The sequence below is a fragment of the Oryctolagus cuniculus genome, chromosome 6, assembly GCF_051225735.1.
Source record: "Oryctolagus cuniculus isolate XC-2025 breed Fujian yellow rabbit chromosome 6, ASM5122573v1, whole genome shotgun sequence".
NCBI lineage: Eukaryota > Metazoa > Chordata > Mammalia > Lagomorpha > Leporidae > Oryctolagus > Oryctolagus cuniculus.
In genome coordinates, this window is record NC_142872.1 from 119655538 (window position 1) to 119943895 (window position 288358).

The following is a 288358-nucleotide window of genomic DNA, read 5'->3' on the forward strand; positions in this document are numbered from 1 at the left end:
CAGGGCTGGGTCAGGCTGAAGGCTAGGAGTCCAGAATTCAATGAGTCTCCCACATGGGTGGGAAGGACTACTGAGTCATCACCTGCTGTCTCCCAGAGTGCACATTAGCAGGAAGTTGGACTCAGAAGTAGAGCCAGGACGCAATTCCAGGCAGTCTGGAATGGGATGCAGGTGTCCCAAGTGGTGGCTTAACCACTGCACCAATTGGTCACTTCTTTTTTATAATTTTTTTGAGAGACAGAGAGACAGAAAAATAGAGGCATACAAAGAAAAAGCACTCCCATCCCCTAGTGTTCTCCCCAAAAACTTGCAATAACCAGTACCAGGCCAAGCTAAAGTCAGGAATCAGAAATTCAATACAGGGGCCGGCACTGTGGCACAGCAGGTTAACACCCTGGCCTGAAGCGCCAGAATCCCATATGGACGTTGGTTCTAGTCCTGGCTACTCCTCTTCTGACCCAGCTCTCTACTATGGTCTGGGAAAGCAGTAGAAGATGGCCCAAGTCCTTGGGCCCCTGCACCCATGAGGGAGACCTGGAAGAAGCTCCTGGCTCCTGGCTTCGGATTGGCACAGCTCCGGCTGTTGCTGCCATCTGTGGAGTGAACCATCGTATGGAAGACCTCTCTCTCTGCCTCTCCTCTCTCTATGTAACTCTGACTTTCAAATAAATAAATAAATCTTAAAAAAAAAAAAAAAAGAAATTCAATACAGGGTTCCCATGTGACTAGAGAGGACCCAACTACTTGAGTCATCACTGTGCCTCCCATAATGTGCATAAAGCTGGGATTTGAATCAAGGTACTCCAATACAGGATGTAAGCATCCCAGTGGGTGACTTAACTGCTAAGCCAAACACTCATCCCCAAGTTTTTTTCTTAAATCCTCTCAATAACCCTATAAGGTAAGCTCTATTCTTACCACGTCCATTTTATAGATGGAGACACTGAAGATCAAAAAGGTTAAATAGCTTGCTTATCTAGTAAAAGGGAAAACTTGAAACCTGAACCAAAATAATCTAACACCACATCCTTCTCAGCTGGCCAGACTTCTGTATGAACCAGCTTTCATTACCACATTGAGATAGCTTAGGCAACTCACTATAAAAGCTCACAGTTTTGGAGGTTCAAGTCCAAGATCAGGCAGTCCCATTTGTTTGGTCTCTAATAAGGGCAGTGGATGTAATAATGGCAGAGCATGTAAGAAAGATCACATCATGATCCAAGAGGCAGAGAGAATGGGTAAGCCCAAACTGGGGTTTTTATTAAAAAAAATAAATAAATAAAAACTCACAGGAATTCAGGAGGTCACACAAAAGCTACCTTCCTGGAGCATGTCCCAATGACCTAAGGACTTCCCACTGGGTCTCACCTCCTAGTAAGATTCTACCACCCCTTACCTTGACAACCAAGCATCTAACACAAAGGCCTTTGTGCAACACCTAAAATCTTAGCAGCTTCTATCTATATTTTTCTGTAATGAAGGGATCTATGGGTTTTTAAAAGTTTGAAAACCACTGAACTCAATCTAATTAAGTCACTTTCCATCTTAACATTCTAAAATCTATTTCCGGCAAGAATTACTCTTTTTTTAAAAGTTAATAAAAATTGTGACCTGGATTCCTCCCCTTCCCTCTTCTCTTCACATCCCAAAAGACATCTTGGCTCAGGTCGACTACGGGACTCACCCCCAACTATAGGAAATGGAAAAAGCTAATTGCTTCTGAAAGAAAGAATACTCAAAAAAATCAATTGTAACTTTTATGTCCATTACACTCGCCAAAAACATCTAGGAAAGAAATTGAATCAAAGGGCCTCAAAATCTAATTTAACTTTTAATTGCTTCACTTATTGCAAAAGCTTAGAGAATGAGCTGGAAAGGTGCACAACACATGCAGAATTCCAAAGACCAAATCTGCAACTAGTATAATTGTGGGGTGGCATGAAATTTTACTCCACATTCCAAGGCTACTACTCCCGTCCATGAATTGCTTTTATTTTGCAGCCTGTGAGCACATGTTTTCCAACACAGAGACAACAATAAGTCAGGCCAAGGATAATCTCTAGGTCATTAATTAAACCCCATGTACAGGCATGCACACGATGTCATCATACATAGCATACGGAGTCATAAACACTACATGGAACCAGGAACTATAAATTATGAGCATATAATTCCCTTGAGCTTCATAAACCATAAAAATGAAGCTCAAGTGGTTTGTGTAGTCATTTGAATCCCAGAAGGAAATACAGCACTGCGATTCAAAAGTTGCTTATTGTTTATTTTTATATAATGGATGGATCCTACTTCTCAATTCACGCATGCCCTCCTCCCAATGGGGCCGTCCATCCACATGCTGACTCCCCCTGTCAGCCATCCTCTCCCAGCCTGACTTCCCCCAAAGCTCTCCCCTCTTACCAGAAAAGGTCCCTCGGTGGCAAGAGCAGAAACAGCAGCCTAATGGGAGTTTCGGGCTGCTCCTCATCTCATTAGCAAATTTTAATAATTCATGAGAGCAATGTAACTCTTGTGAATAATCAATGGTTCTCTTTGCATGAAATGCACATATTTAACATTCCATTCCATGTTTTTTGACATACCTACAGATTCTGAAAAGCAATAGTAATGGAGCACTAATTTCCTTATTAGAGTATTTTTTAAATGGTTTCCTCCCATCCCCTGTCTGCAAACTCCTTAAGTCTCCATTCAAAACTATTCTATTCTGTCCTTGAATCCTATCCATGTATAGGACCTAACAATGAAAAATCATGTAGTTAGTGATCACTGACTATGTGCTGGGAAATTTGCAGTAATCAGAAGGAAATTTTCTTCTCCCAAGAATGTGTAATCTAGTAAAAAAATTAAATTAATTTAATAAGATAAAACAAGAGATATCCTGGCATGAAGAGGGCATAGGAATTGGAGTCAGGAAAACCCAGAACTGCATTTGAACTCTGTTGCTGCTTAATTGTGAGATATTAGGTGCACCACTTAAATTCTCTGAGCAATAAGTTTCTCATCTTCATATATGAAAAAGACAACATCTGCCTTTCTGAGTTGCCATGATAGTTAATAACATGTCCCTCTTATTAGCTACTAGTTGTATGTCCTTGAGAAAATTGTTTAACTGTTCAGTGACTCCCTATTCATTTATAAAATGGTTAATAATAGGCATCATTCTCAGGAAGTTATACATAGAATTAGACATGTTACTACATGTAAAGCATTCAGAATAGTGTCTGGTATGTAGCCAGTGCTCAGTAAATGTGAGTGCCTATGGTTGTTGCTACACATGGGGTACACATATCACTTGGTAGATGTCCAATATGAGTAGTATTATAAGGCAATACCAGCAATAAATGATTTCATAACAAATTGTGTAACATAGGCTAATCTTTTTAAAAGTTTAGAAATACCCTAAAGAAGTAAAGGCAGGGACTCAAAGAGCCCTTACACACTCATGTTCAAAGCAGCATTATTCACAATAGCTAACAGGCAGAAGTTACCCAGTGTCCATCTGCAGATGAATGGATAAACAAAGAGTAATGCACAAACACAACGGAATATTATTCAACTCTAAGAAGAAGGGAAATCATGACAAATGCTACATTGATGAACCTTGAAGACACAGTGGTAAATGAAAGAAGCCATGACAAAAGAGCAACTATTGTAGAAGTATACCTATATTAGGGATTTAGGGTAGTCAAATTCATAGAGACAGAAAGTAGAAGTATGGTCCACATGGAATGGACAAAGGAAAGCCAGGGGATTACTGCTTACTGGGTACAGAGTTTCAGTTAAGGGAGATGAAAAAGTTCTTGAGATGGTTGGTGGGGCCGGCTGCACAGCATTGTGAATGTACGTAATGCCATCAAACTGTATGCCTAAAAATGATTACAATTCTATTTTGTGTTATATATACTTCACCATTAAAAAAAGGTATAGAATCAGACAGCATGATAAATAGGACCAAAGAAGTCTAGGAAGTCTCCTCAGGGCAGTTGGCATGAAAACAGTACCTCAAAAGATAGGACCATCTGGGGAATGGCATATTCCAAGTGAGAAAACATATGAGTGAGGGCCCAGAGTCAAGAAGGAACAAGATGTGGGCCTTGTCAGAGGTTAGGCCCTATGCTGGAAAGATGGGAGCCACAGCCTGCCATTCCTGGTTACAGCTACCACCTCTCTCCTGAATCCAACATGTCTAACTTGTAACCACTCTTACCCAGGCCATTCTGAATTAACTTATGAGTCCATGCCAACTCTCAAATCAGAACCAGGTCATCTTTCTTCACCCACTGCCTTCTTCTTGGAAAGTCTTCTTTTCATGTGAATTCTATTCCTTCAAGACTAGGTCCTAAAATCACCTCCATTGCAAAGCCTTTCCTGACTCCAGAACCTCTTTCTAAATCATATTAACTATATATACATATATGCACATATTTTTTCTTAATAGGAATTGATGCTCATTAAAATGTGAGGCTGGTATCTTATGATATGAATGGGGTTAAGGAACACTAAGTCCAAAAAAAGTACAGTCCAAAAACACTTCCAGTGGAGCAGTGGAAGATGGCCCAAGTCCTTGGGCCCCTCCACCCTGATGGGAAAAAGAAGCTCCTGGCTCCTGGCTTCAGATCAGCGCAGCTCTGGCAATTGCGGCCAACTGGGGAGTGAACCAGAGGATGGAAGACCTCTCTCTCTCTCTCTCGTTCTCGCTCTCGCTCTCACTCTCTTTCTTTCTGTCTCTCTCTCTGCCTCTCCTCTCTCTGTGTAACTCTTTCAAATAAATAAATAAATCCTTTAAAAAAAAAAACAAGTACATGGAATTGTCTTATTCTCTATTCTAAGAGAATAAGATTGAAGAAACAAAGTAGGAGTACAGGGCTGCAGTCCAGGCAGGAAATTATGGGGGCACGGACTAAGTAATCATAAGAATGGAGAGAAATGTTTAGAAAGAAAATCTCCTATACTTAGTAGATGTGGAAAGTTAAGAGCATAAATAACTTTTAATGGGCTAAAATTTTTGCTGTAGGCAGTTGAAATTATGTGATCTCATTGATTGAGACCTAGAGATTGGTAAAACAGAGATGTTTAATGGACAGAGTCCTGGTTCAAGTGAAGCAAAGCCTTTGTTTCTTGGAAGAAGGAAGTATAAAACAAGGGGAGAGTCTGAAGTCCTGCCTGAAAGAAGTCGTGTATCATTTTCCAGGCTGCTACCTCCCCTGTCTATTATATGCAGCTTTCCTTTGTTTCCTCACCTTTGAAGGGTCCTGTCTTCAACAAACAAAAAGGCTATTTTTCAAAGTGACTCCATTACTAAGACAGGACTTTCCTAAAAAGTAAGTTTAATTATATACAACATTCAGTTAGAGATAAGCATGAAATTTCCACTTAATGAACTTACCAAACTTCTTCAAATGCAAGAATAATCTGGTGTAAAATATCAGAGGAGAAGCCAGTGCTGTAACGTTGAAGGTGAAGCCTCTGCCTGCAGTGCCGGCATCCCATATAGGTGCCAGTTCAAGCCCCAGATGCTCCTCTTTGAACCCAGCTCCCTGCTAATGCACCTGGGAAAGCATCAGAAGATAGCCCAAGCACTTGGGGCCCTGAACCCATGTAAGACACCCAGAAGAAGCTCCTGGCTCCTGGCTTCAGATCCACCTAGCTCCAACTGTTGTAGACATTTGAGGAGTGAAACAGCAGATGGAAGATCTTTCTCTCTCCCTTTCTTTCTTTTTCTGTGTTTCTGTCTTTCAAATAAACAAACCTTTTAAAAAATCAGAGAGATGTCTTTCAAGGTCCCTCTGTCACTTTAAACAAGGGGAGACATGGCCTTTACCCAATGTCTCCCCATTGTAGTGTTCCTCTGGGCCAAGGCCAAGTTTGGCCTTGCCTGCTAAAATGGACTGACCAGAAAAATGTCAAAACTTAGAGGACTCACATGTGCTATCAGAAATGATCTAGAGTACCTCCTAGCTTCCCCGTTAAGGGATATTTATTATTTTTTAAAGATTATTTATCTGAAAGGAAGACTTAGAGAGAGGCAGAGGCAGAGAGAGAGAGAAGTCTTCTATACACTGGTTTACTCCCCATACAGCCAGAGCTGTGCCGATCTGAAGTCAGGAGCCAGACGCTTCCTCTGGATCTTACCACGTGGGTGCAGGGGCCCAAGCACTTGGGCCATCTTGTATTGCTTTCCCAGACAATAGCAGAGAGCTGGATTGGAAGTGGAGCAGCCAGAACTTGAACCGGCGCCCATATGAGATGCCGGCACTGCAAGCAGCAAGTTTACCCACTAGGCCACAGCGCTGGCCCTGAGACATTTATTATTATACATGCTACAACTTTGCATAAGAAATTCTGTTTTTCATTAATGGAACATTCATACTGAAAATGCACATTGGTAGTGAGCCCAATTCCATTAGCATATCAAGATAGGGCAGAAGGAGGCTCTTATCAAATGCCTCCAGGAGATAACTGCCTGGTTGTTATCATCCTCTTCCAAAACACAAAAGAGAAAACTGAGTCGGGGAAGCAGTCTTTCACACTTGAAAGTAGGCTGATTCACACAGACTGTTCAATGTTATTGAGCAATCTCAGAACACAGAAAGGCTACACATGGTCAAAAAGCTATGGAAAAATAAGTAGAATTGTTTAACAATTAAATCAGTGCTATGTCAATGTTGGACTTCCCTGGGGAAAAATTATTTCTCAGACAATCAACAAATAATTTTAGATGGGTGGACTACCCGCCGACAGATAATAGAGACTTTCACAAAACTCAAGTCATAAAACTCCAGGAAATGAAATTAAAAAAAAAGCAAGGTAAATCACCATCAGTTTATTTATGTTATTCATACCATTCTAATTTTAAAACTCGATCTAAAGATGATAATCCCAGCAGGATTACAAAGGCTCCATCTCACTGCTCCCCACTGTTTCCAAAGGCACGTGTGCTCACACCCGCACTCCCCCCTATACACACAGCAGCTCAGCTAGTCTCCTAAGCAGACAACAAAGGGTTCTTCTTCCTATCCACACCCTGGATTAATATCATTACTAGTCATTAGCCTCAGAATTTTAAAAAGCTTAGGAGAGCACCCACCCAATAGTTCTCTCCTAGAATATACAAGAATTTTTCAAAAAGGTCATGGTAACCACATATTATGAAAAAAACTGCATGAATTTAAAATATTTTTCACCAAAATAAACTTATCTCAATTATATTTTCCCTGAAATTTTTTAAGTATCCTTGTATAAACAAGAGCTGTAGGATTAATTCTGGAAAAGACTGGTTTCTAAATTCCAGTCCTAGACTTGTGACCATAAGAAATCACTTGTGACTATAAGAAATAACCCAGAGAAAAGTGAGAAAAATAGGAACAATGTGATGAATTTCAAAACAGGTAAACTTACTGAATTTAAATACTTTTATTTTTTATGAAAATATATGCTCCCTTATTTTACATATTTGATTGTCATTTTCTTTATAAAATGAATGTAGCATACAAAGATTTTTAATGTCCTTAACAATGTTTCAAACATTGCTTTTGAAATATTACTATTTAGCAAAATTAAATGTTTAGGCACTGGTTGCTGGATCAAGATCTCTTTTTTCTTTGTTTTTGTTTTAATTTTGTGGGCCACAGGTGAAGGGAGTTGTTGAGTCAATAACACTCAGATCTAGGCATGCTGTTGCCATCAGCACACAACGTGTTCCCTCTCCTGTATTTTACGTTCCCTTCATCTCTGATCTGTGCTCTGTCCCACTCCCCTGCTTAACCATCCACCTCCCAATGATGAGTAGAAAAACATCAACAACAGTCTATCCTTCATATTTCATACACATGGAGATTTGTTAGCTCTAAAACCTTGGGTAAGTTACTTGTGATCTTGACAACACAATGTATTGAACTTCACTTTCCTTACCATGAAAAAAGGATTATAATTATCTCCTAATCACAGAGTTGTGAGGACCAGACAAAGCTTATAAATTAGCCCAGAGCTGGCAAATAGTAAGAATGGTAAATGCCAGCCATCATCATCATCACCAATACATTGTCATTATCATAATACTACAGTTGGAACCTGGACTGTGTTCTTGAGAAAAACCCTCCAAGAAAATTCTCCTCCACGGCTTCCTGCTCTTTGCTACCCTCTCTTGAGGATGGTAAATTCTTCAAACATAGAGCTTGGTTTCAGTCTCCAAGACAACTGCCAAATCCTTTGGAAAACATCTACAGACATTACATAGTGATTTACTTAAAATTCCCCAAAAATATCACCAGGAAAGCTAATGAGTTTAGAAAGTGAACTTGTCACTCCCGTTCTCAATGGACACATCTCTGTTAAGTGTGGTGCATGTAAAACACACCATATGTGACTCTAGCCTACATAAAAAAAAAAAAAAAAATTATGTGCTCTGCTCTCAGACTTTAGAAACTACCTGACTAGTTAAGAATATAAGCCATATACTTACTCAGTAGTATAAAAAAATATGTAATAAATATGTACCATATTGTGGGCTTGGTTATTCAAGGAGGATGTTCCAAAGTATATGGAACTCAGGGCCTGGTGCTGTGGCGCAGCAGGTTAACATCCTGGCCTGAAGCAGCAACATCCCATATGGGCGCCAGTTGGAGACCCGGCTGCTCCACTTTCGATCCAGCTCTCTGCTGTGGCCTGGGAAAGCAGTAGAAAATGGCCCAAGTCCTTGGACCCCTGCACCCACGTGGGAGACCCGGAGCAAGCTCCTGGCTCCTGGCTTCAGATCAATGCAGCTCTGGCCTTTGTGGCCATTTGGGGTGTGAACCATCGGATGGAAGACTTCTCTCTCTCTCTCTGCCTCTCCTCTCTCTGTGTAACTCTGACTTTCAAATAAATAAAATAAATCTTTAAAAAAAAAAAAGTACATGGAAGTCAAGTTAACATTGAAAGACACAGGGAAAGGTGCTGGCAGGAGCTGCACAACAATCATCTCGTTTAGCCTCATTATCTCAGTTAATGCTCACAGCAACACTGAGGGTGGTAAGATTACCCACATTTTATACATGAAGAAACCAAGGAGCAGAGATGCAAAGTCACCTGCCAACAGAGACACTACTGAGACTGGAATTGTGATTTAAGGATAGCGTTTTCACCCCAGCCTACACTTGGATTGTCCTTTGGATACCTTGAGTAGTAATAATAACCTCTGGATACCTCGAGTGTGCAATAATAAAAATTATAGTTTCTATATGAGCTCCATGTCTTTCCTAAAATTTGCTTTTATCTTTTGAAAAGTTAGGCTGACATTGACTGTGGTGACAAAAGGTATCAAAAGAATAAACAGAGTGAACATTATAGGAAACCATGGAAGCCAAGGTGGGTAAAATACCTCATCTGAGCCACCTGCTGCTCTTTCCAGTGTCTTCCTCTTCCCTTACATCAAATTTAACTTCAATAAACATGACAGTGAAAGAAGCCATAGGCCACTGCCTGTTTCACTCAGAAGGCAGGATGTTTCTCTCCTATCTGTATGACGTATTCCACATGTTCCCTTTGGGTATGAACTGAAAGTTGTGCACACAAATTATTGACCTTTTAATCCAATTTCACATCATTCAAAACAACCTTAAACTAAGATGCTCAGAGTACAATAAATAGAAGCACATAAAGGACCAGAAAGGTGATGATCCCTGACTTCTCTGCCTCTGCATCAACAGATCTCCCAACATTAACCAGCCATACGGGTCAAACGCTACCTCACCAACCACAAGCAAAGCTGTAACATCAGGAGCAGCCATGTGTCTCTGGTAGCAGGCTGCTACCAGGTTGAAGAATCAGTGAGTAGAAGAACAGAATAAAACAGAACAAGAATACAATAGAAAGAAAAGGAGAGGGGAGGGGAGGGGAGGGGAGGGGAAGGGATGGGAGAGGAGGGGAGAGGAGGGGAGGAGAGGGGAGGGGAGGGGAGGGGAGGGGAGGGGAGGGGAGGGGAGGGGAGAGAAGAGGAGAGGAGAGAATAGGTCTTTCATCCTTCCATGAGATATAAATCTCTTTAAGTAGAAACAAAATTTATTAAAACATTTCTTTGTAATCTTACCATATCTTCCCTTTACTTTCTTATCATTCATGTTATAAACAACATGGATACTTTTAGCCTAAAATGACATGTGACTTGCGAGTAGGTAAAATGTGACACAATTCTCCCTAAGAAAAGATAAATGATTGTGAAAAATAGATAGGCGTGGATACAGAGGAAACGTAATTTTCTTCCTTTAAAAGAGAGTGAGAAAGGGGGTAGAGAAACAAAGAAGCATTGCCGGAGTCCTCAGTGACCCACACATATCAAATTATACAGGATGGGGTAATATGATTGCCCATTCTCAAATCAGCCAGCAGATGTGCTGCTGCATTCTGCATGAGCAGCAAGTGACAGAAAAGCCCTGCTGGAAGTCCTACTAAAAGAGAATTACAATAATCAAGCCTGTGCTCCATCAGGGCATGTGTTACTGCAGCAAAATTAAATACACACGCACACCCTGCCTAAGGCCTAAAAGCACAAAACCGTTGTCTTAACCTTATAAATGCTGTTCATTGAAGAACAGGTAGAGTTAAAAAAAAAAAAAAAAAAAAAAAAAAAACCTGAGATCCAGCACAGCAACATGATTTACTTTCATTTCTTTTTGTGCCATTAAATCATTGGCTCAATCCATCTTTGCTCTTTCTTTCTCCTGATGGCCTTTTCCCTTGTTTATGCTGTTCCCTCAATCTTGACTTTCAATCATAGATGTCAATCATGAGGCTGAAAGTCAAGAATTTAGAAATTATTTCCTCCACAGAACACTTTAAATAAAACATGTAGCAAACAGTTTCTATAAACCTCAATAAGTACACTGCCACCATCCCAAGTGTCTTGTCACTTCTGAATATGACGAAGTAGAGAATCAGCTTTAGAAAAAGTACACATCCAACCACTAGGTGTTGTGGGTAGACTCAGTCAAATCATGACAAGCATCTGAAATTTTCGATCAAACTCTTTTCTACACCCAATGGATTTGTAATATTCAAAGTATGTTCCAAGAGCAAAGGGATCCACACAGGTAGAGGTAAGGACAAGCAGAGGGTAACTCCCCCCCACTCAGCCCCTCCAATCCTGTGGGCACACTCTCCCCTCCACAGCTGCTCCCTTCCCACCCTTCCTCTGTCACCAGCTGACAGGAGCCAATGTCCTTCACCCCAGACCAGTGGAGCAGCTTCTCTTGCCCACCTTCATCTGTTCTTCACACAGCAGCTCCAGCTTTCTTTTAGAAACATAAATTAGTTTGTATCTCTCACCTGCCTAAGGTCCTTGAACAGCTTCCCACTTCCCTTCACAAAAAATCCAACCTCCTTGCCTCACCTTGAAAGACCCTGCATAATCTGATATGCACCTGTGCCTCCTCTCAGTTTGTGGCACCATCTCTCTGACAAAAACTCCAGCTGGGTGAGAAAGTCAATTTCTTCCTGTGCTTGAAAATACCAGCTTCCTTCATACTTCCATGAGTTCGCACCCTAAGGCCTTTGCACATGCTGCTCTCTCCTCTTGGAAAGTTCTTCTCTTTCCTTGCATAGTTGCCTCCTTCTTATCTTCTGTTTTAGCCTCAGTAGCCCTCTTCTAAGAAGTTACCTCTGGCCAGCACCATGGCTCAATAGGCTAATCCTCTGCCTGCGGCACTGGCACACAGGGTTCTAGTCCCGGTCGGGGCACCAGGTTCTAGTCCTGGTTGCCCCTCTTCCAGTCCAGCTCTCTGCTGTGGCCAGGGAGTGCAGTGGAGGATGGCCCAGGTGCTTGGGCCCTGCACCCCATGGGAGACCAGGAGAAGCACCTGGCTCCTGGCTTCAGATCAGCACGGTGCACCTGGCTGCAGCGCGCTGGCCACAGCGGCCAATGGAGGGTAAACCAACGGCAAGAGGAAGACCTTTCTCCCTGTCTCTCTCTCTCTCACTGTCCACTCTGCCTGTCAAAAAAAAAAAAAAAAAAAAAAAAAAAAAAAAGTTACCTCTGACAACCGTAAGTAGTTTCCTTCTCCACATTGTTCTCATTTCCTGGCCAGCTCCGCGGCTCACTAGGCTAATCCTCCGCCTAGCGGCGCCGGCACACCGGGTTCTAGTCCCTGTCGGGGCACCGGATTCTGTCCCGGTTGCCCCTCTTCCAGGCCAGCTCTCTGCTGTGGCCCGGGAAGGCAGTGGAGGATGGCCCAAGTGCTTGGGCCCTGTACCCCATGGGAGACCAGGAAAAGCACCTGGCTCCTGGCTCCTGCCATCGGATCAGCGCGGTGCGCCGGCCGCGGCGGCCATTAGAGGGTGAACCAATGGCAAAGGAAGACCTTTCTCTCTGTCTCTCTCTCTCACTGTCCACTCTGCCTGTCAAAAAAAAAATCATACAATTGAGTCTTATTCACAAGAATAAGCATAAGAAAATTAAGCATTATATGACATGGAGTGTCAATGGTTTCTCCCTACATAAAAATTATCGATATACTTACCTTTTTTTCAATTTCAAAAAGAGTATTAACTCAAATTTGCATTCATAGTATTTAGCTTAGCATTAAGATGCTCACACCCCACATCAGAGGTTGGCATCACCACTCCAGCTCCTGATTTCAGCTTCTTGCTAATGCACACTTTAGGAGGCAAATGGTAATGGCTCAAGTAGTTGGGTCCCTGCCACCAACTTGGGTATTCATATTTGGCAGAAACTTGCCCACCAAAAACTTTTAACTCAGTACCACAAAGGAGAAAAAATGATTTCTTGTAAAAATTCTAAAACCAAGTAATACAACAACATTCACAAATGTTACTCATTTTAAAACTGAAGTCTACTCCCAAAGTTTATAGACATTCTGTCACCTCTCTGTGCTAACCAAATTATAAAGCAATATTCACATCACTTGGAAAAAAATCCATGTTTTCCCACTTCTGTTTCAAAAATTTGGTCGGATGTTGAGAAAATGGGAGCTCAATCATGTTTCAAAAAGAATATTGACTGCAGGTCTTTTAAACACTGAAATCAAAATCAAGCCAAATGGATTTCTAGAAAAATTAGTTTGTGGCATATACAATTTAAGCCCCCAGATTTCTCCAAGAGGACCTCATGTTTGCATTGAAAAATATCTGGTGACTAATCCTGGCTCTGTTACAGCTATTTCTTAATCCTTTCTCTTTATTTCTTTGCCAAACTATCCACACGTCCCTTCAGTTTTAATTTTACTTATACTTTAAATTTCTTGTTCCTCTGTTTCATTGCTTATTCAGGAATAAAAAACAAATTAGGGTCATGCAAAATTTTTTCCATGCATAATTTTTTTCTAAGATTATTTGTTTAATCAAGAAGCTGAGAGACAAGGAGTGACAGAGTGTGAGAGCTCCCATCCAGAGGCCACTCCCCAAATGCCTGCACTCCAGGACTGGAGTTGGAGTCAAAATCCAAAAATTTAATCCAGGTAGGTGGCAGGGACCCCACCACCAGAATCATCATCTGCTGCCTACATACTGGTAGCAAGCTGGAATCCAGAGCTGCAGCCAAGAATTGAACCCAAGCATTCTGATAATGGGACTCTGGTGTTCTGACCATGAGGCAAGCCACAAGGCCAAACACCCACTCTCCCTCATGCACAGTTTTTTTAGTTCATGTAATCAAAAATAAACATCAAAAAATTTCCAATCACAACCAGTCACCTGAAAAATTGGGGTCTGATTGCATTGTCTTTGGCAGCCCCCCATCACCCTTTCCAGTGTACCCTTCACAGTTTAGGATGTCTGTCTTCCTTCCCTGGGAATACCTACTCTGCCACTACAACCTTGGTCATGGCCTATTACTTCAAGGTCTGTCCTCTCCAGGCAGTGCCTGGCTGTGGCTTATTTACTCTCTGCATCCTTACAATCACTTTAAGGCTCACTCTTTCAGAAATTTCCTTTCCAGGAGGCATTACGCCTAACTGGAAAAGACATGCATTTTGGAACTCAATGCCCCTGGGTGTAAATCCTAGCTATACAGCCCATAGTTGTGTAACTTTGGGCAATGTACTTAAGCTCTCTGAGACCAAATTTCCCAGGATGTAAAAGGGGCATAATCTCTTCTATTTAAATATAATACATGTGAAGTGCCTTGCAGAGAGTTTGGCATACAGCAACTACTTGACACATGAAGAAATGCTTGCCATAATAATAATCAGTAGTTTTTTCTAACTTTCAGGCTGGAAAATGTCTGATCAACAAATACATATAACCATACAAACAGTTAAAATCAGCTTAACACATCTATCTGGAAGCATTTTTATAGATCCATAAAGATTCCTTAAGAAATATCATATAGGAGGCCAGCACTGTGGGTATAGCCACCACCTGCAGTGCTGGTATCCCATATGGGAGCCGGTTCCAGTCCCGGCTGCTCCACTTCCTATCCAGCTCTCTGCTATGGTCTGGGAAAGCAGCACAAGATGGCCCAAGTCTTTGAGCTCCTGTGCCCATGCGGGAGATCCAGAAAAAGAGCCTGGCTTCTGGCTTCAGATCGGCGCAGCTCTGGCCATTGTGGCCAATTGAGGAGTGAACCAGCAGATGGAAGACCTCTCTCTCTGCCTCTCCTTCTCTCTCTGTGTAACTCTTTCAAATAAATAAATAAATCTTTATTTAAAAAAGAAATATCATATAGACTCTCTTCTACCATTTTTTCATCCTAGTATTGAGCTTGATCCATTCACATAAGTATCATGAAAAAGTGTTTTGTACCCATAAAAATCCTAGAAAAACTTTGGTTTTAAATTAAAGTGAGAAAATGAAAAGAATTAGAGGGAAAAAAAGCATAGAAAAAGAAGTCACTTATGAACCAAGAAATTTAGTCATTTCTTCGACAAAATTCACTTTATGTCAGCAAACCTTTACATAAAACACCTACTACCTGCCCAAAACAGGAAATAGAGAGATGATTAAAACCTACTTCCTGCCTTCAATGAATCTATACACCAGTAGGGAAGACATAACCAAATTAATTCAAAATAGTAAGATTCAGGTAGACAATGGGTCTTATGGAAAGATGGAAAAGACCTAGCCTGGAATCAAAGAAAGCCTTTCTGGAAAAGAGGACATCTGAACTGTCCCGAGAAAAGTGAGTCATAACTATGTATACAAAGAAAAGTTGAAGGACAACCACTATTGAAAAGATGAAAATAAACTGCATAAAGAAAAGCATGAAAAATTAGGATGTGTACAGAGAAGCATCCAGTAGTGAACTATTATTAAACATCTAATGTGTCTGGAAAGTTTGGCATAAAATGGAACTGAGCAGGACATGGAGATCCTTGCCTACTATGCTAAGAAATGTGGCCTTTGTTTTCCTGTGATGGAGGCACACTGAAATGAAATGACATAAACAAATTTAGTTTCAAGGGGTCAGACTGGTTGCAGTATGAGGATGGGTTTGGCATTGCAGCTAGGGGCACAAGAATGAAAGTGAAAATTAAAAAAATGTATGCAAATAAAAATCCAAGAGACAATATGGTCTTAAGATGGACAATGATATGAGGACAAATTAAAGAAATATTTGGAAGGTAAAATCAATGGGCTATTCATAGAACCATGAGAAAAGAATAGAGGAATAAGCAGTATCAAAAAAAGAGTCTCTCTGGGGCTGCCTCTGCCTGCAGTGCTGGTATCCCACATGGGCACCAGGTTCTAGTCCTGGTTGCTCCTCTTCCAGTCTAGCTCTCTGCTGTGGCCCAGGAAGGCAATGAAGGATGGCCCAAGTGCTTGGGCTCCCACACCTTCGTGGGAGACCAGGAAGAAGCACCTGGCTCCTGGCTTCGGATCAGGGCAATGCCGGTCATAGCGGCCATTTGGGGGAGGAGGGTGAACCAACAGAGGGAAGACCTTTCTCTCTGTCTCTCTCACTGTCTATAACTCTACCTGTCAAAAAAAAAAATGTCTCTGATTAATGGTTTCCAAATACTGGAAGTAATTACAAGTGCGTAATAACTGTGGCTCCTGATTTGCCATCTAGAAATCAATGTCGGCCAGCACTGCGGTTCAATAGGCTAATCCTCCGCCTGCGGCGCCAGCACACCAGGTTCTAGTCCCAGTCGGGGCAACAGATTCTGTCCTGGTTGCTCCTCTTCCAGTCCAGCTCTCTGCAGCTCTCTGCAGCGGCTATTGAGGGGTGAACCAACAGGAAAAAAAGGAAGATCTTTCTCTCTGTCTCTCTCTCACACTGTCCACTCTGCCTGTCAAAAAAAAAAAAAAAAAGATATCAATGTCTTTACTTGCTGCACTAGGCGCATCTGCTTAGTAAAATGCTTTAAATTACTACTGTCAACTTTCAGAAAATACATTGAGTTTTGGAGCTAGATACATAGCTAGATCCCCAGTGGTCCCCTCATCAAATTCTTGGTGACATTAGGTCTTATTTATTTGGCCTCTATTTTTAAATTAATCAATACATGTGTAAGAAGATATCCACACAAATTACTTAACTATTTTCACAAAAAAAGCAAATGTTCTCGATCCAATAATCATTTTTGTCATTGCTGTAAAAATTGAATGAACTCATCTATTCCACCCAGGTCTCCAACATGGGTGGCAGGGGTCCAGGCACTTGGGCCATCTCCAACTGCTTTCCCACGCACATTAGCAGGAAGCCAAAATAGAAGTGGAACAGCTGGGACTCATATGGGGCTCAAATGAGATTCTGGCTTCTCGGGGGGGTGGGGGGGGACAACTTAACCTGCTGTACCATATCACCAGCACCTGGACTCATCTCAATCAAGAGGGTTGAATTAACTGTCTATTGACAAAAGTATCACCTGCAATTGCATAAGACACCAGCGTTAAATTGGAGTTTTATGTATCAAAAAAAGTTTAATCTAAAATGCCCTACCAAATAGTTTTATGTAGCTTTACACATTAATGAATGATGGTAAAATTTATAATAAAAGAGCCATCAAAAAGTTAAGCATTGGCTGTCATCAATCACCATACTATTGAATGGGAGATGTTCACAAGTATTTACTATTTTAAAATACTGATGTTTTCAATGCTGATGAATAGGGGAGGGATGGAAAATGAGTATAAGGTTTCTGTGGGAGCTGGTGGAAATATTCAAATATTAGATTTGGGCCTGGGCACTGTGGTATAGCAGGTTAAGTCACAGCTTGAGGCATCCATATGCCACTTGATGGAGTCTCACCCCTGCTTCCAATCCGGTTTCCTGTTATGTGTGTGGAAGGCAGCAGATGGTGACTCAAGTATTTCAGTTCCTGCCATCCATGTGGGATACCCAGATGGAGTTCCTAACTGTTCACCTTAGCCTGATCCAGCCCTGACTGTTGCAGGCATTTGGGGAAATGACCCTTTCTCTGTGTTACTCTGCCTTTCAAATAAGTTATGTAATTTAATTACATTTGGTTGAGCTTAATTAATAGTATACATATATACACATATATATAATAAATTTCATTGATTTGGATATTTAAACCAGGTACATAAATTACATTCTCAATAAAGCTGTTGAGAAAATTAAATCCTTGAAGCAATGTTTCAAATCACATAAAGCTATCTCTCTCTCCTGCTCGCTTGCTCGCTCACTCTCTCTCTCAAGAATGGAGGAGCCTCCAAATGAAAAGCCCCACGATCTTACGTGTGAAGGGCACTTAAAGGAGTGCCCATCAGATTCCTGAGGGAGGAAACAAACACCATCAACAACAGCATGTAGGATGGTTTGAAAAAGACGATCCAGGGGCCAGTGCTATGGTGTAGCAGGTAAAGCCGTCGGCAGCAGTGCTAGCATCCCATATGGGTGCCAGTTCAAGACCCGGCTGCTCCACTTCTGATCCGGATCTCTGCTACAGCCTGGGAAAGCAGTAGAAGATGGCCCAAGTCCTTGGGCCCCTGCTCCCACAAAGGAGAACCCGGAAGAAGCTCCTGACTCCTGGCTTCAGATCGGCGCAGCTCCGGCCATTGCAGCCAACTGGGGAGTGAACCAGTGGATGGAAGACCTCTCTCTCTCTGCCTCTCCTTCTCTTTCTCTTTCTTTGTAACTCTGACTTTCAAAGTAAATAAATAAATCCTCAATACAATCAAAGCAATTTATGAAAAACCCACGGCCAACATCCTATTGAATGGGGAAAAGTTGGAAGCATTTCCACGAGATCTGGTACCAGACAGGGATGCCCACTCTCACCACTGCTATTCAATATAGTTCTGGAAGTTTTAGCCAGAGCTATTAGGCAAGAAAAAGAAATTAAAGGGATACAAATTGGAAAGGAAGAACTCAAACTATCCCTCTTTGCAGATGATATGATTCTTTATTTAGGGGACCCAAAGAACTCTACTAAGAGACTATTGGAACTCATAGAAGAGTTTGGCAAAGTAGCAGGATATAAAATCAATGCACAAAAATCAACAACCTTTGTATACACAGGTAATGCCACAGCTGAGGAAGAACTTCTAAGATCAATCCCATTCACAATAGCTACAAAAACAATCAAATACCTTGGAATAAACTTAACCAAGGACGTTAAAGATCTCTACGATGAAAATTACAAAACCTTAAAGAAAGAAATAGAAGAGGATACCAAAAAATGGAAAGATCTTCCATGCTCATGGATTGGAAGAATCAATATCATCAAAATGTCCATTCTCCCAAAAGCAATTTATACATTCAATGCAATACCAATCAAGTTACTGAAGACCTTCTTCTCAGATCTGGAAAAAATGATGCTGAAATTCATAGGGAGAAACAGGAGACCTCGAATAGCTAAAGCAATCTTGTACAACAGAAACAAAGCCGGAGGCATCACAATACCAGATTTCAGGACATACTACAGGGCAGTTGTAATCAAAACAGCATGGTACTGGTACAGAAACAGATGGATAGACCAATGGAACAGAATAGAAACACCAGAAATCAATCCAAACATCTACAGCCAACTTATATTTGATCAAGGATCCAAAACCAATCCCTGGAGTAAGGACAGTCTATTCAATAAATGGTGCTGGGAAAATTGGATTTCCACGTGCAGAAGCATGAAGCAAGACCCCTACCTTTCACCTTACACAAAAATCCGCTCAACATGGATTAAAGACTTAAGTCTACGACCCAAAACCATTAAATTATTAGAGAACATTGGAGAAACCCTTCAAGATATTGGCACAGGCAAAGACTTCTTGGAAAAGACCCCAGAAGCACAGGCAGTCAAAGCCAAAATTAACATTTGGGATTGCATCAAATTGAGAAGTTTCTGTACTGCAAAAGAAACAGTCAGGAAAGTGAAGAGGCAACCGACAGAATGGGAAAAAATATTTGCAAACTATGCAACAGATAAAGGGTTGATAACCAGAATCTACAAAGAAATCAAGAAACTCCACAACATCAAAACAAACAACCCACTTAAGAGATGGGCCAAGGACCTCAAAAGACATTTTTCAAAAGAGGAAATCCAAATGGCCAACAGACACGTGAAAAAATGTTCAGGATCACTAGCAATCAGGGAAATGCAAATCAAAACCACAATGAGGTTTCACCTCACCCTAGTTAGAATGGCTCACATTCAGAAATCTACCAACAACAGATGCTGGCGAGGATGTGGGGAAAAAGGGACACTAACCCACTGTTGGTGGGAATGCAAACTGGTTAAGCCACTATGGAAGTCAGTCTGGAGATTCCTCAGAAACCTGAATATAACCCTACCATACAACCCGGCCATCCCACTCCTTGGAATTTACCCAAAGGAAGTTAAATTGGGAAACAAAAAAGCTGTCTGCACCTTAATGTTTATTGCAGCTCAATTCACAATAGCTAAGACTTGGAACCAACCCAAATGCCCATCAACAGTAGACTGGATAAAGAAATTATGGGACATGTACTCTATAGAATAATATACAGCAGTCAAAAACAACGAAACCCGGTCATTTGCAACAAGATGGAGGAATCTGGAAAACATTATGCTGAGTGAATTAAGCCAGTCCCAAAGGGACAAATATCATATGTTCTCCCTGATCGGCGACAACTAACTGAGCACCAAAGGGGAAACCTGTTGAAGTGAAATGGACACTATGAGAAACAGTGACTTGATCAGCTCTTGTCCTGACTGTTGATGTACAATGTAATACTTTATCCACTTTAGTATTTTTCTTTTGTTATAGTACTATTGGGTGAACTCTGTAATCAACACACAATTATTCTTAGGTGTTTAAATTAGAGTTAGAAACATACCAGGGGATTCCAATTCAATCCCATCAAGGTGGCATGTACCAATGCCATCTCACTAGTCCAAGTGATCAATTTCTGTTCACAATTGATCATAATGATAGGACTAAGAGTCAAAGGGATCACATAAACAAGACTAGTGTCCGCAAATACTAGCTGATAGAATAAAAAAGGGAGAGAACGATCCAACATGGGAAGTGAGATACACAGCAGACTCATAGAATGGGGGATGTCCTAAACAGCACTCTGGCCTCAGAATCAGCTCTTAAGGTATGCGGATCTGGCTTAAAAGCCCATGAGAGTATTTCAGGTATGGAAAGCCAAGACACTCTGGAAAAAAAAAAAATGACCTAAATGAAAGATCTCTGCGAGTGAGATCCAAAGAACAGGTCATCAAAGAAGGAGGTACCTTTCTCTGAAGGGAGGAGAGAACTTCCACTCTGCTATGTGGGTGCAAACTGTTGAAACCTTTACTTAATATATGCTAAACTGATCTTCTGTATATAAAGAGAATTGAAAATGAATCTTGATGTGAATGGAAGGGGAGAGGGAGTGGGAAAGGGGAGGGTTGCGGGTGGGAGGGAAGTTATGGGGGGGGGCATTGTAATCCATAAGCTGTACTTTGGAAATTTATATTCATTAAATAAAAGTTAAAAAAAATCCATATTCACCTCAGCCTCCAAGAGTTTAAAGTATTCTTGGAGAGATAGCAGTGGGTCATAAAGGCCACTCTGACAACACAAGAAAAACCAGAGAAAACACAAGGGAAAAAAAAAAAAAAAAAACAGTGAGAAACTTTCAACAGGAAAAGGACCACATGGGTGCTCTTTGGGAAGCAATGCAGCATCTGAGATTGCACCATGACAGGATGGAAATACTGAATTTGAATAAGCAAAAAGAAAACTGGGGCATAAAGGTTGGATGATTATGCAAACAGGTGACAGCCAAGGAGCAAGTGCTGTGCTAGAAGCAGCCCTGTCATTGTGGGGACAGTAGTCAGGTTTTCAAACCCAGGTTTTTAACAATCTACCAGCAAAATCTGTCTCTGCTCTTGCCATCAACAGGGCCTAAACTCAAAGTTCCAAACAAGATGAGGGTAAAAGAGAAAAAGCAATGTTGCAGACAGAATAATTTGAATTTGATATGTGAAATCCATTGCAAGATGGGGAGAGACTGACAGCACGTATTTTAATGACCCAAAAGCAGAAACCCTTCAGAGGAAGAATGCAATGACCATAAAATGTAGAGAAAAAAAGGATAGGGAAGATTCAAGTGGCCACTCATTTTTTAACTTGACAAAAAAAAAAAAAAAAAAAAGAAACAGGAACAAGGAGATTAAAAATACCATAGTTTGGCAAAGAGAAAAATTGGTTTATGTTCAATATCAATCAGATATTGAACTTCTGATCAAAACCATTCTATAAAAAAAAATGACTAATCATGAGAAGCATCAAGGAGAGGAAGGAAAAGTAAAGATTACCTGCATCAGTATCCTGCCCTTTCTTTTTCTCTTCTGCAGGTATAAGAAACTGAGTCTGGGTTCTAGAAAATTTTCTAAGTCCTCAAAACTTCAACTTTTAAAGAGACCTAGTTTCTTCAAGTAAGTCTAGTTATGAAACAGTTCAAGTATAAATTAACAAGAATTCCAATGTCTTGAACAAATAATTCAACGGCTATGTGTTATTGCTAGTTAAAGCAATTTTTAAAGGCATGCACTGTATTAGTTCTACAAGATTTGTTTCATGTGTTTTTCTTCTAGAAAATTAATAATTTTGGCAATGTGTGTTATGTTCTTTCTAACACGTGTTGTAGAAGGATATTGTTGCAACTGCTGTTTTGTGTATTCTGGCTCATGAAGATGATTTCTCACTTACTAAGTTTGAAATCTACATCATGGGTTTGGCTGTGGCTGTAGCCAGACAGCAATATCGCAGAGTTAGAACAAAGTTAAGAAATCTGTATTGTCAGTTTGGATTTTTAACATTATTCAGGAGAAAAAAAAACACCTGCATAATCTCAGAGTGGCAGGAATGAACTAATATTTTGCCTCAGACAATCCATTTTTCCAAGTTCTGAAAGATCTTCAGGCATGTGCTACTGAAACGGCTCATTCCCAAACTAAGCAATAAATCTAGAATTGACAGGTAACACAAATCCATCATCAAGTCCAAGAGGCATTGCATTCAATGCCAAGGCATTCAGGTAATTGAAGAATAAGAAGGGAACAATGGAATGACAGAGCCTCACTCTTGAGAGAGACGTCAGAGGTCATTTCTAACTATAACCTGTTCAAAATCACTGAATTTCAGAACACTTGTATATGGGCAACATTTAAGTACTTCTGACATTAATCACAGAACTCATCAATTTTTAAAGATTTATTTATTTATTTGACAGGTAGAGTTATAGACAGTGAAAGAGAGAGACAGAGAGAAAGGTCTTCCCTCCGTTGGTTCACCTCCCAGATGGCCGCCACAGCTGGCACTGTGCTGATCCAAAGCCAGGAGCCAGGTGCTTCTTCCTGGTCTCCCACGCAGGTGCAGGGGCCCAAGTACTTGGGCCATCCTCCACTGCCCTCCCGGGCCACAGCAGAGAGCTAGACTGGAAGAGGAGCAACCGGGACTAGAACCCGGTGCCCATATGGGATACCGGCGCCGCAGGCAGAGGATTAACAAAATGAACCATGGCGCTGGGCCCAGAACTCATCAAATTTTAACTTATCTCCGAAAATATATTTAGATTACCCTCTCAAACAATAGTACCAATTGCTGACGATTTTACTAAAAAGATATTTTCAATAAAAGCCAGTATGATTTGAGGTTTTGTTAAAAAAAAGCAAATGAATAGGTGGAGAGGCACCAAGATAGTGGAAGAGGGAGGGAGCTTATTGCTCTCGTCTAGGAAAAAATATTTCTTAAAATGTGGAGAAAGTGCAGGCTCAGGGAAAAGTTAGGGAGAAAACTGCAGAGGAAACTCCATGCAAATTAGAGGGACACAGTGGATCCACATGGAGGGTGTGGATGCCCACAACACAGGACCCTAGCAGCCAAGAGTCTCAGTACCAGCTTTGAAGACTGAGGTGAGACCAGACTGCAGCAGCCCAAGCTGCTGGTGATAAAGCTGCAGGAAGAGCCTGGCATGAGTCTAGCTTGGAGCCCTGTGGGGGACAGTATACCTGCCAACCTAGAAGGAAAAAAAGGGAGCATACTTCTCTCTCCCCAGCCACCTGGCACCAATGCTCTGTAACTAGCCAAGAGTGGCCAGATGCCATTTTGGACATACATAAAAGCTGTGCCAGCTTATGTCTGTGCACCCAGCAACCAGCCAAGAGGAGATGCCTGAGTCTAGCTAGGGGAACTGACAGGGGGCTGGGTGCTCGTGACTATAGGAGTCTTGTGTGCTGGGACTGTGAAAACACTGTGGATACACGTGAGGGCACAGGGTGCGGCTGGGTCTTTGGGCAGTCACATTCTCAGGGCTCCCTGATTCCCTGCTGAGGGCCATTGCTGCGGGATCTGTGCTCACATTGAGGACTGCACAGATCCTTAGTGTGGTTCTTGTAGCAGTGTGGATGAATATTGAGCCCACTGGGGCTAGAACCCAGGCATTGATTTCCTTGGACAAGAGGAGGTGATCGTGAGACTATGCCAACAGAGCTGGACAAACCTCTCCTCAGATTAAAAAAACAATTTACCCAAATTGGGAGTCACCTTTGACACTCCCCTCACCCTGGAGCACTGATAGAGCTCTCTGGCCATACCCAGAACACGCCTCAGGGTATTCACTGAAAGAACAGACACTCCACTAATCCACAGAGGCATAGTCCAAAGATAAAAGGCATCACAGGAAAAAAATAAATAAATAAACCAAGAAGTATCTCCACGAATGCCTAAAAATACATGCAGCAATTCAAGAAACAAGAATAAGGAAGACAACATGTACCCCAAAAGGAACACAACAACACTTCAAAACTAGAATGTAAAAATGAAGAGATTGAAGAAATGCCAGAAACGGAATTCAAAAAATTAATCATGGGATTACTAAGAAGTAATCAGAAGCAAATCCATGAACTAAAGAAATCTATACATGACATGAAAGAAAATTTTTCTCATGAAATTCAGATTTTAAAGAGAAATCAAAATGAAATATTGGAAATGAAGAATTCAATAGATTAAATTAAAAATGCAGTGGAAATCCTTAACAACAGAATCAATGAGGCAGAAGAAAGAATATCTGAGTTAAAAGACAAATCTCGGGAAATTTCAGACCAAAAACAAGAAGAAATTAGAAAAATAAAAAACAGTGTTGGAGGTCTATGGGATACTATCAAGCAACCCAATATATGGGTCTTAGGAATTCCTGAAGCCATGGAAAGAGAGAATGGATTAGAAGTCATTTTCCTGATTTGGAAAAAGAAATGGACGTCCAAGTATAGCAAGCACATAGAACTCCTATTAGACATGACCAGAACAGATCTTCACCATGACACATGGCAGTCAAACTCTCCACAGTAAAAACATAAAGATTCTAAAATATGCATGACAGAAATGCCATGTTACTTTCAGAGACTCTCCAATTAGATTCACAGCTGACTTCTCATCAGAAACCCTACAGGCAAGGAGGGAATGGCAAAATATATTCCAAGTCTTAAGAGAAAAAAAAAAACTGTCAACCCAGAATACTGTACCCTGCAAAGCTCTCATTTAAGGAATGAAGGAGAAATAAAGACCTTCCATAATAAACAGAAATAGAAAGAATTTGTCCCTACACATCCAGCCTTACAAAAGATTCTTAAGGATATGCTATACACAGAAACATGGTCATCACTATAAAAGAAAATGAAGGCAGAAAATCTCCCAGTAAAGATACAAAGGAAATCCAAAATAAACAATAGAAATATTTATGAAAAAATGGCAGGGCCAAGTTGTTACTTATCAGTCACCTTGAATATAAATGGAATGGCCTCAATTCTCCAGTTAAAAGATATAGACTGGCTGAATGGAATAAAAACAAAACCCAACTATTTGCTACCTACAAGAAATACATCTCACCAACAAAATACATGATGGGGCTGGCACTGCGGTGCATAGGGTTAAAGCCAGGGCCTGCAGTGCCAGCATCCCATATGGGTACCAATTCGAGTCTCGGCTGCTCCACTTCTGATCCAGCTCTCTGCTGTGGCCTGGGAAAGCAGTAGAAGATGGCCCAAGTCCTTGGACCCCTGCGTCCACATAGGAGACCCGGAGGAAACTCCTGGCTCCTGGCTTCAGATCAGTTCAGCTCAGCTCTGGCCATTGTGGTCATTTGGAGAGTGAACCAGTGGATGGAAGACCTCTCTCTCTCTCTCCCTCTCTCTCTCTCCCTCTCTCTCTGTCTACCTCTCTGTAACTGTCTTTCAAGTAAATAAAATAAATCTTTAAAAAAAAAAAGATACATGCAGACTGAAAGTGAAGGGAGGGAAAAACATATTCCATGCTAACAGAAACCAAAAAAGAGCTGACGTATCATCCTAATATCAGACAAAATAGACTAACACAAAAAATTGTTAAAAGAGACAAAGAAAGGCACTGTGTAATGATTAAGTGATCAATTCAACAGGAAGATGTGACTATAATAAATGTAGATGCACCTAATTACATGGCACCTGGCTATGTAAAAGAAATGTTAAAGGGAGACATAGATTGCAATACAATAGTAATGGGGGACTTCAATTCCCCACTTTCAGCAATGGACAGATCAACCAGACAGAAAATTAGGAAGGAAACAACAGTTAATCAACACTATAGACCAAATGTACCTAACAAATATCTACAGAACTTTTCATCCTACAGTTGCAGAATACACATTCTTCTCACCAGCACATGTAACTTTTTCTAGGATAGACCACAGACCAGGCCATAAAGCCAGTCTCAACAAATTTAAAGGAACTGAAATTGTATCATGCATCTTCTCTGAGCACAATGGAATGAAGCTGGAGATCAACAACTCATGAGTCTCTAGAGCACATGCAAACACATGGAGACTGAACAGCATGCTCCTGAATGAACAGTGGACCACAGAAGAAATCAAAAGAGAAATCAACAAACTTTTCAGGAGAGTTTTTTTTTCATACTATTTGTTGAGCTCTTAGTATAATCTTCTGTATAGAAACTTAATTGAAAATAGATCTTAGTAAAAAATAATATTGGGAATAGGAGAGGGAAGAGGAAGAAGGGTGGGAGGTGGGCAGGTAGGTACAGTGGGAAGAAACACTATCACTATGTTATTAAAGTTGTATTTATGAAAAAAGTAGTATTTATGAAATAAATAAATTTTCCAGCTTGTATTTATAAAATGTATGAATTTTGTACACCTTAAATAAAAGGTTCCTGGGGGAAAAAAGAAATGTAAAATAATGCTTCTCTTCCACTAAAATCTTTTGTTTTGGAAAAATGATTATTTTATAAAAATATGTTATTAATATTAATATGTAAAAAAAGAAAAGAGAGGTCATTGCCCTGAGGAAGCGACCTGGAAGTCAGAGGTGTGACGTACAACAGCAAACTAAGAACCTGCATTAGCAGATGTTTCCAACACTAGTCCATTTAACAGAGGATAAAAAGAAAAAAGAGATTTAAAGACATTACAAAGGAAGTTAAAACTCTCATTACTTTGATTTATGCATTTAGAGTTTTAGCTTTAAATAGCAAAACGTAACACCAAAAGAATTTACCTTAAAGTCTACACTCAGTGAAATAAATGGAATCATATATTGGGAACATTAGTCACTGGAATTACAAAATTTATGTATCTATTAATGATAATTTTTCTTCAATTTCTACATAATTTCATTGTCTGTGAAATTCTTCAGACCTCTCCTGAAAACATTCTTGTAATTTTTACAAAAGATAGGAAGATATTTCTGTTGGCAGTATATGTTGTTCATCTATCATGAAGATAGGTGTATAATGTTCTCTAGCTTATTGGCACAGCATTAGGGAGAAAATGCAAATAGTTTCCAGAAAGCTGATTTTCAACTGCACCCTATTAGACTAAAGTCTTCTGATATAAAAAGGAAATACACAAAACCATAAAGATCAAATAAGTGATACAATTTGAAAAGTTTCTTTAAAAACTAAATAGAACTGCAAAGGTTTATCTGGAAGATATTGTCAATTAAACAGGCTTTTTTTTTTTTAATTCTTTTTCCAAAAGGCAGTATCTCAATCCCTCATGGAGGATGGCATGATTTCAGGAAGATCTCTAAGACAGGGAGCTAGTTTTCCCTCACCACTGGCATCACAATCGGAAAATAACTCTTCTACAGAAATACCTAAAATGAGGAAGCACTGTTTGCATAGTTTACATAAATTTGTGGAATTACTGCCTTGAAGATATGATTACAAACAAGTAAAAAAAAATCAAATATATCTAAGGTGGTTCAACATGGAATTTCTTGTGAGAAACCTGGGAACACGGATGCATAGACTACCAGCAATATCTTTTTAACAGTAAACCAGCAACATCTACTGTCTGGAAACGAAATAGCAGTGGAAGCCATTTCACACATTGTGTGAGTCGGGTTCTGGATAAAGCGGGGATGAGGCTGTCACAGGTTTGATTGAGACTCAAAACTAGAATAAGCTTTGCCTGGTGAGAGGTTGACTACTCTGCAGAGGCCAGGGAAAAGGGAGAGAAGACACACAGAAATGGAGCGGGGAGTTACTGTGCATAAAGCACTGACCCTGGAAAGACACCAGGTAAGAAGGGAGTAAGGCAGGATACGGAGCAAAGTGTCACCACTAACATTTATTTTCTCCCCGTACATGCAGCTCTTTCCAGAGGGAATCACTCCCCTGTTGCAGTTCACTTTGTTTCTTTCTGTTCTTTCTTTCACACCACCTACAAATCTTTTCCGGCCTGAAGTCTATTATGATCTAGTGTTTTAAAAATTCCTTCATAAATCAAGGAACATTTTGCTTTAGGATAATTCAATAAATAGTTAACAGTGAGACTGGTCCTCACAGTCTCTGTCATCTGCATCCATCAGATGAAGAAATTGAAGCTTGGAAAATTGGGGTGACTTGACAGCACCCAGCTAGTGAGTTTCCACATGGACTGGACCTATAAGAACAAATTTTCTTGCAAGGTGGCCATACCTATAAAGAGTTCTTCAAACAGGGGTTTAATAAAATCATACATTTTTATGTACATAATTCTCATTTTCTTTGAGCTATTTTGAAGAAAATCAGATCTTAATTGAAGAAATAACTAAAAGAGAAAATGGACAATTATCTCTAAGCTGATGTACCCAATGCAGTATGTTTCTGAAAATAATTTATTGACTTGATCTAATTTTATGATTTTTAACACAATAAAACCAAATGGAACACCTAGATTTTTATCTTTTTTTTTTCTTTTTTTTTTTTTTTTTTTGGACAGGCAGAGTTAGACAGTGAGAGAGAGAGACAGAGAGAAAGATCCGAAGCCAGGAGCCAGGTGCTTCTTCCTGGTTTCCCATGCGGGTGCAGGACCAAGCACCTGAGCCATCCTCCACTGCACTCCTGGGCCACAGCAGAGAGCTGGACTGGAAGAGGAGCAACTGGGACAGAATCTGGCACCCCAACCAGGACTAGAACCCCATGGTGCCGGTGCCACAGGCAGAGGATTAGCCTAGTGAGCCGCGGTGCTGGCCTAGATTTTTATGTTAATTCCTTCTATCTTTGTGCAACTTTCTACCATAACATTGTCATTCACTACAGAATGAAACTTCATAGAAGATCTATAGATAATGTAATTTTTAAAAACAAGTAGCTGAGTATGAACTGGATACATAACTTTATTATATTATCAAGTTTCTAAATACTAATTTTGACTCATCAAAGTTCTAAAGATTTGTTTTCTCCTACACTTCTAATTTAGAATGAAATATGAAATGCTTTTACAAATCAGCCACCACATAAACCAGCAAATTGCACCCCATCAGATTATTTTCATTGTAATCCCTCTATTAAAAAGAAGAATAAAACGGGGTCTGTGCTGTGGCATAGCGGGTAAAGCCGCCCCCTGCAGTGCTGGCATCCCATATAGATGCCCGTTCAAGTCCTGGTTGTTCCCCTTCCCATCCAGCTCTCTGCTATGGCCTAGGAAAACAGTAGAAGATGGCCCAAGTCCTTGGGCCCCTGCACCCTTATGGGAGACCCAGAAGAAGCTCCTGGCTCTTGGCTTCAGATGAGTGCAGTTTCAGCCGTTGAGGCCATCTGGAAAGTGAACCAGTGGAAGGAAGACTCTCTCTCTTTGCCTCTCCTTCTCTCTGTGTGTAACTGTGACTTTCAAATAAATAAATAAATCTAAAAGGAAGGAAGGAAGGAAGGAAGGAAGGAAGGAAGGAAGGAAGGAAGGAAGGAAGGAAGGAAGGAAGGAAGGAAGGAAGGAAAATAAAAGAAAAGAAGAAGAAAAGAACAAAGCAAAAAATATTTTCCCAACCCATCCTAGGTTTAGAAGCTAACAATGTGGAATTTTACCCCAGCCCCGTGCACCTAGGAGCTGCCAAAAGTAAAACAAACACCCCACAATTTTGTGTTCCACAAACTGGCTTATTACAAAGAACCAACCTTTCTTTACATTGTTAGAATTATATCTATGAACTACATTGATTGTGCTCTCTCTATATCAATATGACAGTAACATGAACAAAACAAAGCTATCAAGGGGAAAAAGGAAGAGAGAAAGGCAGAGATCTCCCATCTACTGGTTCCTTCCCCTAATGCCCAAAACAGCTGGAGCTGGGTCAGACCAAAGCCAGGAGCCTGACACCCAACTCAGATCTCCCACCAGGGTGGCAGGGACTCAATCACCTTAGCCATCACCTGCTCTCTCCCAGGGTGCCTGTTAGCAGGAAGCTGGAATCAGGAACAAAACTGGGACTTGATCCCAGGCTCTCAGATATGGGACTAGGGCATCTAAAGCAGCATCTCAACAGCTATGCCAAACACCTGCCCCCGAAACAACCCCCTCTATGGGATCTACTTAAGAATTACAGATGCCCCTTGTTTACCTATGGAAGGCCAGAAATAGATCCTCCAAGGGACCATTCTTTGGCTCATAAATGATTAGCTGAATTTCTCATCCCCAGTGATCATGAAAGCAAAATGATTGTTAGCCTAACTTTGGTTAAGTTTCCCTCCTTTCTCGAGCCCCTGAACTAGAGTCCAAGCTCAGCCTGAGCCAGCAGCAGACCCTACGTATGGAGGAGTCCTCCTGGTAAATAGGCTGCCATCAGTGCAAAGTGCTCTCTACTCTGCCATCCTGTATACACTCCTCCTTCCAGCTTCCCCAAGCCAGTTCTTTCTAGCCTCGTTCACTCCGCTTACAAAGCAAACGTTCTTCTTGCCTAACTCTTGAGATTCCCAAAGATCTTATGGTCAAAGAGGTCTCCCTATTGTCAGTAAGTCCCCTCCCCCTGATGCAATAGTCCTTCCTCCCCACACACATAATAATAATTTTGAATAAAGTTTCCCCCTACTGAAGTCTGGATTTGGTTTTTATTTGATGAAACCAAGAATTTTAATAGAAACTGGGGGAAACTGACAAATAAGAATTATAAGAGAAAGTTCTTGTTCTAGATAAGTAAAACAAGAAAACGTTCATTGGAGTATTCATAGTGCTCATATTTTTTTTCTTTAAAATAAAATTGCAAAACTTTTCAAGGGCAAAGCTTTCTGGAAAATACTTGCATTCTAAAGAATGAAAAATGAAATTAGTTTGATTTTTTACAAGTTGTACTAAAAGTCCGAGTACTTTCCAAGTCTTGTCCTGGGATCTCAAGTTCCCCAAATTCTCCCAGATCCAAGTTCACTTGCAGTGAGTGAAAGAACTATTTCTTAAGTATTCACTCACTAAATCTACCTGCAACTCATATTTTGCAGTGGGGTGAGAAATCTAAATATCTTCATTCAAAATTCCTGCCAACATGCTCAGTACTCCATTGTTTACCAGAAAAGGAATATAATTTTTCAATGACAAAAACCACATTGTGAGGCCCAGGGCTACTGCAAATCTTCAGGACATTTCCATGGCCAAAACTGACCAATACCATATGCCACATTATGTAAACAAATATGTACCAATGGGCTCGATTGTATGAATCACAGGAGGAAACAAAAATGATGAGCTGAACAGATGTCTTCCAAGCATAATCATTTCTCTGGAAATCCAGGAGACAAAGACCCTTTGGTGTGTGGCAATAGGTTGACAGTCTTTATACACCCACTCTTTGTTTAAAAAAAAAAAAGATTGTAAACACCAATAAAACAATTAGTTGGCTTTTCATAAACTTAGGAAATCCAGGTAAATGTGAATTAATTTAGCTAGTGGCTTTCCACACATGCTGAGAAAAAAAAAATCATTCTTTTCCCTTGACATTAGTTCTAGGCTTAGATCCAACACCTATATATTCTGAATCATTTCTACTATGTTTATTTAATGCTGCTATCTATTTATACCTTTATATATGAAATATTTATTGGTCTCCTACTGGGTGCTAATCACTAGGGATGCAATTGTGAACAAAACAGACAAAAATTTCTGTCCTCATGGAACTTATGATATAGGCAGAAAATAAGGGGATTTTAAGCACTGGAAAGGAAATCTTTGAGTCAAGGTGTCAAGAAAGTGAGAGACCTAGCCATGAAGATATCTGGGTAACAAACATATCTGGCAGAGGGCACAGCAAGTGCAAAGGCCTAGAGGTGTAAGTCTAAGCACCACAGAGCATCTAAGAGCAATAAGCTCAAAGAGCTTAAAATCTAGTAAGGAGGCTTAGAATACTGATGTGCTAAGTTGAATACCAAGTAGATGATTTTAGAACTGTACGAGAGATACAAATATGATTCCACAGTTCAGAAAAGGAAGCAATAAAATGCTTGGGAAGCCTCAGCAGGCAAGGTAAGGTGGGCAGGGCAGGGGTTAAGAATTCTCCATAGAGGAGCTCAAATCTGAGAGCCATCTGTACAGAGCATGTGGACCAATGAAGTAGCACCCCAGGGACCAACTAGGGTTAGGGCCAAAAAAGGGAAAACATAAATATTATGTAGCAATATAAAAATTTATGAATATGTATATCATAAAGATATAGAAATGTGAGTGATATATATTTTATTATATTTACACTATAACAAAATATTTAGACACAAATATATAGTATTTCCTTATGCATACAATTTTCTCAGCATTTCAAATGTATATACGGTATACATTTATATATTATACCATACATATATATGGTATACATATATTTTTCTTCTATTTGTTAATTGGAAAAAAAAAAGAAATGTAAAGCTCTTTGTCAAAAAGCCCTACAAATGGGAGAGGCTGCAATGGCATCCAGCTGTTAATTTAGAACCTAGAAAAACCCAGATGATTATTTTCTCTCACACTGGCAAAAGACAACCATTGAGCAGTGTCGTGAAATGCACACTTCCCTCCAAGCTCCCAACCTGCCAGCTGTAGGCACAGCCACCCTTTCTTGCTTCCAGAATCCACGCCTTGCTTCTCCCACCAACCAACACCTCTCAGCCTCCTTATCTTCATGGATTTCCTTTCTGTCAGTCACTCAGCCAGCGCCAGGCATGCGCTTGGGTCTGAAGGACTCCATGATGAATAGACCTGGGTCTTTGTCCTCAATGTGGGGCCAAGACAAGTAAAGAGGCGGTCACAGTCAATGGAAGGAGAGGTACAGAAAGGACACCCACAGGGCTGTTGCAGCAGACAGAAGGCTAAGAAAGGGCCGCAAGAGGAAGGGGTGACAAGCCAAGGTCTGGAGGATGAGCACTGAGCACTGGCAGAAGTGCCAAATGCCTTTCCCTTTTCCAAAGAAATTTGCCAAGAAAATGTTAATAATGACAGATAGTGAAATTCCTTCAAGAATATTTGCTTTTTACTATTTTTTTTTACAGAGATGTGCTCATTTATTTGAAATGCAGAGTTTCAGAGAGAGGGAGAGAGGCAGAGAGAGAGAAAGATTTTCTGTCTACTGGGGCAGATGGAAACCAGGAGCCAGGAGTTTCATCAGGGTCTCCTATGTGGTTACAGGGGTCCAAGTATTTGGGCTATCTTCCACTGCTTTCCCAGGCCAGTAGCAGGGAACTAGATCAGAAGTGGTGCAACCAGAACTCTGATGTGCACTTATATGGGATGCTAGCATCCCAGATGGCAGCTTTACCCACTGTTAACACAGCACTGGTCCCCATTATTTTTTTTTTCCAATCTGGCTACTTTGAGTTCTGTTCTCACTGGGTACAAGGCAAATGTTCACCAGCTGTTGGTAGAGCTTCCGCGCAGCTTGGAAGGTAAAAAACAGCATTCTCCCTACTTCTTTTTTGGTAATTTTGTGCATTACCTATTTTTAAAAAGCTGTGGGTACTCTTCATAAAAAGACAGCAAGGAGTGGTTTCAGATCGTCCCTTTCAGAAGCAAGTGGTCTGTTCACCAAGGAAATCCCCAGCTGGGTTCATCTTATTAAACTTTACCAAAAATGGCCTATTTCCAAGGCCCTCCAATCAGAGATGCTTTGGAACAAGGTCTTCACTTCTCATCATGAGGCCCTCAAATAGTAGCAGGAAGGTTGGCTTGGTGAGGACCATGCAGGAATAACCTATCTAGTTAAGAAAAGCCTCTTGAACAGCCCTTGTCTTGACTGTCAAGGAACAGGTTGCTTTGTTTTGTTTTGTTTTTTCTTAATGAAGAATGGGACTGGGAATGGCAGAGGGACGAGGGAGAGGAGGAGGAGGAGGGGGAAGAGTGATGGGAAGGCGGGTATCATGGGAAGAATCACAATATTCCTAAAGTTGTACTTATGGAATTTGTACTCATTAAATGAATGATTTCTTTGGGAAAAAAAATAAAATGTAATTTTCATTAAAAAAAAAAAAAGATGGAGAAGAAGAGCTTCAGTAGGAGCTGGGACTTCTCCCATCACCCAGCAGCCCAGTGTAAAACTTGCCTAAGCTTCCGCCCTTGCCCTCCATCAGTACTGGCTGCCCCGCCACAGTCACCCCTACTTTTCTCCAAGGGTAATGATTACATTCTTCATTTTGGACTATGGTTTGCATGTTGCCTAATAAAGAATTATTAATTTTCTCACCTTTAAAACTCATGCCCATCTGAATGTTAGGGATCCTGTGATCCAAATCCAATTATTTACATCTAATTTAGGGAAATTAGAGCTAAGCCTCAATTTCCATATTAGGTTATCTAAGATTTAATGTATTCATACTTATTAAGATCACTTAAAGATTAAATGCCCATTCTGCTATTTTATAATGCTCTAAATACCCCAAGCTGTTACTAGGAACACACAGCAAATTTTGTACATATCTTTTTACTTAGAATATCTAAATTAATATTTAAGTTAGTGGTCATTTTTCCATACTACTTTCTGTCTTTTCTAATATTGAAAAAATATTTCATATACATGATTTTTCAATGTCATTGCTAATTAAGAATATATTAGCATAAATATATACCCATGCTATTCCACCCTCTAGCTGTGAAAGCATAAGTTAATCATTTTAAAATATATACATATTCTGGGATCTTAAAATATTATAAAATCAAAGTGAAAAAGTATCAGTGACATTTAGATTCAAGATGATATAAAATACACTGAAAATTTGTTATTTTAAAGCAATGTTTTCAGTGTTAATTTTAGTACAAAAATACCCTGGGAAAAAATGAGGATCAGAGACATTCATTGTCTTATTTTGGGGCATATTAACTACAATTAAACAGAAAAACTCTCTCTGAATTTTTTGTTTCCCATTTGCACTTTACATAGTCCAAAAGCAGTCGTTTGCTGCCCCCTGGCTGTTAAGAGAGTCTTTATCTTTCAGTAAAACTTGAAAAGAATTACAGTACTATTATACATTCAAGAAGTGAAGTGAAGAATCTAGGGAATTTATCATTGCCCATAAATATCAGAATACTAATTAATACTGATTGAGAATCTGAATTTTTAGATCAGACTCTCTGGGTTCTAGTCCCAGTTCTGCTATCCAATAGCTGTGTGATCTTAGAGGTAGAGAGTTTGACACATACTAAGTACTTAATATAAGGTTTTCCTGTTGAATGAATTTGTTGCCATAATTTCCTTTATATTTATAGAACCCTAGACAATGTTTCCAGGAATTTTAAAGGACAGCACATTCATTCACAACCTTTTATCATGGATTTCCCTCCAATGATGTTGTTCAAGGCACATGGTATACAAAATGATTACGGCACAATTTGCAAGCAAGTAGCAAGCCAAGTACAAAAACAAAGCATTTCAATTTTTAAAAGTAACAGATTTAAGAATAAAAGGTTTGGATTGAAAACAAGAGAGTATATGGGGCCGGCGCTGTGGCATAGCGAGTAAAGCCACAGCCTGCAGTGCCAGCATCCCATATAGGGACTGGTTCCAGTCCTGGCTGCTCCATTTCCAATCCAGCTCTCTGCTATGGCCTGGGAAAGCAGCAGAAGATGGCCCAAGTCCTTGGGCCCCTGCACGCTTATGGGAGACCCAGAAGAAGCTCCTGGCTCCTGGCTTAGGATCAGCACAGCTCCGGCCATTGCAGCCAATTAGGGAGTGAACCATCGGATGAAAGACCTCTCTCTCTCTCCCTGTCCCTCTTCCTCTCCCTCTCTCTCTCCCTCTCTCTCTCTTTCTCTGCCTCTCTTCTCTCTGTGTAACTCTGACTTTCAAATAAATAATAAATGAATCTTAAAAAAAAAAAAAAAAGAAATGATAGAGGAAGAAAAGTACCCAGTCTTGAGTCAGAAGAGAACCTAGCTAAGTGGAAGATTTACACTAACCCAGAACACCCCATTGTAATGCTTGGGTATTATTACTAATTTGCTTTACCTTACTATTCTTTAATATTTAAGGTATAATTAAGTATACTTAAGTATAATTCATTTCACATCATGGATACAATTCTCAAAAATTTCTTGAAATTCAAACTTAAACAATATCTCCTGGTACTAAGAAGGAGAAACTAAAAATGAGTGACTAACCAGCATCAGCGTCGCCATCTTAGTATTTAGAGCAGGGCAAAGTAACAAACTCCAAACAAACCATCCCTACACTGCCACCTTGCCTCCAGGCAAGGCAATTTTAGAGTGAGTTGCAGAAGCTGGAGTGGACCTTCACACTGGTTACTTTGCACACAAATAAAGAATTGGTTGACTGAATTTTTCCAACATTACAATAACTATTCCTGGCACAGTATAATTCTCACATGGAAATGGAATACAGCATATCAAATATCATGTATAAATATATTCTTGGTGACTTTCATGTCATCTTCCTTGAAGACAAAGAATTTCAACAAATATACCATTGAGAATATTTTCAGGTTTACAATTGTGAAATGTTGTATATGTGTTGCAGGTGGTAGTTTTCAATTACTTTATTTTTTTTTATATTCTTTTTTAACTAGTAAAATTTATATAACACAGACATTAGCATGCAGGGCTCAGCACATTTTTTTTCTAAAGAGCTCAATAGAAAATATTTTCTACTTTTCAGTTCATACTGCAGCAACTATTTTACCATTGTAGCACAGACAATGTAGAAACTGATCCATAAAACATTTACTAAAGTTGGATTGTTTATCAACTCCTGATCTAAATCAATGCATTTTGTTTTCCTTTATTTATATTTACAATATATGTTAGAATTAACTTTTTATATCAGGATATTGGAGAGGTCTCTTTTTTGAGAATTAAGCTAGATTTATTGAACACACTGCAGGGAAGCAGCAGGCAAGCAGGTCAGGTATGGGATGACAACTGCTGCTGACAGGTCTCATTTTTAAATACACAGTTGCTAAGATGTTTCATAATGTGTTTTACTAATCCTATACTAACGGGCATTCTGATGTTTCTTAGATGTTTGCCATTATAAATAATTGCTATAGTAAGTTACATTTTATGTGTTTCTTTGTATCCCTACCAGAACACATATGTTTGATAAATTCCTAGAAGTGGAAACATACTATTTAAATTTATTTTGCCAAATTGCCTTCAATTTTGTACCTCATCAGCAATGTATGAGACAAAATGTCCTAGCTCCACATGATAATATATTAGTAGAGAACTAAATTTGGGATTCAACTTTATTATTTTACAGTTCTGCAGATGGATGCTCAGTTGTCCCAAGATCATTTATTAATTACATTATCTTTACTCATTAATTTCAAATGTTAAAATCCTTCTGCTTTTAACAGCAGCCAAGAAAAACGTTCCCTATCAACATATCAAATACACAACTTACAATCCGAATGTCATTTTCGTCAAAGCTACCTCTTTTCCTCTCCTTCTTAAATCTAAGAGCAAGCAATTTTATTCTGCTGCTGTGTTGTATCACTCTATAAAAGTAATTTGAAGATCAATTTAGATAAACAGATTATTCATGGTCTAGTTTTGAAAGAATCACAACTAGATGTTGATACTGTAAGCATGAGGTGCAGTTATATGTGTATGCTTTATTAAAGGCTATTATATTGTCTCATCCATTTCTAAAATATGGCAATTCTATGTAAAAACTATACAAAGATATGGACCTAGAACCCTGCTGTTAAGTAAAATTTGGTTCTCATGGGGAGAAGAAACCATTCTCTGAGGCATTTGCCCTCTGGCAAATAGCACTGAATAATGCAAGGCATAAAAATGGCATAGGAATTATCTTATTATCTATTATGTTGGATGTTGTGGGCATTTAAGGAATGAACCAGATGATGAAAGTACTCTCCCCCTGTCTCTCTTTCACTGTCTATCTCTGTCTCCCTAACTCTCTTAGTCTCCTTGTCTCTCAAATAAATTAACAAACAAACAAATAATTTTAAATGGTAAGCAACCTAAATATCCAACAATAGGTCAATGGTTAAAAATATAATGAAGTGGGGGCCAGCGCCGTGGCTCACTTGGTTAATCCTCCGCCTGCGATGCCGGCATCCCATATGGGTGCAGGGTTCTAGTCCCGGTTACTCCTCTTCCAGTCAAGCTCTCTGCTGTGGCCTGGGAAGGCAGTGGAGGATGGCCCAGGTGCTTGGGCGCATGCACCCGTGTGGGAGACTAAGAAGAAGCACCTGGCTTCTAGCTTCGGATCAGCGCAGCGCGCTGGCAGCAGCAGCCATTTGGGGGGGGTGAACCAACGGAAGGAAGACCTTTCTCTCTCTCTCTCTCTCTCTCTCTCTCTCACTAACTCTGACTAATTAAAAAAAAAAGGTAAACTCACCTTTCTTAAAAAAAAATGAAATGTTCATACCATGAAATACTAACTAGTCATTAAATAGAATGAAATAGATATAAGTATTCTGCTACAGAAAACACATTGACAATACTTTATAAATGTACAAGACAATCCGCATAGCACAATACTGCTAAAAATTTAAACCTGTTTCACTATTTGTTTTAATATTCAAGTAAAGAAATTCTTCAATCAGTTGACACACAGATGGATCCTTTCCCATTGATAAATTTGTAGGTATGCAATTGTGGACATTTTTTCATCTAAAACTCTAACCAATAGAAAAGAAATATTTACCAAAAGAATCTTTATACTAATTGAGAAAAATAACTACATAACAGAGTGGCCAATGGAATAGCCAGGTTGTCCAATTGGAGAAAAGGGACTCTCAGGGCAGACCAGAGAACCAGACTTGGTAAGCCACCTAGTAGTGGTCAGTGGAAGGATTGACAGTGAAGTCATTGGAGACTGATTCCAGAAATTCATGGTACATTTCAGACAGGAAATCAATTTTGGGGAACCCAAGCAGAAAAGATCCTTCTAATGTTGTAGTAAGGGGCTGTGATGGTGAAAGACTTCATTGCCTACTGATCTTTAACCTACCTATCTCTACATAGACTTCTGTCTATTGTATACAATCTCATTTTATGTCCATACATTGTGAAAAGAACCTAAATAAAATTCCTGTTCTGTTTCCTTTTTATTTTTTTATTATTTATTTATTTATTTGACAGACAGAGTGGACAGTGAGAGAGAGAGAGAGACAGAGAGAAAGGTCTTCCTTTGCCATTGGTTCACCCTCCAATGGCCGCCGCGGCCAGCGCGCTGTGGCTGGCGCATCGCGCTGATCCGAAGCCAGGAGCCAGGTGCTTCTCCTGGTCTCCCATGGAGGTGCAGGGCCCAAGCACTTGGGCCATCCTCCACTGCCCTCCCAGGCCACAGCAGAGAGCTGACCTGGAAGAGGGGCAACCAGGACAGAATCTGGCGCCCCGACCGGGACTAGAACCCGGTGTGCTGGTGCCGCAAAGCGGAGGATTAGCCCATTGAGCCGTGGCGCCGGCCCAATTTCCTTTTAAAAAAAAAAAAAAAAGTTCATGAAGGCTGTAGGCTAGTGGGGTTTGTGCCCACATCAAGAAAAACTCATAGCAATGTGAATTCAGGTTCTAGCAATGTCTGATAAACAAACAGGAGGTGTACTCATTCCCTAGATGTTTTCCATCATCAAATGATGATAATAATTGAAACTCCATTCCAGAGTGGCTGAGTCTGAGTCTACATAAGGAAAAGCCTTGGATATGTTGCCTGAAAGGAAGGGTATAAGGAAGCCAACAACATGCTAGCTGAGAATGGATCTGATAATTTCCCACAGCTTTAGGTTAACCACTTTCTATATCCCATTCACAGCACTTAAAATAACTCAGAATAACTGCATATTGATTTGTTTGCAGTCCCATTAATAGACAAGCTATGTAAGAACAATTAACATACTTGCTCATTATCATCATGTATCTCGAGTGCCCAGCACAGAGAATATGGCATTAGACTATCATAAATACTTCTTGAATGAAGGTATGAATGAATGAATCTGGGAATAAGAATACAATTGGTAAATGCCAAGATATTTAAAACCCAAATGACTAGACACCAGTGCAAAAAGGTCCTATTCACTCAAATCCTTGGTTAACCAGTTGCTCAGAATTTCAGCACTAATCATGCCAAGTCAGATGACCATTTGAAGGTGAATGGAGAAGGTCCATCTCTAAAGATAGTTAAAATAGCAACACAAATATTTTACTGGGAACCCACTTCACTGACTTTGCATTTTAGGAGAACTGATATATTTAAATGGGAATATATTGGAAGTCTAGCTTTGAGAGGGAATCCCCAGAAAACTACAATAGGAGCATGTGAGTAAGCAATATACTCTGGACCAATCAGTACAACTCTAGAGACAAGGGAATATGTTGAATATGGGCCAATACTTCTATAGTAAAAGAAAGAATACCTACAGAGTTACCCAAACATGAGAAAGAGAAACCAGATCTCAGACAAAACTGAGAAATAAGTCATTAACTCAAAATCAGGAAAAAGTCTTCCTCATGGAATTCTTCAGTTACAGAATGGAGGAAGAATCTAGAAATTCTCTCATCTCCTTGAACATGGCAATGAAGAACAGAAACTGAGTCAAGAGGCATATTGGTTTAAAAGCTTGATCAGTTATAAGTATGTAAGACAGCCCCAATGACCCAGTTGTCTGTAGCTGGCATAAAGCTAGAGGCTTAATCCAGAGACAATAATAACATAGGAATGACTTTATTCTGGCCAGTAATGTTCCCAAGAGTTTGTCTTACCTAGAATATAGGAGAGAAGCCAAAGTTATAGGAGCCACTATGAAACCATCTATAGGAGCCCATGAAGCTTTGGGAAAGAATCCCAGGCAAATTCAAAATCTCTATACAACAGAGTAGTCCATGAACAGGAATCCCATCCTAAGTACCTGCAGATTGGTAGGCATGGCAGAAAATATTTTTGTACATACCAAATTCATTCTCCCTTTCTTGTTTATTAACAGAACCCCAATTTTAATCATATAAGCAATCTTCTTTGTTAAACCACATTTCTTAACTTCCCTTGAAGCCAGGAATGGTAATGTGGCTAACTTTTAGCCAATGATATACATGCTGAAGTTGTATGAAATATTTAAAATATTCTGTGAAAAGGGTACAGACTGTTAAGGAAATTTCTTTTTGCCCTTCAGGCTTTCCAAAAATTGTTGGAAACAAAAAGTCTGTGTGTAATAGCTTAACTGGTATCTTGTTGCAAAGAAAGAAATCTGCATTCCACATGGATTTGCAGTCTTCATAAGAGCTGTAGACTGCTTACCTCAATATATATTATATGTGAGAGGAAAATAAGTCCTTTCTCATCAGAGTCATTCTCATTCCTGTACCCTGCTTAATGTAATTCCCAAAGCAGGAATGCAAAAATGTCATCTATTCAAAAAAAGTCAAACTGCTTTCTTGGGAGAGATTTGACAACACAGAGCTAGTTAGATGTTCCAATTTGACCAAAAGCTCAATGACTGTTCCAAATGTTCTTGGAAAATTCAGCACTCCTCAGGCAAAATGTGCAAAGGTGAAAAGGAAGATAGAGCCAAGAACAACTTTGTGATTTAGGATCCTGTTTCCACATTTAGACACATACTTTGGAGAAGTTTCCTTCAGACTTTTCAAAGAGAAGAAAAGAAATGTTCCAGACTCCAAATTACCAGGGAAGATAAATGTTATTAAATCAATGGTACTATGGGAAATGATTACCTAGAAATACCACATAACACTGTTTCCTCATGACCTAGAACAAATAAATTTTAGGTAGATTAACAAGTGAATAACACTGGGACCAGCGCTATGGTGCAGCAAGTTGAGCCGCTGACATCCCGTTTGAGTCTCAGCTACTCCACTTCTGATCTAGCACACTGCTGGTAGCCTATAAAAGCACCAGAGGATGGCCCAAGTATTTGGGGCCCCTGTACACATGTGGGAGACCAGGATGAAGCTCCTGGTTCCTAGCTTCTACCTGGCCCAGCCCTGGCCATTGAAGCCATTTTAAGAGTGAATCAAGGGATGGAAGAGTCTCTTTCTCTCTTTCTCTCTCCCTCCCTCCCTCCCTCTCTCTCTCTCTCTCTCTTTCTCTGACTTTCAAATAAACATTTTTAATCAAGTATCATAAAATAAAAACATATAAAAGAAATAAAGGAGGGGCTGATGCTGTGGCATAGCGGGTAAAGCTGCTGTCTGCAGTGTTGGCATCCCATATAGGTACCAGTTCAAATCCAGGCTGCTCCACTTCCCATGCAGCTTTGTTAGGCTATTTTTCTAAAAATATCATAAATGGTAAAATAATAAATATATGGCAAATTTTAGAGAAAACTAAAGTTTGAGGTATACTCTCTTTTTCAATGATGAAAATATCTCCTTTTCTATGATATCATAACATTATTCAGATAAAAAAATAAATATTACTGAAAATTATTTCAATGTTTTAGGTACTTCCAAAATATAGGTTGTGTGGTCCTTGTGGCAGAGTGGACAAATAATAATACACTCACTGGGGCTAGTACCCAGATACTGGTTTCCTTTGAGGAGAGGAGCTCAGCTGAATCTACACCAACAGACAAGAAGAAACCTCCCCTCTGATAAAAAAAAAAGGGGGGGGGGAGGGGATTTACTACACCAAACCTAGGTGTGTCACCTCAGACACACCCTTCACCCAGGAGCACTGAGCAGGGTTCCCAGGCCACTCCTACCACGTGCCTCTAGGTATTCCCTGAAAGCAGACACTCTTCTAATCTAATCATAGTCCACAGATAAAACCTGTGATGGTGAAAAATCAAAGAAGAAACCAACAAGTATTCCCACAAATGTTAAATAACAAACACACCAATCTAAAAAACAAGAATAAGGAAGACAAAATTATACCCCCAAAAGAACACAATACCTCAATGCTAGAATATGAAGATGATGAGATTGAAGAAATGCCAGAAATGGAATTCAAAAAATTGATCATAGGATTACTTAGAAGTAGTCACAAGCAAATGCATAAACTAATGAAATCCATACTTGACATGAAAGAAAATTTCTCCCATGAAATTGATATCTTAAAGAGAAACCAAAATGAAATCTTGGAAATGAAGAATTCAATCGAATAAATAAAAAAGTTAAAAGGCAAAAAAAGGAAATTATATAGTCAGACCAAACACAAGAAGAAGTTAGAAAACTAAAAAACACTGTTAGGAATCTACAGTATACTATCAAACAACCCAACACATGGGTTCTAGGAGTTCCTGAAGGCATGGAGAGAGAAAAATGATTAGATTGGCTTTTTAGTGAAATAACAACAGAAAATTTCCCTAATTTGGATAAAGAAATGGGCATCTAAGTACAGTAAGCACATAGAACTCCTAATAGACATGACCAGAAAAGATCTTCACCATGACACTTGTAATCAAACTCTACACAGTAAAACATAAAGAAAAGATTCTAAATGTGCACAAAAGAAACACCAGATTACTTTCAGAGGATCTCCAATTAGACTCACAGTGGACTTATCAGAAACCCTATAGGCTAGGAGAGAAGGGCAAGATATAGTCTAAGCCTTAAAAATAAAAAACAGTCAATCCAGAATATTATACCCTGAAAAGCTCTCATTTATGAACAAAGGTGAAATAAAGACCTTCCATGAAAAACAGAAACTGAAAGATTTGTCACTACCTGTCCAGCCCTGCAAAAGATACTGAAGGATCTGTTGCACACAGAAACACAGAAACATGCTCATCATTTAAGAAGAAGGTAAAGGAAGGAAAGCTCCCAGTAAAATTATAAAGGAAATCCAAATTAAAAAATGGGAATATTTATGGGAAAATGGCAGAACAAAGTTGTTATTTATCAATAGTCACCTTGAATGTAAATGGCATTAACTCTCCAGTTAAAAGACACAGAGTGGCTGAATGGAATAATGACAAAACCTATTTGCTGTCTACTAGAAACACATGTCACCAATAAAGAAGGATGCAGACTGAAAGTAAAAGGATGGAAAAAGATATTCCATGCCAACAGAAACCAAAAAAGAGCTGATGTAGCCACCTAATATCAGATAAAATAGACTTTAACACAAAAACTGTTGAAAGAGACAAAGAAGGACACTATATAATGATTAAGGGATCAATTCAACAGGAAGATGTAGCTATTATAAATGCATATGCACCTAATTACAGGGCACCTGGCTATGTAAAATAAATGTTAAGGGATCTAAAGAGAGACATAGAAGCAAATACAATAGTAATGGGGGATTTCAGCAATGGACAGATCAACCAGACAGAAAACCAATAAGGGAATAGCAGAGTTAATCAATACTATAAACCAAATGGACCTAACAGATATCTACAAAACTTTTCATGCTACAGTTGCAGAATACACATTCTTCTCACCAGTGCATGGAACCTTCTCTAGGATTGACCACATGCTAGGCCATAAAGCAAGTCTCAGCAAATTAAAAAAAAAATCGAAATCATACCATGCATCTTCTCGGACCACAATGCATTGAAGCTGGAAATCAGCAACTCAGGAATCTCTAAAACACATGCAAACACTTGGAGACTGAACAACATGCTCCTGAATTAACAGTAGGTCATAGAACAAATCAAAAAATTTCTCAAAACAAATGAAGATGACAATATAACATATCAAAACTTATGGGATACAGCAAAAGCAGTGTTAAAAGGAAAGTTTATAGCAATTGGTGCCTACATCAAGAAATTGGAAAGCCACCAAATAAATTAACTATAAGTGCATCTCAAGGATCTAGAAAAACAACAGCAAACCAAACCCAAAACTAGCAGGAGAAAATAAATAATTAAAATTAGAGAAGAAATCAACAAAATTTTTGAAACCAAAAAAAAATACAAAAGATCAGCAAAATGAAGAGCTGGTTTTTTGAAAAAATAAACAAAATTGACACACCATTGGCCCAACTAACCAAAAATAGGAGCTAGAAGACCCAAGTCAATAAAATTGGAGATGAAAAAGGAAATGTTAACAACAGACACCACAGAAATAAAAAGAATCATCAGAAATTACTACAAAGATCTGTATGACAACAAATTGGGAACCCTGAAAGAGATTCCCAGACACATACAACCTATCTAAATTGAGCCACAAAGACATAGAAAACCTAAACAGACAAATAACCAAGACAGAAATAGATTCAGTAATAAAGACTCTCACAACTAAGAAAAGCCCAGGACAAGATGGCTTCACTGCTGAATTCTACCAGATATTAAAAAAAAAAAAAAAACTAACTCCACTTCTTCTCAAGTTATTCAAAACAATTGAAAGGGAGAGAATCCTCCAAAATTCTTTCAATGAAGCCAGCAACACCTTAATTCCAAAGACATTCTTCTCATATCTACAAAAAATAATGGTTGAAATTCATATGGAAATAGAGGAGTCCTCAAACAGCTAAAGAAGGCATCACAATACCAGATTTCAAGACATACTCCAAGGCAGTTATACTCAAAACAGCCTAGAACTTATATAAAACAGATGGCTAGACCAATGGAACAGAACAGAAACACCAGAAATCAATCCAAGCATCTGCAACCAAATTATATTTGACCAAGGAACTAAAACCAATTCCTGGGGCAAGGACAATCTTTTCAACAAATGGTGCTGTGAAAACTGGATTTCCACATGCAGGAATAGGAAGCAGGACCCCTACCTTACACCTTACACAAAAATCCATTCAAAATAGATTAAAGATCTAAATCTACGACCTCATAGCATCAAATTACTAGAGAACATTGGGGAAACCCTGCAAGACCCTGGCACAGGCAAAGAGTTCTTGAAAAAGACCACAGAGGCATAGGCAATCAAAGCCAAAATCAACAAATGGGATTAAATCAATTTGAGAAGCTTCCGTACTGCAAAAGAAACACTCAGGAAAGTAAAGAGGCAACTGACAGAATGGGAGAAATTATTTTGCAAACTATGTAACTTATAAAGGATTAATAATCATAATATATAAGGAGATCAAGAAACTCCACAAGAACAAAACAAACAACCCAGTGAAGAAATGGACAAAGGACTCAAACAGAGATTTTTCAAAAGAAGAAATCCAAATGGCCAACAGACATGAAAAAATGCTCAGGATGACTAGCCATCAGGGAAATGCAAATCAAAACCACAATGAGGGGGCCAGCTCTGTGGCATAGCAGTGCTGGCATCCCATTTGGGTGCCAGTTCAAGTCCTGGCTGCTCCACTTCTGTTCTAGCTCTCAGCTATGGCCTGGGAAAGCAGTAGACGATGGCCCAAGTCCTTGGGCCCCTGTACCTGTGTGGGAGACCCAGAAGAAGCTCCTGGCTCCTTGCTTTGGAAATGCATGGCTCCAGCCATTGCAGCCATCTGGAGAGTGAACCAACAGAATATATCCCTTTTTCTTTCTGCCTCTCTGCAACTCTGCCTTTCAAATAAAATAAATAACTCTTAAAAAATCCACAATGAGGTTTCACCTCACCCCAGTTAGAATGGCTTTCATACAGAAATCAACAAACAGCAAGTACTGGTGAGGATATGAGGAAAGATGTACCCTAATCCACTGTTGGTGGGAATGCAAACTGGTAAAACCATTATGGAAATAAGTTTGAAGATACCTCAGAAATCTGAATATAGACCTACCATCTGACCCAGCTATCCCACTCCTCAGAATGTACCCAAGGGAAATGAAATCAGCATGTGAAAGAGTTATCTGCACCCCCATGTTTATTACAGCTCAATACACAATAGCTAAGACAGAATCAATCCAAATGCCCATCAACTGATGACTGGATAAAGAAATTATGGGATATGTACTCTGTGGAATATTACACAGTGGTAAAAAAAATGAAATCCAGTCATTTGCAACAAAATGGGTGAATCAGGAAAACATCATACTTAGTGAAATAAGCTAGTCCCAAAGGGACAAATACTATATGTTCTCCTAGATCTGTGATAACTAATAGAGCACCTATAAGGAAATCTGTAGAAGTGAAATTGACACTTCAGGAATTGATGACTTTTTTTTTTAACTTTTATTTAATGAATATAAATTTCCAAAGTACGATTTATGGATTACAATGGCTTCCCCCCCATACCGTCCCTCCCACCCACTACCCTCCCCTTTCCCACTCCCTCTCCCCTTCCATTCACATCAAGATTCATTTGAAATTATCTTATTATACAGAAGATCAGCTTAGTATACATTAAGTAAGGATTTCAACAGTTTGCTCCCACACAGAAACATAAAGTGAAAAATAATAGATGATTTTTTTTAAATGATGATGAAATCAGATCAGACCTATTGTCATGTTTAATCCCAGTGAGAGTCAAGTTGGGAGTTGATAATTTCTTTTTTTTTTTTTACAGAGGATCAGTTTAGTATACATTAAGTAAAGATTTCAACAGTTTGCACCCCCATAGAAACACAAAGTGAAATATATTGTTTGGGTACTCGTTATAGCATTAAATCTCAATACACAGCACATTAAGGACAGAGATCCTACATGAGGAGTAAGTGCACAGTGACTCCTGTTGTTGACTTTACCAATTGACACTCCTGTCTATGGCATCAGTAATCTCCCTATGCTCCAGTCATGAGTTTCCACGGCTATGGAAGCCCTCTGAGTTCTCCGATTCTTATCTTGTTTAGACAAGGTTATAGTCAAAGTGGAGGTTCTCTCCTCCCTTCAGAGAAAGGTACCTCCTTCTTTGAAGACCTGTTCTTTCCACTGGGATCTCACTCACAGAGATCTTTTGCCAGAGTGTCTTGGCTTTCCATGCCTGAAATACTCTCATGGGCTTTTCAGCCAGATCCGAATGCCTTTAGGGCTGATTCTGAGGCCAGAGTGCTATTTAGGACATCTGCCATTCTATGAGTCTGCTGAGTATCTCACTTCCCATGTTGGATCACTCTCCCCTTTATTTATTCCATCGGTTAGTGTTAGCAGGTACTAGACTTGTTTATGTGCTCCCTTTGACTCTTAGTCCTATCATTATGATCAATTGTGAACTGAAATTGATCACTTGGAATAGTGAGATGGCATTGGTACATGCCACCTTGATGGGATTGAATTGGAATCCCCTGGTATGTTTTTAACTCTACCATTTGGGGCAAGTCAGCTTGAGCATGTCCCAAATTATACATCTCTTCCCTCTCTTATTCCCACTCTTATGTTTAACAGGGATCCCATTTCAGTTAATTTTTAACACTTAAGAATAACTGTGTATTAATTACAGAATTAAACCAGTCATATTACGTAGAACAGACAAAAAAACTACTAAGAGGGATAATGTATTAAGTTGTTCATTAACAGTCAGGGCTATGCTGATCAAGTCACCGTTTCCCATAGTGTCCATTTCACTTCAGGAGGTTTCCTTTTTGGTGTTCAGTCAGTTGTCACCAATCAGGGAGAACATATGGTAATTGTCCCTTTGGGATTGGCTTATTTCACTCAGCATGATGTGTTCCAGATTCCTCCATTTTGTTGCAAATGACTGGATTTCGTTGTTTCTTACTGCGGTATAGTATTCTAAAGAGTACATGTCCCATAATTTCTTTATCCAGTCTACCGTTGATGGGCATTTAGGTTGGTTCCAGGTCTTAGCTATTGTGAATTGAGCTGCAATAAACATTAATGTGCAGACAGCTTTTGTGTTTGCCAATTTAATTTCCTCTGGGTAAATTCCAAGGAGTGGGATGGCTGGGTCGAACGGTAGGGTTATCTTCAGGTTTCTGAGGAATCTCCAGACTGTCTTCCATAGTGGCTTGACCAGTTTGCATTCCCACCAACAGTGGGTTAGTGTCCCTTTTTCCCCACATCCTCGCCAGCATCTGTTGTTGGTAGATTTCTGAATGTGAGCCATTCTAACCGGGGTGAGGTGAAACCTCATTGCGGTTTTGATTTGCATTTCCCTGATTGCTAATGACCTTGAACATTTTTTCATGTGTCCGTTGGCCATTTGGATTTCCTCTTTTGAAAAATGTCTATTGAGGTCCTTGGCCCATCTCTTAAGTGGGTTGTTGGTTTTGTTTTTGTGGAGTTTCTTGATCTCTTTGTAGATTCTGGTTATTAACCCTTTATCTGTTGCATAGTTTGCAAATATTTTTTCCCATTCTGTCGGTTGTCTCTTCACTCTCCTGTTTCTTTTGCAGTACAGAAACTTCTCAATTTGATGCAATCCCAATAGCCCTTGTCTTGAATGTCAAGGAACAGTTTTTTTTGTTTTTTTCTTAATGGAGAATGGCACTGGGAATGGGAGAGGGAGGAGGAGCTGGGGTGGGAGTAGAGGTAGGAGAGCAGGTATGATGGGAAGAATCACTATATTCGTAAAGTTGTACTTATGAAATTTGTACTCGTTAAATAAATGATTTCTGGGGCCAGCCCCGTAGCTCACTTGGTTAATCCTCTGCCTGCGGCGCCAGCATCCCATATGGGCGGCCAGGTTCTAGTCCCGGTTGCTCCTCTTCCAGTCCAGCTCTCTGCTGTGGCCTAGGAGGGCAGTGGAAAATGGCCCAAGTGCTTGGGTCCTTGCACCCCCATGTGAGACCAGGAAGAGGCACCTGGCTCCTGGCTTCAGATTGGCGCAGTGCTGGCCATGGTGGCCATTTAGGGAGTGAACCAATGGAAGGAAGACCTTTCTCTCTGTCTCTCTCTCTCTCACTGTCTGTAACTCTACCTGTCAAATAAATAAATAAAAATCTTTAAAAAAAATAAAAATAAAAATAAATGGTTTCTTTTTGGGAAAAAAAAAAGAAAGCACATGATAGTTAACAAACAGTGAATATCATTAGCCATCAGCATTAACTGCCTTCAAGCCAGTCATCCTCAATCTACTATTTGTGTAAATAATTTAATATTCATACAAAAATAAACGTTTGGCATAAAAATTAAAAGAAAAAATTGAATTAAGAGATAACGTGAAGAAGAAAGATAAAGATAGCATTTGGTGGATATGGTGAATTTTTTATTTGCATAGCATTTTTTTATTTTATTTTATTTTTATTTTTTGACAGGCAGAGTGGATAGTGAGAGAGAGAGACAGAGAGAAAGGTCTTCCTTTTGCCTTTGGTTCACCCTCCAGTGGCCGCCACGGCTGGCATGCTGCGGCCGGCACACCGTGCTGATCCGAAGGCAGGAGCCAGGTGCTTCTCCTGGTCTCCCATGGGGTGCAGGGCCCAAGCACTTGGGCCATCCTCCACTGCCTTCCCAGGCCACAGCAGAGAGCTGGCCTGGAAGAGGGGCAACCGGGACAGAATCCGGCACCCCGACCGGGACTAGAACCTGGTGTGCCGGTGCCGCTAGGTGGAGGATTAGCCTATTGAGCCGTGGTGCCGGCCTGCATAGCATTTTAATTGTTTATGTATATTATGATCAGCCAATTTGTATTCTAAGATTTTAGCATTAACAGGCAAACCTCTTACCATGTTGTTGGAAACTATTTCTTTCTAAGTTTCATTTTGATTAATTCACAATATTTTATGAAGAGAATATATCATGATTGCAGTTAAAAAAGGTTGATACATGATTGCATTTTTCATTTCTTGATATTTGTCACATAAAGAGTATATTTATTAGATTCTGTTAACTACCATAACATGAATTTGTAAAAACTGGTAATTGGAAGAAATATTACTCCTTCCCTTTAGGCTAATAATGAATGTTAAACTACGTAAAAGTGTCTCTATTGGGTTCAGTGTTTTGGTGCAACAGGTTAAGTCACCCTTTGCAACACCTGCCTCCTATGTGAGGACCAGTTTCAGTTCCTGTTCATCCATTTCCAGTCCAGCTCCCTATTAATGCATCTGCAACAGCAGCAGAAGATGGCAGGAGTGCTTGGACCGCTGCCACCCACATGGGAGACCTAAATAGAACTCTTAGCTCCTGTCTTTGGCCTGGCCTAGCCCCAGCTATTGTGGCCATACGAGGAGTTACTGTATGGTTGGGAGATCTCAATATCTCTCTCTCTCTCTCTCTCTCTCTCTCTCTCTCTCTCAAATAAATAAATCTTTTTAAAAATGTGTTTCTAGGGGCCAGCGCCGTGGCTCAGTAGGCTAATCCTTGCCTACAGAGCTGGCATCCCATATGGGCGCCGGTCCTAGTCCCGGCTGCTCCTCTTCCAATACAGCTCTCTGGTGTGGCCTAGGAAAGCAGTAGAAGATGGTGCAAGCACTTGGGCCCCTTAACCACATAGGAGCCAGTAAGAAGCACCTGGTTCCTGGCTTCAGATCTGCGCAGCTCCAGCCATTGCAGCCATTTGGGGAGTGAACCAACGGAAGGAAGACCTTTGTCTCTGTCTCTCTCTCCCTCTCACTGTCTGTACCTCTACCTCTCAAATAAATAAATAAAATCTTTAAAAAATAAAAATAGTAGTTTAAGCCCCAGGCTGCAGTGCCAGCATCCGGGTTCAAGTACCAGTTGCTTCACTTCCAATCCAGCTCCCTGCTAATGCACCTGGGAAAGCAGCAGAGGATGGTCCAAGTTCCTGGGCCCTTGCACCAATGTGGGAGACCTGGAAGAAACTCCTGGCTCCTGGCTTTGGCCTGTTCCAGCCCCAGAGGTTATGGCCATTTGGGAAGTCAACCTGCAGATGCAAGACATCTCTCTCTCTCTCTCCCCCTAACTCTGCCTCTCAAAATAAATAAATATTTTAAATAAATGTGTCTCTAGTATAAGTAAAATGCAACAAACAGATTATTTTAGAATTTTAGACTTTAGGTAAAAAGTATAAGATCACAATAATGTATGATTTAACTTAGTTTTTTTTTCGCTGTGATAATCTATTTTTTTTAATTTGTAATTAGTTTTTAACAGATTCAGTGTGATTTGTAGATACAACTCTAAGAACATAATATTCTCTCCCACCCTCCCTCTCTTTCCCTCCCACCATCCTTCCTCCTTCCATTCTCTTTTAGTTTTTGAGATAACATATTTTAAATGTACATTACAATAAAAAAGGCTTAATACTTCACCAAATAAGAAGTTTAACAAGTAAAATCAAAAAGAGTCTAGTTTTTGGGACCGGTGCTGTAGCGTAGCAAGTAAAGCCACTGGCTGCAGAGCTGGCATCCCATATGGGCACCGGTTCCACTCCCGGCTGCTCCACTTCCAATCAAGCTCTCTGCTATGGCCTGGGAAAGCAGTAGAAGATGACCTAAATTCTTGGGCCCCTGCACCTGCATGGGAAACCAGGAAGAAGCTCCTGGCTCCTGGCTTTGGAATGACACAGCTATAGCCATTGCAGCCATTTGGGGAGTGAACCAGCGGATGGAAGACCTCTCTTTCTCTCTCTGTCTCTGCCTCTTCCTCTCCTTCTCTCTCTGTATAACTCTGACTTTCAAATAAATAAATAAATAAATATTTTTTAAAAGAGCCTAGTTTAATGGGAATATAGACAATGGCTATAAACAATAACTAAATGAAAAAATGGCCAATTCAACCATATACAGTAAATTATAAAGTAATCACAGGTCATTAAAACTATAGTAGTAAAACATTCTTAACTATTGGTTTCTCAAAAGTATAAAATAAAGTTTTAAAAAACTATATTTGTTGGGGCTGGTGCTGTGGCTCACTTGGTTAATCCTCTGCCTGCAGCACCAGCATCCCATATGGGTGGCCAGGTTCTAGTCCCGGTTGCTCCTCTTCCAGTCCAGTTCTCTGCTGTGGCCCAGGAAGGCAGTGGAGGATGGCCCAAGTGCTTGGGCCCTGCACCCGCATGAGAGACCAGGAGGAAGCACCTGGCTTCTGGCTTCGGATCGGCGCAGTGCGCCAGCCGTAGCAACCATTTGGGGTGTGAACCAATGGAAGGAAGACCTTTCTCTCTGTCTCTCGCTCTCTCTCACTGTCTATAACTCTACCTGTCCAAAAAAAAAAAAAAAAAAAAAAAACAAAACCTATATTTGCAGCAGTAATCCACACAGACATTTCTTTCTTTCTTTTTTTATTTGTTTTCTAAATTTTAGCTCCCACATATAATGGAGAACATGTAGTATTTGTTTTTCTGGGTCTGGATTATTTCACTGAACATGATGTCCTCCAGTTGAACCCATTTTCTGCACATGGTAGAAGTTCATTCTTTTTTATAGCTGGATAATATTGCACTGTGTATATATACCACATTTTTTATCCATTTATCTGATGACAGTCACCTTGGTGATTCCAGATTTTGGCTATTGTGAGCAGTGCTACTATAAACATGATGGTGCATGTATCTCTTGTATTCATTATATTCAGTAGTGGGAGTACTAGATCACAGGGCAAGTCTATTTCTAGTTTTTTTTTTTTTTTTTTAAGAAATCCCACACTATTTTCCACAGTGGCTACACTGATTTACATTCCCACCAACAGTATATAAATGTTCCCCTTTGTCCACACCTTACCAGTATTTATTATTCCTTGTGTTTTGGATTTTAGTCATTCTGACAGGGGTGAGGTGATCTCTCATTGTGGTTTTGACTTGTATTTCCCTAATGGTTAGTGATGTTGAGCATTTTTTTATATATTTGTTGCATTTGTATTTCTTCTTTTGAGAACTGTCTATTGAAGACCCTTGCCCATTTCTCACCTAGACTGGTTATTTCTTTTTTTAAGTTGGTAATATACTTGGGATTTTAATCCTTTGTCAGATAGGTGGTTTTCAACTATTTGTTCCCATTCTGTTAGATGTCTCTTCGTTCTATTGATTGTTTCCTTTGCTATGCAAAAGCTTTTAAGTCTGATATAGTCCCATTTGTTTAGTTTTGCTTTTGTTGCCTGTGGTATAGGGATCTTGTCCAAGAAGTCATCCCCCACACCAATGTCACGGAGTAGTTCCCCTATGTTTTCTTCCAGCAGCTTAACAGTCTCAGGTCTTTTTTAAAAAAAAATTTTTTTTTATTTTTTTGACAGACAGAGTGGACAGTGAGAGAGAGAGACAGAGAGAAAGATCTTCCTTTGCCGTTGGTTCACCCTCCAATGGCCGCCGCAGCCGGCGTGCTGATCCGAAGCCAGGAGCCAGGTACTTATCCTGGTCTCCCATGGGGTGCAGGGCCCAAGCACTTGGGCCATCCTCCACTGCACTCCCTGGCCACAGCAGAGAGTTGGCCTGGAAGAGAGGCAACCGGGACAGAATCTGGTGCCCCGACCGGGAATAGAACATGGTGTGCTGGCGCCTCAAGGCAGAGGATTAGCCTATTGAGCTGCGGCGGCGCCGGCCCAGTCTCAGGTCTTAAAATTAAGTCTTTGATCCATCCTGATTTGATTTTTGTATGTGGTTGGAGGTATGGGTCTAATTTCATTTGCCAGCACCATTTGTTGAAGAGACTCTCCTTACTCCACTATATGGTCTGAGCACTTTCATCAAAAATCAGTTGGCTGTATGTTTATGGATCAATTTCTGGGCCCTCTATTCTGTTCCACTGAACTATGTATCAATTTTTATGCCAGTACTATGTTGTTTTAATTATAATAGCTTTGTAGTATGCTTTGAAGTCAGGTATTGTGATGCTTCCAGCTTGATTTTTCTTATGCAGTATCTATTTGGCTATCCTGGATCTTTTGCAATTCCATATGAATTACATGATTGTTTTTTCTAGTTCTCTAAAGAATGTCATTGGTATTTTCATGGGGATTGCATTGAATCTGTAGATTGCTTTAGTTTAGTTTAGTCTTATGATATTGATTTTTCTGATCCATGAGCAAGTGAATATCTTTCATTCTTTTGTGTTCTTAATGATTTCTTATATCAATGCTTGATAATTTTCACTGTAGAGATCTTTCATTGGTTAAATTTATTCTTAAATATTTGATTTTCTGTGGCTACTGTGAAAGAGATTTCTTTCTTGATTTCTCTTTCTGTGAGTTCATCATTAGTATGCAAAAAAAAAAAAAGCTACTATTTTTCCTATGTTTATTTTGTAACTTGCAACTTTAGTGAATTGGTTTATCGCTCTAACAGCTTTTTTGTGAAGTGTTTGTTTTTCTATGTACAAGGTCATGTAATCTGCAAACATGGATAATTTGACTTCCTATTTTCCAATTTTGGTGCCATTTCTTTCTCCTCCCTAACTGCTTTCACTAAAACCTTGAGTACTATATTGAATAAGAGTGGCAAAAGTGGACATCCTTGTCTTATTCCAGATCTAAGGGGAAATGTTTTCAGCTTTTCCCCACTTAGTATGACATTTGCTGCTGGTTTGTCATTTATAGCCCTTATAATTTGGAGTAATGTTCCTTCTCTACCTAATTTGTGGCTAGCTTTAATCATGAAGGGATGTTTAATCTTATCAAATGCTTTCTCAGCATCTATTGAGATAAACATGTGATTTTTGTTCTTTATTCTAGTGATGTGATTTATGATGTTTATTGATTTGTGAATGTTGAACCATTCTTGCATTTCTGGGATAAATTCCACTTGATCATGATGTATGATCATTTTTATGTGGTTATTGGTTTTGACTTGCTAGTATTCTGTTGAGGATCTTAGCATCTACGTTCATTTAAGGATATAGGTCTATAGTTTTCTTTTCATGTCATATCTTTGGCTTCAGTATTATCATAATGCTGGCCTCATAAAAAGAGTTTGGAAAAGTTTCATAGTATTCAGTATTTTGGAATAGTTTGAAGAGTATTGGAATTACTTCCTCTTTGAATGTTTTGTAGAATTCAATTGTAAAGCCATCAAGTCTTGGACTTTTCCTTCATGGAATACTGTTGATTACTATTTCAATCCCATTGCTTGTTATTGGTCTGTTTAGGTTGTCTTTATCTTCTTGATTTAATTTTTGTGGCTTATATGAATCCAGGAATTTATCCATTTCTTCAAGGTTTTCCAGCTAATTAGCATATAGTTCATCCTAGAAGTTTCTTATGATCCTTTGCATTTCAGTGGTGTGGATTTTAATGTCTCCTTTTTCATCTCCAATTATATTTATTTGAGCTTTTTCTCTTTCTTTGTTAGTCCAGCTAGAGGTTTATTTATGTTGTTTAGCCTCTCAAAAAACTAATTTTTTATTTTGTTGACCTTTTGAAACTTTTTTTAGTTTCAATTTCATTTACTTCTTCTCTGATCTTTATTGTTTCTCTCCTCCTGTTGATTTTTGGCTTGGTTTGTGATTTTCTAAGTCTTCAAGATGATTTTTAATTTTTTTTTTTTGACAGGCAGAGTTAGACAGGAGAGAGAGACAGAGAGAAAGGTTTTCCTTCCATTGGTTCACCCCCCAAATGGCCGCCACGGCCAGCGCACTGTGCCGATCCAAAGCCAGGAGCCAGGTGCTTCCTCCTAGTCTCCCATGCGGGTGAAGGGCCCAAGCACTTGGGCCATCCTCCACTGCCTTCCCGGGCCACAGCAGAGAGCTGGACTGGAAGAGGAGCAACCAGGACAGAATCCAGTGCCCCAAACAGGACTAGAACCCAGGGTGCTGGTGCTGCAGGAGGAGGATTAGCCTAATGAGCCATGGTGCCAGCCAATCATTAGATTTTTAACTTTAGACATTTCTATTTTTTTTAATGTAAGCACTTAATGCTATAAACTTCCCTCTTAATACTGCTTTTGATCTGCCTGGCTAGCTCAGTCAGTAGAGCATGAGACTCTTAATACTACTTTTGCTGTATCCCACAGGTTTTGATATGTTCTGTTTCATTTTCATTTATTTCAAGAATATTTCTGTCTTCCTTTTTAATTTCTTCAATGACCCACTGATCATTCAGTAGCATGTTGCTTAATTTCCAAGTATTTATGTGCGTTCTATTTTTCTTAGTGCTGATTTCTAGTTTTATTCCTTTTGGTCTGAGAAGATATATGAGACTTCAAATTTGATGAGACTTGATTTGTGGCTTAATATAGGTATATCCTAGAAAATGTTCCATCTGCTGTTGAGAAGAACTTGTATTCTGTAACTGTTGGGTGAAATGTCCTGTAAATGTCTGTAGGTCCATTTGCTCAATAGCATGTTTCAACACAATTTTATCTTTATTAATTTTCTGTCTAGATGATCTATCCATTGATGATAGTGGGGTTTTGAAGTCACCCACTATTATTGTATTGGAGTCTATCCCCCTTTTTAGTTCTAATAGTATTTTCTGTATATATCTGGGTTGCTTTGTGTTGGGTACATATATATTTATGATTGTTATGCCTTCTTACTGAATAGACCTTTTATCAAATATACTGTTCTTTACTTCTTTTTATGGTTTTTAATTTAAAGTCTGTTTTACCTGATATCAGGATAGCTACACACCTGCTTGTTTTTGGTTTCCATTTGCCTGGTATATTTTTCCCAACCCTTCACTTTCAGTATGTGTATATCTTTGTGAAGTGAGTTTCTTGTAGGCAGCATATAGTAGGGGTAGTTGTTTTTTCCCTGCAACAACCTAAGTCTTTTGGTTGGTGAATTTAATCTATTTACATTCAAGGTTGGTATTGGTAGATATGAACTAAGACTTGTCATTTTGTTGATTGGATAATGATTCTACCTGCTCTGTTAGTGAATTTGGTGGTGACATGTGTTTCATGGTTGCTTATAATACAGGAACACCCTTCAGAATTTCTTGTAAGGCTGGCCTGGTGATAATGAACTCTCTCAGTTTGTGCTTATCTGGAAAACACTTTATTTCTCCTTCACTTTTAAAGGATAGCTTTACTGGATATAATATTCTTGGTTGGAAGCTTTTTTTCTTTTAAGACCTTGAATATATCATCCCATTCTCTTCTGGTCTGTAGAGTTCCCACTGAAGAGTCTGAAAAGTCTAATCTAATTGGTTTCCTTTATATGTAACTTGACACTTTTACTGTCTTTAGCATTCTTTCCTTGTCTTTAACAATTTGACAACAGAATGTTTTGAAGAAGACATTTTTTTGGTCAAGTCTGCTTAGGGTCCCTTGAGCTTTTTATATCTGGATGTCCATGTCTCTTTCAAGACCTGGTAAATTTTCAACTATTACTTCATTTGGCATATTTTCAATGCCTTTTCCCTTTTATTCTTCTTCAGGAATACCTATAATACAAATATTTGGCCAGTTAATAGCATCCCATATTTCAAATAGACTTTTTTCATTCTTTTTTTTTTTTTTGAAGATTTATTTATTTATTTGAAAGGCAGAGTTACAAAGAGAGAGAAGGAGAGGCAGAGAGAGAGAGAAGTCTTGCATCCGCTGGTTCACTCCCCAATTGGCTGAAATGGCCCGAGCTGTGCTGATCTGAAGCCAGGAGCCAGGAGTTTCTTCCAGGTCTCCCACGCGGTTTCAGGGTCCCAAGCACTTGGGCCATCTTCTACTGCTTTCCCAGGCCATAGCAGAGAGCTGGATCCAAAGAGGAGCAGCCGGGATTCAAACCGGCGCCTATATGTGATGCAGGCACTGCAGGCGGTGGCTTTACCTGCTACACCACAGCACTGGCCCCTTTCTTCATTCTTTCTCAATTCCTTTCTCTTTATTTTTGTCTGATTGGGTTATTTCATAATTCTTGTCCTCGAGGTCAGAAATTCTTCCTTCCACTTGGTGTATTCTGCTGTTAAAGCTCTTAAACATATTTTTTATTTCACTGATTGAAAATTTCATCTCCAAAATTTCTAATTGGTTCTTCTTAATGAATTCTATCTCCTTGGTAATATTTTCACTCATGTTACTCATTGATTTCCTCATTTCTTTAATCTATCTGTATTCTCTTGCATGTTGTTGAGTTTCCTTACAATCATTATTTTGAATTCTATGTCTGCCATTTCATAGATTTTCCTTCAAGATCTAATTCAGGAGGATTATTGTGTTCTTCTGGAAGAGTCATGCTACCTTGATTCTTCATGTCTCCTGTGTCCCTATATTGATATCTACCCAACTGGTGTGCTCATCCCTTCTTCTTCGTGGAGTGGGTTTAATTGGAAAAGAGTTTATGGTTTAGCAGGAATGCTAAACCATTGGCTTTGGTTCTAAGTGATCCCAGGAGTGAAGTCTCTGCATGATTTCTTTTGTATTAATCAATGTCAGGTGCATCATCAGTAAATGACACAGTAGCCTGCTGCAGTTTGCTGCAGTTCGTAGGAATAGCAGTATGGCTCTGAGATGGTTAAGGGTTTCCTTGGATGCGTATCTTTGGCACACAGACTTCAGTGTCAATCTCCCTCGCAAATGTGACAGCAAGGGCTTTGTTCCTGGAGCTGAGACAAAGGTGGTTGCCCCCTTATCCTACTGGCAAAGCTGAGTGATGCAGGGCTTGTGGCACCAATTGCTGTGGTTCTAGGATGGTGTCTTTCAGATGGATACTTCTCAGGTCCTGCTAGGGGAGTCCAACTGGTGCTGTGACTTATAATACCAATAGCCCTAGTCCTAGGACTAGAGAATTTGAAGTGAACCCTGTTCCAGTCCTACAGGGTGACTAGAAAGTATATAGGAAAGTATGAGTCTAGAGAGGTGGAATGCAGGTAGGTGCTTCCCTATGCCCACTGGGTACATTCTAGTGGCACCTAGAAATACAAATTGTTATAGTCCTGGTGTTGCAGAAGGTAATGATGTCATTACCCAGATCTCCCAGTGTCAGTGCCAATTTTTTTATTGGCTGCTTCTGCTGTTAGCTCTTAGCAGCTTAGGTGAATCTCCCTGGTTTACAGAGTGTGAGTATAGCTCTGGGGCTAATGCCCAAAAACTCCCACTGTTGCAGGATGCAAGGGATTGGTCCTTTGCCCTACATGTTGCCCTAACTATGATTCTAGAAGGAGCAGAATAGAGGCGTGTTGCATGGATTTGCTTTCGCTCCCTGATCCAAGCCTGGTGGTTGCTCAGACTCCAGTCAGCTCTCCAGGCTGAAGTAAAAGTCCAGTGAGTGACTGTGGAACTCGCTCACAGCTAAAACTGTGAGTGGCAGGGTACACGGTGATGTCTTCCTATCTTGAAATTGTAAGATGGTGGCTCACAGCTGGCATCTGGCCATGCTGTACGGCTGGCTGCAACAGTGTCTCTGTCTTCCCTCCTCTTCTTTCCATGAAGTCTGTGTTGTTTTTCTTACTTCTTCACCAAAGGAGCATAGTCCTTCATTTGTTCTTTTCATATCCTAGAGCATCTTAAGTTAGTGTGCCTATACCATGGGAGACCAGGATAAGTACCTGGCTCCTGCCATCGGATCAGCGTGGTGCGCCGGCTGCAGCACGCCAGCCGCGGCAGCCATTGGAGGGTGAACCAACGGCAAAGGAAGACCTTTCTCTCTGTCTCTCTCTCTCACTGTCCACTCTGCCTGTCAAATAAATAAATAATAAATACATATATTGGTTCATGGACCATTGTAGCTAACAGTCAAAATGGATGCCTTCCACTCTTTACTCAGCAGGCTAGATATTTCTCAAAAGTCTCAAAGAACTGCTTCAATAAGGAATTTGGAGTTTTCAGTTTAAGATGATGCCTTACTGTCCTTGGAGAACTGATTGATTCCAAGTTTTGAGTAGAGAAGGTATAATGTGAGCATGGTACATCTTGTGCTAGAAACATTTAAGAAAAATGGGAATGTGTCAACATGAGAACCAGGTGGAAAGAACACCCCTTGGCCAACTCTCAGGTAAGACAAAAACAACACAACTTCTAACCAAAAACATCTATGAAAACTCAGAAAAGGAAAAAGAATGCATATCAAAATTGAAAATCAATGAAGAAACACCTATGTGAAGAATAATTAAGCTAAAATGTGAAATACAATTGGTTGCTAACACAGCTTTTCTAATTAAGAAAGATAATCTTCCAGGACAGAAAGAAGATATAAAAAAAGCCCAAAATATAATAGCTGGAATACTTTTAAATTTGTCAGAAGATTGAAAATTTAATTTTATCCTCTTTTGAAATTAATATGATGAACAAATGAAATTAATGGACCATAAATAGAATAAAACTTTATCTCCATATACATAGATAATAATATCTAACATGAAACAATAATCATTGCTTAACATTCACTGAATATGGGGGCCGGCACTGTGGCGCAGTGGGTTAAAGCCCTGGCCTGAAGTGCCAGCATCCCATATGGGCACTGGTTCTAGTCCCAGCTGCTCCTCTTCCAATCCAGCTCTCTGGTGTGGCCTGGGAAAGCAGTACAAGATGGCCCAAGTCCTTGGGTTCCTGCACCCACGTGGGAAACCCAGAGGAAGCTCCTGGCTTCGAATTCCGCAGCTCCGACCATTGCAGCCATCTGGGGAGTGAACCAGCAGATGGAAGACCTCTCTCTTTCTCTGTCTCTATGTCTCTTTATAATGCTTTCAAATAAATAAAATAAATTTATTTAAAAAATTCACTGAGTACTCTTTGTTCTAGGTACTAAGAAGATATCTTTTCTTTTTTGAACAGATTTTATTTATTTTAAAAGACTTACAGAGAGAGAGGGAGAGACACACAGGGAGAGAGAGAGATCTTCCATCCACTACTTCACTCCAAAGATAGCCACAATAGCCAGCACTGGACCAGGCCAAGGCCAGTAGCCGGGAACTTTAGCCAGGTCTACCATGTGGGTGGCAAGGGACCAAAGACTTGGGACATCTTCTGCCACTTTTTTCAGGCCATTAGCAGAGAGCTGGATAGAAAGTGATGCAACCAGGACATAACTGGCATCCATATGGGATGCTGGCACTGCAGGTGGAGGTTTTACCAGCTCTACCACAATGTCAGCCCAAAAATATCTTATGTACATTATTTCATTTAATCTTCACAACAACACATGAGATGAACACCATAATTGCCTCTTTTCCATGAGAAAACTTGGGAATCAATAAAATTTTAAAATCAATAACTATACTAGTAGTAGTAGTTGTAGCAATTCTTGCTGCTATAGCAACTACTTTACGGGATTATCAAGAAAACCCTAGGGGTTGTTACTATGGCATAGAAGGTTAAGCCTCCACCTGCAATGCTGGTATCCCATATCAGCACTGGTTCGAGTCCCAGCTGCTCCACTTCCAATCCAGCTTGCTGCTGATGGCCTGGGAAAGCAGTAGAACATGCCCAAGTGCTTGGACCCCTGCACCTGCCTGGGAGACCCAGAAGAGGCCCTTGGCTCCTGGTTCCTGGCTCCAGCCATTGCAGCCATTTGGGGAATGAACCAGCAGATGGAAGATCTCTCTCTATGTCTCTCCATCTCTCTGTCTGTGACTCTGCCTCTCAAATAAATAAATAAATCTTAAAAAAAAAGGAAAACCTTGGAAAATAAAATACATAATAGTTTATGATACAATATAAACTTTGAAAAGTCTAAGACAAGTCTAGATTATTATCCTATACTTCCAAGGAATGACTCTGAGGGAAAATTTTAAGTTAATTAAATCCTGGGAATTTCCTAAATGTTGAGGCAAATGAGCCAAGAAAGCAAACAGGCAGCTCAGAGAAACATCAAGGAAAATCCATGAAAGTAAAATTTGCTGCTCCCCATCTAGGATCTGTACAGAGGCTAGAATGTGATTGCACATTAGAATCATCTGGGGAGCTTTTAAAATTATTAATTGGCTACATTCAGGTAAATTAAAATATAATTATCATTGATAGGACACAGGCATTGGTATATTCTTTTTTTATTTATTTATTTGACAGGTAGAGTTACAGACAGTGAGAGAGAAAGAGACAGAGAGAAAGGTCTTCCTTCCGTTAGTTCACTCCCCAAATGGCCACCACAGCTGGCACTGTGCCAATCCGAAGCCTGGAGCCAGGTGCTTCTTCCTGGTTTCCCATGAGGGTGCAGGGGCCCAAGCACCTGAGCCATCCTCCACTGCCCTCCCGGGCCACAGCAGAGAGCTGGAGTGGAAAATGAGCAACTGGGACTAGAACCCGGTGCCCATATGGGATGCTGGCGCCACAGGCGAAGGATTAACCAAGTGAGCCACGGTGCTGACCCCAGCATTGGTATATTCTTAAAGCCCCTTGGTAATCCTCATGTGTATCCACATTTGAACACCACTGTGAGAGAAATCCCTCAGGGTAATCATTTCCCATGGCCACATCCTGAACTGGAATCAACAGATATCTCCCAATATAGGTCTAGGATATTTTCCTTTTGCATGGAGTAAGCCCTGAAACACAATATACAAAGATATGTAGAGAGAGTAGGATCCAGAGCTTTCAATAATGGAAGTATGGAATATATAGAAAACATCTAGAAAGATGGTATACTTCAGTACTTCCATACCAATTGTCATCTTAAATGCAAATGGTCTAAACAAACCAATTAAAGGCAGAAATTATCAAGTTGGAAAAAGCATTATATAATTATGTGTCCTCTATAAAAATTTCATTTTAAATATAAAAATGTGGATGAATTAAAATCAGAAAGAAGGAAAAAGGTACACTACACTAATCTAACTAAAAGAAAGCTAGAGGACCATATTAATACCAGATAAAACCGTCTTTATGATAAAAAGAACCATACCATGGATAAAGAATATTACAAAATGATAAAAGTGTCATTTCTCCAAGAAGATGTAATATTCTTAAATAGATACTATCCTAAAATTAAAATGCATGAGACAAACGCATGACTTAGTATTTATAGAACACTCCACCCAACAGTAGCACTGTACACTCTTCAAGAGCACAAGGAGGCTGACGCCGTGGCTCACTTGGCTAGTCCTCTGCCTTTAGCAACAGTACTCCAGGTTCTAGTCCCGGTCGGGGCACTGTATTCTGTCACGGTTGCTCCTCTTCCAGTCCAGTTCTCTGCTGTGGCCCGGGAAGGCAGTGGAGGATGGCCCAAGGGCTTGGTCCCTGCACCCGCATGGGAGACCAGGAGGAAGCACCTGGCTCCTGGCTTCCTGGTGCAGCACGCCAGCTGTAGTGGCCATTTGGGGGGTGAACCAATGGAAGGAAGACCTTTCTCTCTGTCTCTCTTTCACACTGTCTAACTCTGCCTGCCCAAAAAAAAAAAAAAAAAAAAAAAAAAAAAAGCACAAGGAATTGTCACTAAAATAGACAATACTTTATGCCATAAAAAACCTCACAAAGGCTGGCGCCGTGGCTCAATAGGCTAATCTTCTATCTGTGGCGCTGGCACACCAGGTTCTAGTTCCAGTTGGGGTGCCGGATTCTGTCCCGGTCGCTCCTTTTCCAGTCCAGCTCTACGCTGTGGCCTGGGAGTGCAGTGGAGGATGGCGCAAGTCCTTGGGCCCTGCACCCGAATGAGAGACCAGGAGAAGCACCTGGCTACTGGCTTCGGATCAGTGCGGTACAGCGTGCCAGCCACAGCGGCCACTGGGGGTTGAACCAACGGAAAAGGAAGACCTTTCTCTCTGTCTCTCTTTCTCACTGTCCACTCTGCCTGTCCAAAAAAAGAAAAAAAACTCACAACAAGTTTTAAAGAATTAAAATCATAAAATATATGTTCCCTATTCATAAAAGAATTAAACTAAAAGTTGATTAAAAATGTATTTGTAAATCCCTCCAAATTTTGGAAATTTAACCTTATACTTCTAAATAAGCTGTAAGTCAAAGAGGTACACACAGGGAGATTGGAATTTTTTTTAATTCAATAAAAATGAAAACACAATACATCAAAATTTATGGACTGAGTGCTGCAAACAATGTGAACAAAAAAGTACATGGCATCTGTGTAGCATTATATGTATATTTTAGAAAAAGACATGTGAATGCCATTATCTACACTTCCACCCTAAGAAACAAGAAAAAATAAAGACAAAATAACCCTATAGCAAGCAGAAAATAGAAAACAGGAATGAAGACAATGAGGATGAAAGGGAAGGTGGAAGATAGGGAAGGTACCGAAAGTTAATTCTTTGAAAACATCAATGAAATAGATAAAACTCTAGTCAGATTAATGAAGAAAAAAGGACACAAACTACCAATCACATAACTGAAAGAGGAACATCACTACAGGCCCCACAGATATCAAAATACTGATAAGGAGACATTACACACAACTTTGAGCTTATCAGTTCAACAACTTGAAAAAACACACTGGTGAGGAGCTTTAAGTTGATGTAAATGCAGAATCAAGTTTAAAGCACTGTGTGGGTTTATATCAGTCAGCTTTTCACTGCTACAATTGAAATACCTGAGAGAAGCTAATGTTATAAAGAAAAATGCAGCTTTATTTTGGCTCATAGTTCTGGAGGTTCACAGACAGATTGGGTGGCACCACTGAATGGACATCTGGTGTGGGTGTTCTTGCTGGAAGAGTCCCTAGGTGGCACAGAGCTTCACATGTCAAGGGGAAACATGCATATCTAACTGTATTTCTTTTTATAAAGCCAAATTACAGGGGCCTGCAATATGGCCCCATGGGTAAGCCACCACCTGCAACACTGGCATTTCATATGAGTGCCTGTTCAAGTCCTGGCTACACAACTACTGATCCAGCTTCCTGCTAATGTGCCTGGAAAAGCACTCAAAGGTAGTTCAAGTGTTTAGGCCCCTGCCACCTATGTGGGAGACCTGGATGGAGTTCCAGGCTTCTGGGTTCAGCCAGGGTTGCAGCCATTTGGGAAGTGAACCAACAAGTGAAAGCTCTCTCTTCCTCTCTCTCTCCCTCTCTCCCTCCATATCTCTCCCTCCCCCTCTCTCTCTTTTTCCTCTTTTTCTCTCTCCCTCTCTCCTTCCACCCCATCTCCCTCTCCCTCTCCCTCTCCCTCTCCCTCTCCCTCTCCCTCTCCCTCTCCCTCTCCCTCTCCCTCTCCCTCTCCCTCTCCCTTGTGTGTATGTGTGTGTGTCTCCCTCTCTAACTCTGCCTTTCAAATAAGGAAATAAATCTTTTTTAAAAAGTTACAATAAAATAAAGCCAACATTATTTGTTTTTTTTTTATCTTTTTTTTTTTTTTTTGACAGGCAGAGTGGACAGTGAGAGAGAGAGACAGAGAGAGAAAGGTCTTCCTTTGCCGTTGGTTCACCCTCCAATGGCCGCCGCTGCAGCCGGCGCACCGCGCTGATCCTGGCAGGAGCCAGGAGCCAGGTGCTTTTCCTGGTCTCCCATGGGGTGCAGGGCCCAAGCACCTGGGCCATCCTCCACTGCACTCCCTGGCCATAGCAGAGAGCTGGCCTGGAAGAGGGGCAACCGGGACAGAATCCGGCGCCCCAACCGGGACTAGAACCCGGTGTGCCGGCGCCGCAAGGTGGAGGATTAGCCTATTGAGCCACGGCGCCGGCTGTTTTTTTTAAAGATTTATTTATTTATTTATTTGAAAGTCAGAGTTACAGAGAGAGAGAGAGAGAGAGAGAGGAGAGGAGAGGGGAGAGGAGAAAGGAGAGAGGAGAGAGAGAGAGAGAAAGGGTCTTCTATCCAATGGTTCATTCCCCAGCTGGCCACAATGGCCGGAGCTATGCCGATCCAAAGCCAGGAGCCAGGAGCCTTCTCTAGGTCTCCCACGTGGGCACAGGGGCCCAAGGACTTGGGCCATCTTCTTTTTTTTTTTTTTTTTTTTTTTTTTTTTTTTTTTTTTGACAGGCAGAGTGGACTGTGAGAGACAGAGACAGAGAAAAAGGTCTTCCTTTACTGTTGGTTCACCCTCCAATGGCCACTGCAGCCAGCGCGCTGCAGCCGGTGCACCGCACTGATCCGAAACCAGGAGCCAGGTGTTTCTCCTGGTCTCCCATGCAGGTGCAGGGCCCAAGGACTTGGGCCATCCTCCACTGCACTCCTGGGCCACAGCAGAGAGCTGGCCTGGAAGAGGGGCAACCGGGACTAGAACCTTGTGTGCCGGCACCGCAGGCGGGGGATTAGCCTATCGAGCCATGGTGCTGGCCTTTGGGCCATCTTCTACTGCTTTCCCAGACCATAGCAGAGAGCTGGACATGAAATGGAGCAGCTGGGTCTCAAACCGGCACCCATATGGGATGCCGGCACTTCAGGCCAGGGCGTTAACCCTCAGTGCCGGCCCCACCAACATTATTTGATTAATGGGGGCTCCAACCTAACAATCCAATCACAATCCAAAAGTTCCATCTTCAGATATCAGAATTGGATTAACTTTCCACTCTATTAGCACCATTAAATAAGATCTAGAGAAAGAAACTTACCTTTTTTTTTTTTTTTTTTTTTTTTTGACAGGCAGAGTTAGTGAGAGAGACCGAGAGAAAGGTCTTCCTTTTCCATTGGTTCACCCCCCAAATGGCCGCTACAGCCAGCGCCGATCTGAAGCCAGGAGCCAGGTGCTTCCTCCTAGTCTCCCATGCAGGTGCAGGGCCCAAGCACTTGGGCCATCCTCCACTGCCTTCCCGGGCCACAGCAGAGAGCTGGACTGGAAGAGGAGCAACCGGGACAGAATCCGACGCCCCAACTGAGGCTAGAACCCGGGGTGCCGGCGCCGCAGGCAGAGGATTAGCCAAATGAGCCACGGCGCCGCCTGACAAAGAAACTTAACACATGGGTCTTCAGAAGACAGTCAACATTCAAATTAATTCAAACTATACAAGGGTTATAGATTCAGATATATGGTAAGTAACATTGATAACATAATAGTATTATTAATAAAAACAAAATGTGAGGGAGAGGTGAGAAATATAAAGGACACAAATTTCCTCATGTTCACTGCAAAGAAAGAATAGAATCTGAAATTGAACTACTTGCTTAGAAAACACAAATACCACAATTCTTCATGAGTTTTGTAATTCTTTTTCAATCTATAAAGATTTTTTAGGAACTAACATGTAGAACAGGAAACTTGGTTTCTAAATTTTAAAATATCCTTATTTTCTTTTTCTCTATTATTAATGTCAATATAATTACAACTCATATTTTAATTTTTAAAAAGTTTTTGAAATATCATATTTTCTGGGACCAGCGATGTGGCTTAGGTTAAGCCTCTATCTGTGGCACTAGCATCCTATATGGGTACCAGTTCGAGTTGCAGCTGCTCCACTTCCAGTCTAGCTCCCTGCTAATGGCCCGGGAGAGCAATGAAAAACAGCCCAAGTGCTTGGGCCCCTGCACCCATGTAGGAGAACCTGAGGACGCCCCTGGCTCCTGCCTTTGGATCAGCCCAGCTTCAGCCAATGCAGCCATTTGGGGAGTGAGCCAGCAGACAGAAGACCTCTCTCTGTGTTTCTGCCTCTGCCTATAACAACTCTTCCTCTCAAATAAATAAATCTGTAAAATGAAATAAAATATGCTATTTTCCCCTAATTTCAAAACTTACAACAAAAATACAGTAATCAACACAGTATAGTACCAGCATCAGAATAAACATAGATAAATAAAAGAAAAATTGAAATCCAGAAATCAAATGATCAATTAATTTTCAACAAAAGTGCCAAGACAGTTCAATGGGGAAGAACACTTCAATGAATGTTCTAGAGTACTCATCTGAAGAAGGAGGAGGAGGAGGAGAAGTTTGACTCCCTTTCTCACACTATACATAAAAATTAACTCAAGGTAGACTATAGACATACATTTAGGCACTGAATATAAAATTACAGAGAAACAATGTTTCATGATCTTAGGTTAGGCACACTCTCCTTTGACAGAATCAAAACTACAACTCACTGGGCCTCTGCACCCACATGGGAGACCCGGAAGAAGCTCCTGGCTTCGGATGGGTGCAGCTCTGGCTGTTGTGGTCAATTGGGGAGTGGACCAACGGATGGAAGACCTCTCTCTCTCTCTCTCTGCCTCTCCTTCTCTCTCTCTAACTCTGACTTTCAAATAAATAAAAATAAATCTTAAAAAAAAAAAAACATTTTGTGTTCAAAAAATATCATCAGGAAAGTAAAAAGTTGGTCTGTGCGCAGCCGCCTGGCCAGGGACTCTGCCCCAAGGAGGCAGCCCCAAGGAGTCCCTGCCTCCGCCTCCGCCTCCGCCTCTGCCTCTGCCCAGGGGCTGAGGGTGAGGCTGGGTGAGGGGGGGTGGGGGTGGGGGGGGTGGGTGGCGGGCAGACAGAAGAGGAGGAGGAGAAGGAGGAGGAGGAGGAGAGAGGAGGGCAGTAGAGGAGGCGAGGAGCGCCAGGTACTGCACGCAGGAGCTGCGGGCTCTCGGGAAGACGCGGATGATAAACAAGCTTTACATAGGGAACCTGAGCCCCAGTGTCACTGTCAACGACCTCCGGGAGCTCTTTGGGGACAGGAAGCTACCCCTGGCAGGACAGGTCCTGCTCAAGTCTGGCTACGCCTTCGTGGACTACCCCGACCAGAACTGGGCCATCCGCACCATCGAGACCCTCTCGGGTAAAGTGGAGTTGCATGGGAAAATCTTGGAAGTGGATTACTCAGTGTCTAAAAAAGCTAAGGAGCAGGAAAATTCAGATTCGAGACATCCCTCCTCACCTGCAGTGGGAGGTGTTGGATGGACTTATAGCTCAGTATGGGACAGTGGAGAATGTGGAGCAAGTCAACACATAGAAACTGCTGAAACTGCTGTTGTCAACGTCACATATGCAACAAGAGAAGAAGCAAAGACAGCCATTGAGAAGCTAAGCGGCATCAGCTTGAGAACTACTCCTTCAAGATTTCCTACATCTCGGATGAAGAGGTGAGCTCCCCTTCGCCCCTTTAGCGAGCCCAGCGTGGGAACCACTCTTCCCCGGAGCAAGGCCACACCCCTGGGGGCTCTTCTCAGACCAGACAGATTGATTTCCCACTGCGGATCCTGGTCCCCACCCAGTTTGTTGGTGCCACCATCAGAGAGGAGGGCTTGACCATAAAGAACATCACTAAGCAGACCCGGTCCCAAGAGGACATCCGTAGAAAGGAGGACTCCAGGGCTGCAGAGAACCCGTTACTATCCATGCTACCCCAGAGGGGACCTCTGCATCATGCCACGTGATTCTTGAAATCCTGCAGAAAATCTGATGAGACCAAACTAGCCGAAGAGATTCCTCTGAAAATCTTGGCCCACAATGGCTTAGTTGGAAGACTGATTGGAAAAGAAGGCAGAAATTTAAAGAAAATTGAGCATGAGACAGGGACCAAGATGACGGTCTCATCACTCCAGGATTTGAGCATAATGATCCTGAAAAAACCATCACTGTGAAGGGCACCGTTGAGGCCTGTGCCAACACCGAGGCTGAGATCATGAAGAAGCTGCCAGAGGCCTTTGAAAATGATATGCTGGCTGGCCGGCGCCGCAGCTCACTAGGCTAATCCTCCGCCTTGCGGCGCCAGCACACCAGGTTCTAGTCTCGGTTGGGGCGCCAGATTCTTTTCCGGTTGCCCCTCTTCCAGGCCAGCCCTCTGCTGTGGCCAGGGTGTGCAGTGGAGGATGGCCCAGGTGCTTGGGCCCTGCACCCCATGGGAGACCAGGAGAAGCACCTGGCTCCTGCTTTCGGATCATTGCAGTGCGCCAGCCGCGGCGGCCATTGGAGGGTGAACCAACGGCAAAGGAAGACCTTTCTCTCTGTCTCTCTCTCTCACTGTCCACTCTGCCTGTCAAAAAAAAAAATGATATGCTGGCTGTTAATACCCACACGGGATACTTCTCCAGCCTGTACCCCCATCACCAGTTCAGCCTGTTCCCGCACCACCACTCCTACCCGGAGCAGGAGATTGTGAATCTCTTCATCCCGATCCAGGCTGTGGGTGCCATCATGGGGAAGAAGGACGCACATATCAAGCAGCTGGCCAGATTCACCGGGGCCTCCATCAAGATTGCCCCAGCAGAAGGCCTGGATGTCCGCGAAAGGAGGCTCATCATCACTGTACTACCCGAAGCCCAGTTCAAGGCCCAGGAGCGGATCTTCGGGAAGCTGAAAGATGAAAATTTCTTTAACCCTAAAGAAGAGGTGAAGCTGGAAGCCCACATCCAGGTGCCCTCTTCTACAGCTGCTGGGTGATTGGCAAAGGTGGCAAAACCATAAATGAACTGCGGAACTTAACCAGCGCAGAAGTCATCGAGCCTTGTGACCAAACACCAGATGAAAATGAGGAAGTGGTCGTCAGGATTATCGGGCATTTCTTTGCTAGCCAGACCGTACAGCACAAGATCAGGGAAACTGTACAACAGGTAAAGCAGCAGGAGCAGAAATATCCTCAGGGAGTCGCCTCACAGCGCAGCAAGCGAGGCTCCCACAGGCACCAGCAAAACAACGGATGAATGTAGCCCTTCCAACACCTGACAGAATGAGACCAAACCCGGATTCTGTCCCGGCTGCTCCTCTTCCAGTCCAGCTCTCTGCTGAGGCCCAGGAAGGCAGTGGAGGATGGCCCAAGTGCATGGGCCCTGCACCCGCATGGGAGACCAGGAGGAGGCACCTGGCTCCTGGCTTCGGATTGGCGCAGTGCGCCGGCCACAGCAGCCATTTAGGGGGTGAACCAACAGAAAAGGAAGACCTTTTTCTCTCTCTCTCTCTCTCTCACTAACTCTGCCTGTCAAAAAAAAAAAAAAGTCTTAATAGAGAGAAGTCTTGGGCAGTTCCTGTCTGTAACCCTCACTTCCAGAGCTGACCAAGGAGGCTTATGAAATAAATTCACCACTAGAGGGCGACCCTACATCCCCTCAACTAATCTAAAACCAAACAGAAAAACTAAAACTTTTAAAGAAGAAATGTTTAACTTCTACGTGTAAATGTTAAAACAATTTGATTAACCTCCTTATCATTGAACAGCTGCATTGAAGTTATATTGTTGGGCCTGAACCCACTGTAAGCAAATAAATACAATATAACATGATCAGTTAACATCTTTCTAAAACAGGACCTAAGCGGTGAGGAGAAAGCTCAGATTAGCAAAATAATACTATTTAAATAAAAATTACCTAATTTAAATCATATCATTACTTCTAAAGTCCTAAAGAAATAACACTGGAAAAGAATTTTTTTTTTTTATCCAGTTATGTGTACAGTGTCTCCTTCTCCCTTACTCAGAGCACTTGAGTTCAGGAATGGTAGGAATCAGGCAGCTGGTACCTGACAAGTTCTTAGTAACTAATGTAGAATAACTGAGTGAACAAAGCTAAGGTAACTCTCTGCCTCCACTGGACCCCTCCTGAGTCATACTAAATAAACTGGAATTCATTCAATTTTACACAAAATAACACTCTGCTGTTTTCATGATACATAAATATCATTCAGTATTTTAAGAAGTCAGGACAGGAGCTGGCACTGTGACACAGGGAGCTAAGCTGTCGCCTGCAGTGCTGGTATCCTTATTGGAGTACCAGTTCTAGTACTAGCTATTCTGCCTCTGATCCAGCTCCTCACTAATGAACCGAGACAGCAGCAGGGGATGGCCCAAGCACTTGGGCCCCTGCACCACATGGGAGACCCAGATGGAGCTCTGGTCTCCTGGCTTCAGCCTGGACCAACCCTGGCTGTTGCAGCCATTTGAGGAGTAAACCGGCAGATGGAAAATCTCTCCCTCTCTCTCCCTTTCTCCTTCAAAGAAATAAATGTTTTTTTAAAAAAATATGAGAAAAGACAATATAAACATAGAACACAAGCAAGCAAACCTATATTACTTATAACCTGGAACAATAATTTCCACAGATTTTCAAAATGCCATAGCCAATAATTGACTAACATTACTGCTCCTTCTTTCTTCTAAATATAGAATGACATTCCAATCTTGCATTTGTTAAGAAATTTGAAAAATTATCTTTTTTATGTTTGAAAGGCATAGTCACAGAGAGAGGGAGAGAAGTGGGGTGTGGAGGAAAATATCATTTCCCAAATGGCCACAATGGGCAGGGCTGGGCCAGGCTGAAGCCAGGAACCTGAAACACCATCCAGGTCTCCCATGTTGGTAGCAGGGGCCCAAGCTATCCTCTGCTGCTTTCCCAGGCACATTAGGAGGGAGATGGATCAGAAACAGAGCAGCCAGGACTTGAACCAGCACTCATATGGGATGTTCATCAGCCCCCAAAATTATCATTCTTGAGAGAGAGAGTTGCATCTTGGCACAGTAGAAAAAACACTGGAGAGGGAAGGCAAAGGATTTAATTCCAGCTCCCCTATCATCTCATCATGTGACCTTGGCCAAGGCACATGGCCTGCCAAGTTCCCAGCTCCTCTTCAATGAGACATGTGTCCTAAGAGAAAGTATAGCTTATAGGAAAGAAGTGCCTGAGTAGCAAAAAGAAAAGAACGGCACTGATGCATGTTTTGAAGTGTCTGTTGGCAAGAGAGTTAAGATCAAAAAGTTCCTATCTCAGGAAAAGGATTCCTAGACCACATTCATTCCACATACTGAGTGGAAGCTAAAAGAATGCAATTCAAGGTACATTTGTTCAACAGTGAATGTGCTCTACATGAGGCCTTTGCAAAAACTTTTAAGAGTTACATGATGGGCAAGATAGTCCTGCTCTATCACAGTAACACCTTCACACTGATGTCAGATAATGGTTAACTTAGGTGTCAACTTGACTAGGTCACAGGCGCCCAGACAATTGGTCAGATGTGTGTGTCTGGGGGGGGGGGGTGTCTCTAGACATGAAATAAACATTTGAATCTGGAGACTCAGAACAGCAGACTGCCCCCTGAATGTGGTGGTCCTCATTCAGTCAACTGAAGCCCTGAACAGAACAAAAGGGCTGAGAGAGAGGGAGCTGCTCCTTGCAGACTGTCTGACTTGGGACACTGGTCTTTCCCTGCCTTCCTACGAGCAGCATCACAGCTGCTTCTCATGAGAGTGATGGCACTCAGGCCTGCTGGCTTACAGACTGGCATTTATAACATGGCGCTCTCAGTTCTCCAGCCCTTGAACTTGGTCTCAAATGACACATTAGCTCTCCTGAGTCTCTTCCAGCTGCTGGACTGCAGATCTTGGGACTTCTCAAGCCAATTTCTTCTAAGAGAATTGTACATTATATACAAGCATATATCGTATTGGCTCTGTGTCTCTGGAGAACACTAATTAAAAAAAAAAAAAAAACAAAAACTCCAAACTACTTAGCATGGCCAAATGTCCTGTGTGACCCTTCCAACCATATCTCACACAACAATGCTACCTCCTCCCGCCAGCCTCATTGGCTTTCTTCCACTTCCTCACACGTATCACATTCCCGCTGTCATGAGGTTTTCGTCACTCGTTTATTCACTGATAAATTCAGCTAATTACTGAGTTCCTACTATAGGTCAAGCACTGTGATTGTACTAGAAAAACAACATGAATAAGATATCAATGTGCCTAATTTCATGGAGAATATATTTTATCACAGAAGACAAATAACATATAAATAAATAGGCTAATTTCAGAAAGTGATGAGGCTTTCAAAGGAAACAAAAGAGAGTGATATTATAATACTCTGGTGATCAGAGAAAGCCCCACTCTGTAGGTACCTTTTAAGCTCAGTCCTGTATGATAAGCAGGGGCCAGACACTGAAGGCCTAGGGAAGGAAAATTCCAGGCAAAGAGAATAAAGACAAAGTGACTCTGAGATGAGCTTCACCTATGCTAGGAACAGACAGTAAGATGAGGTGGCTAGAGTACAGTGGGGAAGCAGAAGGCAAGTGGTAGACAGGAACGTGATGTAGTCTTTCCAACCAGAGTAAGGATTTAACATACTCAGAATACTAGGAGGCCTTATGGGGCTGGCATGATCTGACGTACACATTTGACCTTTTTTTTTTTTTTTTTTTTTTTTTTTTTTGACAGGCAGAGTTAGTGAGACAGAGACAGAGAGAAAGGTCTTCCTTTTCCATTGGTTCACCCCCCAAATGGTGGCTACGGCCGGCGCACTGCGCTGATCTGAAGCCAGAAGCCAGGTGTTTCCTTCTGGTTTCCCATGTGGGTGCAGGGCCCAAGCATTTGGGCCATCTTCCACTGCCTTCCCGGGCCACAGCAGAGAGCTGGACTGGAAGAGGAGCAACCGGGACAGAATCCGGCGCCCTGACCAGGACTAGAACCCAGGGTGCCGGCGCCGCAGGCAGAGGATTAGCCTAGTGAGCCGCGACACCGGCTACGCATTTGACTTTACATTGCGGAATGGAATAGTGGACACAGGGAGACCAGTATGGGAGGGCTTGTAGGAGGGTGAATAACGATTATGAATTGCATTGTGGGGCTGTAGAAGAAGCGATGATGGAATGGTTCCGGGGGTGTTCTGAAGGTGGAAGAGATGGAAATTGCCAGCACCATGACTGTGGAAAAGAAGATTCCAGGTTTTTGACTCAAATAATCCGTTGGAAAGAAGGACCACTTTATGAGACATGGAATTCTGGGTACATATAGGAATGGGGTGGAAGAGGAAGGAGGCAATTTGCTTACAATGTCCTTTATGGGCTGTTTTTCACTCTCTTCATCTGGTTAAGTCTTTCCTATTCTTTAGATCTTAGCTCAAACATCATTTTCTCAATGAAGCCCTTCCCCAAGTAGTTCAAACCAAAGCTCTATTTTAAGTATATGCTTGGTGCCACATAGTTTCCCTTAATATGTGTATTAGGTTCCGAAAACAGCCATAAATCTTCCCCCTCCCTCCACCACCAACCATGTCTAACCATAACAATCTGAGTACCCACTCACTTTGACCCTGTGCAAGGCCAGGAGACTTGCACCAACCAACACTTTATCAGTGAACAAGATCCAGGCAGAGACTTAGAAGGCTTACACAGTGGGATTTGTCCTGTCTTGCCTTTTCAGAACTCTGAAACCACCTGAAAAAGCCTGGCTGATCTGCTGGGGAGTGAGAAACACACTGGCCCTGCACACCCCAGACATGACAGCAAGGCCATCCTGGACCAGCCAGCCAGCAGCAGATCCACCAGCTGACCTGAGAGGTAAAAGACAGGCCAGCTGAGCAGAACCAAAGCAGAAGAACCCAGGCAGCCCTCACAGAACCCTGAGTTGGCCATCGGGTCCGCTAAGCCACTCAGTTTTGTGATTATTTGTTACACAGCAATCGCTGACACAGTAGTACATACCTCAGTTGCAATTTTACAAGCATTTGTTTTTTTCGATTAGGGTCTATTCCTTCCCCCAAGCCTGTCGTGGGCTCTCAGAGCAAAGGGGACCACTCCGCGCTTAGAGCCCAGCATATTCCCGGGACACACCGGGTATTCACTAGATAACTTGCTGAATGAACACAAGGGCAGAGCCACACCACGACAGGAGCTGATGAGAGGAATTCCCCAAGAGAGGTAAGAAAGGACTAGGGCACTCGCATCTGTCCAAAATCAGCTCTCAGGGAGGTGCCAAGGCCAAACTCGCATTTCCTCTGCCTCAAAGACCTCGTAGACTGGTGTACAGGAAACAGAACAAACTCCACAAGCGTACTACAGGCAAAGGGCCCTAGCAGCTTGGACCCGCCTTGTGTGCGAGAGCGGGGAGGTTTCCTGAGGCGGATAAAGCTCCAACCTAGCAAACCCAAAGGCCAAAAGGACATGGGTGGGGGCTGGGAGAGGGAGTTTCGATGTTTATCTCAGTGGATTGTTCTAGCTGAAGTCAAACTGGCTCCTTCAGTTCGGGGACCCCTGCCTCGTAACTGTGTCATCCTCAATGTCTAATAAAATCACTTCCACAATGGGATGAACTCAATAAATAGCTGCTGAATAATTTTTTTAAATTAATTAGGCGGCGGTAAGCACTGCTCCTCCAAAGGCCCAACGTTTCCGATTCCACTCAGAAAAGCAGTTCTAAGACTAAGTGTCGCCCAGGCAGACAACCCTCCTGGTTGCTGACTGACTGGCTTTTCCTCCTTACTCACAGCCGCCTGCAAGCGCCGGGGTCTGAGCGCTGGGCAAGCGCAGCTCTCACGTTGGGAGAAAGGCCCAGCAGCCGCCGCCGGACCCGTGGCGCCTCCCCTTCGCTTCACCAGCAGGAAGGCGCCGCGGCCCCTCGGCGCCCCTGGCCACTTGGCCCTTCTCGCGCCCTGGCCGCCGCGCTCCGGCGCTGACCGCGGCGGCGCACGCCGCGTTTCCATAGAAACGCCCGGGCCGGCGTGGCGTCGGCGGCGCGCGGGGTGCGTTCCCGGGCTCGCGGCGCCGGTGGCTCGCGCCCCAGCGCGCGCCCGGGCGCCTCCAAGACCCCGTCGTTGGGCCCCAGCCCGGGGTCCCCGGCCGTGCGCGAGGCAAGATGTTGAGGCGCAGCCTGGAAAACCGGTAACAGCCCTGGCCTGGCTGCCCAGGGCCGGCTACACGCGAGGGTTCGGGTGGGGGAAAGTGCAGCCTCTCCCCTTGGCGCCTCCGCGCAAGATTCCGACCCTAGGCCGGAGACTGCACGGGCCCCGTGCGCCCGGAGGCCTAACTCCCTGGGCTGCTCCGAGCGCCGGTGGCCGGAGAGAGCCCGGGCCCGGCCGGCTGCTCTCCTCCCCGCACTGCAGCTGGCGGGACGGAAGCCTGGGAGGCTACCGGGCGCCCGGGCCGCGCAGCGCGCAGCACCGGAGCAGCCGCCGGGCCTGGGCTGTGAGGCCCGCAGGCCGTGGCCTTAGCGTGTGCCCATCCCGCGCAGACAGTGAAGGATCGGTGGGGGTTTTGCGCCTCCAGAGCCGTAGAACGTCCGGGGAATGTTTGCATAGCAAATTAACATGGAGTCATCTCATCTCTAACGAGCATGTTTTGCTTTTTGTGTCACCTTTTTCTCTAGGGACGCTCAAACCAGACAACTGCAAGATGCTGTCACAAATGTGGAGAAGCATTTTGGAGAGCTGTGCCAAATCTTTGCTGCTTATGTGAGGAAAACTGCCAGATTGCGAGACAAAGCAGACCTCCTGGTGAATGAAATCAATATCTATGCCTCTACAGAGACCCCCCATTTAAAGCAAGGCCTGAAAAACTTTGCTGATGAGTTTGCCAAACTTCAGGATTATCGACAAGCTGAGGTATGGAGTGAGGTCACAGCGTCATTGTTATGAATGAGCCGGATGGAGGAACCCTGGAGACTTTTTCCCTTGTAATCTACCTAACTGCCTAACCACAGTGGCTAACACGTAGACGTACACTTTCATGTTTGTGTCTATTTAAGGGAAGCGTTCTGGGATTTATTTTACCGATTTCAAACTAGACTTTAGGGTTGGCTTGAAGTCCTGAATTTCCCCCACTTTATTTGCCAGCTTCTGGCCAGAGGGTGGCCAAGTACAGAGGGTGATAACTAGTGCCCGTGGGGAAGAAAAGAAGCGTGGCTTGTGTCTGGTGTGCACGTAAGTACATTTTAAAGTATGACTGGAGGTGGAGCGTGTTGGGATTGGTCACCTGATGAATAAATTAATAATAAATGGGCAAGAGATGGTTGTTGCTTCCACACCCTGCAAAGTGAAATGGTTCATTGATACCCCCCCCCACCAAAATCCTTAATGACTAACAGCATGGAAGTAAACCATGTAGTGAGATGGGAGGTCACTGTTTTCGCTTTAGTCGGCAGAGGAGATGTTCTTGTGATTTTCTTGTAACAAACCCATTTTTCCCTTTAATATTTCATAAGCACTTCTGCTTATAATTGTGTTTCAAGGCAGAGGTTAACTTGTCAGAAGTTGCCCAGTGAAAACTGCATTGTTTTTTTGTACTTTTTTCCATTAGTACTTTTGATTCTTTTTTAAAGCCTAAAATAAATTTTAATTTTCAAAAAATAAAAATAATAAATTCTGAACCTCTCATTACTATCCATGCAAAAACTTGAGTAGTAATCACAGTTACAGGTACTTTGTAGAAAAATCTTGAGCTTTTCCCATATGACATTTCCTCTGTAATAAACAGACAGCTCTTTTGTACATGATAAATGCAGATAGTTTATATACACATAATTCTAAAAATCTTATTTCAGCCAATAATTTCCGTGTCCCTTCCTAGAAAAGCCTTTACGCTCTTTGTCACATAGCAAAGTGAATTGATTTACATTTGTTCTCCTTTTATTTTCCTTGCTTACCAAACGGTGGAGGTGCTAATGAACAGTGACAAAAGGTAGGCAACAAAAAGGAGAACAGAAAAAGTCGTGCAGAATCTTTACACTGAATAAGCAGTGTATTGATTATTAGAAATGGTACAGGCTAAGCTGTCCTCAGTAGTCATGGTTTTGATTTTAGGATTTCTAATACTTAAATGCTTGATGAGAACTTGATTTTTTTTTCCTTTTAAATGAAACATTCATGACCATTTTGTTTACAGAAACTAAATCAATATGACATGAAATATACTCGTGGTTATTCAAATATGTATCATCAAAAAAGCCTTTTTCCTGCTGTGAAAATTATGGATGTTCACTTTACCAATTTAATACAGTTCATTTATATTACCTATTCTGAAGGAGAATTTTTTGTTTTAGGATTTAGTTATTTAATTGAAATACAGCTAGGGAAGAAGGGACAGAGAAATCTTCCGTCCACTGGTGCACTCCCCAAATGGCTGCAAAGGCCAGGGCTGGACCAGCAAGCCAGAAACCTGAAATTCCATCCAGGTCTCCCTCTTGGGTGCAGAGGACCAAGCACTTGGGTCATCTTCCGCTGCTTTCTCAGATCTATTAGCAGAGAGCTGGTTCAGAAGTAGAGCAGCTGGGACCAGAACCTGTGCCCATGTTGGATGCTGGCACTGCAGGCAGCTTAACTTGCTGTGCCACAATACTGGCCATGAGAGAAAATTTTAATGTCTCTCCGGGAGTTATTTTTTCTGTGTTGTATTTCCACATGTAATTGCCATTTTAAAAATATTTGTTTCTTCAGTACCTTCCTCAGGTGGTATGAGAAAAAGAAGTAATTACTCAAATTGCTTCTTGTAATTAACAATGAGAATGTGGGGATCAGGCATACAGTGCGAGAGCTCAGCAACACTGAGATCATTTTTCTTGTTCCCCAGGTTTTGATAATTCACGAATGGCTGTTCGGGGGAAAAAATGGCAGCTGATACCATGATTCCTAAGCGTTTGTGCTTTTGAATATTGTGTTGGTTTAAATGTTTCCAGTATGCATTATCTTTCAGCTTCCATATTTGGTTCTGGAAAGTTGGACTATTACAGTTCCGAGATAATATATGTAAAGTATCCAACAGTGTGTTAAACTGAAAATGATAGCTGTATTTAAATTTGAGATATCTCAAGATTTGCCCAAAAACCTACTTTGAGGTTAAAAAGTAATATTAGGATAATAGTGTACAAAGGAGGAGACATTTTCTTGTCATACTGCATACTGTACAAGTGTTTTTCTGCATTTATTGTTATTCAGTAGTTTAACAGCTTCAGATGTGTTTGAGTTTAGATTCTGACTCTTACCAATTTCTGATGATAACCTTCTTTTTTTAAAAAAAAAGATTTATTTATATATTTGAAAGGCAGGCCAGTGCCGTGGCGTACTTCGTTAATCCCCCGCCTGCAGCACTGACATCCCATATGGGCGCCGGTTCTAGTCCCAGTTGCTCCTCTTCCAGTCCAGCTCTCTGCTGTGGCCTGAGAAGGCAGTGGAGGATGGCCCAAGTGGTTGGGCCCTGCATCCACAAGGGAGACCAGGAGGAAGCACCTGGCTCCTGGCTTCAGATCGGCGCAGCGCCTGCCACCATAGCGGCTAGTTGGGGGGTGAACCAATGGAAGGAAGACCTTTCTCTTTGTCTCTCTCACTGTCTAACTCTATCTTTCAAATAAGTAAAATAAAAATAAAAAAGACAAAAAAAATAAAAGGCAGAGGTAGAGAGATAGAGGTCTTCCATCCAATGGCTCACACCCCAGATGGCCACAACAGCCAGAGCTGTACCGATCTGATGCCAGGAGCCAGGAGCTTCCTCCTGGTCTCCCGTGTGGATGCAGGGGCCCAAGCACTTGGGCCATCCTCCACTGCTTTCCAGGCTGTAGCAGAGAGCGAGATTGGAAGTGGAGCAGCTGGGACTTGAACTGGTGCCCATATGGGCTGCCAGCACTGCAGGCAGCGGCCTTACCTGCTACACCACAGCGCCAGCCCCAATGATAACCTTTTAATTATAAAGATAGGTTAAAGAGTGACATTTAAACTTAAAATTGTAAAAATATTCATCTGTACAATAATTATGTTCAGGTTAAACAACATAGTTCTTATTTCAGAATTTAAATTTTGATTTGTCTGTTTCTTTTCAGTTATATTTTATAATAATTTTCAATAGGTTGAAAGACTTGAAGCCAAAGTAGTTGAACCTTTGAAAGCTTATGGAACCATTGTAAGAATGAAACGGGTAAGTAAATCCATATTTTTCTTTTTTATTAGATATTTTGGCAAAAGGTTTCATATCTCCAGTAGTCCATTTAATAAAAAGTACAAAGCACTAAGTGGTCATTCTTTTGACATACTCTGAAAGATCATTTCTTAGATCTTTGAGAATAATGAAATATTTTTACTGAGCTTACTAATTACCCTATAGCAGCCTAAGACATTATTATGGAATTATCTTAATGTTTAATATATAGTCATGAATATATGGACAAATTATTTTATTAAATGAGTATGCTTATATTTTTGTTTTAAGGTAAGGGATGATACTTGGACTTTTTAAATGAGTATGACAAAGTTCTCTTTTAAAAGCAATTTTATTGAGGTATAATTTACATGCAATAAAATTCTCATATAGGTGTTCATTGAGTCTTGACAGATGTGTAAACCATGCAACTACAAGCATAATCAAAATCACATATTTATATATATGGTTTTGCATTGAAATAGAGAATATTGAAGAAAAACCTTTTCTCACAAACTCATAGGCACACTAATTAGTCAGTACTCATAATCCCTGTGGTAATAGTACCTAGATCAAACACAAAGCATTTGTTCTTCCATTCTTAAAAGAGACTGTGTATTTAATCTGAAATCAGAAGCTTTCAGTAACAAAAAAAAATGCCTATTTGCAGGATGACCTCAAAGCAACATTAACAGCAAGGAACCGAGAAGCTAAGCAGTTAACTCAGTTAGAAAGAACACGTCAGCGAAACCCATCTGATCGACATGTTATTGTATCCTTTGAATTTTGGTCTTTAAAAAAATGTCTGTAAGGTATGCAGTACAAAACTAAATATACACGGAAATTTTGCATTTCTTTTAAACGTGTGGAGAATTTGAATACAGAAGTTGAAAAGAGGAAGCACGCATTTGGCACAGCAGTGCATCCCATATCTGACCACCTGGATTCCCACTCTGGCTCTGTGTCCCATTCCAGCTCCACTTCCTATTCCAGCTTCCTGCTAATATACACCCTGGGAAGCAGCAGGTGATGGCTCAAGTAGTTGGAGTCCTGCCATCCACGTTGAGAGACTCAGGCTGAGTTCCAGGCTCCTTGTTTTGGCTTGGCCTAGCCCTGGCTGTTGCAGGCATTTGGAAAATGAAGCATGATTCTCTTCCTTGAAATAAAAATGAAGACAAAAAGGTTTTTAAAAAGTTGAAGCACATAAATTTAGGAACTATTACTGTAAATATTAGCTAATTTTCAAGAGATCCCACCATCTATTTCAGTTTCCTTATATTCATATTATTGCCCACAATAGACCTTCAAAGAATGAAAACTTACTCAGAAATGCAGTTGTTTTCATAAAGAATAAAATAAAATTCTGTGGTTGTTTTCTATTACATGGTGAGGAATATTTAGTAAAGATCTATCATTTTATAGCAGTACTCTTTCCCACTTTTTGGAAAGAAAATTTCCTTTATGATTCCCTTCATTTTTCCCTTAAAAAAAAAAAAAAAACTGAAACCACAAATATGACTTCCAGCCAAAGATCGTAAGGAGAATTAAGAGTTTGAGATCCACAGCTAGACACAAAGGGAGCTGTACCAGGATCTTCTGTTAAACATGGCAGTTCCTTAAACTAGAATGTGCCTTGTTCGTGACTAAACAAAAGCATACAGAATAACTTCCTCACTAATTGCCAGCAACTGGCATATGTAGAACTGTGTACAAAGCACTAACTTATCCCTGTTGTACCTTTTTCCCATTTCTTCTTATATGTCTCCTTCCTACATCTTTAAGGTTGTTACTGCCCACCTTAGCCAGAAACCACAGGATTGGCTGTTTGGGGGCCTTTGAGGTTTCAGAACACATCCATTCTTGAGGGGAGTCCCTTGAGCAGTGATCTAGGGCTGCACCAACTGCCTGGTCCTTCCTTTGGATCAAAAGCACACAGCCCAACATTATACTAAACAAAGGTGGGCAGCCATAGGCCTGGGAAAACCCACTGGAGAGGACAGGAATATTTGGACAATTGTTGAGGCTTATAGCCTGCAAACTAGATTATGAAGTATGTTCTGTGCAAGTTAGGCACTCCAGAGAATGCTAGAAACATGGCTGACAGCGAGGCCACGGAGTGTCATCAGTGCTTAAGAATTAAGCCAAATATCAAAAGTCTGGTTTGTTCTGGAGGGAGGAGGCCCACACAGAGGCAGGCAAAATCTAACATCTGGAATCCTGCACAGATGGCAGATCACTGTCCCAAATACTGGGCTCAACACTCAACACAGAAACAAATCTATTGGTAAGAAAAAGTAAGTTTCTGGCTTAGATGCTCTGCTGTGAATGTTGCAGTGGGAGAAGCAGTCTCAGAGCACAGTTGAAGCGGGTCTGTGGTGTAATCACATCAGGGTAGCGAAATGCAACAACTGAAGAGACTGCTGCGGATGAACAGATTTGCTCACTGAGTAAGATTCACCACCTCTGCATTTTAACAACCTGAGACTGGAAAATAAGGGACAGTGTACACATAAGTATATATAAATATAAATATACATACTTGTACCATAAAATATTTACCAGGACAGACCTAATTCAGCTGCCTCTTTATTCAGAAGTATGTTAAAATTTAATACACAATAGAAGTAATCCCACTGATAGAAAAGAGTAAGGTAAAGATCCCAGGACTGCTTGCTCGCCCTAGGAGGACCAAGAAGCTTATTTTTTTTTTTTATAAATTTGGGATTTGAAACTCACAGTTACAGAGACAGAGAGCTTACATCCACTGGTTCACTCCCCAAATGGCCACAATGGGCAAAGCCAAAGCCAGGAGCCAGCTTTATCGCAGTTTCCCAGCTGGGTACAGGAGCCCAGGCACTTGAGCCATCTTCCCTTGCTTTCCCAGGCACATTAGCAAGAAACTGGATTGGAAGTGGAGCAGCCAAGACTTGAACAGGGATGCTAGGCTTGTGGGCAGCAGCCTAACCTGCTATGGCATGGTGCCGCCCCCCTGTTGCAGAATTTTGAAGAATTTATAGTGAAAGGAAGAAATATGAGTATTAGAAGTTTATATTCCCTTTGTGAAAACTCTGATTTTGGATTTTGCTCTGCTCAAGCCAAAGAATTTGAGATTTTCAAAAATGAATAGTAATTGTTGGAGGGTGACAGGGGTTAAGATACAGAGGTACCTCTTTCCTAGTTTAGCCAACTCTACTTAGACTCCAAATTTTTTAAATGAAAATATCAATAAATTGGGAGGGTAAAGAAGTAGGCCCAGGAACTGCCATCAGTCACATGTAAGAAACAGTATTAGGAATTAGCCTGATTGAATATTCTCATTAGCAGAAGGTTACCACACATCAGATAACTTAGAAATTTTTTCATCCTGATAAATCCTCAAAGAGACAATTTTACTTTTGAATTTCGTGTGATGAGCTTACAGTTTAAAGACTCACAAGCCCAGCAAGAGAGAGAGGTATGTTTTTGATTTCTGGCAATGTCTAAATTGAAAGCATACATGGCTTTTTTTAAATATTTATTTGAGAGGCAGTTACAGAGAGAGGGGTCTTCCATCTGCTGGTTCACTCCCTAAATGGCTGTAGTGTCACCAGGAGATTCTTTGGGGTCTCCCACACAGGTCCAGGGGCCCAAGCACTTGAGCCATCTTCTACTGGTTTCCCAGGCCATTAGCAGGGAGCTGGATTGGAAGTGGAGTAGTCAGAACTCAAATCTGTGCCCATTCGCTGGTGGAAGCTTACCCTACCTCACCAGTCCCTTACATCTTAAACTTTTTAAAAAAAACTTTACATCTAAATGTATACACAGAGAGGTATAAACAAGTGCATAGCTTAAGAACTTAATACCTTAAAATTGTATAGTTGAATTAATTGATTATAAAGGTATATGATTCATATAATTAATGTGTGACCTAATTGCAAGAATATATAATTTTGAGTATGATTTTAATTTATTGAAAATTTTACATTGTCTTTGAAGTGGATTTTTTTCCTTTATGAAAAATTTCAGTCACAGGTGGGTAATAAAATGGTGTATCAAGAAATGCATCCTTACAGTAAACCTTTTTACTTCTTTCAATTTATACATTTTCTTGAAAAAGAAAGCAAGGGCTAAATGTCATATTACAAGTCACAGACCTTTGATGACAAATGCAAATAATTTTTTCCATGATCATTAAATGATGATATATAAGAGTTGAGTAAATATACTACTAGCATGGAAAATAAAACTTTATTAGGAAGAATTTAATCAGAAAATTGGTCAGTGTGGTGTTTATTTTTTTTGTTTTGTTTTGTTTTTGTTTTTGTTTTTTTGACAGGCAGAGTGGATAGTGAGAGAGAGAGACAGAAAGAAAGGTCTTCCTTTTGCCGTTGGTTCACCCTCCAATGGCCGCCACGGCCGGCGCGCTGTGGCCGGCGCACCACGCTGATCCGAAGGCAGGAACCAGGTACTTCTCCTGGTCTCCCATGGGGTGCAGGGCCCAAGCACTTGGGCCATCCTCCACTGCCTTCCCGGGCCACAGAAGAGAGCTGGCCTGGAAGAGGGGCAACCGGGAAAGAATCTGGCGCCCCGACTGGGACTAGAACCCCGTGTGCTGGCGCCGCTAGGTGGAGGATTAGCCTATTGAGCCACGGCACCAGACTGTCAGTGTATTTTTAAAATCTCAGTGTTACTGCTTGAGAAAACATCTTAAATGTTTTTGGGCAACTACTGTCCTAAAGCAAGAAATGCTTTTAAAAATGATTAGGTTGGTGATACGCTATACTTAGTGCTGTTGCCTCCAGCTATCTGTGCCTACTGAGCTTTTGAAATGCAACTAGCAGAACTTAGGAACCAGTTTTAAAATTTTTATTTTATTTTAATTAAATGGCCTTATGTGGCTAGTGGATACACTGGATTGTAGAACACAGATGTAGACAGTATAAGTAATAAGTACATGTCAGAGTTTATGAATCCAGCATTAGTCTTGCTACCTAATCTATTAGTGACTAGTATATGTTTTGTAATAAGCATTAAACCAATAGAAACAGTATAATAGTTAGCTTATGAGAAGTATCTCCAAGTAGAAATCCTGTGCTGAAATAAGTTATTTTTAGTTTATATTCTACTCTGCTTGAGTAGGATATTAGAAATATTTAATGCATTTGGAAAACTAGCAAAAGTAAGGGGATAAAGACAATGAAATTATATACTTGTTAGCCCAAAATACTTCAATGTTGTAATGATAAAAAAATAAAAGTTGTGGAAATTGTCATGGCTGTAAGTCTTTCTAGTATACTTTACAAAAATTATTTCATTTAATCCTGTATCCAGTAGCCCTATGAGACATACATTCCTATATTTTACAGAGACAATGTTTGAGATAATTAAGAATACTTAATAGGTGATAAGTCTTTTCTTTTGGAATGAGAAGGGATCAAAGAGGAGGAAAGAGAAGAAAAAAGTATGACAAATGACACAGGTAGTGAATATGAAAAATTGTTTTACAATAAAGCACCATGGTTAGGAAAAAATTAGTTTTGTAGAAAGGATGGACTTTTGTTTTATTGTGTTTTGAGATCATGAATTATGCCACTTATTAAAGTTCTTTATTCTGCATGTTCTTGTAATGTAGATCACATTATTCATGTGGTAAAATATACTATTCAATAATTTTTTTAAGATTTTTTTTATTTGAAAGGCAAAGTTACAGAAGGGCAGAGGCAGAGAGAGAAATCTTCCATCTGCTGGTACACTCCCCAGATTGCTGCAACAGCCAGCGCTGGGCCAGGCTAAAGGCAGGAGCCAGGAGCTTCATCCAGGCCTCCCACATGGGTTCAGGGGCCCAAGCACTTGGGCCATCTTCCATTGCTTTTAGCAAGCCATTAGCAGGCACCTGGATTGGAAGTGGAGCAACTGGAATTTGAACCAACACCCATATGGGATGCCAGTGCTGTGGGCAGCTGCTTAACCTGCTGTGCCACAGGACCAGCCCCACTATTCAGCAATTTACACTGTTAGGCCAGAGCCAGTGCTGCAGTTGTTCCATTTATCAGTAGATTCAATGAACTCTGATTTGATTTTTATGTCTTTGGCTGGGAAATACTTTTGTAGGCAGAAACCGAATTACAGAGAGCGACAATGGACGCTACCCGAACAACTCGTCATCTGGAGGAAACTATTGACAACTTTGAAAAGCAGAAAATAAGGGATATAAAGGTAATAAAGTAACTGTTAAAGTTCAAAACATGTTTTCTAACCTTACATTTTATTTAAACTTATGAAAAGTTTAAATTATGCTGAATTTTTTTGCTTATGAATAGTCCTTGTAAAAAAAGATATTATAAATCAGAACATCAGAATTTAATGGAAACAATGGTGTATTTAAAAGGCTACATTCCAAACCAGAGGGCAGATAGCCAATAAATACTTACCTTGCACAGTATTATCATAAATACTGTGGGTTTTTTGGGAAAAAAAAAAAGATTTATTCATTTGAAAGGCAGAGTTAGAGAGAAGCAGAGTCAGAGGATCTTCCATCCACTCGTTCACTCCACAAATGGGTACAACAGGTGGAGCTAGGTCAATCCGAAGTCAGGAGCCAGGAGCTTTTTTTGGGTCTCTCACGTTGGTGCAGGGCCTAAGGACTTGGGCAAAGGATTTGGGCCATCTTTCTTTATAACTCTTTCAAATGAATAAAATAAACCTTTTTCTAAAAAAATTCAGAAAAGATATAATTTACCCAAAATGCCATATCCATAAATATGAGCCATAAATCAGTTATTTTTAATATGTGCCTTCTATTAAATTTACTACCCATAACATTCACTGCATAAAATTTTCTAATGGTTACATATTACCAAAAATATAGGATAACAGTAGCCAACCACATAAATTTGTATCCATTATGATAGACTGTCTTAATCAACAAAATAACACACATTGCATTCTTTTAACACATCAGTAGTTTGAAATCAAGGAATCCAACAGGTCTCCAGTGGCTTTCTTCAGGCATCTTGTAAAAGATGTGAAGGATTGTGTATGACCTTCTTAGATACTTTAAAACTCATCGAAAGAGGTCTTTTTGGCTCACTGCATAGAATTCCTGTAAAAAGTTTTAATACTTCTTTTTTTGTTGTTTTCTTACCACTGTTGATAAGGAAACCTTCCTGCTTTCATAAGCTATATCCTTATCAATAAAATAAGTATATCTCCCTTTCTGAAATACATGAAACAATATTCATATGCTATTTTTATTTTCTTCAACTTCTTATCTTAGTTTCAAAGAGTTTCAGAACTTTAAGTTCTCAATTCAATCACAGGCTGTTTTCTCTGCTGTGAACAGCAGAAGGGCATCTACAGAGACTATTCTGAGACAAACACCTTTACCAAGCTGGGAGGGTAAGAACAGGGTGTAATAATATTTTATAATTGCTAAAATTGTGAGACAAAGGAAGGCAGTTTACTAAAATAAATGGTTAGCCTTAACCTGAAAAGTGAGAATGGCCTTCATTCTGTTGATACCTAAGGACTTCCTAGTGATGGGAATCTGTGCTTATTCTACCAATGTTCTTATGCCTGCAAAATTTTCTTTTACACATGGAAATTCATCAGTATTCTGACATTTAGACTCCCCTTTGTGTTCCTCCTGTCTGCTGGTGCCTCTACTTATGTTTTTAATTCCTGAGCATAACCAGATACAAAACTAGGACAAAGTTGTGAGTGCAGAATTCCAGCTACAGTTTCCGTTACCTGGGATTTCCTGAAGCAGTAGGAGATGGAGGGGCTGTACAGGCTGCATAGAGAAAAGAAGAGCTTCCAAAATTTTCTCCTTGCCTACTGTATTGTATCTCCAAAAGAGGAAAATCTTCTCATGGTTGCAGGGGGAGAAAAAACCTTAACTTTTAAAAATTGATGTTTAATTCCAAGTCTACAACTCAGTGGATTTAGGGTATTCAGATATGTGCAACCATCACCAATTTGAGAACATTTTCATCACCTCTACCTTGTACACTTTAGTTTTTAACTCCCTGCCTCTTTTCAGACCTAAGCAGCTACCACTAATTTTGTCTTTGATGGGGCTATTCTAGATATTTCATACAAATGGAATCATAAAACATGTGGTCTCTTATGACTGGCTTCTTTTACTTAGCATGGTTTGAAAGCTTATCTGCATTGCAGTATATATCACCACTTCAGTTTTTTTCTTTTTAATTCATTTGAGAGGCAGAAAGATCCTGTTGACCAGCTCACTCCCTAAATGGCCTGTAGTGATCAGGTCTGGGCAGGGATGACACTGAAAAGCCAGAACTCAATCCAGATTTCTTCCACAAGGGTGGCAGGAACCTACCCACTACAGCTATTAATCATTCTCCCCCAGTCTACACTGGCAGAAGCTTGAGTCAGGAGCTGGAGGCAGATATCAAACCCAAGCACCCAGTGTGGAATGTGTGTGTTCCAAACCAGTGTCCTAACCACTTGGCCAAAAGCCCATATACTTTATTCCTTTTTATGGCCAAATAATATTCCATTGTAGGGGTATTATCACAATCTTTGGTCCATCAGTTAATGGACATTTAGGTTGTTCCCACCTTTTGTGAATAATGCTGATACAAACATTCATGTTTGGACATATACTTTCATTTTTCTTAGGTACATTCCTAGGTATGGAATTGTCGGATATGGTTAACTGTTTAGTCAGTTAAGGAATTGCCAGACTATTTTCCCTACACTCTTGTTCGGTCCCACCAGCAGTATGTGAGGGTTCTGACTTCTCATGCTCAGTAATTGCTTTTCATCAGACTGCTTGATTGTCGCCATCATAGTGGGTGTCAAGTAGTGTCTCACTGTAGTTTAGATTTGCATTCCCTGCTGATGCTTATTGACCACTTGTATAAATCTTCCTTGAAGAAAGGGCTATTCAGGTCTTATGTCCACATTTTAATTAACTGGTTGTATTACTGAGTTGTGAGTTTTTAGTATATTCTAGGTATGTCCATTTTCAAATAAAAGATTTGTGGTTTTTTTTCTTCCCTTTCTGTGAATTGTCTTTTCACCTACTTGTTGGTATCCACTGATGCTCAAGTTTTAAATTTTGATGCAGTACAATTTATCCACCTTTTGTTAACTTATACTTAAATTTTATGGCTAAGGATCCATTTCCATATCCAAGGTCCTGAAGACTTTTCTCAATTTCTTCTAACAGTTTTACAGTTCCAGCTCTGACGTTGTTTTGTTTTTGTTTTTTAAGATTATTTGTTTCAAAGGCAGAGTTAAAGAGGAGACAGGATCTTCCATCTGCTGGTTCACTCCTCAAATGGCCCCAACGCCTGGAGCTGGGTCAGGCAGGAGCCAGGAGCTTTATCCCAGTCTCCCACATGGGTAGCAGGGTCCCAAGTACTGGTTAATTATAAAATTGGACTGTGTAAGTTCCCCTAGGTTTGTTTGTTTGTTTGAAGATTTATTTATTTACTTGAAAGAGTTGCACTAGTTAACTCCTCAAATGGATACAGTAGCCAGGGTTGGGCCGGCCAAAGTCAGAGTCTGGCACTCCATCTGAGTCTCCCACATGGGTGGCAGGAGCCCAAATACTTGTGCCACCCTCCACTGTTTTTGCATCCATATTAGTAGGAAACTGGATCAAAGGAAAACAGCTGGGACTTGAACCTGCCCTCATGAGGGTCAATGTTGTGGTACAGCAGATTAAGCTGCCACTGGTGATAATCTCCTATCGAAAGTGCCAGTTCAATTCTTAGCTGCTCTGTTCCTGACCCAGTTCCCTGTTAATGTGCCTGGATGAGCAGCAGATGATGGCCCAAGTATTTGGGCCCCAACATGGGAGACCTGGATGGAGTTCCAGGCTCCTCATTTCAACCCGACTCAGCCCTGTTTTGGCCATATGGGAAGTGAGCCAGAAGATGGACGGTCTCTGTCACTCTTTCAAATAAATGAACTTAAAAAAAAAAAAAAGATTGATTTGCCTATTCTTAATCAATTGCAATTCTATATAAATTCTGGAATCAGCTTATCAGTTTCTACAAAGAAGTCAACTGGAATTCCAATGGGCTCACATTGAATCTGTGTGTAAGTTTGTGCAGAAATGACATCTTTGACTCATTTTTCCAGCCCATGAACACAAGATGTTTTTCCCTACATTTAAATCTTCCTATAAATGGAACTGATTTTGGAGTGTTCATTGATATGTACAGAAATAGAGTTTTGTACAATGGCTTTATAGCCTGAACTTGACAAACTTGATTATTATTTCAGTGTTTTCAGTGGATTCCTTAAGATATAATACATACAAAAATCATATCATCAGCAACAACCTACACTTTTAGTTCAAACTCCCATGGTTCTAGCAGATTCCCAGATATATAAGCATAAAGCCTGTTAAGATTATGAATCTCTATTCTGCATATCTTTCCTTTTTACTGTCAAATTGCTTTTTTCCCAAGGTAAACCTAATTTGGGATTTTTTACAATAAAGAGGGATGCAGAAATCTTCTGATACCAGTAGTCTCAAATTTCAGTCAAAAAGAGCTACAGTACTCTCCCTTATTTTCTGATTAATCAAATATTGTCATGTTGACTTTAGCACATCTCAAACAACATTCCTGATTGAGCCAAATCTTTGGAAAAATCCATTATTGATACCACCCTTTGGAGAAGCAGATATAAACTATTTTTATTCTTACCTGTTATCAAACTACTGCTTCAGATATGCATAGAGCTTATGGCTCTTCCTTTATCCACTCTAGGAGTAGAATTGATTGGCAGTAATGAGCACAGCTTAAAAAAGCATTTCTTTGTGGGCTGAATGCACAAGTCTATTTACATTAATCAGAAAAAGTAACAATTTTTAGACTAAAGACTTTTCATAGGAACTTTCCAAAGAATTTGTCTTTGGGTTGGTGAAGAACTTAGTGACCAATGACAGACAAAAATCACAATCCTATTTGTTAACCCTTGGGAAAATCATCACTGATATGAATGTCAAAGTAATTTCAGACCTACCCAAAAAAAGATCTTGACCAGGAATCACTCTTGGAACAAACAGGGACAGGAACTTGGTATATATGGTGAAGAGGGTGACATGAGAAAGAAATATAACTTTAATTTTATAGCTTTATTTTTTATTATAAATATAACATCATATTTTTTCATAAAATTACAGGGAAAAATATATCCTAACACTCAAAAATAATCAGTTGGTATTTTAGCTTATATCATTTCCAGACTTTTCCCATGCATGTATATATAGAGAAAAGGGAATAAAAACAGTAACAATTATCTCTTAAGCACTGTGTCCAGGTAGCATTCTAAGAAATTTATGTGGATACTCATTTACTCCTCACAACATAGTCACATATATAATAGTTATATATAAATGAGATATTTTAACATCTTTTTAAATTTGACTATATTGTGGACATATTCATGCTAAGAAACAAAAATCCATATTCTCTTTTTTGGTATCCTCATAGTATTTTGCAATATGGATGTGTTTATTTAATCAGTCCTCATTAGTAGACATTTAGGTGATTTTTGCACTTGTAAATGTCTTTGCATCATTAAACATCCTTAAATACCAGCCCATGTACTGGCCCAGAAGTGGAGTTCTTGGTCCAAAGAGAATACTCATTTTGAATGGCTGTTTTTAAAGCTTATGTCCAACACAAATTGAACCAGTTACATTCCCTCTTAAACCCTGCATGAGCATAGGAGTCACAATGATTAGTAGTAATATTTTTATAACAGCCAATCTAATTTTAAAAATCATTGCATCATAATCTCATTACTACTATTGAGGCAGAATATTTTTCATATAATCTAATGACTTTAGTAAATTACACTTTCTATTGGGTAATAGTGCTTTTCTTATTTGTAAAAATTCTTTATATTGAAAGAACCCTTTATATTAAATAGTTTCTCATTTCTACTGCCTTTGATGGTTTTGATACTTAGTGTTTTTGTTGCCAAATTTATTAGACAGTCTTCTATTTGGTTTCTGCCATGGCATCATGTCTAGGAAATCATTTTCATCCGTAAGATTATATAAATATTTGCTTTTACTTTCTCCTAGTATAATTTTTTTACAAGATTTAATTATTTGAAAGGCAGAATGAAGAAAGACAAGAGATCTGTTGGTTCACTCCACAAAAGACCACAACAGCTGGCCCCAGGCCAGGCCAGAAGTTAGAATTCCATCAAGGTCTCCCACATAGGGGGGCCAACCTGCAAGCAGTTAGGCCATCTTCCACTACTTTCCTAAACACATTAACAGGGAGCTGGATCAGTAGCAGAGCAGCCAGGACTCTTAACTTCACAGGCCCTGGCTTAACCTCCTACACCACAATGCCTACCCCTCTGGTACAATTTTTAAAACTTTTTTTTTTTTTTTTTTGACAGGCAGAGTGGACAGTGAGAGAGAGAGACAGAGAGAAAGGTCTTCCTTTGCCGTTGGTTCACCCTCCAATGGCCGCCGCGGCCGGCGCGCTGCAGCCGGCGCACCACGCTGATCCGATGGCAGGAGCCAGGTACTTCTCCTGGTCTCCCATGGGGTGCAGGGCCCAAGCACCTGGGCCATCCTCCACTGCACTCCCTGGCCACAGCAGAGGGCTGGCCTGGAAGAGGGGCAACCGGGACAGAATCCGGCGCCCCGACTGGGACTAGAACCCGGTGTGCCAGCGCCGCAAGGCGGAGGATTAGCCTAGTGAGCCGCGGCGCCGGCCTAAAACATTTCTTCTAGTATTTTTGAATTATCTCAAACATTTAAATGTTTTTTTTTTCTAGCAATTATTTTTCATTTGGCATGAAGTAAATATGTAACCATATTATTTCCAAATGGATAAAGTTATGAAATCCTTTACTGAATAGCCTCTACTCTAAAAAGCTGTCATTTCCCCCTATTTACCAAAATATTGACATTTTACAGTTCTTTTATTAAATATCTTGCTTGTTAATCAAAGTTTAAATGGACATTTAAACTAAAAGGACATTTTCTCATTTAGCTGTTTTATTTCTTGAGTATTAAAAAATAGATGTTTTGGTTTGTAATTGATGCCTCCTGCTGCTCTTTTCCATGGAGTTTCCACACTCCTAGAGAGCTCCTGACATCTTTTTGGTTAGCAACTATCTTAGGCTGACAACTAAGGAAAGTAGTCATAGTCTGGGCCAGAAACTGTTCTAGCTCTAATATATTTCCAAAATTGTATCCCTCTTTTTCTGTTTATATATATTTTTTCTTTTGGAAAAGCAAACATAGAAAAAGTCTCCCATTTAGGCCGGCGCCGTGGCTCACTAGGTTAATCCTCCACCTTGCGGCGCCGGCACACCGGGTTCTAGTCCCGGTCCGGGCGCCGGATTCTGTCCCGGTTGCCCCTCTTCCAGGCCAGCTCTCTGCTATGGCCAGGGAGTGCAGTGGAGGATGGCCCAGGTGCTTGGGCCCTGCACCCCATGGGAGACCAGGAAAAGCACCTGGCTCCTGGCTCCTGCCATCGGATCAGCGCGGTGCGCCGGCTGCAGCGGCGGCCATTGGAGGGTGAACCAACGGCAAGGGAAGACCTTTCTCTCTCTGTCTCTCTCTCTCACTGTCCACTCTGCCTGTCAAAAAAAAATAAATAAATAAATAAATAAAAAAAAATAAACTTTAAAAAAAAAAAAAAAAAAAAGAAAAGAAAAAGTCTCCCATTTACTAGTTCCCTCCCAATACCTGCAACATCCAATGCTGGGCCAGGCTGAGGCCTGGAGCTCAATCCAGGTCATTCATGTGGGTGGCAGGAACCCAACTATGTGAGCTATCACTTGCTGATAATCACCAGTGTGCATTAGCAGGAAGATGGAACTGGAAGCAGAGTCCTGGGCACTCTGTTAAGGGATGCATGCATCCTAAACAGCACTTTGACCACTACACCAAATGCCCACCTCCAAAATTGTTACCTTGGTAAACAGTCAGTTGCCAGTCCAGTATACCAGAGCCCTCTGTGACATTATATAAAGTGACAGGAAGGCTCACTATCAGTTACAAATCTCTTATCTCAGAGCTCAATATCTTAATCAGATTGACATTTGCTTGGTGACAAAGGGTATTTTCAGTTATGGATCTCTTTCCCCTCAAGCAGCAATCAGAAGACTCAAATATTTGTTTAAGAAACAAGATGGAGAAAAGAATCACAGGACACTAATGGATAGCTGTATGGTTATGTTCCAAAGCACATGACCACTCCTTGCTTGATGAATATCTCAGGAGTGCAGAGATGAAGGGAAACATGTATTTGACTATTGCCTTCTAGCCTAATCCACCTTTTCCATTGTAGCTTTAAAGACAATACTTACTTTCTACCTTGTTCTTACTCATTCCAGTTCATTCCATATTAATGCTTGGACATTTTATTTTCCAAGAGGCAATAATTCAAAAGATAAGAGTATATTTACTAAAAGCTCGTCTGGTTTCTATCCTGTCTGACTACCAATCATCTCACCCTGTTGCATTATCTTTTGGCTCATAATCTTCCTTAAGTTTTCATCGTGTTCATAGAGGTTACCTTCAGTTTCTGAAAGAAATGATGACTTTAACAACAGCACAGTACAAAGAGCAAGAGCTATAATCTATAGCTCTTAGTGAGCAAGAGCCATAACTATAACCTTAGAATCAGATCCACATCTCAACATTCTGGCTGTGATGAACACTGGGCAAAGCATGCATTTGCAAACTGCAAAACTCTATGCAGATGCCATAATCAGTGGTATCATCATCATTACCACCAAGTAGTTCCTTTGTTTAGAGAATAAAGATAACATATAATCAGAAATATGATGGAACCTAATTCCAATCTAAAAAAAAGTTCTATTGCTTTAATACCTGGAGTAGCTCAGCTACCAACTTCAGGACTGCACTGCTCTAAAACTAAAACTTACAGCCATGTGGTATGGTCTTCCCTGTGGGTGGTGGGGCCCAAGCACTTGGGCCATCTTTCTCTTCTTTCCAAGGAACATTAACAGGGTGCTTGATCAGAAGTGGAGCAGCTGGGCTCAAACCAGCAATCTTACTGGATGCTTGTGTCATAGGCAGCAGCTTAACCTGGTGTGCCATAATACCAACCCTTGATCTTTTATTATTACAAATGTCAATTACAGGGTATGTAGAGAATTAAGAGTAAATAGTGACATAGGATATACATTGCATAATTTGAAGGTTTCGCTGCAAAAGGTCTTTGCAACTATTTTAATTTTTGTGCTTTATTTGCCTTCTAGAAAAAAATTTTTCTGCATTTCATAAAAGTGAAATTTACTGAATTCATAAAACAACTTATAAAATTGTTTAAATCTGAATTTTTTAAGACTATATTTTCAGAGTTTATCACAATCGAAATGTTATTTCACGGCAAAGCATTAGAGGTCTACACTGCTGCCTACCAAAATATACAGAAGATTGATGAGGATGAAGATTTAGAGGTAGGACTATGTCTGTCTAAGCTCCCTCTGTTCTTCTGTTAATATGAGATTAGTTTGTAGTTAGTTTAGTTTGTATGGGTAACAAAAATCGTAAATTAGAGTACTACAACGTTCCTATATTATGGTTTACAGTCCCAAATAGCTATGTTTTTTATTTACTTACATTTTAACTTTTAAAATAAACCATAGTAAAAGATCCAAGAGTTAATTTAATATAGCTAGTAAAATACTGTCTATATAAGACCATTACATGAAATAAAATTCTACCATTTTGACTGGTGATAGAAGCCCCACAAAAGTGCGCTAACAGTTAACTAGTATTTGACTTTAGCAACATTTGAATGTTGATGACATGCACAGCGCTCAAATGCTTTATATGTTTTTCTCTTTATGTACTTTCTATACATGTATTTTCTCAATTCATCACACTATCCTAAGAGGTATGTGCATACCATTACAGGTTAAGCATCCCTAGTGTGAAATTTAAAATGTTCCAAAACAAAACTTTCTGTCAAAATTCTCTTTTCATATTTTAGAACATTTTGGATTTCAAATTGAATTAGGTATCTAAAGTCTGTACATATTCCAAAATCTGAAAAAAATAATCCAAACTCTAAAACATTTCTGGCCCCAAGCATTTCAAAAAAGGTCTATCAAACTATATTCTCATTTTACAACTAGAGAAACAGGCTATTAAGAGTGATCCTCTGCACCTTCTTGTCCCATTACTTCACTGGTCCAGGGAACTTAATCATTATAAAACCAGAATGTAGCTTAAAATCAAGGTACGTTTGAATGTGTATATTGCATATGTTTCCAATGACAAACTCTGATTTGCATTTTATGACAGTTATATACACAAGATTACATTTGTATTTTCTCTTGGTCAACAGATGACTTGCTAAGTGTCCTTTCCTTCCAGATACTAAAGCTGGCTTCTAAATTTTCATTCCTTTATCTTTTAAAAAATGGATTATCAGGCATTTAGCTGCCATTTGTAAAGTAGTAAAATAATAAATATTTATAATACTAAATGCTTTGGGCCAGCTACCAATCTAAAAATTTTAACCAAGATAATTGTTTTCATCCTGCAATAAAGTTTGATTAAAAAGTACTTACTGTCTTCATCCTGTGGATGAGAAAACTGATGCACAGTAAGCTTAAGAGATTTCCCAGAGGTCTCATAGCTTGTAAAGAGCAGAGTTGACAGTCAAATTCAAAGGTGAGAATACAGTGCTATGGAGATTATTTTTTCATTTTATGTATGAAAATCCAACCAGGTTAGCATTTTCATTTCCTTAAATACTTCTTAAAATCTTTAGCATTTAATAACTGTACTTATTTATGGGGTACATTGTGATGTTTTAATAAAGGTATACAGTGCATACTGATCAAGTCAGGGTAATTCATGTTTCCTTCCGTGCTCTGTTTATACATGAGACTGCCAGAAGTATGGCTTTTAATGGGTCACATGAACCATTTCCTACAAGAAATAACACTGTATTTCATGACAGGTTCAAAAGTGATCCCTCTCTGGGGCCCTTTTCAAGTATTTTCTTCCTTACTCTAATACCCTTGATAGGCCATTTGTTAATTGATAATAAAGTTCTTTCAAGCCATGTGGTCCCCAAGATTTTCTTTCTCATTCCAGAGCTTAGACATCGTTTCTAACACAGCACCTCCTTTGTAACTTGTCTTATCATTACTTATAATCCACTGGCCAGGTAGTTTGTGGGAGATCTATGAAAAACTGAAGATCTCAGGGCTGGGTGGTAAATGTGTTTTTTAACATCAACTTCTCCCATTCTAGTAGAAAAATACTGAGCTTCTTCACAATTCAGATTATTTTTCTCTAAAATGAAGATTATAGTATTTACCTCATAATATGGCTGGTTCAATATTTATTGAGCACCTGTTACATGCTAGACACCAGTCTGAGTGCTGAGGATTTACTGTTGTGAGAAATGAGCCAAACTTTCAAAGCAGAAATTTAATGTACCAGTGAGTTGACATTTTAAAAAGTACTACGTAACTAAGTTTGATATGACTACTTCCATAAAGAAAAAAGTATGCTTGGTGTGTGTGTGTGTGAGTAAAACCAAGAGAAATTTTGTGTGTTACAAATAGGAGAATCAAAAAATGATGTCTTAATTAGAATGGGGGGAGATTCATTGTATGTGTCACAAATAGTTGACAGAATCAAAAAAAATGATTTCTTAATTAAAATCTTGAGGAATAGGAAGATATCTAGCAAAAGCTTTCAGACAGAGGACACAGACACACAAAGGCTGTGAGACAGGACCGTCATGAATAAAGATCGGTATATTTAAAACAGCACAGTACAGGGCACATTTAGTGAAACGTAGGCATAAACAGTTACACCATATAGCAATTAGAGAGAGGAGAGCAGAGCAGTCAGTGGAGGAGGTACCAAGAGGAGGAAGGACCCTGTAAATACAAAGTTTCTTGGAAACAAGTGAACAAAACACGCAGAAAGGGGCAGGGAAATAACTTGCTATCCTTGCAAGTAATCCATCCTTTATGAGAGCTGCTGAGATTTCAGCAGCAAGTAGCTTTTTGCAATCTAACACTCTTAGTTTTATCACAAACCATTTTGTATGCTTCTTCACATTATGTACTATCAGGTCCATTTTTCACTTCAAAAGATCACCTCTGTGCAATCCTTTCAGAATGTATTTAGATTTTGAGATTCACTGCTATAAGAAGTAGAAAGTGCATTACTACCGATAAATTAATATTCCTGTAAATCTGTTTTGCACTAGGTTTAGTATTTAACCTGGTCGAGATTTTCATCCCAGTGGTTATATATTATCTTCCATTTTCCACTATTTCATCTTTGTTAGAAAAGCTAAAAGTTCTATCAAAAATGAATCTCCAAGTACCATTTAATGAATCATCTAGTTTTTATATCATTTTAGGATGTCACTGTTCCATCTTTAGCCTCAAAATATAATTTGGTCTTCAGTAGTCTGTTAACCTACTCAGTATCTGAACTGCCCCACAACTCCTATCTCACTTCCTGAGTTTTATCCCTTGATTCATGTCCTGCAGTTTTCCAAGGTTTCAGTGAATGTAGAGACATTCTCTTGTTTGAATAGCCTTGTTTTCTTACCACATGAGGGTTAACATCCTTTATTTGGCAAAAATGAATTAACATATTTGCCAAGTTGCTGCTATCTTAAGCTAGGAGTTGCAAAGATAAACCAGAACTCCTTGTACTATAGGAATTTAAGATAAGTTGTAGAGAGAGATACGTAATCTGTTACAGAACAATGAGATAAAAGCAATACTTGAGGGTATGAACAGTTGGAACTGAGCAAAAGGTAACATTTTGATTTGGCTCTTAAGGAACCAGCACTACAAAGGCATAGTATAACATACTTTGCATATAGGTATGTTGGCTAGAAGAGTAGTGGATAGTTTTGAGCGAGCTTAAGCCCTGGGTGTCATCTAAAGCATTTGGACTTGACAGGGCCACAAAACGTTTTTGAATAGAGAAATAACATATTTTGGTCTTTAGTAAGACAAGCTAAAAAAAAGATGTGTGGAGTCTATGACCTAAAATAAATACCTCAGTTAAATGTAGGGAGAATGCCTAAGTTTATAAATTGGTCTACCTTAGTATCTTTGTAAAAGTAATCTAGAGCTGCACCATCCAATAAAGTAGCTAAAAGTGTATGGCTACTAAGGTTAAATAACAAAGTTCTATTGGACAGAGCTGGTGTAGCTGGGAATGAATACAGCTGTCAAGAGAGTTTATGGAGTATAGAGGATTGGTTCAAAGCTAGCCATTAAACACTGCAAGTAAGATCTTTCAGAGGAATATCTAAGTAGCTTAAGAGAAAACCTTCAAAAATATTTAAATTATAATCAGTAGAAAAGGAGATGTGAAAAAATAGGCCAGCTGGCAAAATGAAAGAGTTAAGTGATGACATAGAAAAAGGTTTCAGGACCAGGTCAGGGAGGATGAAGACAAAGATGACTTTGGCAATTTTTGCAAGAGCAATTTTAGTGCAAAATGAGAGTTCAAATTGTAGTTTGTTGAAAAAAGAATCAAGAAGAATATCTGAGAAGTTAAGGAGTAAAGGTATTAGATATTGAGCATGTTTTCCAAAAGAAAGGAACTATGGGAAAGTCTGTTTGCTTGTTTGAAATTTTGAATAAAGGAAAAATTTACATTTTTAAAGACCAGAATGATACTCGCCTTTTTAAAAAAGAAAAGGATGGGATGAAAAGTGTGAATAAGAGAGGAACTGAAGCAATTCACACCTGATAACCTTACTGTAAGCCTATATATATAAAAGAAATGGAGGAAGAGAAAACAGACTTGAAGTTAAGATTTGGAAATACAGCTTATAGATAACTTGCAAATTCCGAATCCTAGTGGAATCCATTAAATTAGCAGCTCCAGTTTATTCTGGGATTTATCCACAGCAGTACTTCAGTGAAATTAAAAGTGATACAAGAGTTTAGGCAGAATACAAAGGTATGAGTTGCAGCCTCTCCACTAGCTTGTCAGAACTACAGTTCCTTTGGCAAGCGCACTCAAGTGATTCTTTCATACAAGTTACTGTTTACATCCCTCATCATCTTACACATTCAAACTGGATTTGGCTTTCCTCTTTCTAACTTAAGTCTAGAATTTATTTTTGTTTTTCTTTGAAATTTACAATAATTAGAATTTTGTCCATTTTGGGGAGGAGTTGCTTAAAAATAAGTAGAAGGCACTTAATTTGGCCATCTAGTTTTTCATTGCTTAGCATGTATTTTACACTGTTGTCTTATCATTGCAATAGGTTTTCCGAAATTCTCTGTATCCACCAGATTACACATCCCGTTTAGATATCGTAAGAGCAAATTCAAAGTCGCCTCTTCAGAGATCACTGTCAGCTAAATGTGTATCTGGAACAGGGCAGGTAAGTTAGAAACCATCTTAAAGGAATTATTCAGTACTAAAAATGTTTTTCCCTCAGTCATCAGATCTCACATAACTTACCTTCTATAAAATAATGGAAGATTGTACAAGGTCCAACAGTTAAGAAATTTCCCATCTTTTATAATTACATTTAACTCTCAAAACCAGAACTCTTGGGAGCAAAGAAGACGAAAGAATGGTCTAGTATAATATTAAGACAATAAATTTTGAGGTCAAATGGCTTAAGTTTAAATTTCACTATAAGATTTAAAGGATCTGAGTATCATACCTATAAGGGACCTTTTGTTAAACATAATCATAGTTCCAGAAGCAGCTATCTTTAGACAGAGAGACAGTTTTCTCCAGTATTCTGTCAATAAAGCCTAAGTGACCTAGTATCCAGAGCAGTGTTTTTTCTGTAAGGGACCAGAGAGAATATCTTAGGTTTTATGGGCCAACTAAGAGCTCCCAACTAAGAGCAGTTATAAATAACGCACAAATCACTATGGCTGTGTTCTAATAAAACTGTTACTTACAAAAATAGGAAGCAGTCTAAGCCATAACTTGCCAAACTTTGATCAACAGAGCTAAGACATTTTATGTAAGAATTAAACAAAATACTTTGAAAATACAATTTTACTCCATGCTTTTTTTTCATTTGGTTCTCTTGTAAGCATTCATTTCTTCTTTGTATTTCTCTCTTCTCCTAACCAAACTGTATTTTTATTATTCCAGCAATAAAGGCTTTGCACATAAATTCAAACAATGTCATATATGTAAAGTTCTATCTAAGATATGTATTCTAAAGTGCTATACATATTTTAGCTAATTTAGGTATCTGGACAACCACTGGTATCTCCAGACATTGCCCAGTATCCTCCTCAGGGATGTTTTATGCAACATATGTCCCAGGTCCAACAGTCAGGACTGCAACTTAAATCACTTTTATACTACTATTTCTACCCCACTACCTCACTGAAATGATGTGTTTTTGTCATTCATTTGATGATTTTTATTCAAATACTGTTTCTATGATTCAAGGATATTTCATATAATGAAGCTATGCTTTTCTCTGAAAATCTATTTTTACTGAAGTACAGGGAACTGTCAACTGGAATCAGATAATTTCATATTTATACTCAAAAAATAAAAATGAATACTGGCTTTCTCAGCCTTAAAATATAGTAATTTATAGGGAATATTCATTAATAAAAATGATTAAGGGGCAAGTGCTGTGGCACTGTGGCTTCAGTCACCACTGCCACTTGTATCCTATATCGAAGTACCTGAGATCAAGTCTCACGTCTACTTCTGTTCTAGCTTCCTGGTAATGCCCATGGGAGAGAACAAGTGATGATCCAATTATGTGGGTTCCTGCCACCCACTTATGTAGGAGACCAGAATGGAATTCCTGGTTCCTGGCTTCAGCCTGGTTCAGCTCGCAGTACTGTAGTCATCTGGGGAGTGAACCAGCAAACAGAAGATTTTTTTCTTTCTCTCTATCCCTCACCCGGCCTTGTTGCCCTGCCTTTCAAATAAATAAAACTTTTTAAGCAATGACATATGGACATTTTTCTGAAATGCGTGTTTTGTGTAACCTTTCCTATAAGGGCATATAAAGATACCAAACGTAAAAATATTTTTAATTTTTTTATTTTTAAAATTGTGTTAACCACTTTTAACAGGTATCCACCTCTCGACTAAGAAAGGACCAACATACAGAAGATGATGATGCAGATGATGAAGATTTAGATGTTACAGAAGATGAAAACTGATTTTCTTAACTTCACATTTCCACTTTCATCTTTAATGACTTGAAATCCAAGATTACTGAATTGTAAAATGCTATACTCACTTGAAACATTAAACCTCAAAATGAAATTCTACTAGAAATGGAAAAAAAATTAAATGAAATTTATGCTGACCAAAAATGGATGTTTTAAATATTATACACCAGTCATTTCCACATCCTGGTGGTACAGGTTCTTTGGTATAAATTCCATTTTTAAAGAAAAGATTATGTATTTGAAAGCATTTCATATTAATGCAATATACCTAGTTCAAGTTGCAATAGTTAAGAGGATGACAAAACAACTAAAGACTTAACTAAATTGTTAGGACTCTGTGCTTTCATCACCAGAAAAGGTCTGATGACACAAATCTATTCCATGAAGGGTTAAGTAAAATTCTAAGTTTCAGTATTTGATATACTTTTCAACAAGAATAAAGCTTACAGGACACTAAGATACTAGGGTTTTATAAATTTACATAAAGCATAAAGTTTCCCTTTATAAAAGAACCACAATCAGACTGACTTTAAAACAAAACTTACAAAAACAGTACACATGGTACAGCTTTAGGGAAACAAGTAATTTGTTGGAATGTGGCGTCATGATAAATCATTAAAAATTCTTCAAAAATTTTACCAGGCTACCACCTAATAATGAAAGGATATACAGTCATTCACCCTTAAAAAATTATATAAAATTTAATCAGAGCCCTTTAGTGTATCTATTTTTTTCTTATGGTGAAGAATTTTACTTTCATGGATCTCAGGCATATAAAAATTAGGAAATTTATAAAATCATTTGGATAATACAAAAAAGCAATTACTCATTAACAGAAAAGTAAAGACTTTCTAGAAAGCATTTTTAACTTGTCATTCATAATTCTGTTCTTAAAGAACTGCTTCCTGGGAAGAGTTCTAAGTGATAAAAATTGTCAACTTCTTTGAAAATATTCAAAACATTTAAAACCCTACTTAAATATTCTCAAGAAATTGATGTGATCATTGGACTTATTATTCTCGTAGTGTTTTAATATGATGTGTAGTTCAAGGAGAACAAAAACAGGGTCACAGTATTTCTCTTGCTGCTTACTAAATATAAATAGCAACTTCTCCAGTTGTGTTACTTGCAAAGTAAAATGGTACTTAACACATAAATAATTCTAGAATAAAACAAATGATCTACCTCAAAGAAACATTCTAAGAACAACAGGAAAAGTAGCCACAGAAATATTTTCATCAATGTAAATTGTTTCATTATTTAGACCAATTTTAATTTGGTAAACTTTCTTAAAGAGCCAAATGGTAAATATGTTTTGGGGGCCAAGAGCCAAAATCAAGGCAATTATGTGGGTGTTTATAAACCACTTAAGATGTAACCACATTTTAAAAATGTGAAAACCATTCTTAGCTTCCCTGCTGTTAAAAAAAAAACAAAAACAGGCAACCAAACCAACAGGTTACTTAGCCTGCAGGGCTCCTTCTCTTACCTATAAAATAGGAATTAATGCAGTTCATTAAATAACAGGTAACACTTAATGCAAAGATAGAAGTACCAGGATTGTTGCTTAATAGATGATAGGCAAATCAAGAGCCACTATATCAGTGTAAATTCACAGAAGTGCACCCTTAATGATTTTTACCTATCTTTTGGTTATGGGATTAAGTTTACTTTCTAGATACGACCTATTATTTTTCAGGAACCTTCTAGACAGAAATGTTTGGCATTCAGAATGAGTGACATTGGCATCACACTAGAGAACCACTATGCCTTCAGTGTTACTGATTACCTGCTAATGGAAGACAGAAAGGGAAAACTGGCTATATGTGGTAATTACTGAAGCCAGGTGATGGGTATGTGAGGATTCAGTACACTATGTGTTAAAAATTGATGGTGTACTGATAACCTGGCTTTCTCTGTGAGACACAGAGGATTGCCCTAATTTGCTGCATTTACCAATTTTAACATGGTACTTACCAAATTCCATGGTACATACTCCCATCATGATTAAGTCAACCTATCACCAAAGGCAGAGATGGAAACATCCATAAAAATGGCTTCCAACCAGAAACCAGCTTTCTGTAATTAAATCCTGATACAGTAAGGAATAAATCAGTTAGCTGGCCTCTTCTACCACTACCATCCCACCAAGTATGAGAAGCAATTCTACTTAGTGATCATTCACCTTCAGCTTCATGTTAGCTTTACTGCTATGTATTGGAAGAGTGTTAGTCTAGTGTACATTCCTCAAAAAGGCTGATCAAATTAACCATCTATTGTAATCTTTGAGCAACTAAAAATATCCTCTCTTCCTATGTTATTCATAGTTTGCTTATTCCAATTAGTTTATTAATTTTCTATTTATAAGTTTACTAAAGATCCACACTGAAGTACTTTTATTGAAATGAATTTACTAGTTTCTTTACTATTACTAAAATATTTACTATTAAAAACATATAGAAATGTTGGTGCTGTGGCATAGCACTTAAAGCCACCACCTGCAGTGCCAGCATCCCATATGGCACGGGTTCAAGTCCCGGATGCGCCACTTCCGACCCAGCTCTCCACTATGGCCTGGGAAAGCAGTAGAAGATGGCCCAAATCCTTGGGTCCCTGCAATAGCATGGGAAGATCCAGAGGAAGCTCCTGGCTTTGGATCTGCACAGCTCCAGCCATTGCAGCAAACTGGGGAGTGAACCATCAGATGGAAGACCTCTCTCTCTCCGCCTCTCCTCTCTCATGTAACTCTGACTTTCAAATAAATAAATACATCTTTAAAAAATATATAGAAATTTAGGGGCTGGTTTTGTGGCATACTAGGTAAAGCCACCATCTGTGAAACCAGCATCCAACATGGGAGCTAGTTCAAGACCCAACTACTCCACTTCTGATCTAGCTCCATGCTAATGCTCCTGGGAAAGCAATAGAAAGATGGCCCAACTGCTTCAGCCTCTGCACCCACTTGGGAGATTCTGAAGAAACATACCTGGCCCAGCCCCAGCCATTACAGCCATTTAGGGAGGGAACCAGTGGATGGACGATCTCTCTCTGTCTCTTCCTCTCTTTCTGTAACCCTTTGAAATAAATAAATAAATATTTTTAATGGAAATTTAAGCGGGCTTCTCTTGGATTTCTTTAAATCACTGAAAATTAACCCAAAATACTCACAGGTAGTAACTGCCTAAGCACTGACAAGGAATTCTGCTTCTGTAATATCCTATTATTACATGACTAAATTACCACATATAAATTCAATTTTATTTTTACTGAATGTAGAAATTCTCTGAATCAAAGAATTGAGGAAATACAACTTTATGTTTTATATAAACCAGCATAAAAGGCCAACCAAACTTGAATCACATTGTATAAAATGAACAATTCTGAATTTGAAGCCAATACATAGTCACATCTCAAGAAAAACCCTGGATATTAAAAAAAAAAAAAGAAAAAAAACAAAACAACACACACACCTCCTAAAGCTGTTGGTCTTTTATTAACAATGTTTGAATACCCTAGGGTTTGTTTTTTTTTTTTATGGTATTTTTAAAGCAGCAATGGAAGTAAGAAAACCACTCACCCTTTATAATGCTTTTGGCATGGTCTTACTAAAATTAAAACAATTTAGTAAAGTGAGGTAACAAATGTATTAAGAGCATGAACTGGAACCTATGGTTATTCTGGGTTGAAACGGTTCCATGACTTACTGTGACTTCAGACAAACCTGTACTTAAGGAATATTAAGATTATACACATAAAGTGCTTATAGTGCCTAACATATAGTAAACATCCAATATATATTAGCCACTCATATTATGAGTATAAAAAATCAAATCCAGTATTTGCAAAACGTCTACATTAAATGTTGATTATCAAAGAAGTCAAAATCCAATCTCTCAAGTCTTAAACCTTGTTACTGAGTCTTTGAATGGACAGAAGGTTTTGAAGCCAAAAAAAAAGAACCTAATAAAACATACAAGTTTTACGTATCATCAATAAATTCTTCCTAGAAAAACAAACTATATCCATTTGTCAGAGACTTGCCAGGATGAGAAGCCTGGAAGTCTCCTTGCACCTTTTAAAATTACATTCTTATCTTTCAAGTATTTTGTCTTTATCAGTTTAGTTGTCAAGATGTTGAAGAAATCATGGAATTACACATTATTATTATAGAGTGGTCCCTCCCATCATAAACATAGTTGAAAAACTTCGTAATATCAAGCTGCAATTATTTTTTCTTTTTATACAAATACAAATTAACTAGTTGCTCTATTCAGTTGCAATATTTTTATTTTTATAAAACTGCAAAGTAATGAACATGGAAACTTTAAGAATCTCCTAAGCATTTTACATAAGTATATTTCAAGTTCACAGTCTGTCCATTTTGAACTATTTGTAATTAACAGGAGGCTTAAAACAGCAATATCTCAGACAAAGTGGGGGTTAATTCTGTAGGCAGGTAGCAATGAAAATGCCAAACCTGAACAATCAGTTACTGACCAGCTCCTTATACAGACGGAGTAAAAGACGTAAACTACAGAATGAAAGTGAATATAAAATTTGTCTTCCGCAAATACAACTCTATACAAGTCTTGAGATTTATCCATATCATCAACAAAAATGAACAAACTCAAGGAATTAGTTATCTCTCTCAAAGAAAAAGGCATATATAGTTTTAAATTAGAAAAAATGAACAGCAATTTCCAAGCCAAAAAAAAAAAAAAGCCAATTCAAATTCTATTTACATTTTTTCTATTTCGCAGGTCAAAATTAAAATGTTTCTTTTCATTAATTAAAAAACACTTTTTTAAAAAAATGCATCAATACTGTGGAAGGTAACTGAATTTAGACATGCAGCCTCTAGAGCAAAATTAACTTAACTTTGCGGGGACCAACTGGCCTATCATTCAGATCTTTGATAGCAGCCATAGCTTCATTATAATTTATCATAGCAACAACAGCTTCCCCTGTAGGTAATCCTTGCTCATTATATTGAATTGAAACTGAATCAGGTATGATTCTATAACCATGGAAAAAGTCCAAAATTTCATTAACATTAGCTTTAAATGGAAGATTCATTATCTTAATAGGAGTTACTCTACTTGAACCACAATTTAATTTTGGATCAGGCATAAACCTTCCCTCAGGAAACCCTCCCACATTGCGCTTTCCAAAATCAAACTTGCCACCTTCAGGGCGACCGAAATTCACGAAAGGACGATGACTTCTGAAGTCATCAGGCAGGCTCCTAAAATCCTCACCGGGAGGCCTAAAGCCGTCAGAAAGTCCGGGGTCCTCCTCAGGAACTTCCCTGAGGTCTTCCTCAGGGAGCTGTCTGAAGTCCTCATCAGACGGGCATCTAAAATCTTCTTCCTGAGGGCTCCGGAAGTCCTCATCAGGAGGGTGCCCAAAGTCGTCATCAGGAGGGCCCCTGAAGTCTTCATCCGGCAGATGCCTGAAATCTTCCTCCCGGGGCCGTCTGAAATGCTCCTGAGGCGGCCGCCTGAAATGCTCCTGGGGTGGCCGCCTCAAATGCTCCGGCGGTGGCCTCCGGAAGTGCTCCGGGGGCGGCCGCCGGAAGTGCTCAGGAGGTGGCCGCCTCAAGTACTCTGGGGCCGGCCTCCTGAAGTGCTCCGGGGGCGGCCGCCTGAAGTGTTCCTGAGGTGGCCGCCTGAAATGTTCTGGAGGCGACCGCCGGAAGTCCTCATCTGGGGAACGCCTGAAATCCTCCTCTGGGGGCCGCCGGAAACCCTCTTCAGGGGGCTGCCTGAATTCCTCCTGGGGTGGTCGCCTCCATTCCCCCTGGGGCGGTCGCCTGAAGTCCTCCTCCCTAGAGTGGCTGAAGTCATCCTCCGGAGGGCGCCTGAAGTCCTCCTCCCAAGGGTGCACGAAGTCCTCCTCGGGTGGCCGCCTGAAATCCCCCTCTGGAAGCCGCCTGAAATCCTCCTCCGGTGGCCAACTCCAGTCCTCCTCAAGAGGCCGTCTCCAGCCTTCCTCCCGGGGATGCCGAAAATCCTCCTCAGGAAACCGCCGGAAGTGCTCCTCTCGAGGGTGCCGGAAGTCCTCCGGAGAGCGTCTGAAGTCCTCTGCAGGAAATCTGAAATCCTCCGGAGAGCGCCTGAAGGTTTCCGGAAGGCGCCGGAAATCCCCCTGGGGATGCCTGAAGTTGTCCACTTGCCTCAACTCCTGATGTCTGAAGTTTTCAGAAGAGCCAAGTGAGTACACTTGTCCATCTCTTGAGTTAAATAAATGGGAATGGTCGTCTCTATCACGGGACTGTGAATGGTCTTGTGTTTTCTCACCAGACATCAAGTTTACCCCAAACTCTTGCATTTGTGCCTCAGATATAAGTCTTAATAATACCTCTGTTCCTAAGAATCTTCGTCGGTTTAAGCGTTCAGCTTTCGTGGCCTGTTCTTCTGATTTAAATTTCACCAACGCTTCTCCCAGACCAACTCCTTTGTCATCATAAAGCAAGTAAATATCATCCTCAGCAAGAGAAAAGTCTGCAAAGAACTTTTGTACTTCAACTTTTGTAACATCAAATGGAAAGTTTCTTATATAAATGCAGAGTTTCTGGCCAGAATAGCCTTCTTGAGAGTATTTTTGGGAAACATGTCCAGACCTCTCTTTCTCTATTAACCCTGGTCTCTTCTTTTCGTAACATTCAATGAACTTCAGCATTTGTTTTCTAGAAATTGGATCAACATGAACTGGGCGATATTGTAAAACAGTCTTATGCAAACCTAGAGCAGTATTATAGTCTTTTAGAGTCTTGAACATCACAAAGGCATATCTTGTTCTTCTTTCATCCTTATATAAAAATCTAATCTGTTCATTAGTCAGATCAGTATCTCTAAAGAAATTTCTTAAATCTTTTTTGTTAATACTAAGGGACAGGTTTTTTAAGTGAACATAAAATCCAAGAGGAGAACGAGAACGTGTTCTTCTGGGAGATTTTGAATGAGACCGTTTTCGAAAATGTCTATCAATTCCTCTTGCTGGAGAATGTTCTTCAGACCTCATAGGAACATCATCCTCCTTAATTGTATTACCTCCTAACTCAATCCACTGTTCTTCTGAGCCTTGCATTACTTCGATAAATCTTGAACCCATAAAACTTCTATGACATTTAAGACCTCCTGAAGCATCAACGCAGGAAGCAAATTTAACTATGGCATCACCATTATTGCGGCCATCATGATGTTTTAAGAAAATTACTCCATCAACACACAAACCAGAGAAAAAGACTCGTACATCATCTTCATTTACTAAGTAAGGTAAGCCTCGCAGAAACAAGTAAGGATTCTCAGCCTTCAGTGGCCTTGTCTTTCTTGGCCTTAAATCATTATGTCCTGTACCATTAGCATGAAACCCAGCATCTTGATTAATTGAAGAGCCATATCCAGAATTATTTGCATCTTCCTTAATCGCCTCAATAAAATTAGACATGCTGCCAACCCCTGATGCCCCAGATCCTGGTCGCCCTCTTCCTACACGATCAGTTCTTTTCATTTGTATAGTCTTCTGCATTTCTGCTCTGCTACTAAGAAAGAGCTCTACAGATGAATCCTTGATATACCCTCCTGAACGACTTATGGCACGTCTTGCATCTTCATCTGTTGCAAAAATAATAAAAGCCTCCCCTACATCCCCTCCAATTATATGCACTCCTCCATCAGGAATAGTCAATCCCGTGAAGAAGTGACGAATATCCACAGGCCCCGCAATAAAAGGAAGCCCCAGTAAACGGATGACTACAGCCATGCTGAGCTCAAACCACAGCAATAATGACCTGCAGACAAAAAGGTACACATAATAGCAAGTCTTACTTTTGAAGTACCTTAACCCAAACTAAGCTTAATAATTACCTGGTTCCTACCTCCTTCAGCATTTATAAATGAAAACAAGATAGAAGTTCACAAAAACAGTGATTGTCTCTAAGTCTTAAGCAAGGAATAAACTTTCTCTCATCTAAACATACAAATGAACCAACTACCTTGAAGAAACATTTCATTTCACCTATCCTCTACAATATAAACATCAAAAATATCAAAACTGCCTTTGTAAATCTGCCAAATGCTGCCTCACAACAAGACCAAACTACTCCTGAATTCATTAGAAATGTATCTTCTAAAACTCAGAGAGGTTTGTAGGTTATTTTACCAACCACAATGAATTTTAGATATTTAGAAGAACCATATATGGTATCTAACTTCTGATCATGATAATAAATTGTCTTCCATTAAATGTATCACTGGTCAGATATAAAGAACAGAAATCACAAGTACCAAGATGTACTATTCTACTTTACACGGTTTTTGTCTGTGAAAAGCCTTAAACTTTGTATGTCTTACCTTTTTAAAAAATTTTTTTTTCTTGGAGACCTGTTAATTCTGTAAAAGCAACTTAACTGTGGAAAGAAAATGAAATATAATTAATCCTTGAACCCTGTAATTGAGCTTAAACAACGCCTGATTAGGAAATTCATTTCAGAATTACCTATCAAAAATGAAGCAATATAAAGAATTGCAATTACAGCATTACAAAATGTTCTTTGTTCAAAGAGGAAAATTTTCATCATTCTGTAAAAAAGGAGGTACAAAATCTAAGTAAACATGTGCAAACCATTAAAAAAAATCTTGATGAAAATTAAACAAGTGCTCCTTGATTGGAAGTGGTATGAGAAGAGTGAAGGAAATGTTATACTGTGTGAATGCCATGGTGGTTACATAGATATGTAAAATTTATCAACACTCACTGAGTTCTATCCGTAAAGTCTATGCATTGTACTGTATAGAAGAGTTTTATACCCACTTGAAAAGAAGTTCTACAAGCTCAATATCAATTTAAGAATACCTAAAATTCAAAAACACCTTCTCTCACTGAATCTAGATCACACTTACATGCAACTCTCTTTTCTCTTCTCTTTCAAAACATTAAGACCTAATCATATTAATTAAGCAGTGAGTCAAAATGATACAATAAATAAAACACCAAATCTTGAAACTCAAGAAACAATTGTTTTGAAGCAGTAACTCCAAACCTATGGCTACCACTTGAATATACTCAACTCTCACTTCCACACACACAACCAAATTTCATGACTTCAACATAACTGAGACAAATACTACCCCATCCCTAAATTTAAAAAATCTCAACACCATTTCTCTCTTATAGTCCTAACACAGTAACTATTAAAATTCATCTCACATAGAAAATGTTGAGATCCAAAATTTTTCTATGACAATAGACTTACTCAATTTTGAACAACTATCCATACTCTTGAGAAAACCCAATATAAAAATTCATTAATTTTAGATACCGGGTTTACCAGTATTAACTAAATTTGGTGTTTTTTCAATTCATTAGTTATTTGAGACAGCTTCTATAGGCTGGTTCACTTTCCAAATATCCACAATAGCCAGCGTTGTGGGGGGGGCTGAAGCTGGGAACTGGGAATTCAAAGTCTTCCATGTGTGTGGCAGGAACTGAAATACTTGAGCCATCAGTTGCAGCTTCCCAGGGCTCACGTAAGAAAGAGGCCAGAGCCAGGTATAGAACCCAAATACTCCAACTTGGGACATAGGTGTTTAAACTGATAATACCTGCCCCTTACTACCTTTTTAAGGAAACTTACACTTACTACTTTCAGGGATAACCAAACTAACAGTACCTAACAAAGTATTTTTAAATTATTTATTTAACTTGAAAAACTGAGATCTCTCATCTGCTGGTTCACTCCTCAAAAGCCTCCAACAGTCAGGGCCAGGCTACAGTGAAGCCCAGAGCCCATAACTCAATCCATGCCTCCCTTGTCGGTGACAGGAACTCCACTACTTAAGCCATCACCTCCTGCCACCCAGAATGCACATCAGCAGGAAGCTGGCAATGGAAACAGAGTTGGGTCTTGAACCCTAGGCACTCTGATATGAAACTGGGCTTCCCAAATATCTATGCCAAATGTTTGCCCATTTTCTTTGAAGTCTTGCTAATTAATCAAGTTTTAAGACCTGCCAACTGAGTAACTACAATTTACATATTTTAATATGCAAATAAATGTTGCTTTAGTCCAGTGCTCAAATTACAGTACCACTGTTCCAAAATAGGGTCTGAGACATATTCACTGAGGTGTGCAAGACTATTTTCCTTTAAAAATAGTCTACAGATTAAACTATCTATAAGCTAAATAACAGAGATAACAAGATGGCATGTTCCACATCTGAAAAATATTGAGGTTTACTATTAATTTATCTGCACAGTATCATAAAAGAAACAGTGTAAGCCCTCTCTCTTCAACTAGTCAATATACACACCAACAATTCAACAAAAAGTACAAATGACTTCTAAAACATGTATCTATGTTAAGGTTCCAGACTGCCCCCCCATAAGCATAGACTGGCTTAGCTGCTTTTTCAACATTTTAAAAAAGCAAATTAACTCTCTTAATTTTTTTTAATTGCAAAGGTATTTATTTACTATGAGAACTAAAATTCACCTACAAATGAATTAGAGGATTGACAAAGATCAGATTTTGAGCAATAATTTAATCATGTCAATTTCAGAAAACTAGTAATTTATCCTTCTTAACTTAAAAACTACCTTCTTAACTATTTTAACTCTCAGTAACTAAGCAGTTTCATAAAAATAAAACTTATGGACTCAAGCAGACTAGTTTGTTCCTAATGGTTAAGTTAAATATATCTAATGCTTAAATGTCTTTGCCCATGAGATAGTAAGGTAATGTACTACCCCTCCATAACACACCTAGGAGACTATCTAGAGACCAACTCTCAAAATAAATACTTCTCCTGCAGTTTCAAAATATCATTTCCTTAAGAAAATTCACCAGAAACTATATTCCTAACAGCAAATTACACAAAAAACAAAACACACAAATTAACCTAAGGCACTCTGCACTTAACATTTTTCTAATGTGAAAGCAAAAGTATTTTTATCTCCGCACTGATTGAAAGACACAGTGATCTGTTAGGACATCTGTGAAAAATAGATCCTTTGAAGTTAGGTAAGTCACTGAAATTCAAAATACATTTTAAGTAATTCAGCTCGTTTTATCCAGCAATTCACCCCATTTAATACTTATTATAACGCAAAATATGAAGTAAGACTGAGCAGAAAACAGGGAAACTGGATTTAAGTAGTGTAGTCTCAGATCCATTGGATTTTAAATAGTGAATAAAGTCGTTTTCCAAACATGGAGAGGGAGAGAAATTCTTTTACTTTTTGCCTGTGATTATTTCTTAAAACCCAAGGTTGTGATGAAGCATATTCAAATTCTAAATATGAATTTCTCCTGCAGAAAATAATGTCCCCCAGTCCACAATTATTCTTTATGATGATCTGCCTTTTATAATGTAGATGGTTAATATAAAAGCCAAAGGCATGACCACACAGAGCCAGAGTCCTCAATAGGAACTGTAAGTGAAGACGAATCCATCATACGGCACAGGGTTTCCCATAACATCCATCATTCTCAAATGGTAATCATCCGAAGGCATCGCTTCTATAGCCCAAAGCCTTTGTCCATACTCCCAGAGGTCAGAGCTTCCTTCTTTCACGCCAGGCCAAAGTTGCTACGTGGGATCCGATGCTGTCGCCAGACCTTCAGCCAAAATCAGCCTTCAAATTAACCTGCACCGCCCAACCCCCGTGCATCTCCGTTACGCCGTCCCAAGGGCAAACGTTCCACCCCAACTCGCCACAGGGTGAACAGATCCCAAATCTGAGATACTTCACCCATCTCAAGCTTAACGAGCTGGGCCTTCAGAGCTTTTCTGCCACTACCGACTACGATGACATAGCAAAGAAAAAAATACCTATGAAATCCTTCGAGATCTTCTCTCAAGATCGCTGGGAAGCGCACACACACCACCACATGGAGGCTGACGGGAGAGGGAGAGTTGGTGTTTAGCAAGAAAAGAGGGTGCCCTAACGGCAGAAGCTACGCTACAACCTGGCGCGGCCGCCGGCCCCGCCTTTCCCTGTTCTTCCGTCTCGGTCGCCAACCCCTCCCCGGCCCCATGCCCCAAGGGTAACTGCTTCGCACTTGGCAATAAACACACACCACTGCTGCCGAGTCGGACACACAAGGCCGGGGGCCGGGGTCTCCTCGTCGCGGCAGCCTCCACAGAACAAGTACAACCCTCAGTGAGCCAAGAAGATGGCGCCCACTCTCCCCTCCGGTCCGGACAAACGGACGTACAGTTTGTCTGCCCATGCGCTCTCCAGGCGTAACCCACCACCCCAGCGCCTTGGCCACGCCTGCGCACGAGCCCTGACGCGCACCCGCTTCCCGTTGTTAGGGCTGGGAAGGCGGAGCCTTGTGTTGCCAAGCTTCTGCGCACGCCCAGATTCTAGCCAATCCCGGAGCCTCGGCCAGGAAAGGGCAAAATTCGTTGGCGGAGTCGGGGAGGGCGAGGTTGGTCAAGTGTTTGTTGTGATGAGACTGTAGCGGCTAACTGCTAAGTACAGCGAGCAAACTTTCAAGATTTCTAGGAGCTATAGAAAGAGACACAAAAACAGAAAAGTTGGCTATTTCTTGTCTTGTCAATTCTGCGATTACCGTGTGGGGTAAGCATTCTGAGACTTGAAAGCTCTAAAAAGCCACAGGAATGTTGATTTTACCGCCTTACAAGTTCGCCAAATATTGCAGTGCCTGAGGGCTTAATAACTGCATGTTGCTTAATCGATTTCACCGACATTAATAACCTTGCGACGTGTTTTTATGAATGTGTTGTTGGGGCCGGTAGGCTAAGCCTCCGCCTGCGCGTCTGCATCCCAATCCCGGCTGCTCCGCTTCCGACCCAGCTCTCCAGATGGACCAACTGCTTGGGCCCCTGCATCCGCGTTGAGACCCAGAAGGGGCTCCTGGCTCCTGGCTTCAGATCAGCTTAGATTTGGGAAGTGAACCTGTGGATGGAAGAACTTTCTCTCTGTCCCTCCCTTTGTGACTCTACCTCTCAAATAAATAAATAAAATCTTAATACATACATATATTTTAAAAATTGTTGCCATCTTCTATTTTTTTTGTTTTTGCAGCAATAGATGAGCCAGTCTGGAAAATTGAAAAACAAGGGCTGGCATTTTGTTGCAGAGGGTTTAACCTCTGCCTGGGATGGCCAGAATCCCATATAGGACCTGGTTGAGTCCTGGCTGCTCCAATTCTGATCCAGCTCCCTGTTAATGCGCCTGAGAAAGCAGCAGAAGATGCCACTAGGGAGACCCAGATGTCCTTACAGGCTCCAGGTTTCAGCCTGGCCCAATCCCCACCCATTGCAGTCATTTGGGAAGTGAACCACCCAATGGACAATCTCTCTCAGTCTTCACCACCTCTCTCTCACTCTCTCTGTAACTCTGCCTTCCAAATAAGTAATAAATCTTAATTTAAAAAGAAAAAAGAGGAGCCGATGCTGTGGCACAGCTGGTAAAGCCACCACCTGCAGTGCCAGCATCCTATGTGGGCCCTGATTCAAGACCCAGCTGTCCCACTTCTGATCCAGCTATGCTATGGCCTGGGAAATCCATGGAAGATGGCTCAAGTCTTTGAGTCCCTGCACCCACGTGGGAGACCTGGAAGAAACACCTTGCTCCTGGCTCTGGATCAGCCCAGATGCATCCATTGCAGACATCTAGGGAGTGAACCAGCAGATGAAAGACCTCTCTCTCTCTCTCTCTCACTCTCTCTCTCTCTCTCTCTCTCTGCCTCTGCCTCTCTGTAACTCTGTTTTTCAAATAAATAAATATTTAAGATAAAAAGAAAGAAAAGAAAAAATAAAAGCAGACAATGCCAGCTTGGGGAGCTTGCTCATTGATTAGGTATTATGTACCTTGATAATATAGGATTTGAAAAAATATATATATAGGATTTGGTCCTCACCTGCAGGCTGACATTAAACACTTAACATTTATTGAGGGTTTACCGTGTGCTGGTCCCTGTGCCTCATCTCATTTTACCCTTAACTACTTCCAGAAGTAGGTACCATTATTTCTCCTGTTTTCCAGATAAAGACATGGAAGATAACATAGTCTGCCCAAGGTCACAGATAGTACAAGATAAAACCAGGCATTGTACCCTGGTAGTTTGCCTCCAAGAGACCAACACTCTGTATTACACAGAGAGAAGATTGTGTCCTCTGAAGCAGACTCCCTTTAAACGAGTACACAGAAGCAATACTCTCGAGTGTCAATCTGGACCATACTCACTGATAAGAAGAATAAATTCTACTAAAATGAACTTGAGATCAATTCAAAGTGACTAGCACTTTTCTCGACTACTAGAATGCTTTCTATACAAAGTCAAATTATCAGAGTTGTTTGCTATGCTTGGAAATCAAACATGAGGAATTAAATAATCTTAAAACGTGATTCTCAGCCGGCGCCGTGGCTCAATAGGCTAATCCTCCACCTTGCGGCGCCGGCACACCGGGTTCTAGTCCCGGTTGGGGCGCCGGATTCTGTCCCGGTTGCCCCTCTTCCAGGCCAGCTCTCTGCTATGGCCAGGGAGTGCAGTGGAGGATGGCCCAGGTGCTTGGGCCCTGCACCCCATGGGAGACCAGGAAAAGCACCTGGCTCCTGGCTCCTGCCAGGATCAGCGCGGTGCGCCGGCTGCAGCGGCGGCCATTGGAGGGTGAACCAACGGCAAAAGGAAGACCTTTCTCTCTCTGTCTCTCTCTCTCACTGTCCACTCTGCCTGTCAAAAAAAAAAAAAAAAAAAAAAAACGTGATTCTCAATTAAGGCTCCTTGGAGGCATTCCCACACATCTAATAGCTATCACTTATTGAACACTTACTGTAGGACTCACATGGCTAAGGGCATCAGGTCACACTCCCCTGGAAAGGTTTCACCAGGCATTGTCAGTTTCCCATAGCTTCCTTCATTGTTCTGGGCAAACCATCTCCCTTCTATACACACAGACTTTATACACCATAGGACACTATGGTGAATGTCTATGTTTTATATTCTGCTTCTTGTCTTTTTCTAAATGATCATACTATAATTTTTTAAGAGGAAAGTTCTAATGAAGGTTATTTGGGTATAACCACCTTGTATTCTGGTTATGGAATAGTTTATTGTTCTTTAGTGTGTCTACAAGAAAACCTAATTATTTGGGCGATCAAAGAGAAAATGAACAACACACAGAAGACCCTGAAACACAATGACCACAAAGAGCGATAGCCACTCTAGAGTGCTGTCCACAAAGTTTGTTTCCCAGGGCATTTTGCCACAAAGGCTGCACTGCCCATTCTCTTGGATGATTTTATATGAGATCATTTGCAGCTGCCTTTCTTAGCGCCTCAACATCACAAAAACAGCCTTGCATCATTTGGTCTGCTACTTGGCTTTCTTAACCCCTGAGACTTTCATTCTTCCTTCTTGCATACCTTGTCTTGCATCCAATTCAACTGGCATCTCAGGGACTATGTATCAAGCATCTTGCTAAGGCTCCTGAAAGACAATAAAGAAGATAGTCTTATTTCCTCAAGAAGTTCATACTCAGCAGAGAAGAAAGCATACACATTCAGCTGGTCATCACACACAGGAAGATGTGTAAAGCACAGGTATTAAAACCATTGGCTCTTGAGTCAGGCAGATCCAAATGTGAATCCAGATCCGCCATTTTATGACTGTGAATAAATTCCTTTTCATTTTGCAAAGATAATAGTACCCATAATATAGGACATTTATAATGAACAAATTAAATAATGCTTGTAAAACAGTACAGTTCCTGGCACACAATAAACTCCAGTATAACTTAGAAATCAATAAGACTGGCACAGAAATCAGAATACTAGAGTTCCAATCCTAAACCTGCCACTTGCTAGCTGTGCCACTTTAGTTGCTAAATCTCTCTGAGCCTCAATTTATCTAAGGAAGATGGCAAGAGTGGAGTTGTACAGATTAAAAAAGAGCTAATACTAAATGAAAACACTAAGCAAGGCACATAGTAAAATACCAAAAAAAAAAAAAAAAAGGCATGGAACATGGAAATATGATGTTTCTCTGGCAGCCCTCATGCTTCTTGCCAACATATCCCCTGCTGTCATCTGCAGAGGCACATCTCCAGAAACTCTAGTGACCATAGGAGCACTCTTTGAATACTACTCATTAAACAAAGGAGCTTAGTCAGTTGTGTGTGACAGAAGTCAGATTCAAAAGACAGACTCAACAAGTGATTGATGTATGATAAATAACAATTGAATAGGACCCTCTGAATTCCGACTTGAATAATTTGTTGCCTAAGAAAAATGAATTTTGTCTCCAGGATGGAAAAACGAAAGAGACTGCAATCCTGAACACTCTATCAATACAGTAGGCTAACAAATGAGGCTGTATGCCTGAGCATATAAAATACGGAATAAAAAAAAAATCTCAATGTGGGGGAGACGCTGTGGCTCAGCTGGTTAAATCCCTGGTCTGCAGCACCTGCATCCCATACGGGCGCCGGTTCGAGTCCTGGCTGCTCCATTTTCGATCCAGCTCTCTGCTATGAACCTGGGAGAGCCGTGGAAAATGGCCCAAGTCCTTGGTCCCCTGCACCCGCGTGGCAGACCCGGAGGAGGTTTCTGACTCCAGATTGGCACAGCTCTGGCTGTTGCAGCCATCTGCGGAGGGAGGGAGGTAGAGAGAAAGAGAGAGAGGGAGAGAGACTCCAACCTGGGCTTATTTGAGATGCCTCGTGGCAGGGGGCGGAGACTGGATAAATTTTTAAAGATCATTTTTTAAGGGTTTCATGAAACAATAGTTATTAATTTATGAGCTCTAATTGGATATACTCTTTGCTGTAGTATTGTTTCTCGACTCTGATTTTCCATTAGAGGCTCGCATAGGAGTTTAAAATACACGTTTTAACCCTCTGCGCCACAAAGCCGATCCCTGAAAGACACATTTTAAACAGCCCGCGTCTACTCTTCAGTGTCTCAGAACCGCCACTTCCTCAAGGCTTAAGTAACCTAGCAACCAAGCGTCGCAGGCGGAGACTTCCGGGACCCCAAACCTTGGTGGTCCAATGCGCTCAGCGGAGCCGCCGCAGAGGCCGATGGGACGGTGAAAACTGCGCGACCGCCGCCGGCGCGGTTACCATGGCGACGCGCCGTGAGGCTTCGGTGGAAATGGCGGTTTGGTCTATGTTCCCAGCCTCGGGTTTGATAGCGTTTCTCCTGTTGGTGTGCTCCAGCGTTTCCCATACCCAGACCTTCTCATTCCCTTTTCGGCAGCCGGAGACGTGCGGCCACAACCAGTACTTCGATATATCTGCACTCTCCTGTGTCCCGTGTGGAGCCAACCAGAGGCAGAGTCCTGGAGGTGAGACCGTTTGGAGTGGGCCTGGCTTTTAACGCTCCCTTTCCCGGCGCAGTCCCCAGGCCGAGACACCTTTTCGTCTGCAGGGGGAATGTTTCATAAATGTTACGTGTCGACGCCTGAGAAAAGGGTTTCCTCGGGAGATCGCAGTTGGTCCACTAAGGACTTTGGGGAACCCTGAGTCCGCTATCGGTCATGGAAATCGTTAGGGCGGCACCTGGAAAGCCTCCTACCGTTATTAGAAAAGTTATGGTAGAGAAGAAATCTGAGGTGAAGGAAAGATTTGGGAAGAAATGGGAATTGGCACTTGCAAACTTTAATAATCCTGTATCTTTTCAAGTCTCAGAAATTTAGAGCTAGAGGAGACTTAACTATGATCACTTCATTCTCCCCAGTACAAACAGGGAAAATGAAGCCCAGATGAGGTTGATGACTTCTGGGTCTTCTGAACTGGGGACTGGAAGAATTCATGTCTCTTTGCCCTCAGTCTCAACCCATGTATTTCCACTTACATTGTGCCTCTAATATAGATTTTTTAAAAGGACTTATCTCCCTCTTATTGTTGAAAATAAGTGATTGCTTGTAAAGTCTCTTTAGATTAAGTTTTTTTTCCTAAAACGTTCAGCATTTGGTCTTAGTTCTCACAGAAGTTGCTCAGAAGTCTTTTCTCATATTCCAAAGTCAGATTTTTTTAAAAGAATTATTTATTTGAAAGCCATAGTAACAGAAAGAGGAAAACAATGAGAAAGAAATCTTCCATCCACTGGTTCACCCCCCAGATAACTGAAGCTAGGAGCTTGAAACTCTGGCACAGGCATGTCTGGGGCTCAAGTAGTTAGGCCATTCCTGGTTGCTTTCCCAGGCACAATAGCAGGAAGTGCAGAATAGCTGGGACTTGAACCAGCATTCAGATATGGGATGTCAGCATTTCAGGCAGCGGCTTAACCCAAGGGGCCCATTCTGGGATGTTTCCTATATCAATTTAGTCATGTTGTATTAACTTTCTGCCATCTTTGGATTTGGTATATCCTTCTTTGAGTCAGGAAAGGTCAAGTTGTTCAGGAAAAGAAATACAAATGAGGCACAGGCCTTGTGGCACAATGGTCTAAACAACCCTCATCACATATCAGAGTGCTGGTTCAAGTCCCAGCAACCTGCACTGCTGATCTGGCTTCCTGCCAGTCCACCTAGGAAGGCAGCAGCAGATGATGGCTCAAGTAGTTGAGTCCTTACCACCCACATGGAAACACAGAAGGAGTTCTGGCTCCTGACTTCCAGTTAGCCCAGCCTGGGCTTCTGTGGGCTTTTGGGGGTGAAGTAGCAGGTGGAAGATATCTCTCTGTTCCTTTCCCTCTGCTATTCTGCCTTTCAGATAAGTTTTTCAAAAATATGAATGATAAAGTATTTCAGACTCTACGTATTACTTTCATAATTATGAATCAAACTACTGTGTGTGCTATACTACAAAGACTCCTATAGCTACTGTTTCTACTTAATGGCTCCTTAGAGAATGCTTTTCTTTCTTATCTAATAAGAAAATAGTGCTCGTCTTACAATTTTTGCTGTCTGTACAGTGGGAAATAGTAATTTATTTGAATTAAGATAACTTTACAAATAAAATGCTGGTTAAGTAAATTTGAATTCATTAAATATATGCATATGGTTTAGAAACAAGAAGTGTGAAATTTCCCACAGCAGTTAAATAGTCGAATAGTTCAGTAGTTTAATTAGACTTGCACTTAACATGGTAGCAATACAGTGCTAACTGTGTGCTGTAGACTCTTCTCAGATCTTTTCATATGATTACTCATACTAACCCTAGAAGGTAGCTTCTGCTGTTTTCTCCATTTAACTGAAGAGGAAGGCAAGGCACAGAGACACTCGGTAACTTGCCCAAGTTTACTCAGTTAAGTAGAACTCGGGTTGGAATCTGAGGAATATGTTTCTGGATTTGAACCCACGCAGTACTGATTTCGGTGTCTTGCCATTAACCACTATGCTACTTCTGCAAATCTTAAGAATTGTTAAAATTTTCCTGTCTTTGAGCTTAATTTTCAGTTGTTAGTGACAAAATTGGTTCTTTTCCCTTTAGGTACTTCATGTGTGTGTCTACCAGGATTTCAGATGATCTCTAATAATGGAGGATCTGCTGTTATTTGTAAAAAGTGCCCGGAGAACATGGTATGGGGAATTTATTTTAAAATAACTTTACTGTAAAAGTAATAAATTCAGTGCTTTTATTTTTCATACTACAATTTAATGTTTAATGCTTACTCACAAACTTTAAAATTACTGTACTAAATTTACTTTTACTAGAGAAAATTTTGGGAGATCAATGAAATTTCATGCAAACACAGAAAAAGAGAAAAGTAGTTCTTTTTAATCTGAAATACAAAAAACCACAAAGCCATAAAAATTTGCTTCTTTTATTTTGCCTCATAGAATAGTTTGATAATAAATTAAAATTGATTACTAATACACATATGAAGATGCTGCCAAAAGTTCATGGAAGCCGGCACCACGGCTCACTAGGCTAATCCTCCGCCTAGTGGCGCCGGCACACCGGGTTCTAATCCCGGTTGGGGCGCCGGATTCTGTCCCAGTTGCCCCTCTTCCAGGCCAGCTCTCTGCTGTGGCCAGGGAGTGCAGTGGAGGATGGCCCAGGTGCTTGGGCCCTGCACCCCATGGGAAACCAGGATAAGTACCTGGCTCCTGCCATTGGATCAGCGTGGTGCGCCGGCCGCAGCGCACTGGCTGCAGCGGCCGTTGGTGGGTGAACCAACGGCAAAGGAAGACCTTTCTCTCTGTCTCTCTCATTGTCCACTCTGCCTGTCAAAAAAAAAAAAGTTTATGGAAAATGGAATTAAAAGTTAATTTTATCTTGGGGCAATAAATCTGATATCCCTCTATAGTTTTTTTTTATTTCCTTGAACTTTTATATAGTATGACTGGTACAGATTGAGTTCAGTGTCTTCTCTGGGCCAGCAGTTTTATGTAATGACTTATGTTCATAAGGATATCTAAAGTAAGAAGTTCATGAAGCATCAGTTGCATCAGTAAATAGGTTAATTAATATTTGTTGCTATTAGTCATTATATAAACATTTTTGGAAAATTAACAAATTAATAGTTACTATATATGTTATTTCTTGACTAATAGAAATATATTTCTCAGCCATTTTGGATAATTTCTGTGTGACTTTTCTGACTTTTATAATAGTATTTCTTCTCATTGTCATATAAAAACTATTAAATCTGGGAATTTATAAAGTTACCAGTTACTCTAATTTATGGCTATTACTTATAGTCCGATTACAGTTTTGATATTATGTTTTTGTATGTATTGATCCTAGCTAATTGCCAAGAATAAAAAGTAAAAAAAAAATGGGCTGGCGCCGCGGCTCACTAGGCTAATCCTCCGCCTAGCAGCGCCGGCACACCAGGTTCTAGTCCCAGTCGGGGCACCGGATTCTGTTCTGGTTCCCCTCTTCCAGGCCAGCTCTCTGCTGTGGCCAGGGAGTGCAGTGGAGGATGGCCCAAGTGCTTGGGCCCTGCACCCCATGGGAGACCAGGAAAAGCACCTGGCTCCTGGCTCCTGGCTCCTGCCATCGGATCAGCGCGGTGCGCCGGCCACGGCGGCCATTGGAGGGTGAACCAACGGCAAAAGGAAGACCTTTCTCTCTGTCTCACTGTCCACTCTGCCTGTCCAAAAAAAAAAAAAAAAAAAAAAAAGTAAAAAAAAAATGGTGCCAAAGCAGATTTATTCTTTAGTGGCATTATTTAAATATTTTATAATTTTAAAAGTCCTGTATAAATATATCACCAAATATAATCTTTTTCTTTTTAAAATAAAACAAGGTTTATATGAAAGACAAGAGTTAGAGAGATCAAGAGACAGAGAGGGGCCAGTACTGTAGCAGGTAAAAAGCCACCGGCTGCAATACCAGCATCCCCATATGGGCACCGGTTTGAATCCCGGCTTCTCCACTTCCAATCCAGCTCTCTGCTATGGCCTGGGAAAGCAGTAGAAGATGGCCCAAGTCCTTGGGTCCCTGCATCCACGTGAGAAGACCTGGAGGAAGCTCTGGCTCCTGAATTTGGATCGGCACAGCTCTGGCCATTGCAGCCAATTGGGGAGTGAACCAGCAGATGGAAGACCTCTCTCTCTTTCTGCCTCTCCTTCTCTCTCTGTGTAACTCTGAGTTTCAAATAAATAAAAAAATCTTTTTTTTTTTAAAGAAAGGTTTATCTTCCAGTTGCTGGTTTATTACCCAAAGGGCTGCCACAAGCACTTGAGCCAACTTCAGTTGCTTTCCCAGGGACATTAGCAGGGAGCTAGATCACAAGTGGATCAGCTGGAACTAGAATCAGATGTCAGCTATTAAGTTTAGTTATATTCATGCTATTGCTATGTTTTTTGCCTAGGTTTCTCCTAAATTATATAATAACCTCTATTTTGCATGATATTCTTTATCCAAATCCTTTGATAGTACACAATTTTTGATTCATTTTAGAGGCCGGCGTTGGGGTACAATAGGTTAAGCCACTGCCTGTGATGCTGGTATCCCATATGGACACCAGTTCATGTCCTGGCTGCTCTACTTCTAGTCCAGCTCCTTTATAATGCACCTGGGAAAGCATTGGAAGCTGGCCCAAGTACTTAGGCTACAGCTCCTGGATCCTGGCTTCAGTCTGGCCCAGCCCTGTCTGTTGTGGCTTGTTGGGGAGTAAACCAGCAGATGGAAGATCTCTGTCTCTTCCTCTCTCTCTAATTCTGCCTTTCAAATTAATAAAATATTTATTGACTCATTTGAAAGAGTTACAGAAACAGTGGGTGAGGCAAAGGGAGATCTTCCATTACCTGGTTCACTCCCCATTGGCCGTTGCAAGGGCCCCACCAGGCTGAAGCCAGAATTCTGGAACTCCATCCGGATCTCTCACATGGATGGCAGGAGCCCAAGCTCTTAGGCCATCTTCCACAGCTTTCCCAGGGACGCTAGCAAGGAGCTGGATCAGAAGTGGGACTGCTGGTGTCTCAGGCGTTGGCTTAACTATGCTACAACATTGGCCTCAATATTATGTATCTACATACCATAATATTCAAAAATTAAATTTTAAAAGTTAATGTATTTGGATTTTTTAAAAAGTAATTTTGGAACATTTACTAAATTCTGTTAATATTTGTTGTATCCTAAGGTATTAATATTTGAAGTATCCAAAGGTACTTCAAAGAGTTCATGGAAAAATGTAATTAAAAGGTGTTTATTTTGCTGCAAAAAAATTTGGAGTGCATACATATTTTTACCATAAAACACATTTTTCATGAACTTTTTGAAGATCTCTGTGTGGCTTTCAAAATTGTTTGGACCAAAATAAACATCCTTTAGTTCAGTTTTCTACAAACTTTTTAAGAATCTTCGTATTTGTAAATGGAAAAATTAAATGACAAAATTAATTATGAAAGAATCCTTTTGAACTAAAGATCATGAAGAAGAACTATTACCAAAAATTGATCTCTTAATAGTATCTACATATATTAATATATAAATTAATTTTAGAAAATAAGTATGAATTAGCTATTCAGGGAATTTTTTTAAAGATTTATTTATTTATTTATTTGAAACTCAGAGTTACACAGAGAGAGAAGGAGAGGCAGAAAGAGAGAGAGGTCTTCCATCCGCTGGTTCACTCCCCAATTGGCTGCAATGGCCAGAGCTGTGCCGATCCAAATTCAGGAGCCAGAGCTTCCTCCAGGTCTTCTCACGTGGATGCAGGGGCCCTAGGACTTGGGCCATCTTCTACTGCTTTCCCAGGCCATAGCAGAGAGCTGGATTGGAAGTGGAGCAGCCGGGTCTCGAACCAGCGCTTCAGGCCAGGGCTTTAACCCACTGCGCCATAGCACTGGCCTCAAGGAATTTTTTTTTGAAGATTTATTTATCTATTTGAAAGGTAGAGATAGAGAAAGGGAGAGAGATCAAGAGATCTTCCATCTGCTGGTTCACTCCCCAAATGGCTTCACCCACCAGGGCTGGGCCAGGCTGAAGCCAGAAGCCAGGAGCTTTTTCCTTGTCTCCCACATGGATACAGGGGCCCAAGCACTTATGCCATCTTCTACTGCTTTCTTAAGCACATTAGCAGGAAGCTGAATTGCAAGTGATGGAACAGCAGGAACTTGAACCAGTGCCGATATGGGATGCCATCACTGCAGGTGGAGGCTTAACACATCTATGCCACCTCGCTGTCCCAGGGAATTCTTACACATCTCACACATGTATGGTGTTGAATATTCACTAAAAGTTACACTGTTGTGGCTTTTTGAACCTATATGATTAAGAAGAGGCAGTTCAGCTTAAAAGTGGAATAAAGTTCTTTTTTTTTTTTTTTAATTTAGAAAGGTGTTACTGAAGATGGCTGGAACTGCATTTCTTGTCCTAGTGGCTTAACTGCAGAAGGAAAATGCCACTGTCCCACTGGCCATATTTTAGGTAAGAATTAGATTGTTTATGAAATGGTAACAATGAATCTTCATATGTGTTTGTGTTTTTTGGTCTTTTTAACTTTATAAAGGAAAGGAATTTGTTTCAATTTTTAAAAAATTATTTTAATACAAAGAATCAATTGAAAGTAGTTCACACATACAATTCTAAGAATACAGTGATAATTTTCTTCCTTCTCTCATTCTTTCTAATTTTTGAGATAACATTTTTAATTTACATTATAGCTGTGTGTTTTTTAAGTATCAATTCATAATTTCTTGGATACTTTCTATTTTATTTATTTTTTTCAGGACTTATTTATTTATTTGAAAGGCAGAGTTACACAGAGAGGAAGATAAAGAGACAGCCAGAACTTCCATCCACTGATTCAGTCCCCAAATACACAGATGTCCACAACAACCACGACTGGTCCAGGCCAAAGCCAGGAGCCAGAAACTCCAAACTGGTCTCCCTTATGGGTGGCAGAGGCCCAAATACTTGAGCCATCTTCTGCTTCCTTCCCAGGCACATTAGCAAGGAACTGGAATGGAATCAGAAGTATTCAATCAGGCATTATGATATGGCATACTGGCATCATAAGCAGCAGCCTAGCCACAACACTAGCCCCATGTTTGCTTTTTGAAAAGGACTTTAATTTAAATAGCTTGGTAATTAAAAGTATCTTGAGAAATTATTTTTGTACAAAATTTAATGTCAGTTAAGATGTTAACAGGCTTTTTAAAAAAATCTTTATAGGGGCCAGTGTTGTGGTGTAGCAGGTAAAGCTGCTGCCTGCAATGCCAGCATCCCATATGGGTGGCAGTTTGTGACTTTCTGATCCAGCTCCCTAGAAGATTGCCCAAGTCCTTGGGCCTCTGCACCCACATGGGAGACTGGGAAAAAACTCCTGGTTCTTGGCATTGGATCATCCCAGCTCTAGCCATTGCAGCCATTTGGGGAGTGAACCAGTGGATGGAAGACCTTTCTCTCTGCCTCTGCCTCTCTGTAACTCTGCCTTTCAGATAAATCAATCTTGAAAAAAAAATCTTTATGAAGTAGGATTGGATGGCTACTTCTTTATAAGATAAAATATATGCCTCAACTACTTAATCATGTTGGGGAAATTATAAGCATTCCTATGAATGACAGGACCTGGCAAAAATTGTAAACTATGTACTTAAGTAAGACAGAAAAAAACTCATCAGAAAGGAAAAAATGAAAAATCATTATTTGCAGATGATTTTATTTTATTTTATAGAAAACCCAAGGGAGTCACCAAACATCATTATGGTTTTAAAGATCCCAGATATAAAATTAATATGCAAAGAGTAGTAATCTTTCTATATAAAACTAACAGTCCTTTAGAAAATGTGATAAGCAGGCTAGCCATTGGGGCTCAGCAGGTTAAGACTCTACCTGCAGTGCCCGCATTCCATATGGTACCAGTTCTAGTCCTAGCTGTTCTACTTCCTGTCCAGCTCCCTGCTAACTTACCTGGGAAAGCAGTGGAAAATGGCCCAGGTACTTGGGCCCCTGCCACCCATGTGGCAGATTCAGATGGAGTTCCTAGTTCTTGGTTCAGCCTGGCCCAGTCCCAGCTGTTGCAACCTTTTGGGAAGTAAACCAACGGATGAAAGATCTCTTTCTCTGTCTCTCCTTCTGGCTCTCCTCCTCTCTATAACTCTGATTTTCAAATAAATAAATAATTTTTTAAAAATTTATTTTATTTATTTGAAAGAGTTACAGAGAGAAAGGAAGAGACACAGAGAGAGGTCTTCCGTCCACTGGTTCACTCCCCAAATGACTGCAACAGCTGGGGCTGACCCAGGCTGAAGGCAGAAACCAGGAGCTTCTTCTAGGTTTCCCACGTGGATGGAAGGGCCCAAGCCCTGGGGCCATCTCCTACTGCTTTCCCAGGTTCTTTAACAGGGAGCTGGAAGCTGGATTGGGAATGGAGAAGCTGGGACTCAAACCGGCACCCATATGGGATGCTGGTGCTACAGGCAGCAGCTTAACCCACTATGCCACAGCACTGGTCCAAAATAAATCTTTAAAAAAAAGAAAATGTATTGGGAGAAAGCATCTCATTTTCCAACCAAAAAAAAAGAAAAAATACTTAGGCATAAACTTCAGAAGAAATCTGCAAGATTGATACCTTAAGAAATTTTTGAACGCTTCTGAAAAGCACAAAAGCAAGCTTTAATAAATGAAAATAGATTTTTCATTTTTGGATTGGAAGATTAAATAAAAAGATGTTACCTCTCCCACTACTCTATACATTTAAACAAGCCCTAATAAATTTGACCAGGCCCTAAAGTTTGTCAGGAATAATATATGAAAAGCCAAGAAATTCTGTTAAAGAAAACAAGTATGCTATGGTTCAGAGAGGATTTGGCTCTGGAACTCATGTAGGCGTTTAATTCAAAGTTGGGGGCTGGTGGTACTAGGAGAGAGGAGAGTGTAGACTTTATCCAATTAAGATGCTTAATACATGGTAGAGGGTAAGAAGAAGCATGACATGATCATACTCAGGTTTTAAACGGTTTACCAGATTGTGCAGTTTACCCTAGGATTGGGCGTTGTGGCACAGTGGGTTAAGCTGCTGCTTGGGACTCCTATATCCCTTATCAGAGTGCCAGGTTTGAGTCTCAGCTCCTCTGCTTCCTATCCAGCTTCCTGCTAATGCATCCTGAGGTGATGGCCCAAGTACCTGTGCTTCTGCTACCCATGTGGACACCCAGATGGAGTTCCAGGTTCCTGGCTTTGGCCTGGCTTAACCCTGCTTATTGTGGGCATTTGAGGAATGAAGCAGCAGATGGAAGATAGATAGGATAGATAATTAGATAGATAGGTAGGTAATCACTTGTTCTATTTTCAAGTAAATAAAAAAGAATTAAACAGTAAAAGGCTTACTCTGTCTTTTGCATTGAGCATGAAAACAGCACTCTACGAAGGAAGCTGTTAGGAAAGCCCAAGTAATAGCTGGTGGTATTTGTGCCAATGATTTATTGTAGAGGTAGAGAAAATAATTCCATTTCTGAATATATTTTGAAGAGACACTTGAAAGGATTTGCAGATTTGTTTATTTGTTTTAATGTGAAACATGAGAAGAGAAGACACTGAGGACTGAGACTTAGGTAAATACATGGTTAAATGCAGTTACCATTTATTGAAGTAGGGACAACTGTAGGAGGAGAGAGTGTTTCCCCTTTATTTTTGTTAGTTATTTTTTTGTCACCATCCAAAAACTTAGTCATGGATAAGACTAAAGTCCTCTCTGTTTTTTCCAATACTAATTCTTCTCAGCCCCAAAGTAATCCTTATCATTTTGGAGTGTGTATGTGTGTGTCCTTCCAGAATCTTCTTCTTTAAAAAAAGAATCTTACTTATTTGAAAGTCAGAGTTACAGATAGAGATAGGGACAGAGAGAGAGATCTTCTATCCGTAATACACTCCCCAAATGGCCACAATGGCCGGTACTGTGCCAGGCTGATGCTAGAAGCCAGGAACTTCTTCCTGATCTCCCACGTGGGTGGCAGAAGCCCAAGCACTTGGATTATCCTCTGTTGCTTTCCCAGGCACATCAGTTAGGGAGCTGAATCAGAAGTGGAGCAGCTGGGACTTGAACTGGCACTTACATGGGAGGCTGGCGCTGTGGGTGGTGACTTATGCTGCTGTTCCACAACGCCAACCCCCATTTTCTTCCTCTTTTATCATAAAGATCTACATTATAGTCACAGGAAATATAAGTGGTATTTTTACATAAATGTTTCGTACCCCCAGTATTGCTCTGTAGCATACTTTCTTCAGTTAACAACATAATCCTTTAGATTTACCTCTTGCAGTAAATTCTTTTCAGTCTGTTTACAGTATTTCACATTATGCATGTACCACTATTTTGCTGTTTTAGATATGTATTTAGGTTGTTTTCTAACAAATCATGCTTCAGAGAATATATTCAAGAGCAAAGCCTTTCCTATTTACCCTAAAAAATATAGAAAGTAGTTTCAAGTCACCATAACAATAAATCAGTAATATTTTTTCCTCAAAGATTTTATTCCCTACCTATATAGTCCTGTCACACTGTGCTTCTATAACTTGGAGGATTTTTGGTAGTATCTATTAAAGTTTTAAATTCTCATACCCTACAATAATACAGTTTCACTTTTTGTATCTAAAGGCTTTGCTCTTCCATACTTTTTTTAAAGATTTACTTATTTATTTGAAAAACAGAGTGACAAAGAGGAAGAGTCAGAGAGAGAGATCTTCCATCCACTAGTACATTCCCCAAATGGCCATAATGACTGGAATTGGGCTGATCCAAAGCTAGGAGCCAGGAGTTTCTTCCAGGTCTCCCACACGGGTGCAGGGGCCCAAGCACTAGGGCCATCTTCTACTGCTTTTCCAGGCCATAGCAGAGAGCTGGATCAAAAGTGAAGCAGGCCGGCGCCGCGGCTCAATAGGTTAATCCTCTGCCTGCAGCGCCAGCACACCGGGTTCTAGTCCCTGTCGGTTGGAGCGCTGGATTCTGTCCCAGTCGCTCCTCTTCCTGTCCAGCTCTCTGCTATGGCCCAGGAGTGCAGTGGAGGATGGCCCAAAGTCCTTGGGCCCTGTACCTGCATGGGAGACCAGAAGCACCTGGCTCCTGGCTTCGGATCAACGTGGCGCGCTGGCCGTAGCGCAGCGGCCATTGCAGGGTGAACCAATGGAAAAAGGAAGACCTTCCTCTCTGTCTCTCTCTCTCTCACTGTCTACTCTGCCTGTCCAAAAAAAAAAAAAGTGAAGCAGCCGGGACTCGAACCAGCGCCCATATGGGATGCTGGCACTGCAGGCCATGGCTTTATCCACTAACACCACAGTGCTGGCCCCTCTTCCATACTTTATTATGAAGATGTGTGACATACCTTTGTGCAAAGAAAGTGTTTTGAGAATTTTTGGAATAATAATTACAAGTGGATTTTATTAAGTATTTTCTTAGTATATAGAAACTTGTATGTTCATTATGTCTTAACTTTGCTTCTAAATTGTTTAGTGGAAAGAGATGCTAATGGGACCTTGTTGTCTCAAGCAACTTGTGAGCGCTGTGATGAAAAGGAAGACTCCTTTACGGTTGCAAATGCTTTAGGAAACAGGTAAGTAGTACACTGGGAGTTGGCTTTGTTAATATTATCATATATTTACTTATAATTTGTAATTTTAGAAAGTATTTTCCTCTCACATTACTTGTTGCTCACAGTAACCTGACAGAGGTTAGAAGTAGACATTGGGCCGGCGCCGCGGCTCAATAGGCTAATCCTCCGCCTAGCGGCGCCGGCACACCGGGTTCTAGTCCCGGTCGGGGCACCGAATTCTGTCCCGGTTGCCCCTCTTCCAGGCCAGCTCTCTGCTGTGGCCCGGGAAGGCAGTGGAGGATGGTCCAAGTGCTTGGGCCATGCACCCCATGGGAGACCAGAAGAAGCACCTGGCTCCTGCCTTCAGAGGTCGTAGCGCGCCAGCCGTGGCGGCCATTGGAAGGTGAACCAATGGCAAAAAGGAAGACCTTTCTCTCTGTCTCTCTCTCTAACTATCCACTCTGTCTGTCAAAAACAACAACAACAAAAAAAGTAGACATTGACAGGTGAAGAAGCGAGGCCTGGAGCATGAGACAGAATACAGATCAAATCTTGGCTCAGTCTATTGGTTGTTTACCTTTGGATAGTTCAATAAGTCACAGTCCCATGTCTTTAGAATATACCACCTATTTACAGGCTGTGATGGCTCAGAAATCACATGCAAATTTCTTAGCGTAGTGCTATGTATTAATGGCTCCATAAAATGTAGCTATGTTTTGTTGCTATGTAATTTGTACATAATTATGTGCCAAGTACTGTGCTAAAGTATGTATTTTAATGTTATACCAGAAAACATGTTAGTAACTGTTTACTAATTATAATACAGATACAGTGATTTATTTTTTTAATAGATTTATTTATTTATTTGAAAGTCAGAGTTACACGGAGAGAGAAGGAGAGGCAGAGACAGAGAGAGACATCCTCCATCCGCTGGTTCACTCCCCAGCTGGCCGCAACGGCGGGAGCTGTGTCAAACCCAAGCCAGGAGCCAGGAGTCCTCGGGTCTCCCACATGGGTACAGGGGACTTAGGCCATCCTCTGCTGCTCTCCCAGGCCACGGAGGGGAGCTGGATTGGAAGAGGAACAGCCGGATCTCGAACCAGCGCCCATATGGGATGCTGGCACCATAGGGGGCAGCTTTACCTACTACACCACAGCGCCAGCCCCAGATATAGTGATTTATAACACTATATTTTATGACTTCCTGTTCCTCCTTTATGTATGTTTTTGTGCACTCCACACACATACTTCTACCTACACACTCCCTCTAATGTAAACACATTATACCTATTTTAGTTTCAATTTTTTTAGAAGCCTATGTGATAAATTTCTTCTAAGCACAGTTCTAAGTTTCCAAGTTTAATACAAAAAGTAGTTGAGAAGCTAATTCTGGGGATAGTTACTGTTGGGTCATCTTAGGTTGACCTGAGTTGCAAAATCCAGATATTGACTACTGGGCTCATCCCCAAGCTTACCCCTCTAATACTTCTCCAAGCCTAGTCTGAGTTTTATGCTGTGCCCAGGCCCATTTCCTACATGTTCTCTCTTGCAAGTAATGAATACCCATATATACTCATCAGTGTCTCTGCTAATCCAATACCTTCCTTCCCTCTATCTCATTCATTAATGCAAAAAATGAAGTATTTTCATAAAATAAAGATGATACCTCTACTTTATTTTTAAAATATCAGCTAAGGGGCTGTGGTTGTGGTGTGGCAGGTTAAGCTGCCGCCTACGGTGCTGACATCCCATATAGGTGCCCAGTATGAGTCCCACCTGTTCACTCCCCATCCAGCTTCCTGCTAATGCTCCTGGGAATGCAGCAAAGGATGGCCCAAGTGCCTGGGCCTCTGCACCCATGTGGGAGACCTGGAAGAAGCTCTTAGCTCCTGGCTTTGGCCTGGCCTAGCCCTGGCCATTGCGGCCATTTGGGGAGTGAACCCATGGATGGAAGACCTCTCTGTCTCTGTCTCTATCTCTCTTTCTCTCTCTCTCTCTCTCTCTCTCTCTCTCTAATACTGCCTTTCAAATAAATAACTATGTCTTTCAAAAAACAAAATACTAGCTATATGTTTGATGAGAAGATAATATTTTTCAGCCTGTGCTACTTTTTTGTTTTGTGACAGATAAAATAAAGCATATTTGATATAACTACTTGTAAATATTGACTTAGTTTCATATTTATGAATTTTGGCCTCTTTTTTGAGTGACTTATATATTCAGTATTATTTATTCTCTATATTCTGTGTAACTCAAAAATAGTCATCAGTGGTTGATTATCTTGATTACTTTGTCTTACATTTCCAAGAGTGATATAAATATATTCAGATGAGCATTATATTTTAATTTTATTTAAGTAATTGTTTAAATGAATGAATCTATTCTAATACAACAGTTAGGAAAACAAGTTCTTAATTAAATTAGTACAGCTTGCTATGCGCTGTGCTTAATTAAATCAGTAAAGTATAATCCTTTAACATTTTAAAAATTATTTCTGTTATATTGAACAGGTGTGTTCGATGTGAACCAACATTCATTAATACCAGCCGGTCCTGTGCATGTTCAGAACCTAACATTTTAGTAAGGCTAATCTAATCAATCAAGTTTATATTTTTTAATTCAATTGCATATTCATGTCCATAAACTAGATTTTTTTTCTCCCCTGTCTATTTGTGAAGACAGGGGGATTGTGTTTCAGCAACACAAGGAATTTTCCTCCACGTATGATTTCAACTGCGCGTTATGCAGAGCTCGTGAGTATGTTTTGATTTTTTTTTTCATTATTAAAGAACTTTCTGTGTTTCTTCCTCTGGTAATTAATTTTGAACTAAAATGAGAAACATTTATGTGTAACTCACTGTAAAATAGAAATTACTGGGGCTGGCGTTGTGATGCAATGGGTTAAGCAACTGCTTGCAACCAGCACTGCTTATCAGAGTGCTGATTCTGATCCAGTTCCCTGCTAATATGCCTGGGAAGGCAGTGGAAGATGGCCCAAGTACTTGGGCCCCTACCAGTCAATGTAGGAGACTAGGGCAAAATTACTGGCTCATGACTTTGGCCTGATCCAGTACTGGCTGTTGCAGGCATTTTGGGAGTGAATAGCCAATGGAAGATCTCTCTGTCTCTGTCTCTCCCTCTTTTTCTATCATTCTGCCTCTCAAATAAATAAGTCTTTTTATTTATTTATTTGAAAGAGTTACAGAGAGAGAGAGAGAGAGGTCTTCCATCCACTGATTCACCCCCTAAGTGACCGCAACAGCCAGAGCTGTGCTGATTCAAAGCCAGGAGCTTCTTCCGGGTCTCCCACACAGGTGCAGGGGCCCAAGAACTTGGGCCATCCTCTACTGCTTTCCCAGGCCACAGCAGAGAGCAAGATCGGAAGTGGAACAGCCAGGACTTGAACCAGTACCCATATGTGATGCCGACACTGCAGGCTGCGGCTTTACTCACTATGCCACAGCGCCGGCCCCATACACTCTCTTGTTTTCAATCCCAACCTTTTATTCTTAAATCTGTTCTATAAGTTAGTGTTTTTCCATTCCCTTTCCTAAAAGATGATCATAGTGAACTAGCATCTTGGCTTATTGTTTTTCACAACTTTTATTTTGAAAAATTTTGAAATTGCAGAAAAGTTCAAAGAACAAGACAGTGACTATACATGTGTCTTTTACTTAGGTTATTCAATTTTTGTTTTGCCACATTTGCTTTATCTTTTTAAATACATACACACACATAGATGTTTTTCCTCCTGAGCTATTTCAAAACAAGTTACAGACATGACATTTCATTTCACATACTTTAGTGTATACTTAAGAGCAAGACATTTACCTAACATCACAGCCAAGAAGTTAAAATTAGTATAATAGAATGGTCTGTTATATGTTCATATCTAAATATCCCCAATCGTTTCAATAGTATCCTTTATTCCACTTCCCCTATTTGGAGGGGAAGGAATTCAAGATCCAATCAAGGATCCTACATTGCAGTTAGTCCTTTTAAGTCTCTTCTCCCGTAATGTAAAGGTCATACCTGTTCCATTTTGCTTTTGTGGGTTTGGTTTGTTTCTTTTCTGGATTTTTCTGACTGTCTTCGCATGATGAGACTCAGTGAAACATCCTTTTACAAGAATCTTACACAAATATATCTCACTGTTGTCCAGTTATTGGTGGTACTTGGTCACAGTTGTATCTGCCACTCTGTGGCAGATTAAGTAAATTAATGAATTAGTCTGAGACTGTGTAATTGGAGAATTGGAGACTATGTAAATAACCATTGATGAACTTTGCCTTAATTATTAAATGTGTCATTTCTAATGATTCCATAATTCTGTTATTTCCTCTACATTGACTGGTAAACCTTCTTTCTGTGCTTTTTCTTTTTAGGATTTACTGTGATCTCATGGAATCTTTCATGTGTTATAAACAGTTACTGGTATTCTTTTCAAAGCTAACATGTACCAAATTTAAACTTCCCTGTAAGATCGCTCCTGTGTTGTTATGACATAGCTCCATAGGCTTTAGGCACTTCCATGTTTTTTTAATACCATATTTGAGGCTTACCTTGTATAATTGATAATTTTTTAAAAGATTACAGAGAGAGATAGAGACAGAGTGTGAAAGACGTCTTCCATCTGCTGGTTCACTCCTTAAATGGCCACAATGGCCAGAGCTGAGCTTATCAGGAACCAGGAGCTGCTTCTGGGTCTCCCATGTCAGTGCAGGGGCCCAAGGACTTGGGCCATCCTCCACTGCTTGCCCAGGCGCATTAGCAGGGAGCTGGATTGGAAATGGAGCAGCCAGGACTTGAACCGGCGCCCATAAGAGACGCTGGTGCTGTGGGCTTGTTTGGTTGTTTTTTTTTTGTTTTTTTTTGTTTTTTTTGTTTTTGCCAGCAGGCAGTGGTTTTAACATGCTGCGCCACAGAGCCAGCCCTGATAATTTTTTGTTGTTGTTTAAGATTTATTTATTTATCTGAAAGGCAGAGTTACAGAGAGACAGAGGCAGAGAGAGAGAGAGGTCTTCCATCCACTGGTTCACTCCCCAGATAGTCGCAACAGCTGGAGCTGCACTGATCCAAAGCCAGGAACCAGGAGCTTCTTCCAGGTCTCCCACATGGGTGCAGGGGCCCAAGGACTTGGGCCATCTTTTACTGCTTTCCCAGGCCATAGCAGAGAGCTAGATCGGAAGTGGAGCAGCTAGGTCTCAAACCGGTGCCCATACGGGATGCCTGCACTGCAGGTGGGGGCTTTACCCTCCATGCCACAGCCCAGGCCCCTGCTCTGATAATTTTAATAGTTATGTGTTAATCTAGTTTATGCACTGAAATTTATATAATTGTACTTCCTGTGAATATTTAAGTTTTTAATTGTTAATAACATGGTTGCCAACGATCTTGTGCATAAGAATGTATTTTACTATATGTAGGAATTATTGCATTAAGATAAATTTCCTAAATGTTTCTAAAGTCCTGGGTTAGAGTATGTGGGTATTACTTTGTGAAAGGATCATGCAGCTCCTGTGCTATCACTGGCACTGTATGTGGCTCCATTTTACATGCATTTGCTGGTACTGTTGTCTCTGCTTCCCAGTTTTCGCTTTACCAGTTGTGTGTGTGTGTGTGTGTCCTTCAATCTTTCTCTAAGATTTATTTTTATTTATTTGAAAGAGAGACAGAGAGAGACGGAAAGAGAGAGAGAGACAGAAACAGAGAGAGAGGGAGAGAGAGAGAGATAGATAGATAGATATCTTCCGTCCTCTGGTTCAGTCCCCACATGCCTGCAACAACCAGGTCTAGACCAGGCAGAAGCCAGGAGCCAGGAACTCCATCCTGGTCTCCCAGGCATGTTAGCAGGAAGGTGAGTCATAAGCGCAGTAGAGTAGCCAGGGCTCAAACTGGCCCTCATATGAGATGGGGTATCCCAGGCAGCAACTTCCCCACTGTGCCACAGTGCATGCCCCCTTCAACCTTTTTCTATGTGTATATTTTTTCTTACAAATGAGAGGTTTTGCTCATTGAAGAGATGAAAATAGTACCTCATCATTTTGCTTTAGATTTCTTTGTTAGCCGTGGTGCCATGTACCATGTAGTTTGGTAATATGGTAATGTCTACTCTGTCTTTGTACAGTCAGCTTAGTCTGAATGATGCTTCTCAGTGTCTCGTTTTTTTAACAAGACATATAGATAAGCTTTAAAACAGTGGTTCTTAGGAGAGGTTTGTATATATAGCTTTCAAAACTCATGTATGCTTTGATCTCATCTAGAGATTCTGAGTTACTTTCACTTGGAATGAAGCCAGTTATTTTCTATGTTTAGAAAATTCCACAAGAGATTCTATGCACTGCTTTGGAGATTTCAAATCATTCTTCAAATTTCTGTTTATTGTCAATTTAATGCCATATTCATAATATTCTAAATCAGCAAATGCTAACATCTCAGTACACTGTCAAAATCTACTACTTTTCTTTTTTTTTTTTTTTTTTTTGCCACTGCATTTCTTGTATTAGTGAAATGAGCATAGGTTTTTTGGATAATGGATACATTCTAATTTTTGCCTACATGTCATTATTTTTAATACAGTGTATTTGCAATAAATGATATTAGATACAAGTAATTTTTATATTCTCATTAGAATCTATTTTTCCACTAACTTTGAGAAAGTGACATTAGTCATTTCCCATTCAACAACATATATATTTATATATAATGGTGTGGTGTTTAGGAATCTTCATTTGAACTTAAAATTCATCTCTTTGTTTATAGGGCATTTCTTTAACTTCAGAATGGTTTGCAAAGTACTTGCAATCATCAGCAGCTGCATGTTGTGTAAGTTAAATTTTTTTTAAATATTTTATTTTGAAGAATTAAGTTTGTCTTCTGAATAGATATGTCTTCATGGCCATAGTCTGCAAGAACAAATCTTTTCTAGTGGATTGAAAGAGATTACATAAAGAAAATATCATTCCGTATATTAAATTGAATTTATACAGGCTTATTCTACTGGGATTGATTGGGAGGGGAAGCTGTTTGTCATTTAATAAATGTTTATTGATGACCTCCTGTGGATCAGGGCCTGTTCTCAGACAAGGTTAAATATTTCAGAAAAAGAAAAAAATCGCTTTTGAAGTTTTAGTCTTTGTGAATGTCAGGTTATACTAAGTGCTATGAAGGTAATAATTCAGGGTAAGTAATATAGAGAGTAGGGGGTACTATGTCGTGAAGGATGGTCAGGACAGGCACTTCTCAAAGGGGGATATTTGAGCAAAGAAGTGGGAGTGAACCATGTGCATATGTAGGGGAAGAGTATTCTAAACAGAGAGCACAGCAAGATTAGAGACCCCAAAGCACTTCACTAAAGAAGCAGAGTAGGCAGGGAAAGTGGAAGGGAAATGAGATCAGAATGTAGGAAGTGATTGTTAAGCCGGCGCCGCAGCTCAACAGGCTAATCCTCCGCCTAGCGGCACCAGCACACCGGGTTCTAGTCCAGGTCGGGGTGCCGGATTCTGTTCCAGTTGCCCCTCTTCCAGGCCAGCTCTCTGCTATGGCCCAGGAATCCAGTGGAGGATGGCCCAAGTGCTTGGGCCCTGCACCCCATGGGAGACCAGGAGAAGCACCTGGCTCCTGCCTTTGGATCAGCACGGTGCGCCGGCCACAGCTCGCCAGCCGTGGCGGCCACTGGAGGGTGAACCAAAGGCAAAAGGAAGACCTTGCTCTCTGTCTCTCTCTCTCACTGTCCACTCTGCCTGTAAAAAAAAAAAAAAAAAAAGGAAGTGATTGTTGCAAGGACCTGGGGTTTGCTCAAAGGGAAATAGAAGAATTCTGTGCAAAGACATGATCTTATTTTGGGTTTTGAAAGGATCACCATAGCCTAGAGTACAGAGTTTGTTGGAGCAAGGACAGAATAAAGGAAAATTGTTTAGGGGAATAGTACAGTAATCCAAGTGATAGATACTAGGTGTGCAGACAAGACTGCTACCCTAGAAATAGAAATGGGAGGCTGGCCTTGTAGTACAATGGGCTAAGCCACCACTTGTGATGCTAACATCTCAAACTGAAGCGCTAGTTCATGTCCTAGTTGCTCCCCTTCTGATCTAGCCCCTGCTAATACAGCTGGGAAGGCAGCTGAGGATAGCTCAAGTACTTGCATCCCTGCCAACCATATGGGAGACCACTATAGAGTTTCTGGCTCAGCACTGGTATTGTGACCATATAGGGAGTGAACCACAGCTGGAAGATAGCATGTGTACTCACTGGCTCTCTTTCTTTCTCTCTTTCCTATCTTGTCGCTTCCTCTCCCTGTCCTTGGAGACAAATTACTTAAAATGGGTTAGATGTATAAGATCTAATATATAAGCATTGTTCTTTCAAATGTTAATATTTTGTTTAGTAATTTTTAAAAATATCATGCTATAAGTTTTTTACTTAGTTCTTTCAGTAGTTTGTCTTTGTATTTTAGCCTAAATTTTATAATTATGACGTACATATTATTTGTTTTCCCATATGGAAAGTTTCTTTTCTGTTAAAGCTAGAGGAAAGATATTAAAGAACAAAAGAATTTTAATTTAAAAGAATTAGAATGAATCATATTCAAATGATGCATAATTTTTTTATTTCAAATTTGCTTAGTCTGTTAAGGTCATATTACATTTCTTTGCTATTGTTTAATAGGTGTATGCCAATCTAACATCTTGCCAAACTCTTGGAAATATGTGTGTAATGAACATGAATTCTTACGACTCTGCTACATTTGATGCATGTCGACTGTTTCAGTTTGTTTTTGAAAATACTGCAGCACTCGGCACTGTTCATTCTATTTCATTTTGGTAAGGAAATGATTTTTACTGATGAAATGTCATTTTGATTGATAAAATGCCATATTGACCCAACTCAGTGCATTATTTTCAAAAATGCTAATAAATGACTCTTCAAAGTTATTAAAACAATTGTAATTATTTATAGGAGACAGAACCTTCCATGGCTGTTTTATGGAGATCAGCTAGGATTAGCACCTCAAGTACTCACTACTACACCACTTCCTACAAATTTCAGTTTTAAAGGACAAAACCAGGTACAACTTATTATATCTTTAGAGAATTAACTACATTTTGATTTACAATTTTAAAAGGTAATGATGTTATTAGTCACAGTTGTTGGTAGGTTATTCTTAAAAATTTAGTTACTAAACTAGATAAAGATTTCAGCTACACATAGGAACTAGAGTTCAGCGGTCCTAAGTACATGGATACCTCAGGATGAAATAATTGCAATAAGTGGTACTTGTGGGATTAGGAAAAACAGTTTTCCTCATCAAGTGCAAAACAATCTCTGCCCTTCTGCACTTCCACATTTTGAAGAAGTGCCTCCAAGATGGATTGGGGCTCTGTGTCATTTCCCAGCACTCACAGGTCCAAATTTCCACCTCTACCTTGTGGCCTTCCAGAGGAAAGAATGAAAGTATTCTCCTGCCCACACCTCCATTTAACAATTTTAAACAATTATCTATCACTAGTGCTCCCTTTCAGTTTCTACGATATCATTTGCATGCAAAAAACCAGTTCAATTCTCTTATGTATCTACATTTAATCATATAATTGATTAGAATAATTTAAACTCAAACTAGCAGTGAGTGAATTTTTTAGCAAAAGAGATCAGTCAAAAATGAGACAGGCTCAGTCAACAATGAACATTCATTTATCGCCTTATTGTTTTCAGAATATTTGACATTTAATTCTTGTTTTTCCTTTAATCAGGATACAAAACTGAAGTTTGTTGCTGCTTCCTATGATATAAGAGGAAATTTTCTCCAGTGGCAATCTTTAGAAGGAGGTGTTTTACAGGTGAGCTAGATTCTAGTTCAAGTATAACTGATGTTCCTTATTTCTGCCTGTGGCAAAGACAAAAGGAGAAGACTGGATTATTGCTTGAAGAAAGCATCAGTTACATACTGCAGTTGCTTTCTTTCTAGTGCTTTAAATTGGTATTCTTAAACTGCTATAAATTATTACCTTAATTTATAAGAAAGATGATCCCTTAACTTTTCATACCTTTGATAACATTAAATGGGCTTTATATACAGCATATATCCTTGTTGGGGCGTGAAACCTTTTGACTATGTTCAAAGAAAAGGTCTGAGAGATATTTACTAGTTGTATTATTTTGCTGTAGCTTTGTCCAGATACAGAGGCAAGACTAAATGCCGCCTATTCTTTTGGAACAACCTATCAACAAAATGTAAGTTTGAATTTTATCAGGCAGTCTATATTTTAGCTTTGTTTTCATCAAAATCCTACATCAGCAATAATTGTAATAAAATTTGAATTTTTGAAATTAAAGATAATTTTGATAGTAGTGAATAATTTTAATACAGCTTTCACAATCTAAGCACAAAAATTTTAATGCAATCAGCATGAAGAGAGTATCAAACTTCCTTGAATGTTAAATTTTCTTTCTTTTTTTTTTTTTAAAGATTTATTTATTGATTTGAAACTCAGAATTACACAGAGAGAGGAGAGAGAGAGAGAGAGAGAGATCTTTCATCCGATGGTTCACTCCCCAGTTGGCCACAATGGCCAGAGCTATGCTGATCCGAAGCCAGGAGCCAGGAGCTTCTTCCAGGTCTCCCATGCGGGTGCAAGGGCCCAAGGATTTGGGCCATCTTCTACTGCTTTCTCAGGCCATAGCCGAGAGCTGGATAGGAAGAGGAGCAGCCAGGACTAGAACTGGTGCCCATATGGGATGCCTGCACTTCAGGCCAGGGCATTAACCCACTATGCCACAGTGCCGGCCCCATGAATGTTAAATTTTCATAAATAACTGTGTGTTTGCTTCCACCTTTATTAGTTTTATTTGCTTTATTTTACATGTTTTCATGATTTATCTATTTACTTGAAAGAGTTACAGAAAAGGAGGGAGAAACAGAGAAATCTTCCATCTGCTGGTTTACTCCCCAAATGTTTGCAACAGCTGGGGCTGGGCCAGTCTGAAGCCAGAAACCTGAAACTCCATCCTAGTCTTCCACATGGGTGGCAAGGGCACAGGTAGTTGGACCATCTTCCTCTGCCTTCCTGGACACCATGGGCAGGGAGCTGGATCAGAAGTGGAGCAGCCAGGACTTGAACCAGTGTTCTTTTGATTGCTGGTATTGCAGGCTGTAGCTTAACTCACTGTGCCACAGGGCCAGTCCCTGGACTTACAGGTTTTAAAATATAATACCCAGGGCTGGTGCTGTGGTATAGCAGGTAAAGCCACCACTTGCAGTGCCGGCATCCCGTATGGGCATCGATTTCAGCCCCAGCTGTTCTGTTTCTGATCAGCTGTCTGCCAGTGTTTGGGGAAAGCAGTAGAAGATGGTCCAAGTGCTTGGGCCGCATCCACTTGGGAGAATTAGAAGCTCCAGGCTCCTGGCTTTGGGTCAGCCCACCTTCCACTGTTGTGGCAATTTGGAGAGTGAACACGTAAATAGAAGACCTCTCTCTCTCTCTCTCTCTCTTTCTTTCTCTCTTTCTCTCTCTCTCTCTGCTTCTGCCTCTCTATAACTCTGCCTCTCAAATAAATTTAAAAGAAAAAACAAACATAATACCTACTTCTGAGCATTTGGAATAAAGTAAAATACTGCTTTATTTTTAGTATCTAATAAAAATTAGTTATCCTACCTCCCACTAGCAAATAAAAATGCTTCCTTATCTCTCCATACTTTGCCCTCTCTATATAGACTTTTCTCCTCTCTTCCTGCCCTGTTGGTCCTTCTTTTGGTAACTATTTTGAAATTAAAATATGCACAAAAGAATAATCCTGTTAAATATAAGAGTGGGAATAAGAGAGGGAGGAGATGTGCAGTTCGGCACGTCGGACTTAACCCCTAATGGTAGAGTTAGAAACGTGCCAGGGGATTCCAATTCAATCCCATCAAGGTGGCATGTACCAATGCCATCTCACTAGTCCAAATGATCAGTTTCAGTTCACAGTTGATCATAATGATAGGATTAAGAGTCAAAAGGATCACATAAACAAGACTAGTGTCTGCTAATAATAACTGATAGAATTAAAAAGAGGAGAGAATGATCCAACATGGGAAGCGGGATACACAGCAAACTCATAGAATGGCAAATGTCCTAAACAGCACTCTGGCCTCAGATTCAGCCCTTAAGGCATTCGGATCTGGCTAAAAAGCCCATGAGAGTATTTCAGGCATGGAAAGCCAAGACTGGCAAAAACAAATAAACAAACCAACCAACCAATCTAAATGAAAGATCTCTGCGAGTGATCCCAGCAGAAAGAATGGGCCATCAAAGAAGGAGGTACCTTTTTCTGAAGGGAGGAGAGAACTTCCACTTTGACTATGACCTTGTCTAAATAAGAGCAGAGTTAGCGAACTAAAGAGGCTTCCATAGCTTAGGCAACGCATGACAAGAGCCTCGGGTGATTACTGACGCCATAAATAATAGTGTCAATTGTTAAATCAACAACAGCAGTCACTGTACACTTACTCCCCATGTAGGATCTCTGTCCTTAATGTGTTGTAGTATGTGAATTAACAGTATAACTAATACTCAAACAGTACTTTATACTTTGTGTTTCTGTGTGGGTGCAAACTATTGAAATCCTTACTTAGTATATACTAAATTGATCTTCTGTATATAAAGATAATTGAAAATGAATCTCTCAGAAAGGGATGGGAGGGTTGCAGGTGGGAGGAGGTTATGGGGGGAAAAAGCCGATATAATCCAAAAGTTGTACTTTTGAAATTTATATTTATTAAATAAAAGTTTAAAAAAGAATAATCCATTAAACATTTATTTTTTAAAAGATTTATGTATTTATTTGAGAGGCAGAGTTATAGACAGAGAGGGAAAGAGAGAAGTCTTCCATCCACTGGTTCACTTCCCAAATGGCCACAGTAGCCAAACTGGGCCCATTTGAAGCCAGGAGCCAGGAGCTTCTTCCAGGTCTCCCACATGGGTACAAGGGCCCAAGCACTTGGGCCATCCTCTATTGCTTTCCCAGGCATGTTAGCAGGGAGCTGGATCAGAAATGGAGCAGGCAGAACTCAAACCAGCGCCTATATGGGATGTCGGCATTGCAGGCGAAGGCTTAACCTACTACGCTGCAGTGCTGGCCCCAGCATTGAACATTTAAGAATAAGGCTGGCGCTGTGGCGCAGCAGGTTAAAGCCCTGGCCTGAAGCCCCAGCATCCCATATGGGCACCAGTTTGAGTCCCAGCTGTTCCTCTTCCAATCCAACTCTGCTGTGGCCTGGGAAAGCAGTAGAAGATGGCCCAAGTCCTTGGGCCCCTGCATCTGCATGGGAGACCCGGAGGAAGCTTCTGGCTCCTGGCTTCAGATCAGCACAGCTCTGGCTGTTGCGGCCAACTGGGGAGTAAACCAGTGGATGGAAAACATCTCTCTCTGTCTCTACCTCTCTCTGTAATTCTGTCTTTCAAATAAATAAAAATAATTCTAAAAAAAAAAAAAGAATGCTGTTTGATAAAATGTTTTTACATATATCAAGCAACAAAACCACAATGAAAAATACCATCATGGAAAACAGATTGGAAGAAAATAAACATTTTTAATGGTGGTCATCTCTGGATGGTGAGATTAGAGTTTTTTTCTTTTTCATATTTTCTAAATTTTTTACCATGAATATGAATTTATTGTCAAAATGACTTATATATTATTAATATTTACCTTGAAATGTTATTTTGTGTTTATAATAGGCTGGAAGAATCAATACCTGTTAAATACCTGCTGCTGTGTGCTCAGCATGTTTTCATTGTTAACCCACTTGATACTTAAATTAAATATGACAAATTTATATTACCTAGGCTTCACAGATGAGGAAATGGTACTCAGGACGATTAAGTGGTTTTTCTCAGTCTTGCTTCAGGTAAACTGTGGAGCTCGAGAGTTCTGTTAGGTTTAAAACTGATACTTCATTCAACTTGGCTACAACTTTTTAAGTAGTTCACTGATGAGAAGGCAAAATAGTTACATAGAGAATTACAAGGAATGTGATAATTATTGTTCTGTGATGTGTATATGTACCAGTTCCTGGGAAATATTGAAAAGCTTCACAGAATGAGTGATACTTGGACTTTTACAGTGAATCAAAGTTTGCCAGCAGAACCCTAAGAGGAAGAGACTGTCAGGCAGAAACCACGTGTACAGCATTAGAGAGACATAGAGTAAGCATGACAGAGTAGGCAAGTAGATTTGAACGGATGACTACAGACCAGCAGGGAGCTATGAGAAGTAAGCCTGGCTCTGTTAAGGGGAGCCAAATCAAAGACGTCATTACATATCATGAAAAAACTTGAGACTTCATCCCATAGATCAGTAGTTTTTAAACCTTTTCACTGATGTACGTTTAGTGTTAAAATAGGGACAGTCATTTGTCGCAGCAGTTAAAACACTGCTTAGAATGCTTGCATCCCATATCAGAATCCTGGCTCCACTTCCCATCCAGCTTTCTGTTAATGCACACCCTAGGGAGACAAAGATGATGACTCAAGTTGTTCAGTTCCTGCTACCCACATGGGAGACCTGTTGTAAGTTCCTGGCTCCTGGCTTCAGCCCAGCCCCAGAAATTACAGGCATCTGGGGAATGCACCAGTGGATGGAAGCTATCTCTGCCTCTCTGTCTGTCTCTCTGTCTCTGTCTCTCTCTCTTATTCTGCCTTTCAAATAAAATGAGAATTAAAAAATAAAAAAAATGAAAGCATAGATAGCTTCTCTGAGTTATATAGGTCAAGAACACAGTGGGGCTTTTTGCTGTTAGTTTTTGTTTGTTTGTTTTTAGATTTATCTACCTATGTGAAAGTCAGGGTTACAGAGGGAGAGAGGGACAGATAGAGAAAGAGAGAGAGAGAGATCTTCCATCCGCTGGTTCACTCCCCAAATGGCCGCAACAGCCAGGGCTGAGCCAGGCCAAAACCAGGAGCCAGGAGCTTCTTCCAGGTTTCCCAGGTGAGTGCAGAGGCCCAAGCACTAAGGCCATCCTCCACTTGCTTTCCCAGGCACACCAGCAGGGAGCTGGATTGGAAGTGGAGCAGCCGGGACTTAAACTGGCATCCATATAGGATGCTGGTGCTGCAACCTGCTGTGCCACAGATTTGGCCCCTGCTATTAGATTTTTGGGCCCTTATAAAAGAACCACAATATAATATTCATGTGGAAAAGACACATGAAAACACACATATACAAGAGAATTTAATGACTTTATTTTGCAAAACTAAAAAAAAAAAAAAAAACTTAAAGATAATAAGCATGGCTTCAAATTTTCAGTTGCAATGCATTTACTTTTAATTTTGTTTTTCAGTGTGAGATCCCTATCTCTAAGATCTTGAATGATTTCCCCAGTCCTATATTTTATGATGTGTACCTTGAATATACTGACGAAAATCAACAGCAATATATTTGGGCTGTGCCTGTGTTAAACCTAAATCTTCAACACAATAAAATCTTTGTGAACCAAGGTGAGACATGCGTATATACCACTTGTTCTCTTAGCTGGAAAAAAAAATCAGTAAATAACTCAGTCAACATAATAATTTAATATAGATCACTATAAGAAGGATTATGGATTCTTTCTTATATGAATTTATACAGTATGTTAAAAAGTAAAACAATATGTTCTTAGACATTTTTTACTAATTAGATTGTCTGGTATATTGTTAAGAAATTATAATATAGCTAAGACGATATCTTAAGAAAAATATTTAGAACTACAAATTGGGACTTTTTGTTTCAGCTGTTAGTGATCAATTTTTTGGCTAAATTAATATTTTTGTTGTTGCTTATGTTTTCAAATCCTGTTTTTTAAAATAATTTTCAGAGAAATGCCTTCCAAATTGATGGAAATTCTAGTCAACAGACATTCAAGTGAGGTGGAGATTGCCATTGCCAGGAATGTCTTAGAGCAGTGGCTCTTTGCAGCCCTCTTATCTAAAATAAAATTTTAACTCTATATTTTTAAATTTGTTCAGTAAACTACTTGAGACCCATCATGAACTATGAGGATTTTTTTAATTCCCTGTTTTGTTTCTATAATAAAAGATAGTAACTCGGGCAAGTGGCTTCTTACTCGACGCATTTTCTTAGTGGACGCAGTAAGTGGACGAGAAAATGACTTGGGAAGTCTACCAAGAGTAATTCGAATTGCTACTCAGATATCACTGAGGTAAACAAACATCTAATGACTAAATTCGGCTAAGAAAATATGGGCAAATGTTATAAAGAAAAGTGTTTACTAGTAATTATCACATGAAACAAGATACAAGATTTTTGAGATAATCTATGTGGATTGATATAGACCAGTAAAGTTGAAGAGCCGGGAGAAAGGGTAATTTGTGGCCTAAGAGTCTGAGGAGTTTGGTCAGAATTCATCCTCAAGTCTCCATTCTAGACCTGTTGAATTAGAGGGATTTAAAAGGTAGGGAAGGAGAATACTAGTGACTGAAATGGGCATTTTAGAAACAGCCTGCCAGGTGATTGTTGATAGTTCAGCCTTCCCATCCTCATTTCCTTTAATGACTGTTGTAGCTTGGCCCAGATTTACCTAGGATAACCTAAATGTGAATCCTACCTTACAGTTGTATCATACAAGCCAAATTCCTCTGTCTTTTTCCTGTGTGAGACTCCTATATCTAAGATCTTAACTGACTTCCACCCTAATATTCTATGATGTGCAGTAGGTTGACACTTGAAAGCACTGCAAATACATGTTATTTTTTCCACTGTTACTTCATTTTGATTCTCGTAACAGTCTTATAAATTAGGCATTATGGAAGCTTGGTCATGTCTTGCTGCAATCTAAATGTACTGTGTTTTTAGTATTCTTTCAAGATGCCAAGGTGTAGCCCTAGTAAAAATGAGATTGAGCCTATTTAGGTGTTACTTGTTCTTAATAAAACCACACTGGCCCCTAGTGATTGACACTTCCCCTTTTGAGTTTACAAGCTATACAGTACTAACACATTGAATTTGGCAAAATGTTCACCTGTATGTGCATAAACAGTTCTAGATTTGATACATTTTGTTAAGAATTCATCTTTCTGTTTTTAAAATCAGGATCCTGTCTACCTTTTTTTCAGCATCATGTAGCATTATCTTGAATATTCCTCAAAGATGATTCATAGTACTTCAGTGATTTCACTTGTAAACTACATAAGACTTGGATTAAAAAGAGTTTTTGTTTCAGTATATTTTAATATTAAATTTTTCCAGCTAAGGTTAACTTGTGTTGCTACCATTTATTTAATCTTCTCTGGTTCTTATTAACTGATTGGTTCTGAGATCATTAAGACAATCTATATTAAATTCAAAAGAAACTACCAATTAAATATATGCCTAAGATCTTAGACGTATCTATCACTGTGTTTCTAAACATTTTCCTTAAATAGCATCCACCTGGTACCCAATACAAAAAGTGGAAACATCTACCCTCCTTTAATCACCATTTTGTACAATGACGTTGATGTGAAGGATCCCAACAGCCAGTCTGTGAAGGTGAGTTCTTTACTAATCAGTGTCCTTATTTGTGTAAATGTAAAAATGATACAGTTTACATTATAGCCAAAAGACAGTCTTTTTCTCAAGTTTTCAAGAAGCCCTTCTTTTTATATCCTCAAGTCTTAATTATTTTTTTACTAGTAACGATAAAAGGTGATTTCTTATAGATCTTGAATATTAAAAAAGGGGGACTGAGTTAAGTTTTTCAGTAAAAGATTCACCAGCATTCGAGTGTCACTGTTAGGGATCCTGGGATGTGCTGTGACAAGCAACATATGTTCCTGTTCACCTTGCTTCTCTTCAGATTTTGTCTCCTTGTCTAATTAATCCAGGAACTCAGACTTTACAGTGGGTGTTGTGCCTCGGTGGGTTAAGCCACCACCACTTAGGACTCCCGCATCCAATATAGGCATGCCAGTTTAGTTCCTGCTGTTCCTCTCTTCTAACCCAGCTTCCTGATGGTGTGCCTAGGAAGAAGTGTATGACAGTGCAAGTATGTGGGTTCCTATCAACCGCGTGGGAGACCTAGATAGAGTTCATGGCTCTTGGCTTTGCCTGTCCCACCACTGGCTGTTGGCAGTCATCTGCGGGAGTGAAACAGCAATGGGAGCTCTTTCTGTCTGTACCTCTATGTGCCTTTCAAAAAAATAAATAACTTAAAAATTCTGCATCAGTTTTAATCACCATCTAGGTCTTTGCTCTTATCACAACAAATAACCTTGCTTTCTAGTTTACTAAACAGATCAGTGCCATCTAATATAAATTCCCTCAGATTTCCTGTTGATACTTCAGAATCTCTGTTTTGTTATCCCTCTCATTTCTTGTTGCTTTTTCTAGGAAACAAAGTCCCCTCCTCTCCTTATCTAATCTTATGCCTGTACTTGCAGTACTTTCTCCAACATCCCATTTCTCTGCTAACCCCTGTTTAGCCTGCCTTTCTGCTAGTCTGTTTCCTTTGCTTATAAAAACTCCCAGGATGGGGCCAGCATTGTGGCACAGCCCATTAAGCTACCACCTGTGGTGCCAACATCTCTTGTGAGCACTGGTTTGAATCTTGGCTGCCATCCACGTTGGAGACCTGGATGAAGTTCCAGGCTCCTGGCTTTGGTTTTAGGCTCCTGGCTTCCACATGGCCCAACCTTGGCCATTGAGGCCATTTGGGTAGTAAACCAGTACATGGAGAATCTTTCTCTGTAACTGCCTTTCAAATAAATAAGTAAATCTTTAAAAAGATAAAAATAAAAAACCCCTCAGGTTGTTTTATCTTAAAGATAAGCTAAAACAACTGACCAAACAATAAAATCTTTCCTCAGTTCTGCCAGCTCTTCACCTTGTCATCAGATTTCTCTCCTTTGTTTCCCAACCATTTACTCTACTTCATTATTCTCCATCTGGATCTTGCCATTTTCTTTCTTTGAAAACCTTTTTAAGAAGGGCAGCAATGAATTCCATGTATAATGGCTTCATTTCTTCTTATTTTATTATTTTTAATGATTTATTTCTTTATTTGAAAGGCAGAGTTAGGGAGAGATTGAAAGAGACAAAGAGAGATCTTCCATCTGCTGGTTCACTCCCCATTGGCTGCAATGGCCAGGGCAGAGCCAATGTGAAGCCAGGAATCTGGAACTCCACTCAGGTCTCCCATGTGGATGGTAGGGATCCACTTACTTGGGCCATCTCCACTGCTTTCCCATGCACATTAGCAGGGAGCTGGATCAGAAGGGGAGCAGCCAGGACTGAAACCAGTGCTCGTAGGGGATGCCAAGCATTGCATGCGGCAGCTTAACCAACAGTGCCACAGTGCTGGCCCCAGGGCTTCAGTTTTTGAACTTAACATTTGTGCAGCATTTGACACTGTACTCTTGACCTCTTCCTTTTTCTAGAAACCCCTTATTCTATGGTCCTGGTAGTATTTAGGTATCTTGTGTGTCCTTCCTTTCATAGTCCTGCTTTTTCACCCTTCCCTGGTTGTTCTTTCTCTTGTCTCAGTATAGTGGTATCCTTAAGAGTCTTGTTCAGATTTTTTATTAATCTGCCAATTTAGAATATGTCTGTTAGCAGTTGCCAGATTCATTTTTTTTTTGAGTTAGAGATACTGTTTAATGTTTTCATCATAATGATTCTTTGACACAGGCATTATTCCCCTCTTTAAGAAAAAAAAAAATATTGACCAGTAGACACTAGACCTCGCAGTGAAGATAATGGTTAAAACATCTGCATCTCATATCAGAGTGCCTTGCTTCAGTTCTGGGTTCTGGACCCCAATTGCAGCTCGTGAAAGGAGCAATGATGGGTCAATTCTTTGGGTCCCTGTCATTCAATGGGAGACCTGGATTGAGTTGGCAACTCTTGCCTTCAGCCTGGCCTCACCTTGGCTGTTACAGTCATCGGAGGAGTGAATCAGAAGATGGAAACTCTCTGCTGCCTCTTTCTCTGCTTCTCAAATTTAAAAAGAACCAGAGCCCTTCTTTCTAGGCCAAATTCTTTTTTTTTTTTTTTTTTTGAAGATTTATTTATTTATTTGAAAGTCAGAGTTACACAGAGAGAGAAGAGGCAGAGAGAGGTCTTCTATCTGCTGGTTCACTCCCCAGTTGGCGCCCATATGGGATGCTGGCACTGCAGGAGGTGGCTTTACCCACCACACCACAGTGCTGGCCCCAAGCCAGGCCAAATTCTTGATACACAGTTCCTCCATTACAGAAGTCTGTCAGAAAATATGATTAGTTTAGCCTGAACTACTGTTAACGAGGCTAACTTATCTCCAAGTGAACCTTTCCTTTTTTTAATGTGTGTTTTCAGGGGATATTTAAAGCAGCACAAAAATTTCTTAACAGCAAATCTCATTTATGTGTAAAGACGGGTCAACTCTAGTAATACGGAGAAGTTAAGAATCTAGCATTTATGGTAGAATCCAGCAACACGTGTTTAATAATAAAAGTAGATTTGTGAGACACAATTTTAGCATGGCTAATTTGTTTTGTTTTAATATCAGGTTTCTTTCTCAGTCACATATGAAATGAATCAAGGAGAAGCACATGTCCAGACAGATGTGAGTTTATTTTAACCTCTTAAAATATTTACAGTCTATTTTTAATAAAAAATTAATATCAGTTATAAAATGTTCTTTTTGTTTTTTAGATTGCTTTGGGTGTGTTGGGTGGGCTAGCTGTTTTATCATCTCTTTTGAAGACAGCAGGGTGGAAGAGGCGCATTGGGAGTCCCATGATTGATTTACAGGTATGCTATCAGGGATTTTCTAAGTGTATAAGATGTCATCAGAAAGTTTATAGAAAATGCATATTAATGAAAAAAAAAAACTATGTATAAATTTACATATTTTTGCATCCAAGTGAACTTTTAATTATAATTTTCCACAAACCTTTTAAGTTCCTTCATAGTTGTGTCTGGATTCTTCTCAGAAGACACAGCTAGAGAATAAATAAGAAAGTTGCCTTGAGTTTTTCTAGAACACATAGAATAGGTATCACTGCATCACAGAGTATGTAGTACTGCTCATTTTCTTCCCACCAATCTATACTTATATCAGCTGTAATTTTTTTTTTTTTTTTTTGACAGGCAGAGTGGACAGTGAGAGAGAGAGACAGAGAGAAAGGTCTTCCTTTGCCGTTGGTTCACCCTCCAATGGCCGCCGCGGCTGGCGCGCTGCGGCCGGCGCACCGCGCTGACCCGATGGCAGGAGCCAGGAGCCAGATGCTTTTCCTGGTCTCCCATGGGGTGCAGGGCCCAAGCACCTGGGCCATCCTCCACTGCACTCCCTGGCCACAGCAGAGGGCTGGCCTGGAAGAGGGGCAACCGGGACAGAATCCGGCGCCCCGACCGGGACTAGAACCCGGTGTGCCGGCGCCGCTAGGCGGAGGATTAGCCTAGTGAGCCGCGGCGCCGGCCCTCAGCTGTAATTTTTTTAAGATGTATTTATTTATTTGAAAGGCAGAGTTACAGAGAAGCAGAGATACAGAGAGAGACAGGTCTTCCATCCACTGGTTTACTCCCCAAATGTCCACAATGGCCAGAGCAGCAGTAATGTTCATGTTTCTGCACATCCTTTCTAACACTAGATGTGACACTTCTTTGATTATTCTTTATATAATTTTTAGTTGTTATGGTTTTTTCTTCTATTAATTGTCTGTTTATATCCTTTACCTGTTTTCCTTTTTTTTTTTTTTTTTTTTTGACAGGCAGAGTGGACAGTGAGAGAGAGAGAGACAGAGAGAAAGCTCTTCCTTTTTTTGCCATTGGTTCACCCTCCAATGGCCGCCGCAGCTGGCGCGCTGCAGCCGGCGCAACGCGCTGATCCGATGGCAGGAGCCAGGTACTTACTCTGGTCTCCCATGGGGTGCAGGGCCCAAGCACTTGGGCCATCCTCCACTGCCTTCCCGGGCCACAGCAGAGAGCTGGACTGGAAGAGGGGCAACCGGGACAGAATCCGGTGCCCCGACCGGGACTAGAACCCGGTGTGCCGGCGCCTCAAGGCAGAGGATTAGCCTAGTGAGCCGCGGCACCAGCCCCTGTTTTCCATTTTTAAAATTTATTTTATTTATTTGATAGACAGAGGAAGACAGATAAAGGGAGATTTTTTACCCACTTGCCCACTTCCCAAAGCCCAGAAGAGCCAGGGCTGAGCCAGGCCAGAGCCAGGAACCAGGAACTCAGTCTGTATCTCCTGTGTGGGTGGCAGGAACCCAACTACTTGAGCTATCACCTGCTGCCTCCCAGGGTGCATTTTAGCAGGAAGCTGGATCTGAAGTGGAGTTCCTGGAACTTGAATCAGCCACTCTGGTATGGGATGTGGTTGTCCCAAGTGGCTACTTAAATGCTTTGCCAAATGCCTGTCCCTGTTTGAATGAGTTCTGTTGTATTTTCTAAATATTAATCCTACTTTGATTTTTGCCAAATATATGATGCCTGTTTTATTTTTCATTCCTGTGGTCTTTTGTTTAACAGAAGCTTAATTTCCTTATTGTCACATGTGAATATTTTTTCATGTAAAGATATGTACCATTAGGATTTTGTTTAGGAAAACCTTCCCTATCTCAGCATCACAAAAATATGCTTACACATTTTATTTTTTCTATTATTTTTTAAATGTTTAGTCATTTATTTTAAAGACAGAGTTATAGAGAGGCAGAGGCAGAGAGAGAGAGGTCTTCCATCCACTGGTTCACTCCCCAGGTGGCCGGAGATATGCTGATCCGGAGCCAGGAGCCAGGAGCCAGGAGCTTTTTCCCAGTCTCCCACACGGGTGCAGGGGACCAGGGACTTGGACCATTTTCTACTGCTTTCCCAAGCCATAGAACAGAGCTGGATCAAAGTGGAGCAGCCAGGACTCGAACCTGCAGCTCTATGGGTTGCCGGCACTGCAGGCAGTGGCTTTACCTGCTAAGCCACAGCACTAGCCCCTTTCCCATATTTTCTTTATTTGGCTTTATAGTTTTACTTCTCATTTGTTTTTTAAAATTTTTACTTATCTAACATTTTAAAAATATTTACCATGTACCAGATACTTTTTAAAGCTTTTCGTGTTATTTTAATCCTCACAATAACTCAGTGAAGTTAAGTATTACTATTGTTATTTCCATTTTACGAATGATGAAATTGAGACAGAGATTAAATTTTCTACTCAGTTTTTACTACAACTTAGTAACAGCTATTTTGATTTTACTGTGAAGAACATGAGAAAGGCTGTATAGTAACTATTTAAACCATAGCCGCTTCCTGACTCCAAAGCCAAAGTGCTAAGGAATCAGAGCAGGGGGCATGACTTACTGTTTGAGATGATCAAGTAAGGCTTCCCAGAAAAGTGAGGTTTAATTTAGGTTATTGATTCTTTCCACTGTAGTTGCAGAGGGCCCATGCTAGGCATGTCTTAAGTGCCCAGCACTCTACCAGACACTGGGAGATGTAAGTCCCTAGACAGAGGTGTTTTGAATCTTCAGAGCTCAGGAGACTTTGCCAGAGAGGAAGGGAAGACTATTTTGTGTAATAGTGTCCATTTTGGGGGCCTGCACTGTGGCACAACAGGTTAAGCCACAGCCTGCAGCACTGGCATCCCGATTCACCAGTTTCCATCCAGCTCCCTGCTGATGAGCCTGGGAAAGTGGCAGAGGATGGCTCAAGTGCTTGGGTCCCTGCACCCATATGGGAGACCTGGAAGGAGCTCCTGGCTTCAGACCAGCCCAGGTCCAGGTCTAGCTATTTTGGCCATCTGAGGAGTGAGCCAGTGGATGGAAGATTTTCTCCCTCTCTCTCTCTCTCTGTAACTCTGCCTTTCAAATAAATAAATAAATCTTTTAAAAAAGAAGATGACCATATTTCTCTCCTTCCCTGTCTCCCTCTCTCAATCCCTCTCTTTCTTTTTTTTAAAAAAAAGGTTGATTTTGGTTCATGTTTTAAAGGACATTGTAGGTTATGAATTTTTAACTTAGTGAGTAGTCATTGTACCTTTTTAAATTTTTTAAATATTTTATTTATTTATTTGAGAAGTAGAGTTGCAGACAAGAGAGGGAGAGTCAGAGAGAGAGGTTTTACATCTACTGGTTCACTCCCAAAATGACTACACCGGCCAGAGCTGGGCTGATCTGAAGTCAGGATTCCAGGAGCTTCTTCCAGGCCTCCCACGTGGGTGCAGGGGCCCAAGCACTCAGGCCATCTTCTGCTGCCCTCCCAGGTCATAGCAGAGAGCTGGATTGAAAGAGGAGCAGCAGGGACATAAGCTGGTGCCCATATGGGATGCTGGCACCCCAGGCAGAAGCTTATCCTGTGCCACAGCGTTTACCCAGTAATTGTACATTTTTAAGAAGGGGAGCAACACAACCTGATTAATGTTTTAGGAAACTAATTCTAGGGCCAGTGTTGTGGTATATCAGATAACGCCAGTGCATACAATACCAGCATCCCATGTGGGTGCTGTTTCATGTCCTGGCTCCTCCACTCCCAATCCAGCTCTCTGCTAATGGCCTGGGAAAAGCAGCAGAAGATGGTCCAAATGCTTAGGCCCCTGCCACTCATGTGGAAGACCTGGAGGAGGCTGCTGGCTCCTGGCTTCCGCCTGACCCAATCCAGGCTGTTGCAGCCATCTGGGGAGTGAACCAAAAGGTGGGAGACCTATCAATCTGTCTCTCTTTTTCTGTAGCTCTTTCAAATAAATAAATAAATCTTAAAAAAAAGAAGAGAAGAAACATCAAGAAAGCAAGAAAAGGGAGGGGAGGGGAGGGGAGGGAAGAAGGGAGAGGGAAGGAAGGAAGGGAGGGAGGGAGGGAGGAAGGAAGGAAAGAAGGAAAAAGAAAGAAAGAAAGAAAGAAAGAAAGAAAGAAAGAAAGAAAGAAAGAAAGAAAGAAAGAAAGAACGAACGAACTCTGGTGATAGTGAAGAGGGTAGTTTAGGGTCGAGGGTTCCCCTCTGAGGGAAATGAGGAAGCAGGTTCAACTTTCTTAGGCAGTGAAATAAGAAGGGTTAAAAAATGACAGAGGATTTTTTGAAAGGTAAGGAACCAAAAGGTATCTAGGAAGGGGCTTCAGTTGCTCTGAAATTTGTAGCTAGTCATACACAAATATATGAAACAAGGCTTCAGGCTTGAAACTGGGTGAATGATGTGTTACTAAAAGTGGTAGTGCTGGAACCGGCACTGCGGCGTAGCAGGTAAAGCAGCTGTCTGCAGTGCCGGCATCCCATATGGATGCCGGTTCAAGTCCCGGCTGCTCCACTTCTGATCCAGCTCTCTGCTATGGCCTGGGAAAGCAGTAGAAGATGGCCCAGGTCCTTGGGCCTCTGCACCCATGTGGGAGACCCAGAGAAAGCACCAGGCTCCTGACTTTGGATCGGCCCAGCTCTGACCATTGCAGCCATTTTGGGAGTGGACCAGTGGATGAAAGGCCTCTCTCTCTCTGCTTCTGCTTCTGCCTCTCAGTAACTCTGCCTTTCAAATAAATAAAGTAAATCTTAAAAAAAAAAAAAAAAAAAGTGGTAGTGATACTGAAAGTGGTAAACAGATTGAGTCTTTAATAGCTGTCTTTTTTTAATTGCAGACGGTTATGAAATTCTTGGTGTACTATGCTGGCGATCTGGCCAATGTTTTCTTTACCATCACAGTGGGAACAGGTCTTTATTGGCTTATTTTCTTCAAAGTGAGTGAGTTTCTGAATTTTACCTGAATGCCAGTATCTGAATGACTGGAAAAAACTGTTTTTATAAAGGAAATGTTTTTATTTGAGGTAATTTCTGATCGACAGTATTAAAATCGTGCTAAACTCACCATTCCCTGGGTATGCTGAGTTTATGGAGTGCATGATTATCTCTTTGTATGCTTGTTTCTCTTTTAGGGGGTTATAAATTGTATGCAGTAAAAACCTTGGGTGATCATATTTAATCAAGTCATTTTTATTATAGGCACAGAAGTCTGTCTCTGTTTTGCTACCAACACCAGTCCAGGAAGAAGACTTTGTAATTTATGTGGGATGTGCTTTTGCTCTGAAGGTAAGTTTCAAAGGAGAGCTTTCCCAATTTAAAAGAATTGCTAATAGATTAATGAGCCTTTAAAATTAAAATGCTTTGAAAATCATGGGTGTAAAATTTACCTTGGTTTTGAAAGAGAGCATGTATTACTTTGTTTTACATAGGAAGTTACTTTTAAAGTCTGGTGATGATTTCACAATGGAACAAAATGCCCTCAGGCATGAATTTTTGTTTCTGATAATCAGAAAAATCAGAAAGGTACCACTCTAGATGGATAAAATGCTGAAATCTCAAAGTTACTTTCTCTGTCTCTGTATTCCTTTCCTCTTCTTCCTGCGGCCATGTTCCCCTGGCTCTACTGTCCTCTCTCAGTGTGTGTGCCTCTTTGGTAGCTTTCATCCCATTGTGATGTGATTATTAGGTATCTGCTTTTCCCAAGGAACTGGGAGCTCCTAGGTGAGAGGTTTCATCCCGTACTCACACTGTTGTCTTTTGTTTGATCAGGAATGCATCTATTAGGAAGGATGCCTCTGTATAAACATGCTGCTTCTATATGTGAGAAAAAGTTACAACTTATTTTTTAATAAATTTTAATACCAAAGATAGTAAAAAAAATAAAGTGAGAGCATACTAAAACTTTAAATAGGATAAGCAAATTACAAATGAAAAATATCTTTACATATAAGGAAGTCAGATGCATTATGAAACAGAGTATGCTTCTAGAAACCTTGGGAATGAAACTCAAGTATGTAAGTCCCCTCTGTAAGGAGAAGATAGGAAGTCTCCTTGTTTTATGTCCATGTTTTAAAGAAAGAAAGAAAAGAAAGTGAATCTGGTGATTCTACTTTGAAAAGCTTCTAATGGTCCCCTAATAGTATATATAATTCCATATGAAGTCAATCTAAAAAATTGTATGTTCTCATGTTTATAGTATGTTTCTTAAAGAATCAATTGCAGACTTAATTTTGATGCTTTTCAGATGTTTTATTGTATGTCATTTTCAGGCTGTGCAATTTTTGCATAAACTCATGTCCCAGATTACCATAGATATATTCTTTATTGATTGGGAGCGACCTAAAGGGAAGGTTCTGAAAGCTGTTGAAGGTAACTAAAATCACTGTTTTTGCCACAGTTCTTCAGCTATCCTTGCAGAGCAGAGAAGATGAAACTATTTTACTCATTTTGTCTCCCTGACCAGGTGAAGGTGGTGTACGCAGCGCCACTGTTCCAGTAAGCATATGGAGAACATATTTTGTAGCAAATGAATGGAATGAAATTCAGACTGTGAGAAAAATTAATCCACTCTTTCAGATACTTACTGTTCTCTTCTTTTTGGAGGTATAAACTGTTGGATGTAATTGTATACAACTTATAGGTACTTCATAAATGTGAGGATAATTCAACTAAATTTTCATGACAGAGTGTTTGTTTGTTTGTTTGTTTATTTTTGACAGGCAGAGTGGACAGTGAGAGAGAGAGACAGAGAGAAAGGTCTTCCCTTTCCCGTTGGTTCACCCTCCAATGGCCGCCGCGCTGCAGCCGGCGCACCGAGCTGATCCGATGGCAGGAGCCAGGTGCTTATCCTGGTCTCCCATGGGGTGCAGGGCCCAAGTACTTGGGCCATCCTCCACTGCACTCCCTGGCCACAGCAGAGAGCTGGTCTGGAAGAGGGGCAACCGGGACAGAATCCGGCGCCCCGACCCGGACTAGAACCCGGTGTGCCAGCGCCGCTAGGCGGAGGATTAGCCTAGTGAGCCGCGGCGCCAGCCTGACAGAGTGTTTTAAAAGTTGAAATATTGTTATCACACCATTTAACAGCAAAGACTCTGGGCCGGCATGGGGTGCAGTGAGTTATACCACTGCTTCCAATGCCAACATCCTGCTGGAGTGCCAGTGTGAGTCCTAGCTGGTCAACTTCCCATGCAGCTCCCTGCTAATGCACCTGGGAAGACAGTGGGTGATTACCCAAGTGCTTAGGCCCCTGCCCACCCACTGTGAGACCTGAATGGAGTTCCAGACACTTGACTTCAGCCTGGACCAGTGCCAGCCTCTGCAGCCATTGGGGGAATAAGTCACCAGACAGAAGATCTCTTTCTCTATCTCTCTGTCACTCTGCCTTTCAAATACATCTCAAAAAAATAATAAAAATAAAAGACTTTAAAATTATGATGAAATACAAAAGTTTGCTATCTTAACCAATTTTTAAAAAAATCTATTAATTCCATTTGTCTTATGAATTTTTAAAAGATTATTTGTTTGTTTGTTTTAAAGTCAGAGCAGAGCTAGCACTGTGGCACAGTGGGTTAAAGCCCCAGCCTGCAGCACCAGCATCGCATATGGGCACCAGTTCAAGTCCCGGATGTTCCACTTCCAATCCAGCTCTCTGCTAATGGCCTGGGAAAGCAGTAAAAGGTGGCTCAAGTGCTTGGGCCCCTGTACCTATGTGGGAGACCCAGAAAAAGCTCCTGGATCATGGCTTCAGATTGGTTCAAGCTCTGGCTGTTGCAGCCATTTGGGGAGTGAACCAGTGGATGGAAGACCTCTCTGTCATTACCTCTCTCTGTAAGAAAAAAAAATTCAAAAACATAAAATAAATTTTTTTTTTTTTAAAAAAAGACAGAGCAACAGAGTGAAAGGAAGAGACAGAGAGACAGATTTTCCATCTACTACTTTACTGGCCAGGTCTGAGTCTGGCTGAAGCCAGGAACCAGGAACTCCATTGTGGTCTCCTAAATGGGTGTTGGGGATCCAGGTACTTGGGCTGCTTCTCCTACCTTCTCAGGCACATTTGCAGGAAGCTGAATCAGAAACATATAGTAGCCAGGATTCAGACCTGCACTTTGATATGGGATGCTGGTGTCGCAAGCCTTAGCTTAACCCAATGTGCAACATTACCACCCACCCTTCCTTTTTTTTCCCTCGACAGGCAGAATGAGAGCTCCAATCTGCTCGTTCACTATCCGAATAGCTGCAGTGGCCAGGGCTGGGCTGGAGTGCAAGCCACGAGCTAGGAACTTAATCCAAGTCTCCCACAGGGGTGATGGGAATTTAGTCTCTTGAACCACCATATTCCTTCCCGGGACCCATGTCAGTAAGAGCTGGAGTGAGGAGTGAAGCCAGATATCATACCCAGTTCTTGCAATATGGGACGTAGGTGTCTCAACTGGCATTTTAACACCTAGGCCAAACACTCACCTTAAAAGAGTATCTGGGCCGGCGCCACACCTCAATAGGCTAATCCTCCACCTGGCGGCGCCGGCACACCGGGTTCTAGTCCTGATCGGGGCGCCGGATTCTTTCCCGGTTGCCCCTCTTCCAGGCCAGCTCTCTGCTGTGGCCCGGGAGTGCAGTGGAGGATGGCCCAGGTGCTTGGGCCCTGCACCCCATGGGAGACCAGGAAAAGCACCTGGATCCTGGCTCCTGCCATCGGATCAGTGCGGTGCACCGGCCACAGCGCGCAGGCCGCGGTGGCCATTGGAGGGTGAACCAACGGCAAAAGGAAGACCTTTCTCTCTGTCTCGCTCTCTCACTATCCACTCTGCCTGTCAAAAAAAAAAAAAAAAAGAGTGTCTGATCAACTTTACAAGGTGTATTATTAAAAAGTTTACAGTCAGGGGCCGGTGCCGTGGCTCTCTTGGCTGATCCTCCGCCTGAGGTGCTGGCATCCCATATGGGTGGCTGGTTCTAGTCCCAGCTGCTCCTCTTCCTGTCCAGCTCTCTGCTGTGGCCCGGGAAGGCAGTGGAGACCAGAAGGAAGCACCTGGCTCCTGGCTTCGGATCAGTGCAGCGCCGGCCGTGGTGGCCATTTGAGGGGTGAACCAATGAAAGAAGACCTTTCTCTCTCTCTCTCTCTCTCTCTCTCACTGTCTAACTCTACCTGTCAAATAAGTAAAAAAAAAAAAAAAAGTTTACTGTCAAGTTTGAAAAATACTAGATCAAATAAAATGTAAAACTTCCCAGAGCCTTTATTCTGCATTGATGGGAGGCATGAATGTGAGTGTAAATGTGCAGACCAAGCTTATTTAACAATGGCTTCCTTTTATTAAAGAAAGTATTTTCTTTAGAAGACATTTGGGCTACCTCGTTGAGTATAAGAAGTATGAGGTATAGGCCGGCGCCGCAGCTCACTAGGCTAATCCTCCGCCTAGCGGCGCCGGCACACCGGGTTCTAGTCCCGGTCGGGGCGCCGGATTCTGTCCCAGCTGCCCCTCTTCCAGGCCAGCCCTCTGCTGTGGCTAGGGAGTGCAGTGGAGGATGGCCCAGGTGCTTGGGCCCTGCACCCCATGGGAGACCAGGAAAAGCACCTGGATCCTGGCTCCTGCCATCGGATCAGCGCGGTGCGCCGGCCACAGCGCGCCGGCCGCGGTGGCCATTGGAGGGTGAACCAACGGCAAAAGGAAGACCTTTCTCTCTGTCTCGCTCTCTCACTATCCACTCTGCCTGTCAAAAAAAAAAAAAAAAAAGAGTGTCTGATCAACTTTACAAGGTGTATTATTAAAAAGTTTACAGTCAGGGGCCGGTGCCGTGGCTCTCTTGGCTGATCCTCCGCCTGAGGTGCTGGCATCCCATATGGGTGGCTGGTTCTAGTCCCAGCTGCTCCTCTTCCTGTCCAGCTCTCTGCTGTGGCCCGGGAAGGCAGTGGAGACCAGAAGGAAGCACCTGGCTCCTGGCTTCGGATCAGTGCAGCGCCGGCCGTGGTGGCCATTTGAGGGGTGAACCAATGAAAGAAGACCTTTCTCTCTCTCTCTCTCTCTCTCTCTCACTGTCTAACTCTACCTGTCAAATAAGTAAAAAAAAAAAAAAAAGTTTACTGTCAAGTTTGAAAAATACTAGATCAAATAAAATGTAAAACTTCCCAGAGCCTTTATTCTGCATTGATGGGAGGCATGAATGTGAGTGTAAATGTGCAGACCAAGCTTATTTAACAATGGCTTCCTTTTATTAAAGAAAGTATTTTCTTTAGAAGACATTTGGGCTACCTCGTTGAGTATAAGAAGTATGAGGTATAGGCCGGCGCCGCAGCTCACTAGGCTAATCCTCCGCCTAGCGGCGCCGGCACACCGGGTTCTAGTCCCGGTCGGGGCGCCGGATTCTGTCCCAGCTGCCCCTCTTCCAGGCCAGCCCTCTGCTGTGGCTAGGGAGTGCAGTGGAGGATGGCCCAGGTGCTTGGGCCCTGCACCCCATGGGAGACCAGGAAAAGCACCTGGATCCTGGCTCCTGCCATCGGATCAGCGCGGTGCGCCGGCCGCAGCGCGCCGGCCGCGGCGGCCATTGGAGGGTGAACCAACGGCAAAGGAAGCCCTTTCTCTCTGTCTCTCTCTCTCACTGTCCACTCTGCCTGTAAAAAAAAAAAAAAAAAGTATGAGGTATAAAGCCTTGCATATGTGAAGTAAGCATGAAGTATTTGTTTAACTCATTGGTAGTTTACTGAAGAAAGTTTTTATTCTTTTAACAGAAATATTTGCGTTTTGTCAATATGTATGACAATAAGGTTATATTTGGCTCTTAATCGTACTAATAAGGACAATCCAAATGAAGTAACTAAATATTTGTAATAAATGCTTTGTAGTTAAAATGTTAGATGTTAATTATTTATATGTTTTGCTGTTGGTATGAACTTGGATATTATAGTTTTTTAAGGTGAAGGGTAGAGAGGAGTATTCCATTTTCGTTATAGAGAGGAGTTTTCTTTGTCCACACCTGTTTTAATTTTTTTTCCTTTTTTACTCTAGGTTGTGGGATTCAAGAACTTAGCATTAATGGACTCATCCTCTACTCTTTCCAGTAGCCCGCCTGGCTACATAGCTCCTTATAGCCGCATTTTGAGATATGCAGTGTCCACTGCTCTTTGGCTAGTCATTGGAGTTATACAGGTAATCACAGATTATACTTTTAAAACATTGCCTTTCTGTATTTATACTTCTGCTTACATAGTGATTACCCACAGATATTGACCACATCCTAGTTTCTGTAGCAGAAAGGCGACAAAAGCAGTAACAGTAATGGCCAGTTCTTATAGTGCATTAGTATGCAGGCACTGTGCAAAGTAATTAATTGCTTTACACATTCTAACTGCTTAATCTTTATAGTAATCCTCAGAGATGTGTTCTATTAGTATTTCCATTTTTCAGATGAGGAAACTGAAGGACAAGAAAGTTAAATACTTGCCTAACATCACTGCAACTAATAGTGGCAGAACTTGGAATTTGAACCCAGGTGGCTTGATGTGAACTGAAGAGTATTTCAGAATCTTTAGCTTTCTGGTCATAGGACAGACTTCTTTTTTAGTTATATTTATCTATATAAACAGCTAAGCTACTCTAAATATTTTCTTTTCGTTTAAAATATAACTTATTGTTTGCATTTATTCATGTATCATTAAATGTCACTCTAATTGCTAGTACTCCTTGGGGATTTCCTTTGAAATATTGACATGACTGAAACTAAAAGTAACCCTCAGCCTCATGTCCCATGGCTCTAGCAGAGGTTCTTGTCTGTGCTTACTTCCTTTATCTTATTAAAGTCAAAAAATGAAAATAAGAAAAGGAAAAGCAGCAGCCAGTAAAGAATTCAATTCTGATATCTGCACTTCTTTCTCTTGCTTCCAGATACTCCCATGAATAGAAAAAGCTTTTGTTTGATTAAACATTTTTTTAACTTTTATATACATATTTTTTTATTTGTTAAGATTTATTTATTTGAAAGTCAAGAGTTATCGAGAGGAAGGGAGAGATAGAGAAAGAGAGATCTTCCATCCACTGGTTCACTCCACAAATGTCTGCAATGACCAACATTGGGCCAAGCTGAAGCCATGAGCCTGGAGCTTCTTCCCAGTCTCCTACGTGGGTACAGGGACTCAAACTTAGGCCATCCTCCTCTGCTTTCCCAAGCATGTTAGCAGGAAAGTGGAGCAGCCAGGATTCTAACTGGCACCCATACGAGATGGTGGCATAGCAGGCGGCAGTCTAACCCACTACGCCACAACACCGGCTCCTTCTTTAACTTTTATAATCAGCTAATGAAGCTAGGACCTCTAAGAGAACAGGTTTAATTTCCTGTAGCCTGATAAATAAATATGAGTGTATTTACCTTACCTAACACAGCTTAAGATCTTTTGGGATTAAAATCCCTTTAACAGAGCTTTTACCTACAGAAGTGGACCTAGGTGGTAGGTGTTCTGTAACCTGAGCCTTTTTTAGTTGACATATTTATTGATGAGACTTGTTCAAACTTGAAGCTACATGCATAGAGCTAGTGAGAGTTTAGTTAACAACCAGAAAAGGAAGACAAACTGAAATTAGAATACAAAATAAGATGGGATAAAAGGAGTGTGGGGTTTGATGTTTATCATCAACATAGTAAGGAAATACTTTGTGCTTAGGCCAGTATGTAGAGAATTTAAAGGAACATCCCCTGAAGTTTTTCATATTTGATTGACCATAACAAGAGAACAGAATAAAATAAGAGTGACTGAAATCAGAGAACTTTGTCTCTGATGAATAGGGAGAGCAGAGGTCAGCAGTGTACAGCTAGAATATGAATTGTTATTGCTGTTGGGACTCAGAAGCCTGTCACCGTGCTCTTCCACTTGGAACTTCCATCTCCAAGGTCACCTCATGGTCCCCGATGGCTGATGCAGTTGCAGGAGATCGTCAGGGAAGATGAGGCTCACTTCCTCTTTACAGCCTTTTTCAAAGTGCCTACCATTCACCATCTCCTCGGCCAGCACCTGCTTGCATGGCAACACCTAGCTGTGCTGACTTCCTGAGCTAGTCAGCTGTGTGCTCTGCTCAAAGGAAGGGAGAAAGCGGAAAGGATTGTTGGGAGAGCAACTCGCAATCTTGGACAGCAACATCTAGCCTTGTTCTCACTTCACTGTCTGACAGGAAGGTGTTTTCTCTCCATGGTAGTGGTCTAAGATTATCAATGTTTTGTTCTTCAGATAAGCATATGAGTTCCTTTAACATCTTGTTAAAGTTATATATTTGTCTAAACTCTTTTTGATTCCAGTAATGTCAAGCTTTCTCATTTATTTCTTTTATGTCCCTAAATCTAGCTTCTTTTACTTTCATGTTATATTCTGTAATTTTTGAACTTTAAATATAGCTGTTTTTTCATGTCCTTTAAAGGGATTTAAAAAATATGTATGTAGAGTAGTTTGGAAACTATTCTCCATAGTCAATAGTTGTGTATTGTTTGGGGGCGCTGTGCTGAGCTCACAAATGTGCTGTAACAAGTACAGGTTACAAATTGTGGCAACTTCTGTGAAGCGAATCAGCAGTCCGGTGGAGGTGAGGGAGGTGGAAGTTGGGGTAGGTGACAGCGGGAGCAGCTTTCAAAGAAGGGAGTAGGAAATGTTACCCTTCTCTGAAAGATACGTAGAAAGGTCTATGAAAGGAAATTTCCCTTCCAGTAATGTTATTAGCATGTCTAAGAAGGCACTTAAAGAAATCCATTTGAATATTTAGCACTGTCTTAGTCAAAATAGAATACTAGAAATATGATTTTGTGTGTTCCTCTGTCAGAGGAGATTAATTTGAAAAGCACAGTCTTCTACTCATTTGGAATTTAGGAAATGAGCAAAATTGCTGAACCAGACATAATCTGGCCATTAATACGTGGGTTTGTCCTAAATTTTTAAAGACTTTTTCTTCCTTCTGACACATTTGTCTTATCTTATTTTAATGACTCAGAAAAGTATGTAAAAGTCAAAGTGTGGTCCCTCAGTGATTCTTAACACAAGCCCAAAACCCTCCTTCCTCTGACAGAGGAGTCAGAAATGACAAGTAGGATATTATCCTCGGGGAACTGTTAAGATGCCACTGTGTTCTTACTGGGAACTTCTCTTTTCTTAAAATACTATACTATGACTGTAAAAGAAAATTGAAATCTTAAAAGTTGATAAGTATGAACTTGGCTTAATCTTTCAGATCGTGTTCTTTGCTGTCTTTTATGAGAGATTTGTAGAGGATAAAATTCGACAGTTCGTTGATTTATGCTCTATGAGTAATGTAAGTATTTTATGACTTTTCTTGCAAATGCTATTTTTCCCTTTTTAAAGGACATAAGTACATTAACAGAGGCTTTAAAAGTGATTTGGTGTGATTGCATTTTAAACTAATTTTTCTGATTGTTAATTCCAGAGGAGGTTATAATGAGCTATAAGTTTTAGTACTTACTGCCTAATTTTTTATCTTTATTTGCATTTATTTAATAAGAATTTCCTGCACTACCAAATAATGCATTCAGATGATGGCCCCTGAAAATGTTTTCATATATCAAATTGTCTCCTTTCTTAGGAAGTAGCTTTGTTCTCCTTTCCGTCTGCTACTTTGTTATCATTTATTACCTTTCTATCCTCCACATATATTTCTTAGGAATTTGTTCTTCATTATTTTGGGAGAAAGGAAGCAATTTTAAGAAAAGTTTAATGTTTCATTGTTCTGCAAATTAGCTGCTAATTGGTCCTCTTTTCTTTTTGTAGATATCAGTGTTTGTGTTATCCCATAAATGTTTTGGATATTACATTCATGGTAGATCAGTACATGGGCATGCAGATACTAACATGGAAGAAATGAATATGAATCTTAAAAGAGAAGCGGTATGAATGTATTCTATGTCTTTATTTAAGAGATGAGTTCTCTTTTCTTAATGTTTGATATTTTATGTGTGTGTGTGTGTATTTTTTAAATCCTTGTTGGTCACTTTTTTTTTCTGATTTATTTATTTATTTATTTGAAAGAATTACACAGAGAGAGGAGAGGCAGAGAGAGAGAGAGAGAGAAAGAGAGAGGTCTTCCATCCAATGGTTCACTCCACAATTGGCTGCAACGGCCAGAGCTATGCCGATCCGAAGCTAGGAGCCAGGAGCTTCTTCCAGATCTCCCAGGTAGTGCAGGGACTGAAGGACCTGAGCCATCCTCGGCTGCTTTCCCAGGAACATGAGCAAAGAGCTGGATCATAAGTGGAGTAGCCAGGTCTTGAACCAGTTCCCATATAGGATGCCAGCCTTGCAGGCTGCGGCTTTACCAACTGTGCCACAACAGCGGACCCACAAACCAATTCTTTTTTTTTTTTTTTTTTGACAGGCAGAGTGGATAGTGAGAGAGAGAGAGAGAGACAGAGAGAAAGGTCTTCCTTTTCCCGTTGGTTCACCCTCCAGTGGCCGCCACGGCTGGCGAGCTGTGGCCGGCGCACCGCGCTGATCCAAAGGCAGGAGCCAGGTGCTTCTCCTGGTCTCCCATGGGGTGAAGGGCCCAAGCACTTGGGCCATCCTCCACTGCCTTCCCGGGCCACAGCAGAGAGCTGGCCTGGAAGAGGGGCAACCGGGACAGAATCCGGCGCCCCGACCAGGACTAGAACCCGGTGTGCCGGTGCCGCTAGGTGGAGGATTAGCCTATTGAGCTGCGGCGCCGGCCATACCAGTTCTTAAAAAAGAAAAAAAAACTTTAGAAAAAATCTGAAGATTTAATGACTAAATGTTAAATTACATCGGTGAATGGTTAATTTTGTTAACTATGTTTGTATCCTGATTATTTTTAAATCATTAGCAGAGATAAATACAGAAGTATGAGGAATCTTCAGAAAGTTCATGGAAAGTGCATATGATAAAAACTATGCATGGGGGCTGGTATCTTAGCACTCTGAGTTAAGCAACAGCCTATGATGCCAGTGTCCCATATGAGTGCCTGTTCAAGTCCTGGCTACTCCACTTCCAATCTAAAGTGCCTAGGAATGCAGTGGGTATCCCAAGTGCTTGGCCCCCTTCCACACATGTGGGAGACCTGGATGGAGTTCCAGGCTCCTGGGTTTGGCCTGGCCCAGTCCCAGTTGTTAAGACCATTTGGGGAGTGAACCAGCAGGTGGAAGATTTCCCTCTCTGAGACTCTACTTTTCAAATAAATAAATCTTTTTTAAAAAATTGTTCATGGGTTTCAGAACTTTCTGCACCAAAATTATTTCTTTTTTCTTTCTTTTTCTTTTTTTTTTTTTTTTTTTTTACAGGCAGAGTGGACAGTGAGAGAGAGAGACAGAGAGAAAGGTCTTCCTTTTCCCGTTGGTTCACCCTCCAATGGCCACCGCGGCCAGCGCACTGCACTGATCCGAAAGCAGGAGCCAGGTGCTTCTCCTGGTCTCCCATGGGGTGCAGGGCCCAAGCACTTGGACCATCCTCCCCTGCACTCCCTGGCCACAGCAGAGAGCTGGCCTGGAAGAGGGGCAACCAGGAAAGAATCCGGCGCCCCGACCGGGACTAGAACCTGGTGTGCCGGCGCCGCTAGGTGGAGGATTAGCCTATTGAGCCACGGCGCCGGCACCAAAATTATTTCTTAATTCTATTTTCCTATGAGCTTTTGGAAATATTCTTATATTTACATATAAAATGACGTGATCTGTAGTTTATTTTGAAATACTCTAAGAAGAGTGGGTGTTTATAACAGCAGTTAAAATGCCATTTGTGATGCCCACACCGTATATCAGAATGCCTGGTTTGAATCCTAACTACTCCACTTCCAGTCCAGGTTCCTGTTTCTGTGCACCCTAGGAGGCAGCAGATAATGGCTCAAGTTGGGTCCTCACCATCTACATGAGATACCCAGATTCAATTCCAGGCTTCTGGCTTTAGAATGACACAGCCCTACCTACTGTGGGTGTTTAGAGAGTGAGCCCATATGTGGATAGAAGATCTTTTCTCTGTCTCTTTGCCTTTCGAATAAAAATAAATAAGTAAAGTTTTTAAAAAAGAAACCTAGGAAGATAGATGAAACAAAATTGCTAAAAACTTGGTAATATTTGAAACTGGGTGTGATGAGTGCTTATTATTCTTTCTAGAGTGCACATTAGAACTTCCAGGATAAAATTTTTAAAAGAATAAAATACATGGAAAAACCAAGAGGATTTAGTGCTTAAGGGGCCATAACTCTGACTTATGAATTTTTTAAAAAGATTTTATTTATTTGTTTGAAAGATAGAGTTAGACAGTGAGAGGGAGAGACAGAGAGAAAGGTTTTCCTTCCATTGGTTCACTCCCCAGATGGCCACAACAGCTGGAGCTGTGCTGATCTGAAACTAGGAGCCAGGTGCTTCTTCCTGGTCTCCCACATGGGTGCAGGGGCCCAAGCACTTGAGCCCTCTTGTACTGCTTTCCCAGGCCACAGAAGAGAGCTGGATTGGAAGTGGAGCAGCCGGGACTAGAATCGGCGCCCATATGGGATGCTAGTGCCGTAGGCGGAAGATTAACCTACTGCGCCACAGAGCCGCCCAACTTATGAATTTGATACATGGTATGTATCAGTGAAGAAATACTGGGATTGTGCTTTGTTGTACAGCAGGATGAGCCACCACTTGGAACACCAGTATCCCATATTGGAGTACCATCTCAAGTCCTGGCTGTTCCACTTCTGATCCAGCTCCCTGATAATGTGCCTGGGAAAGCAGCAGCAGATGTTCACAGTGCTTGGGCCCCTGCCATCCACACAGGAGACCCAGATGGAGTTCCTGGCTCCAGGCTTGGCATGGCCCAGCCCCAGCCTTTACAGCCAGTTGAAGAGTAACTGTCTTTCAAACAAAGAAATAAATCTTTTTAAAAAGAAGAAATACCAAAAATAGTATCTCAGAGAATTTGTTTAGTACACTGAATTGAATCACTTGGTTAGCTGTTAGAAATTACTCTGAGATTAAAAACTTAAGTGTAAAAAAATGAAATCATAAACCCCTAGAAAAGAGTAGGGAGTACATTCTAAGCAGTAAAGAGTAGAAAGCATCAAAAATAGAATATTAATTGGTATTACCTTGTTAATATAGTACATTTATATATCAATCAAGTAACACCCTGGTCTACTGTTGGTGAGAATGTAAACTGGTGCAACCACTGTGGAAGATAGATACCTCAGAAATCTGAAAATAGATCTACCATATGACCCAGCAGTCCCACTCCTGGGAATTTACCCAAACAATTAAATCAGCATCTGAAAGAGTTATCTGTACCCCCATGTTTTTTGCAGCTCAATTCACAATAGCTAAGATATGGAATCAACCCAAAATGTCCATCAACTAATGACTAGATAAAGAAATTATGGTATATACACTAGGGAGTACTACTCAGCAATTAAAAAGACAAAAAAATAAGCACAAGATCTTGTCTTTTACAACAAAATGGATGCAAGTGGAAACCAGTATACTTAGTGAAATAAGCCAGTCCCAAAAAGACAGATATCATATGTTCTCTCTGATTTGTGGTAACTAAGTGAGTGCTAAAATGTCATATATTGAAGTAAAATTTACATTTTAAGAGTCGATGATTATTTTTAGCCCTTGGTGTACTGTTGAAGAACAGTGTTTTTTTCCTTCATACTATTTGTTGAACTCTTAGTGTAGAATTAATCTTATAAATATTTAGTAAACTGAAAATGATCTTTGTAAAAATTAAGAGTGGGAATAGGAGAGGGAGGGAGAAGAAGAGTGGGAGCATGGACAGGAAGGATGGTAGGGTGGAAAGTATCACTATGTTCTTAAATCTGTATAAAATTTGTATACCTTAATTAAAATGTTAAAATTAATGAAAACAAAAATGGAATAGTAATTGGTATTGCCTTATTAATATAGTACATTTACATGTCAGTTAAATAAATATAGCAAATTAGGGTAAAATGACAAAAGAAGTAGAAGAGAGATGTTAATAATATCAAAAGTTATGAATCAATAATAAAAACCCTAAATTAAAATCACAATGGTAAAATGACTAGAATATTTTTAAATAAACTATAAAAATAATGAAAGAAAAGAAAGTAGGAGACCTCTAATATAATTTTAACTTGTAATCAAATAACTGAATATAAAATAGTTTTCTCCTTCAAATTAACAAACTTTAAAAGTTAATATTTAACAGCATCAAGTGAAAATGGGCAGCCACAAAACTATTGTTGTCAGGATAAATCTGCAAACCTTCTGGAACGCATTTGAGCAGTATATACCATAATCATTTATAATTGTTTTACAATTACTTTATGAAAGTTTATTTAAAAGATTTGTTTATTTATTTTAAAGGCAGCGTTACAGAGACAGAGGCACAGAGAGAGAGAGATCTTGTATCTGCTGGTTCACTCCCCAAATGACTGCAACAGCCAGAGCTGGGCTGATCCAAAGCCAGGATCCTGGAGTTTCTTTTTGGTCTCCCATGCAGGTGCAGGGGTCCAGGGACTTGGGCCATCTTCTGCCACTTTCCCAGGCTACAGCAGAGAGCTGGAACAGAAGTAGAGCAGCCAGGACTCGAACCAGCACCCATATGGGATACTGGCACTGCATATGGCAACTTTACCCACTGTGTCACAGCACTGGCCCCAACTTTATGAATTTAATTCAAGGAAAAGTTGGCAGTATGAACAGCTAATTAGATTAACAGTCTTTATTATAGGTTATTTGTCAGAGAAGAAAATATGCAAAAATTGGAGAATATTAAATAAGTTTACTTTTATAATGAATTCTTAAGTATATTTAAAAATCATATTTTAGAATATTAAATAACATGGGAAGTTACCAAGGATATAATAAGTGAAAGAGAAATTAATGTGATACCAATTTTATGCCTGGAAATGAAATTTCTTAAAAGATTTCAATCTTGGGGGCAGCGCTATGGCACTGCAGGTTAAGGCCCTGGCCTGCAGTGCCGGCATCCCATATGGGTGCCAGTTCTAGTCTGGCTGCTCCTCTTCCAATCCTACTCTCTGCTATGGCCTGGGATAGCAGTGGAAGATGGCCCAGGTCCTTGGGCCCCTGCACCCGTGTGGGAGACCTGGAAGAAGCTCCTGGCTCCTGGCTTCAGATCGGCGCAGCTCAAGATGTTGCAGCCATCTGGGGAGTGAACCAGTGGGTGGAAGACTTCTCTCTCTCTGTCTCTACCTCTCTCTATAACTCTGTCTTTCATATAAATAAAATAAATCTTTAAAAAAATATTTCAGTCTCTCCATGTTGAGATTATAGGTGACTTTTGTTTCTTTTCTTTTTTTGTACTTCATCTTTTATAAATTTTCCACAGTAGAATGGAGTGTTTTTAATCAAGAAAAAATATTTGAGATTTTTATTTCAGAGACAGAGAGAAAGACAGATAGAGAAAGAGGTCCCATCTGCTGGTTCATTCCCCAAGTGGCCACAGCAGCTGGGACTGGGCTATGCCAAAGGCAGGAGCCAGGAACTCAATCCAGTTCTCCTGCATGGGCAACAGGGATGCAGTTACACTTGAGCCATCAGTACTGCTTCCCAAGATCTGCATTAGCAGGAAGCTAGAGCCAGGAACTAGAGCTGGCTATCAAACTCCGGTACTCCAAATATGGGACACAAGTTCTTAACCATTGTCTTAATTACTGGGTTAAACATCTTTTCCCCCATCTTGTCACTTTTTTTAATAGAAAAATTTATTATGTATGTTCTTCCTTTTAAGTATATAGAAAATCAACTGCTATATTGTGTTTGCAGGTTAGATTTAGACAAAAGAGAATATTAAGCCCTAGTGTAGGTGAATTGGCTTTATGGAGATAAGAAAACTATACTGAACCATGATGCCTCAGTGATAATTGACTAGATGATCAGGTGGGGAATTGTGCATGTTTGTTGTTAGGATTTTTGCCTTGTCAGGGAGGCCTGAAATGGATATCTGATCTATAACTTGAACTCTGGTCTTACCATCATTACCTTTTGTTGAAATAAAGGAAGTATTTTAAAAATGTTTGAGAAACAACAAAAATTTTACAGTTATAAGACTAGTTAATTCTAAGACTAGGCTTTTTGGCAAATATTTAAGAGCAATAAGGTTAATTGTAAGGAAAGCTAAGAATATCTATTTATAATACATTTAGCTTTTAATTTTTTAATTTATTTTAAGTAAAGTAGGGTAGTATGATTTAGAATAAAATAGAAATGAATAAAATTTGAAGGGGAATGGTAAACTTGGATAAAGTTAGACTCTTTCAAGTATAATTTTAGTCAATTTCACTAGGTTTCTGTAATGCATGTAATGTGATGTATGATGCCAACTAAAAGGAAGGTGCATTTTCTCCTTGAGATAGGTAATTGTAACTTTGGTCTTAATATAAATCTTTTAACTTTTCAGGAAAATTTGTGTAGCCAAAGAGGTTTGGTACCCAACACTGATGGTCAGACTTTTCAGATTGCAATTTCTAGCCAGATGAGACAACATTATGACAGGATTCATGAAACACTGACAAGGGTTTGTATAAAGTACAGTTCAGATAAATTTTGCCAATATTTAATGCTATTTAAAAAACAAAATGTGTCACATTTATTCATTTCTCTTTTTACATTAGAAAAATGGCCCTGCTAGACTACTGAGTTCATCAGCTAGTACTTTTGAGCAGAGTATAAAAGCATATCATACCATGAATAAGTTTCTTGGCTCTTTCATTGATCATGTAAGTATGTCAACATTTATATTTAAGCTGTGATTAAATGCAGTTTAAAAAGTGAGATTGGAATGTCAGTTAATCAATGTGTAGATTTAGAACCCTCATTTTTTTTATCTTGTCAGATTTAATACGTAGAAACATATTTCTAACCATTAACAGTTATGGCTTAGGAATATAATTGGGTTATGTAGAAGTAAAATGAGATTGTATATTGTCTTTTAATATGATAACTTGCTTAACATATGCCTATATTGAAATTTTGTTAGCAGGTTACCAAAGTACTATGGTATTATTCATTATTGAAATCCTTATGTTATGCTAGGATTATATTCCTAAAAAGCTTGTTTTGATTTTCAGTCCGTCCAGACCTAAACACAACTAAGGGCATTTGAAATTTAAAACACTGCTGAATTTTGTTATAAATCTCAGTGTGGTAAATTCATCTTTTTGAAGAACAATCTTTGTGTGTGATTCATTTTTCATTTTTCCTCCTTTTGATTTTACATTAATTAGCATATATTTCACTGTTTTTGAAATTATTCTCTTTTTATGTTAGGTTCATAAAGAAATGGATTACTTTATAAAAGATAAGTTGCTTCTTGAAAGAATTCTTGGAATGGAATTCATGGAACCAATGGAAAAAAGCATCTTTTACAATGGTATCCTTTAAAACCCTTGCTGAATTTCATTACTGTTTTCAAAGTTGAAAAAAACAGTCTTGTAGTTATTATCATTTGATTTACAATTTTATATTGAAACAAAGTAAACATAATGAACTCAGCTCACCTAATGGAATTGTAGTTTCCTGTATTTTATCTTATTATGCCAAGTAGCAGAAAATAAATATATAAAAGATTCTGTAAGAAAGCAAAACGCTGAATTTCAGAATCAACAATATCCATGGATGAGATAGTAAAATAAGTAACACAAAATTCAAAATTTTATTGGAAGATTTATTCAGTGGAAAACTTATGAAACATTTATTTTTTAAAAAGATTTATTTTATTTATTTGAAAGATAGACGGAGAGGGGTAGAGACAGAGAAGGGGTCTTCCATCTGCTGGTTCATCCCCAGATGGCCGCAATGGCTGGAGCTGAGCCAATCCAAAGTCAGGAGCCAGGAGCGTTTTCTGGGTCTCCCGCATGGGTGCAGGGACCCAAGGACTTGGGCTGTCTTCTATTGCTTTCCCAGACCATACCATAGACCTGGATTAGAAGAGGAGCCAGGTCTAGAACCGGCGCTAATATGGGATGCCGGTGCTTCAGGCCAGGGCTTTAACCTGCTCCGCCACAGCGCCGGCCCCTATGAAACATTTAAAGAATAGTAACATTTGTGATTATTCTTTAACATCTAATTTTTATTGTATCTGATTTCTTAAAAATCACTGATACTGTAAGAGAAATAGTAATTAAACTTGGTTTATTATCTTTAAAACGTCAATATATATGTGACTTGTGTGATAATTAGTTGTGTGTGTTGGTAAGAATGGAGATGATATAACAACTGTTCTGGCCTAGATATCATTTATCCATTGTGTTATTGTATGCCTGATGTGATGCCAACGCCAGCCCTAGGGTACCTAGCCCATGGCCGTCCATTGGGCATTTGGTTTAGTAGACTATGAAAGATAGGCATGTGAATAAGTAAATGGAGTGATGCCTGGATAGAAGTGTGTGCTAGCACAGGTTATGCCAAGGACAGAAAAAGTGTGCAGCGTGCATTATGCTATGAACTTTATGATTAAATCTGGTATTAGGTGGGACAGAGAGTATGAAAGAAAAAAAGGCAGAAACCAAATCCCAAAGGTCTTGTCTAACACCCTAAAGAGTTTCTCTATTCTGTAGTCCAGTTGTTAAAAAAAAAAAAGTTTTATACCACAAAATATGCATATGTGCATATGTTGGTCCATGAAAATATGAGAAGAAAATATTTAAATGTCTATTTGTAATAAATAGAAAAGTAATTAATAAAATACATCTATTTTAGTATATACTCAACACTTTTTCTGATAGGAATACATAATCAGAAAATTTGGAAACTTATTAATGAACGTGGATATCATTGAAAAGTGCTAAATAGATTTGACTTGTATGTTGAAAGAATTACTCTGGCTATAGGGTAGATTGAATTAAAGGTTTCCAAGATTTTAAGACTATATCTTAGTCAAAGTCATTAAGAATATAACTTTCAGAGGCTTTTATTCTTGAATTCAAACCCTGACTCTACTTAATTTACTTGCTTTGTAAACTTGAAAAAGTTGCTGATCTTTCTGAACCTTACTGGCCTCTTTGTAAAATTAGGTATTACCCTCTAAAGATTTTTGTAGGGTTATCTTGTGTTAAGAGCCTAATACATTACCTGTTTTCAGATAAGTACCCAGAAATGGGGTGTTGTTGCTATTTCTAATATAGCCATCTCCTTCTTTTCTACCTTGTTTCTTTTCATCTTCCTGTGTTCTTTTTCTTCCCATCTTCCTTCTTCTCCTTCTAACAGTTTTTTTTTCCCCTCTGTCTTCATCACAAGATGATGAGAATATAAACTAAGGTATTTGCAATTGGAATATAGAAGAAAGGTTTACTAGAGAGATTAAGGGGGAAAATATAGTAGAAAGAGAATAGTCAGAAATTATCCAGATTTCCAGCTCATGTGACTAAATTGGTGACTAAGTGGCACCATTCACTAAAACAGGGAATGCCAATGGAGGAACAGTTTTGAGGGAAAGGGGATGAATTTAGTTTTGAATATGTTAGATCTTAAGGTACCTTTGGGACATCCAGGGAGAGGTGTCCAGTAAGGCATCAAATATAAAGAACTAGATCTTAGGACAAAGTGAAGGCATACAATAAACTGGAGAAGTCACCATTATAGAAAGTTATTACTGGAGCAGTGTTAGAAGATCACCCAGGGAAAGCATATAAGGAAGATTTATATTTTGAATTTTAATACACACACACATACAAATACACATACAGAAGTATATATTTTGTAAGGATAGAGCTTACAGGTCAGTAACTTTTCACAAACTGAATGTACCCCTCGTGCCTAGCACCCTGATCAAGAAAGAGCATTATGAGTACCCCAGACATCCCCTTGTATAAAACAGGTTCAACGAAGTATTCATGAGCAGCTCCAGTGGTTCTCTGGGCCCCCCTGAAATTGTTTGCAGGATTTGGATATGTTTTTTCTTTGTTTTCTAGTGAAATAATCTATAGCTTTCATGATAATTTTTTAATAAAGATTCATTTATTATTTACTTGAAAGAGTTACACACAGAGAGAAGCAAAGGCAGAGAGAGAGATAGGTCTTCCATCCGCTGGATCACTCCCCAATTGGCTGCAATGGCCGGAGCTGCGCCAATCAGGAGCCAGGAGCTACCTCCGGGTCTCCCACGCAGGTGCAGGGGCGGCTTTCCCAGGCCATAGCAGTGAGCTGGATTGGAAGCAGAGCAGCCGGGGCTCAACCTGGTGCCCATATGGGATGCTGGCACTGCAGGCAGTGGCTTTACCCGCTACGCCACAGCGCCGGCCCCCACATCTTAATTTTTTTAAAATGGTCTTTGTATCCCAGAAGCAACAAATCCATTTTGAAGTTAGAAGAGATCTTAGAGAAAAATCTTTGGGTACTACCAAAGACAGAAATTCTAGAACACTGTGCACTATTCTTCACCTTGCTGGTTTTTTTTTTTTTTTTTTTTTTTTTTTTTTTTTTTTTTTTTGACAGGCAGAGTGGACAGTGAGAGAGAGAGACAGAGAGAGAAAGGTCTTCCTTTGCCGTTGGTTCACCCTCCAATGGCCGCCGCTGCAGCCGGCGCACCGCGCTGATCCTGGCAGGAGCCAGGAGCCAGGTGCTTTTCCTGGTCTCCCATGGGGTGCAGGGCCCAAGCACCTGGGCCATCCTCCACTGCACTCCCTGGCCATAGCAGAGAGCTGGCCTGGAAGAGGGGCAACCGGGACAGAATCCGGCGCCCCAACCGGGACTAGAACCCGGTGTGCCGGCGCCGCAAGGTGGAGGATTAGCCTATTGAGCCACGGCGCCGGCCCTACCTTGCTGGTTTTGATCTGTTTTGTTTTATTTTTAACTTACTCTATCTTAGACAAGTTTTCTAAGGGTAATGGATCTGTTGTTCTATAAAAAAATAGAGAAAGGATATTCATTAACTGGTCTTTGAAAAACATTGACTATACACCACACACACACACACACACACACACACCCCTCTCTGAAATCTTAGCAATTACTAACCCTTGGTCCAAATGTTAAAACTACTTTTTATGAGTTGTGTGACTAACCTTTTAGATTAGCGAGTCTTAACACCTTTTGTTTATTTTTAGGTGAACCATATTTCTAATATGTTGTTTTTAAATACACAAATTTTATCACCAGAAATTTATCACAGATTCATGATACTTTTAAATTTATATCTTAAAAATTGTGTTTTTTTTAATAGATGAAGGTTATTCTTTCAGCAGTGTTCTGTACTATGGAAATGAAGCCACTCTTCTTATTTTTGATCTGCTGTTCTTCTGTATTGTGGACTTGGCTTGCCAAAATTTTGTTTTAGCAGCCTTCCTTACATACCTACAACAAGAGGTAAATTTTTAAGATTTTTCTGGTTTTCTTTAAAAGGGAATAATTTGGAAATAAATAATTATTTTTGTAAGAGAATGACTCTACTCTCACTAGGAATTTGTAAAGCTAACAAAGAAGTTCAACCAACTGCATTCCATACCTTGTCCTTGAGGGCAAATGAAATAGGGGTATAGTGGAGGGCCTGAGTTGCTTAAACAAATGTGAAAGGAATCTAGAAGAAGAACTCTGAACTACTACTCTGCTAAATGCCAAAAATGAACAATATTTACAGTCCCATTCACCTTCTAGTTCAGCTCAATATGCAAAAAAAGCCCCTTTAGCTCTCATACATCCCCAGCCTGTGTGGATAACAAACAACCTCATGGATAAAATCTCTGAAATGGAGGCTTTAAGAAATGGTAAATCCATGATTGTTAAAATGTTCTTAATTATAACCCAAATTTTCTCTACTTTATCAAGGAAGTATATGAATCAGTAAAATGTAATTTATTAGTCCTTAATAGAGGTCTAGAATTATGAACAAAATCTGCCTGTAGCAAGTAAATTCTTTTGATATTCCCATACCTTTTGGAGTTATAAAAGTTGCCTTTCAGAAGATTTATAAGTATATTCCTGTGAACATGAAGGCCTTGTTTTATTAATTGATAAAACATATTCTAAATAAGAACATGCACTACCTTGATATTGTAAAAGATCATAATAGCCTTCAAATAATTTTGTGTATCACCATGAAATTGAGATGTCTAATACATGAAAATAGTTGAGAGAATTATCTAGCTTAATTTAGATATGTTAATTGATGCTCTTATTTAATTGACTTCATATGTTTATTTTCATTCTGAATTTTTAATTTTCCAGATATTTAGATTTATCCGTAATACAATAGGACAAAAGAATTTGGCAGCTAAAACACTGGTGGATCAAAGATTTCTGATTTAATTTATTGAACAGATAAAGACATCGTAATCATGGCAAAAAAAAAAAAAATGTCATGGTATCAGGTTAGTTTGCCATGTTTTTTAACACTTGTAATATAGATTATTTTGTTTTTATTCATTTTTATCTGCACATTTATTTTTATAACTTATAAATATATAATATGATGGAAAATATCATTTTCTCAGTAGTTTTGGAATATAATTCTCTAATAAATAAGCACTGACAATAAAGCCAAAAAACATTGTGTTCTGTATAACATTTTTTAATAATAATCAAAACAATCCCCATCATTTGTCTCTAGGTCATTTTGTAAACTATGGCTTGCCTGTATTTTGTCTCATTGGCAAAATTATTTGATTCCACGTTCAAGACTAGTTTTCAGTTTAGTATTTTATGTTTTATAAATTTTTGGTTAAATATTGAAAGATATTTTCAAGTTTCCATAGATTTCAATTATATTACTGCTAATTCAGTTGTTTACCCTGCTTGACAGTGAACTAATGCATTATTGGGTTAGCATGCATCTCATGTAATGGTAACTGTTCATTGCTTTGTATGCCTATATGATTAGCATAATTTTTCCACAAGGTATATTTACATCTCTAATGTAGTTTATATTTATTAAGCTATAATGTAGGATATTTTTCCCAATGTGGTTTTATATGCATTTTTTAATTACTTAATCTTTTAAAGGTACTGCTCCAAAGATTTGTTCTTCAATTATGTTAAAAATTATAAATAACAAACTAAATTTATCATGTCAAGTTGACAAGGTGATTTATTGAAAGCAAACTTAGGCTCTGCAGGTGAGCATGCTTGTATTCTGAGGGACGTAGCTAATGTTCCATATTTCTTCATTATACTTTTTAATGTTTTTTTCATTGTGTACCAGGTACTTTAAAGGTCCTCATATTTGAAGTGTAATGGCCATCAATCCCTAAACTAACATTTCTTATTGCTTTCTATGTTAATTATGTGTAAATACTTAAATGCCATCCTATGTAAGTATTATTTTTACTTTTAAATTGTAAATATGTAATAAACCATTTGGTGTTTCAGTTTCCAGTTTGATGAATATATAAATCATGAACAAGCATTTAGGAATATAGTTCTATTAGTCTCCAGCTGTTGCCAACATTGAATCTTCCACTTTTCCCTGAATCTTAAGAATGACTAAGGAAAAAGAGAGAGGGCTAATAAGTCTTTGAAATTTGATTTTGTAAAGGAATAACTTTATAAAAGCTACAGAGAAGGGCCAGCACTGTGGTGCAGCAGGTTAAAATCCCAGTCTGCAGTGCTGGCATCCCATTCCCATATGGGCACTGCTCAAGTCCCAGCTGCGCTACTTCCGCTCTAGCTCTCTGCTATGGCCTGGGAAAGCAGTAAAGGAAGGCCCAAGTCTTTGGACCAATGCACCTGTGTGGGAGAACTGAAAGAAGCTCCTGGCTCCCGGCTTCGATTGACACAGCTCCAGCTGTTGTGACCATTTGGGTAGTGAACCAGCGGATTCAAGACCTCTCTCTCTCTGTGCCTCTGCCTCTCTGTAACTCTGCCTTTCAAATAAATAAATAAATAAAGCTACAGAGATAAGTAGATGTACTGGCATAGATTTTTAAAACACCCTCCCCCCCCTTGGAAGCATATGAAAGAAATTCAACCCTCATTCCACATATGAGAAGTTAATATTAGTGCAAATGTTTTCAAATGGTAAATTTCAAAATATAGGATCAATTGGCTCACTTGCTGATAAATTGAAACAAAATACTTGAAACATCATCCTAGATAAGTATGTACAATACTACTTTTATTATTATTCAGATAAACACATTCAGATTTTCATACAGTATTGGCTTTTTTTTGGTTCACTTTGCCACAATTTTTTTGAAGATTTATTTTGTTTATTTGAGAGAATGACAGAGAGTAGGGGAGGCAGAGAGAAAGACATCTTCCATCTGCTCTATCACTCCTCAGATGGCTGCAATGGCTAGGCCTCGGCCAGGAAAGAGCCATGAGCCTGGAACTCAATCCGGATTGCGCACGTGGGTGATAGGGGCCCAAGTATTTGAACCATCTTTAACTGCCCTCCCAGGCACGTTGTAGGAATCTGGATCAGAAGCAGAGCAGCTAGGTCTCAAACCAGCACTCTGATAAAGGATGTCAGCATTGCAAGCAGCAGTTTAACAACATCAACCCCACAAATAGCCACAATTTAAATTTTATGACCAGGTACATAATTTTCCAGTAGGTCCATTATCCTCTGTATATTTCTTTTCTACCTAGTTCCTTCCTTTTGCATGTTAGGTTCCTTAATTTTACTGATTCTCTAGAAACATTTGATCTGTCTCTTCTTCATTTCATAATGAAACAAACCCTAGAGAGCTTGCTTTTAAGCTGCTGTGTACTTTGCTTCTACCTCTTCCCACTCCCCAGCCCCTCAGAAGGGTCTTCAGTTTAGTAAAAGAAACAGGGATATTAACCAATAAAAATGACTGCTGTGATGGAGAGGAGGATCTTAACTGCATCTGTGTCATCAGGGCTTTGATCTCAGAGACCTTAGACCTTATTCTAAGAGTTAAAGATAAAACAAGTGCTGCCGAAGCAAGGAATAATATGTGCTCAGAGATGAGGATGCATTTAGCATTTTGGGGTAGTTTGAATTCATACTACATGTGTTGTTTATATATATTTTTTTTAAGATTTATTTTGTTTATTTGAAAGAGTTACAGAGAGAGGTAGAGACAGAGAGAGGTCTTCCATCCGCTGGTTCACTCCCCAGGTGGCCACAACAGCTGGAGCTGGAGCCAAAGCCAGGAGCCAGGAGCTTCCTCCAGGTCTCCCACATGGGTGCAGGGGCCCAAGGGCTTGGGCCATCTTCTACTGCTATCCCAGGCCATAGCAGAGAACTGGATCAGAAGAGGAGCAGCCAGGATTAGAGCCAGCGCCCATATAGGATGCCGGCGCTTCAGGCCAGTGCTTTAACCTGCTGCACCACAGCGCTGGCTCCATGTTGTTTATATTTTAAATTTTCTGCATATTATGTTTTGGCATCTTAACTGTCCTGATTGAAGTGAGAATGCCCCTCCTGAGGTTAGCCAGTTCTTGGAAATGGCAAAAGGGTCAGGTGGGAGCATGCCTTTGATGTATAAATTAATCAACCCTTGTTCATCCCTCCCCTATCTGTCATGCACACCCTACAAAGCAATATTGCTCTGCTTTAATCGTCCCAGGGCCAGGTACTCAGCAACTAGGGGCCAACCACATAGGTCAGAACTCAGTTATCATTTCAGGCAGTCCTTAACTGTTCACTTCACCCTGCCTTGCCTTTTCCTGAGAAACTCCAATAATAGGGGGTGGACATTTGGCGTAGTGGTTAAGATGTTGCTTGGGACACCCACATCCCATATCAAAGTGCCTGAGTTTGAGTCCCAGGTCCACTCCAGATTCCAGCTTCCTGCTAATGCACATTGCGGGAAGTAACTGATGGCTTAGGTGGCTGGATCCCAACCACTTACATGGGAGACCTGGATTGAGTTCCCAGCTCCCAGTTTTGGCCTAGCCCAGCCTTGGCTCTTGAAGGCATTTGGGGAGTGAACCAGCAGATGGGAGATATTTCTCTCTCTCAGTCTTTCTCTCCTTCTTCCACCCTTTCAAACAAATTTTAGAAGATAATTTGTAAAACAAAAAGACACTCCAATAAAGGCCTGATCTTTCCCCTTACCCCTAACCCATATGGCTTCCTCCTGACTGGTGCTTTCCAATGTAGCCGTACATGGTGCACTGTGCTTCTTGCTTCTCAGACCTGTGAGTATAAAAAAGTGTTTTCCTGTGTCTTCCCTTGTGGTAGCACCTGACTGATCATAAAAGAATGCACAACAGTATAGTTGAGGGAGATGAGAATTGAAAGGAAAACAGGAGTCACATCATTTAAGGTTTTTATATCAAGCCACATTTATATCATGTGTAAGCTTAATCTAGCCAAATTTGCCAGGTTACTTTTAAATCAGCTCTTCTGTACCCCAGAGAGGATGAATGGGCAGAAGGGCAAGAGATCTTCCACAGTCCTGTTGGCCTGGAATAGTTGATGGTCCATGTATCAGGAGATGGTAACCCTGCTCCCTGTTGCCTAACTGCATTATATGGTTTGGAGATAAATGCATTACCCATAAGAGAGATACCAGTGATACTGGTTATGCACAAATTTTGAGCCAGACTGGCCTGGTTATACCTCTTAGCAGGTTGATTTAGTAAGATTGTGATTAAATTTCCCTGTTTTATAAGAGGGATTAATTGTTTTGTAACAATATAATTAAATTATTGCTTCTATTGTAATTATTATTCTGAAGAAATACATGGCTATTACCCAGGGATAAACAAGTGATCCTTAGAATGGAGCCTAGGGAACAGAGAGGTGTGTAATGTGGTGAGGAAAGGGTGTTTTGAGAATAGTTGATCGAACATCCCAGTGGGAAAAAAATGAATCATTACCCCTGTGTCACACACAAAAATCAATTTTGGGTAGTTGGTGGATCTAAATGTGAAAGGTTAAATGATAAAACTTCTAAAAGATAGAGGCTGGTGCCATGGCTCACTTGCTTAATCCTCCGCCTGCGGCACCGGCATCCCACATGAGCGTGGGGTTCTAGTCCCGGCTGCTCCTCTTCTGGTCCAGCTCTCTGCTGTGGCCTGGGAAGGCAGTGGAGGATGGCCCAAGTGCTTGGGCCCCTGCACCCACATAGGAGACCAGGAAGAAACACCTGGTTCCTGGCTTCGAATCGGCGTAGCTCTGGCCGTGGCGACCATTTGGGGGGTGAACCAATGGAAGGAAGACCTTTCTCTCTGTTTCTCTCTCTCACAACTCTATCTGCTAACTCTGTCTGTTAAAAAAAAAAAAAAAAAAAAAAAAAAAAAAAAAGATAACATAAGGCAATATATTATGACTTTAGGCTAGGCTTCTTAAGACTCAAAAAAGCTGAACCCTAAGGGAAAAGTTTGGTAGAGTGGTCTTTACATTTACAGATATTTGACAAAGCATTCCTATCAAGAACAAAGAACTCATCAAATCAATATGGAGAAGAAAGACCGCCCAATAGAAAAAATGAACAAAAGCTTAAGGAGCTATCCCTCAAAAGAAGTTTCCAAATGACCATTAAGCATGTATGAGGCCGGCACCGTGGCTCAATAGGCTAATCCTCCGCCTTGTGGCGCCAGCACACCGGGTTCTAGTCCTGGTCAGGGCGCCGGATTCTGTCCCAGTTGCCCCTCTTCCAGGCCAGCCCTCTGCTGTGGCCTGGGAGTGCAGTGGAGGATGGCCCAAGTGCTTGGGCCCTGCACCCCATGGGAGACCAGGAGAAGCACCTGGCTCCTGGCTTCGGATCAGTGCGATGCGCCGGCCACTGCGGCCATTGGAGGGTGAACCAACGGCAAAGGAAGACCTTTCTCTCTGTCTCTCTCTCACTGTCCACTCTGCCTGTCAAAAAAAAAAAAAAAAAAAAAAAAAGCATGTATGAAAAGCGTTCGATTTTGTCATCATGAGAAGGCAAAACAAAAAAATGGCCAACATTAAAAAACTTACTTGTAGGCACCGGGTTCTCATCCCGGTTGCTCCTCTTCCAATCCAGCTCTCTGCTGTGGCCCGGGAGTGCAGTGGAGGATGGCCCAAATGCTTGGGCCCCTGCACCTGCATGGGAGACCAGGAAGAAGCACCTGGCTCCTGGCTTTAGATTGGTGCAGCATCAGCCCTGGCAGCCATTTGGGGAGTGAACCAACAGAAGGAAGACCTTTCTCTCTGTCTCTCTCACTGTCTATAGGTCTACCTGTCAAAAAATAAAAAAAGCTTATTTGTTGGTAAGTATAAGTGAAACAAATTTTCATGCTATATTTACTATGTAAAACGAAGGAATTAATCTGTAACTTTCCACTAAGACGATTCTGTATTTGAAGACCTGAAATCTTTGCAGTTTGTGTGTGGACCGCCAGGTGGCAGTAGAGCACACACTAAGCTTTCAGGATCAGGCTAGGCTGTTCGGACTGTCAAAGGAAGGCGACCTCACAGGAGGACTGCAGAGCCAAGAAAAACACTGTCCGCATTCCCTCCCCAACTACCTTGCTGCCACTACCAGCTTGTTTTGCCTCCCTTTATGGCACCTTTTACACGTACAGTCTTCCTCAAATGGAGTCCTTTTAAAATTTCCCTTATATACTATTTAATGCATCATAATATATATAGCATACTACATTATGTGTTAATGTTATCATAGACGTTTATATTGTAATGGCACAACTTTATGTCTTCACCAAAAGGCAATATAGTTTAAAAAACCTGAGCCCACTTTATTTTCTTAGATTATCTTATTTTAAGAACGAGGCCTCCACATTCCGCAAGATTACAAGAACTATGTTTTTCCACATGTCTGTATACAAATGTGTATGCCTCCTATTTTTTGTTTACAAAGTACACTTATACTTTTTAATACTATTACACTTACTTTTCCAGCCTATATATCTTTTAGTCATTCTTTTTATTTAACAGAAATAAAAAAGGAAAAATAATGATGTAAAGTTTTGACCTGAGAGAACTTAAAACAAACCTGTTACTGGATCTGGTCTCTACCAGTTTGATACCCCTAACTTGTACCTGTTTCTTTTCCTTTCTGAGAAAATAGTAGAATTTATGTATAATAGTCAAAAGTGTTTTTGAGAGATTGGCATTGTGAGAGAGTGGGTAAAGCCACTACCTGGATGTCAGCATCCCACGTGAGTGCTGGTTCATGTCCCAGCTGCTCCACTTCTGATCCAGCTCCCACCTAATGTGCCTAGGAGGATGTACTTCTCTCTGAAAGGAGGAGAGAACATCCACTTTGCTTATGGCCATGTCCAAATACCAGTGGAGTCTGTGGTCACAGAAGGCATCCATAGCCTCAGCAGCCCATGGCAAGAGCCTCAGGTGATCACTGACAACACAAATAAGAGAGTTAATTGTTAAAGGAACAAAAGAAGTCACTGTGCACTCACTCCCCATCCCTAATGAGTTGTCCTGAGAATCAGCTGCAAATTTTGTTTCCAAACTGTACTCTCTATATGTTGTGTGTGTGCGTGGATGCAAGTTGTTGAAGTCTATGCTTAGCATGGAATTGGTCCTCTGTATATAAAGTCAAACTAAAAATGCACCATAATGAAGAAGGAGATGGGAGAGGGAGGTGGGATGGGAGTTGGGGGGGGGGGTATGGGGGAAAGAAACAGATATTCCTAAAGTTGTATCTATGAAAAAATGCATTCATTAAATAAAAAAAGTAAAAAATAATTGTTTTGATCTGTTGCTTATCCAGGTAACTTCCCAGTAACTTTTTGAAATTAGAACCTTCTCTTATTTATTTGTTTGCTTATTTATTTATTTGAAAGGCAGATTGGCAGAGAGAGGGAGAGACAGAATGAGATCTTGCATCATCTGGTTCATCCTCTAAATGGTTACAACCAGCAGCCAGGAGGTTCATCTGGGTCTCCCACGTGGGTGACAGCGTCTCAAGCACTTCATCCTCTGCCTTGCCAGGCACAGGAGCAGGGAGCTGGTTCAGAAGTGAAGTAGCCAAGACTGGAACTGGCAGTATGATAGAGGATGCCAGTGTCAGAAGCAGCAGCTTAACCTGCTGCACAACAACACAGCCCAAACAGCTTTCTTATGTACATCTTTAAATCCACTTTTTGTTTTTGCAAATGATATAACAAATATAAACGAGATTTTTCATCAAAGATTTATATCCATCACCCCTACCTCCACCTCCTGATCGTTTTGGACACCAGAGCACAGCCATGTGACAGAAAAGGATGCTCCGAGATTGCTGGTGGTGCTACCTACACTCTTCCTCAAGGGAAAAGGCAGGCCCATTTTGTTCACTGTCTTATCCCGTTGTCTGGTGTTGCACCTGGAATATAGTAGAAACACTCAGTAAATATTTGAAGGAAGAAATACGTGTTTTGTTTGGGGTTACTGTGTATCGTAATGAAGAGCCCCTGAGTAAGGTTTCGGGATTAGGGCATAAGCAATTTGTAGTTAGGTATCCAGTGCTTACAAGTGCCAGGTACTGCACCATGTGCTCAGGATATGGAGGTAGGACAGGGCTGGCACTTCATAGAGCTTACAGTTGAACAGGAAGAAAGAGAACAACAGATACAGGGGTAAGTGGTGTGTTGGTTTCCTCTTGCTTTGTAACAAATTATTACGATTTTGTGGCTTAAAGCAACACAAAATTGTCTCAGAATTCTGAACAACAGAAACCTGAAATGAGTTTCACTGCTCTGAAATCAGACTGTCAACGGGATAGCATGTCTTCTGGAAGCTGTAAGGACAATTCCATTTTCTTGTCTTCCAGCTCCTAGAGGCCACCTGCATTTCTTGGCTCTTGCTCCTCCATCTGAAAGCCAGAGCACAGCATCTTCAGATCCTTCACTGTGATTTTCCTGCCCTGTCCCTGCTCCTTTTATTCACTGACAGGGACATCACTGATTACATTAAGCCATCTGTATAATTCCAGATAATTTTCTCATCTCATGTGCTTAGCTTAATCAAGCCCTTAAAGTCTGGATTAGGGCATAGGCATCTCGGGAATGGGGAGGAGCTCTATCCTGCCTGTAAGAAGCACCGTAATATAACTGTAGGATACAAGGAGAACTTCAAACCAGCATGCTTGCAGTGCTTTGAGTAGTCTGGAAAGGCATGTGAGAGATACTTTAACTGAAAGATAAGTGACGAGCAGAAGCCAGCCAGGACTGTAAGATGGATATGAGAGTGAAGATTTCCAGATCGAATGGCATGTGCAGAGGCCGTGAGGTGGGACCATTCCTCTGGTGGGAACATCCAGAGGTTCTGGATTGGCCATTTGGCCGAACTGACCAACATTAGAAAAGATTTGATTAGAGGCAAGCTTATAGCTTCAAGGCAAGGAAAACCAAAGTGCGTTATTCCATCTAGTTCATGTTTCCAGTCTTCCCCCTTATGACACAGATTTTTGTTTTAGTTAAGTTGTTTTTTTTTTTTTGTTTGGTTGGTTGGTTTTGCTAACTCGAGTGCAATCCACTGAATAGTTCCCATCTTCTGGAGCCTCTCCTAAAGCTGTTACTGCGGAGTTTCAAAGGATCATTATCTAGAAATTGGAGAGCCTAAGCTCAGAACACAAAGCCAGACCATGACCTAATCCTCTTTGGGAAAGATCTGATCCTTCCCAGAGTCAGCTGTTATTCTGATCCTGTTTTCATGTTGTCAGTTTTCTGTAGCAGCCGTTCTCATGAGGAGCTGGTGGACAGAACTGACAGCAGGGGAAAAACAGCTGGTAGCAGACCTGGGCATCTAAAAAATACTTGGAAACTGAATCATGGAGTTCTTTTTCCTCTTACGTCACTTCTTAAGCTTTAAAGCTCAAGTCAGCTCTTATTGGAAATCTGTGGAACCAGTGTTTGCATGACACTGTGAGTCCCAATTTCTTAAGAAATATTTGGGCACTGTTTATGTGTCCTTTTTCATTATCTTATACAAGTACAGCTATGCCGGCTGCAGGGAAACTCATTAAATTGATATTTTAACTGTTTATTTGACCACTTCAGCTATTACCCTTAGAGAGTAAAAGGTTATGAGATTTTATGTATGTGAGTTTCAGTCCTAGACAGTAACCAAAATAAAACTTTAAACCCACTCCTATTATTCTATCTGCTCTCCTGGGGTATTATAAATCTGCAGAAGAATCCTCAATGTTTTTGTTTGTTTTGGTTTTTAGTTTTCTGTATACTTAGGATAAAGAGTCAAAATAGCTTTTTAGCTAAAAACAAAACACTGAATTCTGATAGGCCTGACTGAACGCTCTTCTCCTGCATTTTCTTTGTGTGTGATCACGTGCAAACTCTTCACCTCCATAAACCTGTTCATCTGTAAAACTGGCTATGTTTGTATCAAGAGGGTAATTGTAAAGATTGAAGGAGGTGAGAGAAGTAAAGTTGCTAGCATAATGCCTGGAAGAAGTTAACACACAATGAATGTAGTATGGATGATTGTGACAATCATAAAATAATGTGACATGTTTACTTATTTGAACATGTCTTGGAACTCCTGGGGTAAATGTAGATATGGCTTTCCAGGGTAGGTGATCTGGCCCAGCAGCGGTGCCCCTGAAAAAAAAAGAGTAGTCTCAATACGGAACAAGCTCAATGCGGAACAACATGAGAATGAGACCATGATGTAATCGAAGGCCACATTCATGGGAATCCAAAAATAAGGAAATGACTCTATTATGTGCTGTTCACACCTTATCCGTGGTAATGTGTTTAGTTCTGGACATAATCTGGTTCTAACCTTGATAAGTTGGGTTTTATTTAGAGATGATCAGAGATGCCACATGGAGAATAATAGAAGCAGCCAAGAAGATGTTAAACAGGTTAAAATGATGGCTGTTTCCAGATCCTTCTTCCATGGAAGGTGGAGTTAACCATCCAGAAAGCTCCTGAGTACCTAACTGAGATCAATAAATGGAGGCTACGAAATGGTGGATTTCAGTTCAGGAGAAGGGAGAATGTTCAGATAATTTAAAGCTGTTCTAATAATAGTGGCTACTTGTCAATCAGGTAGCCTTCTAGCAGTGAATCTGGAATGCTGAGAAGGGTTTCCTACATCGAGGGAAGGACTGGCATGTACATGAAGCCTTCCCAAATAACATCACAAAATCAAGCAAGGCTCTTTGGCATCCTAGGCTGATTAGCCTGAGAACCAAAGTTCTGAAGACCTCTTAAAGCAAATTGCTTTGCAGATGGAATAAACTCAAGGGTCAGAGACTTACTGGATCCTAACAGACTTTATATATATATACACACACACACACACACACACACACATATATATACACAGTTATTTTTTAAGAAATGGAACTGGGTCCTAACAGATTCTTTTTTATATATATAGTTATTCTTTTTTAAGAAATGTAACTCATCCCATGCTGTATACGTCTATATGTATAAAGTAACAAGCCTTGTTAGAATTGTCCTGAGGGAGCCTGTAAATAAGTGGGTTAGTACTAAGAATCTGAAATGAAGAGGGGATAAAGTGAAAGCTCTCTGACTCATTTATTCCTCGCAAAAGAAATGGGCTGAAAGTTAAGACATACATTTACAAGACAGAATTGGATAATGTGAAGTCCACTAAGAACAGAGGTCAAAAGGTTCCAGTGTCAGTGCTGTTGCTGTTGATAATTAGGCCTAGGCTAAATCAGCTATATGTTTTGGGCCTTGGTTTCCCCATTTATAGTGTCAGTGATCTCTGAGGGCTTTTCTGTTTCTAAATCAATGATCCATGATCAATAACTTTTTACATCTTAAATTCCTGATGAAGATAGAATTCATTTGAGCCCATTTGTCCTTGGACAAGTCATTTAACTTAAAATTTTATTACAAATGTTTTTAAGTGTCTGACAATCTTGAGAAGGTGGGCAGAGCAAGATTTACAAAAAGTACATTGATGTAAATTCAGCTAACATGTGAAAAATTGTAGTTACCTTGCCATTTGAACATTACCTATAATATGGAATATACTTCCGCAAAACCCTGAATTATTTCTAAATATATCAACCTAAAGAAAACTGCCGCTCATTACCTGTGGGATATCCATTCTCCTTTTTTATTACAGAACACTGATTTCATTTGGAATGGAATATGCTCAACTCTTGTGGCTACATGGCCCTGTTTCATAGTGACCAATGAGAGGTAAGCAAAAAATCTGCCAACTGAGGCTTCTGAAGCTGTTGAATTCCTCATAAAAAATAATTAGCAAACCCACAGTTTTTGCCTTCCCCATCTTCCTGCTTGGGATGTGGTCGTGATTCATGGAGATGTGGGAACACAAAGATACAGAGAAGAGAGTAGAGAAGCCAAGTCCTTGATGACTGAGTTAGGTTATCAACCCCAGGTTGCTTCAGCCTCTTGTCACTGGGAACAAAAAACCCAGATTTGTAGACTAGTATCTATTTTGTGCAACCTAATGCAATCCTGACTACTTATCCCCAAACAACTGCTTCCGAGTCGACCCACAGAGATACACCAAAGTATGAATGTTTTCACATGATAACCTCCAGGATGGTTGCGGGTGGGAGGGAGGTTATGGGGGGAAAAGCCACAACAATGCAAAAGTTGTACTTTGTAAATTTATATTTATTAAATGAAAAGAAGAGAGAACATGGAACCATCTGCAGCCCAGCCAATATTCAGTGACAGTAGAGAATCTTCCTGTGTACCTCTCCTCTTTGGGTCTTTCTTTAAAACATGCTATTCAGTGTTTTTCAGAGAAGTCACCATCGTTGTCATCACAACAATCACATGTAGTCAGTGTCTACCATGTACCATGTACCTTAAGGAACTTTTGATTAAGTGATTTCAAGTGTCACTGCTCAATTTAGGAACATTTATAATGAGAAAACAAAGTCCTTTTAAGGATTATACTTACTGTCCCATAAAACTGTGAGTGCTAAGAAAGCAAGTGAATTGTCTCATTAATTTTATGATAAATCATATGTATCATGTGACATATGTTAACACTGGTTGTTTTTATATCTATTAACTTTCTAGCATATTGGAGTATCTTGTAAAATTATGTGTATATTACCTTTATGCCTGTTCTATAGAATTTAGGAATAATTTCACCGTTTTAAGTGACTACATTAGTTTATATTTATCTTTGCTTTTATGACAGGTGGTTGGTTGTGTTTATGGTTTATGTGATGCTGAGTTCTTGGCCAGGGTGCTACTTTGTTACAATAGTTTTCCTAGAGGGAACACAGGTTCTGTTTTGTAGCAGTTTACTTTATGATGCGGTTTCCAGGAGTGCCCACACTCCATCTCAGAACAGACTAGGCATATTTTTCTAATTCCTCTGAGGATTTGTCTCCTTCTGTCCCTGTGTCTTACTTGGAGCTCTCTCGGGCCTTCTCACAGAATGATGCAATTCCCTTTATTTATTCTCTATATGTCTGCCTTTTCATTAAGCAACCCATGTCACTTCCCAGGTCCTCATGTTTGCTGCAGTATCTCAGTATCTGTTCCCTAGGCTTGTGCTTCCATCTCTCCCTGAGCATGGCTGTGTCCCTGCAGTGCAGCCAGGAGTGTCTGCCTCTGTTGACATAGGCTATAGCTGTTTTGCTTCTCAGGTCCCTCTATGGTTTCCATAAGACATTCTGTAATTTTTTTATTGGTTAATTCTGAAGATTCAGGTGGCTCCCATCAAGGCAAAACACAACATCTCCTCTCTTACTTTTTCTCTTCCCTTCCCTACCACATTCACCAAGGAGCCCCTCTTGGTATAAGTGAGCAAACCCAGTCTCTTTAGACCAGCTTTTACCCAAGGCCAGATGGCACTTTGCTAATAAAGGCAAGCTCTCCCTGGGACCAATTCTTGTACCAGTGCTAACAGACGATCTTTCCCTGTCTTGTTATACTTACAGTCATGATACACAAAAGCCATTTGCCCATGTATTTCCCTGAATAGCCGAAGGGTGTCTGACTCTACAGAATCATTTCATAATCTCCATCGTTATGCTTTGATTTTTAGGAATGATAGTGCATAAAGGCTACAAATGGAGGCTCTGGACCTTTCTGCAGCTTGTGTTCGGCGTGGCAGCTTAAATAAATTAGGTTGAAAGCGACCCCAGCCACTTCTGGTGTATTTACTTCTGTTACCATCACATGTTAAGTGTTCTCAGTTTTACACACTCCACATGGGGGTTACAAATGGGGTACCTGAGGCATCTAGTACTAACACTGAATCATTTAAAAGGAAAAAGCCCTATGACATGTAAGAGGAGACAGCCTGTGTGGGTGCCATGACTTTGACATTGCTTTGGTCTCTTTAAGTGGAAGGCTCTCAGGACCCAGGGAAGACGAGGTTCTTAGGGGCTGAAGAAATGAGTGGCCAAGCTAACAGGTCCATATGAGTTCAACGTGGGAGTTTAGCCTAGCTGATGAAGCAAGAGATAGAAATAGAACTTGTTGAAAATGTGGCTAACAATTGGAAAAGTGATTTCTATTAATGATGGAAATTTCCACTTTCTTTTAAAGAACAGCCATTCAGCCAACTGGTGTTTAATTTTGCTAATTCAATAGAAATGTGTTTATTTTCTGTCAAGAATCATACATTCACAAATCTTCAACCTTCTGAGAATATCTTCAACCTTCTGAGATTTTGCATTTCCAGCTCTCAAACCATGTGTTATGAGAGATCCTGTGTCCTTCCAGTGTTTCTGAGGATTACTGACAGGGTGTGCAGGAGTGTGTGTATAGGAGGAGGCACTTATGTATGTGATGCACATACACATGTGTGTGCAGGAGTGTGTATGCACTTGTGTGTGTATGTATGTGCACACGTGGGTGAAGGAGTGTGTGCACTTGTGTGTGATGCACGTGCACACGTGTGTGCAGGAGTGTGTGCACTTGTGTGTGTATGCACATGCACACGTGTGTGCAGGAGTGTGTGTGTACTTATGTATGTGATGTGCATACACATGTGTGTGCAGGAGTGTGTGTGTGCACCTGTGTGTGTATGCACGTGCACACGTGTGTGCAGGAGTGTGTGCACCTGTGTGTGTATGCACGTGCACACGTGTGTGCAGGAGTGTGTGTGCACCTGTGTGTGTATGCACGTGCACACGTGTGTGCAGGAGTGTGTGTGCCCTTGTGTGTATGCACGTGCACACGTGTGTGCAGGAGTGTGTGTGCACTTGTGTGTATGCACGTGCACACATGTGTGCAGGAGTGTGTGTGCACCTGTGTATGTGTATGCACGTGCACACGTGTGTGCAGGAGTGTGTGTACACTTGTGTATATGCACGTGCACACGTGTGTGCAGGAGTGTGTGTGCACTTATGTGTGTATGCATGTGCACAGTGTGTGTGCACCTGTGTGTGTATGCACGTGCACACGTGTGTGCATGAGTGTGTGCGCACATGTGTGTGTATGCACATGCACACGTGTGTGAAGGAGTGTGTGTGCACCTGTGTATGTGTATGCACGTGCACACGTGTGAAGGAGTGTGTGTGCACCTGTGTGTGTATGCATGTGCACACGTGTGTGCAGGAGTGTGTGTGCACCTATGTGTGTGTATGCACGTGCACACATGTGTGCAGGAGTGTGTGTGCACCTGTGTGTGTGTATGCACTTGTGAGAGTGTATCCTTCAGGTGCACTTGTGTATGTGTGGCCTTCAAGTTACCTCTTCAGTTGCTCTTTCTCGTCTCGCCTTACAGCTGTAGCTCGTGCTCCTACTACTTCACTCCCACCACTGCCACCATTTTCCTTCATCTCTAAAGCATTGTGAACATTAGACGGTTGTCTGTTTCAAGCTTTTGGTGAGAGTCTGGAATAATGGAGGAAAGCTACAGCATGGAACAAGTTGGAAAACAACTTCAAGTTGAATACCAGGTCCTGCCATTCTCAGAGTCGGTCAGCCAACTCGCCACCATGGAAAATTTAAATTGTTCTTTCTTTTTAGATCCTGATCCTTCTACTGATTCCTGTACCTTTCTCCTGTTCTTGGGGACTCAAAATCTCTGGGAGAACTATCTGAAGTTAGAGCTAAAGGTCTCCTTTTCTTGGCAGCACACTGCTTTTACTAAGATTATGTGTAAATGTGTTGTTGGGAGAGGTCTAATAGAGGTTATGGGGAAGAGCTAAAGACACTTCTGCTGCGGCAGCCACCCCCTCTTTCTGCCACTGCAAACCCTTCTTCCCTCTATTCAGTCTACAGAACAATTTGACCTGTAGCAGTATATCTCAAATAAGAGAGCAGCCTTATCTCTTCCACCTTTCAGAATATGAAAGCAGTTCCAGACATTTCTTTTTAAAATAGTAATTTTACCTTTCCTGTGAACCTATAGAACAGAAGTTATTAGTATTCTAAGAATGTTCTGTCTTCACTCTGGTCTTGGATGTTGTCAAGTTTTACCATGGGGGAAAAATCCTCAAATCATAGAATTTAGTGGACCTCCACAATAATAGCTCACCTCCCTCATGTGATTTGGAAACCTGAGGCCAGAAACAGTTCTAGGGAAGGATCAAGGTCAGTGGCAATCTCCTCATTGAAGAACTGGAACTCAGGTCTTCTCAGGGTAGCCACAGCAGGTCTAAAACTAGTTTAATAAAAACAGGATATAATTTAGGTTGTTCACTATAACTCAGAATTCTTACAAATATAACTTATGGGTTTTAAGTTATATGCAAATAATATTATTGGACATGCAAATATATGTACATACATATTAGTTGTACTAGGGGAACTTACCTGCCAATAGGGAAATTTATGTGATATTGTCAAAAGATAGAGCTTTCTTTGCTGCTGTTCAGATTACAATTCAAATTGTTATAGAAAAATATGAGTAAAACCTCATGAGCCCTGGAGTCTCATCTAGAACTCAGCATTTTATTTTTTCCACCACCAAATACTTACCCTTATCTCTGTGACATCATTAGAACACCTGGTGACTTCTGACCCTCAGGACACCTATAATTCTATCACTAGCAGTACCTACGATACATTTTCTAGCATATTTCTCTAGGACATTTTTCTTTGCATTCTAAATAATAAATACCACATTTATGTCTTTCCATAATGCAATTATATACTACATTGTTTTTGGTCTTTTTAAAAACATAATAGTAAAAGTTTATCCCTATCTTCAGAAATTGATTTTAGGGGCCAGCATTATGGCACTGTGGCATAGTGGGTAAAGCCTCCATTTGCAGTGCAAGCATCCCACCTGGGTGCCTGTTCAAGTCCTGGCCACTCCAGTTCCAATCCAGCTCTCTGCTACAGCCTGAGAAAGCAGTAGAGGATGGTCTAAGTCCTTGGGCACCTGCACCCATGTGGGAGACCTGGAAGAAGATCCTAGCTCCTGGCTTCAGATCAGCCCAGCTCTGGTGATTGCAGCCATTTAGGGAGTGAACCAGCAGATGGAAGACCCCTCTCTCTGTAGCTCTGTCTTTCAAATAAATAAGTAAATCTTTTTGAAAAAAAAAAAAGAAATTGATTTTAGAAATACATTTTAATTTTTTAAAGAAGTTCTTTATTTACTTCTTTTTATTTGAAAAGCAGAGAGATAGAAACTGTCCATCTGCCAATTGATTCCCTAAATGCTGGCAACAGCCAAGTCTGGGCCAGAGCCAAAACTGAAAGTCAGGTACTTGAACTATCACCTGCTACCTCCCACGGTGTGCATTACCAGGAAACTGGAATTGGGAACAGAGCCAGGACTCAAATACAGGCACTCAGATACGGGATGCAGCATGCAGCATCCCAAATGGCACCTTAACCACTGCCTCAAAATGGTATGATTTTCCTCTATTTGTTGGTTGTTGTTGTTGTTTTTTTTTTTTTTTTTTTTTTTTTTTTTGACAGGCAGAGTGGACAGTGAGAGAGAGACAGAGAGAAAGGTCTTCCTTTGCCCTTGGTTCACCCTCCAATGGCCACCACGGCTGGCACACTGCAGCCGGTGCACCGCGCTAATCCGAAGCCAGGAGCCAGGTGCTTCTCCTGGTCTCCCATGGGGTGCAGGGCCCAAGCACCTGGGCCATCCTCCACTGCACTCCCTGGCCACAGCAGAGAGCTGGCCTGGAAGAGGTGCAACCGGGACAGAATCCGGCGCCCTGACCGGGACTAGAACCTGGTGTGCCGGTGCCGCTAGGTGGAGGATTAGCCTATTGAGCCACGGCACCAGCCTGATTTTTCATCTATTTGTTTTAAAGATTTATTTATTTATTTGAAATGTAGAGTTAGAGAGAGGCAGAGAAAGATCTTCTATCCACTGGTTCACTCCCCAAATAGCTGCAATGGCTGGAGCTAAGCCCATCCAAAGCCAAGAGCCAGGAGCTTCTTCCAGGTCCCCCACATGGATGCAGGGGCCCAATCACTTGGACCATCCTCTGCTGCCTTCCAAGGCACAGTAACCAGGAACTGGATTGGAAGTGGAGCAGCAGGTACTCAAACCAGCACCCATTTGGGATGTTGACATTGTAGGAAACTGCTTGCCTGCTGTGCCGCAGCGCCAGCCCCCAGTATTATGATTTTTAAAAATGGACTCTTCCTAAAGAGTACACACTGGTGTTAAATCTGTTTACTGTACCCTTGAACCACTCACGATGATCTTTGAGAGGTCACTCAAGGTCAAGCCCAAGCTCTCCTGTACAGGGATTTGTGATCTTCCTCTTCCCATTGCTATATCCATGCTCAAACTCTAAGTGCCACAGACACCAGGATCAATTCCTGGACTAATTCAGTGGATCGCTTTGCCATTCTCTCTGCTTTCCCTCCATTCCTCCACCCCTCCCTCCTCAAGGTCTTCAAACCTGCTAGGATCTCTTTCTGGAAAGCTCCTATTTCAGCTAACTCCTAACATATCTTTTAGCTGTTAGCTTGGGCTTCCTTCTTCAGGAGGACCTTGCCTGATCCCTTTTGCCAGGTCAGGGGTCCCCTTCATATGTTCCTAGGGCATCCTCATGTCCCTTTTGAAAATATTTATTGTAAGGGCCAGCACTGTGGCGAAGTAGGTTAATCCTCCACCTGCGGCACAAGCATCCCATATGGGCGCCAGTCCTAGTCCTGGCTGCTCCTCTTCCAATCCAGCTCTCAGCTGTGGCCTGGGAAAGCAGTAGAAGATGGCCCAAGTCCTTGGGCCCCTGCACCCACATGGGAGACCGGGAAGAAGCACCTGACTACTGGCTTCGGATTGGCTCAGCTCCAGCCATTGCAGCCATTTGGGGAGTGAACCAATGGAAGGAGGACCTTTCTCTCTGTCTCTCCCTCTCACTGTCTGTAACTCTACCTCTCAAAAAAGTAAATAAAATCTTTTTTTTAAAAAAAGGGTATTTATTGTAGTATCAGACTTAACTGATTCTCTTGTCTGCCTCCACAAAAGGATTGAGATCTCTGTCAGGCAGAGTCTTTATCTGTCTACCTTGTTCACAAAATTATACAGCATCAAGAACAACATGTGGTACATATTTTATATTTATTTATTAGCTTTTTTTAATGTTATGCATTTCTCTCACAAGAATGAATTCTCCATGAGTGAAGACCTTCTCTTTTTTTGTTACTATATCTAACCCCAGTGTTTAGAATTCTGTTAACATCATAAAGTTTACCATTTTTTTTTCTGTTTGTGTCTGTATATACAGAAGAAAACTTCAGAAAGTTGATGGTAAATTCTCATTATCTATAAATTCCATTTTCTTGAACTTTCTGAAGCCCTCTTTTTGCTTACTGCTTTTTACAGAAATGAAATGAAATGACTAGGGGCTGATCTGTTGTCTAGTGGGTAAAGCTGCCGCCTGCAGTGCTGGCATCTCATATGGGTGTCGGTTCGAGTCCCAGCAGCTCCTCTTCTGATCCAGCTCTCTGCTATGGCCTGGAAAAGCAGTAGAAGATGGCCCAACTCCTTGGGCCCCTGCACCAATGTGGGAGACCCAGAAGGAGCTCCAGGCTCCTGGCTTCAGATCGGCCCAGCTCTGGCCATTGCACCCATTTGGGGAGTGAACCAGTGGCTGGAAGACTTTCCTTTTTTTTTTTTTAAACTTTTATTTAATGAATATAAATTTCCAAAGTACAGCTTATGGATTACAATGGCTTCCCCCACATAACGTCCCTCCCACCCGCAACCCTCCCCTTTCCCACTCCCTCTCCCCTTCCATTCACATCAAGATTCATTTTCGATTCTCTTTATATACAGAAGATCAGTTTATCATACATTAAGTAAAGATTTCAACAGTTTGCACCACATACAAACACAAAGTGAAAAATACTGTTTGAGTACTAGTTATAGCATTAAATCACAATGTACAGCTCAATAAGGACAAAGATCCTACATGAGGAGTAAGTGCACAGTGACTCCTGTTGTTGACTTAACAAATTGACACTCTTGTTTATGGCATCAGTAATCACCCTAGGCTCTTGTCATGAGCTGCCAAGGCTATGGAAGCCCCCTGAGTTCACTGACTCTGATAATTTTTAGACAAGGCCATGGTCAAAGTGGAAGTTCTCTCCTCCCTTCAGAGAAAGGTACCTCCTTCTTTGATGACCCGTTCTTTCCACTGGGATCTCACTCGCGGAGATCTTTCATTTAGGTTTTTTTTTTTTTCCCCAGAGTGTCTTGGCTTTCCATGCCTGAAATACTCTCATGGGCTTTTCAGCCAGATCCACATGCCTTAAGGGCTGATTCTGAGGCCAGAGTGCTGTTTAGGACATCTGCCATTCTATGGGTCTGCTGTGTATCTCGCTTCCCATGTTGGATCGTTCTCTCCCTTTTTTATTCTATCGGTTAGTATTTGCAGACACTAGTCTTGTTTATGTGATCCCTTTGGCTCTTAGTCCTATCATTATGATCAATTGTGAACAGAAATTGATCACTGGGACTAGTGAGATGGCATTGGTACATGCCACCTTGATGGGATTGAATTGGAATCCCCTGGTATGTTTCTAACTCTACCGTTTGAGGTAAGTCAGCTTGAGCATGTCCCGAATTGCACATCTCTTCCCTCTCTTATTCCCACTCTTATATTTAACAGGGATCACTTTTCAGTTAAGTTTCAGCACTTAAGAAGAATTGTGTATTGATTACAGTATTCAACCAAAAGTATTAAGTAGAACAAACAAAAAAAATACTAAGAGGGATAACATATCAAGTTGCTCATCAACAGTCAGGGTGAGGGCTGATCAAGTCACCGTTTCTCATAGTGTTCATTTCACTTTAACAGGTTTCCTTTTTGGTGCTCAGTTAGTTGTCACCTATCAAGGAGAACAAGTGGTATTTGTCCCTTTGGGATTGGTTTATTTCACTCAGCATAATGTTTTCCAAATTCCTAACAGGGATCACTTTTCAGTTAAAATTTAAAAACCTAAGAATAATTGTGTGTTAATTACAGAGTTCAACCAATGGTACTAGAACAAAAAAATACTAACATGGATAAAGTATTACATTGTACATCAACCGTCAGGACAAGAGCTGATCAAGTCACTGTTTCTCATAGTGTCCATTTCACTTCCACAAGTTTCCCCTTTGGTGCTCAGTTAGTTGTCGCCGATCAGGGAGAACATATGATATTTGTCCCTTTGGGACTGGCTTATTTCACTCGGCATGATGTTTTCCATATTCCTCCATCTTGTTGCAAATGACCGGGTTTCGTTGTTTTTGACTGCTGTATAGTATTCTACAGAGTACATGTCCCATAATTTCTTTATCCAGTCTACTGTTGATGGGCATTTGGGTTGGTTCCAGGTCTTAGCTATTGTGAATTGAGCTGCAATAAACATTAAGGTGCAGACAGCTTGTTTGTTTGCCAATTTAATTTCCTTTGGGTAAATTCCAAGGAGTGGGGTGGCTGGGTTGAATGGTAGGGTATTTATATTCAGGTTTCTGAGGAATCTCCAGACTGACTGCTGGAAGACTTTCTCTCTCCCTCTCCTTCTCTCTCTCTTTCTCTCTTTCTGTCTCTCTGTAACTCTGCCTTTCAAATAAATAAATAAATCTTAAAAAAAAAGAAAGGAAATGACTATAAACACTTTTTTGCTAGCCTACTTTCTTTCACTCAACTCACTATTGTGAATATCATTTAATGTTGGTAAGTAATCTTCCCTAACTATTTTCTCAGCCCATCTTCTATTCTCGGACCTTTTAATTATCATCTGTTGTAAACTGTTAACTGTATCCCAGCCATTCAGAAGAGGCACAAGATACAGTCTGAGCAGAAGGAAACATCTGGAGCACATGCACATGTGTATCAGAAGGTGGAGCAAGAGAGCTCCTCTTTCCTCCGGGCTTGGGATTCTGGAACCTCTGGTACCTGTCCAGGTACTATACAGGAACAGCTCTGCACAGGCCTCCTCTTCTGTTTTCCAGCTTTTTACTTCTCTACATCCATTCCAACCTCCTCCGCAATCCGGGTTCTTCTCAGGCCTCAGGCCCAGCTTGTAATACACTCATTTTCACCCATGGTTTATCCCATAATGGAGCTAAAGAGGGCATGAAGGAAAGGAGTCCTGATCCAGCCCACCCTCATTCGCAGTGATTCAACCACGAGACCCAAGCCTCAGACAGGACTGATTAGGTGTTTCTTCCCTATTGTATGCCCAGCCACACAATTTTTACAGAACAATAGCCCCAAATGTCTGTCGTTGCTTGTTTAGAACGTGCCACTTACTTCATTTAATCCACAAACATTGGATGCGTTTGCTTTTTTTTCTAATGTAATTTCTGGGAAGGTGCACCATTTAACTAAAGCTTTGCATCTACTGTCAATTATACCTTCTGAAGAAATTTTAGGGGCCAGCGATGTGTTAGAGCAGGTTAAAGCACCGCTTCTGAGGCTGGCTTCCCGTATCTGAGTGTCAGTTAGATGCCTGGCCACTCCTCTTCTGATGTTCCTCGGAGGCAGCAGAAGATGGCCCAAGTATTTAGGCCCCTGCCTCGCATGCGGGAGAGCTGAATGGAGCTCCTGGCTCCTGGCTTCGGCCCGGTCCAGATCTGGCTGTTGTGGGCATGTGGAAAATGAACTAGCAGATGGAAGAGTCCTCTCTCTGCCATTCTGCCTTTCACATAAGTAAATCTTTCTTAAAAATGTATGTTATATTTATTTGAGAGACAGAAAGAGACAGAGAGCTGCATCCTAGGGTATACATTAACAGGAAGCTGGAATAGGAAATGAAGCCAGGACCCTAGACATTCTGATATGAAATGCTGATTATCCCAAGCTACATCTTAACTGCTGCACTACCACCCACCCTTCAATTATATTTTTAGAAGAATATTCTAGAAAATAAATTCGGGATCAATTTAGTTTATTAAATTGTATTTGAAAGTCAAAGAGGCACACAGAAAGAGATAGACAGGCAGAAAGAGCAAGATCTAGCAGTTAGTTCACTTCCCAAATGCCCACAACAGCTGGGGCTGGGCCAGCCCAAAGCCAGGAGCCTAGAACTGAATCTAAGTCTCCCATGTGTCAAAGACCCGACTACTTGTGCTACGACACGATGCTTCCCAGTATGTGCAGTATCAGGAAAACAGATCTGAAGTGGAACCGAGATTTGAGCGCACACACTCTGATATGGGATGCAAGCATCCCAATAGTATCTTAATCATGATATCAAACACCCCAAAATAATCACATTTAAATCTGATGATACATGCGGTCAAATTACCCTTCAAAGAGGTTATTCCAAATTGCATTTCTACCAGTGGTATCCAAAACTGCCTCCCAGGACTAGGGCTAATAATTTTTTTTGATAGGCCATTTGTTATATCTCATTGTCACATTAATGCATATTTCCCTAATGTGTAGATTTTTAGGTAACAGTGAAAAGGTGGTCATTTTATTGTTGCATTAATTTGCATTTCTCTAAAGTATTAAACAGTGAAATTTAATTAATTTGCATTTCTCTCAAGTATTAATTAAACAGTAATTTTTTTTTGACAGGCAGAGTTAGACAGAGAGAGACAGAGAAAAAGGCCTTCCTTCCATTGGTTCACCCCCCAAATGGCCAGTGCGCTGTGCTGATCCGAAGCCAGGAGCCAGGTGCTTCCTCCTGGTCTCCCATGCAGGTACAGGGCCCAAGCACTTGGGCCATCCTCCACTGCCTTCCCGGGACACAGCAAGAGCTGGCCTGGAAGAGGAGCAACCGGGACAGAATCCGGCGCCCCAACCGGGACTAGAACCCGGGGTGCCAGCACCACAGGTGGAGGATTAGCCAAGTGAGCCGCGGTGCCGGCCTAAACAGTAATTTCGAAGGGAATATTTTTGGGGCCAGCGCTGTAGCGTAGTGGGTAAAGCCACCACCTGCAGTGCCAGCTTCTCATATGGGCGCCCGTTCAAGTCCTGGCTGCTCCAGCTCTCTGCTATGGCCTGAGAAAGCAGTAGAAGATGGCCGAAGTCCTTGGGCCCCTTCACCCATGTGGGAGACCTGGAAGAAGCTCCTGGCTCCTGGCTTCAGATCGGCACAGCTCTGACCGTTGTGGCCATCTGGAGAGTGAACCAGCAGATGGAAGACCTCCCCCTCTCACTCTGCCTCTCCTTCTCTCTCTGTGTAACTCTTTCAAGTAAATAAATAAAAAAAATATTTTAAAAAGTGAATTTTTCTTTTTAGTGAAACAATAGAATTTTAGGATTTTGTGTATTAATTATGAGAGCATTTGAAGACAAGAAGACCCCAGGATTTTTAATCATCTGTCAGAACTAACCACTACAGACTATTGAAGTTGAAAAAATTAAGGGCAATAATTAAAAATGTACTCAATGGAAACCATGATACATGAATACTTGAATTAAGCACAAAATGAGATTATTTTGTAGGTACAAGCACTTCTATATATTTCAATATAGGGAATATTTTGTAGTATATACTTTGCAAAAGGTTACTCCACAAGGTGCCACAAAAAGCAGAAAGATAAAAACTTCGTTCAGGGAATTTATATAAAAGAATGAAGAATTATTATCAACGAAATACTCAGTAAAAGACAGAGTTAATCTTTTTTTTTTTTGACAGGCAGAGTTGACAGTGAGAGAGAGAGAGAGAGAGAGAGAGAAAGGTCTTCCTTTGCCGTTGGTTCACCCTCCAAAGGCCGCCGCGGCTGGCGCACTGCGGCCGGCGCACCGGCTGATCCAATGGCAGGAGCCAGGAGCCAGGTGCTTTTCCTGGTCTCCCATGGGGTGCAGGGCCCAAGCACTTGGGCCATCCTCCACTGCACTCCCTGGCCACAGCAGATAACTGGCCTGGAAGAGGGGCAACTGGGACAGAATCTGGCGCCCCAACCGCGACTGGAACCCGGTGTGCCGGCGCCACAAGGCGGAGGATTAGCCTAATGAGCTGCGGCGCCAGCAGACAGAGTTAATCTTTAAAATGTATAGGATTTGAATGTAACCCTACCATTCAACCCAGCCATCCCGCTCCTTGGAATTTACCCAAAGGAAATTAAATTGGGAAACAAAAAAATGGTCTGCACCTTAATGTTTATTGCAGCTCAATTCACAATAGCTAAGACCTGGAATCAACCTAAATGCCCATCAACAGTAGACTGGATAAAGAAATTATGGGATATGTACTCTATAGAATACTATACAGCAGTAAAAAACAATGAAATCTGCTCATTTGCAACACAATGGAGGAATCTGGAAAACATCATGCTGAGTGAAATAAGCCAGTCCCAAAGGGACAAATATCATATGTTCTCCCTGATCGGCGACAACTAACTGAGCACCAAAAAGGAAACCTGTTAAAGTGAAATGAACACTATGAGAAATGGTGACTTGATCAGCCCTTGCCCTGACTGTTGATGAACAACTTAATACATTATCCCTCTTAGTATTTTCTTTTGTTTGTTCTACTTAATACTATTGGTTGAATTCTGTAATTAATACACAGTTATTCTTAAGTGTTGAAACTTAACTGAAAAGTGACCGCTGTTAAATATAATAGTGGGAATAAGAGAGGGAAGACATGTGCAATTCGGGACATGCTCAAGTTGACTTGCCCCAAACGGTAGAGTTAGAAGCATACCAGGGGATTCCAATTCAATCCCATCAAGGTGGCATGTACCAATGCCATCTCACTAGTCCAAGTGATCAATTTCTGTTCACAATTGATCATAATGATAGGACTAAGAGCCATAGGGATCACATAAACAAGACTAGTGTCTGCAAATACTAACTGATAGAATAAAAAAGGGAGAGAACGATCCAACATGGGAAGTGAGATACACAGCAGACTCATAGAATGGCAGATGTCCTAAACAGCACTCTGGCCTCAGAATCAGCCCTTAAGGCATGCGGATCTGGCTGAAAAACCCATGAGAGTATTTCAGACATGGAAAGCCAAGACACTCTGGCAAAACAAAAAACAAACAAACAAAAAACCCTAAATGAAAGATCTCCGCGAGTGAGATCCCAGTGGAAAGATCAGGTCTTCAAAGAAGGAGGTACCTTTCTCTGAAGAGAGGAGAGAACTTCCACTCTGACTACGACCTTGTCTAAATATGATCAGAGTCGGTGAACTCAAAAGGCTTCCATAGCCTTGCAACTCATGACAAGAGCCTAGGGTGATTACTGATGCCATAAACAAGAGTGTCAAATTGTTAAGTCAACAACAGGAGTCACTGTGCACTTACTCCTCATGTAGAATCTCTGTCCTTAATGTGCTGTACATTGTGATTTAATGCTATAACTAGTACTCAAACAGTATTTTTCACTTTGTGTTTGTATGTGGTGCAAACTGTTGAAATCTTTACTTAATGTATGATAAACTGATCTTCTGTATATAAAGAGAATTGAAAATGAATCTTTATATGAATGGAAGGGAAGAGGGAGCGGGAAAGGGGAAGGTTGCGGGTGGGAGGGAAGTTATGGGGGGGGACCATTGTAATCCATAAGCTGTACTTTGGAAATTTATATTCATTAAATAAAGTTAAAAAAAATGTACAGGATTGGCCAGGGCTGTGGCTCACTAGGCTAATCCTCCACCTGTGGCGCTGGCCAGGTTCTAGTCCCAGTTGGGGTGCCGGATTCTGTCCCGGTTGCTCCTCTTCCTGTCCAGCTCTTGCTGTGTACCAGGAAGGCAGTGGAGGATGGCCCAAGTGCTTGGGCCCTGCACCCACATGGGAGACCAGGAGGAAGCACCTGGCTCCTGGCTTCGGATCAGCACAGCGCGCTGGCCATAGTGGCCATTTGGGGGGTGAACCAATGGAAGGAAGACCTTTCTCTCTGTCTCTCTCTCACTATCTAACTCTGCCTGTCAAATAAATAAATAAATAAAATGTATAAGATTAAGCTAAATGAATAAAGACTATTGATGACATAGTCATAGAAAAATATCAGCACATAATGGAACAAAATAAGAAAAAAGTATAGGTGAGATTTCTACAAATATATAAGCATTTTATATTTTGTAGCAGAAGAGGAAGACTCCACATCTAACTGTAGTTTATATATATACTTCCCAATGATATGAATCTGGCTGCAAATGAGAAGTTTCAAAAGATTTTGGGTGTGGATCCTTGTCATCAGCCTTCATCTGGATCTTCACAAAGGACTCCAGATTGCTGCTCTCAGTTCACCCTGCCCCAGGGCTGCCTTGATGATTTTTCTGGAATATAACAGAAATAATAATATTTGAAAATATTAATTTTTAATTATGTAGTTAACAAATTGCTTTCATGTAGGTTGTCATACTTAAGTCTCACAACAGAAGACATTGTTATTATTCTTAATTTAGACTAGGAATCTGAGGCCTAAGAGAATTACTTTGACCAAGGAGTCACATAAAATCATAGAGCTGGGGCAGGCACTGTGGCGGAGTTGCCATATGGGCGCCAGTTCAATATCCTAGCTGTTCCACTTCCAACCCAGCATCCCTGCTTGTGCACCTGGGAAGATGGCCCAAGTCCTTGGGCTCCTGCACTCACATGGGAGACTCAGATGAAGCTCCTGACTCCTGGCTTTGGCCTGGCCCAGTCCTGGCTGTTGCTGCCATTTGGGGAGTGAACCAGCAGATGGAAGATCTCTCTCTCTCTCTTTCTCTCTCTCTCAGCCTCTCCTTCTCTGTAGCTCTTTCAAATAAATAAATATTAGAAAAAAATTCACAGAGCTGGGATTTGAACCTACATCCAAAGATTCTAAAGTCTAAGCTGCTGACATTGAGTAATACTACCAAACATGCAGCATTACTGCCTGCAAGAGAAAGTTGAGATGTTTTGGTTGAAAAGGCTCTTTATAATAATGTGCCACAGAGATTATTTAACAGTCAACAGTATAGCTCTGGAGTTAGAACTCATGTTCTAGTTTGAGGTCCTGGATAAACTCTGCAAGCTCTCCAAACCTGAGTTTGGTTAACAATAGAGATTTTTTCCCCAAGGTTGTTGTGGATATTTTTTTTAATGTGACAGATAGAGTTAGACAGTGAGAAAGAGAGAGACAGAGAGAAAGGTCTTCCTTCTGTTGGTTCACCCCGCAAATGGCCACTAAGGCCGGAGCTACGCCGATCCAGAGCAAGGGCATGTAGGTCCTGGAGAGATAATTAGGACATTCTACAAACAGGGCCAAGTGACTGATTGGATTTGAGGAAGGAAATAGAAGGGGGTCAGATGACTCAGAGTTTTATGTTGAGTGATCAGGCGGGTGGTGATATCACTGAGGAGGAAGAGTAGGCAGGATAATGGATTCGGGAATATTCTGAGGAGGTGTCGATCTCTGAGACATCCAGTGAGCAGAGAAGGAGGAACGTGAGTAGGACTGAGGGGGGGCTTGGAAAGGAGGCCTGCTTCAGATTCAGATGTGGACATCGCTGCGTATTTGTGAGGCAGAACTCTTGAGATCGGATGTAATGCCAGTTAAAATATAAAGCAATGGTTTAATAACCTTTCAAAGTCAAGGAACCTTCCCCACCCACACACAAAAACAAATACTTATGCCAAAATCCATTTTGTAAAATAGATCAAAATGCAGTTTTCTGATTAAATCCAGAGTGAATTTCTTGGGACCCCTCTTTTTTGAGGCAGCCTCAGAATGGGTTTCACTGAGCCCAGTTTGAGAAACACCAACATGGAGCAAGAAGGGAGGAAGAGAATAGTTAATTGGAGAACTAAATCTGAGAGAAAGCAGCTCATACAGGATCTGATTAAAATTTTAATTTTAGATTTTTTTAAAAGCTATTTTGAAACTCCCTTGCCCAATCATGCAGTGCTAATGCTCTTTCTGGTCTACTCTTAGAGATGCCAGACACTGTGTGACAGTGTCCATGTGTGCCCATCAGAAGCCATGGGGACACTCAAATAAAGAACGTTGGCAGAGTACTTAGGCTAATATCTGTATTCAAGTTCTTGTTCATTGGTTTTTCCCCTTATCAAGGAGAGTTTTCACATGCACATCTGCTGCGCCATTAGTGTTGAGATAGCCACATTTGTCACAATTACCAGAAGATTCATATGTGGTCTTCAAATTAGATTAATGTTGCCCATCCACTCAAACAGTTGTTAAAATTGTTAAATATTTAACTTGTAAGCTATTCAGTGAGTTGAGTTGGTTAATCTTTTTCTCCTAATTAATTGAGTCTGCTTATTATTTCAACACTGTCAACATTATTTGGGCTTTAATCCCAAATCCACTATCAGCAGTTTGACTTGGCTATTTAATCAGAAAAACATAATCAGATGATAAAGACAATACAAGCAAGAAAGAGGCAAGTAGAAGAAGGCCGAAAGAAAGAACAAAAAGCAATATATGATATATATATATATATATTTTTTTTTTTGACAGGCAGAGTGGACAGTGAGAGAGAGAGACAGAGAGAAAGGTCTTCCTTTGCTGTTGGTTCACCCTCCAATGGCCACCGTGGCCGGCGCGCTGCGGCCAGCACTCCGCGCTGATCCGAAGCCAGGAGCCAGGTGCTTCTCCTGGTCTCCCATGGGGTACAGGACCCAAGTACTTGGGCCATCCTCCACTGCACTCCCTGGCCACAGCAGAGAGCTGGCCTGGAAGAGAGGCAACCAGGACAGAATCTGGCGCCCCGACCGGGACTAGAACCCGGTGTGCCGGCACCGCAAGGTGGAGGATTAGCCTAGTGAGCCGCAGCACCAGCTGCAATGTATGATATATTAAGAAACACATTCATAGTGTTAAAAAATAAAAACACTCTTAAATCTCAGTGATTTAACACAATGAAAATTTTTTTCTAATTTACTCCAAGTTTAGTGTTTATGATCAGCACGTGACTGTTCATTTTGTAACTTGGGCATCCTTTGAGGATTTCTGTGCCCTTGTCTGGATCCCCTGCCATTCAGCATGCAGGCTGGCAATGAGGGAGAGAGAAGTTTCTATGGGCCAGGCTGAAGGTGAGCATATCATTTCTGTACATGTCTTGCTGGCCAGAATGAGTCATAGGCCATACTAATCTACAAGGGCATTAGGGAATGTGGTCTAACTGTGTGCCCAGGAGAAGGTGGAAGTAGATGAACAGAGCCAGTCTCTGCTACAGATGAAATAAAAGTACCTATGCAAGGTTTATTTTTTAAATTAAGAAAAATGAATCATCTATATATAAAAAGTCAACCTGCTCCTTCATATATATTTTTTTTCAATAATGAAATAAAATTTGTTTGATACAGTTCTTATATAAACTTTTCCTCTACAAACTTCTCATCAAAACTTCTTCACATTCTTACCCAAAAAGGTTTTTAAAAAACCAGACACATACCCACTGAGTCATAGAATAATTGGAATTCTGACAGGAAGATAGCTGTAAAGCAGTTCTTTATAAAGGAACACCACTCTGCTTTATTTAAACTCCGTAAAGTAGGTAAGCGCTTTATGGGTCATGGATTTTTTAATACAAGGTGTTATGTAATATGCAGCTCAGCTTTGAATGGCTTTCTCCTTTGTTCTTCTTGCACACCACGCACATGCCATTTGGTGACATCCTGAGGTCTGGGAGGCTATTGGATTAGACTTCTGAAAAGGAAAGGTTATTCTACACCTTGTATAAGAGAATGCTTTGATGAGTCACAGAATTAAAGCCTTTTAGTTCCTGGCAGGGGAGATTTTCCAGCCAATATATTGAAAGGAAAGTGGTTGTATTATAACCTATTCCCTGATAGAACCACGGATGCTGGCTGGCTTTTTTTTGTAAGAAGGACAGAATATTAGGGCCAAAGTTGATTAGATGACTTTTAAACAGCACAGCGTAGACAACAATAGCTTTAGCCTCCAACGAAGAAATGAAAAGAGTAAAAATAAGTCTATATTTTATAGGAAGTATAAGGATTGCTCCAGTAAACGTTTACTCTCTGAAGACCAGTGCTTGAGAAACTGCATCCGTCTTATGCACCTCATAATTTGTCCTTTGTCACTGGTTCGTGCCATTTAGGTATGTGTCACAAGAAAACTTTTATCTCTTTTTTTGTCTCCCTTAGAAACATGGCCCAATGTATTTTTTAAAAGACCCATTTATTTGAAAGGAAAGTTAGACAGAAGGATCTTCCATCCATTGAGTTAATCCCCAAATGGCTGCAATGATTGAGCCTGGGCCAGGCCAAAGGCAGGAGCTTGGAACTCCATCCAGGTCTCCCACGTGAGTGGCAAGGGCCCAAGCACTTGGACCATCTTCTGCTGCCTTCCTAGGCATACTAACAGGAAGCTGGATCAGAAGCAGAGCCTCCTGGGCTTGGACCAGTATTCCAATATGGGATCATGAACTGCAGGCCACAGCTTAACCTACTGTGCTACAATGGCAGCTCTTTAAGTTTTTGGTTTTTTTTTTGTTTTTTTTTTTTTTGTTTTTGTTTTTTTTTTTTACAGAGTTATAGACAATGAGAGAGAAAGACAAGAGAAAGGTCTTCTTTCCATTGGTTCACTCCCCAAATGGCCGCTAGGGCCAGTGCTGTGCCGATCTGAAGCCAGGAGCCAGGAGTTTCTTTCTGGTCTCCCATGCAGGTGCAGGGACCCAAGCACTTGGGCCATCTTCCACTGCCCTCCTGGGCCACAGCAGAGAGCTGGACTGGAAGAGGAGCAAGCGGGACTGGAACCTGGTGCCCATATGGGATGCCAGCGCTGCAGGTGGAAGATCAACCAAGTGAGCCATGGCGCTGGCCCCTAAGTTTTTATTGTTTCTACTTACTTGAAAGGCAGGGAGAGAGAGAGACCTTCCATTCATTGGCTCACTCCTCAAATCCCTACAACAGCCAGTGGTGGGCCAGGCCAAAGCCAGGACCCTGGACTCGGTTTGAGTCTCCCCTATGGATGGGTGGCAGGGACTCAAATACTTGAGCCATCACCTGTTGCCTCCCAGGGACAGGAAGCAGGACTTAGATATGAAGCCTGGACTCAAACTGGAGCACTACAGTACAGGATGCAGGCATCCCAAGTGGTACCAAATGCTACACCCGAGATTCACTCCGTGAATTGAATTTGATTTAGCTGAGAGACACAATAGGATCTTTTAGTCCCTTCTTTGTTTCTGTATTTTTTGTTCCTGGAGAAAGCAGTTAAATTGTTATGTATTGGTTTTTAATCATCAGAATTGGTTACTTAATTTGAAAGAGATTTAAGCTCAATAAAAGAAATTATTAGTGGATTTTACCCTTTTTTCAGAGTATTTTAAAAGAGAGTTACTGTTTCTTTTCTTCCTCATATAAACAAATCTTATGCCATAATGCATTTTTGTCTCTAATCATTCTTATTAGATGCCCATTGCAAAGATACCCGTGAGATATGGATATCTAATTAAGCATGCAATATGGCATTTTACAGAATATGGGATGTGGACCACCACCACGGCACAGGTGCTGTGTGAGTGCAGAATGTTCTAATTAATACAAAATTGATTAATTCTTGCAGAATTTATTATTTGACTCATGTATGGTGAAAAAAGTCACTCAATTTCAATTGTGTCAACCTCTTTGTCAAAGAAAAAGCCCCAACTGAATAATAGTTACGTATTCATTCATATCACTTGCTGTTCATTTTTTAATGATGAATAAACAAGTATTTAGAAGTAACCACCACACTCAGTTGAGATGATCCCAATTTTGTTGGCAACACCCTAAGCATCAGGAATCATCAGTCCTGATAAGAGCATCAACCTTGGCCACATCAGTGTCATAGAATTTCTTCAGAACATGTTTTAGGCTGAGAGTCTTCAACAGGCAATTTTATGTGTCTAGAACTTAGTAACATTGCTATGTCTTCTTTTTATTTTTGGTTTTCCTCCATGTATTACAGGTGAAACATTTTAGAGTTGTCAAATGAAATAAAGCTTTCCTCTAAAAAGATCTGATAAAACTGGAGTCAACTTTAAGGAAAATATTGAATGAAAAGAGCAAGTGATTTGTAGAATTTGATAGGGAAGCCATGAGGTCCAATGCTTTTTTCCAATGAGAGGCTTTTTATTACTGTTTCATCTCTTTATTGGTTATAGGCTCATTCATGTTTTCCCTTTCTTCATGATCTATTCTTCGTAGGTTGTATATGTCCATAAACGTATCCACTTCTTCCAAGTTTTTCATTTAATTATTCATGACAATCTCTCATGATCGTTTGTATTTCTATGGTGTCAATTGTAATGTCTCCTCTTTAATTTCTGGTTTTATTTATTTGAGTCTTCTCTACTTTTTTTTTAATCTAGCTAAGTATTTGACCTTTTTTATTTTCAAAAACCTAACTTCTATTTTTTTAAAGAACTCATACTAATCTTCTCAACTCTTCCAAAAAATTGAAGAAGAGAGAATACTTCCAAAATCATTTTATAAGACCAGATACCCAATACCAAAGCCAAACAAGGACACTATAAGAATATTACAGGTCTGTATCCCTGATGAGCATAAATATAAAAGTCCTCAACAAGTACTAGCAAACTAAACAGTTTTAAAAGGGTCATTTACCATGATCAGGTTAAGTTTTATTCCAGAAATGCAAGAATGGCTCATCGTACACAAATATATACATTTGACACACCACATTAGCAGTATCAAAGACACGAACACTATGATCCCTCCATAAATGGAGGGAAAAGCATTCAACAAAATTCAGTATCTTTTCATGGTTAAAACTTTTGACGTTATGAGTGGAAGGAATATGCCTCAACAGAATAAAGGCCACATGTGAGAGACTCACAGCTAACATCATACTCAGTGATAATATGGTGAAAGCATTCTGATCCTCTAAGATCAGAAACAAGATAAGGATATTCTCTCTCACCACTGTTACTCTATATAGTTTAGGAAGTCCTAGCCACAGCAATTAGGCAAGGAAACAAACAAACAAAAGGCATTCAGATAGGAAAGGAAGAACTTAAAATGTCCCCATTTGCAGATTATGATGTTCCACTGAAAAACAGAACTAGGGGCCAGCATTGTGGCATAGAGGATTAAGCAGCCACCTGCAGTGCCAGCATCCCATATGGATGCTGGTTCAATTTCTCAATGCTCCACTTCCAATACTAATGTGCCTGGGAATCAGTAGAGAATGGCCCAAGTGCTTGGGCCCCTGCACCTGTGTGAGAGACCCAAATGGAGTTTCAGTTTCCTGGCTTCGACCTGGCCCAGCCTCAGCTATTGCCGCCATTTTGGTGAGTGAACCAGCAGATGGGAGATCTATCTCTGTGTCTTCCCCTTTCTATAACTCTGCCCTTCAAATAAATAATAAATCTTTGAAAATGGATTAAGGCTTACATTTAAGACCCAAAACTGTAAAATTAATCAAGGAAAAAATAGGGAGAAATCTCTATGACATTTGTCTAACAATGACTTTTTTTAAAAGCACAGACAACAGAGGCAAAAACAGACAATTGGGGTTACATTACATTAAAAAGCATTTGCACAGCCAAGAAAACATCAATATAGTGAAATGATATCCTATTTAATGAGAGTAAATATTTGTAAACTGTTTATCTGAAAAGGGGTTAAAATACAAAATATGTAAAGGACTCAATAATAAAGAAAAGAACCCTCTTAAAGGATCTGAATAGACATTTCTTAAAATAAGGCATACAAATGGCTAAAAAGTATGTGAGAAAATACTGATCTGGAGGCTGGCATTGTGGCATAGTGGGTTAAGCTGCTGCCTGTGATCCCAACATGCCCTATTGGTGCCAATTCCAGTCCTAACTGCTCCATTTCTGATCCAGCTCCCTGCTAATGCCACTGAGAAAGCAACTGAAGATGGCCCAAGTACTTGGGCCCTTGCCACCCACTTAGGAGACCTGGATGGAGTTCCAGACTCCTGGCTTCAGACTGGCCCAAACCTGACTATTACAGCCATTTTGGAAGTGAACCAGTAGATGAAAGATTCTCTCTCTCTCTCTCTTGCTCTTTCTCTCTTTCTCTCTCACCCCTTTCTTTTGGTGTGTATGTCACTCTGCCTTTCAAATAAGGTATCTTTTAAAAAATTTAAAACCTTTTTAAAAGAAAAAATACTGATCAATCACTAATCAGAGAAATGCAAATTCAAGTCACAGGAGACAGTGTCTTGCACCTGTTAGAATGTGTTGGCAAGGATGTGAAGAATTAGGATCACTTGCACACTATTATTAGGAATATAAATTAGTACAACCATTATGGGAAGTAGCATGGAAGGTCCTCAAAAACTTGAAAATAGATCTATGATATGATACAGCAATCTCACTACTGAGTATATATATCCAAAAGAAATCAAATCCTTATAGTAAAGTCAAATATTCATAGCAGCGCTATATTCACAATAGCCAAGATATGGAATCAACCTAGGTATACATCAGTGAATGACTGGATAAAGAAAATGTGATATTTACACACAATGGAATACTATTTTGACTTTTAAAATAAGGAAATCCTGTCACTTGCAATAACATGAAAGAAGCTGGAGGGCATTATGTTAAGTAAAAATAGGCACAGAAAGACAGATACTACATGTTCTCACTTACACGTGCAGCCTCAAAAAATTGAACTCATAGAAGTAGAGAGAAGAATGTTACCAGGGCCATGGGATGGGGTTGTGGGGCAGAGATGTTGACTCATGAGGAATTATTTCAAGATACCAATTGTGCACCATGCTGACTATAGTTAATATCTATGTATTGTATTCCTGAAAAATTATGAGTAGATTATGTGTTTTCATATCAAAAAATGATTAAATATGTGAGGTGATGTTAATTATGTAGGTTAATGTTTATGAGCTCAATTAGCCACTCTACAGTGTATATTTCAAAATAACATGTTGTACATGGCAAACAGATACTCAATAAGTGCTTTGTGAATGAGTCAAGATTGAGAAACAAAAGTATAGGGAAAAGAATATTGGTCTGAGAGCCAGAATGCCTGGGTTTCTGTTATGCCGTTAACTAGCTGTGTGATATACAGTGGGTTTCTTAAACTCTCTGGGACTCGACTTCCTTATCTACAAAAGGAAAAGGTTGCAATATATTTATACATCTCAACTTTAGCTGTACATTATAATCACGTGGGGAGCTTTTTAAGACCCAGTGTATAGGATACCTCCCAGACCAATTGCATTAAAATCTCCAGGGGTGGGATTCAGGCATCAGTATTTTGCATAACTCCTAGATGATTTCAGTGTGCATCTGAAGTGCCTTTTTTAAATTATTTATTTGACAGAGTTACACAGAGAGAGAAGGAGAGGCAGAGAAAGAGAGAGAGGTCTTCCATCCGCTGGTTCATTCCCCAATTGGCCGCAACAGCCAGAGCTGCGCCAATCCAAAGCCAGGAGCCAGGAGCTTCCTCCGGGTCTCCCACGTAGATGCAGGGGCCCAAGGACTTGGGCCATCTTCCACTGCTTTCCCAGGCCATAGCAGAGAGCTGGATCGGAAGAGGAGCAGCGGAACATGAACCGGCATCCATATGGGACACCAGCAGGCAGTGGCTTTACCTGCTGTGTCACTGCACCGGCCCCATGTACTAAGTGCCTTAAAATCTACATTATTTCTAAGTTTCTATGATTCTAAGATTAAAAAATAATGTAAAAGATTGTGTTGATATCTTGAAGAAATATATTTTGGCATTCTGTTTAACTAGTCGAATGAACTAGGATATTAAATGCTTTCATTCAGAGATTTAGATTTTCAAATATGTATTACATATATGTTAAAATTTGATACAGGAACTATACTGAGGATTGGGTGGTAACACAGATGTGGTCTCTTTCTCATAGAACTGACAATTTAATAGGAGAAGAGCTAATTGAACACACTCAGTGTTTCTGTTAGAGTCGGGTGAGATAAAATGGGACCACATGAACATATGGAAGGGGCAGCATAAGGAAAGTTTAAATTTTATTGTTCAAATTCTATAAAAATAATTCCTCCATAGTCTTGAAATTCTACCACCTCATGATAATGCAGCATGGAACAAATGAAAGAGTCAATGATATGAAAATTTCAGGTATGAGTTTGCTGTTTGTTTGCAACTTCCAGAAGTCAGGTTGGCTTTGTGCATCTTGGTAGCCTTGAAACAAGAACAAGAATAACTCCAAATAGCAAAAAGATAGAACCTACATCAACAATTCAACTAATGATACATGTCATTCCATGCAAATAATAAGTGGAACAAATTCTGTTAAGTGAAACAACACTGAATTACATAGGAATAATCAACATGATTCAAAATCAAGAAAATCTTCACTCCATGAATAACTCTTATACTAGGTAATTTTTGCTGGAATAAGATTTGTTCTAAAAACCCATGGAAGATAAAAATATTTGACCATTGTTAAATAAATTCCATTAAAATTTTTTAAAAGATTCATTTATTGGGGCCAGCACTGTGGCATAGTGGGTTAAGTTGCCATCTGTGGTGCCAGCTTCCCATATGGACACCAGTTCGAGTCCCGGCTGCTCCACTTCCGATCCAGCTCTCTGCTATGGCATGAGAAAGCAGTAGAAAATGGCCCAAGTCCTTGGGCCCTGCACCCACATGAGAGACCCAGAAGAAGCTCCTGGCTCCTGGCTCCTGGCTTCAGATCGGTGCAGCTCTGGCCGTTCCAGCCAGTTGGGGGTGAACCAGCGGATGGAAGACCTCTCTCTCTCTCTCTCCCTCTCTCTGCCTCTCTCTGCCTCTCTCTGCCTCTCCTTCTCTCTGAAAGGCAGAGCTGCAGAGGTAGAGAGAGATGTCGTCCATCTGCTGGTTCACCCCCAAAATGGCCACAATGGCCAGAGCTGGGCTGATCTGAAGCCATCAGCCAGGAGCCTCCCCCAAGTCTCCAATGTGGGTGCAGGGGCCCAAGGACTTGGGCCATCTTCCACCACTTTTCCAGGCCATAGCAGAGGGCTGGATTGGAAGTGGAGCTGCTGGGACTCAAACCAGTGCCCATAGGTGATGCCTGCACTGCAGGAGGAGGCTTTGCCCACTATGCCATAGCACCGCCTCCCGCCCCGGGTTAAAATTTTTTAAACTAATGAGTCACAGTTAAAGTATTGGGGAAGTCCTTTTTAACACTCAAGAAATATAAATAAACTGCAGTGACCTCAGGTAATATCCTAGCAACCTGGAATATTCAGGAAATTTCCAGTGGAAAATACATTGTATGCCTGCATCTTAGTGTGGGGTTCAGGTATGTTGCCTTAGCTTTTTTTTTTTTTTTTTTTTTTGTATTAACTGACAAGTGGAATATAGATACACAAAAGATCAGAATTCCCCAGCAATGGAAAATGCAGCTCTCCATAACACTGCTTTTCCTCCTTTAGGTACAAGCAAAGACCATTTGGTACAATGATATCCATAGGCTAGGTAAGCAAAAGAGAACCATGCAGGATCTCATGGTGTCTCGATGTCTGTGGCTTCCTCTTCAGTAAAACAAGTGCTGTGTTTTTCTGCCACATTGACTGACAAACATTCAGACAATGAGAATGTTTTGTATGAAGAATACTGTAGTCAATTCATTCAACTCAAATCCACTTTTGCTGTCCTCACTCAGGTCCTCTGAAGTTTTCCCGCATTGTCTGGTTTCAATTCCAGCTCACCACATATATGGTAATAAGATGCTTTTTTTTTATTTGTTTTTCAAACTTTAATATTTTATCATCATCTCAAACTCAACTGCTTGAACCATCACCTACTGCCTCCCAGGGTACACATTATCAGGAAGTTGGAATCAGGAACTGAGCCAGGACTTGAACCCAGGCACTCTGACATGGAATACAGATGTCTTAACCACTGGGCCGAACACCTGCCCCAACTATCACCAATTCTTACAGATTCTTATAGCAGCCATGGTATTATCATCCCTGTTTCACATGTAAGGAAATGGGACCAGCATGTTCCAATGACTTGCCCAAGATTTCACAAGTTAGAATGAGGCAGAAATTCAGCCTAATCTCACACTCTACCTGGCAGGCCATGCCGGACTTGGAGTTCTGTTCTAATGTGCATGGAACCTTCTGATATGACTCCGCTGACTCAGAGGGTCTAGTCCACGCGCCTCACTTAATCCACACTAACTGCCTCCACCCCATCTTTGCTTTGATAAAGTCCTCACCCCAGGAACACTCTTCTGACTGCAGCTTTTCTAAAGGTGACTTAGTCTTTAACGTCCCTATTAAGTTCCATCTTGAACATAGTCCACTTTCAGATCAGTAGAGCACACACTGGTATTCCCTTTCCTGAGATTTAACATGTGGCTAATGCTCTGTGGTTTACAGTTTTGTCTCTCCAGTTAGACACAAAACTGGAGCAGGATGAAAAGATTATGGAGCTGCTTCGTGGACCAGCAGGCCTTGGTCAGAGTTTCATTTCCTGACTGCAGGACCTCAGACACATCAGTTGTCTTCGCTGAAGCTGGGTCTTCTCAGCTGTAAAGGAAGATAAGAATCCTCACTTGGCTGGGCTGCCCCACACTTTTAATGGGATAAGCCCTGGAAAGCCTTTGAGGGCAGGGCTGTGACTCAATCTTAAAGAATTATCACAGACAGATAGCAGTAACAGTTCATGCGTTGTCAGTTGTATGACAGGATATTGAATCGCTTGTTTTAACTAAGGCTTTGAGATACAAAGAAAAACAAAATGCAGTATCCAGGACCAATTTCGGGGCATAAAACTCCCCTTAAGTATAGTGATTAGAACATGAAAGTGTACTTGTAATGAGGATTTGTGACAAGAAATTCCCTCTAGTGAAAGTTGGGACTCGAACCGATACTCGAACCAACATCCATAGCAGCATGATTCCCAAAAGCCGAGAGGTGGAAGCAGCCCAGGAGTCATTGTCGACGAGCGGATAAGCTGAATGAGCAATACATATGCGATGGGAAATCATTCAGCCTTAGGAAGAAAGGAAATTCTAACAAGCTCCAACACTGATGAACCTTGAATATATGACCGCTTCATGAAGGAAGCACTCACAAAAGGACAAATATTGTATGATTTCACTACGATAAGGTACTAGAACAGTCAAATTCCCAGAGACAAAAAGTTGGGTGGCAATTACCAGGGGCTAGAGAAGGCGGCAATGGGAAGTTGTTTAATGGGTGAAGAGTTTCTCTCAGGACAGTGAGAAAGTTCTGGAGAGATGGATGCTGGGGATTATTGTACAACATTGTGAACTTACTAACACCACTGAACTGTACACTTAAAAGATAGTTAAAATGATGAGTTTTATGTTGTGTATACTTTACCACATTAAATACAATTTTAAAATGAAGAAGAAAAAGAAGGGATGGAAAAGTTATGGGCCCTCCTAAGTTTTCACTCAGTGACAAAAGCATAGCCCACTCGGAGCAGGTTCCCAGAGACCGTGAGGGACACAAATCTGTCCTTATTCCACTTGAGTCCTGCTCTTCTATGCGCAGGTGAAACGGAACAGAAAGCCCACATCCAGTTGACTTACGCAGCAAAGCAGTTTTATTAGCTGAAGTAACTGTGCCAGTAGAGTCTCAGAATTTCATGAGCATCAGATTTACTTGCAGATTAAAGCGCAAACGGTCAGACGCCTCCTTGCAGTTTAGACTCAGTAGGGCTAAGGTGAGACCCACGAATTTGCATTTCTTGCTGTTGCCAGGTTAGAGTGGAACTATGGTTGTCAAATGCTCATGTGTCATCCATGTCATCAGGGCCTGGCTCTGGCTGTCTCCAGGAAGTCTCTTGATTCTAGCATCCATCTTCCAACTTGTCATCAGGTGGATTTTCCCTACAGGGGCTAAAATGTCTATCGCAGTTCCAAGTCTTACGTCTGCACCCCACATGGTTCAGAGCAGGAGACATGCCCTGTGTCTAGCATCCCAGGCATGTATTTAATAGGATCTCTCTCTCTCTCTCTCTCTTTTTTTTTTTTTTTTTTTGACAGGCAGAGTGGACAGTGAGAGAGAGAGACAGAGAGAAAGGTCTTCCTTTGCCGTTGGTTCACCCTCCAATGGCCGCCACGGCTGGCACGCTGCAGCCAGCACACCGCGCTGATCCGTAGGCAGGAACCAGGTGCTTCTCCTGGTCTCCCATGGGGTGCAGGGCCCAAGCACTTGGGCCATCCTCCACTGCACTCCCTGGTCACAGCAGAGAGCTGGCCTGGAAGAGGGGCACCCGGGACAGAATCCAGCGCCCTGACCGGGACTAGAACCCGGTGTGCCAGCGCCGCAAGGCAGAGGATTAGCCTACTGAGCCGCGGCGCCAGCCAATAGGATCTCTTTAGATCTCATGCCTCCCCCAAAAACAGTTACTCTGGCCACGATGTGGATTGGCTTCCTCTGGTGCTGAGATAGCTCCAACTTCCCTGGAATGACCTGGTTCCAGAGAGGAAGCAGGAAGGAGCAAACAGACAATAGAGAGGCAGTCAATAAGCACCCACAACCCTAGAGAAAGGGAAGCTGGAGGTGGGCAGAGATGAGGCCACATATGCTGTGCCAAGGGATGCAGAGCTGAGCCAGAAGGCAGGATGATTGTAATGGAGCAGTGACGTGGTTCATCTCAGGAAGATCAGTCGGGCAGAAGTTTGTAAGATGGACTGGGAAGAACAACTTGGAAAATGAAGGAGAGAGGCAGCTCTGAGTGGTCCCCATCCCACTCCTCCTCTTGCATCCCACCCTTTGGAAGTGTTTAACTACCCTGGGCATCTTCCATCCCCAAATTTTCTTTCTTTATCTTTGACACACTTCTCACCTTCAAATATGTTGCAGTCTTGATTTATGTTTATTATTTCTGGCTTGTCTGCTCTGCTAGAATGTCAGCTCCATGAAGGCAGGAATCTTTGTCTGTTGGGTCCGGGACTATATCCTCAGCACTTGGCACAAATTAGATGTTCAGTAAATACTGCTGAATGATTCAATTTCGCATGAGGACTCACCATATTTGCCTTTGTGCTTTGGCCTAAGCAGTATTTTGTTTTGTTTTGCCTGCATTCTCTTCTATCTTACCTCTCAAACTTCCCAGATTTCATCCAAGATTTAGCTCCCTGGAATCCTTCCTGCATTACCAACCATGAGCTGCCCCTTATCTGTATTACTGTGGCATCCACTTGTCACGGTGCATTATAGTAGCTGTGTGCGCACCTGTATTTTCCCCAGAAACAGCTCCTACATGGCAGAACAGGGTATAATTGGCTTCTATATTACAAACATTCTGCATAGTGCCTGATGTACTGAAGCATCCGGGAAAGGTTGTTGAATTAATGAACTGATGAACAGTTACATAAATGAATAGAACCAAAAGGGAAATGCAAAAGCCTCCTACAAATGGTTCCCAGTGTAACCATCCTCATTTCTAGTCGCAACAAATAGAAAGATGACGCGGCTTGCCTGCGTCCTGCCTGTCCTGGCACTGTTGTGCTCACAGGAGTTCGCTCTCCTGACCCATTAGCAACAACGTTTTCCCCCAGAAGCCATCATTTGAGTCTCTGTAGTAGAGCTGAGTTCTTGGGTTTAGCAGCAGAGATGGATTTGACCAAAGGACAAAACCAAATCAATTCTCCCTGCAGCTGCAGGTCTGCCATTGCTGCGGAGCCAGGTGGCAACCAGGCCTGAGTTAGCCAGGACAAGACTGCCAACTGCCTCAGCGGGGCCACCAGCCTACAGACGCCTGCAGCACGGCAGGGAGAGTGGGGCCCCACAGGGTCACTGGCAGCTCTACAGTTCCCTCCCCCACTGGTGTCTTCATCTACATAGCCCCAAGGCTTGGTTTCTCTTTGCAGGCTCTACCTAGACAGACCATCTGGTGTGGCATGTTCCCTGGATCTGTCTCTCTCAGGAAATCATTTTTTTTTTCTCATGAAATTGCAGATTTTAATAGCTGGAAGGAATTGTCAACATCTTCTCAGCCACAATATGCCACATTTACAGATACAAAACATTGATTTCCGGGGTCTTTATCATGGCAGCAGACAAAAGCTATTGTTGATCATTCTGATGATAAAGAAGCGCTCTGGTTTTTGGCCCAGATTTTAACCAGTATCCTGACAAGGAAGGTCTGGGATGGATCACAAAGAGGGCTGACCCCTCACAGGGATGCCGTTCTCACCACCTAACAAGGCCATCAGGGCTTCAAAGCCCTTCTCAAGGCCAACCTTCGCTATCACTGACACACAAGAAACCTCTTGTCCCTGAAGTTGGAGCCAATTCACACTGTTGTAATATCTGGTATTTCAGTGTTTCCTGTGTCATAAGTGTCCTTTCCTCTTTGTCTCCTGAAATGATTTCTGTGGCTGTTTGAGAATGGAAATCCCATTAATATTTAACAGTGTAATTTTCATAGTGCAAAACATGGTTCCTTACGTAACTTCTCTGTATGCACATGTGGATTGATTATCATTGAGACAGTAAAACTCCATGCAGTGTCATGATTTATTTGTGTTGGGGCCATCTGTCATCTTTGCACAAGGACAACATGCTAATAAATGGTGGCACAGGCCAGCGCCGCGGCTCACCAGGCTAATCCTCCACCTGCACCTGTGGCACCGGTACTCGGGGTTCTAGTCCCGGTTGGGGTGCCAGTTCTGTCCAAGTTGCTCCTCTTCCAGTCCAGCTCTCTTCTGTGGCCCTGGAAGGCAGTGGAGGATGGCCCAGGTCCTTGGGCCCTGCAACTGCATGGGAGACCAGGAGGAAGCACCTGGCTCCTGGCTTCGGATCGGTGCAGCGTGCCGGCAGTAGCAGCCATTTGGGGGGTGAAGCAACGGAAGGAAGACCTTTCTCTCTGTCTCTCTCTCTCACTGTCTAACTCTGCCTGTCAAAATAAATAAATAAATAAATAAATGGTGGCATACAACACCAAAAATAATTTGAGGAGGTCGAGTATCAACAGCTTCCCTCCCTAGGTTTCTTCACTATTTGCCATATCATTTTATTCGCCAGGTATTCAGACAATGCTTTTTTCTCTATTAAAAATAATATTCTAGAATCGAAACCGACAGGCATTTATGGAAAGACTCCAATGTGCAAAATAGGGTTTCAGATTATTTGGGGATACAGAGAAATACAAAGTAAGTTCTGGCATCAAAAATTTCGTCTATCAGAAGAGATAAACGCATATATAAGTCAATATAATGAAAGGCAAAATGAGATAAATTCTGTTAAAGAAGTTGAACAAAATATATTGGAAACACAAAAGAATTGTGGAAATATGGAATTTAGGGTTGCAAGGCCTTTAAAAGGCATTTAGTCTCATTCTCCAAAGGTTACTTGAATCTATGTATCCTGTGTTCAAACAACTCCAGTGATAGGGAACTCCAAGACTAATCTGAAAGTGTTTTTTCCTTCTATCAATGAATGCATGCAAGACCACATGTGTGATGAATGGAATAATCCATTACCCTGTCCTATGTAGGCTGGGATGACTGATCAGTTGTCCATTCCAGGTTCATAGGCAGGTATGCTTCTTTGTAAATTTTTAAATTTTTTTTTATTTATTGGGAAGGAAAGAGTGAGCGAGCAAGAGATCTTCCATCCACTGGGTCTCTCCCCAGATGTCTACCACAGCCCCAGGCCAGACCAAAGCTTGGAGCTGAGAACTCAATGCAGGTTCTCACTTGGGTTGCAGGGACTCAAGTACTTGAGCTAAAACCTGCTGGGCATTAGCAGGAAGCTGGAATCAGGAACAGAACCAGGACTTAGACTCAGGTACTCTGACATAGGATGCAGGGAACCAAAGTAGCATTTTAACTGCTATGCCAAATGCCTGTCCCTGCAGATACTCTTCATTACACAGAAATATCTGCACTTCTATACAGCACTATTAAAATATGCGCCAAACAGTTTTAAAAGATGACTGAGCCGGCGCTGTGGCTCACTAGGCTAATCCTCCGCCTTGCGGCGCCGGCACACCGGGTTCTAGTCCCGGTCAGGGTGCCGGATTCTGTCCCGGTTGCCCCTCTTCCAGGCCAGCTCTCTGCTGTGGCCAGGGAGTGCAGTGGAGGATGGCCCAAGTGCTTGGGCCCTGCACCCCATGGGAGACCAGGATAAGTACCTGGCTCCTGCCATCGGATCAGTGCGGTGCGCCGGCTACAGCGTGCTGGCCGGGGCGGCCATTGGAGGGTGAACCAACAGCAAAAGGAAGACCTTTCTCTTTGTCTCTCTCTCTCACTGTCCACTCTGCCTGTCAAAAAATAAAAAATTAAAAAAGAATTAAAAAAATAAATAAAAATTTAAAAAAAGATGACTGAAAAATGAAACATATACTTTTGAGGTGATATTACCTTACTAATGTTATCTACATCCTTTGCCCTCATTCTAATTACACAATTAAATCTTGATGTCTTCATACTATCATAGGCAAATATCTCAAGATGTAATATTCTCTTGTAACCTAATTTATTATTCATGATGGTAGAAGTAAATTTCTATTTCAAATAGTCTTCTTGATAATTACAACTGTATTTGGCAAGCTTCTAGGCAGATTTGATTTTTATCTCCTAAGATAGCTGGCAAGGAGCTCATTCTCAGAGTTGGAAAAGTGCCAGCACTGTCATTTCTTGGTGTTCTCTTGTGCTTACATGTGTTTGCAATAATCATTTTAAGCCCCTTATCCATTTTGTTGAGGCTAATTTAATTAAGTCAAGATAATGAAGGTACTTCAAAAAGTTTGTGGAAAATCCAATTACTGATAAGTTAATTTGGTGCAAAAAATTTTTTTGGAAATACATGCCTTCCAAAAGTTTATCGAAAATGTGTCCTATGAAAAAATATGTATATATTTCAAAAATGTTTTGCATAAAAATAAAAGTGTAGCTTTTAACTTCATTTTTCCCTGAACTTTTGGAAGTATCTTTGTGCTCTCGCTGGCTACACTTAACCTATTACACTTCCCTCTGTGACTTCAAAGCCTACGAAGCAGTGAGGCTGACTTCTTAGCCCTTCCTTGCTTTGGAGCCCCTGCTGTTTCTCGTGGTGTCAGGAACTCAAGACCCATCTGTTTCCTGTAGCCCAGTGGATCACCATGTGTACCCTTACTCATTTTGAGATCCCTGTTCACTGTGTGGCCTGTTCAGTTTTCTGAAAGATTGAAGAGTGAAGAACTTCTTCCTCCTGTTGAGTTACAACGCAGTTGTGTCATAGACAGCCAGCCTGCTAGCTCTTTCAGGCCCTGCGCTCTTTCTGCCCTGACTTCTCCAAATTGTTCCTTGTGGGTCTGGTGTCAGCTAAATGCCTACAGCCCTCTCTGCTCCTTAGCATCTTTTTATGCTAAATACACATTTTCTCCCAGGAGCTCCAGCCTTAACCCCTACCACTCAGTTCTATGTCACTGATATTCCAGCCTGCCAAAGGTAAAACATCTAGATAGACAGATGGATAAGCAGACAGATATTAGATGGTAACACATTCTTATTTCCTGCAGAAAATCTGAAACATCGAAAATAAAAATTAAACATTGGTATCACCCCTGATTTCACATCTCAGGGGTAAAGATCGAAACGTCTTGATGAAAACCCTTCCAAGTTCATTAATTTGTTCTTTCTTAAAGATTTATTTATTTATTTGGAAGTCGGAGTTACAGAGAGAGAGAGAGAGAGATGTTCTAATCCACTGGTTCACTCCCTAGATGGCCACAACAGCTAGCACTGGGCCAGGTCAAGCCAGGACCCAGGACCCAGGAGCTTCACCCGGGGCTCCCATGTGGATTGTGGGGGCCTAAGCACTTGGGCCATCTGCTGCTTTCCCAGGTGCATTAGCAAGGAGCTGGATCAGAAGGGGAGCAGCCAAGACTTGAACCAGCACCCATATGAGATGCCAGCACAATAGCAGCCACCATTCCAGGTTCTTTCTATGCACGTACATATAGATTTCATTCTAGTCTTTTTTTTTTTTTCCATCATTAGCTTTTCCAATGTGGAAACACACCTATATGACATTGGCTAAACTAGAAACTAGAAGTAGCCTGGCTAGCACCAACAAAGCTGAAATTTCAAAGTGATACAGATTTTGCCTAACCTAGATATTTCTCCCTTCTGCAGAGCAGTTTTGTAAGTCTGAGTTTGTGTGCATTTGCTAAGGCTTACTGGAGACAAAAGCTTTGTTTTGAAAGGAAGGTTGCAGATTATGTCATCCAAACTCCACTCATTGCTAGAATTCCTGCCCTACCATCTCCTGAGGGCCCCCAGGCTTCACTTGGGCACTTTCAGAGTGGGAAGCTCAAAGCCCATTCCCTTGTGCCCCACCCTCAGATTCCTTGGTTAGGAAGTCTGTTGAAAATAAGAGACTGGTGCTCAGGAGGCACAGTGAAGACAGGATCAGGGAAAGCTTAAAGGAGAAAATAGAATTAGGAATGGGCTCTGAAGGGGAGTAAAAGATTTTTTACAAAATGATTGAAAAATCTTGAGAATCTAGCTACTGTGGTAAGTAGAGGAATGAAGAATTAGGAAGGGCCTGTTCTACTGGCTAGGAAGCAAATTGCAAAACAATAAATGGCAGAGGGTGGTCTGCCAGGTTTTAATATTATTTATGTCTTTGCATTTTTGAGTATTCACTGCATGCTTTCCTAATCACATCAGGCGTGGCCCAGAAACTCTCCTTTCTATGTCATGACAGCTTCAGTAGCTGGATGCTGAATTATTTTTAAATGCAGCTCATTCAAGATGAAAAAAAAATACACTTGAGTTTCAATGATTCAAAGAATATAGCTGGAAGCAGAGCCTTGGGTAATGATATTACGTATCCAGTAGAAATCCAGACTCCTATTCCTGTCTCATCTGCGACTTGGCTGGAAGAAAAGGCTTTGAATCTGACAACTCCAAAGGAACATGGAGGCGCTATCATTTAATGCTCCCAGTTTGCTTCTGTGACCAGTATTGACTCAGCACATTTCCAACAAGAATATGGACCAGTCATGGGCCCTGACAGAGGGCTTCCCAGAACACAGTGGTTGGAGCCCATGGGTTGGGCACTTACGCTGTCAGTTATAGGAGAGCAGAAAAACCCTACCCAGAGATTAGCTTATCTCAGGCAAGAAGAAACTAAGTAGGAAAGGTTGACCTGTTTTCTTAATTCAACAAGAACATTTCTATAGAGGAATAAAAAAAAAACAATAAAAATAGAAATTCTAGAAGATAAAACAGTGTTTGTAAAATATATTCTGGCTCCATACAGACCACTCCCAGGTTGCACACGGGTCTGAATTTCATGAAAAGCCCAATGCAGAGTCCTAACTATCGAAACACATAGCATATTGGCAAAAGGTTCAAATATGTGCTGAGAAATGGCAAACCACTTTCTTCTAAAATCTCTGTGTACCCCGACAACATGACTTGATTTGATGGTCTTCAGATAAGTTAAAACTATATAAAAATAAAAATATATAACACATGTGAATGCATTTGGGGAGTATACTTTTCAATTTAGTTTAAAGTGTTTTATAAATGAAATTGGATCATAGTCTCCCAGAACCTGCAGTATTCACAGGCAGAGCTGACACTGTGACTCTGGGAGAGGAGCAGACTTGCAGGTGCCTTTGAGCAAAGAATGAGCCACCTGCTCACGCGAGGCAGGTGTAGCTCCCACACCTGGGCATGGCCCAGTGATCCATGAGTGGGCAGGATTTCAGATCTCAATACCTCCCCACCACCACTTCTGGGATGCATTTGTGCAGAACATAAACCACACAGCCCATCCAGGTCACACCAGCTGAAGACCACTGGTATCTGTAACAAGATTCAGTGTTTCTCCATTGTAGCAGCAAATGTGCTGCAAGTATCAGAATCCTGGCAGAAAGGAGATGTTGCACAGTGGGTCAGCTTTTACTGTGTGGTGGCTTTTTAAGGTCAGCCATTCTTTTGTGATCTGTAGGGCCTGAGAGTATTCGAGTAGATTCCCCGCAACTACCTGCTCCACTAATCTTTCCTGGGCCTGTTCTCTACCTCCTTTTATTTTGGTCTCATCCCTGTTCAACTCCTTGTGCTTGGTGCCAGGATCCCCTTCACTGGTCTCTGCTGCTGGCCCCTTTAAGTGTGATGGATACTTCTTGATATGGACACAGTACTTGGGCATGGGTTTGACACATTTCACTGGGGCAGGAATGTTCCAGCCCAACCTCAGCTCCCACAATCCAAACCCAGCTCTGGGTCACTCAGCCAGAGACTGTCCAGCCCACCCTCAGTTGTCCCTCCCACCCCGCTTCTCTCCTCTCCCATTCAGGGTGAATACTGGCTGTGGATCATGTGTTCTGAGATGGAGTGATGTGGTGTGGACTCCCAGGAGCTTTGCCTCATGGCCTGGCCTGCTGGAGATGGGCCTGCTCGGTGAAGGCTGTCCAGAGATTCAAACAAGATAAGAAAAGCTCTTCTGTTTTTCAAGTTCTCCCTTGCACAGCAGTGATCTTGTTTTATGTTATCTTTTATATCACATGATTTGACATCTGCTTGCTGACCCAAAATCTTGTACCAGTAATATATATTTTGAAAACTGAAAGGCCTTTCACGTATTTTTTCATCTAATCCTCATGAAATCTCTGGAGGGAGGTATTATTCTTCGTAATTTACAGATGAGAAACTGATACTGGGGGAGGGAATTTATAACTCCCACCTAACCTGAGGCTGCGGGTTGAGTGACTCAGTTGTATGCTGCCTCATTACTTTGAACTAAATGCTGGTCTAATATTGGTGCTAACAACAACAGAAAAACAGAAAATGAAAAAGCACATATATTCCTGGTAGTACAGCTCCAGGCATTTCATTTTAATGGAAACTGTGTATCAAGTTTTATCTTGAGACAAAACTGGCCTTTTTAGATTAGCTCTTTCAGGTTAATCAAGAAGTCGTATCCAAAGCCAATTTCAATTGCTGCTTCTTAATTATAACTATTTGTCATCACATTGATCCTGGAGGACCAAATATAGAGCACATGTTTTCACAGCAAACGTTTGTTTTCGGTAAACAGCTACACAAACGTTCTGGGTATCCTACACTGTGCAGGAGCTCATATCTGTCTGAATAAACGAAGTGAAGGCAACACGAACAGTAAGTTAAGCAGAGAAATATATTTACTCCTTCATCCTTATTGAGTTCCTACTAATTGTCTGCCTCAAATCCGTTTTCCCTCTTCTTCCCTAGTACTGGAAGACTTACTGTTCCGGTACTTAATATTCTGGCCACTCTAGAATAAAGACTACATTTTCCAGCTGCCCTTTGCAGCCTGGGGGGGAGGGGGAGAGGATCATGTGACCAAGTCTGACCAGTGAAATACAAATGAAGGTGGGAGGGACAACTTCCAAAGAGTGTCAGGGTTAAGGTGAACGTGTATGTCCTGCTTTGCGTCTTCCTCCTTAAAGCTGGCTGGAACATAGAAGTGATGGCCATGGTGGGTGACACAAAAGGAACACAAAAGGACCCTGCATCCTTGATAATCATGGCTTGGTCGTATTCGCCTTGACACTTATGTGAACTCTTCAACATACATAAAAAATTATACTTCTGTCTTTCTGAAATTGGTTATTTGTAGATTTTTTTAAAATTTTTATGTATTTATGTGAAAGGCAGAGAGACAGACTGAGTAAGCTCCCATTGTCTAGTTCACTCCCCAAATGCCCAGGACAGTAGGGGTGAGGTAGTGGAAGCCAGGAGCTGGGAACTTCATCCAGGTCTCCCATATGGGTGGCAGGAACCTAAGTGCTTGAGCAATTACCTCCTGCCTCCCAGGGTGTGCATTATCAAGAAAGTGGAATCAATTGGAAGCAGAGTAGCTGGGACTTAAGCAAGGTGTTCCCATAAGAGATTCTAGCATCCCAAGTGGTATCTTAACTGCTAGGCCAAATACTTGCCCCATTTTGTTTGTTTTGTACATCCACCTCTATTCCCAGTGCATGATATATCTTAAAAAATACATATAAATTGTATTATTGTTGTGGAATGGGATTCTTTATGTATTATGTCCCCTTAAAAATGTTTATTTTTAATAATCAGTGATGGTTGTCTTACTTAGAAACATCCATCATTCGTGACTTATAGTGATCAGATTGAAGTGGATTATACCAATAAAATTTGAGAAATATATTTACTCCTTCGCCCTTATTGAGTTCCTACTCTGAGAGGATCTCTGTACGCGATGCAAGGAAGAAGATAAAGAAGAGACGGGCCCTGCTTTAGAGGTGCATATAATCTACTTCTGGAAGCAGAGGTGTAACAATTAAACCGTATGTATAAATAGTGAATGTAATGGAGATGTAGAAAATATGTCAGGACATTAAGAGAATAATTAATTCTGCATGGAAGAATCCAAAATGTTCATGGATGTAGTGCCATTTCTCCTGATTCTGGAAGGCTAAGTATGCTTTTCAGAGGGGAATGAGCAAAGGCATAAAACAAAGAGAGTATATAAATTAAATTAAATTAAATTAAATAGCCCTAGGTGAGTGGAACACAAGGTACGTGCAAAGGAATGTCAGGAGATAAATTGGGAAAGGGATGGATGTTGTCATCACTGATGCCTTCCGAAGGACATGCAAGTCCTAGAAATCTTTAATCACTGAGGTCACATGTTCAAAGGTGTATTTTAAGACCATAATACTGGCCGGCGCCATGGCTCAAGAGGCTAATCCTCCGCCTGCAGCGCCGGCACACTGGGTTTTAGTCCTGGTCAGGGTGCCGGATTCTGTCCCGGTTGCTCCTCTTCCAGGCCAGCTCTCTGCTGTGGCCCGGGAGTGCAGTGGAGGATGGCCCAAGTACTTGGGCCCTGCACCCGCATAGGAGACCAGGAGAAGCACCTGGCTCCTGGCTTTGGATCAGTGCGGTGCGCTGGCCGCAGCACACCAGCCGCAGCGGCCATTGGAGGGTGAAACAACGGTAAAGGAAGACCTTTCTCTCTGTCTCTCTCTCACTGTCCACTCTGCCTGTCCAAAAAAATAAAAAACCACCATAATACTAAATTGAAAGTATGTCATTGTGAAAATTCGAAGAAAAATAAGAAAGGAAGGAGGTGGAATGGAAGAAGTAAGGGAAGGAAGGTAGGGGTGAGTTATGCTTATGTTCTTAAAACTGGATATATGGGGGCCTGTGCTGTGGCGCAGCAGGATAAAGCCCTGGCCTGAAGCGCTGGCATCCCATATGTGCGCCAGTTCTATTCCCAGCTGCTGCTCTTCCGATCCAGCTCTCTGCTATGGCCTGGGAAAGCAGTAGAAGATGGCTGGGCCCCTGCACCCACGCGGGAGACCCGGAAGAAACTCCTGGCTCCTGGCTTCGGATTGGCGCAGTTCCGGCCCTTGCGGCCATCTGGGGGAGTGAACCATTGGATGCAAGATCTCTCTCTCTGTCTCTACCTCTACCTCTCTGTAAATCTTTCAAATAAATAAAAATAAATATTTTAAAAAAAAGAAAATAAAACTGGATGTATGAAGTACATGATATTTGCTCCCTTTATATAAATAAAAGAAACAAAAAATAATAAAATAGAACCGTAATACAGTTTTGACACAGTTTGACACAGTCCTTGAATCAGGGTAGAGAGTGAATGTCTGATTCACTTTTGTGCTCCTCCAAGCATCTGCAGCATCACTGGATCTTTATTCACCCATGGTGGATGCTCCTTAGATGTTTATGAAAATGAATGAATGAATGTAAGCATGAAGGTAACAGTATTGGACTTTTAAGCATCTGGTGTTCTATCTTAGTTCACCAGAGCGGCCATAATGGGATATCACAGACGGGGTGACTTAAACAACAGATGTTTGTTGCTCACAGTTCTGGAGGCGAGAAGTCCAGCGTCAAGATGCTGTCAGGTAAGTTTCATTCTGTCTTCTTCTCTCAGTTTGTAGACACCCACCATCTGCATGCTCACTTGGCCTCTTTGTGCATGGAGAAAGGAGAGAGGTTTTGGGTGTCCCTTCCTCTTGTAAAGACAACAGTCCAGTGAGATTAAGGCTCAACACCTCCAACTTCATTTAACCTTAATTAGTTTCTTAAAGCTCCTTTCTCCAAATACAGTCACCCCGTTAGTGTTAGTTAGTTAACTAGTTAGAGCTTTCACACATGAATTGAGGGGTTAGGGCGAATCCCAATTCAGTCCATATAGATGTGCTATGTTATATAATCTACAGATAATTCATATTAGCTTTCTCAAACAAGCTTTCTTAGAGCCTACATTTTTAAATTGAGGACACATAAACAACAAATACATGAATATAAAATGAGCAAACAATTTTGGACTGGTGAGAGCATCATAGACGATAGGAGTTGGTTCTTCCAGTGCCGCTCCATGTAACCTCCCCCGCAGAGCCAGGACTAGAGGGAGCTGAGTGGGTTGCTAGAGGGAGCTGAGTGGGTTGCCTGGGCTTCATATATAAAGAGGAAAACACCCATTCTCAGGGCCATGAAAATTCTGGCATGAGACTTGTGTGACCCTGAGGTCAAATCCTTCCTTTAAGAGTGTGCTGTGGCTGCCTTACTCATTTCTTCCTTGTCCTGACCTTGCCCCCAGTCTCGACCACTGGAGGGGAGCGGCAAAGTCAGAGAGAAGGGAAGGTAACCGCCAATGCATGGATGCATGGGTTATTAAACCAGCTACCACAGTAGAGACCCTAGCCCAAGTGGAGTCCATGAGGAGTAAAGCCCACTCTTCAGAACCATACCGCTGAAGGGTGAGGGAGCTGGGGTACTTACACACCACCTAATCTTTACTGAGCTACTCTAGGGGCAGTAGCCCTTCTGAGCAAAGCAGAGAGGCAAAGCCATTAGGTGCAGAGATGCAGATCCTGAAATCAGAGCTCAAGGGACTTGGAGGGGGGATGTGAAGGCATTGCTACTGGCTGCTATAGAAAGAGAACTTAGATGTGGAAACCTCTCCACCTCCCCCGAAGCCTGGGCTCTTGGCCCAACCTAGCTGTGACCCTTGGAGCAAGACTTCAGTTGCTTCAGTTGGCTTGTCCAGTGCTGAGGGGCTGATTTGAAGATACTGCTTGAAGACAAGCTAAATGAAAGCCAGAGAGTGAGAAGAATCCGGATCACCAGAGTTGAGGCATGGAAGTCCTGGACAAGAGAGGGTTTGGAGCAGGTGGAGGGTGAGAAATGAAGCCCGAGGCAAGTCCTGTTCTGAAAGAGGAACAGCACGGCCACAGTGGCTTTGTATGAATCCCTTGTGTCCCTACGCATGGGCAGGGAGGGAGTGTAATGAGGACAAGGAGCAAATGAGTGGCTGTGGGGGCAGAAGGGAACACAGAGATCTTAGAGTTTGCAAGATCAGGGCCCAGAGGATCTGAAAAGCCATATGCTCAAATCTCATAAGAAAACAAAGCCCCAACTTCTCCTGCTTGTTCTCACAAATAAGTAAGCTCCCAGGCTCTTCCCTAGCCCTCCTCACGTCTTTGCTTCTGTGCCCAGTGGAGAGACTGTAGAAGGCCTTTTAGAGAGAGCAGTAGTGCTGAGCCAGCCAGCCTGCCTCTCCAAGGCCTTCTGCATGCCCGTGAATTTACCTGCCCCAGGACAGTGGTTCTTGTTGTGCCTTGAACTTGCACTTGGGGAAACCCTAGTCCTTGTCCAGGCTCTGAGCCTGCCTTGTAGATGCAGACCATGGATCTTATCAAAACTCACACCCTCAGCAGTTCCTTCTGGGGAAGGAACATTCAGATGTTTCTATTTCAAGTTGTACACACTAAATCTGTGACGGCTAAACTCATTTTTTAAAGGGAGCAAAGATCCTTTCCTGTATGTTTGAATGGAGTAGGATGGAACTAGCCTAGGTGATTGTTGGCTTGAGACAGATGAACACAATGCGCACCAACATACATCTTTATTAGGGCAATTCAGCAGGGAGTCACATGGTGACAGCACCTGTTGTGGCTCAGACACTGTGCGAGGTGCCTGATACACTGCCTTTTAATTATGACAAATGCTTTTCAAGGTGATTTCCAAAGTTGAACGTGTCCCTCAGTTCTTCCTGGCTCCATATTAGTGTATAGCTCATCTTGCCAGACAACAAAAGTGAAGTTCATGAACCCTGGCCCAGGACCCTGGAGACTCAGGGCCCAGATGTGACTCAGCTGCCACTCAGGAGCTGTTTGGTCCTAGGGTCACTTACCTGTCCTTTCTGGACTTCAGGTTCCTCATGAGGGTTGTATTTACTTTAAAAGATTTTTTGTTTATTTATTTATAAGACAAAGTGGCAGGGAGAGTGTCGCTCCCCCTCTTCACGGAGGAACGACACTAGACCCTGCGTTGTTCTTTTGTCTGCTCGGCCCTTCCTGGGTTTGCTGCTGGTCCTTCCCAGGTTGGCTGCTGATCCCTCCACCTCCATGGAGGGGAGGCTCCCCCTGCCACTTTCCCCACTTCCGCGGGGGAGCGGCACACCGCCGGCCGGCTCTCTCGGGGGCTGCTCAGATGTTATCCGGATGTTCCCTGGTGCATGTTGTCTCTCTCCTCCTTTATAGTCCTCTTCCACCAGTCCCAACTCTGCTACCCACACGCCAAGCATGCTGCTCTCCTCCAATCAGGAGCAGGATCAGCTCCTGCAGGTTACTGGTCGAACTGGAGGCAGCTGCGTAGAAGCTGTTCACTCCTCTCCCAGCGCCATATTGTGGGAGAGCAGATGCATAGAATAGGTCTTAATTTCAGTAACTTAGTCTAGTCCGAGTTGCTCCCCACAGAGAGGGAGAAGAAGAAGGAGAGAGAGAGAGAGAAAGAGAGAGATCTGGGGCCAGCACTATGATGCATCAGGTTAAAGCCCCAGCTTGCAGCACGCTGGTTCTAGTCCCGGCTGCTCCTTTTCTGATCCAGCTCTCTGCTCTGGCCTGGGAAAGCAGTAGAAGATGGCCCAAGTCCTTGGACCCCTGCACACATGTGGGAGACCCAGAAGAAGCTCCTGGCTCCTAGCTTCAGATCAACTCAGCTCTGGCCATTGCCGTCATTTGGGGAGTGAACCAGTGGATGGAAGACCTCTCTCTCTCTGGCTCTACCTTTCTATAACTCAGTCTTTCAAATAAATAAATCTTTAAAAAGAGAGAGAGAGAAAGATCTTCCATCCTGGTTCACTCCTCAAAAAGCCTCAACAACCAAGGCTGACAGGTCAAAGCCAGAAGCCAGGAACTTCATCCAGGACTCCCACATGGGTGGCAGGGACTCAAGTACTTGTATATCATTTGCTGGTTCATGGGCACGTTAGCAGAGAGTTGTATCAGAAATGGAGTAGCTGGGATTTGAACCAGCACTCTGCTATCTGCTGTGAGTATCCCAAGTGGTGATTCAACCCACTGTATCCCAACACCTACCCCACTGTGTGGGGCTTTAAATGAACTCTTCTCTAGCACCCCTTGGTTTTCTCATGTTCCATGCAGCCTGTCTGATCACATTACTTAGCACATTCCAGACTTGACCTTTGAAGCAGCTTCTACGTGAGAAAAATGGGCTGATTAGACTAGGGCGATTTTACTTCATTCATTTATGCAGTCATCAATATGTATTTATGAACTAGTTTCCAAAAGGGAAGTTCCAGGGCATACATCCCTTGGGAACTACTGTAAGGTGAAAATCTGAGCTTAAGAATGTGCATATAATCCTCAATGCTGACTCCTGTTACTCAGGGTCCTTGCTTGACCGTGTCTCCTTATGTGAGCTCTGGACACCTGCCCCCGATCTGCACATACACACACGCACGCACGCACGCACGCACGCATATACATACACCAATCTTCCCTCAAATTTGACTATTTTTCTAGCCTTCACCCTGTTGGGTATTTTTCTCTCTTCCTCCTCACTTAGCCAAAGGAAGACTCTGCCATCACTCAGCCCATTTTCTCACCTGCCTTTCACTCCCTGGCTCTGCCACTCATTCATTCATTTCCATCCATCCAACAGACTATTTTTCCAAGAATTGTGTTCAGAGAAGAAGCATTCCCATCCTTATAACTGACATGTTTGGGAGAAAGAAACTCAAGCTGAATCCTGGCCTAGGACTTACTAGTTGTGACCTTGGGCAAGTTACTTTTCCTCTCTGAGCTGTAAGTTTCTCATGAACATAATGAGATTCCATGGAATCCAAAGATTGTTAGATGGATTGTAGGAGGTAACACAAAGTATTTGGCACAGAGCCTGGAAGATAGTGAATATTACATGATATGAAGCAGCTTTTATTGCTACTTCAATAGAGAGACAAAAGCCAAACATGGAGGTGCCAAAGAATGCACAGGTTTTTTTTAAATTTTTATTAATATAAAGTGAACAGATGTTATACATTCCATAGGTACAGTTCCAAAAAGACAACTACCTTTCCCTCACTGCCTTCTTCCTCCCCAATACCCCTCCTCCTCTCCCCCTCTCTTTTTGCAAAGACATAATTTTAATCCACTTTATATTCACAGGCTTAATTTGCCACTAATCATGATATTCAGCAAGTAAAAAGGAGGAAGGCCACAGTTCGAAAGGAAAATAAACAGGGGCTAAAAATGACAATCATATTCCAAAGTGACCATTTCATTCCTATACATTTTTTTGTGTTTTGTATTAGCTGCCACACATCAGAGAAAACATATGATATTTGTCTGCTTGAGTCTGGCTTATTTCACTAAGCATAATGATTTCCTAGTTGGAATGCACAGTTCTTAACCTAGGCCAAGAGATAGGTGATGTCAGGGAAGGTTTCCAAAAACAGAAGAATGGCCCAGAATGAGTCTTGAAGATGAATTGGGACTTGTGTAGGGCGCAGGGAAGAGAGAGGAAGGCAAGGCTAACAGTGTTTCAGGTAAGGGCTCTGCCAAGGGAAAGAAAGGAAAGAACTCACAGCTCCTTCCAGAGTCATCAGGGCAGTGCAGCCAGGATGCAGGGGGCGGCGAAATGCACCTGCAGACACTGCGCACCAGTGGGGTGTGAGCCTGACAAACCACTCACTCTCCTTACGTCTTGAAGGCAGCAGGAGCCTCTGAAGCACTTTGTGCAGTAGCATATGCAGACTGTTTTTTGGGAGCATCTTCTGGAAGCTGACAGATGTAGAGGGGCCAGGAAACCAGTGAGTGGAGGTGTTCATATCTGGGAGTGGTGGTTAATTTTCTATGTCAATTTGGGGCCGGGGAGTGCTCAGAGAGTTGGTTAAGCATTGTTCTGGGTGTGTCTGGGTAGGCGTTTCTGGATGAGGTTAACATTTGAATCAGCAGACTGAGCAAAGCCAGCTGCCTTTCTCAGTGTGTGTGTTTGGGGCGGGGGAGGGGGGTGGCTCATGCCATCAGTGACTAGAATGGAAAGGTAGAGTACGTACGGATTCTTTCTCTTGGTCTATTTTCAAGCTAGGACATTGGTCTTCCCCTTGTTAGACTTGGACTTGAACTTACACTATTGCCTCTTCCGGATGAGGATCTGGACTTTTCAGCCTTCATAATCACGTGAGCCAATTCTGTTTTCTCTCTCTCTCTCTCTCTCTCACTCTCCCTGTCTCCCTCCCCTCCACCTCCCACCCCCCCCCACATTGATCTGTTTCTCTGGAGAACTCCAAAACACTGACATAGCCCTGTAATGCTATAACCTGGAATCTCCACTGGTCTCTCCTTCCAGGCTTCCCTCCTTCCACTTGTCCTTAATGTTTCTAGCCAGGTTATCTTACCCTTGAGTCCCCGCTCCAATTCTCAGTTACCTGTAATTCCCTATTCCTATCCTAGAGTGAAATCTGGCCACAGACGACAGCCTGCCTTTCTCTTTTTCCTTTGCCCCGATATCACTCATCCTGACTTTGATGTGTTTGTGCTTCTTGTGCCCACTGTGCACCTTTTCTGGAGTGCCTCTTCCCCTCTCTCTCCTGGATGACCACTAGACAGCATGCATCACTTTAAGTGTCACCTCTCCAGCGAATCCATCCCTGAGGCCAAAACGTTAGACAGCCTGAGCCCCACTCCATTCTGTACATGGTGGCAAGTATTACATTTTATTGCAGTGATTCATGTACTGTATTTTTTTCCATGAAAAGACAGAGAGCTTGTCATGGGCATAGACCTTTGCAGTTTCAGTTTTGGATTCCAAGGGCCTACCATGTAATAGACCCTCAAGTCCTAAGAGCTGAAATGCTGGGTGTGGACATGAATGGAAGGATGGATTAGACAAGGAAAGGAGGAGTGGTGGTGTGGACCCCACTAATTGCAGCTTGCTTCCCTCTTTAAATGTCCTCCTTCCCAGTAACCTTATACATATCGTTCCAGCAACAGCCAATCAGCAACTGTGGAATTGTTTCATACATTTTTTTCCCCTTATATTTTTGTCAGTTTCATCCAGAGTCTATCTGGGCTTGAAAAGCCTTGGTTGATTTCAGAGACTGCTGTCCTCTCTCCTTTATTCTGTCCTGGAGAAATTTTAGGAACTTATTCTGGTACTTTGGGGACATTTGTTCATAGCAGTGTTTAAGGTAAAGTTAATATTTTCAGGATGATCAAATTTCTGGAAAATGTTCTTTGATCTTTTGAATTGTAATTAAATACATGTTCAGCATTTTGAAATTCAAGCTCTGTAACTTGTTCCAGACTATGGAAAGACTTTTCAGAGGAGTTACGCTTTTTAATGAAAGTTGGCAAAATGTGATGTTGAGATTAAAGAACAGGCAAATTCATGGTGACGGCTGACGATCTTAGGCCTGTGAGTTTCTCGTCCTAACTCTGATTAAGAAAGAGGAGAAAAGGGCTGGTGCTGTGGTGTAGTAGGCTATGTCTCTGCCTGTGGTGCCGGCATCCCATATGGGCACTAGATCAAGTGCTGGCTGCTCTTCTTCTGATCCGGCTCTCTGCTATGGCCTGGGAAAGCAGTAGAAGAAGGCCCAAGCCCTTGGGCCCCTGAACCCATGTGAGAGATCCAGAAGAAGCTCCTGGCTCCTGGCTTCAGATTGGCCCATCTGCAGCTGTTGCAACCTTTTGGGGACTGAACCAGCAGATGGAAGACCTTTCTCTGTCTCTCCCTCTCTCTGTCTGTAACTCTATCAAATAAGTAAATAAATAATTTTTTTAAAAAAGAAAGAGGCCGGCGCTGTGGCTCACTAGGCTAATCCTCTGTCCAGTTGCCCCTCTTCCAGGCCAGCTCTCTGCTGTGGCCCGGAAGTGCAGTGGAGGATGGCCCAAGTGCTTGGGCCCTGCACCCCATGGGAGACCAGGAGAAGTACCTGGCTCCTGCCATCGGATCAGCACGATGCGCCCGTCACAGCACGCTGGCCGTGGTGGCCGTTGGAGGGTGAACCAATGGCAAAAAGGAAGACCTTTCTCTCTGTCTCTCTCTCTCACTGTGCACTCTGCCTGTCAAAAAAAAAAAAAAAAAAAAAAAGAAGGAAGGAAGGAAGGAAGGAAGGAAGAGCCAGAATACAAGCTCTTTGGAATGAAACCATAGCAGGGCTAGCAGAGATTGATTTAATTATGTTGAGCGCAACACTAAGACCAACAATTGCTTTTAATATTCCTAGCAGATCAGAGTCCTTGTTCTCAACATTTTGCTGCTGAGCAGTTGGGGAAATGAGCGTATCTATTGTGGCCAAAAGCCTGCAGATTTCTGTTATGACTCATCTCACATCTGAATTCTAAACGCTTGGCATGCGGAAGGGCGTGGAAGCCTCACATCCTCCTTTCCAGTTAACCCCTGTGGACCTGCAGTCAGGCTGCACTTGAGGGTGACTTGGGTGACAGTTCAACTCCGAGTGTATTTTCTAGGACCTTTGAAAGTTTCTAGGGGTAATGAGTGATTTTTCATTTCTAAATTAAAAAAAAAAAAGAGCAGATGCAATGTTGTATGTAAACACCAGCAGCAACCACAACACGTGCACGCCTTCTTACTCGCTCTGCTGTAGACTGATAGAAACATCAGCACCTTGAACTTGGGATGCAGTTAATACTCCTGAGCTCCATTTTCCTCATCTGTAAAATAAGAATATTTGTCTGGCTGATTTGTTGCGAGAGTTCAGTGAGTGAATACATGTAAAGAGCTTAGCACAATGTCTGATACAGACTCGTTGTTGACCCAGCAGTAGCTGGCTGTTTGGCCTAGCAGTTAAGACACCTGTGTCCCATATAGGAGGGCCTGAGTTCAATACCTGAGTCTACTCCTGACTCCAGCTTCTTGCTCATGCAATCCCTGGGAGGCAGTGGTAATGGCCCAAGTGATTAGGTTCTTGCCACCCATGTGGAAGACCTCTGTTGAGTTTCAGCTCCTGGCTTCATCCCAGCCCATTCTTGGCCATTTTGAGCATTTGAGGGCTGAACTGGTAGATGGGAGCTGCCTCTGTCTTTTTCTCTGCTTCTCTTTCTCTCATATAAAAATAAAATAAACAAGCTGTTGTTGGGGATGTTGCTATTGTTAGTATTATTAATAATGTAATGCAAAAGTATTGATTTAAACATCAGGAAAGTTCAGGTTCTCAACAGTAACTCCTTGACTGATTTTAAGCCATAATTGTCTGATCTCATCTTTTTTCCCCCCCCACAGGCAGAGTAGACAGTGAGAGAGAGAGAGAGAGACAGAGAGAAAGGTCTTCATTTGCTGTTGGTTCACCCTCCAATGGCCGCCACGGCCAGCGTGCTACGGCCGGCGCGCCCCGCTGATCTAAAGGCAGGAGCCAGGTGCTTCTCCTGGTCTCCCATGGGGTGCAGGGCCCAAGCACTTGGGCCATCCTCCACTGCACTCCCTGGCCACAGCAGAGAGCTGGCCTGGAAGAGGGGCAACCGGGACAGAATCCGGCACCCTGACTGGGACTAGAACCCGGTGTGCCTGTGCCGCGGGCGGAGGATTAGCCTATTGAGCCGTGACACCGGCCTGATCTCATCTTAAAATGAAGAGTTTGGGCCAGAAGATGGTCTAACTGTCATGTTTGTGATTCTATGAATAAAATGAGCAGTATATTGAAGTCCTCTCTGCTGCATCTTCTCAAGTCCCCGTGTCTTTCCTGAAATAACCTCTAACCACAGGCAAATCCTGTGTGAGTGGAGAATAGCTCTGCAGAATTGTGGAGGAAAAGACTTTTTTGGGTGATGATTCTAAATCCAAGGACATAATTCTAAAAGTGTCTTTTATACTAGTAGGTACACAGATAAAATGCAGTCTTACCTTCAAGAAACAGTGTTCTATTGTGAGCAGGAATGGAAAATCGATGGCATTGTCCCCTAGCCCTGGATGGGACTGAACCATTTCAACGTGGAAACAAAGAAGTTTTCTACCAGGGAAATAGAATTCTCCAGCCTAGCTCCATTTAAAGGACACAGCCACAGTAGCCTGATAATTCCCCTTTATCTGTATGACCTGTGCCTCCCCTGCAAGGCCTTTGCTGTACATTATAGCGTTTTAGTCCCCACACCGACCATCTAAGGTAGGTAGGGTAGTTATGAATACCCTCATTGCATGAAGAAGGAAGCTGATCTCCAGAGAGATTGGGTGATTTGCCTGGGTCACACAGTTCATAAGAGAACGTGCCACACCAGCGACTTCAGGACTGCTGACTTCAGGGGACACTGACATATTTCCTCACACTGCATCTGCAAAGCAGCCACTCTGCCTTCTCCACTGGTCTCCTTGGAAACATTGCAGCCACCTGATCAGATAAAACTAAGCAAAGGAGAGTTGTCGAAGAAGGGTCCATAAGGGCAGCTCTTCAGGTAGGACTGCTGGATCAGAGCAAGGGGAGAGCAGAGTGGAGACTTCGCCTTCCTTCCCCAGGCGCTTCCATAATAATCCTTACTAACACTTTCAGAGGGGTTGTTAAACTATAGATATTTCTTTTTTTAAAAAACAATGGGGGCTGGCACTGTGGCCTGGTAGGTTAAACCTCCACCTGAAGTTCCGGCATCCCATGTGGGCACCGGTTCTAGTCCCGGCTGCTCCTCTTCCGATCCAGCTCTCTGCTATGGCCTGGGAAGGCAGTAGAAGATGGCCCAAGTCCTTGGGCCCCTGCACCCACTTGGGGGACTTGGAAGAAGCTCCTGGTTCCTGGCTTCGGATCGGCGCAGCTCTGGCCGTTGCAGCCATCTGGGAAGTGAACCAGCAGATGGAAGACCTCTCTGTCTCTGTCTCTACCTCTCTCTTTAACTCTGTCTTTCAAATAAATAAAATAAAACTTAAAAAAAACCCAAAGATTTATTTTTTTATTTGAAAGACAGGGTTACAGAGAGAGAGAGAAAAGGAGAGAGAGAGAGAGCGCCTCCATCCACTGGTTCACTCCCCAAATGGCCACAATGGCCAGAGCTGGGCCAATCCAAAGCCAGGATCCAGGAGCTTCTTCCAAGTCTCCTAAGTGGGTATAGGGGCCCAAGGACTTGGGCCATCCTCCACTGCTTTCCCAGGTGCACCAGGAGGGAGCTGGATCAGAAGTGAAGCTGCCGGGACTTGAACTGTTGTGCATTTGGGATGCCGGTGCCACAGGCAGTGGCTTTACCATCTACACCACAGTGCCAGATATTTCAGTATGCCTAGAAGTCATCTAAAATGAGTCATAGTTAATTTAAAAGTACTGTCTTTTAGGACATTTTATGGAGGAATTTATGTGCCTATTATAAAGGAAAATCAGAACATGTGAGCATTTTATTAATTGAGTAAATCAGATGCTACAAGAACAAATTCAGGTGCATGAATCAGGAGAAAGATGACTCCTGGACTGTTTATAATTGCCTAGTAAGTTGTGCAGCTACAGGTAATGGCATATGACTTGCCTCTCTCTGATAGTCCTAGTTGGGGTTGGAAAAAGGAAGAACCCACTTGTGGCTTTTCTGTCCCACACCACCCTGTTCACACAGGACTTTGTCCTGGCTGAGGGGGCCCGAGGTGTTGAACAGGCTCATCCAGCCCTTCCTGGGCCTGCGGGAGCCTGCACAGGAGGCCCCAGGAGGCCCTCCTGCTGGAAGACCAGGGATAATTCTTTCTCCCTCCCAGTAAGCAGCCAGCTCAAAGTACCAGATCCATCCTGCTGCTTCAGCAGGCTTGTGTAAGCTCCCAAATAAGCAAGAAGAAAGAACTCTAGAGACCTCCTCTTAGACCCCCCCCACCCCCACTCCACACACTGTCCTAGGTGGGCCTATGGCCGTGCACATTTTAGAAGACAGTGTAAGTCATATCAGGCCCCGGAGGCTCTCTGGGCTGTGAGATTTGGGAATGGCAGAATCACCACCATGCTTCACTGCCATAGAACCCTCGTGTGAGGGCCTCCCTTACAGTGCTGGGCCTGAAAGTGCTCCCAAAGCGCATAGAAGAGTGGCGCTAAAGTCTGGCACATCTCTGAACCCCTTCACCAGCTTCCCAAATACTGAGGGGGTCACTTTAGTTCTAGAAGAGAGCCCTCAAACTGGCTTTTTTTTTTTTTTTTTTTTTCACTGTGGATTTCAGTTTGTCAATCTGTGCAAAGTCGAGTTCATCAAAACTCGAAGGTGTCTGGACAAGAAGCCTTCAGACACATAGTAAGTGCTCTGTCAGCTTCTGGGCGATTCAAACGGAATAGTATCTCCTCTTACTAAGCACCCACTTCTCCCAGGAGCAGCCCTTTTGGGTCTCATCTTTCCCACACTCCACAAGGTGGGTGTCTGGCTATTCCCACAGATGAGGGAACGGATTCTGGTTTGGAGCAGTAATGAAGTTCTCATAGGTGGTGAATGGAGAGCCGTACACAAAACCAGGCTCCTGCCTATGAGCAACATTGCCTCTAGAAGGAGCAGAGCTCTGGGCTGGAGAGACATCCAGAACTTGGGAATGGCTCCTCAGTGTGGCCAAGTGTGACTTCTTTCAATTGCTTATTCGCTGCCTTCCCCTCCACTCTGATTCATACTCCCATGTGGTATCCGTACAATATCCCTGTGACTTGTCTTCGAGACATTAGAAAATATATAGGTAAAACTCAGCAATGAAGAAAGTTACAAAGATCCTCGGCTGCTCCGCTTCCCATCCAGCTCCCTGCTGATACACCTGGGAAAGCAGTGGATGATAGTCCAAGTGCTTGTGCCCCTGCTATACATGAAGAAGGCCCGCATGGAGTTCCTGGTTCCTGGCTTCAACCTGGCCCAGCCCTGTCAGTTGTGACCATTTGGGGAATGAACTAGCACATAGAAAACTCTCTCTTTCTTTCTCTCTCTCTCTCTCTCTCTGTCAAAAAAAAGAAAAGGAAGAAAAAAGAAAAGAAGAAGAAGGATCTCTGAGGGTTTCTTGGGACTTCGTATTAAATTGAGTGTGCACATTTGTGAATCACACACACACACAGCAGACATAGGAGCACGCCATGGAGCCTCTGATGTGGTCTCACCTCTGTGACCATGAAAAATGGATCAGGACCTCTCTGAATGTCAACAGCTCCAGGGAGTGCTGCCCAGAATAGCTTTGTCCTCCCGTCGCCTCATCACTTTACAGACAGCAACTGGGTCCCTGTCCCACTCAGCCTGCTGCTTGTCGCCCTGTAGCTCTGCTGTCTCGTTCTCTGCTGACCTGGCTCTCCTCCTGGGGAATTAGCTCCCTGTGGCTCGCTCATTTGTACTTCCACGAACTCAGTCCATCCCTTCTCTCCTGCTCCCTGCCAGCTCTTCTGGACATCTGCTTTGGTTTCCTCCTCTGGTCTTTTCAGTACCCATTGTGCCTGCTCTCATCCAGGTTATGGAGCGTTAGTGTCAAGTGAGGACAGCTGGGACCACGTCTACTACGGCACACCTCCGCAGAGCCAATACAGCTCTCCTGTGAGGCAGGCACAGAAACACCAGCTCTTGGCCTCTAAGGCTTGCCCTGCAACCCAGTTTTGCCCCTTGGATTAGTACGTATGTCGCTTCCTGAGTCCCAGTTTTGTTATTTGTGTGCTAAGTACAGTAATCTCTTCCTCAAACGTTGAGGCAAGTTAGGAAGATAATGGTATAAAACACTCAGAAGGTGACAGCTGTGGAAGGTCCCAGCTGTTACTGCTGTCATCATTACTGTGTGAGGTGCATTTTCCCTCATCCACGTCCCCCGCTACTTAGTTTTTGTAAAAACACGCATCGCTTCACTAGCCTTTACAGTGAATATTATTACTCCGATTTCTAAGGCTGCAATATCACAGACAGGTTCTATACCTTTCCCAAGTCCCCACAGTCTGCAAGAAAAGCCGCTGAGATTGATTGACTCAAGCCCTGACTTCCTCAGGAGAGATAGGGCGCTCCCAGCACCATGACTTCTGCCAGGGGCTGAGGAGACCAAGGGGAATGGACGCAGGCCTGAAGGTGGGGCACAAATGGAGAGATTACAGGATGGTGAGATAAAGGTCTTCAAATAGGCAGCCAGGGTCCTGGTCGGGGGCAGGGGTGGGCAACAGCCCCAGACAGCAGGCATCCAGAGCCAAAGGATTTTACACCGCCTTTGAGCTAAATATAACCCACGCTGGACTGTGTCCTACTCCCTGGTACTAAAGGACACATTGGAGGAGAGAAGGAGTAATATGACGCGGAGAGAGAGCAATCCAGGAGCCCACGTACGCACAGGTAGCCTGTTTAGTGACACATTCAGAATGACAGGCGGAGGTAGAGATAGGAGGAAAATGCACCCTAGGTGGCAGGATTCTCAGGACTGGGGCTGAGGGACTTGGGATCCCTGGCAGGCAAGAGCATCGATAAAGGTGGGACCCCGTTATGAAGGGCCAAGGAGGCCACACTAGAGAGCTTGGGCTTCATTTTGAAGTCAGAAGTGCTCCCTCTAAAGAGTAGGTCAAGTCTGGAACTATTTTGGAAGGCAGCATATGTGTGGAGGCCTGACAGCCCAGGGGAGAGTTTTCAGTAAGAAGATCCAGCAGGTGTGTCATTCTCATCTGGGTCAGGCTCACATACTCGGACAGAGGTGATGATGGAGGAGTAAAGTTCTCAGGAGTTAGATTAGGTATGAGAAGGGGTGAGAACAGGAATCATGATTGATAAGAGCTGTGGTACTGTGACTGATAAGCCAGCACCTAGCAGAAAAGTATGGAAAACCATAGGCAACTTCAACAGAAAAATGTTCCTAGGTCCAAAACAGGAAGGGCCAGAACATGAGTGGGATAATATTATGTTGTTAAAAAAAGGAAGTGTATCTATCAGTGGAAGGAGGGCTGCCAGTCCAGAAACAATGAAAATGAAAATAAACACAGGCACAGAGAGGCAAGGGTTGGCAGCCCCAGAGAAAGGGGCTCCATGACTCTCAAATTCAATTGTGTCTTTACTGCAGCGGGAGTATTTTGACCCCATTGTGGGTCTTTAATTTAATTTAATTTAATTTAATTTAATTTAATTTTGACAGGCAGAGTTAGACAGAGAGAGAGAGAGAGAGAGAGAGAGAGAGAAAGGTCTTCCTTCTGTTGGTTCACCCCGCGAATGGCCACCACAGCCGGTGCACTGTGGCCCTCACGCTGCACTGATCTGAAGCCAGGAGCCAGGTGCTTCTCCTGGTTTCCCACGCGGGCACAGGGCCCAAGCACTTGGGCCATCCTCCACTGCACTCCCGGGCAATAGCAGAGGGCTGGCCTGGAAGAGGGGCAACTGGGACAGAATACAGCGCCCCGACCGGGACTAGAACCTGGTGTGCCGGCGCCACAAGGCGGAGGATTAGCCTAGTGAGCCTCGGCGCCGGCCCCCATTGTGGGTCTTGAGGCCATCTGTCTTTAATTTACATCACTGACTCTCCTTGCTCTGACTTGGTACTCCACAAGCCAACTCCTGACTATAATCCTCCTTTTTATGTAGCTCCTCCTACAGAGGAACGGAAACCCCTGAGTGGCGACATGAAAGTCCAGCACATTTTACATGAGGCAGTGGAGTGTAGCAGTTAAGACTAGGGGCCAAAGAGGTTGAGTTTGAAGCTTTGCAGCTGCGTGACCTTGAACAAGTTATTCCAGAACTCTGCAACTTAATGTGTCATCTGTACAATGAACCATCTCCGGGAGCCATTGTAAGGAGGAAGTGATGTAATGTGTGTTGTTACCTAGAATAGTGCCCTCAAGCAGTAGGTGGTCTGTAATTGATAGTTGTTATTATTACAGGTCTCTGTGTGAACTGCTAAGTGGTGGCATTGTATTTTTGTTTTGTTTTGTTTTTGATTCATTTATCTGACAGGCAGAGTTACAAGGAGAGAGGAAGAAACAGGGGCTGCGCCATGGCTCACTTGGTTAATCCTCCACCTGCGGCGCCAGCATCTCATATGGGCGCTGGGTTCTAGTCCCAGTTGCTCCTCTTCCAGGCCAGCTCTCTGCTGTGGCCTGGGAGTGCAGTGGAGGATGGCCCAAGTGCTTGGGCCCTGCACCTGCATGGGAGACCAGGAAGAAGTACCTGGCTCCTGGCTTCAGATCAGCGTAGCTCTGGCCGTGGTGGCCATTTGGGGGGTGAACCAACGGAAGGAAGACCTTTCTCTCTGTCTGTCTCTCTCACTGTCTAACTCTATCTGTCAAATAAATTAAAAAAAAAAAAAAAAAAAAAGAAAGAAACAGAGAGACATATTCCACCTGTTGGTTCACTCCCCAAATGGCTGCAACAGCCAGAAGTGGGCCATTCTGGAGCCAGGAGCCAGGAGTTTCCTTTGAGTTTCCCACGTGGGTACAGGAGCCCAAGCACTTGGGCCATCTTCAGCTGCTTTCCCAGGCACATTAGCAGGGAGCTGGATTGGAAATGGAGCAACCAAGAATTGAACTAGCGCCCATATGGGATACCAGCATTACAGGCAGCAGTTTTACCCGCTACACCACAGCGCTGCCCCGGCACTGTGTTTTACACATCAGTCTCTCATGAGGTTGGTAAGCATGAGCCAATCTTCCAGGATGCATTTCCCTTTGGAATTAATAAGGTTGAGTTTCTAGATATCTGAGAACAAGATCTTCCACCACAGTGAATTTGTTTGCTTGTCTGTTTCCCACAAGATATAGGTAACTCCTTGAAAGGAGATTTTATGCTTCCTTATCTCAAATCCCCAGTACCTTGAATAGTACCTAAAACATAGTAAGAGCTTAATACACTTTATAGAATTTATAGCATTGTTCCAAAATTTTCACTGACCTATTTTAGTCCTATCCAATAAAAAGTAATGTGAGCTATATGCATAATTTTCAATTTTCTAGCAACCACATAAAAAGGAAAAGGATTAGATGAAAGGAATTTGGGAAATATTTTTATATTGGACTCCTACCTTACTGCATATAAAAAATTAACTCAAAATAGTTCAAAGATCTAAATGTAAAAGCTACTACTCTAAAACTCTTAATAGGAAACATGAGTATAAATTTTCATGACCTTGGATTAGGTAATAGTTTGTTAGATAAGATACCAAAGTATAAGTCATAAAAGAAAATTAACAAATTTGACTTGATAGAAATTAAAAAAAATTTTTTTTGCATCAAAGAGCATCAGAAAGAATGGACCAGTGCTGTGGCTTAGTGGGTAGAGCTGTCACCTGTGACACCAACCTCTCACATGGGCACCGATTGGAGTCCTGGCTGCTCCACTTCCCATCCAGCTCCCTGCTAATGCTCCTAGTAAAGCAGTGGACGATGGCCAAAGTGCTTGAGCCTTTGCACCTATGTGTGAGAGCCAGATGAAGCTCCTGGCTTCTGGCTTCAGCCTGGTCCACCGCCAGCCCTTGTGACCATTTGGGGAAGTGAACCAGCAGATGGAAGGCCTCTCTCTCTCCCCCTCTATTTCTCTGTAACTCTGCCTTTCAAATAAAAAACAAACAAACAAAAAAGAGCACCATAAAGAAAGTGAAAAGATAACCTACAGATACTCTGTGGCAATAATTCACCAACACCATTGCTAAAATAATTTGATTTCCATAGTGGTTCTGAATATTAAGATTCTAGGAGCATGTGGGAATAGTCTCCCCTCTCATTCTCCTCTGATCCTGTAATTTCTCTCGTGTCAACCACAGTGATGTAAGGTAGAGTAGCTTTTAATAAAACATGAGGTTTTAATAAAAGATCAGACTTCTCAGGGAGCTATTAATCATGGATATCCCTCCTGGCTACTCCTTTGATTACTCTGGGGTTTCCTCCATCTTCATCCTCATCTTTCTGAGTACTTCCATGTTTTCAGGTCCACCTTCTGTCCTCTCTCTTTCTGGCAGTCTGTCTCTAATCTAGGTCTCCTCCTCCAACACGTGTTTCTTATCTATCAGTTATTGCTAACGCATTGTCACATAGGTGCTGGCTTGAGGACAGAAACTATCACTCATACTTGACTGGATTCTGCCATTTTGATCAGTAAGAATTGATTGATCTCATTAAGCAATAGTTAGTGAAATAAAAAAGTTTCTGAAACAATTTTGTTTGATTTTAATGTTTTAGAATCCAATAGCTTATTCTTTTTGGATTATAAACTTCCAGTTAATTACCCTGAACCCATTCTTAGTTTGCTTTATAGAAATAGCCGTCACCAAAAATTCTATTTCTTTTGTTATCTTCATGGCAATATTATTTTTAGAAATGAAAACCTTCACATACCAGTATTTATTTTCATTGGCTAAAACATTCCATCTGCTATTCTACCTCCATAACATCTAACTTTTTTTTTTTTTTTTTGACAGGCAGAGTGCACAGTGAGAGAGAGAGAAAAAGGTCTTCCTTTGCCGTTGGTTCACCCCCCAATGGCCGCTGAGGCCGGCGCACTGCGGCCGGCACACCGCGCTGATCTGAAGCCAGGAGCCAGGTGCTACCTCCTGGTCTCCCATGCGGGTGCAGGGCCCAAGCACTTGGGCCATCCTCCACTGCCTCCTCAGGCTACAGCAGAGAGCTGGCCTGGAAGAGGAGCAACCGGGACAGAATCCAGCGCCTTGACTGGGACTAGAACCCAGGGTGCTGGCACCATAGGCGGAGGATTAGCCTATTGAGCCACGGCACTGGCCAACATCTAACTTTTTAATTATTCAGACCATACACTGAGATTGAGTATTACAAAGCATTTATAAGGGGTCAGGTGATTGGTGCAACAGTTGACGCTTGGGATACCTGCATCCCATGTCAGAGAGCCCACACTGAGTTCCAGCTGCTCTGCTTCAGATCCAGCTTCCTGGCAGCACACATCCTAGGAGGCAGCAAGTGATGCCTCTAGTACTTTGCCCTGCCACTCACACGGGAGACCCAGACCAGGTTCTGGGCTTCTGGCTTCGGCTTGGCCCCGTTCTGGCTGCTGCAGGCACTTGGGGAGTGAACCAGTGAATGGAAGATCTCTGTCTCTTGGTCTATCTCTGCCTTTAAAATAAAGTAAATAAATAAATAATTTATTTAGGGGCCAGTGCTGTGGTACAGCAGTTTAAGCTGCCGCCTATGACACTAGGATCCCATGTGTGTGCTGGTTGGAGTTCCGGCTGCTCTGCTTCCAATCCCAGCTCCCTGCTAATGCACTTTGGAAAGCAGCAGAAGATGGTCCAAGTACTTGGGCCCCTGCTACCCACATAGGAGACCTGGATGGAGTTCCAGGCTCCTGGGTTTGGCCTGGTCCAGTTCCAGCCATTGTGGCCATTTGGTGAGTAAAGCAGCAGATCAAAGATTCTCTCTCTCTCTCTCTCTCTCTCTCTCCCCCCCCCCATGTACATAATCTGCCTTTCAAATAAGTAAATAATAAATATTAACTAATTTTTTAAAATCAAGCTATGAAAAACATGTCAGTGGAGTTGCAACTTTAGAACAAGGTCTAGCAGTTTCTTGTAAAAATTAAACATATATTTTCTCTAAAATTCAATAATTCTACTCCTGGGTATTGCCATGAAAATAAAAACATATATGCACAAAAAAACTCATACAATAATGTTCATGGCACTTTATATGTAATAGCCAAAGAGCAGAGACAGATAGGTAGCCATCAGTAGAAGAATGCATACACAAACTGGGACAGAGTTACACGAAACACTCTTGAGAAACAAGAAGGAGAAAACCAGTGGTACAAGCAGCAACACAGAGGACTCTCAGACTTGTGCTGTGAAAGAAGCCTTCCATAATGCAGTTTGCAGCGCATGGGTTCAATTATATGACATTCTAGAACAGGCAAAACTAATCTATGCTTAAAAAAAAAAAACAGAACAGTGACCATCTCTTGGGATGGTTAAGGATTGATACTGACTGAAGAGGCATGAGGCAGTTTTGGAGTGAGAGTAATGTTATTTTGATACAGAACTCAGTTATACTGGTATGGGTGTTTGTCAAAACTCACAGAATATTGGATTAAAATATGTGCATATCTAAAATACAACTCTAAGTAAAATTTAACAGTTAATGAAATGCATGCTGAAATATTTAGGGGGAATTGATGCCTGCAACTCACTTTATTTTTTTTTTTATTTAATGAGCATAAATTTCCAAAGTACAGCTTATGGATTACAATAGCTTCCTCCCCCCCCATAACTTCCCTCCCACCCACAACGCTCCCCTCTCCCACTCCCTCTCTCCTTCCCTTCACATCAAGATTAATTTTCAATTATCTTTATATACAGAAGATCAGTTTAGCGTATATTAAGTAAAGATTTCCACATTTTGCTCCCACACAGAAACACAAAGTGTAAAATACTATTTGAATACTAGTTATAGCATTAAACACCTAAGAGTAATTGTGTATTAATTACAGAGTTCAACCAATAGTTTTAAGTAGAATATAAAATGCAACTTTTGTATTGTTGTGGCTCCCCCCCCCTCCAACCACCCTCCCTCCCGTGGCCCTCCCCTCTCCCTCTCCCATCCCGCCCTTCATCACGTTTCATTTTCAATTACCTTCATATACTGAAGATCAACTTAGTATATACTAACCAGGGATTTCAACAGACTGCACTCACACAACCGAACCAGGTATAGGGTATTGTTCGACTAGTAGTGTTGTTTTTGAGTTTCATAGTTAAACATATTAAGGACAGAGATCCTGCGTGGGGAGCATGAACCCAGTGACTCCCGTTGTTGATTTAACAATTGGCACTCTTATTTATGATGTCAGCAATCACCCAAGACTCTTGCTATGAGCTGTCTAGGCTATGGAAGCCCCTTGAGTTCACCAACTCTGAATTTGTTTAGTCAAGGTCGTATCACAGTGGAGGTTCCTTCCTCCCTTCAGAGAAAGGCGCCTCTCTCCTTGATGGCCTGATCCTTCTGCTGGGGTCTTGTTCACCAGGATCTTTCATGTAGATTGTTTTTTGCCACCTTGTCATGGCTTTCCATGCCTGTGAGACTCTCACGGACCTTTTAGTCAGATCCGAATGTCCCAAGGGTTGATTCTGAGGCAGGAGCTGCAACTCACTTTAAAATGTATCAAAAATAGGCCGGCGCTGTGGTGCAGTAGGTTAATCCTCCACCTGTGGCACTGGCATCCCATATGGGCACTGGTTCGAATCCCAGCTGCTCCTCTTCCAGTTCAGCTCTCCGCTGTGGCCTGAGAAAGCAGTAGAAGATGACCCGAGTGCTTGGGCCTCTGCACCCATGTGGGAGACCTGGAAGAGGCACCTGGCTCCTGGCTTCGGATCAGCCCAGCTCCAGCCGTTGCAGCCATTTGGCAAGTGAACCACTAGATGGAAGGCCTTTCTCTCTCTCCCTCTCACTGTAAATCTTATCTCTCAAATAAAAAAATATTTTTAAAAAGATAAATAAAATAAAAAAGAAAATGTATGAAAACTTAGATGGCTTGATGGACGGATAGGGATGACAGATGACAGCTATGTGATATAGCTACTACCACATTATGGTAGAATCCAGGTGGTGGGTACATGCATGCTTAGTGGTTTTTTTTTGTTTGTTTGTTTTTTGTTTTTTGTTTGTTTGTTTGTTTTGACAGGCAGAGTGGACAGTGAGTGAGAGAGACAGAGAGAAAGGTCTTCCTTTTTCCGTTGGTTCACCCCACAATGGCTGCTGTGGCCGGCGCACTGCGGCCAGTGCACCGCGCTGATCCGAAGGCAGGAGCCAGGTGCTTCTCCTGGTCTCCCATGCAGGTGCAGGGCCCAAGCACTTGGGCCATCCTCCACTGCACTCCCGGGCCACAGCAGAGAGCTGGCCTGGAAGAGGAGCAACCGGACAGAATCCGGCGCCCCGACCAGGACTAGAACCCGGTGTGCCGGTGCCGCAAAGGCAGAGGATTAGCCTAGTGAGCCGCGGCACCGGCCATAGTGTTAAATTCTTCCAAATTTTCTGTATATTTGAACTTTCATAATGAAACACTGAATAAAAGTTCATTATCTTCTCTTCCAGCATCAGTGAATCCTCCTCTTCACATTCCTTTGTTCCTCCCAGTTCCTGGAGGCACAGAGACAGCCATGCCCTACTGCTACCCATGGAGTGCTCTTGGTGGACTCTGCTCAGAGCATGATTCTCCTGCTCTTTCTGCATCTCCCATCTGAAATTTCTTGTAGGGATTTATTCCTTTCGATCTAGAGTGCGTTTGAGTCATCAGAAGTCTCCTTTCAAAATGCAGATATTCCTAGGCCAGGGAAATAAATTAAGCCTGGAGGGATTTACTAGTCAAATAATGGAAATTTTTAATGGTAAATAAAATAAAGAAGATAAGAACAAGAAAGAAAAACAGAGAATCTATGTGGGAGGTTGGCGCACATCAAAACTGAACTACCATGGACAATTTTTGCCTGGAACTGAGTTAAAATGGCAGGGTTCGTTTGTAGGGAACTTGTCCAACCTGTGGTCCTCAAGTCCCAACAGCCAGAAGCTAGAAATAGGTTCAAGATAACAGTCAGCAGCAACAAAACATTTCTCCAGCCCCAACCTCGCTTGTCCATTAAGCTTCAGTTCTCTCACTTTTCTACTTTCCATTGTGGGAGACCTGAGAGGGTGTCTCACGTCCACTTGAGAATGAACCCTGTCCCTGCCTTGGCCTGTTAAGGCTGCAAGTTCCTCTTGGACATTCCATCAAGGTCTGGGTTAGAGGCCTGGGTGGTCTCTCCCACATCATTTATGATTCCAAAGTAGAGTCAACCCATACCCCTGCTCAGCCACTCTTCCCTTCTGAATTCCAAGAGCAGACCCTAATGAGGAAAGTTCCTATTGACCTCTAAAGCCCTGTGTGTCTTCCCTAGAAACATCATTGAAACCCTGTTTTGTTCTAACTGTAGCCATTTCTCCTCAGGTTTTGGGTGTAGATCATGGAGGCAGGACTGGGACCATCTGTAGGGTGGTCAAAGTTTCTGTAGACATAAGAAAAATCAAAAGACTATGCAGACAGAGGTACTGCAAACACCTTAGGCCAGAGGACACGGGGATCCGGCTGAAATCACACACAGCTCAGGGAAACATACACTTCCCAGCACATGCAGAGCCTCGCTGATCCAGAATTCTCTACATCCTGTGATTTATGTACTGAAAGTTACATAAAGTGGAATATCCCATCAGGGTTGTCTGGTCTCTCAGACCTTCCTTTCCCAGAGATTTCTTGTCTTTTCTTCCTTCCCTTTCTGAGAGTGCACTCCTTAGTTATTCAATGCCCTGTTTCCGAGACAGTGTGCTATCCTTGCACCAATCTAAATTCTTAGCAAACAATTCACGTACTGTGCCTCCCTACTTTCAGGCTTTGCCTTCAAGACCTGTTTAAAATCTGTTAAGACCTCAGAGCACAAATTCAAGATTGCTTGGGTTTTTACCTTCCTGGATTGCAGCACTAAATAAGCCCAAATAAACTTTTCATTTTCTAATTGAGTTGTGCCTCAGTTTCTTTGTTGTTCCTTTTTTTTTTTAATTTATTTGATAAACAGGATTACAGAGAGAAGGAGAGACAGAGAGAAAGGTCTTCCATCTGCTTGTTCACTCCTCAGATGGCTAGAACAGTTGGAGCTGAGCCAATCCGAAGCATGGATCTTCCTCTGGGTCTCCCACACAGGTGCAGGGGCCCAAGCACCTGGACCATCTTCTCCAGCTTTCCCGGCCATAGCAGAGAGCTAGATTGGAAGAGGAGCAGATGGGACTCTAGCCAGGGCCCATATAGGATTCTGGCATCGCAGGTAGAGGCTTAGCTCACTAAGCCACAGCACTAGCCCCACCTCAGTTTCTTTTAAAGGTGAAAAGTTGTGCTGAGATTATTCCATCCCTTATCACTGGCTCACTAACATGGGCAATCTTTTGATTCTCCTTTAGTATGAATTCTCACTTCCCTCAAGAGGTTTTTTTGTTCCTTCATGCTTATCGGCCTGTAATTGTCTCCCCTTCTATTTGTTTTCAGTCAAGATTGAATACTAGGAAGATCCCACATGAAATGATTGGGATGGGAACCCAATCTCAGAATAAAAACAAATGAATATGAGCATGGTCATGTGACTTGCTTTAGTCAAAGATGCATTATCAAGCATGACTCAAACAAAGGCTTGGACATAGTGTGTGCATTGGATGCTGCCCTCTTTGACTGATTTTGGAACCCAGAACCCAATAAAAAGTTGAGATAGCATGCTAGATGGTGCAGACACATGGGCCAGTTGCCGCTGCACCATAGCCAACCACCAGTCATGTGCGTGGGGCTATCCATGATCAACTGATTTCTGGCTGACCCATTGGCTCTTTGTAGTCTCATAAGTAACAGAAGAACCACCTAGCTGAGCCCAGTTCACAGTGCAAAAACCTAGAGTCGCAAGCTACTCATTACTGTTGTTTTAAGTGCCTAGGTTTTATGTTAATTCATTATGTAGCAAAAAATAACTGATACACTGTTGGAAGGGCAGAAAAAGGAAGGTGGTATTGGTGGAATAAGCATCTGAAGGGAATGTGGGATCGATGGCACAAGCATCCATAATTGATTGAGGAGATAAGACCTAAAGTCCTTTTCAGACACTGAAAAGGCTGTGATTTGGTAAGAAGATTCCAATGTCTACAGACAGTGTAATACATACAATTTATTTAGTTTTCTTTTTTTAAAAAAAGATTTATTTATTTATTTATTTATTTATTTGAAAGGCAGAGTTCCAGAGGCAGAGAGAGAGAGAGAGAGAGAGGTCTTCCATCTGTTGGTTCACTCCCCAGATGGCTGCAACAGCTGGAGCTGTACTGATCCAAAGCCAGAAGCCTGGAGCTTCTTCTGGGTCTCCCACATGGGTGCAGTAATCCAAGCACTTGGGCCATTTTCTACTGCCTTCGTAGGCCATAGCAGAGAGCTGGATTGGAAGTGAAGCAGCTGGGACTCGAACTGGCACCCAAATGGGATGCCAGCAACTGCAGGTGGCAGCTTCACCCACCATGCCACAGTGCCTGCCCCTTTTTTAGTTTTCAAATTCAAAGTTTATTTGAGAGAGAAAGGGAAAAAGATCCCACTCACTGGTTTACTTCCCAAATGCCTGCAATGGGTGAAACTGGGCAGAAGCCAAAACTGGAAGCCAGGAATGCAATCCAGCTCTCCCATATGGATGACAGAAACCCAATCATTTGGGTCCGGTGTTGTGGTGTAACAGGTGGAGCCACCAATCCCATATGGATGCCAGTTCAAGTCCAGTTCCAATCCAACTCTGCTGTTGTCTGGGAAAGCAGTAGAAGATGGCTCAAGTCCTTGGATCCCTGCACCCATGTGGGAGATCTCTAGAAGGCTCCTGGCTCCTGGCTTTGGATCGGCTCAGCTCTGGCTGTTGCGGCCTTTTGGAGAGTGAATCAGCAGATGGAAGACCCTTTCTCTCTCTCTCTCTCTCTGTCTCTGCCTCCCAAGGTCTGCACTAAGAGGAAGCTGGAATTCGAAGCTGAAGCTGGATATTGAACCCAGGTACTCCAGTGCGAGACATAGGCACCTTAACCACTAAGCTAAATGCCCACCCCATACATATAATTAAATTTATAATCTAAGACCATGTCTTCTCTTACCCTCTTTTACATTGTAAATCTCAGAGGTGTACAATGTGAGACCATGAGAAACTACTACTGATTATCACACACACTGCTCTTGTTACTTCTTGGCCATGTCTTGTCGTATTGCCACAAAGGCAGTACCTTGCTTGAGTTGTATACTGCTCATAACTTTTGCTTTGCAAGATTCACATTCCAATCCTGAATTGGAGCTGTAGGCATTAAAAAAGAGTTGAGACTTATGCATGAATTAATTTTTTAATAAAAAGATATTTAAATCACTTGCGAAGTCACAGACAACCATAAAAGAATGCAGATGCTATAATGTTAAAGGAAATTACCTCTAGGCTTCCATCCAGTACAAGGCAATTTTCAGTGACTAAGACAGAGGTCTTGAGGATAAGAGGCAATAATGGAAATGCTGACAAACCCATAACTCCCACTGCTGAAGCAATGGCAAAGACCAGAATAACAATGACACACTGTGATTTCCCAGTGTTCTTACCTAGCGGTGGCAGCAAATGACAAAACAGGCTTTCGTAAGGACATTATAATTAAATCACAAACTGTTTACCTAAATCATTTCTGAAGGGAAAAACAGCACTATTGAATTTTAGGTAAGATTTCATTTCACTGAAGTTTTTGCTTCCTGCTCCCAAGTCTCAGATTTCCCAGATGGGCCACCACCTTATCCTGATTTGCATACCTGGGGTCCACCTGAGGCCACAGGGAAGGCAATGCAGGAGGGAGCCGCCATGTCTGTGTACGTAACATATGCACTAAGAACTGCAGATGGCAGTTCTGGGAAAATGTCCTTTTTCAGTTCCCCCTCCCCTGCTGATGACACAGTTTGCTTTTTGAAGTCTAGGGCCATCAGCAAAGAGTGTGGACAGAGTCTCATCTCCATTTATACTCCCTGCTGCCTCCTTGGCTTGCAAGTCCCCCAAGGGCCTCAAAGGTTCTCCTCCTTCTGATACCCAGAGCTGACCCAGCAGGAGGGGCCCGGGATGAGTTGGAAAGCACAGCTGCCCTTATTCATCACAGAACGTCCTCTCTTCTTATCTTGCCTTTTTTAGCCTCAAGGACAAAGACACAGAGATGATTCTTGATTTTCCTCATTAATCTGCTCCAGCTGGCAGTCTGCCCAACATCTGAAATCATGTGTGATGTAACAATTATCTTTTTCTAATGCTAACATCTCATTTTCTGTAGTTTTATGGAATAACAGGGTGGGAATTCAGCTTAGAATGTTTTGACCCATAATCATTCAAACAAATAAAAATGAGGACAAAGAGAATTATTGTGACAAACAAAATAAAAGTTTTACATGAATCACGATTTCCAGAGGCCACATGGCTTATCTGTTTCGTAATGACCCGGAACCTTCTCCTCACAGAGTCCCTCTTGGCAACTTAGTTGCCCAAGGCTGACTAATGCATGGACCTAGAACAAGTGGATACGCAGACTGCAGACTCCCAGAGCTGAAGGCACCTCAGAGTCCATTTGTGTTCAGTAGCTCTGAGCATCCTCCAAGCCTGTTTAGGAATGCGAGACAAAAATGGAGAGTGTTATGTCTTGAAATGAGTCCCTTGAAGATATGTTCAAGTGCTAACACCAGATCCTGTGAATGTACTGTTATTTGGAAATAAGGTCTTTGCAGATGTAATCAAGTTAAAGACGTAGTCTCCAGGGTGGATCCTAATCCGATATGACTGGTATCCCTATCAGAGGAAGAGATACTGAGACAAAGACACCCGAGGGGGAGAACACCATGGAATGACAGGCAGAGACAGCAGTCGCTTGTCGAGAACTGCTGGCAACGCTGGAAGGTAGGAAGAAGCAAGGAAAGCTCCCCCCTTATAGGTTTCAGAGGATGGTAGTCATTTGATTCTTTGATTTTGGACTTCTAGCTTCTGGAACTGTGAGACAATCAGTCTATTTTATTTTTATTTTACATTTATTTATGTACTTGAAAGGCAGAGTTACAGACAGGTGGAGGGAGGGAAGGAGGGAGGGAGGGAGGGGGGGAGAGAGAGAGAGAGAGAGAGAGAGAGAGAGAGAGAGAGAGAGAGACAACTTTTCTTCTGCTGGTTCATTCCCCAGATGGCTGCAATGGCTGGAGCTGGACCAAACTGCAACCACGCACCTTCTCCAGATCCCCGACATGGGTGCAGGGGCCTAAGGAACCGGACTGTCTTCCACTGCTTTCCCAAGGGCATTTAGCAGGGAGCTGGACTGGAAATGGAGCAGCCAGGATTCAAACTGGTGCCCACATGGGATGCTGACACTGCAGGTGGTGGCTTTACCTGCCACACCACAGCGCTGGCCCATCTTTGCTTTAAACCACTGTGTTTGTGGTACTTAGGATAACAGCCCTAAGAAAACATTTACAGAGAAGTAGGGTCAACGGAGCAGGATCCCACGGCTGGCGATGATTGATGCCACAGGAGAGCACGCCCTGAGGCTCCCCATCCCAGGTGTCTGTCCATTCTTCTGGGTTTATTCCCCTGTAATTATTTCCTTAAAACATTCTTGTCTCCTCTCACCTTTTGATATTTAAAAATTTGAGACCTATGGATAAGTTGGAAGAATAATTCAATGAGAACACTATCCCCTCCTCTTGTTTCACCAACTAACAAGTTGCTATGTTGGTTCTTCTCCTCTTTCCATATGTTTACTTTATTCTTGAACCATGTAAATGTTCCAAATCTCTTGACATTTCACATCTACAACACTCAGTGGGTGAGTCCCAAAAACACAGCACTCTAATTCTTAACAATCAGATTCCAAGATCTTAAAGTCATACAAAAGTGATATCTAATTAAATAACTAAGTTCCGTTTTCTCCAATGGTCACTTAAATGCCTTTGCATATATTTTCTTCCTTCTTCCCATCCCTTCTCTATTTCTGTTATGAGGTTTTATTTCATGTTTTGTGTTTTACAACACTGACATTTTTGAAGATTCCAAGCCAGTTGCCCTCCTTAATGCTTCACAATCAATTCACATCTACTTGCTTCCTCACGATTACATTCAGGTTAGACATTCTTTGGTGAGAATTTTACCACTATGCTGCTGTGTATTTCTCATTGCATCTCACCAGGAAGAATATGATGAAAGTCCATAATCGTCATTATTGATGGTGTCAGCTTCATTGCTTATGGTAGTATCTGCCAGATCTTCCCATTGTAAGGGCACCCCTTGCCTCACTGTAATTAGTGAACTCTCTCTCTCTCTCTCTCTCTCTCTCTCTGCGTGTGTGTAGGGAGTAATATGAGAAAATATCTGTTCTTAACTACTTAATACTACTTAATATCTAGAATTAAAACAAATGCCTTACTTGATATTAGATATCACTCCACAGCTGAAATGTAACACCTAGCATGTCCTGCTTGATTTACCACATTTTTTAAAAAAGGGGTGGAAGTGAGGTTAAGGTTAACACTAGCCCTCTTTCTGCACAAACCATTGGCCTGTAGATATCGGAAGGTCATTCTCCTGGCTTTACTGGCTTCCATAGTATTACGGAGGTTTTGGCCTCACCCAAGTTTGCTGAGCCTTACTAAAATGTGTTGAAACTTAAGAAGCCACACCAAAAGTTAAGTATATTAAAGAGCCAGCACGCAATGACATTAAGTAAACCAGTTTGCTTCTCGGCAGGTCAAGGCTGAAGTGTCACAGACGACACAGAGCTATTCTATTACGCTTGTGGCAGGGTGGCATTTTCCTTGCTGGCTATCAGGCAGAACATGAACTTGAGAAAGCCGGACAAAAATAGATCTCGAAAGCCATGACAGTCATTTTTAAGAGGTCAAAATTACTCTCTTCTTTAACTGGAAGCACTGAAAACACACACCTAAGTCATGGGGTGAAAATTAAACACAGCCCCAAGACCACCCTCAGGGCATTCCTAGGCCACAAGAGAACTGGGTGTGCAGTGGGATTCCTGCGGAATCTTTTCTGTGTCATTTGCCCTACCAGGTTACAAGTTCCATGAGAACTGGGTCTTTGTCCTGCTTAATCTCCCCTGTGCAGAACAGGCTCTGGGTGTTCAGTAACTATTGGGTGAATGGATTATCGACTAAAAGTAGTGCTCTTAGATGTTAGGTCAATTCCACTCTCCCTAGACTTTCTCAACAAGAGATGCAACCTCATGACTCTTCTACCCCCTTTTAATTTAATTACAAATTAGATTCTCTGGAGTTACTGATAACATTTGTCTAGAAATACTGTGATATAAAATTTTCATTAATTTGCTTGCATATATAACTAACCAAAATAAATGAACTGCCTTATAAACATTAGTACTTTTTTTTTTTTTAAATTGCTCATGAACAGGTATTTTAGTTTCAAGGAACCTGAAAGAAACAACTAGAACACATCAATCAAGACTCTTCAGACTCGAAGTTGGTAGAAGTAAGCAGAAGAGAGGGGGCAGGAGAGAGGCACGTTTCCAACAGGAAATAGGAATAATACAAATTGTAATGCAAGGTGACGAGTAGCTGGTGCTTATTGCATGTGTATCACCTCTGTTCACAAGAGCCCTGTGAAGTAAGGACTATTGTCTCCATTGTAGAGAACAGGAAACAGGTTTAGCAAGGTTGTGACTTGACAAGTTTTTCTTTTTTTGCTTTTTTAAAGATTTATTTATTTATTTGAAAGGCAGAGCTACAGAGAGAGAAGGAGAGAGGCAGAGAGAGAGAGAGAGAGAGAGAGAGAGAGAGAGTGTTCTTCTGTCTGCTGGTTCACTCCCCAAATGGCCACAACAGCTGGAGCTGGGCTGACCTGAAGCCAGGAGTCAGGAGCTTCTTCCAGTTCCCCCACGTGGGTGCAGGGGCCCAAGGACTTGGGCCATCTTTCCCAGGTGCATTAGCAGGGAGCTGCATTGGAAGTAGTGCAATAAAGCCTGTTATTTATAATTCATGTCTGGCAAGTTTTCAAGGAAATCATTGATCATTTCTTAAAGTACTTATCTTGGGAGGAAGTCAGCACAGATAAGTTGCTATAAGATCACTGCCCCAGAGTTGAGAGAGGAATCCCTATGTTCTTAAACATCTTTTTCTTTTTTTAAAGATTTATTTATTTATTTGAAAGGTAGAGCCGTGGCTCAAAAGGCTAATCCTCCACCTTGCGGCGCCGGCACACCGGGTTCTAGTCCCGGTCAGGGCGCCGGATTCTGTCCCGGTTGCCCCTCTTCCAGGCCAGCTCTCTGTTATGGCCAGGGAGTGCAGTGGAGGATGGCCCAGGTGCTTGGGCCCTGCACCCCATGGGAGACCAGGAAAAGCACCTGGCTCCTGGCTCCTGCCATCGGATCAGCGCGGTGCGCCGGCTGCAGCGGCGGCCATTGGAGGGTGAACCAACGGCAAAGGAAGACCTTTCTCTCTGTCTCTCTCTCTCACTGTCCACTCTGCCTGTCCAAAAAAAAAAAAAAAAAAAAAAAAAAAAAAAAAAAAGAAAGGTAGAGTTACAGAAAGGCAGAGAGAGAGAGAGAGAGAGAGAGAGAGAGAGAGACAGGCCGGTGCTGTGGCACAGCGGGTTAATGCCCTGGCCTGAAGCACCGGCAAAGACCTGGCTGCTCCTCTTCCGATCCAGCTCTCTGCTGTGGCCTGGGAAAGCAGTAGAAGATGGCCCAGGTCCTTGGGCCCCTGCACCCATGTGGGAGACCTGGAAGAAGCTCCTGGCTCCTGGCTTCAGATGGGCACAGCTCCGACCACTGTGGCCAACTGGGGAGTGAACCATCGGATGGAAGACCTCTCTCTCTCTCTGTAACTCTTTCAAATAAATAAATAAATCTTAAAAAAAAAAAAAATTGCCACATTAAATGTGCAGATGTGGAAAAAAAAAAAAAGAGAGAGAGAGAGAGAGAGAGTTCCTAAACCAGTTTCCATGTTTGCAACAGCCATTTTTCATACCCACACCTGACATCCTCTACCGCTGCAGCCACTGGTTTCCCCTCTTCCCCGTGAGCCCCAGGAAACATGAAGAAACATATTCCATGCCAGTTTTAAAAAATCAAGTGCATATTGTTTTTCTTTCTTATAATTTCCCCTTAATGCACGTGTGGTTAAACAAAGAGCAGGGACTCTTTTATATAGTAAAATGTCTCTTTTCCAACTCCAACCCATATGTAATTATCGGTAACGAGGCTTCTTATCTATAGGATTATAAGAACCAATAAATGAATGAATAGATGAAAATGTAGACTGTTACAATGTTGCCAAGTTTCATTCTGTAATGAAAGGAAACACATTATAAATCATATCACCATCAGAACCTTGCAAAACAAAGCAAAATCTAGGAAAACAAAGAAAATATAACAGGAAATGAGGAAACAACAATTTCAGGGTAAATGATTCTTTTTAAATCACAAAGTTAATTTATTTACAGAAACAAATCAGTCCTTTTTTTTTCTCCCCTTACCCTGCCACTACTCAGTGAAAATTCCATTATTATCCTAGGACCCGCATTTGGAGGCCACTGTTCTAAGGGTCTTTCCCAACATCTGCAGGGAGAAAAGTCCCCCTCCCTCCTGGCATCTTAAGTGAGCACCTCTGTTATGTCATACAGTTTCATAATTATTTCTGCTCATATTCATCTAAAAGCTACACCACAAATTTCCAAAGACACAAACACTTATCGTCTTGTTGAACATAGCACAAAGCTGAGCACACAGTACACTTAGAGTGTTTATCGAATTAGTTCTCGTAAGTCAGTCAAAAGAGAAGATCCTCTCCCTAGACACATCTGATCACCTTATGCAAACTGGCATACAACAACAGGCCCTGGAGGGAAGTCCCAGGTGTAAAGAACATTATAAGAACAGTCAAATGCCCCAGGTAGGGCAGGCATTTGGCAAAGTGATTAAGATGCCTTTTGCATCCCATATCAGAGTGCAGGGTTCAAGACCTGGCTCTGCTCCTGGTTCCAGCTTCCTGCTAACACACACCCTGTGAGGCAGCAGGTGATCACTCAAATGGTTGGGTTCCTGAAACCCGTATGGGAGACCTGGATTGAGTTAGTTCCTGCCTTCAATCTGACCCAGTGCTGGCCGTTATAAGCATTTGAGCAAGTCAACAGATGAAATCTCTCTCTCTCTTTCTCCATTTCTCTGCCAATGAATTAAATTTATTTTTAAGTTTTTAAAGGCCGAAGACACATAGCAATGGCTTGCAGATTTAAATTAAATGTGAAATAATAAATACCATTGTTCAGAAAAGCAAAAAAATTTATTTGGTGTTGTGTTTAAACATTGACAGTAACATCAACCTATATGCATTTCAAATGAAAATAGAATTTCCAGATGCAGAATAGAGTAAGAATCCTCCAAAGGTAGGGTGATAGCCAGCAGCAAACAAGCTCCTCAGTGCAGGCCATTTATTGGTGAGTCATGAATTTGTGTCTGAAAACTGAACACTGAGCCAGCAGTTCCCTGCAACCAGGAAAACAACACTTTCTAATTTATTTCCCTGACAAAATCTGGCTATAGTTCAGCAATGCAGTAAAATATGTTCCATAAAAATATCTTTATGAGTTTTCACTTTACATCGAAAATTTCTCCTTATGAGATGTGGAATTGCAAAAGTTTTATGTTTTATACATACAAATTTCCCATGACCATAAAAGTACGAGAAATTAAAATTACAATCAATTTTTTCTTTCACTACCAAATTCAGAGAATGGAGGCCTAATGTTGTATTAAGTTAACTTTATTGGCCGGCGCCCCGGCTCAATAGGCTAATCCTCCGCCTAGCGGCGCCGGCACACCGGGTTCTAGTCCCGGTCGGGGCGCCGGATTCTGTCCCAGTTGCCCCTCTTCCAGGCCAGCTCTCTGCTGTGGCCAGGGAGTGCAGTGGAGGATGGCCCAAGTGCTTGGGCCCTACACCCGCACGGGAGACCAGGAGAAGCACCTGGCTCCTGGCTTCGGATCAGCGCAGTGCGCCGGCCGCAGCGCGCCAGCCGTGGCGGCCATTGGAGGGTGAACCAACGGAAAAAGGAAGACCTTTCTCTCTGTCTCTCTCTCTCACTATCCACTCTGCCTGTCAAAAAAAAAAAAAAAAAAAAAAAAGTTAGCTATTATTTTAACTCCTTAGTGGAGTTAAAAGTTCAACTGTGTTGTGTTGGCTTAAGGTTCAAATCTGGATCTACTTTTAGTAGTGATTAAATAGAGCTGAGGTTACACAAAGCAGTATATGTGAAATTGCCTCAGCACTGGCAACTGCAGGCAGGATCAGAGGAAAATAATTGGAAATCCAGAATGTCAAATTTGCTGATGTTCATTGCTCTTGTCTTCAAGACCACAGGAGTGGAAACAACTCTGGGGGTCCAACCGGAGCGTGTCTGGATCCAGTGCTGCTTTCAGCAAAGTGCACGCTCCACTATGCTATACTCATGGTAGGTGGCAGCTTCCAAGATGGCCCCCACTCCTTGCCACTAGGGTGCGTACCAAAGGGATCCCCTCTCACATTTCACCAGGGTAGTTTTGTGTGATCAGGACACCCAGTACCTCCAAGACTGCTAGAAAAGACACTGAAGCTCCTGTCATGGTCTCTCATCCCCTTTCAGATCACTCATTTTGGAGACAGACAGCTGCTGTGTTGGAAGCAGCCTCACATGGTTAGGAACAGAAGCATCCTGCCCACAGCCGAGTGAGCTGGGAGCATCTCTCCAGCCCCAGTCAAGCCTCCGGATGACTGCAGCCCTGGCTGACAGCTCAAGTGCAATCTCAGGAGACCCTGAACCACCAGGCTAAGCTGATTCTTGACCTTCAGAAATGAGTGAGGTAAGAAATGTGTGTTGATTTGTGCTAATTTGGTTGGGGCAATTTATTGCCCAGCAATAGATAAAACATCGTCTTCATCTTGGGCAAGTTAGACAAATGAATTGAGCCCCTGCTTCTTCATCTATAAAATGAGGACTAATCTACATGGAAATTTATTTATATTTACTGTCCTTTGTTCCTGAAAGAATTTATGACTACTTTTAGGGATGCGTAAAATACAAGACACCATAAATTAAAAGGACAGGAAAATGAGGGTGGGGATATAAAACCCAGACAAGAAAACATGGGAAAAAATAACATATTATACCATCCTGCGATTGGGCCACAGTTCTGCATCTGAAACTTTGAATAGCTTTCCCCCTTCTCTCTCTCTCTCTCTCTCTCACACACACACACACACACACACACACGGTCAGGTATTGATTCAGTTCAGAGTCCAAAAACTAAAAAAAGAACTAAAGAAAAAAAATGCAGCTACTTCAGAGACATACATGATCCTTATTACTAACAGGGATGAGAATTTTCCCGGAGTGCTGTCCTGTGTGCCATCCTTTATATTCTTACTGCCATCATTTAGCTCTACATTTTAATTCTTGATTCCCATACCATGGAAGTAGTGCATAGCTATTCCCAACCAAACTATGATACAAAGCATTGTCAGAGCACTGTCTCTCTACCACAATTCAGTCCAGTGTCAAGTTGGGTTTAGACTGTAGAAAGATTGGACATCCTTGAAATTAAGCACTTTCCAGAGTTAAGATCGGGCTGTCTTCCTCATCCCTATATTCTGCATTTCACACTACACAGCTCCACACAGATTTGCTTCCTCTCCTTTCTGGGCCTTTCTATACTGTAGCTCCCATCTGCAGTTCCGAAACCTCCACCACCTCCTTTCTCAATCCCAATCTCATTTTCTAAAAATGGCTCAGATTCCAGCTCAGAGAATTCAGTCTCAGAGTTGGAGTGTCTCTAACAGTCACTTTGTCCAATTCTCAGCTTCATCCATGCCTCATCCACTCACCCAGCCAACACTCACCTCCTAATCCCAGTTAAAAGCAAATGTGATTGGGATCAGCTCAGAAAGAGGTCACAATTTATACAGAGGGCCAGGCACGTAAAATGATCACAGTGACCAAGACATGAACAAAGTGCTTTTGGGAAACATTCTTTGTCCCTCATTGTGTAGATTCTATCTGAATACCTTTAATAACAGAAAATTCATTCTCTTAAGGAACGACTGTTCCATTCCATTTCAGAAAGCTATAACCACATAAAATTCCATACTGAGTTGAAGTCTCACTTCCACACATCTATGCCAGTTTTTTAACTCCTGGCTTTTCAAAGACAAATCTAAATTTCTTTTCATATAACTCATTAAAGCATGTGACGACCACACTATGAATATCCCTAAATGTCCCCTATGTCGTGATTTTAGACTCTTTCTCCTGCTGGCAGCCCTTCCTCTGGCTATACTTAAGATTTTTTATGCCCTTCCATCTTTGGTAGCATTTCATCAAGGCAAAATGGAAGGAGACCGTCATCTCCTTTGTTCTTATCTTAATGCAACCTAAGATAACATTTACCTTTTGGGGGAGGGAAGGGGATACCTCTGTTACATTGCTGCTAATAGACAAAATTTCTCGTGATTCCTCTTTTCTCTCTCACACACCCCTAAGTGATTTCTCCTCTAAAAACCTGCATGTAGCACAGGGTTTGAATCGCTCATACCTGGGCTTGTTGCATTGTTGTCTATTGCTAGTTACCTAGATATTGGGTTTCTTGAGGGTAAAGATACTTTTATTATTCATATTCTCTTTTAATACGTATATGAATGAATGAATGAATGAATGAGTGTTACAGCGAAAGAAGCACCGTGGGATTCACAGCAGCAGGCCCACAACAGTCTCCAGAACCTGTGAATATGCTGTTTCCTGGCAAACAGGAATTAGGGTAATGCCTGGAACTCAGGCTGCTAATCAGATGCCCTGGATTATCCTGGTGGGCACACTGTAACCACAAGGTCATTTTAAAAGGAAGGCAGGGGGCTGGTGTTGTGGCACAGCCTGTAAAGCTGCCACCTGCAGTGCCAGCATCCCATAGGGGCACCAGTTGGTATCCAGCTGCTCCACTTCTCATCAAGCTTCCTACTAATGGCCTGGGAAAACCAAGGGAAAATGATGGAGTATGTGGGCCCCTGCTACCCAGATGGGAGACCCCGATGAAGCTCATGGCTTCGTCCTGGCCCAGCCTCAGCCTTCGCAGTTATGTGGGGAGTGAACAAGCAGACGGAAGACGTGTCCGACTCTTTCTTTGTTTCTCTGTCTCTCTCTCATGTGTATGTGCATACACTCTGTAACTCTTTCAAATAAATAAATTAAATTAAATAAATGGAAGGCAGAGGGGGAACTCAGAGTCAGAGAGTGGTTTGCAGATGCAACTCAGCAAGCTTTGAGATGAAGAGAGGAGCTGTGAGACGGCATGACAGAGCTTCTCAAAGCTCAAAAAGGCAAATGGGTTCTTTCCTGGAGCCTCCAGAAGGGATGCATTCCTGGTGGTAACTCCATTTTAGCCCAGAGACAGACAGTTCAGACTCCGGATTTGCAGAATTGAAAGACAATGTGTCTGTGTGTATGTATTGTCTGAAATCACTAAATTGGTGGTAACTTGTTACAGTAGCACTAGGATACTAATTTAAGGGCTAACATTTGTGTTGGCATCTCATTCACTTTGCCCCTTAAAAAGAAATAATAAAGAAGAAAAAAAGTTGAAGTTATTGGGCAAATTTTAAAATGTTAACCAGCTAGTGAGAAGCAGAGCTTGGATTTGAACTCAGGTCTCTGACTCCAACTCAAATTCACTTCACAAAACTATGATGCCTTAAGGATAAAATTATTCCTGAGTAATTGTCTAAATATTCATATCATGACTAGAGACCCAGAGTCCACTGTTCCTAGCAGAAACTTGATACGTAACAGCTTATTATCAACATTCTCCTTTCATTCACTGTCTTCCTCTCTTTGAACTCCTATCTCCAGTTAATACTGCTTAAAAATAAAAGTAACATCCTTTTTTAATATTTATTTTATTTATTTGAAAGACAGAGTTACAGAGAGAGGTAGAGACAGAGAGAGAGGTCTTCCATCCACTGGTTCACTCCCCAGATGGCCGCAACGGCCAGAGTTGTGCCGATCCGAAGCCAGGAGCCAGGAGCTTCTTTCGGGTCTCCCATGTGGGTGCAGGGGCCCAAAGACTTGGACTATCTTCTTCTGCTTTCCCAGGCCATAACAGAGAGCTGGATCAGAAGAAGAGCAACCAGGACTAGAACCAGTGCCCATATGGGATGTGGGCACTTCAGGCCAGGGCTTTAACCCGCTGCGCCATAGCGCCAGCCCCAAAAGTAACATCCTTAACTGAACATTAACTTATTGCTTTTGATAAATCAAACTGTTCATATCATGTAATAAACTATAGTTTTATTAGTAGGGTGACAAATGAATATAGATTAATTTACAAATATGTATAATATCTGGCATCCAATTTAAATATGCTTCTACAAATCACATTTGGTTCTGAAAAACCACAAGCAAAGTCTCCAATGCTATAACAAGAGTAGCTATTCAGCAGTGATACTCACTATGAAAACTGTATTGCTTGTTACAACAAGCATGGGTGGGAGTTCTGAAATTATAAGGATAGAATTTTCCTTCAAATTCTTAATGAAAATGTGAAACCCACAAAACTATACTTAATTGAACACACATTCTGACTTTAAGCCCTTTAGAAGCCCAAGGAATAGATGACACATTCATTCATGAAATATTCTCCAAGCATTCATCTGTTGCGACGTGCCACTTTTTTCTTAATTTAAAATGAGCTCATTTATTCATTATTGAGGACCTATTCTGTGTAGTGGTCAATATAACATAGTACGAGTGTACCGGTGGTTCTACTACTTCCTCCTTATGTGACCCTGGGGCAAACTACCCTCACCAAAACTCCACCTCTCTTCTGTGAGATGGATGTAAGGCTAACACCTACCTCATAATCAAACAACACACTTAGAACAGGAGGGGGTATAAGGGAAGACCCACCATCTGTTGGTTCTAACATGCCAGGCTATGGATTTATATTGGAGCATAAAAGAGACATGGTTCTACCCTCTGAGAAATTCACATTCTAGTAGTTTGAAGCAAAAATTATAGTTTCTAAGAAATGTGCAGATGAGAAGTTATTATTTTTGAGTCCATAGGTTGGGGACCCCCGAAGTCTGAAGATTGGTAGAGCCTGCTAAGAAAGCACCCAGAAGCTGGCACTACTGGAAACATACCCCAATCGAGACTCACCCCAATGTTCTAGCTCTCCTGAAGCCCTTCCTCCACCTTCCACCTTCTACATTTTGGTGAGTCCATCTACAGAATTATACTGAATGAAAAATTAGTCTTGTCAGATTGTCTGCTGTCCAGACAAGAATACTAACCCCCAACCCTATCTGCTCACCCATGAACATCATCCTTAGCCAAAGATACTCTCACTGACAGAAACATTAGAAGTACAGACAGTCCCTGACTTATGATGGCTTGATGCATGATTTTTCAACTTTACAATGATGCAGAAGTGATATGCATTCAGTAGAAACTATACTTTGAATTTTGATCTTTTTCTGGGCTGGGCAGTGGCAGCAGCCCTAGCTCTGCCAGCCCTGCCATCACAAGGGCTACAATATACAGTACTGTTAAGCTGTGATGTTCAGGTGGTTAGGTATATTCAATGCTTTCTTTTAAGATTTTATTCAAAAGGCAGAGTTACAGTGCAACATAGAGAGGGAGAGCCAGAAAGAGGTCTTGCATCTGCTGGTTCACTCCCCAAAACTGCCTCAATGGCCAGATGGGGCCAGGCCAAAGCCAGGAGCCAGGAGCTTCACAGGGATCTCCCATAAGCACTTGGGCCATCTTCCACTGCTTTCCCAGGGACATTAGTGGGGAGATGGATCAGAAGTGGAGCAGCCAGGAGTCGAACCAGCATCTATACAGGATGCTGGCATTGCAGCTATCAACTTAATCTGCTTATGCACCAAATGTATTTTTTATGATTTGTTTATTTGACAAGAGTTACAGAGAGAGAGACAGAGACACTCCCCAGATGGCCACAACAGCCAGGGGTGGGCCAGGCTGAAGCCAGGGGGTCTGAAACTCTAACAGGCAGGAGCCCAAGCACGGGCCATCTTTCACTGCTTTTCCCAGGTGCATTAGTAGGAAGCTGGAATGGAAGTGGAGCAACCAGGACATATGGGATGATGGCATCACAGGTAGCAGCTTTACCTGCTCTGCCACTGGCCCCCAAGTCCATTTTGACTTGCAATATTTTTTTTACAGGCAGAGTTAGACAGTGAGAGAGAGAGAGACAGAGAGAAAGGTCTTCCTTCCATTGGTTCACCCCCCAAATGGCTGCTACGGCCTGGCGCGCTGCGCTGATCCGAAGCCAGAAGCCAGGTGCTTCCTCCTGGTCTCCCATGGGGGTGCAGGGCCCAAGGACTTGGGCCATCCTCCACTGCCTTCCTGGACCACAGCAGAGAGCTGGACTGGAAGAGGAGCAACCAGGACAGAACTGGCACCCCAACCGGGACTAGAACCCAGAGTACTGGCGCCGCAGGCAAAGGATTAGCCTAGTGAGCTGTGGCACCTGCCGACTTGCAATATTTTCAACTTAGGTTGGGACCACTCTTGCCCCATAGTTGATGGGCATCTGTATGTGCCAGCCACACAGGCCCAAAGACATATAACCCTCTTGCTAAAAGCACCTGCACCTCTAAATCAAGCAACCTCAGATACACACTTTTTGTGTTGTCACATTCAATGAATGTGCAGAAATTTCCTGCCTGTTGGCTAGGAGAGTTTTATCCCAATTTTGGAGAATGAAACTTTTTCTTCCTCTCAAACGTTCTGTTGCTTCATAAATTCTCAAGAAATTGGTTTCCTTTTCAAATACATGAGACAAGTGTAAAAGCACCCAGAACAACCTCTGGTCCAAAAGAGACGAGCCACTACACAGCTCCAAATAATTCAATCTCAAAGACACAACTCTCAACACTGAAATGGTAGTAAAGAAGGTACCGATGGTTTGGTGACTTGGTGATTATTGCATTTCCAAGCCAAGAGCTGTAGGGAAATGGGAGCTATAGTTTATGGTGAACTAGTTTCTCTCCCCTCTGACTGCTGATCTTGGCAAAGGCCACAGTAAGTCAGCAACCATCAGGCTGACAGCATCTCAGGCCCACATGTTATCTATTTTAAGCCTCTTGGCTGGCCCCACTGAGATTGCTGGACTATCTCCACCTTGTGAAAGCTAACCTTCAACACCCCCAGGGGTCTTTACACCTGCCCACAAGAACACTAGACCAATCTGGTCAAACATCTGCTCATTTCCAGGTTTACTCCAGGGCAAGAGAACAACTACACGTGAGGCTCCCTTTTCAGGAATCGGCATTTTTGGTATGAGAGTGAGCAGTCAGATAAACAAAAACCCCCATTTTTATAGAATACTCTATTTGTACCATATTCTTTTGAAGCCCTCTTCTCTCTCCTTGTCTGCCATCCTCTACAACAATCCTGAGTATGTTTCAGTGCTACTTTTCAACACTTCCAGTGTCAAAATATCAACAGGTGTTCTGGAGCTACAACAGTCTGTGGGGTCAGAGCAGCAAACCCAAGGACCTGCCCTAGTTCTGGCCAGCTGGCCCCATGATAAGAAACAGCACTTCTGAAGCAAGCCTGTTGGTTGGCCGAACAGTGCTCCATCTAGAAACAGAAACAACAGGTCAAAGAGGCATCGAGGTTGGCAGTAAAATCCCCATCCAGTGGTATGGGCAGCTGGTATCTCTTGGAGGACTATTTATAATACACACACCACTGAATCATACAGCTCTGCAACTGGAGAACAGAACTTAAACCTCTAAATGAGAGAATTTCAAACCCATCTTTCTGAGGAGGCTTTCTCCTGATTTCAGAAACACATTGGCATTCAATTCTACGGGAATGCTTTAGACTGTATCTAGTGGTGAGAAATATCAGTTTTTTGAGAGAAGGTGTTATTTTCAGAAATAGGTTATCCAGAATAAAGAAGATCAATACTACTTTGGTGTGAAACCCAGGTGTGACATTTCCTTTGCAGCTCTGAAAATGATTTGAAAGAGATTTCAAAACTGCCCTGAAGGGGCCTCAGGGTGCTGGTTCAAGTCCCAGCTGCTTGGCTCCCAATCCAGCTTCCTGCTAATGTGCCTTGGAAAGCAGTGAATGATGGCTTAAGTATCTGGCCTCCTGATACCCACGTGGAAGACCCAGATGGAGTTTCTGGCTCCTGGCTTCAGCCTGGCCCAGGCCCAGCAACCATCTGGGGAGTTAATCAGCGGATGGAGGATCTCTTTCTGTGCCTCTCCCTCTCTGTCACTCTGCTGTTCAAATAAATAAATCTTTTTTGTTGTTGTTGTTAAGTGCTCTGAATAATGGCAATGCCAGTATGGGATAAAAGCATACACTTCCATGGTTAACCACTTTGATCAAGACCTATACATTCCACAGTCTTATTATTCTATTTCACAAACATCAGAAAAAGTGTTAGAGACAGGGAAGTCTACTACAAACTTCTTGTCTGGGTTCTCAGGCATAAACTCTTAAAAAAAACACACACACTGACCACGCATGCCTATAATAATAGCTAATACTTACATATACAGTACTTACTATGTGCTGTGTAGTTTTGTTAGTGAATTATCCATCTACTCAAAACAGTCCTGTGAGTTATTACTTTTTAATTCTTATCTTGCCCATGAGACAACTGGGGCATGCAGAGGTTGCCCAAGACCACAAAGTAAGCTGCAGAGTTGGGATTGGAACCAAGGCAGTCTGCTTCCAGCTTTGCTTTTACTAGGTTGCCTCATCCTACTCTGCCTCTGAGACAAGAGAAAAGCAGTTATCAATAGGGAAAAACTTGCAAATTCATGAGCTCATTTGAGAAGCAAAAATCAGAGAAGTCAGGCAGATGGACCCGTGTGATCTAGGAAGAGAGTCACACAGATTAGCTGCAAGTGTCCCATGGCCAGCCCAGTAATGGGCTGGAGGACTCTTCTCTTACAGAGGAGAAAGAAGGCAGCTTGGAAGATCCAGGAGTTATGAGGAACCACTTTGAATATGTCACACTCTTCGTTTAATATAAAAATCAGATAATGTAAGATTAATAAAAACAACTCTAGGGATGCACATTGTAGCGCATGGGGTTAAGCCACCACTTGCGATACCAAAATCCCATGTTGGGATTGCTTCTGCTCTAGCTTCCTGCTGAAGCAGCCTGGGAGGCAGCACAGGATGGCTCCAGGGACTGGGTCCCTGTTACACAGTGGGAGACCCAGGTGGAGGTCTTGGCTTCTGGCTTTGGCCTGGCCCAGCCTTGATTGTTGTGGACATTTGGGGAGTGGAATAGCAGATGAAAGACCTCTTTCTCACTCTCTTCCTCTGTTGCTCTTTCAAGATGTAGATGTAGATAAGCATTAAAAAAAAAAAAAAAGACAAAACTCTATAGTACTGCAACACAAAATTTTATATCCAGCCCACATCATTTTGTGAACTTTATTGGACAGTAGGCAATCATGTGACTAAATCAAATTCAGCTCATTGGTTAAACAGCAGGCAGGCTAAGGGCAATGATCCACCTGACACCATCTCCAAGGAAGCCCTTGGAACACACTGTGCCATAAAGAAGGGAAACGTGTGGATGGAAGGAAGTACGCGTACGACTCAGGTGTCTTCTGTTTAAGCACGTCCAATGCCAATGCCACCCTAAGTCTAATCTCATCTCACAGACGCAGAAACAGAGCTTCACAGAGAGACGGAAAACTCATCACTGGCAGTGACTCAGATGCAGGGCTTCCGACTCCAAGTCCTGTAATCTTCCCACGTCTGCAGGAGGCATTCTAGCCCTCCTCGTCACCACGCAGGGAAAACGAGACAATCTCGATTTCAAAGCCTTTCAGGTAACAGGATCACACACCTGTTTGTACAGGGGGTAGAACTTCCTCTTGTAGCTGCCTGGACCGGGTTCCTCCCCTTACCTGGACCTGAGCGGTGTCCAGAAAACGATAAAAAAAAAAAAAAAAAAAAACAAACCTGTGAGTTAACGGTCCTAAAATGTGAAGTACAACGTGGTCGTGCGTGAGTCAATCAACAGGTACCCCAGCGGTCCTCCGTGAACCACAAGGAGTTTAGTTCGCCGTTGCACCGGGAGCCGCTCCCGCAGCCTACCCAGCGAAGCCTGCACTCACAGGTGAAGCGCTGGGGACGCACGGCCGCTCTCCCGCCGAGGTGCCAGAGGTTCGCGGAAGCCCGCCCAGCGGGGAGCAGTCCGTCCCCGTCGTCCCACGCGCGCCGAGACGCTGGGACCGGCCCTGGAGCTTCCCCATTCCCCGGCACGCCTCCAACTACGTCCGGCTACACTGACCGGCGGCCAAAAGCACCGCTCCGCCCCATCTTCCTCCCGCTACGGGCCGCGGCCGCGTGAGGCGGGACTAGGGAGCCAATGGGAGGCGCCATCGAATGGAAGGGATTGTCTGACCCCGTGACGTCACAAAGCTGGAGGGGAGCGCGCTTCTCTTCCGCCCCCGCCCCCCCCAGCCGCGGCCCGCTCTCCGCCTCCCCGCCCACTCGTCACTGTGCAGCCAATCAAGAGGCCGGAAGCGCTCCGGCCCGAACGTACGGGCGGGGCAGGGAGGCGGCCTGGCGGGGCAGGGGCGCAGAGTGGGCCGGCCGGGGGCGAGGTGCGGCGAGCCGCACGGGGTTGCGTGGAAGGAACGCCGAGTGGCGCCACCGCTGCCGCAGCCTCCTTGTGCGGAAGAAGCGTGCGGTCTTCTGCCGTGCCCGGTTCGTATCCCCCTGCTCCCGGCTCCTAGCTGCCCCGTCCGGAATCCTCCTCCTCCACTGGTCCAAAGTTGTGAGGGAGGCGTTGTGGCGGGGGTGCTCGGCGCGCCCGGGCGGGGGCGGGCCGAGTGCCAGAGCGCCAGGTGCGCGCGGGGGCGTCGCGGCCGCTGGGCGGGTGTGGCGGTGCCGGGGGCTGCTGCGGGCTCCGAGTGAGGGGGCGGGCCGGCCGCGCTGTCTGCAGGTCCGCGGGGCCGCGCGCGTCCGCTGTCAGGGCACCGGGCGCCGTGGGGGACCCGCGGGAGGGTGAGCTCCGCGGGTGGCTGCGCCGGGGCGTCTGTGCCTGAGGGGATCCGGGGTCCAGGGCGCCGCTGGCGGCTCCGGGCCTCCTGGGCTGCAGCGGGCGGCGCGTGGGGCCGGGCGCGGGATGCTGTGCGCCCGTGGGCTCCGCGCCCGGGCTGGATGGAGGGGCGGGCCGCCGGGCGCGCCTCTGCTCGCGCTCGGCCCCCGCCGTCTCGGGCTGTAGCTCCCTGCCTCTGCGGCGGGGTGGGTTTGTTTGTTTGGTTTCCTCCTTCTCCACCCCTTTCTCCCTCCTCCATCCTCTACCCCCCTCCCAGCCCATTCACCGGGCTGGAGCGAAACCTCGCCCCTCCTCCGCTCCCGCCTCCCCGCCGCCGCTGCCGTCGCCTCCTCTAATGAGCATCTCTGCTTTGCCTTCAATGGGCCGGTGCTGCTGTCGCTGCTGCTGTCCGCGCGGGTTGTGGATGTTGTCGGCTCCGTGTTGTGATGACAGGAGAATGTGTGTGTGTCCCGGGCCCAGACGAAGTGGTAGGTATTCGCCTAACTACCTGCGTTGGGTACCCAGGTGACCGGTTTTTGTGTGTGGATGGTTTTAGGTGGGTCGGCGTGGAATTAAGGCGTGAGATAGATAGGGAACGGGGACAGAGGCATCCTGGACCAGCAGAGCTCTGACGCCTTAGTGAGTGCAATTTTCTGGAAGGAACAAAGGAAACTGATCAAACAAGTGCCAGCTTGGTGCTTTGTGCCTTCCCAGGCAACCAGTTTCTTCATTCATGTAGAGATCGCAGGAGCTATGCAATGGCCAGGCATTTCCAGAAAATGCTTGAAAAACCGAAAAGAATCTTTGTGCGGGGTATTTAATGCAATCAGATTACATAAACTGGGGTTCTGACACATGTAATGACTAGTATGACAGTTCTTTTTTTTTCATTGATCTTAGAAGCTTTGTAGCGCTAAGGGACTCCGGAGTAGGTGCAGTGCTCGCATTTTATAATTAATCTGGTCCTTGGGTTTATTGACGAAGTGCAGTAATTTCTTGGCATAGGTTCTGCCGAGCACATCAGTAAGAATGGATGTGTTTCCTGTTCTGGTTACAGCGCATCTTTCTTATTAGTCATTGGCAAAATCGGCCAAATCTTTCTGAGACAAAGATGCTGCATATAATGTGGGTGCGTGTGCATCATTGAACAGGAACTTTAACGTGAAATTGTGGTCAGGAATGAGTTAAAATTTGACACTGCTCTAGTTTACCAACAGTGGTCCCGTGTCGCTGCCCTTGTTGCCTAATCAAGAGCTTTCTACAAGTTTATTGGCAAAGTTTTGATTTCAGAGGGTTTTTTTTCTTTTTGATTATTAGTGAATCAATATTCAGAAAGATAGTGAGTTTTTCAGTGCTCATTGTTTTTATCAAAGCATTTGAAAGTACTTTGACTTCTGAGGGAATCTGGTTTGATGGAGAGAATGTATCTCTGGTACTGATGCCCGTAGAACATTCATTAATCACAGAGCGGGGTTTTTATGAATTCTAACCTTCCTAAGTATTTGTCATGTGAAGTCGGGTTGGGAGTTGGGGGACTGGAGTGTAGTCTCTGTCGGTGTGTTAAGCCACTGATAGAACTGATAAAATTCAGTTTCTCCTTTTGTTTTTGTTTTAGCTTTAAGATAACTTTTGTGTTGGAGAAATACCATAGTTGAGTATTTGAGTGCTTGATGTTTGACTATAGGTAGTCTTCAAAGCACCTGCCGTGTAAATCATTATTAGCTCTTTTGCCGCAAGATGTCATTCATGTTGCAGTGAACTACAAAAGCAGAAAAATAATCAACACAAAAGAATTTAAGGAAAGTGTAAATTTCCCGGACTTGCTGTTCCTTCATTAGTTAGAAAATCAAGCCCCGATAGGCATTTATAGCCCTTCCATCTTAAGTTTTAAAATAAGGACAAACCTTGTAAAATTATGAAGAAAATTTAAAAGATTGCATTTGTTTACACTTGACAATAGAAATTTTTAATGAGTTGCTATGTTTCTTGCATGCAAACCTAAAAAGAAATGTGTTTTGTTTCTGGAAGCCAGTGTCATGTGGCCCAACATTTGAGTACATCTTCTGGCTCAGTCCTGTACACTTAACCTTTGGATGACTTTCAGGTATTCAATTGGAAGTGCTGTTATTTATGTGGTTAGTACTGATAGATTCCTGTTCTTCTGGAATTTCTGTTTTTCATTAGTGCATTTTAGGGGTGCTTATTTCGTTGTAGATTCTTTCAAAATGCCAGCCATTACTTTCTATTGCCTGATCTTGTCTTCGTTTTTTTGTACACAAATCCGCTCTTACTAGTGCAGTTAAAATAATGATACTTTCTGCCACTTGCACAAGAGGTTCTGTGTGGCTGGTTTATGTAGTGCTTATTACAGAAGCAAACTTAAGAGTCAGTGATTATTCAGCATTTCATTTTATCCGCTCTCCCACTCCCCACTTATCACTTTTAAAATTATTTCTGAGAAACAGTGCCATGAAATTAGTTTAATATATAGCTAATACTTTGTGGTATTTTAAAGTCTTTCTTGGTGGGTTCTGCCTTGGTAATGAACAATTCATGCTAAGACTGACATAATTTTATTTTCCTTATTTCTTTTTGTTTACCACAGTTGCTTAAAGCATTTAAAGTATTTCTAAAGTCTTTTTTAATAGTCCAGATTAATACTTTGATGCAAGATTAAGAATTCAGGAAAAATATGTTGAGGAAGAAGAGAGATTTTTTTCATGCATAAATTATCTGGATGACTAATGTTAAGTTTTTTAGATAAAAAGCCAGCAAATTATTTTTCATGTCATAGAGTTTTTTTTTAATTTATTTACTTGAAAGGCAAAACTATACAGAGAGAAGGAGACAGAGATCGATTGATCTTCCTTCTGCTGGTTCACTCCCCAAATGGCTGCAATGGCCAGGCAAACAGATTTTTTTTTTTTTTTTTTAATGCAAGACTAAGCATTTTTCTAGGGGCAAATTGTGCTTAGGGTCCATAGTGAATGAAAATAATATTTCTGTAGCTTTCCCTTGTGGCTGTTAAGCAGAGGAAATGGTGGTCAGTAAATTAAGTTCCAAAAGTGAGACTATTCACATTACTAATAAAGTTTTAGAGCTACTAGAATACTAAACTTTTTTTTTTTTTTAATCATCACCAGCATAGTGAAAATTAACAGAAGAATCCTGCATTTGATTTCAGTGGCTCCATTCCACAAATGTAAAGGCATGAGTCCTAGGAGAAGCCTCGCAGGGCATGTACTCTGATGTGTTCGTTAACCGTTTAGGTGAGGGAAACCTAATGAGGTAAACCGGCTTTTCCAGGACTGTTGGCAAGTTGCTGGCAGATCCATGCCCTGGAGCTTCCCAGATCGGTACAGTAGTCCAGAGAAGCAGGGTTTGCAAGACCATCCGCTTGAAGTACAGGAAGAAAATATTGGAATTTTTATTTTTATTTCATGATATAGGAACATTTCTGTATATGCTACAGTAAATATTAACACAGTAGTGTCTACATTAGCTTAAATAGTATGTAAATATACTCATGTTGGCAGTGTACCTTAACACTTTCTTTTGCTAATCACATGTAATCAGATACCAGCATTACAGGTCTAGAACAGGATCTTCATTTCGTTGGAAAGGCTCTGTGCAAAGTAGGAGATGCTAGGCCTTTTAAAAAGGGATAGAGAGGGAGAAGGGAGATTGAGCAGGTAGACTGTTCCATAGCCTTCCTCTCCTCAGCTTTCCCCAACCAAGTATATTGTACATTCTGCACAGTTTGTTCTGCATAACGAAATACAAAGAAAAAAGTGAGACTCAAGTAAAGTTCAGTTCTGGCTCCATAAATGTAGGGAGTTGTACTTATCAGAATGTACCAAGTAGAAATAGGATATTATTTTATATACATGGTAATGTATATAAAATGTAGTACCTCCTAGCCTAGAGTTCAGCATATAGATGCACTTCCTAAATATTTTCTATAAAAGCAAATTTAGGTTAAGTCATCTGAAATGTAACTCCTCTTTGTGTACATCTGTCTAATTTGCTGTCTAGGAATCCCCATCAGAAGTTCCAGCCTGCCGCTCTTCTCTGATGCCATGCCAGCACCAACTCAACTGTTCTTTCCTCTGGTCCGTAACTGTGAGCTGAGCAGGATCTATGGCACTGCCTGTTACTGCCACCACAAACATCTCTGCTGTCCGTCACCCTACCTTCCTCAGAGTCGTCTGAGATACATGCCCCATCCAGCATATGCTACCTTTTGTAGGCCAAAGGAGAATTGGTGGCAGTACACCCATGGAAGGAGATATGCTTCCACACCACAGAAATTTTACCTCACACCTCCACAAGTCAACAGCATCCTTAAAGCTAATGAGTACAGTTTCAAAGTCCCAGAATTTGATGGCAAAAACGTCAGTTCCATCCTTGGATTTGACAGCAATCAGCTGCCTGCAAACGCACCCATCGAGGACCGGAGAAGCGCAGCAACCTGCTTGCAGACCAGAGGAATGCTTTTAGGGGTTTTTGATGGCCACGCAGGCTGTGCGTGTTCCCAGGCAGTCAGTGAAAGACTCTTTTATTATATTGCTGTCTCTTTGTTACCCCATGAGACTTTGCTAGAGATTGAGAATGCAGTGGAGAGTGGTCGGGCACTGCTACCCATCCTCCAGTGGCATAAGCACCCCAATGATTACTTCAGCAAGGAGGCATCCAAATTGTATTTCAATAGCCTGAGGACTTACTGGCAAGAGCTCATAGACCTCAACACTGGTGAGTCGACTGATATTGATGTTAAGGAAGCTTTAATTAATGCTTTCAAGAGGCTTGATAATGACATCTCCTTGGAAGCTCAAGTTGGTGATCCTAATTCTTTCCTCAATTACCTGGTGCTTCGAGTGGCATTTTCTGGGGCTACTGCTTGTGTGGCCCATGTGGATGGTGTTGACCTTCATGTGGCCAATACTGGTGATAGCAGAGCCATGCTCGGTGTGCAGGAAGAGGATGGCTCTTGGTCAGCAGTCACACTCTCTAATGACCACAATGCTCAGAATGAAAGAGAACTAGAACGACTCAAATTGGAACACCCAAAGAATGAGGCCAAGAGTGTGGTGAAACAGGATCGACTGCTTGGGTTGCTGATGCCTTTTAGGGCTTTTGGAGATGTAAAGTTCAAATGGAGCATTGACCTTCAAAAGAGAGTAATAGAATCTGGCCCAGACCAATTGAATGACAATGAATATACCAAGTTTATCCCTCCTAATTATCACACACCTCCTTATCTCACTGCTGAGCCAGAGGTAACTTACCACCGATTAAGGCCACAGGATAAGTTTCTAGTGTTGGCCACTGATGGACTGTGGGAGACTATGCATAGGCAGGATGTGGTTAGGATTGTGGGTGAGTACCTGACTGGTATGCATCACCAGCAGCCGATAGCGGTTGGTGGCTACAAGGTGACTCTGGGACAGATGCATGGCCTTTTAACAGAAAGGAGAGCCAAGATGTCCTCGGTATTTGAGGATCAGAATGCAGCAACCCATCTCATTCGTCATGCTGTAGGCAACAACGAGTTTGGAGCTGTTGATCATGAGCGCCTTTCCAAAATGCTTAGTCTTCCTGAAGAGCTCGCTCGGATGTACAGGGATGACATTACAATCATTGTCGTTCAGTTCAATTCTCATGTTGTAGGGGCGTATCAAAACCAGGAATAGTGAATAGATCTTACCCTGGCAGTTCTCAAATGAAATAGATTTAAAGGGCAGATAGAGTTTTTTTAAAAGATGCTAATATAATAAGCATTTCCAGTGGGCCATTCTAAGCACTTACCCATTTGATGCTCTAGTAGTCAGGTATTCCAAATTGATTTTGCACAGGGTGGCAGGATCATGAGAGTGCTTCTTCCTAGCTCAGACCTTGCAGCACCTGCTCATGAGGCAAGTCAGTTCTTACTGCAGGTGTCTTGAGACATCAGATTCTTTTTTACCAGTCTGAGAAAATCAGGATCCTGAAAAGGCCAAAAGCAGGGATTTTGCTGGGTGTATTCTCTTGGTAAAAGGGAAGATGTGTTACTTTACAACCTGCAAACCCTTTCTTCACTGAGATTCCAGTGTACATGAGAGCATTTATTTATTGCATGATTTCCTAGATACACAACTATGCATTATTCGTAGACATTTATTTTAATCTGAAGTGGTTTGCAAATCCAATACTTTAAGCCATAAATGACCAAGAACCAAGCAATCTGTATTTCTAAGTTTTTTTTTTATTCTGTGACAGAAATGCTTCTTAAATGGAAAAAATCAAACTATACTTCCTTCCTCACCCGATTTCCTAATGTAATTGGAATGTTTTCTATTTTGCCAAACACTTGACGATAATAAAGGTTTTTAGTTTTATCTGTTCTTATACTGATGTTAAAATTCTTTTTTTAGTTTGTATTAATGAAAAGCTTTATTCAGTTTGAAATAAAGAGATCCAAAATAAAAAGAAGAGACGGATATGTTCAATTCTGGTCATGTGTATCCACCAGCACGTCATTCTTATGTAATCCTCACAGGCTTGGCATGCTTTAAGTGTGTGGTGGGTAGACTGCTGCTGGGAAATCATACTTCTTATTTAGTAGTAATAAGAATTTTCATCATTTGTGAATTTAAGGTTAAAATAAGTTTAAGTATCAATTTGAGGAGCAAGGTTTAATATTACCATCTTGTGTTGAGACAGGAGAGAAGTTTTCTGTTTTTTTCCCACTTAGACATAGGTCAATTAAAATATTTGATTTAAAATTACTAAGTGCTTTAAGAATATTATAGCTTAAGATGTATTTGTTAAAATATATACGTGAGAAATTGTTAAAGGTAACTCTTGTGCATGCCTGATGCTTATTAGAACACTTAGCAGCATCAAGTGTTGTTTGCGGCAGTCTCCATAATTATATGCAGTCCCTTCTAATAATGTATCACAGTAAATTAAAAATAATAAATATATTCAAATTGGTTTTTTGGGAGCTTATTTGATATTCATCAAATGACATTTTGTTCCTGTGTTTAATGGTGACCTGTGTACAACCGTGCATATATTTCCATCACTTATTATGGCATCACTGTTAAATGGCTGTAACTGTGCTGATACTCACATAGATTTTGGTATAAAACACTATTCAGCTTTCCATTGTGTAATTGGGAACATAAGAGTCCTTTCATAATTCTGTAGGGTATAAACTAGATCTCTCTCTGGACTGTGGATACTGAATCAGTATAGTATTGGCTGTAAAATTTGTTCTGATTGAAAATAGACTCAGGAAGATTGCAGCTCAGAACATCTTAATTTTTTTTTTCTGAAATGTTTTTATTTTTGTTTTTAAAAAGTCAGTGTGGAACTTTTTTCCTAGGCAGTATTTGGGGGGTGAAAGCTGTACTGTATATTTATTTCTAAATGTTTTGACAGAGATTTCATTTTTTAATATGTGGACTGCAGTAGCCAAACCATTTTCATCTATTTTTTGAATTGCTCTAAAACACCACCACTGAAGAGTTCCCTGTTGTTATATATTGAATAATTTCTCTATACAAGAGTCAAGTGTAATAGAGGGAATATAAATTTGGTTTCCTGTGGTCATGATCAAAATAGTAATTCCTTTTACCCAAGAAGCTTGATCTGCAGTTGGAAAGCTGGTCTGCTTTGAATAGATGTGAAAATGCAATGTGGACTTGACATTGTGGAAATAATTGTTAGAAATCTGAATGTACAAACATCATCAAAAATCAGTTGTGAATTTATCGTAATGGGTTTCACTGTGATGTGATGTCAAGTATTAAAGGAAATAATATACATAAACTTTGATGGTATTCAGCCTTTCTTAAATTTTTCAAAATTATTTAAACTTTGTAACATGTATTCAACTTTTGTATTTAATATTTAATTAGTAGTTCATTATATATGTAATACACCTTTAACTATTAATGGAATGCTGGTATTTCATAAGAAAAGCTGTATTGGTGAAGACATGATGCAGTTTATATCCAGTTGGAGACTGGTCAGAAAAACACCCTCAGTGAATTAAAGCTTCATATCTGCTCTCTGAATGGCCTGTTGTTGATTTTTCGTAATGGTAAGATTCATTAGGTGCTTATAGATGGTAGATGATATTTAACTTAAAAATCCAATAAACAAATAGTACTTTAACATTTTTTGATGAGATGTATTTTGCATTCAATAACAGGCACAGATTTTAAATTTACAATGTGAGATTTGGTAACTGCCACCCAACAGAGAATGTTTTTTCATTGCTCAAAAAACTCTCATGCTCCTTTCCAGTTAACCCCTTCCCAAATAACTAGTTTTTCTGATTTCTGTCATCTTAAATTAGTATTGTTTGTTCTAGAAATTCATACAGATGAATTTGACAAGATTAATTTGTTATTGTGTTCACAGTCTTCCTTATTACTAAATAGTATTCCATTGTTTGAATATACCACAGTTTATCCATTCTCTGTTGATGAGCATTGTTAGTCTTCACTCTCCCTTTGTAAGCTAATTTTTAGATTATTAACTCTCAGGAATACTGTTTGGTTAAGATGTAGTCTTAACTTTGCAGATCCATTTGTAGGTGAATATTATGTTCTCTAATAGTAGGCAAGAACATGCTTTTGAAACTGATGATGAAAATTTTTCATGGTAAAGTTTGTTGGGATTAGGGAATGAATGGTTCTTTGCTGTAGACTTCTCTGTAGCTCTCCCACTGAGAATTTTGAGTTCATTAAGCTCATTAAAAGATTGTACTAATGACTATCCTATGAACAAGAGGCAAATTATAGCTTGGATTTTAATGGCCTTGGTTCATCACTGCATCAACCATTGCTGTGATTAGGGATAAAATAGGAAGTGGATGAAATGCTGATTATTAAATTAAGACTGAGATGGGGTGACTGGCTTGAATATTTCAGCTTTTTTAAAACAAGATTAACAGTGCTTAGAATGAGCTTCCCTGTTCACTAGTCAAATATATACCTGAATATTGTTTACTGTTGGTTTGATCTTTGGATATAGTAAGAGGGTCCAGGTAACTGTTATCCTTAGTCTGTAGCCTGACAGACTTAATTCTGACCTTTTTCATAAACAGGAAATCAGTTGTAATTCATGATGGGATTTTTCAGACCTTCCAGAGCTGAGTCCTATTAAAATTGATACAGTGGTACCATAGTTGTTTCCTGGACAAGCTGAGTAAGAAGATGTCTTAATGGTATTGGAACTGACTTTTTGCAGTGTGAAGGTCATTTCCTTTGTTCCTTTCAGAATTTGCTTTGAAAGCCGAGCTTAATCCTATTATATCCTATCTGCCCAGTTCTTAAAACAATACAGTTCATACCCTGGATTGAATTCTAACAATACATGGTATTGTTTTCTAAATAGCTCTCAATTTACAAGACTTCAGAGTGAATATATTAAGAATGATGAGACTCCCATGTGCACAAAGGACACACAATTTAGGTTCAATTATTTAGCCAATAATTTTCATAAAATATGCACAAATTTTTTAACCTTATCTTGTTCATCAAGACTTTCAATTCTTATCTGTTTTTAAAAGATGTTATTTATTTATTTGAAAGACAGAGTTAGATTTTTTATTTGCAGTTTCGCTCCCCAAATGGCTGTGTTGTCTGGGGCTGGGCCAGGCCAAAGCCAGGAGCCTGGAACTCCATCTGGGTCTCCCATGTAAGTGGCAGGGGTCCAAGTACTTGGGCCTTTTTTTTTTTTTTTTTAGTTTATTTATTTGAAAGAGTCAGAGGAGAGGTAGAAGAGTCTTCCATCTGCTGGTTCACTCCCCAGGTGGCTACAATGGCAAGGCCAAAGCCAGGAGCTTCTTCTGGGTCTCCCACTATAGGTGCAAGGGCCCAAGCACCTGGGCCGTCCTCCACTGCTTTCCCAGGCACATTAGCTAGAAGCTGGATCAGAAGTGGAGCAGCTGGGACTCGGAACTGGCAACCATATAGGATGTTGATGTTGCAGGCCATGGCTTAACCCTCTGCATCATAATATCAGCCCTACTTGGGCCATCTTTGGCTGATTTCCCAGGCACATTAGCAGGGAACTGCACTTTTAAGTGGAGCATCCGGGTCTCGAACCAGCACCTATATGTAATACCGGCATTGTGGGTGGTAGCTTAACCCTCTGTGCCACAACACTATCCCAAGAAGGGCAATGCTCATAGGTTATGTTTCTGTCTCTCCTTGAGACAGCACAATATTGAACAGGAAGTGTTCAGCATTCATTTTGTTTCACACTAAAGAAGCAAAACAAATTTTAAGAATACACTATTCTCTCAAAATTTAACATCTCGATCCAGTTGCAGAGAAATAGTTTATTCTGGTAGCTATACTTTGTTTATGGTAAAAATCCATTGTAATTCATAAGCTGTACTTTGGAAATTTATATTTACTAAATAAAAGTTAAAAAAATTAAAAAAGTCAATGATTTATTTTAAGAAAAAGTTTTAAAATCAAAGATTTAATATATAAAGGAAAATTAAAGGGCAAGTATATGAAGTAGGCCCTTTACAGGGGCTTCCAGTGTTCATGGGGAGAAACCCAAAGGACTCAATTAATTGTGAGATGCGAAAAGCCAATTCAGGTCACCCAGTAAAGCTTTGCTGAGTGGTCCCCATCCAATCCTCGATTCTCTTAAACTCTATCACGCACAGAGTCAGAAATGTACGTTGAGGGTCCACCAGGAGTTTTAGCTGCTATTTGGAAGTACCTGGTGCTCGGCTCCCAAAGGACTGGATATTTCCTCTTGGTTCACCCTGCCTCTCCCACCCAAAGGTGATGGGAAAAGAGTTTTCCAGCTAAGACCCTGCTCTAGAGTCAGGAGTTCTCTGCTATTCTAAGCCATACCCAGCTCTTTGTGCCTGCAGCACAGGACATGACCAACTGATCACCTTCAGCCTTTCAGAAACCTTAAACCCTAGGCATTGGGCAACAAACAAGCAGCCAAGAAGAGTCAGAGAACCAAAGATGTTATCTCATCTGCGGTGATTAATCAGTTTGTCTTGAAGGACAGGGAGTTGTTTGATTGGCTGACAATGGTGGCTAGAGGCCAACCTTCTGGCATGCAGGAGGAAAAGAATGAGAAATGTGACAGGAGAACTAAACCAGAAAAAAGGAAAAGCTGAGAGGAGGAAGAGAATGGTGTGGGTGATCACGGTGGTGCTTAGAGGTAGTTATGGGGACAGGGAGCCATGAGATCCACTGATAGCTTGAACCAGTGAGTGAGTGGAAAGACAACAGCCAGTGGGAGAGTGGCAAGGTAAAGCTTTTTTTTTTTTTTTTTTTTTTTTGACAGAGTTAGACAGAAAGGTCCTCCTTTTCTGTTGGTTTACCCACCAAATGGCCACTACGGCCAGCGTGCTGCGCTGATCCAAAGTCAGGAGCCAGGTGCTTCCTCCTGGTCTCCCATGCGGGTGCAGGGCCCAAGCACTTGGGCCATCCTCCACTGCCTTCCCTGGCCACAGCAGAGAGCTGAACTGGAAAAGGGGCAGCCCGGACAGAATCCGGCGCCCCAACTGGGACTAGAACCTAGGGTGCCAGTGCCGCAGGCGGAGGATCAGCCGCGCCGGCATTTTTAAAAACCCTTTTTAAGCACTTAGAAACTTGCAAATATTATGCTAGGGCAGCAGCAACTGGAATGGGAGGCAGTTGTCATTAGCATGGCCATTTTGTCTTGGTCCATTAGAAGAGAAGAGAAAAAGGAAAAGCTTTAAAATTGAGCATATGGGCAGGGATCTGTGGTGCCCAGATGGACAGTTTTCTCAAAAGAACTTTGCTTAGAAATTATTTTTTTCTTGCTCCAGACCT

The 288358-nt window shown here is 41.5% G+C and overlaps 4 protein-coding genes, 4 long non-coding RNA genes and 1 pseudogene across 55 annotated transcripts in view; 6 read left to right on the forward strand and 3 right to left on the reverse strand.

The window, feature by feature from the left end:
* The first annotated feature begins 68944 nt into the window (after positions 1 to 68944).
* On the forward strand, positions 68945 to 71040 carry LOC100353760 (insulin-like growth factor 2 mRNA-binding protein 2 pseudogene; annotated as a pseudogene).
* A 5638-nt stretch (positions 71041 to 76678) lies between these two features.
* Positions 76679 to 103297, forward strand: CIBAR1 (CBY1 interacting BAR domain containing 1). 10 transcript variants are annotated; one of them, XM_089335525.1, is made up of 10 exons: positions 77576 to 77697; positions 77929 to 78015; positions 78750 to 78772; positions 80930 to 80998; positions 81669 to 81770; positions 84974 to 85009; positions 87089 to 87193; positions 96317 to 96430; positions 101248 to 101367; positions 103052 to 103297. In XM_089335525.1, the coding sequence occupies exons 4-10, from the start codon at positions 80990 to 80992 to the stop codon at positions 103139 to 103141; spliced, it is 576 nt and encodes a 191-aa protein (XP_089191651.1). In that variant the 5' UTR covers positions 77576 to 77697; positions 77929 to 78015; positions 78750 to 78772; positions 80930 to 80989; the 3' UTR covers positions 103142 to 103297. The 10 variants fall into 10 exon arrangements, 9 of the variants coding, with proteins under 9 accessions (XP_069931408.1, XP_069931409.1, XP_069931411.1 ...); XM_070075307.2 differs by lacking the exons at positions 77929 to 78015; positions 78750 to 78772 and adding an exon at positions 76679 to 76978 and having other exon boundaries at positions 77463 to 77697; XM_070075308.2 differs by lacking the exons at positions 77929 to 78015; positions 78750 to 78772 and adding an exon at positions 76679 to 76978 and having other exon boundaries at positions 77463 to 77697; positions 85004 to 85009.
* LOC149126272 (uncharacterized) lies at positions 81328 to 105280 on the reverse strand. Its single transcript, XR_016235813.1, has 5 exons — positions 105131 to 105280; positions 97550 to 97617; positions 91991 to 92042; positions 87409 to 87431; positions 81328 to 82154 (listed from the first exon to the last, which is right to left on the reverse strand). It is a non-coding gene; the product is annotated as an uncharacterized LOC149126272 (long non-coding RNA).
* Positions 105281 to 106627: 1347 nt separating this feature from the next.
* On the reverse strand, positions 106628 to 115505 carry RBM12B (RNA binding motif protein 12B). 4 transcript variants are annotated; one of them, XM_089335522.1, is made up of 5 exons: positions 115236 to 115387; positions 114988 to 115053; positions 111653 to 111735; positions 111508 to 111563; positions 106628 to 110945 (listed from the first exon to the last, which is right to left on the reverse strand). In XM_089335522.1, the coding sequence occupies exon 5, from the start codon at positions 110915 to 110917 to the stop codon at positions 108011 to 108013; it is 2907 nt and encodes a 968-aa protein (XP_089191648.1). In that variant the 5' UTR covers positions 110918 to 110945; positions 111508 to 111563; positions 111653 to 111735; positions 114988 to 115053; positions 115236 to 115387; the 3' UTR covers positions 106628 to 108010. The 4 variants fall into 4 exon arrangements, 3 of the variants coding, with proteins under 3 accessions (XP_089191648.1, XP_089191647.1, XP_008253952.4); XM_089335521.1 differs by lacking the exon at positions 111653 to 111735 and having other exon boundaries at positions 115236 to 115440; XM_008255730.5 differs by lacking the exons at positions 111653 to 111735; positions 114988 to 115053 and having other exon boundaries at positions 115236 to 115505.
* A 77-nt stretch (positions 115506 to 115582) lies between these two features.
* On the forward strand, positions 115583 to 116960 carry LOC149126273 (uncharacterized). 2 transcript variants are annotated; one of them, XR_016235815.1, is made up of 2 exons: positions 115583 to 115741; positions 116210 to 116960. It is a non-coding gene; the product is annotated as an uncharacterized LOC149126273 (long non-coding RNA). The 2 variants fall into 2 exon arrangements; XR_016235814.1 differs by lacking the exon at positions 116210 to 116960 and adding an exon at positions 115921 to 116175.
* Positions 116961 to 120169: 3209 nt separating this feature from the next.
* TMEM67 (transmembrane protein 67) lies at positions 120170 to 229539 on the forward strand. 9 transcript variants are annotated; one of them, XR_016235817.1, is made up of 30 exons: positions 120174 to 120473; positions 122563 to 122651; positions 126861 to 126954; positions 131978 to 132077; positions 134567 to 134636; positions 134705 to 134809; positions 138819 to 138881; positions 140724 to 140878; positions 141015 to 141123; positions 141806 to 141892; positions 142221 to 142286; positions 147373 to 147529; positions 148110 to 148233; positions 149456 to 149561; positions 152557 to 152613; positions 152703 to 152801; positions 157607 to 157705; positions 157968 to 158054; positions 159038 to 159137; positions 159232 to 159371; positions 163766 to 163906; positions 166964 to 167044; positions 167518 to 167634; positions 174136 to 174252; positions 174350 to 174454; positions 175005 to 175107; positions 178897 to 179039; positions 179898 to 180040; positions 191638 to 191714; positions 229041 to 229539. XR_016235817.1 is itself a non-coding variant. In XM_089335528.1 (28 exons), the coding sequence occupies exons 1-28, from the start codon at positions 120251 to 120253 to the stop codon at positions 179976 to 179978; spliced, it is 3018 nt and encodes a 1005-aa protein (XP_089191654.1). In that variant the 5' UTR covers positions 120170 to 120250; the 3' UTR covers positions 179979 to 181036. The 9 variants fall into 9 exon arrangements, 5 of the variants coding, with proteins under 5 accessions (XP_089191654.1, XP_069931389.2, XP_089191656.1 ...); XR_016235818.1 differs by lacking the exon at positions 229041 to 229539 and adding an exon at positions 193552 to 193640; XR_016235816.1 differs by lacking the exons at positions 191638 to 191714; positions 229041 to 229539 and adding an exon at positions 180672 to 181036.
* A 29696-nt stretch (positions 229540 to 259235) lies between these two features.
* Positions 259236 to 266208, forward strand: LOC149126274 (uncharacterized). Its single transcript, XR_016235823.1, has 4 exons — positions 259236 to 259339; positions 261848 to 261925; positions 265803 to 265900; positions 266072 to 266208. It is a non-coding gene; the product is annotated as an uncharacterized LOC149126274 (long non-coding RNA).
* Positions 262126 to 275771, reverse strand: LOC138849937 (uncharacterized). 2 transcript variants are annotated; one of them, XR_011389234.2, is made up of 2 exons: positions 275444 to 275771; positions 262126 to 262389 (listed from the first exon to the last, which is right to left on the reverse strand). It is a non-coding gene; the product is annotated as an uncharacterized LOC138849937 (long non-coding RNA). The 2 variants fall into 2 exon arrangements; XR_016235822.1 differs by lacking the exon at positions 262126 to 262389 and adding an exon at positions 269355 to 269580 and having other exon boundaries at positions 275444 to 275756.
* PDP1 (pyruvate dehydrogenase phosphatase catalytic subunit 1) overlaps positions 275716 to 288358 on the forward strand; it is a 156860-nt gene continuing 144217 nt past the window's right edge. For 2 of the 26 annotated variants that reach the window (XR_011389232.2, XR_016235821.1), the window contains exon 1: positions 276057 to 276193. Coding sequence is in view for 24 of the 26 variants with exons in the window: in XM_008255734.5 (XP_008253956.3) it covers positions 275853 to 276193; positions 276981 to 277015; positions 280563 to 282220 (2034 nt within the window). In the remaining 2 variants the exon portion in view is untranslated. Of the gene's footprint in view, positions 276194 to 276368; positions 276494 to 276980; positions 277016 to 277160; positions 277341 to 278533; positions 278632 to 279670; positions 279797 to 280562; positions 284591 to 288358 lie in introns of those variants that run through there. The other 24 variants (XM_008255737.5, XM_051843900.3, XM_051843906.3 and 21 more) reach the window with 24 other exon arrangements.

Bases quoted from the DNA above. Each gene is read 5' to 3' on its own strand.
- CIBAR1 (XM_070075307.2), top strand. From the start codon at position 76,953: ATGTTGAGGCGCAGCCTGGAAAACCG. The intron at 85,010-87,088 runs GTGGGTAATAAA...ATACTTTTGTAG, and splicing joins ATGAAAAATTTCAGTCACAG to GCAGAAACCGAATTACAGAG. The intron at 101,368-103,051 runs GTAAGTTAGAAA...CACTTTTAACAG, and splicing joins GTGTATCTGGAACAGGGCAG to GTATCCACCTCTCGACTAAG.
- RBM12B (XM_008255730.5), bottom strand. From the start codon at position 115,388: ATGGGCAGACAAACTGTACGTCCGTTTGTCCGGACCGGAGGGGAGAGT. The intron at 111,564-115,235 runs GTGTGTGTTTAT...TTCTTTCCACAG, and splicing joins TGTCCGACTCGGCAGCAGTG to TTAAGTTGCTTTTACAGAAT. The intron at 110,946-111,507 runs GTAAGACATACA...TTTTGTCTGCAG, and splicing joins AAAAAAAATTTTTTAAAAAG to GTCATTATTGCTGTGGTTTG.
- TMEM67 (XM_089335528.1), top strand. From the start codon at position 120,251: ATGGCGACGCGCCGTGAGGCTTCGGTGGAAATGGCGGTTTGGTCTATG. The intron at 132,078-134,566 runs GTAAGTAGTACA...TATATTGAACAG, and splicing joins GCAAATGCTTTAGGAAACAG to GTGTGTTCGATGTGAACCAA. The intron at 152,802-157,606 runs GTATGCTATCAG...TTTTAATTGCAG, and splicing joins GTCCCATGATTGATTTACAG to ACGGTTATGAAATTCTTGGT.